Source organism: Martes martes, assembly GCF_963455335.1.
Source record: "Martes martes genome assembly, chromosome: 17".
NCBI classification, from domain to species: Eukaryota; Metazoa; Chordata; class Mammalia; order Carnivora; family Mustelidae; genus Martes; species Martes martes.
The window spans coordinates 45,846,880-46,086,915 of NC_137905.1; the positions used below are offsets into that span (position 1 = coordinate 45,846,880).

Sequence of the window (240,036 nt, forward strand, 5' to 3'; positions counted from 1 at the left end):
ATTACTGTTAAAAGAGGCGGAATCCTAAATATAGGAAACCCTAAAGACTCTACCAAAAACTGTGGAATAAACAGATTTATTAAAGTTGCAGGATACAAAATCAACGTACAAAACTCAACTGTGTTTCTGTACGCTAACAAACACAACCAAATTTAACCAATTTACAAATTAACAAATTTAACCAAGGGGGTGCATAAATTATCTTTGATGAAAGAAATGAAAGAAACACAAAAATAAGTGAGAGGACCTCTCGTGTTCACGGATTGGAAGAATATTGTTAAAATGTCCATACTACCAAAAGTGATGGACAAATTCGATGCAAGCCCTATCATCCTGCAGTGGCATTTTTCACAGAAATAGAAAAAAAATCCTAAAATTCAGATGGAAGCCCAAAAGCCTTCAAATAAGCAATCTTAAGCAAGAAGTGTAAAGTTGGAGGCATCACACTTCCTGACTTCAAAGTATATTATAAAGCCATAGTAATCAAACAGCATGGTCCTGGAATAAGAACAGATGCATAGATCAATGGAACAGAATAGAAAACCCAGAAATAAACCCGCACATATACAGTCAAACAATCTTCAACAAGGGAGCCGAGAATACATAATGGAGAAGGACAGTTTCTTGGGTAAATGGTGCTGGAAAAACAGGATATCATATGCAAAAGAATTAAATTGGACCCTTACCTTATACCATATACAAAAATCCACTCAAAATGTATTTAAAAATTAAACATGAAACATAAAATCACAAAACCCCTAGGAGAAAACAGAAAAAAGCTCATTGGTGTTGGTCTTGGCAATGATTTCTTGGATATGACCCCTAAAGCACAAGGAACAAAAGCAAAAATAAACAAGTGAGCTAATTCAAAGTCAAAACGTTCTTCATGGAAAAAAAAAAGTCAGCAAAATGAAAAGGCAACCTACAGATTAGGAAAAAAAATTTGTAAACCATATATACAATAAAGGGTTAATATTCAAAAATAAGGAACTCCTATAATTTTAAGAGCACAAATCTATAGATATTTAATTTAAAAATGGGCAAAGTTCCTGAATAGACATTTTTCTAGGCATGCAAACGACCAATAGGTACATGAAAAGGTCCTCAACAACACTGATCACCAGGGATATGCAAATCAAAACACAGTGAAATATTACCTCACATCTGTCAGAGTGACTATCATTAAAAGAAAAAAGGGAAAAGATAGTAAGTGTTGGTGAAGATGAGGAGAAGAGGAAATCATTGTGCACTGTTGGTGGAAATGTAAATTGGTGCAGGCACTTTGGAAAACACTATGGAGGGACGTACAGTGGGGCACAAACATACAATGGAATATTATTCATCCTTTAAAAAGAAGGAAATCCTGTCATTTGTGACAACATTGAAAAACGTGGAGGACATTATGGCAGGTGAAATAAGCCAGATAGAGAAAGACAAATATTCTCTTAGTTATATGTAGAATCCAAAACAGTCAAGATCATAGATGCAGTGAGTAAAATGGTGGTTGCCAGGGGCTTGGGGAGGGAGAAACATGGAGGTGATGGTCAAGAGCTACAAAATTACAGTTATGCAAGTTACATGATCAAGAATTAATATTGTTAAATTTTATTGATAAAGATAATTCTGGAAATCTATACAGCATACTGTCTCTAGCTAACAATCCTGTCGTGCATATTTAAAACTTGCTTAGAGAGTAGATAAGGAGAAAGAAGAAGAAAAGAAAGAAGAAGAAGGGGGTGCCTGGGTGGCTCAGTGGGTTAAGCCTCTGCCATCGGCACAGGTCATGATCTCAGGATCCTGGGATCGAGCCCCACATTGGGCTCTCTGCTCAGCGGGGAGCCTGCTTCCCCCTTCCCTCTCTGCCTGCTTGTGATCTCTGTCTGTCAAATAAATAAATAAAATCTAAAAAAAAAAAAAAGAAAAGGAAGAAGAAGATGAAGGCAGGAGGAAACTTGGTAGGTGATGGATCTGTCTATGGCCTTGATAGAGATGGTTTCACAGACGTATACTTATCCTCAAACTCATTGAATTGTATGCATTAAATATGCACAGCTTTTTACATGCCAATCATACCTCAATAAACTTTATTTTTAAGTAATTGTACTAATTTACAAATTTATGGGAAGTGTAGATTTCCAGTTGTTTTTCATCCACCTCAGTACTTGGCATCTTCTTTCCTTCTCCGTGTAGCCATTCTGATGTGTGGGTAGCAGTCTCTTTGATCAGCTTCTCCCATGTTTACTGACCTGTAGACAATTCTCTTTAGTGAAGTGGCTTATTACTTTTTTTGCCCATTTTTTTCTTAAAAGATTTTATTTATTTATTTGACAGACAGAGATCACAGGTAGGCAGAGAGGCAGGCAGAGATAGAGGGGGAAGCAGGCTCCCCGCTGAGCAGAGAGCCCGATGCGGGGCTCGATCCCAAGACCCTGGGACCATGACTCGAGCCGAAGGCAGAGGCTTTAACCCACTGGGCCACCCAGGTGCCCCCATTTTTTCTTTTAAGATGTATTTTTCTTACTGATTTTTAGAAGTTTTTTTGGTATATTGTGGATATAAATCCTGTATCAGTTATAGATATAGAGCTATTCAACAGATGAATAGCTCTATATCTATTCAACAGATGAATAGCTCTATATCTATTCAACAGATGAATAACTCTTTATCTATTGAAAGTATCTTCTCTCATTCTGTGGGTTGATTTTCAGTCCCTTAATGTTGCCATTGGAAAAATGTTCTTGATTTTAATGTATTACAGCTTGCAATATTTTTATTTTATGGTTAAGATTTTATTTATTTATTTATTTATTTATTTATTTTATGGTTAATATTTCTTGTGTTCTGTTACAAATATCTTTGTCTCAGGGTGCCAGGATGGCTCAGCTGGTTGAGCATTTGCTTCTTGAATCTGGGTCAGGCCATGATCTCAGGGGCGTGAGACTGAGCCCCATATCAGCGGGAAGTCTGCTTGAGACTCTCTCTCTCCCTTTCCTTCTAACCCTCCCCCACTTGCACACGCTCTCTCTCTCAAAAATAAATAAATATTAAAAAATAGATATATCTTTGTCTCCTCCAAAGTCAAGAAGGTATTCTCTTCTGTTCCCTCTAAAAACTTCATTTAATATTTACAGAGTCTCTAACTATCTGGAATTGATTTGGGGCAGCATCACTGCATTGCTGTAGCATAATTGTCATAAGTCAGGTCACCATATATGCAAAGATTTATTACCAGACTCTATTCTATTCCACTGGTCCATTTGCCTTCCCTTGCATCAGTATCTCACTGTCTTAAACACTGTACCAGTATAATGGATTTCTTTTTTTTTTTTTTAAAGATTTTATTTACTTATTTGATAGAGATCATAAGTAGGCAGAGAGACAAGGCAGAGAGAGAGGAGGAAGCAGGCTCCCCGTGGAGCAGAGAGCCCGATGTGGGGCTCGATCCCAGGACCCTGGGATCATGACCTGGGCCGAAGGCAGAGGCTTTAACCCACTGAGCCACCCAGGCGCCCCCAGTATAATGGATTTCTATACACAGTAGCAAAACTCCTTCAGTTTTATTATTCTTCTGTAAGATTGCCTTGGTTGTTTTGGGACCTTTGCATTTTCATCTGAGCTTTAGAATTGTCTTGTCAATTTCCATAAAATGTTCTGTGATTTTTAATCAGTATTGCATTACATACATTTGGGGGAAATTTTTATATATTTTTATATATTTTATATATATATATTATATATATATATATATTTTATATATACTATATTATATAATTTTTATATATTTACAATATTGAGCCTTCTAGTCCATGAATGTTATATTCTTCCTTATTTAGGGCTTCCTTAATTTCTTAGAGAAATTTTGTGTTTTTCAGTGTAATGGTATTGTTTATTTTGTTAAACTCATTCCGAGGTATGTGTTGTATTTTAATGTAAATGGTATGATTAATTTTTAATTTATTGCAGATATATAGAAATACAATTGTCTTTTATTTATTGACCTATACATAGCAACATTGATAAATTCACTAACTCTGAATTTATAAAGATTGTGTACCTAGAAAACCCAAAGCAAGTATGTGATTTGCAAGTAATAACAATTTGAGGACACCTGGGTGGCTCAGTCAGTTAAGCACCGATTTTTGGTTTTGCCTCAGGCCATGATCTCAGGGTCGTGAGATTGAGCCCCGCACAGGATCTGTTTGGCACGGAGTCTGCTTGAGATTCTCTCTCCCCCTCCCCGTGTGTCCCTCTTCCCACTCTAAAAATAGATAAATAAATATAAAAAATAATTTTAAAAAATAACAGTTTTAGTCCTTCCTTTCTAATTTGAATGTCTTTTAGTTCTTTTTCTCCCTTTATTCCAATAGCTAAGACCTCCAGTACAATGTTGAGTAGAGGTTGTTTAACATCAGACATCCTTGTTTTATCCCTAATGTTAGAGGAATGATTTTCAACAGTTTGATACTATGACGTTTGTTGTTGATTTGTTGGGGTGGGGGGTTAAGATATCACTCAACAGACTTGGAAAGTTGCCTTCTGGTTTCAGTTTTCTATGAGTTTCATCATGAATGGGTCTTGCATTTTGTCAAATGTTCTTTACTTACTAATTTTTTTATGTACCAAGATGATTGTATAATTTGTGTTTTTTTTCTTTCTTAGTGTGATAAAATGCCTTCAATGTTAAAGATATATTTCATTCCTTCTAGACATTGGGGAGGGTATGTGCTATGGTGAGTCCTGTGAAGTGTGTAAACCTGGCGATTCACAGACCTGTACCCCTGGGGCTAATCATACATTATATGTTAATAAAAAATTAAAATTAAAAAAATATATTTCATTCCTCAAATAAACCTCATTTGCTCATGATGTAATATCCTTTTATGTATCACTGGATTTGATTTGCTAATATTTTGTTAAAGATTTTTGCATCTTTGCCCCTCCTCCTGCTTACATTCTCTCTCTCTCTCTCTCTCATAAATAAATAAAGTTAAAAAAAAAAAAAGAATATGGGGGCACTTGGGCGGGTCAGTCAGATAAGTGTCTGCCTTCAGCTCAGGTCATGATCCCAGGGTCCTGGGATAGAGCCCTGCTTTGGGCTTCCTGCTCAGTGGGGAGTCTGCTTCTCCCTCCTCCTGCTCTTGTGCTCTTGTTCTCTCTCTCTCTGTCCCTCTCAAATAAATAAATTAAATCTTTTTAAAAAAGAATATGAAGGTAGAGAGGAGGAGGAGAACTAAGAACAACCCCTGGTGTACTACAAAGTTAAGAGATCTAGCTCGAAAGAAGTGGGCAGCAAAGAATGTGGGACAGCAAAGAATGGGGTAGTTCAGAAACTAAGAGAATGGACGCCTGGGTGGCTCAGTGGGTTAAGCCTCTGCCTTCAGCTCAGGTCATGATCTCAGGGTCCTGGAATCAAGCCCCACATCGGACTCTCTGCTCAGCAGGGAGCCTGGTTTCTCCTCTCTCTCTGCCTGCCTCTCTGCCTATTTGTGATCTCTCTCTGTCAAATAAATAAATAAAATCTTAAAAAAAAAAAACTAAGAGAATGAAGTACATCAATAGTAAAAGAGGGATGGAATGGGTGAAGGGAGTCAAAAGGTACAAACTTCAAAAGTTATAAAATAAATAAGCCCTGGGGTTGTAATATACAGCACTGTGACTATAGTTAACAAGATCATATCTTATATTTGATAAGATCAAACATATATTTGGAAGTGACTAAGATAGATCTTAAAAGTTCTTTTTTTAAGATTTTATTTATTTAGCTGTCAGAGAGAGAAAGAGAGAGCACACTCGGGGGAGCAGCAGGCAGAGGGAGAAGCAGGCTCCCCACTGAGCAAGGATCCCAATGTGGGGGACTCAATCCCAGGTCCCTGGGATCATGATCTGAGCTGAAGGCAGACGCATAACTGATTGAGCTACTCAGGCATCCCAGATCTTAAAAGTTCTTATTGCAAGAAAAAAATGTGTAGCTATGTTTGGTTATGAATGTTAACTAAATTTATTGTGCTTAATCATTTCACAATCTATGCAAATATCAAATCATTATGTCATCATCATTATACACCTAAAGCTAATACAATGCTATATGTCAATTATATCTCATAAAAAAAAAAAAAAAGACTTGCCAGGAGCACCTGGCTGGCTCTGTCGGTGAAGCATGTGACTTTTGATCTCAGAATTGTGAGTCTGAGCCCCACATTCAGCATAGAGATTACTTAAAGATAAAATCTTTTAAAAAATTTTTTAAAAGACTTGCCAAATCTTCTCTAGCTTTGGAACCCAATCAATACTGCCTATTTCATAAAAAATGGGTCAGAGCAACACATTCAAATGGTGTGTATGTTTAAAATGTACAGAAACCAAAACCAAATAAACATTGTTTTTGTGTGTGTGAGAGAGAGAAAGAGTGAGGGAGAGAGAGTGAACTGGGTGGGGGGAAAGTGGGCAGAGGGAGAGAGGGAAACCCAAGCAGACTCCCCATCCAGTGCAGAGCCTGAGGTGGGACGGGATCCCATGACCCTGAGATCCTGGCCCAAAACGAAGTCAAGAGTCAGACACTCAACTGAGCCACTCAGGGGCCACTAACACTGTGCTTCTAAGTAGAGGGAGTTGCTAAATGCAGCAATGACTGTCATTTGGGTGACGTAGCTGAGACATCTGTACTACTGGCATCTATTATGAATTTAACCCGCCATCATCTAATGCACAGCAATTAGGAATCCTGATTGATTTAATAATTAACTATAGTCAGTATCCAAACTCCACCCACTTCAACACAAGCTAAACAAGTGAAGTCAGCAGAGAGGGAGGTGATAGGAGTCACCGCATTTGCCTCTTTTATTCTTTGACAAAGTCACTCTCCTTGAAATGCCATATATACATGTCACTTGCAAATTGCTATTGCAACAGTCAGATTAATTTCCAAGGGCTTTCCAAGGACCCTTCTTATAATAACAGTACTCACTTGTCATATTAAGGAGGAAAGGTAGGAATTCTGCTGTTGTCAAGTATGCATCAACAAATGGAATAAATGACCACAGTTTCTTTTTTTTAAAGACTTTATTTATTTATTTGAGAAAGAGAATGCAAGAGTGAGAGAGAGGGGGCATGAGCGGGGAGGAGAGGCAGAGACTCCACCCTGAGCAAGGAGCCCAACATGGGACTTGATCCCAGGACCCTGGGATTGTGACCTGAGCCAAAGCCAGATGCTTAACCAACTGTCCCACCCAGGTGTCCCTCTCCAGACATTTTTAAAGATAATGAGAATCCAATAAACAACTTCTCAATATTTGAAAACTTAGTTCAATGACCAATTTTCTTGAAAAATAAAACCTATGAAAATTGATACAAGAAGAACTAGAGGGCGCCTGGGTGGCTCAGCTGGTTGGGCGGCTGCCTGCAGCTCAGGTCGTGATCCCAGAGTCCTGGGATCGAGTCCCGCATCGGGCTCCCTGCTCCATGGGGAGTCTGCTTCTCCCTCTGACCTTCTCCTCTCTCATGCTCTCTCTCACTGTCTCTCTGTCAAATAAATAAATAAAATCTTTAAAAAAAAAAAAAAAAGAAGAAGAACTAGAAAGTCTGAATTCTCCCAGCACTATTAAAGAAATTGGACCACTATTTTAAATTTTTTCCACAAGGAAACTCCATGCCTGATTGCTTCACCAGGGAATTCTAAACATTTAAGAAAGAAATAATATTAGCCTTACATAAATTCTTCCAGAGAACAGAAAGAAGGAAACACTGCAACTCATTGTAAAAGTCCAGTAATTTTGATACCAAACCCGATAAGGACATTTCAAAATGCATCTCATAAACATAAATGCAAAACTCCTTATCAAAATACCAATAAATCAGGAAAAAATAAAAAATATATCACAACCGGGGTGCCTGGGTGGCTCTGTGGATTAAAGCCTCTGCCTTCCGCTCAGGTCATGATCCCGGGGTCCTGGGATGGAGCCCCGCATCAGGCTCCCTGCTCAGCAGGGAGACTGCTTCCCTTCCTCTCTTTCTGCCTGCCTCTCTGCCTACTTGTGATCTCTGTCTGTCAAATAAATAAATAAAATCTTTTTTAAAAAATATATCGCAACCAAATAGGGCTTATTCAAGAAATGCAAAATTCTTAGCAAACTGAGAACCGAAGAAAACCTCTTTATTCTTACAATAACATTGAAAATTTCTACAGCCAATCACAATGATGAGTTATTATAATTAATGATGAAAATGGAAAGCTTTCCCCCCTAACACCAGAATTAAGTAAATATGCCCATTCTCGTCATGTTGTTAGAGGTTCTATCCAATGAATTTAAGGCAAGACAAATGAATAAAAGGCATATAGATTGGATGAAAATGAATAAACCTGTTATTACCTGCAGATGACAGCATGGTGCACATAGAAAATAAAATGGAATATAAAGCAATATACTGGGCACCTGGTTGGCTCAGTGGGTTAAGCCTCTGCCTTTGGCTCAGGTCATGATCTCAGTGCCCTGGGATCGAGTCCCTCATCGGGCTCTCTGCTTGGCAGGGAGCCTGCTTCCCCCTCTCTCTCTGCCTGCCTCTCTGCCTACTTGTGATCTCTCTCTGTCAAATAAATAAATAAAATCTTTTAAAAAAATAAAGCAATATACTATAATTTGGCAATGTTGCTGGATTCAAATTCAAAATACAATGCTGATTTTATTTCTATGTACTTTCTAAATACTACCAACTAAGAAACTTTACTTTTTTTTAACAAAGAAACTTTAAAAGTGATGCCATTTAAGGGCACCTGACTGGCTCAGTCAGTTAACAGGCTGCCTTCGGCTCAGGTCATGATCTCAGGGTCCTGGGATCGAGCCCCACATTGGGCTCCCTGCTCAGTGGTGAGTCTGCTTCTCCCCCTCCCTCTGTGATCTCTCTCGCTCTCACTCTTTCTCAAATAAATGAATAAAATCTTAAAAAAAAAAAAAAGACTCCTATTTGCCTGGGGGTTGTAACTGCCTCAGAAAAGGAAAAAGGCAAAATGCATAAAAATATACACAAATTTGTTATTGCACTTTGCCTTCTAGTGTCCTTTTTAAAAAATTAATTTATTTATTTATTTTAATAAACATAAAATGTATTTTTATCCCCGCCTTCTAGTGTCCTTTGATCTCCCAAGCAAGAACCCAGGAGGAACATCGTTGTATCAGGTCGGAGTCAATCAGAGAAGTAGAACCACTGGGAAGGGAATGGAATAGGAGGTTTTCTTAAAATAAGGATTAGACCTTTCACCGTTGTGGGAGTCTACGGGATGCCACGCAGGTCCAGGGGTGGGCCTGAGGTCGCTGCAGGTTGACAGGCCACATAGGCCATACAAGCTGGGGGTGAAATAGGAGAGGGCAAAGACAAATTGGGACCCAAGTCGGTGCCTCACGACCTCCCTCTCCTACAATGCAGAAGCGGGCACGGAGTCCTGGGCTGCACGCACACCTGGCACAGTGCTGGGAGGAGCTGAACCAGGTCCTGGCAGGAGCTGGGGCCCGGTGCCCGCCGCTGAGTCAGCAGATGAGCAGCCCCGTGGGGAGCTGCGGCAGCACCTGGGCCCACACTGCCCTTCAGAGCATATGGCTACTGCTTCTCTTCCAGCTTCCAAATATGGCACAAACATCGCCTCTGCCAAGCCCATCCTGAAACCATTAGGGAAGGGAGTTCTTGGAACTGGTAGAGTAGAAAACCACCATCATCATTCTTTCAGAAGATAAATAGGACCATGTCATTCCTCTGTTCAAAAATATCTCGTGGCTCCCTAAAAAAGTCAAAATAGTTACACTACCTACAATACTTCATATAAGCTGGCACTTTAAACGCCTCCTGTGGCTCATTCCCCAGTCTCCCCGCAGCCCCTCTGGTCACCTTCCTATTCCCTCAACGCACCAATAACTGCCCTTGCTCTGTCTTTCCTCTACCCATCCCCTCTACTCTCTATGTTCTTGCCAAAGGCTGTATGCCTCACGTCCTCCCTCCAGTCCTTCAAGACTCTGCTCAAACATCACACTCTCAGGTAGGATCTCCTAACCAGATTATTGAAAACTGATTCACCTACAGGGGGTGCCAGGGCGGCTCAGTCAGTTGGGCGTCCAACTCTTGGTTTCTGCTCAGGTTATGATCTCAAGGTCATGAGATCAAGCCCCATGTCGGGCTCCACGCTCAGGGGAAGTCTGCTTAAGATTCTCTCTGTTTAGGGGCACCTGGGTGGCTCAGTGGGTTAAGCCTCTGCTTTCAGCTCAGGTCGTGGTCTCAGGGTCCTGGGATCGAGCCTCTCATCGGGCTCTCTGCTCAGCGGGGAGCCTGCTTCCCCCTCTCTCTCTGCCTGCCTCTGCCTACTTGTGATCTCTCTCTCTCTCTGTCAAATAAATAAATAAAATCTTTTAAAAAAAGAAAAGATTCTGTTTACCTCTCCCTCCCCCTCTACCCAACTCCCACTCATGAGCACGCACACACACTCTCTCTCTCTCAAATAAATAAATAAATAAAATCTTAAAAAACAAAAAACAAAAAACCCACCAAACCTGAATCACCCAGGGCATTCCTTGTCCCCTTCCTACTCATTAGTTTTCAATAGAGCTCTTAGCAACAGCTGAAATACTATGGTATCTATTTAATATTTTCTGCCACTCGCAGTAGAATATAAACTCCATAAGGACCACTATTTCTTCCTATCAGATGTATAACTATATATTCATATCTGAAACATTGCCTATAACAGTGCCAGGCATATAGTAAGGGAGCATTGAATATTCTCGTTAAAATGAATGAATAAAGGAATGAACGGAGTAGAAGTGTAAATCTAGCTCCTCTATCTGATCTTTAAATGAAACTAACTTGTTACTAAGTTCTCAGGCATATTCTCTCCACTCTCAAACTGCTCCTTCTCTTATTTCAACCCTACCTAAGTCCCTAGTACCGATATATGTTGTCGGCACCCAAATGTGTATCCCCAAAGCAAGCCTTCCCTCTGTCCCCCACTCATGTATACGTGTGTGATACTTCGCCAGACACATCCGTGAAGCGGATGCCTTAGAGACACAACACACGCCACCTGCTGAAAAGAATGTGCGGTATTTCTACACCCCAAGGACAGCTTCCCAATTTCTCAGGATCGAGATACACCACCGCAATCCCTCCAGGTGCCCATGTCTCCGGAGAATGGTGAGCCACTGTCCATAGCGGCCTTAAATAACCATTGGTAAGATGATTGCTAAGCTCAGTGCTTTCTTCTTTCTTTCTTTCTTTTTTTTTTTTTAAGATTTTATTTATTTATTTATTTGACAGACAAAGATCACAAGTAGGCAGAGAGGCGGGTGGGTGGGGGGACGCAGGCTCCCCGCTGAGCAGAGAGCCCGATGCGGGGTTCAATCCTCAGATCATGATCTGAGCCAAAGGCAGAGGCTTTAACCCACTGAGCCACCCAGGCACCCCTGCTTCCTTCTTTTTAAGGAAGTTTTTCTCAAGTATATGTGCTGCTCCCCCTCATGTTCATTTTCATCATCTTTATCAGAAGCATTGTCCTCTCTCACCTGGTGGACCTCAACAGTCTCCCGTATCTGCTTCCCAAGGCCACTGTTGCTCAATTCAATAATCCATGCTCATAATGGGTATGCAAACTGGACTTTTTTTTTTAATGCCTCCTTCCTCCTAGACAAAAATCCTTAAATTGTCTGAAACGATTGTTGAGAGTCATGATACAAATTCTTCACCTAATCTGTAAGACCTAGCTAATTGTCATCCATCCTTCGATCATGCCAAAGTCCCTTGGTCTTGGCATACGAGGTACATAGGGTTTCCTTCAGTTCTTTGTATGTTCTCTGTTCCTTCCTGCAAATGGTGTTCAGACATGCTTTTCCGTTTACCTAAAACACCCACTAAGGCTGGCAAACTTCCTCCAAAATGCTCAGGGAGTAGCCTAAGCTGCAGATAAAAGGGAAGCTTTCCACAGTCCTTAAACATGCTGTCCTGAGTTCCTCAGTGCACCAATCTGTGCGATTGTAATTCTTTTTTTTTTTTAATTTTTTTAAATTTATTTATTTGTTAGGTAGAGAGAGCAAGCAAGCACAGGCAGACAGAGTGGTAGGCAGAGGCAGAGGGAGAAGCAGGCTCCCTGCCGAGCAAGGAGCCCGATGTGGGACTCGATCCCAGGACGCTGGGATCATGACCGAGCCGAAGGCAGCTGCTTAAGCAACTGAGCCACCCAGGCGTCCCCGATTGTAATTCTATCATTATTTATCTGACGTCTGGATCCTGCACCCACTTCATTGGAGCAAATACCCTTGCTTTTCACCACTATGTCTAACACACGTCAGTGGTGCCGAGAATACACTTCACATACTTGACAGTAGGAGATCCATGGGTGAATGAATGTTCTAGAAGGCTGTCAGTAGTTGGGTGAATTCTACAACTTCCTCAAGCAGGAACAGGAGAAGCTGGAGATACGAGGGTCCCTTTTTAAGAGCAAAAAGGGACTGAGGGTTGGAAAACAAGATGCTAGAAGCACACTGGTGTTCACAAGCCACAAGGGTGGTCATCAAAAAGATAAGCATGCATTTCAAAACCGGAAGAGAGAGAATGAAATATAGCAAAACTGCTCACAAGTCTTAGGATAGCCTTCGTGGCTCTGGTCTCTGGGGATATTTGGGAGGATTGCCTAGTGCTGGGAATGTGTTGGACTTGCTGTTGGTGCCTGTGAAGGAAAAATATCATGTACTCACTGGCCCATATCATGAATCCCAAGCAAATAACATCAATAGAGGTGAAAATAATTAAGTGTGTTGATTCTGTAATTGCATTAATCAACCAATTAGGGCAATACCCCAGATTTGATTTCATACTGATATTTCTGCTAGTTTTTGGTCCAGTCGCTTTCATGGGAGCAATGATATTTATCGGCCAAGGAAACATCCAACTCGGGACACATGGTGAATTAATGTGCTTTGGGGATTTGAATTTGAGTTCTGCCCATCTACAGTTTGTAGGGTCAATACTCGAGGCCTGGAAACCACCCAAAAGACAGGTGATGCTAAGAGAATTTCCCTAGGCCACTCTGTGAAAATAAAAGACAAGTTTATGTATGACATTATATAGGAAATATTTCAACCCAAAGGCTACCATTGTCAAAGGGATTCCTCCACAAAGAAGGATCAAAGTATTGGCTAAAGCAAGAAGGTTGATTATTTGCCTTAATGGTCTCAGTCTAGGTCTCCTAAAAAGAGAGCAGACATGACAACGGAGTAAAGCATTACCCACAGTCCTTATTCCAGTCTGAGCAAGGATGACCATACCTATTGCCAAGTTAGCAGAAATCATTGCTTCGGTGACTGAAGGTCATGACTGAGGTATGATTTTGCTCAGGTCCATAGCACCTGGAGAGAAACAGGAAGAACACATCAATATCTTCAAGTCAAGTGAACTACAGGTCTCACCATAATTTCTTTAAAAACTCCTTTCTGGGAAACCTATCCTCTTGTCATGCATAAAAATCCTAACCCTGAAGTTTTCTTTTTTCCTCATCACCTACTATATCTCTTGTGGTACTTATAACAACTGAAATGATCTCATTGGATAACCTTATTCTTATCAAAGGAAGACCATTTCCTCCAACAGAACTATGAGAGCCACGAAAGCAGGGGTCTTGTCTACATGTTTTCAGTCCATATCCAGGGTCTAGAACAATCTGTTACTAGTAGGCAGTCAATTAATATCTATTACATGAATAAACAAATATGAATGGAGGCATTATTTTCATGCCACAATTTTTCATTTCATTTCATATGTTTCAATATGTTCTTTCAATATGTTTCATATTTTCATTTCAGTATGTTCTTTACATTGACAGATTTCTGAACACAGAATGCATATCCTCCACTTAATCGTTAAAAATAGTGCATTAAGGCACGCCTGGGTGGCTCAGTCAGTTAAGTATCTGTCTTCAGCTCAGGTCATGGTCCCAGGGTCCCAGGACGGAGCCCCCATCAGGCTCCCTGCTCTGTGAGGAGTCTGTTTCCCCCTTCCCTCTGCCTGCTGCTACCCCTGCTTGTGCTCTCTCTCTCTCTCTCCCTCTCTGTGTCAAATAAATAAATAAAATCTGTTAAAAAAATAATACTTTAAGCTCACTAATTGTATTATTTGAAGCTGCATGTTCTTGCTTGATTTGAGCATTTGCTTGGTTTTGTTTATGTAAAAGCCTAATCTATCTGAGAGATAGGTATCCAAGTAGCTTATGTTGCACTGGATCCTATCAAATACTCTTTGTCAAATGTTATCTTTCTATAAACCAATGTAATTTTTTCTCAGGGAGAGAGAGCACGCACAGGCAGGGGGAGCAGCAGGCGAAGCAGAAGCAGGCTTCCCCCTGAGCAAGGAGCCTGATGTGGGACTAGATCCCAGAACCCTGGGATCATGACCTGAGCTGAAGGCAGACGCTTAACTGACTGAGCCACCCAGGCACCCCCCAATGTAATTTTTATTACAACTCCTGAATCAAGGACCTAAAATGAATGAGCAGTATATCTTAATAATAATACAACATTAACGAAGATATGTTTCAAGACTACCCATGATTAATATGACAATGAATATTAGAAACAATCTCATTTCACGGGGAAAAAAAGACTAACATGAACTCATGCACACAACTCATTATTTTTCTGACTTGGTCAATAAAATGGCAGGAAAAAATTATTCCTCTTTGAATATTAGATCATTTTTATGTGTAACATTTGATGAACATGCTGAAATATTTTAGAAGTAATAAGATAGTAATTTGCTCAAATGTTACACAAGTATGCAAAAATTTAAGATATAGGGGCACCTGAGTGGCTCAGTCATTAAGTGTCTGCCTTCAGCTCAGGTCATGATCCCAAGGTCCTGGGATCGAGCCCCGCATCAGGCTCCCTGCTCAGCTGGAAGCCTGCTTCTCCTTCTCCCACTCCCCCTGCTTGTGTTTCCCCTCTCACTGTTGTCTCTTTCTGTCAAGTAAATAAATAAAATCTTTTTTAAAATTTAAGATATATTATGAATATACACTTTTCAAATCTTGGAACCAAAATAGATCAGTAACGTGCTGGAAATATAAAAGTAATAAAAATAAATAGCACAAAAAAATCTTGAACGAGTGGAACTCATCGCATGTTCCTGGATGGAAAGATATAACATGTCAAAATTTGAAACTTCCTCAAAGATATAGATTCAATTCTTGAAACTTCTTCAAATGTGTAGATTCAGTTCAATGTCAGTCAAAATAGCAAGACAGCTTTGGGGAGAATTGGGAAATTTATCTCGAAATTTAGTTATAATTGTACAAGAAAATCCAAGTTGTTTTCCCCAATACTTTATTACCAAAATTTTCAAACACAAACTGATTCATTTAAAAAAAATAATAACAATGGATTGCTTACCTGATTTCCTAGAACTTATTACAGCAATTAAAGTGTGGGTACAATTGAAAACCAGTCAAATATATCAATGGGTCCGGATGAAGTGTCCAGAAATAATTATAAATAGAAAATTCAACAAAAGAAAAGAGCCATTTGGTATGAGGGACCGGAATAATTGGTGGATGGTTTGGAAAGTATAAAGTTGTATTGTCAAATCAAATACTAACAGACAAATGAATGCCAGGGCAAAGGAAAGAGAAGGAACCAGACACACACATGCAGATAGAAATAGCGGCAGAGGTGCTGCTGACCAAGAGAATATGGCGGCTGATGATGAATTCTGTATGGGCTCTGTGCTTGAGCAAAAAAGTGTGAAGATGGCTTCCTAAAGTCCATGTCCCCCAAGGTTCAGTGAGATTGCACCAAATCTTTAAGCCCCTGTGGGCACTGACCCTGTGCTAGCCATGGTCCTGATCAGTCATATTTGCTTTCAGGATTTTTATGTCCTTGGAACACAGAGCAGAAGGAAGGATCCACATCAGATGTCTGATTTTTTTTTTTTAAAGATTTTATTTATTTATTTGTCAGAGAGAGAGAGAGAGAGAGAGAGTGCGAGCACAGGCAGACAGAGTGGCAGAGGGAGAAGCAGGCTCCCTGCAGAGCAAGGAGCCCGATGTGGGACTCGATCCCAGGACGCTGGGATCATGACCTGAGCCGAAGGCAGCCGCTTAACCAACTGAGCCACCCAGGCGTCCCAGATGTCTGATTTTAAGAACAATACCTCGTCTCAGAATTTTGGTTTTGGTTCCAAGTATGCTATTGGAAATGAGAACCCAGTGGTGAGATAGTCACGCGTAAGCATGCCTTCTTCTGTAATTGGGTCTGGCATGTGTTCCAAGGTGTATTATTTTGATTAAAAGATCAGAACCTACAATAAGAAATAATTTCTTAGTGTACCAATCTAATTAAGATGCAGACAATGTTTTAAAATTTTTCATACTGTGCACACGTAGCACTCTCCCATATAAATAAATTGCCCAAATTCAGTCTCATCCAGACAAGGTCCAGTGGAAACAGAAGATGTTAATATTTATTTAAGACATTCTATGCATCAGGCCTCTAATTTTCCCTATTATACATTTAATTCATTTTGATCCCACACTTAAGGAATCTCAGACTAAGGTTTAATCAAAGAACAGAGGTAAAAATTGGGACAGAACTAATGCAGAGAAAGACTCAAGGAGACACTGTAGGCAAGTGGGCAAGGGGAAGAGAGTCTCCAAATGATTCTCTTTGGAAAGGATGAGAACATCCTTTCCCAGTAAGGCAGGATCTGCACGGATTCTTGTGTGTACTCATGAAAAGGCATTATCGTCCAGATGCTGTGCAGATTCCCATCTCTGAATATCCACCCCTCTTCTCTCCCAGTTTCCAAATCTGAACTAAAACTCCAGTCACCTGAGCAACCTTTGTTAGAAGCTGGTAAACCCAAAGTTTACCAGATTTGCCCTGGGAGGGAAAAGCTGAACCCTCAGTTACAGGCTTGGTTTTACTGACCTCATCTCTTTAGAGCTGTGATTATTATGTTATTTCTAGCATCAATGACAGTGTCTCCAAGAAAAATCTCTAAACATTTTTTTCTCAGCATACTAATTATCCAAATTAATCATCGGTGTTTCAAGAGAATATCGCAAGATGCTATCAGAGGGATAGCATCTTGTATTTTTTTTGTATTTTTTCTGTATTTTTCTGTATTCCCTACTGGGATGAGGTCAAATAATTGTGAGGTCGTTAAACAGTGAGGGCTTAGAGAATAACTTAGGACTCTGCCTTATCTTTGGAAAATCTCTGAGGGGTACATTTCTTAGAAGATAATTTGTAGATCTCACAGGCCTGAATGACTTCCACCTATCAGAGGTTTGGTAGGGAAAACAAGAGGCCTTCCAAGGAAGGAGCGTGGGGGATATCTGAACAAGACAGAAGAGGGGCACCTGGCTGGCTCAGTTGGAAGAGTGTGTGACTCTTGATCTTAGGGTTGTGAGTTTGAGCCCCACCTTGGGTGTAGAGATTACTTAAAATAAATACATGAAAATTTTAAAAAATAAATAACCAAGGCAGTAGGTATTGACAGAGACCCATTTTATTTTATTTTATTTTTAAAGATTTTATTTATTTATTTGACAGAGAGAGATCACAAGTAGGCAGAGAGGCAGGCAGAGAGGGCGGGGGGAAGCAGGCTCCCTGCTGAGCAGACAGCCTGATTCGGGGCTCGATCCCAGGACCCTGAGACCATGACCTGAGCAGAAAGCAGTGGCTTAGTCCACTGAGCCACCCAGGCGCCCCAGACAGAGACCCATTTTAAAAGATAAAATAAATGCGATGGGGCTGTGTGATGGAAGGCCAATTTACTATGCACTCGGTGTATGGGAGTGAAGCAATGGAGAGGAGTACAGATCACTCTACCAATAAATGTAACTGGTTACTCTGGTTACTCTGTGAAAGAGTAACCAGAACTTCATGGGGAAGAGAGAGAGTTTAAATACTGATGGATAAGAGCCGGTAGATTGGATTTGTTGGATTACAGTAAAAAGACATATTTAATATTAATTAAATCAAAGTCCATTACTAAGTAAAAAGAAGGAGGAGGAGAAGAAACACTGGACCAGTGCATTAGCAAAAAAATTAAGCTTATGGGGTTTTTTTTTGTTTTAAGATTTTATTTATTTATTTAACAGAGAGATACACAGTGAGAGAGGGAACACAAGCAGGGGGGTGGGAGAGGGAGAAGTAGGCTTCCCACTGAGCAGGGAGCCTGATGCGGGGCTCAATTCCAGGACCCTGGGATCATGACCTGAACCGAAGGCAGACACTTAACACTGAACCACCCAGGAGCCCCTAATCTTAGTTTTAAAAAGAAATTCATCACTTAACATAAGTGTAGGAAAAAAGAATGGGCATAGGGGAACCTGGCTAGCTCAGTCGGGGGGGGGGGCATTTGAGTCTTGATCTCGGGGTCATGAGTTCAAGCCCCAGAGGAGTGTAGAAATTAGTTAAATAAATAAAACTAAAAAAAAAAAAAAAGAATGGGTGTTAAGTGAGGATCATTCTGAATTGTGGAAGGAAATACAGGGATTTCTCAACATATAACTTCAACCTCTCTATGATGTAGGAGACAAGCATATTTTAAAAGAGAGGAAGAAGCATAAAGATCAGAGGATGGCTCAGAATATTTGAAAGCCCAGTGGCAGATAATGGTAGAAAGAGTTGAAAGATGAAATAGAAGGGATCTGCTGGGCAGAATCACAGGAGGAATTCAGGCTATTTCCAATGAAATATTTATGCTGACACCGATCCACCAAGTTGTGTATTCAGCTGCACAAAATTGCCATAGTTGTAGACACAGGGGGAAAACAGACACTAGATTCAATTAATGCTGAGGTTTTCCTAGGTCAGGGTGATGAAATAAGAAAAGAATTAAGGATACTGGGATTAACAAAAGACTGACCAGTAAATCACAGAGAAATATTGGGATGAATTGACATGACAGAAAACTAAGAATATGTGGGGCACCTGGGTGGTTCAGTCAGTTAAGCATCTGCCTTCAGCTTAGGTTATGATCCCAGGACCCAGGGACTGAGCCCCACCTTGGGCTCCCTGCTTGGCAGGGATTCTGCTTGTCCCTCTTCCTCTCCTCCCTCCCCCACTCATGCTCTCTCTCACTCTCTCTCAAATAAATAAAATCTTTTTTTAAAAAAGAAAGAAAACTAAGAATATGTATGTAATATGCTCCAGAGGCAATAAGAGAGAATAGGGAGCTATGCAGAAAAAGGGTCTCAGAAATCTGCATGGGACCCCCCCTCCCAAGTCTTTGCTGAATACTAAGTTGTACATGCACAGGGTGAAACTCCATAAGGCCACACATATAAAAGACAGGTAGCTATGAACTAAACAGTTCCCAGAGCTCATTCAAAGCTGGAAGGTGTTCAAGTTATGACCAGCCCGAAAGGAGAGTCCTCACTCATCACTTTGGGCATTCAGTGGAGGCAATGAGGGGCCATGCCTTACTGGTTGGACTCAATATCTCTCCAAAGAAGGTCATTCTAAACCTAGTTAACAAAGCTTGAATATAAGCTTTGAGAGAATCAAACTGAACCACAAGAAAATTAATTGTTTATCAGAAGAAGTAAAATTGACAATGTCCATCATTCAATTAAAAATTATTAGATATGCCAATAAACCAGAAAAATATGCCTCTGAACAGGAGAAAAAAGCCAATAAAACAGACTCATTTGTATATTCTGTTTGTTTGCTTAATCACTAGATGGGATTAACAATGGATTACACGCAGAAGAGGTCAGTAAACTAGAAGAATTTTCAGTAAAAATTACCCAGAATGAAGCAAAAGAGGGAAATAAAGGAGTGAACTTTTAAAAAGGTAATAGAGCTTCATTTGTGTGTGAGATAACATTAAGCAGGCTAATACACATATAATTAAAAATATGGGGCATCTAGGTGGCTTAGTCAGTTAAGTGTCTGCCTTCGGCTCAGGTCTTGGGGCCCTGAGATCGAGCCCTGCATTGGGCTCCCTATTCAGCGGGAGTCTGCTTGCCCCTCTCACTTTGCCCCTCCCCAGTTCATGCTCTCTCTCTCAAATAAATAAATAAAATCGTTAAAAAGGGGGGGAGGGCGGAGGGGTGCCTGGGTGGCTCAGTGGGTTAAAGCCTTTGCCTTCGGCTCAGGTCATGATCTCAGGGTCCTGGGATCGAGCCCCGCATCAGGGTCTCTGCTCAGCGGGGAGCCTGCTTCCTCCTCTCTCTCTCTCTGCCTGCATCTCTGCCTACTTGTGATCTCTGCCTGTCAAATAAATAAATAAATAAAACCTTTAAAAAAATGTAACAAGTCAGGAAACAACAGGTATTGGCAAGGATGCAGAGAAAGGGGAACCCTCCTCCACTGTTGGTGGGAATGCAAGCTGGCGTAGTCATTCTGCAAAACAGTATGGAGGATCCTCAAAAAGTTGAAAATAGAGCTACCCTATGACCCAGAAATTGTACTACTGGGTATTTTCCCTAAAGATATAAATGTAGTGATCCAAAGGGGCATATGCCCCCCAATATTTATAGCAGCAGTGTCCACAATAGCCAAACTATGGAAAGAGCCTAGGTGTCTAACAACAGATGAATGGATAAAGAAGATGTGGTATATATATATATATATATATATATATATATAATGGAATACTATGCAGCCATCAAAAGAAATGAAATCTTGCATTTGCAATGATGTCGATGGAACTACAGGGTATTATGCTGAGGGAAATAAGTCAATCAGAGAAAGACAATTATCATATGATCTCACTGATATGAGGAATTTGAGAAACAAGACAGAGGATCACAGGGGAAGGGAGGGGAAAAAATGAAACAAGACAAAACCAGAGAGAGACAAACCATAAGAGACTCTTAATCTCAGGAAACAAACTGAGGGTTGTTGGAGGGGGTTGGTGGGAGGGATGGGGTAGCTGGGTGATGGACATTAGGGAGGGTATGCGCTATGGTAAGTGCTGTGAATTGTGTAAGACTGATGAATCACAGACCTGTATCCCTGATGAATCACAGACCTGTATCCCTGAAACAATATATTATATGTTAATAAAAAAATAAATAAATAAGATAAAAAAGGAGAGGAACAAAAACAAGAAACTTTAATGATTTCTAATCAGAATTTACACAGACCCTAAGAGAATTGGATTATATTTTTACAGAGCTAAAAGGGGGGGGGGGACTGTTAACCTAGACTTTTATACCCAAATAAAATACCTCTTTCAAGGGAATTTAGACTTTCCAAAAAAAATAAATAAATAAATAAAGACTTTCTCTGATAAACAAAAACAGTATTTATCACCAACAGACGTTTACTGGAAGAAAAGTTAAAGGAAGTTCTTCAAATGGAAGAAAAATGATAGCAGATGGAAACCTAAGTTTACACAAATAAATAATGTGTGCTGCATGGGAAATGCATAGAAAATATCAAAGGGATGTTTTTCATCATTGATTTCTTTTTAATTTTTTTTTAGATTTTATTTATTTATTTGACAGACAGAGATCACAAGTAGGCAGAGAGGCAGGCAGAGAGAGAGGAGGAAGCAGACTCCCCGCTGAGCAGAGAGCCCGATGTGGGGCTCGATCCCAGGACCCTGAGATCATGACCTGAGCCGAAGGCAGAGGCTAAACCCACTGAGCCACCCAGGTGCCCCTCATCAATGATTTCTTAAAATATTATTTTTATTTTATTTTTTAAAAAGATTTTATTTATTTATTTATTTATTTATTTGAGAGAGAGAGAAAGAGAGAGAGCACAGAGGGACAAAGAGAGTGAGAGGGAGAAGCAGACTCCCTGGTGAGGAGGGAGCCCGACTCAGGGTTCAATCCTAGGACTCTGCGATCATGGTCTGAGCTGAAGGCAGAGGCTTAACCCACTGAGCCACCCAGGTGCCCCAAGAAAGGTAGATTTAAATCCAATGATATGAATAATCACATTATAAATGATAAAAATACTTCAACTAAAAGGCAGATAATAGTAGGCTGGATAAAAAGGCAAGACCCAGGGCACTGGCTGGCTCAGTGAGAGAGGCATGCAACTCTTGATCTTGGGGTCATGAGTTTGAGACCCACACGAGGTATAGAGATTTCTTAAATAAATAAAATTGAAAAAATAAATATGCAAGAACCAACCATTAGCTGTGCATAAGAAATTCATTCTAAAAATTCATATAAAGACTTACAGAACAATTCATCATCCATATGCAAAAAAGTGAGAGAGAGAGAAACTGGGCCCATACCTTACATCATACACAAATATTAACTCAAATTTGATCATAGGACTAAATATGAAAGTTAAAACTATAACACATCAGAAGAAAATACATATTTCTCTGAAGTAGGTGCAGAATTCTTAAATAGAACACAAAAATACAAATCGTAAAAGAAAAAAAACTGGACTTCACCAAAATGAAAGGCTTTTGATCTTCAAAATTTGCAGTTAAGAACATAAAAAGGCAAACCATGTCATGGAAGGAAGCATTTACAGCCCTATATCTAACTTGTATCCAGAATACATAAACAACTCTTGAAATCTGTAAGAGGAATACAAACAACTCCATTTTATTTTTTTAATATTTTATTTATTTATTTATTTGACAAACAGAGATCACAAGTAGGCAGAGAGGCAGGCAGAGATAGAGGAGGAAGCAGGCTCCCCGATGAGCAGAGAGCCGGATGCAGGGCTCGATCCCAGGACCCTGAGATCATGACCTGAGCCGAAGGCAGAGGCTCTAAACCATTGAGCCACCCAGGGGCCCAACAACTCCATTTTAAAATGAGCAAGATATCAGTCACTTCCCAAAGAAGATATATAAAAGGTCAATGTGCGCTTGGAAAAATGTTCGACATGGGGTGCTTGGGTGCCTCAGTCATTAAGCATCTGCTTTTGGCTCAGGTCATGATCCCAGGATCCTGGAATCAGGCCCCGTGTTGGGCTCTCTGCTCAGTGGGGAGTCTGCTTCTCCCTCTCCCTCTGTTGCTCCCCCCACCCCATTTGTGTTCTCTCTCTCTCTCTTTCCAACAAACGAATAAAGATCTTTTTAAAAAATAATTATTTAGGGACGCCTAGGTGGCTCAGTTGGTAAAGCGGCTGGCTTCGGCTCAGGTCATGAACCCAGCGTCTTGGGATCGAGTCCCACATCGGGCTCCTTGCTTAGTGGGGAAGCCTGCTTCTCCCTCTGCCTCAGCCTGCCATTCTGCCTGCCTGTGCTCGCTCTCTTGCTCTCTCTCTCACACACACAAATAAATAAATAAATAAAATCTTCTTAAAAAATAATTATTTTTTAAAAAAAGAGCCTACCCCCCCGGGTAGGCTGAATAACAGCCCCCAAAGAGGCCTTCGTCCTGATCCTCAGAACTTGGGACTATGTCCCCGTATGCAGCCATAGGCATTGTTCCGGTGGTCCAATGTCCTCACAAGGATCCTCATAAAAGGAGGCAGGAGGATCAGAGCTCAAGAGAGAGGATGGAAGGATGGAAAGCAGAAGTCAGTGAGGAAGAAGCTACGCGGCTGGCTGTGAAAACGGAGGAAGGGGCCGGGAGCCGCGACACGTAGGCAGCCTCTGGAAGCCAGAGGGCAAGGAACTGGGATCTCCGCCGGAGCTTCCAGAAGGAATCAGTCCTGCCACCAGCTTGATGTTAGCCCGGTAAGACTTCTGACCTCCGAAACTCTAAAGTAATAAACTCATGTTCTTTTTAAGCCCCCGAGCCTGTGACAATTTGTTACAGCAGCAAGAGGAAACTAATACAGTCTCTTCAATGGGAGGTGTTCATTTGCCTCCCGTCCCAGACCCACAGAGCTCAGGAGGCTCACAAGAGAGAAGAAATGCTTGGTGCCTGGGTAGACACAAAAGAAAAGTAGAATGCCCACCACCCACGTTAAGGGGGACTCTTGTGCATCCTCTAACATCTGAATATCTCCTTAAATATATTAAATATTGGTTATGCATTCACATAACCAATAGTATCATTAAAATTAAAAAAGGAACAAACTCACCTAAGGTAGTGGTAAGTGTTGTATAAATTCACTCTTGCATGCATTTAAAAATATTTATTGAGCCCCTACGGGCACTGTTCTAACACTGGGGTTTCAGCAAGAACACGGCGGGGGTGGGGGGGAATTCACTGCCCCTGCGTATCTTCTGCAGTCTGCTAGCGAGACAGATAACGAACAGAATGATGAGTAAATTACATCGTGTGGGGATTAATGGCATGGAGGATCATACGCCAAGAAGGCAAGGGGTACCAGAGCAGGAGCCGCAAGCTTAAAGGGGTGGCCAGGGACACCCAAACTCAGAAGGCAACGTTTGAGCAGAGGCCTGAGGGACGGGAGAGAGGAAGCCATGGGGATCCTAGGGGAAGGCAATTCCAGATAGAGGGGAGTGAGCAGGGAGGGGAAGAGAAGATGAAGTCAGGGTTGATGGGGCCCAGGATGGGGGTGGGGGGCAACCTTGCCAGGCTTTACAGGCCTTTGAGGGGAATCTGGATTTTACTCTTAGTGAAGCCACTGACAGTAATAAGCAGAGAAAGGACATGATCAAGTTTGCATTTCAACACGAGAATAATTTAGCCAAGCAGGGTGGTTAGGGAGCAAATGTAAAACCCCAGGGGAGAAATGGTGTGTGTCTTGGTCCAGCGTGTTCGCATTTGGGATGTTTCACAAATTAAGTCAATGGGATTTGCTGACAGATCAGACGGCCACGTAACGGAATAAAGAGGGGAGTCCGTTGAAGACGATGCCGAAGATTTTGGCCTGAGCACCGGGACCAGTGGAGTTGCTGGGAACTGAGATACGGAAGCCTGCAGACTGAGCAGGTTTGGGAGAAAAGATCAGGAACTTGATTTTGGATGAGTCATTGCACATCCAAGGGCAGAATTTAGGGGACAGGTTTGCACTGGAGACAGAAATCTGGGACTAATGCTGGAGGCAGAGACAGCCTGCCCAGATCCCCCTTCGAGGTAGGACTTGCCACTCCAGCCACTGGGAATGCTGTCAGCTCCGTCAGGCTGGGCCCTGAGTGCCCAGGGGTGCACAGAACCACCTTGTCCAAAGACTCACAGATGGCTGTCCCCATGGGGTAACTGAGGGAGCCGGGGATAGAAGACCCAGGAACTTGAGCCACACAGGGGACAACTCTAGCAGGCTCTGAGTCAAACAACGGAAGACTAATAGATTATCCATGCTCCAGAGCTCCTTGTGGAATCAGTCAAGCCCAACCTTGGGCCTGGATCACAGTTCAAATTCTCCATCCACCCTACGCTGTGCCTCCCGATCCCTCCCACAGGTGTCAATCCCTAACAGAGAGATTTCACTTCACACGGCATCTCAGTGTCCACTCCCAGAGGGCTCCATGGCCAACAGGACTCATCAGCATACAGGTGGCACATAAAGCCCAGAAGTTGCACTTAAGAAACATAGGGACCACATACACAGACCCTAAAGTATTTCAGGTATTCTTCCCAAGACATCGACTCCTTTGTATCTGTACTGGGAGCCTGACATCCTAACCTAGAGAAACAAGAGGAAAATAAAAATAGCAACTATAAGCATTTCCTAAAGGCCACAACGGGAAAGATCGATGATGTCTGACCTCATTAGAATTCAGTATTCAGAAAGAGTCTGACTAAGGGGTGCCTGGGGGGCTCAGGCGGTTGAGTGTCTGCCTTCAGCTTGGGTCATGATCTTGGGGTCCTGGGATCAAGCCCCATGCTGGGCTCCCTGCTCAGCGGGGAATCTGCTTCTCCCTCTCCCTCCGCCCCTCCACCCACTCGTGCTCTCTCTCTCTGTCTCTCTCTTAAATGAATAAATTTTTAAAAAATCCTTTTAAAAAAGGAAGAGAAAAGAAAGATTCTGACTAAAACCCCAATAGCATGACATTTCATATCCAGATGACTATCAAAAATTACAAAGTCAATACCAGGTTTTAATCCATAGAATAGAACAAATATCCGTGAGTCCATACTGATCTAAGGAAAGGATCTGGTAAACAGATAAATGGGGAGAAGGGACAGCTCTTTCTCTCAACAGAATTTAAATTCATAAATGTAGAAGGAAAAAATGACACAAAAAGTCTCTATTAGGCACATAACTGGGTAATAACTGTTGCAGACAAGACCCACTGATGAGTGTTAAAATTAGAAGGCAAAACTTTGAGGGAACCAGATTTGTACAGTCTCAAAGTATCTCCCTTAACATACTTATTAATTACAAAGGGAAAAACCATACCTTTATAGTGGAAAGCACAGAAGTCAGCACTAAAACCAAGGGGTCAAGGTCAACATCGCCCATAACAGGACACACGGACATTAGGAAGCCTCGGATATAACCCAGATATAATGCACTGAGAAGGACACAACAGCATTCCCGTGGTATTCTTGGCAAAAACGCCTAATTCAGTCCAACCGTGAAAAATAGCAAACCCAACTTGAGAGACATTCTATAAAACAGCTGGACTCTTCAAAAGCGTCAAGGTCATGAAAGGCAAGGAAATACAGAGGAACCGCCAGGGAGATGTGACAAATGCAGTGTGGAATGCTGGGTTCGATCCTAGAACAGAAAACGGACATCAGTAGAAAGATTATTAAAACTCAGACCAGGGGCGCCTGGGTGGCTCAGTGGGTTAAAGCCTCTGCCTTCGGCTCAGGTCATGATTCCAGGGTCCTGGGATCAAGCCCTGCATCGGGCTTTTTGCTCCACAGGGAGCCTGCTTCCCTTCCTCTCTCTCTGCCTGCCTCTCTGGCTCCTTGTGATCTCTCTCTCTGTCAAATAAATAAATAAAATCTTTAAAAAAAAAAAAAAACCTCAAACCAGGTGGGTAGTTTAGTTAACAATATGGCTAATCTCCTGGTTTTGATCCTTGTACTATAATGTTAACGTCGGGTGAGGAGACACAGCAGAACTCCCTGTATTATCTGCAACTTTCCTCCAGACCTAAAATTATCTAGCATTGTAGCTTTGCCTCCCTCTCTCTGGGTCCACCCGCTTTGGGGGGCCAGATGCACAGTATGGAGAAAGCCACGTGCTGAAGAACGGAGACCTACCAACAACCAGCACTGTCTTCTGCAAGTGTGAAGGCTCCATCTTAGAAGGGGATCCCCTAGTCCCAGTCAAGCCTTCTTATGACTTGCAGCCCTAGAAAATGTCTTCACTGTCAGAGCTTCAAGCCAGAACCATTCATCGAAGCCTTCCCTGTACCTGATCCACAGAAAGTGTGTGTGATAATAAATGTTTATTGCTTTCAGTGGCTTTTAAGAGAAAATATTGCTGTTGCTCACAGTGGCCACCAGATGGCGCTTGGACTCCAAGCATGGAAACCGAGCCGCGGCCAACATTCCAAACAGGTCAGTTGCCCCTGAGTTAGTTTACAAATGTATCACAATCCTAATAAAAATGTCATCAGGGTTTCTTCCTAGACACGAACAACCTGATTATGAGGTTCACTTGGGAGTACAACATGCAAAGAGAGGAGGAAAAACTGAAAAAGAGGAAGGAGGAGAAGGAAAAACCCAGGGAGTAGCTCTACCAGATATTAAAACCAATATAAAATGTATTATTGGCATGTGAATAAGCATAGAGATCAAGGGAAAATTATAAAATCCAGAAATAGAACCAATTGCGTATGCTTATAATACTATAATAGTGTTTAGTTCAGGAAGGGACTTCAGGGAAGTTTTTTAACTTACTAGTGTGGGAGCAACTACACAACCAAGAGGAAAAGCTGGGATCCACTCCTTGCCCTGGATATCACGTTAAATTCAAAGTGCATCAAAGAGCTAAGTGAAAAAATACAACCCTCAAATAATACAAGAAAACACTGCGGAGTCTCCCAACCATGCAGGAGCTGGGTAAATTTTCCAAACTATTCATCGGAATTTCCAAAAATTTGACAACAGAAGCAAGAAAGGAGAATCTTGTTAAATGGCCAAAGAAAACGAAACCTTTCCCAGCTTCAAAACGTAAACCAACCCTACATGAGCTAAAGAGTACAGAGGACAAAATGAGAAAAAATACTTACAACTTGTATCACAAAGGATTCATATCCTTAAAATACAAAAAGGGCATCTAAAAATTGAGGGGAGGGGGGCGCCTGGGTGGCTCAGTCATTAAGTGTCTGCCTTCAGCTCAGGTCATGATCCCAGGGTCCTGGGATCAAGCCCCGCATCAGGCTCCCTGCTCAGCGGGAAGCCTGCTTCTCCCTCTCCCACTCCTCTGCTGTGTTCCCTCTCTCGCTGTGTCTCTCTCTGTCAGATAAATTTAAAAAAAAAAAAAAATTGAAGGGAAGGGTCACCTGGGTGGCTCAGTCCATTAAGTGTCGGCCTTCAGATCAGGTCATGACTCCCGGGTCCTGAGAAAGAGCCCCACTTCGGGCTCCCTGCTCAGCAAGGAGCCTGCTTCTCCTTCTCTCCACCCAGCTCCTGCTCTCTCTCGCTACGACTCTCAAATAAATAAATAAATAAATAGGGGCGCCTGGGTGGCTCAATGGGTTGAGGCCTCTGCCTTCGGCTCAGGTCGTGATCCCGGGGTCCTGGGATCGAGCCCCGCACGGGCTCTCTGCTCAGCAGGGAGCCTGCTTCCCCCTCTGTCTCTGCCTGCCTCTCTGCCTGCTTGTGATCTCTCTCTGTGTCAAATAAATAAATAAAATCTTTTTAAATAAATAAATTAATTAATTAATTAAAAAAAAAGAGAGGGGGGGGAAAAACCCAGAAACCTTTTGTAAATGGGTAGGCTATATGAATAGAAAGCTCACCATGTAAGGAAATGCCAATGTCCCCTACAGATATAAAAATATAGTCTACCTCACTCATAAATTTTTATTTATTTTTTTAAAAGATTTTGTTTATTTATTTGACAGACAGAGATCACAAGCAGGCAGAGAGGCAGGCAGAGAGAGAGGGGTGGGAAGCAGGCTCCCCGCTGAGCAGAGAGCCTGATGCGGGACTCGATTCCAGAATCCTGGGATCATGACCTGAGCCAAAGGCAGAGGCTTTAATCCACTGAGCCACCCAGGTGCCCCAACACTCATAAATTTTTAAAACCACAAATTAAAAACTGCACTGAGGGGCACCTCGCTGGCTCAGTCAGTGGAGCATGGGACTCTTGATTTCAGGGTCTTGAGTTCAAGCCCCATGATGGGTGTCGAGATTACTTAAAAAAAAAAAAAAAAGATTTTACTTATTTGAGAGAGAGAAAGACCACAAACAGGGCTGGGACAGAGGGAGAAGCAGACACCCAACTGGGCAGGAGACCAAGGTGGGACTTGATCCCAGGACCCCAAGACCGTGACCTGAGCCAAAGGCAGCCGTTTAACCAACTGAGCCACCCGGGTGTCCTTACAGAAACACTTTAACACGTAGGATATAACATAAGGAATTGCCAGCTTGGTGTAATGTTGTTATGTAGGCAATTGAGAGGGTACAAAGAGAACTCTAAGAGGTTCTTAAACATCAGCGGAATAGCCTGGAGGACCCCCTTGTTAAAACACAGACTGCTGGGCCTTTGTCTGAGTCTCTGATGGGGCTGGGGGGTGAGGGCCTGAAACTGTGTGTCTCACAAGGCTCGGGGGTGGGGGCTGCTCACCCGGCTTGCTGGTCGGGGTGGGGACCATGCTCTGACAGCCCCAACCCCAGGAGACCATAGAAGTAGCCCAGCAGAAAGCAGCTAGCGCCCCCTAGGGATGGGAGCAGGGACAGAGATGCTAAAGAGCGGGCCCCCTCGGGCTGGTGCTGATGTTTGTGATAAACTTGATCTTGCAAACTACAGATTGGCTTGGGGTGCTGGCACGGGAGGAAGCGTGGCTGGGGAAACACGCTCAGGAACAGCAGGCAAGTTCCTTCTGCGTATAGGGTGTCCCACCATCCCGGGGAAGGGGTTCCCAGGGGGCGGGGGTGCAGAACTTTGAGTGCTGAAGCTGGGAGAAATCCTGAGCCAAGCGGAACGAGTTAATCACCCGACTTCTGCAGTCTAGCAAACCCTATTGCCAGGATCTCACAGAGAGCCATCTGGCAAAGCAGGAATGTGGGTTCCCAGCTCGGCATCACAACGCAGAGCAGAGGAGGATGGGTTTGGAGCTGAGGGAGAAGAGCTGCATCACTGATACTCACTCCTCACGGTCTTCCGGGCCTCAGCAGTCCATCCCCGAGGCCCCCTCAAGGGCACATTATACATAGGTAAAACCGATCATTTCAGACTCTTGCTAAAAACCTTTCAAGAGCGTGACTTTGAGATTTCGAGCCACCTGGGTGGCTCAGTGGGTTAAAGCCTCTGCTTTCGACTCAGGTCATGATCCCAGGATCCTGGGATCGAGCCCTGCATCAGGCTCTCTGCTCAGCAGGGAGCCTGCTTCCTCCTCTCTCTCTGCCTGCCTCTCTGCCTACTTGTGATCTCTGTCTGTCAAATAAATAAATAAATAAAAACCTTTGAGAAGTATATGTTTGGTCTTTGTCTCCCTTCCTGGCACAGAGTCCCTAAAACCCTTGGATTTCCTTAAGTGGTAAGAGTGATAAAATGGAAGGAATGTCTTTGGTTATTCAAAACAAGCCCCCTTCAACCACACCTGCCTTCAGGTTAATGCGGTGACTTTTAGAAACCCCCTGGGATGGGGGCTTTTTGCCAGAGAACCAACTTCCCAGAACTCCCAGCCTCACTCCCACTGACCTCCAAGAAGAGAAGAGAGGCTAGACGTTGTGTTAATCCCCGAAGGTCAATGATTTAAAGATTCATTTATTTATTTTAGAGAGACAGACAGAGAGACAGAGAGAGCAGGGGGACAGGGCAGAAGGAGAGAGAGTCTTAAACAGACTCCAAGCTGAGCAAGGAGCCCAACGAGGGGCTCCATCTCATGACCCTGAGATCATGACCTGAGCCAAAACCAAGAGTTGGTTGGGGGTGCCTGGGTGGCTTAGTGGGTTAAAGCCTCTGCCTTCGGCTCAGGTCATGATCCCAGGATCCTGGGATGGAGCCCCGCATCAGGCTCTCTGCTCAGCAGGGAGCCTGCTTCCTCCTCTCTCTCTGCCTGCCTCTCTGCCTACTTGTGATCTCTGTCTGTCAAATAAATAAATAAAATCTTAAAAAAACAAACAAACAAACAAGAGTTGGATGCCTAACTGACTGAGCCACCCAAGCGCCCCTGAATTCCAGCTTTTTAATGCAGCATAAAAGGCTCTTTGAAATTATTTTTTTTTAAATCAAAAGAAACCAAAACAAAAAACAAAGTTATTTGCACTTATAGCCTAGTCCCCTTTCCTGAACTTTCTGTCCCAGAAATATATAAATCTTCATTTCCTAAAGCAAATCATATTCCCAAGGTGTTATGCTTCGAATAGACTATTCCCACATCTGGGTTAAAAACACATAAACCCCCTTTTTAGAAAAAACATCGGATCAGAAGATGTGCTTCCCCTTTAAGAATGGAAGTTAGTTTTCAATCGATGAAGCGTTAGCTGGATTTGAAGGCCATAGAAAAATCTCAAAGCAAATGTATTTTTGAATTCCACAGTATTTACTGTTCCCGAGCTTCTAACACCCAAGGAGAAAAAAGAGAAGGCTCCCAGTGCTAATGAAACGTGCTAGTTTTTCTTTCCTGTTAAAGATATTTATACCTGAAGTCTTTTCAAGGCTCCAAACACTTTCAAATGAATTCCATAGATGAAAAGCAGTAGTTGGTTTGGAAAATCAAAAATGGTTTATAAAATCCTATCTGATGACATAAAAGATCCAACAGCAGTTTACTAAGCTCGTTGTTCCTTTTTTAGTAGTCTCTCCACCTGACATGGGGCTCGAACTTACAACCCCAAGATCAAGAGTTGCACGCTCTTCCCACTGAACCAGCCAGGTGCCTCTACTAAGCTTGTTCTTAAACTCAAAGGCTACGAATTAGATTCTTTGTATGTTTATGTGGTTAAGAGTGGTTTTGCTTTTCTTCTCTCTTTCTACACCAATATATATATATTTTTTTTAAACAAGTGATTTCTGACCAGTCCGGTTTGGTTTTTCTCCAACAATAAATCCACTGTGAGGACTTTCAGGGCAAACTCGAGGTTCCTTATGGGATCCCACAGGATTTGGCACCTTCGTCCACTGAGCAAGATTATAACGGTGTGACTGTCTTCCCACTATGCCGACCCTCCTTTGAGGCCGTAACTGTGGGTTTTGGTCTCCACCTCGAGCAAGGTTGTGGTTACCTGAGTCTCAGCGGACTGGAAGGCGGAGTGCAGGGGGTATGAGTGGGTCTCCTGCCCAGCAGCTGCCCAACCTGTGGCCTGGTGCAAGGATCCAACTGCCCTGGGCCTGTCTTCCTTTTCATTTTTTTTTTAAGATTTTATTTATTTGACAGAGATTACAAGTAGACAGAGAGGCAGGCAGAGAGAGAGGAGGAAGCAGGCTTCCTGCTGAGCAGAGAGCCTAATGTGGGGCTCGATCCCAGGACCCTGGGATCATGACCCGAGCCGAAGGCAGAGGCTTTAACCACTGAGCCACCCAGGCGCCCCCTGTCTTCCTTTCCTGCAGAACAGGGAGGGTAACGATGACTCCCATCTCATCCCTTCCGGGGACGATTTCATGAGATGATGCGAATTAGGTCCAGAGCCTATGGTTCGAGACTTTTTTAAAGATTTTATTTATTTGAGAGAGAGAGAGAGCACAAGCAGGGCGGAGAAGCAGAGGGAGGGGGAGAAGCAGACTCCCTGCAGAGCAGGGAGCCCAGTGCGGGACTCGATCCCGGGACCCTGGGATGATGACCTGAGTCGAAGGCAGCACTTAACCGACCGAGGTGCCCCAGAGCTTGAGACTTTAGATAGAATTTAAATATTCACTGTTGGAGCTATTTTCTTTGAAATATGGTCAGCAGCACTCACGTCATACTTTTAAGAGCTGAAACCAGTAATATGTTCAGTGATTAACAGAGATCCGGCCTACAGCGAGCTCTTGCTCGGTAAATCCCTCACTTCGGACTCCTTCTGTCTCTTAGCTGCTCTGGGGCATCTCTGTCTCCCCCTCCAGAATGCACCCTGCTGACCAGCTAGCTTGGCTGCTTCTCGTGTCTCCCCCAGGGAGGGAGGAATGTTCTCCGAAAGAAAGACCCAGATAAGAGCCGCTCAGCCACACCACCCTCCATCTCTCTGACTCTTGCTGTGACGAGTCTGGGTCTTGGGGTCACACCACATGGGAAAGATCTAATTAGCTGGGGTCAAGTGCTGGCCTCAGGTTTTATAACAGCAAATGTTGCTCAAAGGAGCAGCAGGGCAGAGTCGCCCCTCTGGGTTTCCAGCCAACTCCCCAGGGCAGTGAGCAGGTGGCCGCAAGGCTGCGTGACGGCAGGGCTCTGCCCCCGCGGTGCAGCAGGTACCACACTGTGGCCATGGTTCGGCTGGTGCCTTTGGAGGTGGCCTAGAACCACAGTTGGCGGATGTCACCTTGCTGCAGATGCACATAACCCCGTGTATTAGTTTGCTGGGGCCGTTGTAACAAGGGACCACAGCCTGGGAGGCTTACACGACAGAAACGTGTTGCTTCACAGTTCTGGAAGCTACAGGCCCAAAATCGAGGTGCCCGGAGGGCTGGTTCCTTCTGAGGGCTGAGAGGGAAGCATCTGTTCCAGAATCTTCTACCTGCCTCTTCACACCCTCTTCCTTCCAGCATGCCTGCATCCAAATCTCCTCTTTATATAAGGACACCAGCCCTATGGGGTTCAGGCCGCCCTAATGACCTCATTCTAACGTGATAGCTCTGTAAAGAACCTCTCTTTCACATGCTGAGGTACTGGGGGGCTGGACTGGGCGGAGGGAGGGCCCCATTCATCCCTCACAGCCAGCTTCGCCATTCACGGTCATGAGAGACATCGGTCACCCCGTCATTGAGAGCGCTAGGGAGTGTGTCTCGTCAAGACAAGGGTGGTCCAAGCCATCACTGTGTAAACACTGAGGAGCAGACACAATACAACAGCCAGACAACCTCCTCTGAACTATGGGTGAGGTCCAGGTTCCACCCCGTGAGGCGCATTCGTTGTATGAAAGGCTCCCTGGAAAACGATGAAACCCTAAGGTAGCCATAGGTCCGCTGATCTCCTCACCCTCGGGAGGAAGCAACCCCCATACCAGGGGGCACAGGGTCAGAAAACTCCAAGGCTACAGAGCCAACTGGATTCACAGAACCCGAGCCTCCTTAGTGTTCTGTCCAATGTGCGTGTTGACTTTGGCTCATCTTACTGAAGTGAAAGCCATTCTAACACCTGTTACGCTAATTCGAATTCCCTCTCTGTTGCCTGGAGAGAGAGCTCATTAAAACCTGGTAGTAGCCACCTCTGGAGTGTGGCCCTGAAAGGATAATAATCCCACGTGTAGTGTAGATCCAAACACAACACCCACATAGCCATCACTCAGTCCCGGGTGGCTTTTTTTTTTTTTTTTCAGATTTTTTTTTTAAAGATTTTATTTATTTATTTGACAGACAGAGATCACAAGTAGGCAGAGAGGCAGGCCGAGAGAGAGAGGAGGAAGCAGGCTCCCCACTGAGCAGAGAGACTGATGCGGGACTCGATCCCAGGACCCTGGTATCATGATCTGAGCTGAAAGCAGAGGCTTTAGCCCACTGAGCCACCCAGGTTCCCTTTCTTCAGATTTTTAATAGTCATCTTGGCAATACAAAATTTAAAAAAATACAAAATTTTAAAAAATGCCTCAGTCGGAAGAGCATGAGACTCCTGATCTCGGGGTTGTGGGTTCGAGCCCCACGTTGGGTATGGAGATTACTTTCAAATAAAATCTTTAAAAAATATATAATAAAAATGAATAAAATAGAATAGAAAATGTATCTGCATAGGGTTTATAATGAAAACAATTCCCCACCCCACCCCACCCTTGCCCTGCCCATCCTCAACCCCAGTTCTGCACCTCAAAATGTGTGGAAGTATCTTAACGTCAATACAGACAATAACGACAACTTTCAACAACAAAGCTCTCTCTTCCTGGACACAACAGAGCCTGAATTTTACCAGTAGAGGGGAAAAGGAGGTGGCAATGAAGCCTTTTTTTCTTTTTTAAGATTCATGTATTCATTTATTTGACAGACAGAGATCGTAAGTAGGCAGAGAGGCAGGCAGAGAGAGAGGGGGAAGCAGGCTCCCCGCTGAGCAGAGAGCCCGATGTGGGGCTCGATCCCAGGACCCTCAGATCATGACTTGAGCCGAAGGCAGAGGCTTAACCCACTGAACCACCCAGGCGCCCTGCCCTTTTTTCTGAGTAAAATGAACTGCATGTACAGTTTCAGGGGGGACATGATACAGCAGAATCAAGGAGTGGACGGAAATCCAATATGGCAGCCTGTGGTTCTTATAACGGAGATGCCACTAGCATGCCATTAAATTCAGCATTTTCAAGGCATAAGTCAGTGGTTTTCAGCACATTCTCAACGTGTTGCGTCCACGACCAGAATATTTTCATCACCCCAAAAAGAAACCCCATCCCCATGAGCCATGACTCCACATTCCCCTCTTCCCTCAACCCTGGCAGCCACAAATCCACTTTCTGTCTCTACCGATCTGCATCATGTAAATAGGGTGATAACAGTATTTGTCCTTTTATGTCTAATTTCGTTTAGCAAGCGTAGTGTTGTCTAGCTTCAGCCACGTGATGACATGTCTTCATTCTTTTTTGCGGCTGAATAGTATTTCATTTCATACTACATTTTATTTATCCATTCGTCAGCTGATGAACATTTGGGTTGTTTTCACTTTCTTTTTTAAGAGAGAGCAGAGGCGGGAGGGGCAGAGGGAGAGAGAGAATCTCGTGCTGGACGTGGAGCCTGACACGGGGCTCGATCTCACGACCCTGAGATCATGAGCTGGGCCGAGATCAAGCATTGGACGTTTTACTGACTGAGCCACCCAGGCGCCCCTGTTTCCACCTTCTGACCACTACAAGGAGCTGCTGTGAACGTCTGTGTACAGGTTCTTGTGTGAATGTCTGTTCAGTTCTCTTGGGCGTTTCCTTCACAATGGAATTGCTGAGTGAAGTGGCGACCATGTGTTTAACTTGCTGAGAGACCAGTGTGTGGCTCGAGAGCAGCGCTGAGGACAGGAGAACAGCCGCTTGTATTATTAGTTGGCTGTTGCCGGTTGCCACAACAGAACACCACAGATTGGGGGTGCTTAGAAAACAGACATTTACTGTTCCAAAGTTCTAGAGGCTGGAAGTCCAAGATCAAGGCGTCAGTGGGGCTGGTTTCTCCTGCAGCTTCTCCCCTTGGCTCGCAGATGGCTTCCCTGTGTCCTCACATGAACTTTTCTGGGTGTATGCATGTCCTTGGTGTCTCTTCCTCTTCTTACAAGGACACCACCAGTCCCGTGGGATTAGAACACCCTCATGGCCTCATTTAACCTTAATGACCACCCCCCAAAGGCCCCATCTCCAAATTTGGTCACATTGGGGGGTTAGGACATCCACACACAGATTTGGGGAGAGGGGGTGGACGTGGTTCAGTCACTAACAAGGTGATAGGCAGGAGGCGAGTAGGGACCGGAACCAGGTCACAAGGGCCTTGGGTAAGACATGCTTGGGGACATTCTTCTTGACCCACTATCCCCTGAGGTCCCCAAGGAATTGGTTCCATGGAACCCATGGTTCCCTTTCTGTCCTTTACCTTCCAGGTAGGACTAAGCACTGCACATGGCTCAACAGTGTATTTTTCAAGGTTGTCCAGGTAAGAGTAGACCCAGTGGGAACCAGCAGAGACAAATGGCCTGAAGAGTAAATGCCTGGGAGGGGTTATGCAAATTAGATACAAGGGACCCACCTCTTCAGGCCTCCTTCCTTCCGTGGGTCAGCTGTCAAGGGCTACAGAATAGAACCTAAGCCTTTAACTCCTGCCTTCAACAGATCTGCAGGCCTATTGTGCCAGGGACTGTTCTAGGCCCTGGGGCCCTCTCAAGCTTTTGTTCTAGGCCCATACCCTCCAACATGGTAGCCACTGGCACAGTTGGCCAGTCTGAACTGAGAGGTGCTAAGTGCAAAATACACACCAGATTTCAAAGGCCTAATATAAACTATTTCATTAATAATTTTTATATTAGATGCATCTGAAATAGTATTTCATTATATTTGGTTAAATAATAAGTATCTTATTAAAATCAGTACCATTTATTTCTTTTTACCTTTCTTTTTTTGAGACTCCTAGAAATTTTGAAATTATATATGTGACCCACATTGGTGGTTCACACTCAGTTTCTCTTGGACTGTGCTCTCCCAGACTAGGGTCCACCCAGAGACCATATCTGATCTAGCTCATCCCAGTGGACAGAATCAAAGGGGGTCCTTGATCTGGACCACCATTCTTAAGGACTGGGGGATGATATCTAGCTGATATCATCTAGCTGATGATATCCGTCTTAAAATGAGCTGTAGGGGCACCTAGGTGGCTCAGTGGGGTAAGCGTTTGGCTCTCGGTTTCAGCTCAGGTCATGATCTCGTGGGTTGTGGGATCAAGCCCTGCATTGGGCCCCATGCTCAGTGCGGAGTCTGCTTGAGATTCTCCGTCTCTGCCTCTCCCCCTGTTTGTGCTCTCTCTTTCTCTCTTTTTCTCTCTCTCTCAAATAAATAAGACAAATATTTTTTTTAATGATCTGTAGGGCCAGAAATAAATGGGAAAGGGATAGAAAGAAATATGAGATCCACACACAGCTGGGGCTACTGGGAGGGATGCAAAGAGTCTCTAAAGCCTGAAAGCCAATTTCCAAACTTGTCCTCTGTGGTAGGCAAAATTACAGCCCCCCAGAAATGCCCTTGTCCTAATCCCTGGAGCCTGCCAATGTATTACCTTTCCTGGCAAAAGGAACCTTGCAGATGTGATGAAGCATTAAGGATTTTGAGTTGAGAAGATTATCCTGGATTATCCAAGTAGATCCAATGTAAGCACAGGGGTCCTTACAAGTGAAAGAGGGAGGCAGGAGGGTCAGAAGGGGATGTGGATGTAGTGCCTAGCTCTGAGGATGGAGGAAGGGACTATGAGCCGAGGAATACAGGTGGCCTCCAGAAGCTAGAAAAGGCAAGGAAATGGATTCTCCCCTCAAGTTTCCAGAAGGGGTGCAGCCCTGTGACCCTTGGTTTTAGCCCAGGGAAATGCAGTTCAGATTTCTGACTTCTCGAACCAGAAGATGATAAATGTATGTTGTTATAAGACTCTTAGACTGTGGTGACTTGTTCAAGGATAGTAGGGAAACCCCTGGGTTGGGTCTTCAATCTGCCTAGAGGGTCTTTGGACAAGTGACTTTCTTCTCTGCTAAGGCTGGGGGCAGAAAGATTGTTGCGGGGAGGGAATGGGTGGCATTCTCATGGAGGGGAGTGACATATTTGTCTTTACTGGGCACCAGCAGAGATGGCATTACAAAAATTAGGACAAAACAATTACTAAAATCTGGATGGCTGTCCAGCATCTCATTTAGTTCTGAGAACAGCCCCATGAGTTAGATAACTATTATTATCCCATGTTAGAGCTAGGGAAACCAAGGTCAGAGAGGTTGGGTAACTTGCCCTTGGTCAACCTTGGTTTGCAGACTGCTGAGAGGCACCCTTTGCTAATGGGAGAGATTTGACCAATAGCATGGATCTGTATGTTTCATTAATTCATTCGCCCCACAGATAGCTGACATTCAGGGTAGAGTGATGAACAGCTCAGGCCAGTTGAGTCTCACCATGGGACTGGGGGTGTGGTGGGGATTGAGGTGCTGCTTTCGCAGCACTATGTGCTTCTGAGCCTCAGAGCCCATCGCCTTCCCATTTGTCATAACCAAATTCATCATGGTTCTCATCTTTGTTTTCCTTGGGAATTCCCCCAATACGGTTCCCTTTCATTGTCCTGGGTTCCCTCTCTCATCTCCATTGTTCTCTGCATTGTCTTTGGCCCTGCCCATTTCCTGCCTCTCTCCATCCTTCCCAAACTCTTCCACAGTGAGCCCTACAAACCACTCCCTGAATATTCTCCCCAACTTTTGCCCTAACGAAAACCAGCTCCATCCCTGGATATAGCCCTACAATCCTAACTGAAGGTTCTTCATGCTCCCAACTCACCAAACAACTCACAGTCTAGAGGATGAGAAGGGTGGTCAGCATATATGCCCCGGAAACAAATGAGCCCAAACCCCAGTGGTTCTCACACACACGAAAGCAGAGACTCACTCGTGTTCCCTCATCCAACGTGGTGTGGCTGGGGTCTGCTCCATGCCTTCGTCCATGGACCCAGTCTCTTCATTCATGGGCAGCCTCCGAAACATTGCCAATCCCCTGGCAGAGAAAAAAGACATGTGGACTGCCATGAGCCGGCTTTTGAAGCTTCCACCCAGAAAAGATGCATGTCCCTTGTGTTCAAATTTCATGGGCTAAAGGGAGTCATATGGCCAAGCCAGCTATCGGTTGAGCATCCTTCAGGAGAGGCAGCAAATACCATGAACAATGTGCTATCGTATTGGCACCCCAATGGTGTTTCCAGATATTATTAATCCTTCTCCATACTCCAATTTTTTAAAGATTTTATTTATTTACTTGAGAGAGAGAGAGAGAGTTCCAGGCAAAGAGAACTGTGTTATGAAATTCCTGAAGCAATTCAAGTGTCAGCATATGATACTGAAGAAGCCCAGGTCCTGGACTGTGGAGTGACCAGGACAGTGACAGGGCCTGAGGCAGCAGGTGGGAGCCTGCTGGGAAGAGCTTTCTAGGAAAAGGTAAGGATTTTGGACATTCCCGGAAGGCCAGTGGGAAATTATGGAAGGATTTAAGCAGCGTAACTGGCTCTGCCAGAGACAGAAACACACGCACGTACGCACGAGCCGGGAGGAGGGGCAGAGGGAGAAGCATACTTGCCCCGGAGCAGGCGGCTGACCTGGGGCTTGATTCCAAGACTTTGAGATCATGACCTAAGCCAAAGTCAGATGCTTAAACAACTGAGCCACCCTGGGCCCCCATACTCCTATGTTTTGTTTTTTTTTTTAATCCTGCTTCCTCTTGACAGACCTCATGGAGTGATGTCTAGACCCTCTTGTCTTCCAGCTCTTCACGGTTTTCTAAGAAATCTGAGAGTCACACTTGGCTCTTCCTTCTCCTTCACCCCCATCAGATCCTTTAGAATGTTCCTGAGGTTCTCTGTCACTTTTCTCAGTCCCCACCACAACTACCCTCCTCCAAGCCACCATCATTTCTTGCGTGAACAGCTATCACAGCAGCTTGCTCTACGATTCATACATCATCTACCCAACAAACGGCAAGCCAGTCACGCTGCTTAAATCCTTCCATAGTTTCCCACTGGCCGTCCGGGAATGTCCAAAATCCTTACCTTTTCCTAGAAAGCTCTTCCCAGCAGGCTCCCACCTGCTGCCTCAGGCCCTGCCACTGTCCTGGTCACTCCACAGTCCAGGACCTGGGCTTCTTCAGTGTCATATGCTGACACTTGAGTTGCTTCAGGAATTTCATAACACAGTTCTCTTTGCCTGGAACTCTCTCTACACAGCCCCCTTCACCTCTCAGGTCTTAACTTCCTCACTGAGGTCTTCAGATCCAGTATTCCTTCTCTGTAAGTGCTCCTGCAGCACCCCTACTGCCCCTGTGAGATACTCAACACTCCCTGTGGTGCTTGCTCAGTGCCCCGCCTGCTCATCCAGACTTGAGCAGCATGAAGGCAGAGGCTGTCTGCGCCATTGCTACATGGCAGTACTGTGCTCATGCTCAGTAAATATTTTTTCAGTGACACAGTGAATTTGTCATACATAGAGACTGAGGGAAGGAAATAATCAAGGTTAATCGATGCAATTAGCTATGAGGAAATTAGCCTCCTGACGTAATCAAGGGAGGCAGAAGAGGCTGGGACACCTGAGCCACCTCTGGATCCCTTAGTCCCGAACCCACCATACACCGCTCCCTTCCTGCATCGCCCTATGTTTCTAACCTCATAAAGTGTCTTCCTCCCACCCACTGAAAGAAATCTGGTTCCATGACGGAGAGAGTGCTTCTTTCTCTCTTCCCTCATCCTCACCCCTGCTGTTCTCACCTCTCCCCCAGTCCTTCCCAGTGCATCCCACAGGTCCTCCCAGCCAAGGCAGCTGGAAGAGTCCGGAGCCTTGCCAAGACGTTGCCTGTCCTCAGATTCTTTCCTGAGCAGAAGGACGTGAATGACACTCCGAAGAAAGGAACATCCTGATGCCTCCATGAGACACATCCCAGGCCTGGGCCTATTAAATCTGGCTGCCTAACCAGGCGGGGCTATGGGTGTGATGCAAACAGCTTTGGAAAGGCTTCCGTGTCAAGGCCTAGTTCCTCCTTCCGGGGCAAAGGCTGTGTCTGAGATTACAGCACCGGAGACGATGTTAGTTTACCGTAACCAAGTACCACAGACCGAGCGGCTCAGACAACAACAGAAGCGAACTTTCTCACAGCTCTGGAGCATCCAAGAGGGAGGCGTCGGCAGAGTCGGTTTCTGCTGAGGCCTCTCTCCTTGGCTTGTAGATCGTTCACATTACTGGCTCAATTTCTGTTTTTCTGACCAAACCTCACTTGATGCACTTTGCCTTCTGGAGCCATAGGACTACATTCTGGCCAACTGGATAGGAGCGGAAGGAAGGTGGGCGTCTTCCGGGTCATGCTCTTAAAAGGCAGCTAATGGCTCCATACTTTCAAGTTCTGCCTTGTCACATGATAGGATGTGAATGTGGTGGCAGGGGGGATGGCTTCAGCCATGTGAGTCAGGTTAATGCTCAGAGCAGAGCAATATGACAGGCGGGACCTATGACCTCTGGGGGTGGGGCCACCTACCCGATCTGGGACTTTTTTGTGAAATAAATGTCTCAGAGACATTCTGTTCTGGGCTTTCTTTGCTATACCTCAGTCCAAACTCTAGTGGGGACAGCTCTAAAAAGCAAAACTATAAATGCCTCCAAAACTTAAATAATATAATATAAATAACTCTCGAGTTTAAAAAATAAAACATTAAAGAAAGAAATCCTTATAACTGGATGGCAACAAAAGCATGATCAATAGCAGTGTCTGAAGGGTAATCAAGCTTTCAACATTTTTATCAAAGAAGACTGAAAACAAGTGAAGAAAGGCTTAGCTTAAGAAATTATATATGAGGGGCGCCTGGGTAGCTCAGTGGGTTAAAGCCTCTGATCTCAGGGCCCTGGGATTGAGCCCGGCATGGGGCTCTCTGCTCAACGGGGAGCCTGCTTCCCACCCCACCCCCGGCCTGCCTCTCTGCCTACTTGCGATATCTGTCTGTCAAATAAATAAATAAAATCTTTAAAAAAAATTATATATGAGGGTGGCTCAGTTGGTTAAGGGTCTGCCTTGGGCTCGGGTCACTGGGATAGAGCCTGGGATAGAGGCCCACATTGGGCTCCCTGCTCATCGGGGAGTCTCCTTCTCCCTCTGCCTCTCACCCCTTTCTTGTGCATGCTCTCTCTCAAATAAATAAAAAAGAAAATTAAAAAAAAAAGAAATTATAGGGATGCTTGGGTGGCTCAGTCAATTAAGCCTCTGCCTTCGGCTCAGGTCATGATCCCAGGGTCCTGGGATTGAGTCCCACATCGGGCTCCCTGCTCAGCAGGGAGCCTGCTTCTCCTTCTGCCTGCTGCTCCCCTGTTTGTGTTCTCTCTCTCTCTCTGACAAATAAAATGAATAAAATCTTTTTATTTTTTTTAAAGATTTTTATTTATTTATTTGACAGAGAGATCACAAGTAGGCAGAGAAGCAGGCAGAGAGAGAGGAGGAAGCAGGCTCCCCGCTGAGCAGAGAGCCCGATGCGGGGCTCGATCCCAGGACCCTGGGATCATGACCTGAGCCGAAGGCAGAGGCTTTAACCCACTGAGCCACCCAGGCGCCCCGAATAAAATCTTTTTGAAAAAAGAAATTATAGGGGCACCTGGGTGGCTCAGTGGGTTAAGCCTCTGCCTTCGGCTCGGGTCGTGATCCCAGGGTCCTGGGATGGAGCCCCGCATCTGGCTCTCTGCTCAGCAGGGAGCCTGCTTCCCCTCCTCTCTCTGCCTGTCTCTCTGCCTACTTGTGATCTCTCTGTCAAATAAACAAATAAAATCTTTTTAAAAAACCACAAATGTTGGCTATTTGAAATGCTTCAGGCAAAGCTGATAGAGAGATGCCAAATAAAAATGTAATTCTTAGTGAAAAGGAAGAAAGAACTACAGATATAAATATTTTTAGAACAATAAAATAAAAATTCTAACTCTCTTAACCAGTGCATTTTTTTAAGAGAGAATGCACTAGTACCGGCAGGGAGGGGCAGAGGGAGAGAGAGAATCTTAAGCAGGCTTCACACTCAGCGTGGAGCCCAATGCAGAGCTTGATTTCACAATCCTGAGATCACGACCTAAGCCAAAATCAAGAGTCGGACACTTAACTGACTGAGCCGGTCAGGCACCCCAAACCAATACATTTTAAAATGTTGGCAAGATGGACGGATTCCTATAAGAAGAGAAAATGCCAATACTGAAACAAGAAGAAACTAACTTTTGAATAAACCAACAACCATGAAAGAACTGGAAATTTTAATCGAAAGAAGCCCCAGAATGTTTACCAGGAGGGTTCTACCAAACTTTCAAAGAACAAATAACACCTACCATATACAAATTATCACTGGGGCCTGGGGCGAGGAGGGGAAGAAATTCATTTTGTGAAGCTGGTATATCCTTGATTCCTCAACCGAAGAAGGACAATCTGGGAAAAGAATATTAGAGGCCCGTTTTACTTTCTAAATGCATATACAGAGGCGCCTGGGTGGCTCAGTGGATTAAAGCCTCTGCCTTCGGCTCAGGTCATGATCCCGGGGTCCTGGGATCAAGTCCCACGTCCGGCTCTCCGCTCAGTGGGGAGCCTTCTTCCACCTCTCTCTCTCTGCCTGCATCTCTGCCTACTTGTGATCCGTCTGTCAAATAAATAAATAAAATCTTTAAAAAAAATAAATAAATGCAGGGGCGCCTGGATGGCTCAGTGGGTTAAAATCTTTGCCTTCGGCTCAGGTCACTGTCTTAGGGTTCTGGGATAGAGCCCCGCGTCGGGCTCTCTGCTCAGCGGGGAGGCTGCTTCCTCCTCTCTCTCTCTCTGCCTGCCTCTCTGCCTACTTGTGATCTCTCTCTCTCTGTGTCAAGTAAATAAATAAAATCTTTTTAAAAATAAAAAAAAATAAATGCATATACAATTCCTAGATAAGATATTAGATAAGCAAATACAAATAATGTACTGAAAATAAAATGGCATTGAGTAGGTTTTAGTAAACATTGGAAAGTTAATGTAATGCACTATATTATGGAATAAAGTAGGAAAGTCACATGGTCACCTTCACAGATTAAAAAAAAAAATTGATAGGGGCACCTGGGTGGCTCAGTCGTTAAACGTCTGCCTTCGGCACAGGTCATGATCCCAGAGTCCTGGGATCGAGCCCCGAATTGGTCTATCTGCTCAGCGGGAAGCCTGCTTCTTCCTCTCCCACTCCCCCTGCTTGTGTTCCCTCTCTTGCTGTCTCTCTCTCTCTGTGTCAAATTAAAAAAATCTTTAAAAAAAAAAGAAAGAAAAGGAAGCAATACAAGCAAAAATCATAAGGAAAGACAACAAAGGATATTTCATAATGATGAAAGGAATAATTCACTGATATCATGTTAGTCTCATAAATCCTCATTCACCAACAACATAACTTCAAAATATATAAAGCAAAAACTGATACAGCTAAATGGAGAAATGGACATATCCTCACTAAAAGTGGGAGAGTTTATTATACCTTCCAGAAGGCAACAAATCAAACAGGAAAAAAAGGTAAGGGTGTAGCAGATAAGATGTAGAAAATTAATAAACCCGAATGGTCAGATCTCTGATCCCAACAATCAGAAAGCACATCCTTTAAAAACAGACAGGGGGCCCCTGGGCGGCTCAATCAATAAGCATCTGCTTTCGGCTCAGGTCATGATCCCAGGGTCCTGGAATCGAGTTCCGCATCTGGATCCCTGCTCAGCGGGAGGCCTGCTTCTCCTACTCCCACTTTCCCTGCTTGCGTTCCCTCTCTCGCTGTGTCTCCCTCTGTCAAATAAATAAATAAAATCTTTAAAAATTTTTTTTAAAAAACCACCATAGAGAACACTTCCAAAACAAAACAAAACAAAAAACCCACACACTAGGTCCAAAGGGAAATCTCAACACACTCCTAAGAATTTGTATCATTCAGATCATGTTCATTGAATAAAACCAGCAATCAACTACAAAAAGATGATCAAGGAAAAATCCAGGTACAGAGATAGTCAAAAATACATTTCTAAGTAATTTGGGGGTTCATCGACATTACATTTTTGGGGAACTGAATGACAAAGAATGGTACTGATGAGGGAGCAGAAGCCTGGCTGAGGACAAAGCAAAAGCTGGCACCTTGCACCCCCTCTCCACCCGCTCCCCTCAGTAATATGTGTAACATTCCTCAGACACCCCTGGCTGCCTTAAAAGAAAAACAAATAGTTAACTTGCAGAGATCACAATCCTGCAAGACAGGAGTCTCCCTTGGTCTACAAATGTCCTAGTGATTTACAACAAAGAAGCTATCTTATCAATAGCCCAACTTCCAGAGACAAGTAACTCAGTTCCTCAAGCCCTAATGTCGCCCTCCCCTCCATAAAACCAAAGGAGGCTGAGGCAGAAGGAAATGTAAATAAAGTTAAATTTCTTCTAAACCTAAAACTCACTGACAAGGATGCTTGATAGGAGGAATGTGACATTCCACCAGGAAACTCCCAATTGTCTTCATGTTAGTGCCTCGTTAGAGGGAAAAACAGCCTTGGCTTGACAATAACCAGGCCTCCAGTATCCTGACAGTGTTCTTTACCGTGACAGGCCTTCTTAACCTCCCTTTGTCCTCACCTACCCAACTCCTGTGTATATAATCAGTGACTCCTCAGGATAGCAGGGCGGCAGCTCTTTCCGCCCATGGGTCCTGTCCCCGTGCTTTAATAAACCACCATTTTGCACCAAAGATGTCTCAAGAATTCTTTCTTGGTCATCGGCTCCAGACCTCACCCCACCGAACCTCACCTATGTTCTAGAACTTCATCAGTACCACATATCAAAACCTGGAGAAGGCCTGGGTGGCTCAGTGGTTTAAGCCTCTGCCTTCGAATCAGGTCATGAGGGTCATGATCTCAGGGTCCTGGGATGGAGCCCAGCATCGGGCTCTCTGCTCAGCGGGGAGCCTGCTTCCCCCTCTCTCTCTGCTGCTTCTCTGCTTACTTGTGATTTCTCTCTCCGTCAAATAAATAAATAAAATCTTAAAAAAAAAAAAAGACCTGAAGTACACAGAATAACTAAATGCAGGGGAGAAATGTGGAGAATGAAGCAACAAAGCAGAAATAAATAAAATAAAATCCCTCCCCAAAAATAAGTAGGAGAGATTATCAGTAAACAAAATCCGGTTTGTTTTTATAACACTGATAAAACTATAAAATTTTGGACAACTTTGCAGAAAAAGAAGAGAAGGAACAAATAAGTATCAGGAAACCCAAAGGAAATATAACTCCAGATGCAAATAAATCATAAAAAATAACATGTATAAAGTATAAAAAATAACATGTATAAATGAATCTGAAATCCTAGATAAAACAGAGATTGTTGTAGGCAAATATAAATTACAAAAATTCATTCCAGGAGAAAGTGATGAATCTGAATAAACCAACACCCACAGAAGAAGTTGAAATGACAAAGAACTGCCAGAAAGGTACCGTGCGTGGATGACCTTTCAGTCAAATTCCACCAAATGCTCAAAGAGCAGATAACTTCACTGAACCACAACCATTCCAGATTGCAGAATAAGGTAGACGGTTCCCCCAAATTATAGAACAAGGCTAGCATTTCCCTACTGTCAAAACTGGGCAAGGACAGCGCAAGGAAGAAAACCACGGGCCAATTCCATTCTGAAAACAAACGCAAAACAACCCTAAATGAAATAGTATTAAAAGTCTGGCACAGCGGGGCGCCTGGGTGGCTCAGTGCGTTAATTAAGCCTCTGCCTTGGGCTCGGGTCATGATCCCAGGATCCTGGGATGGAGCCCCTCATTGGGCTCTCTGCTCTGCTGGGAGCCTGCTTCCCTCCCTCTCTCTGCCTGTCTCTCTGCCTACTTGTGATCTCTCTCTCTCTCTCTCTCTCTCTCTCTGTCAAATAAATAAATAAAAATCTTAAAAAAAAAAAAAAAGCCTGGCACAAGATAAGGATTGTTCATTATCACCACTATCGGTAACATTGCATTGGAATTTCAAGCCAAAGGGGAAGGGGAGAGCAAAGAGTTATAAAGAGTGGAAAGACTAACCTGTCATTTTGTTACCGCAAGGGGATCATTTAGTCAGGAGAGTATGGAGAATTAAAACAAGTAAGAGTGAGTTCAATAACGTAGCCAGAACAAGATTAGCCATAAAAGCACAACAGCCGTAACTGATAAGAAGAAAAAATCCAAGTCATAAATAAACAAGTAAAAACAGTAAAGTCCCAGGGAGTGAACCAGAGAACGCATGGGTAAGATATCCCAGGAGAAAATTATACCTGTGTCCAAGACGGAAAACTCAATATCACAAATCATAAATTCTCCCCAAATTAGTAACTTATTCATTACAAGCTCAATGAAAATCCAAGGCATTTGTTATGGAATTGACAAAGTCCATCTCACTCCCCATTCCCCTGCAGGACTCCCCAGGCTTAGAATCAAGGAGGCTCCCCTTCCTCACCCAAGTCTAGACACCTACTTGGAAACCACCTGTTCTGCCGTCCACCTGCCTCTCTCTGATTTGAATCAACCCACAAGGTAAACAGAGTAACAATGTTAGCATAACACAAGCATGTTGGTTAATAGGCAATTTTGTCCTGGAAGTTAATATTTTGAAGCAATCAGGGGCAAGTTTCTCACAGTTAAAGGGGGAAGCCTAGTGATCAAAGAGGATCTTTACACACACAAAGCTGCAAATCTGCAGAAGGCTCTTCCTTTAGATACACAGTGGCTCCTTTTGGTGGTTTAAAGACCATAATGCTTGCTGCAATGTTATGGTATGTGGCCAAGCTGTGAATGCTGATGAAGAAACTACAATGATATTCTCTCATATCAAAATGACAGATTAATGGGAGACAACACCTTCAATCAGATTTTTAATTTTGATGGAAATGGTCTCCATTAGAAATTACTATCTTCAGACCAGCATCTCTGAGAAGGAAGCACAAGCCCCAGCTTTTAAAGACTGCAAAGGGACTCAAGACGCTTCTTTTTTTTTTTTTTTTTAAGATTTTATTTGTTTGACAGAGATCACAAGTAGGCAGAGAGGCAGGCAGAGAGAGAGAGGAAGGGAAGCAGGCTCCCCGCTGAGCAGAGAGCCCCATGCGGGGCTCGATCCCAGGACCCTGAGATCATGACCTGAGCCGAAGGCAGAGGCTTTAACCCACTGCGCCACCCAGGCGCCCCTCAAGACACTTCTAAGCGCGAATGTCCGTGGAAATTTAACTGTGCTAGTATTTCCATTGGTTTCTCATTGGTATTTCTTATTGGTTTCGTAGCTCTCTGATTATAAAGTTGTGTACGTTTTGAACAATCTGTTCTTAGTTCTATTTTTCCTATAAAGCCTTGTTATTTATAGCGCACTGTTTTGTAGAACTCCCAAGTTTTTTCAGGAACGCGTATACCAGTTACGGCAAAATCACCTGTACTCAGAATAAGGGGGGACTCTGCCTTCTAACAAGCATTATTGATAGGTCCTAAGTTGGGGAGGGAGGGTGAAGGTTGGGAGTTAGTTCTCTGGACCTTGGGAACCACAGTCCATCATAGTTCCTCTCTTCTCTCCTACCTCCAGACCTCCGGGCCACCCAGGAAAAGTCACGGGGAAAGGCCCAGAATTTTGCCGCTTACGAGTTTACAGATCTTGAGCCAGTCGCTGAACCTCTGCAGGACTCAGTTTCCTCGCTCTTTAAATGGGAAGGCAGTGTGTTTGAAGAATCATGTTTAATTTAAAAATCTGCCTCTGATTCCCGCTTTGCCATTTACGCCGCTGTGACCTCGGACAAGTGACTCTGCTTCTTAACACGTCATCTGTAAAATGGGGTCTCTGCGAGAATTTAATGATGCTCCTCGCGTGCAAAGCACTTAGCACAAGAGGCGCGTTAAGCCCCAATAAATTGAAGTTCCTATTCTGGGAGGCGGGGAATTCTCGAGGGTATGAGGTTTGACTGCTGAGGCGGAAGAACCCAGAACTGGTGGGAAAAGACATGGCTGTGACTTCCCCACGGACAGTAAACACGTCCTGCCTGCCGGGTCTTCCCAGCTGAGGCCTCTCCATCAGCCGGACCCCCTAGCTTGCAAGAGCCACCAACCCGCTTCCAGTGTTTGGGGCCGCCTCCTGTCGCGCGGGTCCGAGAACGGACTACATTTCCCGACGTGCACCTCGGTTCGGGACCCCGAGGGGCCGGACCCCGAAGAGGACCTTGTCCCAGCCGCGTTAGAGGCTGGAGGTAGTAACCACCACTAAGGCAGCTTCTATATTTCGCTTTGCGAAGCCAGTCAGCCGCCGTCAATCCCACCTTGAGCCGCGGACCCGCAGGGTCTGTGAGGAGCGCTTGGCCCCCTCCTCCTTCCCTCCTCCAGGCGTCCAGCACCAAAGGGTTCCCAGGGTCCGAGGCCAGGCTTATCTCCCCGGGAGGATTCCTTCGGCCCCGCGGGGTCCCCACTGCGGCCCGAGGTTGGCAGCGGGGCTCTGGGGGCTAGGGGACAGCCTCGAGGCCGCCCGGGCGGAGACTACAACTCCCAGGCGGCACCGCGGCGGCGGCGGCGAGCACGTCACTCAAGCACCGCCGGCCGTCCCGGGAAGCGGCGCGGGCGGGGGCAGGGCTGGGGCCGACCGGGAGGCCGGTGCTGAGGATGGGGGCCGCCCGGCCGCCCCGCGCGTGAGAAGGCCGAGGGGCGCGCCACCCCATCGCGGGGCAGGCGCCCCCCGGGCCCAGCCACCCCCACCCCGCCCGCAGTCGTGGCCCGGGATGCGGAGCCGGGGGCCGCCGGTGGAGCTGCGCGGGGTGAGAGGCGCGGGGAAGGGGGCTGCCTGCTTCCCTCACCCTCGTCCACCACCGGCGGGCCCCGGCAGGAATTCGGGAGCCGCGCGGCCAGGCCCTCTTAGCGCCCTGACATTTGGGGGGAACAGGTGAACCCGCCGCCCTTCCCGCACCCCGCCCCGCTTGGGCAGCTAAATCAGAGGGGACGACCCTGCCCTTTTAAGGAGGCTTTTTGTTGCTCCTGCGGAGGCCCTCCCCCCAGGCCATGGCCACCAGGAGCCCCCTAAAACCCGCAGGGACTGCCCCCCATCCTGGCCATAGGGGCCCCCCCTCTGCATCCCGCGGGCAGCCAGTTTGAAGCGGCCTCCCGCAGCCCCCGGCCCCTCCCCCATGGAGGAGGAGGAGGGGGGGACCGCCAAGGAGTGGGGCACGACCCCCACGGGGCCCGTCTGGACCGCGGTGTTCGACTACGAGGCGGCGGGCGATGAGGAGCTGACCCTGCGGAGGGGCGACCGCGTCCAGGTGCTTTCCCAGGACTGTGCGGTGTCGGGCGACGAGGGCTGGTGGACCGGGCAGCTACCCAGCGGCCGTGTGGGCGTTTTCCCCAGCAACTACGTAGCCCCCGGCGCCCCCGCCGCGCCCGCGGGCCTCCAGCTGCCCCAGGAGATCCCTTTCCACGAGCTGCAGCTAGAGGAGATCATCGGTGTAGGGGGCTTTGGCAAGGTCTACCGGGCCCTGTGGCGCGGCGAGGAGGTGGCTGTCAAGGCCGCCCGGCTGGACCCTGAGCGGGACCCGGCAGTGACAGCAGAGCAGGTGCGCCAGGAGGCCCGGCTCTTCGGAGCCCTGAAGCACCCCAACATCATTGCCCTCCGAGGTGCCTGCCTCAGCCCCCCACACCTCTGCCTGGTGATGGAGTATGCCAGGGGGGGCGCACTGAGCAGGGTGCTGGCAGGCCGCCGGGTGCCCCCTCACGTGCTGGTCAACTGGGCTGTGCAGGTGGCCCGGGGCATGAACTACCTACACAATGATGCCCCTGTGCCCATCATCCACCGGGACCTCAAGTCCATCAACAGTAAGTGGTGTCCTCCCCTCAAAACTTGCTTCCACAGAATCTTGTGAGATCAAGCGTAGGTGGCGGGAAATGGGGACACCAGAAGACACTGCCTAGGGTGAGAAGGGGCAGCAGTATACCTTCCTGGCCAAGTGAGGCAGGCCTCTCCCATTAAGGGAGGAAAAGGAGGCTCAGAAAGGTCAAGGGGCCACCTGTACCCCAGACTATAGAGTCACAGTAGCTCAGTAAATGTGACCAGCCCTGCCCTCCTGGCATCAAACAGCACCGATGCAGTGGCCGCCCTCATGGCATTCGCTGTCCAGCCTTGATGCCAGAGTCTGCCGGGCGGGGATAGAAAGAGCCTAGCCTGGAGTCAGGGTTTCTCAGCCTCGGCACTATTTACTTTGGGGGCCGGAGGATTGGAGCAGGCTGCCCTGTGTGTCGGGGACCCTTTAGCAGGCTCATTGGCCTCTGCCCACCAGATGCCCCGAGCATCCCCCATCCCCATCCCCAATTATGATAACCGAAACTTGTCTCCAGACATTGCCAGATGTCCCCTGGGGGTGGGGGGAGGATAAAGCCACCCCCACTTGAGAACCACTTCCTAGAGTCCTCCCAGGCCTCTGTCCCAGCTAGCGGAGGCCAAGTGGAGGTGAGGGAGGAGGAAGTGGGATGTGCCTTATGTAAAAGCTTCCAGGCTTCCTGGCTTATCCCAGGCTCTCAGAAGTTGCTTGGTTGGTTGAATGGGAACTGGGGCCAGGCAGAAGGGAAGGCTCCCCAGGACCCCCACTTAGGTCCAGGAGCCTCTCGTGATGTTAGCACGTGTTAATTGAGCACCTCTTCCCAGTGGTTTCCACCCTTGTGGTCCTCACAAACTAAAGATTTCATTCATTCCCCAGTACTCCCGGAGCCACACCCTGCCCGGGGTCCTAAGTATACAGCAGGGGAAAGCCTGCCTTCCTGGCTCCTCCCATCCTTCCTCTGCCCTACCTCTCTCCCTTCCCTTCCACACTGATGGATCCATTCTTTCTTTTCTCATCTGGTGTTTGCTGGGCCAAGTCATGTGCTAAGGAAAGGGCCCAGCAGTGAATGAGGCCAGGGTGTGCCCTGCCCTCACCTGAAATGTGACGGGTTCCCCTTTGCCCTCACCTTTGGACCCCCGCATCTCATCTACTTCTGGTTTCTGCCAATTCCGCACCTTGACATTTGTTTGAATCCATCTTGCGGGGTTTTTTGTGTTGGGTTTTTTTGTTTGTTTGTTTTTTATAAATTTTGTCGCTCTGCCCTCCCCCACCCACCCCGCAATGGCAAAGCCCCTGCAGCAGAAGGATGTGTGTTCCTTACCTTCTAGGCCTCGCATTTGGGCACTAACAGAGCTGCCAGGAGCTCGAGGGGTGCCAAGCGCTGTGCCAGGGCTGGGGAATGGAGCAAGAGACACACAGATGGCTCCTGCCTTCCCTGATGCTCTGATATGCTGGGCAAGTGGAGGCAGGATGGGCAGCGTGTCCTCTTGAAGGCTGATGGTGCTCTTCTTGGCCCTTCCTCACCCCTGCTGATTCAACAGCCTGAAGGCGGAGTGTAAGGACCCACACCCGTGCCCCCAGGTTTCCTGCAGCCATTGCCACCGGACATAGGGTTGTTGGGGCTCTGTAGGTTCAGTCAGTGGGACAGGTCTGTGGCTGGGACAGGTCATGGGGCCTCACAGCCCGGCTTCCTCCATTCCTCTTTCCCGAAGGAGCCCCTCTCCTGGTGTCGCACATACACTGGTTCATTCAACCAGTAATTCATAAGCAGAATTAAGTATATGAGGCCCTATCCTAAGCTCTGGGATTACAGAAGTGAACCAGGCAAGATCTCCCCATATGGAAGTTAGAGGCCAGTAAATAGAAGTGGATGATGGTTATTTAGATGCGTACGTAAAGAGAGAGACGACAGAGTTTCCAGAGGATCAGGGGCTCTGAAGGAAATAAAGTAGATCACAGATGAGACAGAAGGAGCTCTTGGAGTCAGATGGGCAGGGGAGGCCTGAGCAAAGACGACCCAGCCTTTTGAAAGTCTGGGCGGGACCAAGGTCCCGAGGTGGGAATGAACATGCCTTGTTGGAGAAAACAGCGAGGAGACCAGAGGGGCTGGAAGAAGAGGAATGAGGCAGAGTTAGGAGATGAGGTCAGAAGTGTAAGCAGGGCCCAGATCAGGATGACCCTGGGGGCAATGATGAGGATTTGGGGTATTTTAGTCAATGCCCTTAGAGGGTTTCTAAGCAGGGGTGGTGCAGATGGGAGCATGTTCCCTCTGTCACAGGGTCACCCCACAAATAGGAGAGGTGGGGACCAAGAAGGGAGGGATGGAGTCACATGCCAGAGAGTCGAGGGAGGCCTCTGGGCTTTGGTGACGGGAGATGTAGCCAGAAAGGATCAAAGACCCAGGTGGGGGACTAAGGACCAATTACGGTGACATCACACACTAATAACAATAGCCAGGATTTTGTAAGGATGAACTGTTGCTTCGGGCCCTAAATCCATCCTACAACCCTCTAGGGTAAATATTACCGTTGTCTCCATTTAACAGAGGAGAAATTTTAGCGTTAAGAAGAATACATTAACAAGGATATGCAGCTAGTGAGTGGCAGAGTGGGATTCAAACCTAGGCAGGACCCTGTATACTTTGGGGCCTCTGTTTGGTAGAAGCTGGTAGAACATCATAGCAGTTAAGAGATTGGGCTCTCGGGACAGATCTCAATCAGGTCTTTGCTGCACAGTTTTCTAGCTGTATGATCTTGGCCAGGAGACTTCATTTCTCTGAGCCTAGTTGATAAAATGGGCTGCTTTCTAGTTAATTCACGTGAAGGGCTTAGCACAGTGCGTGCCATATAATGGACTGCTGATAAACACCAGCCGTGATTATAATCATTGTTAGGAACCATCCCAGGCAGCAAGTTGGAACCACTCAATATGCTTGGGGGATATATCTGTCCGATTTTGTCACCCTAATGCTATGAAACAAGCCACCCCCAAGACTCAGTGTCTTAAAACTTGATGTCATTTATTGCTGCTCACACATGTGCACGCCAGCCGGAGGGTAAGCTGTAGGCTGGGCTCAGCTGGAGAGCCTTGACTCCAAGTAGCTCCCATGCACTCTGGACCAGCAGGCTAGCCGAGCAGAGCGTGGTCTCGTGGTGATGGCAGAAGCTGAGAGGGCAGGCAGACGGATGAGACCCCTCAAGGCCTAGGCTAGGACCTGGCATTCTGTCACTTCAGCCTCATCCTGTTGACCAAAACAAGTCACGTGGCCAACAACTGGAAGTCAAGGAGGGGGAAACGTGCTCTGCCTCTTTCCCGGGGGAGAGGAATGCACAATCACGTGGCCAGGACTGTGATGCTGCAGAAGGGAGTAGAATGCTCCCCTACCACGCAGTTTGCCACAGGGGGTGAGAAAGACAAAGGAGAACCACATTCATCCCTTCTGCTCATGGCCTGTAGTCCCTACCTCTGGGCTGGCTGGAAATTCAAGGCCTAGACCAAGGAGAACCAAGGCTTTGGCTACTGACCTTGGAATGAGCTCCCCAGAGCCCAGGTTGAAGTCAGGAGGGTAGTGGGCCCAGGAGAAGCCCCCTCCGCATTCATGGGCGCCTGGGGCAGGGATTGGACTGCATGGAAGGGTCCACGATATTCCAGACCAGGAAAGGAGCCACTGCTGGGAAGGGGATGGACAGCTCAAGGTGAGGGGGAGAACAAGTCGGGGACTCCAGTTGAGGCAGGGGCCAGGACACCAGGGTCTGCAGCCCAGAAGCTGTGGGGTGACCCACTTTTCTTCCTCCCTACCCCCCAGTCCTTATCCTGGAGGCCATCGAGAACCACAACCTCGCAGACACGGTGCTCAAGATCACAGACTTCGGCCTCGCCCGCGAGTGGCACAAGACCACCAAAATGAGCGCTGCGGGGACTTATGCCTGGATGGCTCCAGAGGTTATCCGTCTCTCCCTCTTCTCCAAAAGCAGTGATGTCTGGAGGTGCTGATGGGGGCGGCGGGGGAGTCCTGGCAATGGGGGAGCGGGGGCAGGGGGAGGGGTGACAGAGTGGGAGGGGCGGTCTCCCAGTGAAGCGAGGATCCGGGCCTGGCCAAGGGGCCCACTGACAAGGTCAGGCCGGCAAACACCAAAGCGGGTGTCTGCTCCGTGTGGTCAGGTGGCAGCTGAGGACTCGGATTTGAGTGGAAAATTCCAAAGATCTAGAGATAAGGTGTCAGCACCAGGGCCCTCAGACACCATCTAGCATGCCACCCCACTTGTCAGCAGGAAACTGAGGCCTTTGGAGGTGTCCATCCATCCACCCAGCCAGTCCATCTGTCCACTCTGGGTGCTAGGGATACGGCAGGAAATAAAAGTAGACACATTTCCTGCCCATGGGGATAGTAAATAAATAAACACACAAAAAACTGGGAAAACAGCTGGTTTTTAGTTTAAAAAGTCCTAAAATAATTTCAAAAGATAGCGAGCTAATCCCTCAGGACAAAGCAGCGGACAGTATTAAGAGCCAGGGGGGCAGATCGAAAAGCCGGAGGATGACTTTGGGGAAGGCTTTGCTGGGAAGCGAGACTTGAGCTGAGTTCGTGCTGACACGAGGGAGCCAGCCCTGCACAGTTTGGGGGAAGAAGCTTCCCAGGCAGTGCGGACAAGGCCCACAAAGGAGACACCAGCGTGAGAACAAGCTTGGTCCATTCCAGATGCAACTACGAGGCCCACGTGGCTAGAGCAGAGCAGGCAAGGAGAGAGGTGGTAGGAAATGACAGAGGAGAGAGCTGGACGAGGGACCAGGCACTGGGCTTTATTCTAAGTGCGGGTGAAAGCTGAGAGTGGCCTTGGTGAATGGCATGGTCTGGCTGAGTGTTGCAAGGCTCCCTGGGCTGGAGGATGAGGACAGAATTGTGGGGGACAGGAGTAGTGGGGGCGGGCGCCAGTGAGGAGGCTGTTGCCCTCACCAGCGAGGCTGGTTGGTGGCAGCTGGACCTCTTCAACCCCTGGCCTCCTCCTGGGAGGGAGCCCAACCCGGGTCAGTCCCCAACTGAGGCTCCAGATGGACCAAGCAGCAAAGTCATGGCTTTGGGGCAGACAAATCAGACAGGAGGTCTCCGTGAGAGCAGTGCAGCCCTTCGGAGAAGGCTCTGAGTGGCTTTACGTTGAAGCATTCATCTGTGGTACCGAACATTTAACAGAGTCAGATCTCGGTGGCAAGGAGCAGAAAACCCCAAACGCAACAAACAGAAGCTCCTGCTTGCATGTAAAGCCCAGGGCCCCTATGGGGCCCTCGGTGACAGGAATTCGGGATCCTAGATCAGGGGGTTCCTCAACAGGGGTGTCATTGACATCAGGCAAGGTCATTCTTCCTTGTGTGGTCCCACCTGTACTTTTCAGGACACCAGACATACTTGGTTCCCGTCCCCCAGGCGTCATCACGCTCCCTGGTCATCGTGACCGTCCAAACATCCCCACGGGTTTCCAGCGACGCGGGGGAGGCACGGGGTTCACACCACTGCTATTTCCTCCACCTCGCGTGGCCTCCGTTCCCAAGCTTACTTCATCATCCAAAGTGGCTGCTTGGGCTCCGGCTTTTAGGACCACATTACAGCCAGTAGGAAGGCCAAAAGCGGAAAAGACACCCCTTCTTTCTAAGGACACTTCCCGGAAGTTAGTTGCAGCGGATGTAGCCTCCTCCATCCCACTGTCCGGAGCCGTCGCCACAGGGGCTCCCTTAGCCACAAAGGAGGATGGAAAACGATTTCAGACAGGATACGCCCCACTCAGAGTCACCAGTGTTGGCTGTGAGAAGGGAGGCTGCCAGCCGGAGGAGAGGAGACGTGGTGTCCCTCTTGCTCTGGGGCCTAGAACGGTGTCTGGCGCAGAGCGGATGTGTTTCTATGTGGAGTGAACGCACGTGTGGATGTGGGGGAGCCCGGGGACCTTCCACATGCCGGGCGCTGCATGAGATGGTCGTTAGGCTCCCGAGGGAGCTCAGTTTCCCAGAGCAGATGGACCCGCAGGGGACCAGCAGAGGGGTGCATATCCATTAAGGACACTGTCATGGGCCTCAAGCAGGCCTGAGACCTGTCCACTCACTGGCTATGTGACCTTTAGGCAGACAACTTAGCCTCTCTGAGCCTGCGCCTGCTCGCCGGATAAAATGGGGGTCATACCCATACCTTCTGCCTTACAGGGCTGTTGTGAGGATTACTGAGAGCGCCTAGCACGGTGCTGGCCTGGAGTAAGTGCTTTATACATGTTAAATAGTGTTAACTTGTTTTTAGAGGTAAGTGCTGAGGGGTCTTGTGGGAACATAGAGGAGGGGCCTCTAACCTAGCTTTGGAGGCTGTGGAATCAAGGAAGGCTTCCTGGTAGAGAGGGTACCTGAATTCTGACTTAAAGGACAGTTATGCAAAGGGAAGGATGCCCTCGACAAAGGGAACAGCATGTGCGAAGCCAGAGTGTAGGAAGAACGGGGCTTGTTCAACTTGTTCAACGTGGCCGCAGCTGATGCTAGGGTTGGTGCAGGGGCGAGAGCGCTTAGAGGCAGGGGCTACAGGGGTCATCAGAGGTCAGGGTTAAGAAAAGCGCCTTTGCCCCATGGGCACAGGGGACACACTGAAGGTTTTCAGGTAGGGGTGAGGGGAGAGAGAGCCAACCCCACAACATCTATTTGAGATCAGGCCGGCAGAGGTCAATCATGTTCTTGTGGCCTCACTGGGGGTTGCTGGGGTGAGGGAGGCCCCCCAGGGGACCAGAGGCAGGGCTGGGGTGTAGGTAAGGATTGGGGTGGGCTGCAGCATCACCCCTCCCTCTTCCCCACCTGCAGCTTCGGGGTGCTGCTCTGGGAGCTGCTGACGGGTGAGGTCCCCTACCGTGAAATCGACGCCTTGGCCGTGGCGTATGGCGTGGCTATGAACAAGCTGACGCTGCCCATCCCCTCCACGTGCCCCGAGCCCTTTGCCCGCCTCCTGGAGGGTGAGCCAGGGCCCTGTGGAGATAGGCTCAGCTCGGGTGGCAGGGGCCCTCGGGCCAGCCCTCACCCCTTCACACCCATCCATCCCAGTGGGCCCAGGAATGAGGGAGAAGGGGCCGCAACCATCAGACCACACACTGCCTCCATGGCCCCCAGACTCTTGTTCTGGCCAGGCCCAGGCTCCTCGGGGCAGCTGTTAGTATTCACTGGCCCCGGGATTCCTCCCTGATCCTTGATTCTGCCACACATGAGGGAGCGGGTCCCCAGGTTTCTCTCCCAGAGTTTCACTGAGTGAAATGTTGCCGGGAATTTGGCTCTGCCTTCCTTCCCCTCGGCTCCATGGACGTTGTCGGTCCACAGTCCCCTGAAGTCTTGCCTTCCACGGAGCAAGGTGATGCCCCAGAGCACGACCACTGACATCTCCCCTCCCAACGCTGTCCTCCCCACCCCCACCCCAGAATGCTGGGACCCAGACCCCCACGGGCGGCCAGATTTCGGGAGCATCTTGAAGCGGCTTGAAGTCATCGAACAGTCAGCCCTGTTCCAGATGCCACTGGAGTCCTTCCACTCACTGCAGGAAGACTGGAAGCTGGAAATTCAGCACATGTTCGATGACCTCCGGACCAAAGAGAAGGTGAAGGCAGGGGACAGAGTGGGAGGGATGGAGGAGCGAGAGCCTGCATTCCGGGGCCTTCGGTGGGGCAGAGGCCCCTCCCCTGAGCCGCAGTTTTGGGGTCCATGCAGAGCCAAGGGGGGCTTCTTTGCATAATAAGAAAAGGCACCGTGCACTGACATTCTTACAAGTGATGCTGCCTGATCTATGGGGTTCTGAAACCCAACAGCCAGAACGGGAGGGAGGGGGGAGGCAAGGGAGACGTGACATGAAGGCAGCTTTGCAAAGTATGAACAGCGGCTGATCTCCAGTGGTGAACAGTACATTGGTGCACTACTCTGCCTTTTTTGGATGTTTGAAGTTTTCCAAATTGAGGAGCCAAAAAATTAAAAATCAAAGGGGGAAAAAAATAAAGCCACCCCTTTCTTTGTGCTAAAACAGTCTCGCCTCCTGACAGGGCTGGTAAAGAGTGAGTTGCCCCATCACTGATCGTGCTCGTGCTGTGCCCTGACCACAGCAGCCGCGGGTGCATCCCGGGGAGGGGGGGGCCGGAGAGAGGTGGGTACGGGGCTGGGGGCCAGATATGTATGCCCCCTCATCCCCAGCCGCCCGTCTCCTCCCCAGGAGCTCCGGAGCCGGGAGGAGGAGCTGCTGCGCGCCGCCCAGGAGCAGCGCTTCCAGGAGGAGCAGCTGCGGCGGCGGGAGCAGGAGCTGGCGGAGCGCGAGATGGACATCGTGGAGCGGGAGCTGCACCTGCTCATGTGCCAGCTGAGCCAGGAGAAGCCGCGGGTCCGCAAACGCAAGGGCAACTTCAAGCGCAGCCGCCTGCTCAAGCTGCGGGAAGGCGGCAGCCACATCAGCCTGCCCTCCGGTACCGCCCCCTCGCCCCGCGCCCCGGAGGCTGCCGGGAGCAGGCCTAACAAGGGCTTTCCCTCTTCCTTTTAGTTTGTAAACTTTTTTTTTCTTGCTAACTATATCACGCATGTGGAGAAAGACCAGAAAACAGTACAGCTTCGGGAGCACATATAGGCCCCCGCCCCATGAAGGCAGAGAGAACCTCCAGCCACCCCGAGTGCCCTCACGCCCCCTCCGAACACCAACCCCCAGCCACCCCCACGTCCACCGAGAGTAACCTCTATTATGACCTTCGAGGCATTCATTCCTCTACTTCTCTTCGTTGTTTCCTCTCCCACCTGTTTTTGGTTTTGTTTTTGTTTTCTTTTTAAATGATCTTTCAGTCTCCTGCTTTTTCTGGCTTGCCAGAAATTTGTTGAGGAACATCATTTATCCTGCATGGCATCTCCCACAATGGGAGCGGATGTTGCCGCTTGCATCCCCCTGGATCCCCCTGGCATCGCAGAACACACCCCTCCTTCCCCTGCATTTCCGATAAAGTGGTATTAAACCATGTGAAATTGCTGACCTTCAGCCCTTTTTGTTTCACGTGGCTTAATCAGTTTCAAGTTCAGGTTTGAGCTCCTGTTTTCCCAAAGGCTGCTTCCTAGGGACCCTTACAGTGCTCACCTCCATAAGCCCTGTAAAGTCTGCTCGTCTCTGTCTCTGGGATATTAGAAGCCACAGTGCAGTGCTCAGAACAGCACTGGCCAACAAAACCCAATGCAAGCCACATGGCTGAGTTTTAAATCTCCTCCTGGCCGCCTTAAAAGCTGGAAAAAGAAATAGGTGGCATTGAATTTAACAATATATTTTATTTAGCCCAATATATAGATCCAAAATGTCATCGTGTCCCATGTAACCAACACAAGAAATGTTGTTAGGTTATTACCTTCTTTTTTCATACTCAATCTTTGAAACCCAGCATACGAGTTACAGTTACAGCGCATCTCACTCGGGCCAGGCACTAAATTTGCATCAAAAAATACTTGATCTGCGTTTGGATTTCATGAAATTTGCAGTTGGGAAAGTAGACTCATACACACACACACACACACACACACACACACACACGTGATTCACATACCCAAGTAGTTCCAAACGTGCTTCAACGTTTTCAATAACCAAACTGAGTATCCATTTCTAAGTTTAAGTTTAAATCCACTGCAACCACACAGATGAAGTGTAAACTCTCCAGTTCCTCAGAGGCCGTCCCACACGGCAAGTGCTCAGTGGCCACATGTGGCTAATGGCCACCACGTTGGATACTTAGGCCTAGATCCATAGTCAATCCTTAGTTAATTAGGGACCCAGTTAGGATCCTTCCTCTCAACCTCCAGCATGTGCCAGAGGTCTCTCGTGGGCTTGTCACAGTTACAAGGCTGCCCTTTACCCCAGAGGTGCAGGAGGCCCAAAAGTGGGCACCCTCCCCCCATCCCTGGCCTCCAGGTAACTTGGGCAATTTGGGAATGCAAAACAGTGGGGTTCCCATTCTAGCACTCCTTCTATCCTACGAAGGGACCTTCTCTTTGGCTACCCATGGAGCTGCTTGCTCAGGAAAGTCTCTTTCTTTTTGCAGGCTTCGAGCATAAGATCACAGTCCAGGCCTCTCCAACCCTGGACAAGCGGAAAGGATCCGATGGGGCCAGCCCCCCCGCGAGCCCCAGCATCATTCCCCGGCTGAGGGCCATTCGCCGTGAGTATCTCCCCAGGCCCTGACCCATCGGTCGTCAACAAACTTTCTCTGCGCGCATGCCCTGCCCTGAGCCAGAGGAACAGGAACAACAGGGACAAGACAGGCAGGGTCCCCTCCCCGATTCTCACTGGAGAGACAGAATAAACAAGCCAACAAGTAAGTAAGGGGGACAGTTTGCTGTAGCGATAAGTGCTGTAAAGGAGAGCAGGGAAGGGAATAAAAGAGCAAAATGGCTGTTTCACATCAGGAAGGCCCGTGTAAGGAGCTGGGGTTTGAGCAGGGACCTGCGGGATGAGAAGGAGAGAGGAGGGCCAGGATCCAAAGGAAGTATGTCCCTGCCAGAGGGACCAGCAAGGGCCAAGGCCGGCGGGGTGGGGGGTGGGGGGGAGCTGGATCCAAGAGTGAGGCGGGGAGCACAGGGGGCAGAGACTGTCCAAGACCCCATAACCCAGGGGCTTCTCTTGACCCAGTGACTCCTGTGGACGGTGGTGGCAGCAGCAGTGGCAGCAGTGGTGGTGGCAGTGGGACATGGAGCCGCAGCGGGCCCCCAAAGAAGGAAGAACTGGTTGGAGGCAAGAAGAAGGGCCGGACCTGGGGACCCAGCTCCACCCTGCAGAAGGAGCGGGCTGGAGGGGAGGAGAGGTACATGCCGCTGACAGCCCACCGCTGGCCCTGCCCCTGGCCCCCAGCCCCCCTCCCCCACAGCCAGCAGGCCTGCACTGTAACCCCCTCCCCCCATCTCTGGTGCCCCCTGCAGGCTGAAGGCCCTGGGGGAAGGAAGCAAACAGTGGTCATCAAGCGCCCCCAACCTGGGCAAATCCCCCAAACATACACCGATCGCCCCAGGCTTCGCCAGCCTCAATGAGATGGGTAAGAGGGTGAGGGTGCCTTTAAAATGGAGAGGGAGGGGCATCGGGAGGGAAACATAACCCAAGAGGAAGAGGTGACCGCTCCTCCGGCTTGGGGACTTGGGGGCTTACCGGGAGGGAGCCGCGGCACTGGACCGGCACTGGGTCGGCAACATTCCTGGAAAGGTCCGGGGGCAGCCGCTGGTTGCAGGCTCATTCCCTGGGGCAAGGGGCTCTGGGGCGGGAAAGAGTCCGGAACCATGTTTGGTGGAACTTGGTAGCCACGCTGCCCAGACGGTCTTTCGGAGCAGCCCCCTTGCCACCGAGTCCCCCGGGCACCGTGGGATCAGCGGGGTGGGGTGGGGGGGCGGCCAGCCCCGGGAGGCGAGTGACGGGCCCTCTCCCGGTTGCAGAGGAGTTCGCCGAGGCGGACGGTGGCAGCAGCGTGCCCCCCTCCCCCTACACCACCCCGTCCTACCTCACCGTGCCGCTGCCGGCCGAGCCCTCCCCGGGGGCGCCCGCGCCCCTCTCCCGGCCGGGCCACGGCGGCCGGCGGCGCTGCGAGCTGGCCCTGCTGGGCTGCGCCACGCTGCTGGGCGCCGTGGGTCTGGGCGCCGACGTGGCCGAGGCGCGCGCGGCGGACTGCGAGGAGCAGCGGCGCTGGCTGGACGGCCTCTTCCCCCGCGCCGGCCGCTTCCCGCGGGGCCTCAGCCCGCCCGGGCGCTCGCCCGGCCGCCGCGACGACGCGGCTCCCGGCCCGGGCCTGGCGCCCTCGGCCACCCTGGTGTCGCTGTCGTCCGTGTCCGACTGCAACTCCACGCGTTCGCTGCTGCGCTCCGACAGCGACGAGGCCGCGCCGGCCGCGCCCTCCCCGCCGCCCTCCCCGCCCAGCACCAACCCCCTAGTGGACCTGGAGCTGGAGAGCTTCAAGAAAGACCCCCGCCAGTCGCTCACGCCCACCCACGTCACGGCCGCGCGCGCAGTGAGCCGCGGGCACCGGCGGACGCCGTCGGACGGGGCGCTGGGGCAGCGGGGGGCGCCTGAGCCCGCGGCTCCCCGCCCTGGTGAGTGAGGCGCCCGGCAGCCAGGGTGCAGAAAGCCACCCCCCTCCCCTGCCCCCCGCCAAGGTCCCAGCCCAGCGGCGACCCCCTCAATGCCAGGGTCTGTGTCCCCACGGCCCTCACTGCTGGGTGGTCCAGCCCCGGGATGCAGGAGAGGTGGCAAACCGAAGTGCTTCCAGGGGCCAGGCGGGTGACATTCGTGGGGACAGCAACAGCTATGGGGAGCCTGCTGTGCCAGACGCTGTTCCCTGGGCATTTATTAACAAGGCCAAAGACGATCAGCGTAGGAATCGCATAGGAATGGGCTATACCTACTACCAGGCACTGGGCAGGGAGGGAGCTGCTGTCCTGCCCCTCAGAGACAGTACTGTGCTTCAGGTCTCTCCGCTGGGCTGTGTGCCCGCACCCCCCCCCCCCGCACTTCAGAGAGGGATTGGTGGGGGAGCGCTTTATCTAGAGGGGTGACAGGGGAACAGGCTGTGACAGCTTAAGGAAGATGCTCAGAGTCGCTCCCAGATGAGTGAGCACTTAGGGGTGCTGGGGGCCAAGGCCAAGGTCTTGCCCCAGCTGGAGAGCAGGCCAAACATCAGCAGGTATTTCCAAAAAAAGTCAAAAATTCCACTTCTCCTGTAAAGGTCCTGGCTTTTCAGTGCCATCCTCTGGCCCACCCCATTGACCTCATCTGATCCTCTCTTACCAGGCCCTCGAGACCCCCTGGACTTCCCCCGCCTGCCCGACCCCCAGACCTTGTTCCCGACCCACCGCCGGCCCCCTGAGTTCCCTGGCCGCCCTACCACCCTGACCTTCGCCCCAAGACCCCGGCCGGCTGCCAGCCGCCCCCGCCTGGACCCCTGGAAACTGGTCTCCTTTGGCCGGACACTCAGCATCTCGCCTCCCAGCAGGCCGGACACCCCAGAGAGCCCCGGACCCCCTGGCATGCAGCCCACGCTGCTTGACATGGACATGGAGGGGCAGAGCCAGGACAGCACCGTGCCCCTGTGCGGGGCCCATGGCTCCCGCTGACGCCCGCCCTCCACCGCCCGCCTGGGCAGCCATGAATGTAGCACCCCAGGCCCCGCCCCGGCCTGCTGTGCCACAAGGCGGGGGAGGCCCTGGGCAGGATACTCGCTCTATTTATTGGGGAAGGGGGGAGGGGGTCACTTAATTTATTCCTTTGTACCCCAGAGGGTGGGGCCCTGTGCCCACCCTGCAGTTGGGGGGAGGGCGGGCAGGGATACTCAGGGACAGGGCATCATAGGGATTCGGCACAAAACGCAGCATTAAAGGTAACCCCTGCCCCCTACCGCTCTTGGCTGTGTCTTTCCCCAGCCCAGGCCCTGATCCTGGGTCATCCCCAGGAGGGAACCCCCACCCCCCATCCCACACTTCCTCCCTGAGCCTCTGGGTTTCTGAGATCCAGAGGGGGAAGCCCAGGCATGGTCTCTCCCTGGTCCCCACAAGAACACCACACAAAGAGGTTACGGTCACCAGTGACAAGTGCTTTACCAGCAAACACACGAGTCAGGGGAAGTTACATGGTGAGGTGGGCGTGGGGGGAGGGAAAGCAATCCCCCCTCAGTTGGCTTTAGCCAACGACATCCCGAGTCCCGGCCCCGGCCCCCGCCCCGGCCCCAGCCCCACTGTCTTCCCGCTGGAGGCTGCAACGGTTCATCTTCAGCTGAGTCAGCTGGATGTAGCGGAGGACATTGGTGTCTGTGGGGGAGGTGGGCACGGCGTTACCTGGGTGTCCAGGGACAGCCGGTGGCATCCGCACCGCGGCCGCTCACACCTCACCGTGCTCAGCCCACAGCGGCTCCCCCGCACAGCCGCTCTTGCCAGACTCCTCCAGAAGCCCCAGCCACAACAAGCGGAACGGGGGCCCGTCACACCTCCACACTTTAGCTTTTGCTGTGCCCTCCGCCAGAATGCCTCTGCTCAGACGCTGCTGTCATACTTCTGCCCACCCTCCCAAGAACATCTGCGAGATGTCTGTTCCCTCTAAACCTCTCACCGGGAAAACTCATCCTGCCTCTGCTCCCACAGCCCTGGCTGGGACCTGTACCTGTTCTGCTCCCCTGTCGCTGGCTCTCAACACAAGACAGATGCTGTATCTGTCCTCTGTCCCCAACACCCCCCCCCCCGACTATGATGTCTTAGAGGGCAAGCAACAAGCCTCCAGCTCTGCCAACCTCCCCCACCCGACCCCACCCCTGTGAATTTCTTAGCCTTGACCGCCCTGGGGTCTGCCTCCCAGCAAGTGCTCCACCAGCAGCGGGTGGGTGAAGAGGGGAATGGTTAGGTGGGTGTGTGAATGGATTAGTGAGTGGATGAATGAGAATGGGGGGTGGGTGGGGATGGGGGGGTGAGTGGGTAGGGAGTGGCTGAGTAGGTGAGTGGGAGGCATAGATGAGTCAATGAATAGATGGGAGGTGGTTGGGTGAATGTCAGGGGAACATGGGGGGAGGGGAGGGGTGAATGAATGGCGGGTGAGCGTAAGGAGTGGGTGGATGGAGAGGTAGATCCTGGGGGGGAGGCAGAGCCCTTCCTTGAAGCAGCTCTGCCCTGTCCTCCCTCGTGTTTCCTTGTTTTCTCTGCTCTAGCCCCTTTCCCTGCTTGGTCCGGCCCTCACCTGTGGGCTCCCGGCTGCGGGCCTCCTGCAGGTAGCGCAGCGCGCGTGCATAGTCGCCCAGGTGGTAGAAGGCAATGCCGGCGCGGTAGGTGGCCTTGAAGTTGCCCTGCTGCTTCTCCAGGACCTTGAGACAGTACTCGCGCACCCGCTCATAGTTCACCAGCTCCGACTGCAGCAGGCAGGCTGCGGGGACACCGGGGCCGGTGCTCGCAGAGCCTGGCGGCACTCCCAGACCTCACCTGACTGCTAGGAGCCCCCCCAGCCCTTTCCGGTGGCTGAGCCCTGGGTTAGGGATTGCTCAGGCCACCGGGGCCGCCGATCTTCTGACCAATCAGGATAGAGTCAATCTGCGCCGCCGCTAGAGGGCGCGAAAACACAGACAAGCGCTCGCGGGCGATTAGCTGGGAAGTTTCTGCAGGGGAGAGGACTAAAGGCGACTCAGGTGAGGGATGGGGCGTTGAATCGCTAATCCCGAGTAAGATTTTCTCACCTGAGGTTCGCAGGTAACAGCCCAAAGCCCATTTCTTGCATCTCAACCCTTCTATCCCTGTGTTCCCCTACACCCCCAACCCCTCTCCTTGATAAGCTCTGGGGTCTCCCTTCATAGACCCCAGGTCTGGGCCCTTCCAGCCTCCAGCCCCCCGCCCAAGGCTTCACGATTGCCCCTCACTCCCCACCCCTCTCCGTATGCACCCTCTGCGCCCCCCGACGGCCCCATACCCGTGAGAGAGTCATAACATTCCACCTCCGTATTCTCCACCAGGCGCCGCTGCTCCTCGCTGAGGCGGGCTGGCCCCGGGCTGCTGGCGGGCCCGGGGGCGGGGGCGGGCAGGCCTCCAGGGCGGGCCCCCTGAGCCGCCTTCAGCTGCAGCAGTGCCCGGTGATACTTGCCGATGGCTTCCCGGAACTTCTTCTCTCGGTAGCAGCGCTGGCCCTCCGCCTTGAACGCCACGGCGGCCCGCAGGCTGCTGTCGAGCGCCGCGCCCAGGCCCCCCGACGGCTCGGGGGCAGGGCTGGGACGAGCCGAGCCATGGCGGGGGCCCGGGCCCGGCGGGGAGAGGGCGGGAGGCGGGCGCGGCGGAGGCTCCGGGGCAGCGCTGAGCATCAGCACCGGGGACAGCGCGCCGCGCTGCATTGTGGGAAACTCCTGCGGCCGCCGCTGCAGCTACCGCATCGCCCCCCGCGGGGCCGGTCCCCACCCTTTCTCCGCCCCCGCACCTCCGGCAGCCGACTCCGCCTGCCCCCTATGGGTCTAGAGAAACCCCTCAGGACTTTCCCTTTCTATCCTCCAAATGAGCCCCAGCCCTAGTTCTCTAACCGGCCTCTCCCTTCTTCCCACTCCCCTTACTCCCACCCTCCTGCCTGTTCTCCTCCCCCCTGCCCAAAGCTCCCACAGCTTGCTGGAAGGAAAACAAGTCTACGGGAAAAAGACGGAAGATATCAACCTCGTGGAAAGCCGGTTTTCAGACCTTAGGCATTTCACGGATTTAGCTAAGAACACAGGTTATGGGGTTGTGCTGCCCAGATTCAATACCCTGCTTATAATTTCTCACTAGTGATAGTACTTGGGCAAATCAGCCAAATTACCTGGAACTCTATATCCTCATCAGTACCATAGGACAATGATAGCAACCTGGAAACTCATTTGTTTATCTATACAGCAAACAAATATTCACTGATATTTCTTCTGTGCCCGGCTCTGGTCTGGGTGATGGTGGGAAAGAGCAGGGACCGAGAGAGCCTCAGCCCCTACCCTCACTGAGCCCCTAGTCCAGCCGGGAGACAGACCACTGACCAGAGAGTGACAGCCCCAATGGTCTAGCCTGGGAAGCTCTGGCAAGGTGGCCAGGGAGGGATGCATGGGGGAGGCACGACAGGATGTGAAGGCCCAGAGGAGGTGACTGCCTTAGACTGAGGTGGTGAGTGAAGGCTTCCTGGAGAAGGCAATAACTCAATGAACAAAAGAGACCTGCTCCTTGCCCTCCCCAAGCTCACTGCCTGGGTAGGAAAAACAGACAAGAGATGGCCCACAGTGAGTAGCACAAGAATACAAGAGTGTACAGAAAAGGAATCACATGAGAGGCTTTTAGGAGAAAAACAGGGTGAATGAGATAGTTGATCTTCAACCCTCCTTAGCTGCTTACTTGGTGGTGGGAGCTCGGCTTCCCCCCTGCCTTCCTTCTGTGTGACCTGGGGATATCAAGTGAATTTACTTCAGAGTAGTTGTAGGGACCGAATTACATTATGCAGATAAAGCAGCACAGGGCCTGGCACAGGAATGGACAAATTAACAACCCCTGTTTCTTATCACCCATGAGACTGGGAGGTGCGTGATCACAAGTTCTGGCTGGGTCAGCATCCAAGTACAGTTGTTGAAGGAATGAGTGAATGAATAACTTTATGTGCTCTACATATTACCCACCTCCCCTGCACCCTGCAGGACCCTGGCTTGGGCCTCAGCCCCTAGCACCAAACTTAAATTTCCACTCTCCCCTCCCCCTGCCACTGCATGTCCTCTTCCTGGAGGCCACATGGCAGGTCCCACCTGACAGGTCCAAACCGGAACACAGCACCTTCCATCCCAGTGGCAATATTTGTTTCTATCTCTTATCGAGTTTTGCCGAGTGAGTCTCTCCCCCTCTCTAGTCCTCCAAGTGTGAACATCTCCAGGGCAAAAACTTCCTCCTCTCTTGTACCTCCAAACCTAGGCTTGGTTAAGAATCTAGTATTCCTTAAGTTTGAGTTCCTGAGATCACCTCAGCTCTGTTTTTAATTTAGAGAGTGTGGAGATCCATTGATTTGTAACAATTATTTTCTGAGCACTTACTAAATAGCTAGGTGCTGGGGGTTTGACAGAAACCGGGGACAAGTGTACCTAGCTCACACTCCTGCTCGGAGGCCGTGCTAGCAATTCCATAACACTTACTAGGTGTCAGGCCCTGTCCTAAAGCTCTACGTCTATATTAACTCACACCCTCCTCACACCTCTATGAGATCGGTGCTACAATTTATACCCATTCAGTCCATGGCACTCTAGGGGTTAAGTAAATCAGATCCCATTTATAGAACACTTGCTATCAAAGACCCATACTATCACAAACTCAGGACTCCCACAGATCAGCATATGTGATGTGCTGGGCTTGTGCAACCATTAAAAAATATCGAATTAGTTGTTAATATATGGAAGCAGAGATACTTATGGAATTGTAGATTTTCAGCTTCACTTGAGCAAAATCTGAAAATCTGGCAACATCACGGCAGCATTTCTTATGACTGGGATAGCTTCCCACAGTCCCCATCCCTCCTAGTTTCTTCTCAACCCTACACCTGAGAGTCACTCAGGTTGCAGCATCTCTCCATTTATCTCCCCAGGCGTTTGCACTTGGAATCCTAGTTTTGGCTTGTCAAGCCGCGCTTGCGGACGTCCGCCAGTGCCCCCTGGCGGAGCGGTCCAGAATTTGCATCATATCTCCCAGCCGCCATTAAGGGACTCGGTAAAAAGCACCCAATCAGAAAGAGGAGAGGCCTGAGGAGTGACCAATCAAAAGCGAGAGAGGGGTCGGAATTCGCCCAATGAGAACAGAGAGCGCTCAGGATTAAAACAAAACAAAACAAAAACCCACACACCTCCTTTATTGACGTGGGAAACGGACACACACGGACAGTCTTTTTTGCTGGGGTCCCCGAGCTCAGGGAGGTTCGGGCTGGGGGCGGCGGAGCAGGCGGGCGGCGGCGAGGCTGGTGCCCTGGCGCTGGGGCCGCGCGTACTTGAGAAAGATGGCGGCGCGGCCGGGAGCGGGGCCTCGGAGCGCGGCGCGGGCCATGCACGGCTCGAGCGGGCGCAGCTCTGCGGGGCTGCGGCGGGAAGACGGAGAAACTGAGGCGGGGGCAGGGGCAGCGGTGAAGACGACCTGTCCTCGGAGCTGGGGGCGCGAGGCTGAGGAGACGCGTTGACGGGGGTTCCCGAGGACCGTTCAGGGGCTCTCTCGAGCCAGTGGAGAGCCGGAACCTCGGAGAGGGACGGAGCGGGTCGGAGGATTGACAGACATCCAGCTCTACCCCCGGGGGTGGGGGGGGTGGGGGGCTGGGAGAAAAGAGGACTCACCCTGGCCTCCAGTGACATGGTTACCGGGGGCGGGGGGCGGGAAGGACGCCCCTCTAGCAGCTGAAGGGACACCGCATTCGTGGCCAGCAGGGAAGCCGGGGGGACTCGAGGGTGGCAGACCTCTCATCCTCAACCCTGGAACTCAGCTAGGATCTTCCGAGGCCGGGAAGATAGCGTATCTTCTACCCAGGGGCAAGGGTCCCCAAATGTGGACAAACACCTCATTCTGACACCCCCCCAAGACGGGGGGGGGTAGACACACCATTTTCTCTCACACCCAGAAAAGTCAAGTCTGCCCCCCCCCCGCCATGGTCTCTCATTCTCTGAGACGGGAAACACAGTGATCAGGAAAGTAGGTTCCTGTAGCCACAGAGGCGCTCCCCTGGGGCCGTACCTGTAAAGCGAGGGCTCGAGGCCGGAGCCCGCCCCGTCGAGCAAGCGGTGGGCCAGGCTCAGCGCCGCAGCTGCGCGCCGACCGGGCTGCCATCCTGCGGCGTCGGCCTCCAGCAGAGACAGCTCCAGAAAGTAGGTGGCAAGTAGCATCACCTGCCAAGCACCACCGCCCCTGCGGAGATCAGGCCACGCCCCTATCCCCTTACAGGCCCTCGCGGGTAGACGTGCCCCCTGCCCCCCTTCCCCTCCCCCTTGCTCCCCCCGCCCCGCCCGGCCCCGCACCTGGCGGCTGCTCCCGGCCAGCGCAGCCAGTAGCCCGAGGCAAAGTAGCGGGCCCGGGTGGTGCAGCCGGAAATCCAAGCGGCTCAGGATGCGCCGCTCGGCACGCAGAAGCTCGGCCCGCGAGAAGGAGCCAGCACCCAGGAGGCAGAGGGAGGCCGACTGTGGATGGCGGGGAAGAGGTGGGAGAGTCTTGGAGCCCGGCTGGTTGCTCCCTGCCCTGTAGAGCCTCGGATCGGCTCAGGGTCCGTTCTGAACCTCGACTGCCTAGTCTGTAAAATGGGGCTATTGATCTGTTCTCTAGAAGTCATGAAGAGCGCAGGCTTCAGAATCAGCAAGACCTGGGTTCGACTTCAAGCCCTATCATTTTCGCACCGTGTTTACATGAATCTCACTGAACCTCTGAGATGGAGTTTCCTCGTTTGTAAAACGTAAATACTTCTCTATACGTCACCAGGCAGCTTTGAGCAGGCACGGAGTTCTGATCAGGCACAGACTATAACTAGCGAAGCACTACAGAGACTAACTGTTCAAGCCCGAGTCCGAGTCCCACCTGCTTTGGACAAATGTCTTCCTCTCCCTGGGCCTCAGTCCCCTCCTCTGCTAAAGGGACACACTGGTAGTCCTGGCCTTATACAGATATGCTGGGATTCCAAGAACAGGCAAAGCCGCAGCCCGGCACACAGTAGGTGTTCTGTGACACGACGAACAAGGGTTCCGCCTTCCCAACCCCACTCCGGAAAGTACCTCGGGAAGCACGCACTCTTCCATTTTGCAGGCCACGAACAGGCAGGCCACGCCCAGCAGCTGCAGGCGGTGTAGGCGCACTCGGCCGGCGCGCAGGTAGGAATCGAGCAGGTGCACCGCCAGGTAGAGCGTGTCCCCCGCCAGGCCCAGGTACTCCTGGGGAAGGGTGTGAGTGATCACCAGCTTTCTAGGCTGCGGCACGGGCTCCGCCCTGCCCCCTGGCGGTTACGTACGTGCACCTGGATCAGCCAGTCCACCACTAGCGCGCGCATCTCTGGGGTCACGGTCCGGGGCAGGGCCCTCCGCGGCAGCGCACGGCACACCTGCGGTTGGGCAGGGCGGCCTCACTCTCCACACCTGTGCCTCGGCTTCTCGCCGGAGCTCCAGGCCCAAGTGTAGCGGCCTTCCCGCACCAAGTAGCCGAAGCCGGGAGCACCACACTAAACTGTCTAGCCTCCAACTGTGTAGCCTCCAACGTCTACTCCAAATGTGCTTCTATTCCTTATCCCGCATTAGAGCCTTGGCCTTTGTTCTGGATGCCTCCCCCAATCCACCTCTCCAATCTGTAGCCCCCATGGCCAGGGCGCCTCCGGAGCATCCGCCCCCGCCCCCTGGCTTTCCAGACCACCAGCCGTCACCAACCCTTAACCCACCCTCCTCAGAGCACCCAGAAGGGTCTAGATTATAAAACTGGCCGAGAAACTCCCCAGCTTAAAACCCTTCCACGGCTTCCACTATCCTCAGAGAACCCTAACCACTCTCTCTCAGGCGCTGCCCCCTAGCACCAACACCATCTCTTCGCCCTCTCCCTTCACAACCCATACTGCAGCTACACCAGCCTTCTCTAGTCCTAGACTAGGGGCAGGCTCTTTCCTACCCAAGGCCTTTGCACTTATGCACCATTCCCTCCACCTGGAATGGTCCTTCCCCAGTTTCTTGCACTGTTGGAACCTCAGCTCAAACTCCCTGGACTTTTCCTACACAGAATTCTCCCGGCGTCCATCCCGCTTTATGGTCCCCATAGCGTTTTCAGTCTGGAGATAGCTGGTGTTTCCTTGTGTGTTCTGTCGGTTTGCCTCCCTAGGCTGCTGGCACCACAAGGGCAGGGATTTCTCTCTGGATCATGCCCCTACCTCAGTTCCTAACAGAGTCCCTGGCTGGGGAGAGAGGCTCCCCACTTCGGTCTCTTTAACAACTTTATCCCTGCAGTATGTCCTCGGACAGTGCCTGTCCAGCACAGGTGCCTGCACTTTGGCCTCCTTTCCGTTATTACCGCCTACGTTTGCTTGGTTGTTACAATGAGAGCAGACTATGTTGTTCATCACAGCATCCCCGGGGCCTAGAATATGCTCAAGCACATTTGTTAATAAATTGCGAAGTGTTTGCGAAGGAATACATGCCAGGGACGAGTAGAAGGGGCTGCAAGCAGGTGAGAGTTCGGGAAGGCTCGTGGAGTGGGGGTTGGGCGAGCGGCCAGATCTCCCCTCCCCTAACCCGAACCCCTCTGGTGCCCTCCGGGCCGCGCTCACCATGACTTCTGCGAAGATGTCCCCGGCGTACTCGCGCTCTCCCTCCAGCCCCAGAGCGCTCAGCGCCTCCGCCAGCCCCGGTGGCGCGCATGGCCCAGGGGGCCTCTCCTGGCGTCCTGGAGACACGCTCGTGTCCTCGGGGATCCTGTCGGGGCCTGGGGCGCTCGAAGGGTCGGGGGACGCGGCGTCGGGACTCTGCAAGGGAGAGCGGTGGGGGTCAGCGGCTGAAGAGAAGCCTGAGCCGGGAGGCGGGACGCTGGCTGCTGCGTCTCACCAGCATCCTCCACGCCGGCGTCGGGGGACCAAGCCGAGGGCTCCTCTTCCTCCTGGAGCGAAGGACCCTCGGCGGGCGCTTTAAATTGTGCCTGCACGCATGCGCGCTGAGCCCGCCTCGACCGGGCAGGTGCAGAGGTGATGGCGAATGCTATGCAGGTTGGCTCTGGCCCCTCCGAACCTAAAGTCAGGCAGCTGGAGTCAAATCCTCTTCCTGCTACTTACTGCACGATCAGAAACAGCCCCTCCGAGGCTCCCTGTTCTCAGCTGTAAAGTAAGGATTGTTTCAAAACTAAGACAAATGACCAGGGATGGCCCTGGACTAGCGCAGAGACCTCCTCACTGCTCCCTGGTTCCCACCCCCTCGGTCTGTGCCCCGCCCCCGCCCCCGCCGCGCCAAGCAGCCAGAAGGGATCCTGTGCACACCCAAGTCAGATCGCACTCTGCCTCCCTTCAGAACTCCATTGTGGTTCCCATCTCCCTCAATGTGAAAGTCCACAAGGTCCTTTATTACCCTCCCACCCGTCCCCACACAACTTTGAGATCATCTCCCAACCTTCCCCCCAACTCGGCTGTCTCCTGCCACACCAGCACCCTGGCTCATTCTCACCCACACCAGGCACACTTCTACCTCAGGGCCTTTGCACTGGCTGTTTCCCTTGCCTGAAATTCTCCTTTCCCAGAGATCCCTCACTTAAGGTATTTACTCAGATGCTACCTTCCTTGTGAAAAAGGCTATCCTGAGAATTTCGATCACCGTTCTGTGTACCTTACTCTCTCCTTAGCACTTACTGCCTAATCTTATTTACTGTCTCCCTCCTGATGAGACTGTGAACCCCAGGAGGGCAAGGCTTGTCTGGTGTTTTGTTATGATTGCTGTATTCCCAGCGCCTGGAACAGAGTTTGGCACACAGCAGGTACTTGAGAAATATTTGTTGGATGAGTAAATGAACAGGCAGCACATAACTTAGAAATGGTGGCCTGGAAGGGCCTGAGGTGGTGATGTTGGAGTGAAACCTGAAAGGCAAGGGGTCAGGAATGCAAAGGGACAGGAGAATATTCCAAGGGATGGGAGTGGTGAGAGCAAAGACACCGAGGTAGGAAAGGGATTGCTGTTTTCAGGCACTGGGAGGTCAGCAAGGCTGAAAAAGTGAGCAGAGGAATGTGAGATGCCAAACCAATGACTTTCTGTCACACTTAGAATGACACCCAAACTCCTTACCTTGGCCACAAGGTCCCTTCAGCCCACTGTTACCTCTCTAACCCCATTTCCTTCTGTTCTCCCCCTCCCTCGTTCCCTTTGACACACCCTGGCCTCTTTCCATTCCCCCAAACACGTCCAGCACCTGCTGGCCTCAGGGCCTTTGTGTTTGCTGATCCTTTTGCCTCAACACTTGATCAAACATAGATACCGACATTTTCAGAGTATCTCTGTACAAGATACTAACCTCAAAGGGAAAGCAGTAACTTTACAGTGGTGACACCTGACAGACACCGTAAGCAAGGGATCGAAGTCCTCACCAGTCACGGGACAGAATCTCATGTGCCTCTTTGACAGGAGGCAGGGAGAAGGGCACAGCATTTCTCAGACTTCCTATCCAAGGTAGCTTGACTAGAACCAGGAGGAAACGTCAGGCCACAAACTTTAACTAAGGGACATTCTGTGAAATAAGTGCCTTGTAGGCTTCAGACCTGACAACCGAATGCACCAGGAGTCATCAGCCAAGTGACTGTTCCCTCGTGTACAAGGACAGGAGTGGGACCATTAGTCAAATCTGATCAAGATCTGCGAGGAGAGGGTTGTTTCAGTATTCGCCTCCTAACCCGGATAACTGAACTGTGGTCATGCAAGACAATGTTCTCGCTTCAGGTAGGATATGTGAACACGGAGGGGGAGAAGGAGAGAGTGCGCAGGAAGTGTCACAGGAACCCACGTGAAGGGTCGATGAGAAAGCTTTGTATTTTAAGGTCAAATTTTATAGTAGGTTTACGGGAAGCTGCAAAGAGAGAAGAGAGTTCCCCTACAACCCAAACCTACTTTCCCCTATAACATCGCAGTGTAGTACATTTGTCACCACCATGGACCAACTGGGACAGCACCCTCATCACCAGATAAGGGCACTTCCTGCCGACAGGAGTCACAGGGTTGACACTGACCTTGATCACCTCACATAACGTGTCAGGTTTCTTCACAGAAAAGTTGTTTCCCCCCTTCTTATACTGTCCCCTTTGGAAGGAAGTCACTTTGCAGCCCACATGTAAGGAGGGGGGGTGCGCTCCCTCCCTGGAGGCGCAGCATCTACAGAAACCACCTGGAAGTCCGTTCAGATCTTTCCGTTCCCACCATTTACCGGTGACCTCCGTGTGAACTCACTGATCATGATCTCTGCGTATACACCAGTGCTATCCTATTTCTTTTGCTGCTCCAAGGACTCTCAGCCCAGCAGGAGCACTTTCTACGGGCCCTCAAGTCCCTTCTCATGCTCCCCACCGAGGAGGCTCTGCCTTGCCAGCTTCTGAGCGGGTCCTCACTTCAGGGTACTACACGGCGCTCCGCGCCTAGAATCATGTTTACTACTGTTCTTTTTGGAAGTTTTCTGTTCCAAGCCTGCACGTACAATTATTTTTAAAATAAAGGTAAGAGTATGTGAATCAGCACACTCTGGGAAGCTAACAGACACGTATTAAATTCCAGCCACCCTGGAACGCAGGTGACAAAAGCACGGGAAAGCTGCATCATTACAGTTTATGCCGGCACCGTCAGGAGAACCAAAAAACCTGCAGACCGAGTCAATTCTTGTCCACTGGGGGTGGCTGGATCAGTTGAGGGACCTCTGCATCGTGTTGGCGAGGAGGTCCCCGAAATACAGGAAGAGATCTCGGAGGCTCTCATTTTTATCAGTGACCAACACACTCCATTAATAATGTCCGTCTCCGGGCAGGACGCCAGAAAGATGCGGCAGGTGCAGTCCACACACTCAGCATTAACTGGGAGGCAAGCCGCACCGAACCCAAACCAAACCAAACCGAAGGGAAAGAGCCTTTTTTCTGACGCTCAGTGCACCTGCACAGGGAGGAAATGAGCGAGCACCGGGAGGAGCGCTGGGGACCTGGGACCACGTCGCCGGCTTCCCCAGCTCCGGCGTTGCTCACGTTATTACCCAACACACAAAGTTTCCCACGAGCACAAGACAAAAGACAGACTCACCTCCTCAAAACTAAAGGTTTCCAATTGATAAAATTTTATTATTAAAATGCTCCCACCTGAAAGTCCCTTCGGGAGAAGTTCTACAGAAGGAAGCACCACTAGGGCCAGGGAGCTACGTTTGCCCGAGGGAAGCGGAGCGTCAGCCTGTGGGCCCCGCACCGGGGACCCAGGGGCCGCCAGGGGACCCAGTGGGCTGAGGTAGACTCAGGATGTCCCCCGCCAGAGAGCAAGGGGGGTGACATCCACCCCAGGGGCTTCGACTGGAGAGAAAACGAAAAGGCTTTTCTCTAGAAGCTTCTCTGCTACTGGTCTTACGACCGCCAGGACATCCTTTTATCATCAAATAAATAATAAAGTCGATGTGAAGTGAGAAAAAGCCACTCGTTCCCTGGGCCTTGGCTACAGCGAACGCAGATTCCTAGAACACTGAATCTGACTCTTCTGCTACCCTCACTCAGGGTCTCTGAGACCACATCTGTGAAGCCCCAACCCTTCCGGAAAGTCTGACGTTCAATTCACCAGGGCCGTGCCCGTCCTGGCCCCCAGACGTGGGCAGAGTGAGCTAAGCATGGGAACCCCAGGGTAAAGGGGGCAGCCGTCAGGACCCAGCCTGTGAGGGCTGTAACCAGAAATACCCCAGCTGACAGCCATCGCGACTCCCATTCACACACCAGAGACCGTGTTGGAATTTGGGGGCCTTAAGGCTCCCTGGTATAGCCTAAGTGAGAAGAGGATATGCAGGCAGTGGCCAGCGCCAGGGCCCAAGGGCCCCCGCAGTGAACCCGCTCCCTCACACTCGCTTCCCGGATTCAGTGGTGCCTCGTGCACCCTCCTCATCAGAGCCACCAACCCGACCGCCCCACCCTCGCGCTCCCTCTTTCCACCCAGGCAGCTTCTGAAGACCTGGTCTGGCCTGCCACACCCGCATGCCCCAGGAGGCGTCTCAAGTCCCTCAGCAGCGCGCCCACCCCAACGGCCAGAGGACAAGCACGGCTCCAGGTGCCCAGGTCCCGGGAGCGGGTCAGCCGGGGCCAGGCTCCGCAGGCAAGGAAGGGCCCAGGGCGGTGGGCCCCGGTCTGAAACGAGTGTCTTTATTGCTTGTACCGTACAAATGGGAGGAATGGGGAAGGCCAGTGGGGAGGACAGAGAATTGTCAGATAAATGACATACACACACAGAGAGGAAAAAGACCCCCCACCCACCCAAACCAACCCTCACCCCACCCTAGGATGTCTCTCTCTGAACTACCTAGTACAGGAGGTGGGGCAGGGAGATCAAAGCCACAACTAAATTCCACACACCCGGAGATGTTGGGGGGAGGGAGGCTGGGCAGCAAATGGACCCCAGGTGTGGCTCCCCCACCAGGCCAGCACCCCTCCCCTATGGGATGAAATGCTGGGGCCGAGGACAGGGCCCAAGCATGCACACACGCACACGCGCACACACACACACACGCACGCACTCAAGGCCGGGACACGCTTGCCCTCACACACATACCGAACACGCATGCACACACACCCCAACGTGCACCCAAGTCCCAGATGCACTGGGCCATCCAGACACAGGCTGACACACGCACACGCGAGCCCACAGCAGTGACACACGTTCACCTTAAGGCTGCAGAACGTGGGGCCCAGGGAGGGGGAGGGAGGGAGGGGCCCTGGAGCCTCCCTGCTCAGAGGCCGCCCCCCCAGTACGTACCAGAGAACCCCACTCCCACCCCCTCTTTGACCCCAGTGCACGGGGCCCAATACTGTCTCGGTGCGAGATGTGTAACAGCTGGAGCTGGCACCCTCTGCCCCCGGCGGCCAGAAGGGGGTGATCCCAGCCCCCATCCTTGGCAAGGGCTGGGGCTGGGGCTGGGCCCGGGGCCCAGCAGGAGTTAAGGCCAGCCGGAAGGAAGCCCTGGTAAGGCACAGGACTGGGTGGTGGGGAGGCTTGTCCCTAAATGTCCCTCCCGCCTCATCCACAGGGTCAGGAGAGCAGCTTGGGAGGCTGGGGAAGGCAGGGCAAGGAGGCAGTGCCCATCCCCGGGGCCCTCCTCGTGCCTCCTGGGGTAGACTGGGCCCCATCTACACGAGGCATTCCCAAACCCCCAACCCCACAGCTTCCAAAGGCCCCCCCCCCCGCCTGTCCCTGTACATTATTGCTTTGCTGCCCCTGTGGGGGGAGGGGCCGGACCACCCGCGCCAGGCTGCGCTGAGCCTAACAGCACCAGGGCACTGTCCGCAGGGCGTCGTGTCCCACGAGGTGTCCCACAGGAAGGCAGCCTCTGACCGGGGCAGCGGCGCAGGGACAGGCTGGCTGCAGGCATCCAGCCAGAAATCCGGGCAGGACCCGCAGCTCCACGTGGCGCCCTATGCTGGGGCTTGTGTTGATTAAAAACCGGAATCTCTCCAACTGCCTGAAGCCCTGGTCCTGGGGCGGCCAGTGGAGTCTCCCAAATCCTGGTCTGGGCACAAAGGTGAGGACAGGACAGGATCCTGGAGGCGGGGCCACCAGGACCGCCGAGGTCAGTTTGGCAGAGGGCTGAAAAAACTGGAAATGGGGGTGAGCAGGTGAGGGATGGGGATGCAAACAAAAAAAGGCAAAATAAAAAGTTTAAAAACAAAAAGACAAGCCCCCGGGGCGGTGATGGCAGCCGTTGGAGCGTCCTGCAGCGGCGTCAGCGGCGGTGGGCGGCTCTGCTCACTCGCGGATGCTGGCCGAGTAGGAGAACTGGGGAAAGTGGGTCCGCTGGTCCAGTTCGAGGGAGCCCAGGCTGTCATCTGTGGGGGGCAGGTGGAGGTGGATTGGGGAGAACCGGCCTACAGAGGACCCAGCACCCCAAGTGCACTCCCGGGGGTGGGCAAGGGGGTCCGGCCTCAGGAAGGAATAGTGGTAGCATGAACCCCCAACTGGCAGGCCATCCACAAGAACAGGACAGGGAAGACCTAGTGACTCCCCCTAACAGAGGTTCCCCCCCCACCAGAGCCTGGGCCCACAGGCCCCAGAGGCTGCTCCCTCTGCCAACTTCACTCTCCCCTCTGGCGCCCCACTCTGGTCTAGCCCAGACCTCCCCCCGCCACACCGGCTGCCACTGCTGCCCCGCCAGTCCAGCCTCCATACACAGCCAGAGGAACTCCGTAAAGCCCAGAGGCAGCCCTGCCCCTTCTTGCACCAAACCTTTCCTGCCTCCCCACACAGCAAGTCCCTGCTCCTCCCAGAGGCCCCCCAGATCCTCTTGCTCTGGCCCCCGCCCCCCTCCATCCCCCAGATGCGCTGGCCTCTGCAACACTCCCGCTCCTGGACCCCATTCCCTCATGCCATTCCTTCTGCTCAGCTGCCACGTCTCCTCCTCCAGGAAGCCACCCGCCCTGACTCGCAGGCCAAGTCAGGCATTTCCTCTGGGTCCCCCAGTCCCTGGGCTCCTATACCTTAGACCTGAACACTCTGGGCTGTCGCCCCACCTGGCCCGAAGCTCCCTCAAGGCAGGGCCAGGGTTGTCTCAGTCACCGGAGGGTCCCCAGCACAGCCCAGCAATGGCTGAGTGACAGCAAGAACTCAAACAGGACCAGAGGCAATGCACCAATCAGGCCCCAAAGACCTGGGCAATTTGAAAAGACAGCTGTGACTGTGCCATCCTGGCCCTGAAGGCTTCCCGTGTGCCACCCGAGCTCCGGAATGTGCCGTGGCTGATGGCTCCCGGTGACCCTCACTGGATCTAAAGGTGCCAAGCCCAACGGCAGAAAGCCCTGTGAGCAAACTGCAGCCAAACTGCCCGGACATGGCGCGGGGCCCATGAGCTTCCTCCCTGGAACAGGTCAAGGGCAGGCCCCACCCCTGCACACCCAGCCAGGCCCTGCAAGGGAGGGCCAGACACTCACAGCGGTCCGGGGGCGTGATTGTGATGGACTGGGCGGTAAACTCATCATCAAAGTACCTCGTGTCGACCTCAGAGGTGACCTGAGGTTTGAAGGGTGGCAGAAGCTGTGGAGGAAAGGAGCCCAGACTCAGGACCCTGGGGTCAGGAGACCTGGCCAAGGCCACCCTTGAGCGGGAGCCGGCGGGTGGCAGGGCTCACCTTCTTCTGCACCACGTCCTGCCAGCTGACGCTGACGAAGAACCTGTGCTCCATGACCTCCCTGGCGTCGCTGGGCCCCCCGCCGAGCCTGGGCAGAGACGGCCATGAGCACCCGCCTCCCGGGCCCTCGGCTTCTGCGAGAGAGGCTTTCGGTGCAGGCCCTGAACAACTTTTAATGGTTCTGTCCCGGCCACAGACCACATGGCAGAGGAGGAAACCGCGGCTTGGGGGTGGGGGTGGGGGCTCACGGGCCCAGGGTCAGAGCCAGGGAGCCTGCAACCTGGACTCCGAGTCCAGAACAGGAGCCAGGAGGGCGGGCTCAGCCACCCTTGGCCAGGCTCGGGGCTGCCCTGTCTCTGAGCGTCCCCCAAGAACAAGGTGGCGCGGGCAGAGCACTAAGGACAAGCCTGGCCCCAAGAGCGTCCTCCCTAGGGGCCTGCACCAGGGACAATACGCAGGCATGCGCCCGTGCACTCAGCCCCCTTCAGGCCGAGGGGACAGTGGCAGTAGGTGGCCCTGGGCTGGGCAGGACAGACTCCAGCCCTCACCTCTGCTTGGGGTCCTTCTTAAGCAGCCCAGCGAGCAAGGACTTGGCCTCAGGGCTGAGCGTGCGCGGGAAGCGGATCTCTTCCATGAGGATGAGCTCGAAGAGGCGCTCGTGGTCCTGGTTGTAGAAGGGCAGGCGGCCGCACATCATCTCGTACATGACCACGCCCAGCCCCCACCAGTCCACCGCGCGGCCGTAGTCGTTGTCCTCCAGCACCTGGGCAGGGAGGGGCAATGAGGGGCCAGGTCCACGGCCCTGGGGCCACTGGGCTCACAGGGACCCGAAGGGGGCCATCCAAGGAATGGGAGCCTGTCCTCACAGGGCCTGAGCTAGGGAAACCACACAGGTCTGAGGGCCCCTCCTCCCTCGGCCTCACCCGCCCGGGGACCTCCAGCCCCAGGCACCTCAGGTGCCAGGTACTCGGGCGTCCCACAGAAGGTTTTCATGGTGGCCCCGTCACTGATGCCTTCTTTGCATAGGCCGAAGTCCGTGATCTTGATGTGGCCATCTTTGTCCAGCATGAGGTTTTCCAGCTGTAGGAAAAGGAAAAGTCAACGTATTAGGGTCACGTCTTCCTAAGGCTTTCCACCCCCCCGGGACCCCACAGGCCCCAGGAAGGCTCTGGCCTGGGGTGATAGTTGTCATGGTGGGGGCTCCAGACTGACCACGGGGCATACCCCCAGCAAAACATTAAGCCCTTGCGGCTCAGAGGGAGGCCACCCCCAGGGTAGCTGGAAAAAAGCCAAGGTAGAGAAAGATGGGAGACAGGCCCTACCCACCTGCTGCCCCCACCATGGGCTACAGCTTCCCAGGCTGGCATGTGAGCAACACTAGCTTTCTTCCTGCATTTTTTTTTTTTTAAAGTAAGCTCTAGGCCCAATATGGGGCTTGAACTCCTGACCCCAAAATCAGGAGACGCATGCTCTGCCCACTGAGCCAGCCAGATGTCCTTCTTCCTCCACTTTTAACTAAACTTAACACAAATGGGCAATTTAACAGGCCTGTGTGGAAGCTCCACCAGGTCAAGAGACCATCCCAGACCCCAGAACCGCCCCCCCTCATGTACCCCTTCCTTGTTATGAATCATCCTCGCAACTGAAGACAAACTCTACTCCTCCGCTCTTCTTTATAGTTTCCCCACCTAAGGACGCCCCTATAACATGTGGTCTCCTGGCTTCCGCTCCACACAAGCCTGGGAGGTGCATGTGCATGGCCGCGGGGCCGCAGTTTGCTCGGTACCGGCCGTGCAGAGCCTTCCAGCCGGTCCTGGACAGCGGACCGTGAGGCTGCTTCCAGCCTGAGGTTCGTGTGAACTGTGTGCCAGCAGCGTGTGTGCACCCAGGCTCTGAGGGGGACACAGGGACATGCTCTGGCCATGCATAACCCCAGGGCGGAACGGCTGGCTCACAGGGCGTGCAGACAGTCGGCGCTGGTAGATTCTGCCGAACCATCTCCTAAGGTGCTTGGATGAATATGCCTGCCCCTCCCCAGCCCCCCACTCCCTGCATGGAGGTGCATGTTCACCAGGGGCCCCAAAGGGCCCCCAGGGCCGCTGAGGCAGGCGGGTCGGCATCCCACGGCAAGGTGGACTCAGGAAAACGCAGGTAGATAGACCCTCTGGGGAGGAGGAGGTCCAGGGCCGAGGGCCTGGGTCCAGCCTCCCTGGTGTGAGCTCCGCAGGTGCCATGGGCCAGGAGACAGGTGCACGCTCACCTTGATGTCACGGTACACCACGTCCCGAGAGTGCAGATACTCAAGGGCAGAGACGATCTCTGCGCCGTAGAAGCGAGCCCGCTCCTCCGTGAAGACGCGCTCCCGGGACAGGTGGAAAAACAGCTGCAGGAGGGGGGAGGGGCAGGAAGTCATACGTCGGCCCAGAGGAGCAAAACCCAGGACGCTGCCCACTGGCCCCCAACCTCCAGCCCAGTGCCATGGCGACACCTACTCCCCGAAACTGCAAGTGACAGCGGGAGGAACCAAGTGAGAGATGGTGAGCAGGGACGAACTCCCATGAGGAAAACACGGAGTGGGGCATGAAGAGCGAGGACAGTCAGGAAGCATCAAGGGGAGAGTCAGGAGGGACGGAGTGAGGGGATGGGGGACGGGGCAGTGAGCAAGAATGCAAAGGAACACAAGGTCACGAGCAAGGGACAATAAGCCATGAGAACAACGGGACAGATGAAGCCCACAGTCAGGAGCCAGCGGGTGACACCTGTGTGCAGGGAGAAGGCTGCGAGGGATGAGGAGCAGGTGACAGCTCAGTGACGATGAGTGGCGGCCTCCTCCCGGCAGGAGAGCCCGGACCGGCCTGCCTGACCCCCTCCCCATACATTTTCCTTGCCCCCTTACAGGACGCACTCCAGAGCATGCTGGCTGCCCACCCCGAAGCCCTCCATACCTCTCAGCACCTGTGTGTGCACCCTACCCCCGACTCACTAGCTGGGTGAAATTGGGCAAGCCACTTAACCTCTCTGGGCCCAAGTTTCCTCATCTGTGAAATGGAGGTGATGATGCCTGCCTCAAGGGTTGGGCGGTGACATCCAGCAAGGTCCCTGCCACCCCCACTGTCTCACTCGGGGCTCCCCTCCACTGCCCTGACGCTTGGGAAGGCGACATGGGAGGCTAACTGGCGGCCTGCTGCTCACCTCGCCACCATTGGCGTACTCCATCACGAAACACAGGCGGTCATGGGTCTGGAAGGCGTACTTCAGGGCCTGTGGGGCAGGAAGGCAGCCGGGGTGGGAGATGGGTAGAAGGTAGGCTTTCTGCTGATTCCACAGGCACACACACCCCCCACCCTTGTAGCCGGGACTCAAACTTCAGCTTCGCCTTTTGGGGTACATGAGTGAGCTTGTGACCCTGAGAGCAGGGAAAGGGTTACTGGGCTGAAGGATGCTGTCTTCAGCCTTCAACAAAACTTCAGAGAGGCGCAGCCAGGGAGACATTCAGTTCTGAGCAACCCAGAGCTGTTTCACCTCTCTCCACAGTCAGGTGTGTTGCATGCACATGCGCACACACACATTTGCTGGCTGGGAGTCGGCAGTGGCTTGAAAGCCAACCCCAAAGATAAGGATGCACAAGTGATCTGCCCAATAAACAGCAGTTCTCACTATGCTCTAAGGAGCCCTACAGAAAGTTCCTCAAAGAACCCCTGAGTGACCCCTCTGCTCGTGACAAGTCTTCCAATCTCTGTCTGCTACATCAAAGTACCTCATAGAATTTCATTTGAACAAGTGCCATGGCTTAATACGACACCTGGACAGCAGCTAAGCTAAGGAAATGACCCATCCCATAAGCCATCTTCCACCTGGTCCATTTAACTGATGGCTGCTGGCCTTGATGGAGACTGCAGCCCACAGAGGTGTCTCCTCAGACTAAGCTGACAGCAGCACAAGAATACATCTCCTTCTAGGACTATATTTAAACAAAGAAACAAAAAAACAAAACAATGTTCCCACTCTGACCAGCTGGGCTAAATGCCTCTAACTCATGAAGAGCAGCTCTCCTGGAACCATCTTGTAATGTGGTATCATCAGTCAGCCGAAACACTGCTATGAAGCCACCATCTGTGAAGAAGCTGCCAAACCTGGGGTTTGGTTCAGGCCATTTGGGGAGCCCAACACCATCTGGCCCTGGCCACCTGGCTGACACGAAATCCGTGCTTCAAGGTGGCAGGGTTGGGCTCTTTTCCTGAGCCCCGTTGGAAGCAGGCCTCTCATGGCACACAGGGAGGGCAGGCCCTGCCTGAGAGGGAAGCAGCACTCACGGTGAGGAACGGGTGCCTGGTGTTCTGGAGGACCCGGCTCTCGGTGACCGTGTGGGCAACTTCATCCTGCAGACAGAGGCTGGGTGAGGGGCTGGCGGGCAACACCAGACCTGCCCCCGCCCCCAGCTCAGGGATAGGGGTGCAGTGCTTCGGGGAAATGCACTTCCATTCCTAGCTGCTCCACAGAGAAAGGCAGAGTACCATCTGCAAACCGGAACGAAATTACGGCCCCACGGGCACCTGGGTGGCTCAGTGGGTTAAGCGTCTGACTCTTGGTTTCGGCTCAGATCATGACCTCACGGGCTGTGAGACTGAGACTGAGCCCCTGTGGGGCTTTGTACTCAGAGGCAAGTCTGCTTGAAGAGTCTCTTCCTCTGCCCCTCCCCCCACTCCCGCTTTCTCTCTCAAATAAATAACACCTTTTTAAAAAAAGAAGAAGAAGAAATGCCCCAGACAAGGCCCATCAGTGGCTCACTTTCAAAGCTACGAGGGGAGAAGTCGATGGGGACTTTATGACAGAGGGCTCGAGCTGTCACCTGCGGAACCCACCGGGCAAGTTTAGCATCTCTAAGGAGGGGGAAGCAGTCCTTGTAAGACCCTGAAGGAGACCCTGCAGACAGTGGGAATCACCCCTGCAAGTGCTGCTGCTGAACAAAGGAAGAAGAGCTGATCTGGGCTCTACCCTGGGGAGCAGCGGTTCCCGGTGTGTCCTGTCCCCACGCTGGCCGTGTCATGTGGCCCAGGAACTTGGAGAAATGCAAATTCTCAGGCCTCTCCCAGACCCACCGAATCAGACACATGGGGGTGGGCCCGGCACAGGCTTCACAGGCCCTGCAGGCCACTTGAACACGGGCTCAAGTGTGGTATCTGCTAAAAATCCTATACCGCCTGCAGCATGGGAACATCGGCTCTTCCCGGGGCTGAGTCCATCCCCAGGGGACACGCGATGATGATGTCTGACGACATTCTTGACGGTCACAACTTGGTGCTAGTGGCTCTAGGGGCGAAGGCCAGGTTGCAGCTACTCCTCCTGCGTGCACTGGACAGCCCCGCTGTAGAGAATGATCTGGCCCCGAAGGCCGACAGTGCTGAGGCTGAGGAAGCCTGACTCGGGGGGACGGGCAGCTTCGCTGGAGGAAACCACAACTCCATTAAAGGCTTCAAACTCGTCAGCTGTTAAAGATCTGAATCTAAGTATATATGAGTTTGGGGCACCTGGGGAGCTCAGTTGGTGAAGCAGCTGCCTTCGGCTCAGGTCCTGGGATCGAGCCCCGCATCAGGCTTCCTGCTCAGTGGGGAGCCTGCTTCTCCCTCTCCCTCCGCCCCGGCTTGTATGCTCACTCGCTCTCTTGCTCGCTCTCTCTCAAAAATAAATAAAATCTTGAAAAAAAAAGTATCTATGGGTGAAATTATACGTCATCTAGAACGTGCCTTCAGATACTCCAGAGCAAACAAAGGGGAGGGCAGACTAATGAAACAAGACGGGCCAGACACTGACAACCACTGAAGGTGGATGTCAGCTACATGGGAGTCCACTGTGTTTACTTTTCTCTTAAACACTTGGTGTATGTCAAGAATTTTCCCTTTTAAAAACTTTAAAGGGAGAGAAAGAGGAACAGAATTCCATTCTGGTCCAGCGTCCTATCGAGAGGCCCTGAGCCGCGCCCCCGCCCCCTCCCGCAGGGCCTCCCCGACGGCCCATTCCGTGGCCAAGAGACCTGCCTTCAGGCCCTGACAGCGCCCACTGGGTGAGGCCTAGTCAGACACTCCACCCTAGTCCCCGGGGCGCCCGGAGGGCAGGGTGACGTAGGCCTCAGGCTCCCTGAGGGCACAGGTGGCCAGCCAGCAGCAGCCCCCGGGGCACCCACCTTGGCGATGATAACTTCCTTCCGCAGGATCTTCATGGCATAGTACCGGCCGCTGGCCTTCTCTCGCACCAGAATCACTTTGCCAAAGGTGCCCTTGCCCAGAAGTTTGAGATAGTCGAAGTCATTCATGGTCTGCCCAGGAGAGGGAGAGAGTGGGGCAGTCAGTGCTTGGCACATGGCCCACGGGAGGACATTTTAACAAAGAGAAAAGAAAAATCAAAGGACACTGTTGCCAAAAGGCTTGGGCATAAGCAGGAAGGGAGGCTCTGGGTAGCAACTCTTTGCTCTGAAGTGGCCTTCAGACTGGGGCTCTCCCAGGCAGGGGGCCCCCGGGAGGGTCCGCCATGGGGGCAGACAGGTCTTCCCGGTCACTGAGGATGCGGCTGCGCCTCCCTCCAGGGTCAAAGAGCAGCCCTGGGGAACCCACACCCGTGCATGAGCCATCCCACAGGGCAGTCCCAGAGGGTCCCGGCCGTGCCCCGGTGGGCTCTGTCGGAAACCAAGGGCGGCAGGGCCAGTGTCGGTGGGGAGAAGGGTGCTCCCAGACAGGCTGCCTGCCCCTCCAGCACTTACCACCTTGGCCCGAGCCTTGCTAACTGCCACTTCCATCTCCTCGGCCGCAGAAGGGTCGCTGGGGGAGCCACACTTATAGTCCATGGAGTCCTCACCTGGGCCCCGCTGCTTGAGGCTGTTGGCGACCATCTGAATAGCTTGCATCCACTCTTCCCTGCGAGGGACAGGTCACAAGAGCCATGAGTCCCAGGGAGCCTGGGCAGGAAGGACTGAGCCCCACCCCCTCCAATGGGAGCAAATGACCCAACACCTTTGAGCATTCTGGCAAGATCTGTATGAGCTGGGGGGGAGCCAACCGGACAGGACTGACATTTTGCAGATCCTTGGCTACAGTGGGTAAGAGAGGGCAAGAGCGGAACGAAGACAGAGACTGTATCTATGTGCCAGGAGAGGCCTGGCCTGAGGGCCACCTGAAGTGAGCAGCGATTCAGTGACCAAAGAGGGGAGACCACCTTTCTTCACAGCCCCTTGAAAATAAACCACCACCCTGAGCCACAGCACTCCTCGGGATTCCTCCAGAACAAATGACAAGCGCAATGATTTGTAAAAGCAAACCAAGAGTAAAAGGAAGAATTCATCAGCCAAAGAAAGCCGAAGATCTTATACAGCAAGATTCCCCGGAGGGAGCTGTCTGCCAGGAGGACTCAGGGACAGAGGTTCCTAGTGGGGCAGAGACGTGAAGCAGAAGGTGGCAGACAGGGAAGCAGGTCCCAGCCAAAAGGAGCTTGTTTAAGAATAAACTATTTCTGTCACTCACGATTCAGAACTTGCTCGGAAATAGCTTTCTTTTGATACTTGCAAACTGTTTTGTCTCTAGAAAGGGAAAAGCGATCTAGGAGGAAGAAGTAAAAGCAACCAGAGGCCACAAAAAAAGAAAGTAGGAGACTGAACGATACTCCATTTTCCATGCCCCTCCCAGGTTTGACTCACCACACAGTTTTAGGCGGCTCGACCTGCTATGGACTCAGCTTAGGTCTATGAAACAGCCCCGTGAACGGTGAGAAAAATAAAATGCACACTAAGAACAAGAAAATTCAAAGAGCCCAAGCGGGCAACTTTCCAAATCACAGCAGTTTAGATAAACCTCAGTGAGACTGGCCGGTCAGCCTCGCTTCATCCAGAATCAGCCCAGCCCCAAGCAGGAGGTGAAACTGCTGGCACTCCCGAGGCACAGAGGCCCCCGGCCAAGGTCACGCAGGGAGCAAGAGGCCTGAGGAGCCGGGGCTACCCTGGGGGAGCTGCACTCAGCCTCCAGCTCCTCACACCCGGAGGGGCACTACGGCCACTCCGTGCGGCGCGGCAGTCCCATGCACACCTCGCCCCGCATTCTGACACTGCTGGAATCCGGGGGCACCTCACAGTCGGTGGCCTATCTTGACTGAACTGGGTATCGAGTTTGCTCGGTATTAGAGAAAACAATGGTATGCCTCCAGGTGATGGCATCCTGGATCTCCCCAGGCGCCGGGAGGTACGGGGAATGCGTGTGAAGCTTCTATGTAAGGAACACTCGACAGCTCAGAGGATCTAGACGCAGACCTGGACGGCCTGAGACACCTTAAGGGAAAAAAGAATGTGCGGAACAGGGCAGCGTGTCATGCTGCTGGAGTTAGAACAAGAGCAATGCACGCGCAGGCGCATGTGCTCACCCCAGCGTGGACCCCTCTGGAAGGGCACGCTTGACACGGAGCCCTGGCTGCCTCGAGGGAGGGGAACTGGGAGCCAGGGGCAAGGGGGAATCTAATTCCACTGTCCCCCCATCACAAACACTCCCAGAGCACACTCGTCCCTCCTTCTGTGTTAATGGGGAAACTGAGGCACAGACTGGTGGGGGAAAACGCAAAACAAAAACCCCACCATTCAAGAGAAGCACAGTGGATGTCCCGAGCCTGGTGGCTGGAATCACAGAGGGCCCGTGACCTTCCAGAGCCAAGGGCAGGGCTGCTCTCGCTCCGTTCCACGGCTCGCTGAGCCGGGCGGTGACTGCCGCCAGAGGCCTCAGCTCACATCTGGAAGCTCCAGGTCTCAAAGTGGCCTGCTCACAGGAGATGCTGCTTCCTAAGACAGATGTACAAATGCTGCCAGTACCAACGTCAGGTGCTGGCACACCGGCTCTCCCCGGGCTGAGTCCGGGGGCCCCATAACCGATGTAAGTCAGGCCCACGAGGGCAGGGATTTCGTCTGTCTGTGGTACAACGCGACACCCGAGTGGACACTCAGTAGGTACCTGGGGAACGAGCAAGCAAGGAGGCCAAAGTTCAAGTGGCCCCAGACCTGGTGCACACACAGGCCCAGTACACACTCACACAGCTGACACCGAGGCCCGGCGTACACACAGGCAGGGCAGGACGGGCATCTTCCCTCTCTGAGCCAAAGCCTCAGGCTGCCATTCCTCCACTTGTCTTCACCCATGACCTCCTTGGGACACAGTGCTGCATAAATCCCCACCCCCACATTCCTGTAACGGGCCGGGTGAGCACATCCCATGACAGGCTTTACCACTGTCCTCCTAGAGATTTTTAAACGCTGACTTCAGGTGTAAGACCATGGACTGAAGACAGAACAAATCACTTGGGCTCCAGGGTGGCCCAGTTAGTTAGGCATCTGACTCTTCAGCCCAGGTCTTGATCTCAGGGTTGTGAGTTCAAGCCCCGCACTGGGCTCCATGTTGGACACGGAGTCCACTTAAAAAAGAACGAACGAACGAACGAGAAAAGAAAAGGAAAAAAACTCACCAATCTCCTAAGAGACATCAAAAAGAACAGAATACGTATGTATCTGACGTATCCGCACCCAGAGGGACTGTCACATGAAAAAGCAAGTTAAAGCTTAGGACGCAGAGCGTGCCGTCAGCTCTGTTTATAAGGGAGAGGAACACAGTCGTCCACAGAAGCCTGGATGAATAAATGACGGCTTGTCCACACCACGGGAGCACCGGCAGCAGCTCTGGGCCTCTCTGGGCCACAAAGCTGGCACTGAGGAGTCATGCGGGCTGGGGCTCAAACAACAGCTCTGCCCGAGGGCAAGCTCTCCCCTCCCCGGCAGACCAGGGACATGGAGGCACAGGTGAGCTGCTGTGTAGGGAGCACGGTACTCAGGAAGGGTTTGACTCGAGAAAGGTATTCAAGATACTGGAAAAGGACTGGACCTAAGCCCTCCACCTTGGCTCACGCTGCCCAGGTTCCCCAGGAGCCAAGGAACCCACAAACATGTAGGAGATTGTTCAGGGGTGACAGGGGCTCTCCCACTGCCAGACAAGCACCCCCTCTCCTGTTCCAACTGGACCAAGACTACAAGGTTGCAGCACAGAATTCCAGAGAAAAAGCAAGGGCCTCTGTCCAGGCTACTCCTTAAGGGTTTGCAACACGGTGTCTGGGGCAGAGGGGAGCTCCCACCCAGAGCTGGGGCTGCTGTGCCTTCCCGCCCTCAAAGGAGAGCCCCCAGGGGGGCCACCCTCCTTCCCCAAAGACAAGATGCGAAAACTAAGGGCTCCACAGACACCAGCCCCTTCCACACTCAACGACACTGGGGGGGGGGGGAGGGTATCTGATAGGAAACTGAGACACACAGAGGTAGAATCACTTGTGGGGGTCACACACACAGATGGTGCCAAAGCTGAGACTCACAGTGGGCCCTTGCGCTCCTTCTGGCACCAAGCTGCTGTTCCCTGATGAGAGTAACAGCTCCCTTCCCAGATGAGGCCCGGGGGCTGAAGCAGGGCCCTCCCGCTGGAAGGCTCGGGGAGAAGGCACACAGTGCCGTGGAGCCCAGGCATGGGGTGGCGGAAAGCCACTCACTGGGAGTTCTGGCCCCGGCCACCATTTCGAGAGGGCCTCCCCCACCAGACAGCAAGAGGAACACCACCGGCTTGCAGAGCGCGCTGCGGCCAGAAGTTGCGCGGGTGCTCTACGCGCCTCAACTTGGGAGTCTGCCCACAGCCCTCCCAAGCAGGCACTGCCACTCAGCTTGCTCTACAGACGAGGAGACCAGGGCCCAGGGATGCAAGCAGGCGCCCATGACAGAGCCAGCCAGCGAGAGCTGCGGGCCCCAAGCCCACCAGCCCCCACTGCATTCAAAGCACTTCCCCCGTTGACGGGATACTTTCAGGGACCATCTTATCCCTCCTGTGGGCTCTGGAGCCACTGGAGGCCCATCGGGAGGAGCCACGCTCCCCCGGGGCAGCACTAGGCCAAGTGTAGACCAGCCTGGGAGCAGGGAGCTGGGCCCAGAGCTCAAGTGCACTGCAGACCGGTCCTGGGGCCCTGAGGGACCTCGCTTCTCAGGCCTCGATCTGCCTTCCATGCACCAGAACACAACACAGGGGCTGAAAAGCACACTCTGGAGCCAATGGCCTGGCGTGAATCCGAGGTCTGCCCCTTCCTGGTGGTGATGCCAGGCCATCTGACTTTCCTGTGCCTCAGTTGGCTGACACGGAGAGCCGGGACGAGGGTCGTGCGAAATGAGCAGGAGACACAGAGTGCTTCGGGCAATGCCTGGCACGGAGCAAGTACCTCAAAAAGGGCTAAGGGAAGTCACCCAGCCAGCCGGCAAACACTTCCCGAGCACCCTTGGGGTGCCAGGCCTGTGTTCTGGCGCTGAGGGTGCAGCCGGGAAGCCTGGAGTGTCTGCAGAAGGCCCGCAGGCGCCTGCGTGGCTGGGGTGACAGACAGAGATGAACAGAGGAGACGAGGGGAGGAGGGAGGACGGGCCCAGAACATGCCGGGCTCTGTGTGGCACTGGGTTAGGGATGGACATGTTCATCCGAATGGCCCGGGAAGCTGTAAAGGGCCTATGCAAAGGGTGACAGGATCTGATTTCTGTGTTCCATCTGCAGCTGCGGTGGGGTCCAGGTCAGGGGCAGGGAGAGGAAGCATCAGGAGACTATGGCCGTCCTCCAGGCAAAGGGTGCCAGGTGGCCAAGGGAACGGAGGAGAGACAAGGCACCAGCAAGCACGAGTCCGTGCAGGCAGCCTGGGCCAGCCACTTCCCCGGGAGAAAACTAAGGGCTCCACAGACACCAGCCCCTTCCACGGTCAACAACACTAGACAGAGGGCGGACATTTCTGATTGGAAACTGAGGCACACAGAGGTGTGTGCTCACACCGCAGCCAAGGGCCCGAGCTCCACTGCGTGAGTGACACAGCGCGGGGCCGCTCCTGCAGCCCAAGGCAGTGTCTGGCATGTTTAAGGAATAGCAAAGAGACCAGCGCAGCTACAGTGAGGAAACTAGCCATAGAAAATGACTCTGCAGAGACCAGATCAGATCACGGAGCACTGGGCAGAACATGGTATGAACTGGGTGGCTCAGTCTGTTAAGCGGCCAACTCTTGATCTTAGCTCAGGTTGTGATCTCAGGGTCCTGAGTTTGAGCCTCGCACTGGGCTCCATACTGGGTGTGGAGCCTACTTAAAAAAAAAAAGTGGGGGGGCGCACCTGGGTGGCTCAGTCGGTTGAGCATCCGACTCTTGATTTCAGCTCAGGTCATGATCTCAGCTCACGGTCGTGGGATGGAGCCCTACACAGGGGTCCATGCTCAGCGTGGAGTCTGTCCCTGTCCTTCTGCACCTCCCCCCACGTGCATGCTCTCTCCCCTGCTCCCTCAAGTAAGTAAAATCTTAAAAAAAAAATAAAAAGAATACGCATAAACACTAGAGTTTACTCCCAGTGGAAGTAAAGCCACTCAGAGTTCTCAGCATAGAAATGACATGTAAGATTTACATTAAAAGGTCATAATAATCCGAGGCACTATTAAGTACACCTACTCAGACCAAACATCTCCAAACTTCTCTTGGAAAGGGCCAAAGAACAAACATTTTAGGCTCGGTAGGCCACAAGATCTCTGTTACAACTATTCAACTCTGCCATCATAGGACAAAGCAGCCATGGACAATATGTAAATGAACGGGCATGGCGTGTTTCAATAAAACTTTCTTTGCAAAAGCAGGAGGCCGGGTCCTTGTGTGCCAACCCTGCTCAGGCCCTAATTTCCGGTTTACAGGAAATACAGGCACAGAGGAACAAAGTAAACGGTGCCAAAGGCAGTAAGATAACACATCCCAAGTGTGAGACATTCTACAAGACAACTAGCCCGGCTTGTAGGGGGCGGGGGTGGGTGGGGGGTGGAGGGCGGGAATCAATGTCATGTGGGGGTGAGAGACAGGGCTGAACGAGGTTTAACAGGCCAAAGACACAACAAATACCCTGAAGGAATCCTGGCTTGAAAAACATTTTGAGGGCAACCAGGGAAATTCTAGTAGACACGGACATGGAGAGATCGGCAAGTCCTGCGAAGGGTCCCCTCAGCAGTGGTAACGGCATCACGACTCTGTAGGAGAAAGTCCTCATTCTTAGCAGACGCCTGCTGATGTGTGAAGGAGCACTGTCAGAAGTGTGATCAGAAGTGCACAATTCATTACAAAACAAAGCCAGATGAGGCCACCACAGCAGAAGCGGGGCTGCTGAGTCTAGGGCACCTGCACGTTCGTCTCTTCGACTCTTCTCTCCACTTTCCTGTACATCTCAAACAAGGGGGGGGGGGGACACCGGGGGAGGCTCCCGGGAAAGGCTCCCAGGAGCCCAGGGAACAGGCTGCCGCGGCCTCTAGACAACATCCCCGCGCCTGCCTCCCCCCAGGCTCGGGCCTACTAGGGCAGGCCAGGGAGGACAGCCACGAGTGAGCATCCTTTCTCTTGCTAGCTCACACCTGCCCCAGGGTTAAGGCCAGGAATCTGGGATCTGGCCTCAGAGCAGTCCCAGCACATTTCTTTCCAGCAGCAGCACGTGCCAAGGAAAGGAGCAAGGCAGGGGCTGTCCAGCCCCCACAGTCCCGGTAAAGGGATTCCTCCCCATGCTGAAGAGCACAGAATCTCACCCAAATGGAAGGCGGAGTGGGGCTCCTGCCTACTCAAATGCTTTGCCAGCTCCCCACTGCTCCTTTTCCAGGCTTGCAAACTGTGCACCAGGTATGGCTGAATCAAGGGTTTCCTGTTTACCATCCCCCTCAATCCCTCAGTGACCTTGTAACAAACCCCAAATGACTCCCAGCCTGCCAAGCCCTGGAGGGATCTCCATCTGGAGTCCACGACCCAGCTGAGCCCGCCGGCAGCAGGGCCTCCTCTGGCCCTCTCCCAAGGCCCCTGGCCCTTGATGCTTTGGTGACAAAGAACCCTCTGTGGTCCTGGAGATGACAACCCATCTGCCTTACCTCCAGGCCTTCGCATACGCTGGTCCCTTTTCCTGGCGTCACCGTCCCCTTCCTACCCAACACCTTCCAACACCCAGGCCCTACTGGTACCTACTGGTCTCCATTTGCTTTTACTGGCAGTCCACGGTTTCTGTCCCCAGCTTTCAGCGGACTCGCACCTCGGCTGGCCTGAGATGGTAGGGAGCCCTGCTGCCTGCGGCAGGGTAGGCACATCTCGAACTCTGGGAAGCCATGCAATGACAATGACACTACAGGCTATGGAAACACATCTTACGATATTGTTTTGTGTATCCTCTCGATACACGGTGTCCGAGAGGGAAGCCACCAGCCATATGCGGCTACTTAAGTTTAAACTGATGAAATAAAAATAAAAATTCTCAGTTACACGAGACCCATTTCACATTTCACAAGCTCAGCAGGCACCTCTGACTCCCAGCACCCCCTACCCCCCGCCCCTGGACACCACAGGTACTGAATATTTCTGTCATGGTCGAAGATTCTCGGGGACGGCACCGTTTTCCTGGGTTCGCCACAGGGTCAGCTGAATCCTCGCCCCCCAGACAAGCCAAAGGAGTGTTTCTCAAAGTGAGGTCCAAAGGGACAAAGTGGGAGAAAAGATATGAGCTACTCATTACACACGTCTAAGCTTCCTAACACATAAAGAGCTTTCAGAAATGAGACGAAGACTGATTACCCAACAGAAAAATAAGCCAAGGTTATGAACAGACAGTTCAGAAAGGGAAACTCATGTGGCCCTTGAAGGTAGGAGAGGATGCTCGAACTCACGCATATAGATAAAAGGGCCAGTAAAAACCACCTTAAGGTGCCACTTCCACTGATCAGACGGGAAAAAATCCAAACGTTAGAAAACACAAGCCTGCGAGGACACTCTTAGACATCACGCTTAGAAATCTCAAATGCCTACTCCCTGGGACCCAGAAACCCCACACCTAAGAACTCCTCTTCCAGGCTCACCTGCACATCTGTTAAATGACATAAGCACAGGGTACTTCACTGTGGCGCCACCTGTAACGAGCCAAAGCCTCGAAACAACCCCGATCACATTCATCAAGAACCGCTCAGGAAACCTGGGGATATGTGTGTGGCCACCTAAAACCAAACCCAGCCAGTGTGGTGGCGGCGGCGGCAGCAGCAGCGGCAGCTCTCTGGGGACTGACGCAGAAAGATGCCCCAAGACACACGAAGGGAAAAACAGCGTTCAGAAGTCTGTATATGATGCCACCTTTTGTGTAAAAAGAACCAACCAGGGGAGCAGGGTGCAAAAGTCTATCTGAATGAGCCCGCCCACCCGTGAAGCTCTCCAAGGACACAAAAGAAGAGCGGTTTGCGCGGGGACGGGCTGTATGGGGCAGAAGTGACAGACACCTCCCGACACGGACTTTTGAACGAGGTAAATCCGTATCATCTCTTCTGATGATGAAACCTTTTAACACTGAATCTCTGGACCGTCTGCTTCAAAATCAATGGTGATGCTCATTTAAAAGGCGGCTCCCTGGCCCTCCGTGGGTCGGCAGGCAGTGAGAGGCCCCGATGTGGGCCCAAAGCTCCGTACTTTTGGGCTCCACCCATCATTCCAATGCCCACTCCAGTCTGAGAACACAGAAGAAGGTCTGCAGACTAAGAGCCCCTGCTTTCGGGACATCTGGGTGCCTCAGTCAGTTGGGTATCTGCCTTCGGCTCAGGTCGTGATCCCAGGGTTCTGGGATCGAGCCCTGCACTGGGCTCTCTGCTCGGCGGGGAGCCTGCTTTCCCCTCTCTTTCTGCCCCTCCCCCTGCTTGTGCTCTCACTCTATCAGATAAACTAAAAAAAAAAAAAGAACCCCTGCTTTCCAGCTCTCAGAAGGGCTGAGACAGGAAGGAAACTCCTAGGCAGGAGCCTAAGGGACTCTGCCACTCTGTGGCTCTCCTCACACTAGGCCAGGTCACTCTCAAAGGGCGGCCACACATAAGCCCAAGCTCACCGCTCATCTGGAGAGTCTACGTGGAAGGTCCTCTCGATGACCGTGGTCCACTGCAGGCAGCGTATGACAAAGGTGTTGGGCCGTGGTCTCTCAGTCTTCATCAGCTGGCATTCTGAGGACAGAGAGAGGGGACAGAGCCAGGAGGGTGAGGGGATAGCCCTGCTGGCCTGCAGTCCACATTCCCCGAGCCACCTCCTGTGTGCCAGATGGTATAGAGATACGTCAGTGATGGAGTCGGCCCTGGCCCTGCCTCTCTGGGGCTCAAAGTCCAGTGTGCGCCAGGAAAGGGGACAGACCACCAGACGATGACAGCTCAGCGAGCAGAGCTGTGACGGGGGACGCCCAGGAGGCAGCCAGCCTGGCTCAGAGCTCAAGGGGTATCCCAGAGGAAGGAGCATCCCTGCACTGAGCCCTCAAAGAGAGCTGAAAGCCAGTTTGGGGCATGGTAGGTAAACGGGACAAGAGGCTATCCAGGGAAAAGTGCATGGGAAGGTGCTCGGGACAGGCTGACAGTTCAAGTGAGAAGCTGGCATGGGGCACAGCCACATCAGAGTCACAGAACACGAGGAAAGTGACCAGACAGAGAGGAGACTGGAGTTGGATTCGGAGAGCATGGGTGGGAGTAGCCTTGGGTGCTGCTGTGGGAGAAGCTGGCACAGGGAGCTGGGTGGGAGAGGCTGGTGGTCTGGGCTGAGGAGAAGCAGGGGAGAAGGGGGTGCCTCTGAGATATTCTCAGGAGGTGGGACAATGAGGACGTGGAGACAATCCAGGTGGCAGGGGGTGGGGGGCAGGACTGTGGTTCTATGAGGACCAGGCAAGGGATGTGGGCCTGACAAGCTTTTACTGGCCAGGGTCCAGCGGGAAGACACCACTTGGGGTACCACGGAGGGGACGGAGGATGTGAAGTTGGCCCTGCGATCAGCTGAGCAGGGAGGCCACACTATCCATCTCGAGGTCAGAGGGACAGAGAAGTGGGCTGTTACCAGAGCACAGGAAGGATGGCAAGCGCCTGACACCAACCAGCACCACGGGACCCGGCTGGCAGATTCAGAATCAGAGGCGGTGCTGCCTGGGGTGAGGGGCTGGGGGAATGCCTGGCTTCGCCCTTCTTCCTGCTCCCCACTGGCCACCAGTTCAGCCTTCCCACCCCAGGCCCAGCTGATACACAGTCGGGGCAGGTGGGAAGGGTGGGAAACGGAGCCGAGGGCAAGCAGGCCGTGGACAGGCCCACACCAAAGAAAGGCCAAGCCCCGTGGGCCCCCTGGGCCTGCCAGCGGTTGGTTCCCCGGGCACCTGACCTCTGGCCTGGCGTGCCCCGAGACGCACCTGCGACAGAGAAGTTGTTCAGAGGGGGCAGGGTCTGGTCAGGGGCATCAGGCCGCTCCTTGTAGCCGATGAAGGAGCCATCACTCTTCAACAGGAAGTACCGGGGCCTCCAGGTCTTGATGTATTCACCTGAGCCAGGGCAGGGGGCAGGGAGAGTGGTCAGGGCGGGAAGCCCTGTGTCACAGCAACCCACAAGGGACCCAGGTAGGAGGAGGGCTGATGACAGGGCAGGGAGGAGAGTGCCCCTCCAGGCAGCCCCTGCTGACGCAGGCTGGGCCAGGCCAGGCGCTGGGCTCGGCCCCAGTGACCCAGAGGTCAGGCCTGGCAGGAAGGCGCCTGCTGCACTGCCCTGGGGCACCGGCTGCCTCCGCGTGTGGCCAGCAGCAAGCCAGCCCGGCCATCCCTGCCAGCGCGTGGCCCACTCCCAGGGGAGGCCCAGGCTTCCAAGCACACATGCCCTGTGGCCCTGTAAGGCCAAATCCCACGGGCTGGCATGCACCAGGACAGCCGTGCAGGCGGATCAAATGTCACAACACCGTGCCAGGCAGGGTCTAACTGCTGCTGCGCCCTCTGAGTGCCCCTTGATTGCTTCCATTTGTTCGAACCATGAAAATCCAAGCACCCCGTGTACACACGCGTGCACGGTGAGGACCCAGTCCCCAGAAGGCTGTGGAGAACTAAATTAAGACGGTGAAACATACCTGCAGAAAAACTTGTGCGTAAATGTCCACAGCAATATTACTCATAAGTGTAAGAAGTGGAAACTGAAAGTCCGTCAGCTAATGAACAGAGAGACAATGTGGCGTATCCAGACGAGAGAACAGTACTCGGTCCTACGAAGAAGCTATCACTACACGCTACATACAACCCGGACAGACCATAATCTATGCTAAATGAAAAAAGCTTGGGACCACAAATGATGTTCCATTTGTATAAAATGTCCTGAGGAGGCAAATCTATAGGTGAAAAGCAGATCAGTGGCTGCCTAGGCCTGGGAGGGGGAAGTCTGGGGGGAGGTCAGAGGGGAAGGGCCAAGGGGGAGTGAAAATGCTTTAAACTGACTGGGTTGAGGCCTCCACAGCTCTGATGGCACCGAGGGCCACTGCAGTATTTTTCAGATTCCTGAACTGTATGGTGTGCAAATTCTAGCTCAAGCTGTTAGAAAACATAAGATGGCAACCATAAGACATCCAGCTTGCAGCCCAACACACCACAGGCACTCAGTAAACACTTGTTATCATCGGTCCGCTGTGCAAGCAAGCAAAACAAGATTGTGCCAGGTCCCCGCCCACATGGCACACGGGAGGCAGGGTGGGCTTGAGCAGGGTGTGCTGTGTGGCCTCCAGTAAGTCGCTTCACTTCTCTGAGTCTTCGTCGAGGAATCCATTAACGATGACAATGATTAGGTAACACTCTAGTGGTATTCTGTGTCAGGTGCTGCCCTGAGTATCTTTTAGGACTTAACTTAGTCAATTTGTTTTTTTTAAGATTTTATTTATTTATTTGACAGGCAGAGATCACAAGTAGGCAGAGAGGCAGGCAGAGAGAGAGGAAGGGAAGCAGGCTCCCTGCCGCGCAGAGAGCCCGATGCGGGGCTCGATCCCAGGACCCTGGGATCATGACCCGAGCCGAAGGCAGAGGCTTTAACCCACTGAGCCACCCAGGCGCCCCTACTCAATTCTTTTCAATGTCAATACTAAACGACTCAATGTATACAAAGTTCAAAAACCAGCAAAATCCCAAATCCAACAGCACAAAGGAAGGATTATGCGACATGACCAAGTGGGTTTTATCTCAGGAATGCAAAGGTGGTTCAATTATGAAAATCAACTAATGTAATACACATTAATAGAACAGGGGGAAAAAACCTACATGATCATTCTGACTGTGACAAAAAATATTTGACAAAACCCGACATCCTTTCATGATAAAAATACTTAGCAAACTAGGAATAGAAGACAATTTCTTCCACATAATAAAGGGTATCTATGAAAAATCCACAGCTAACATCATTCAATGATGAAAGACTATAAACTTTCTCTTTAACATCGGGGGGAAAAAACAAGATGTCTACTGCTTTCACCACTGCTGTTAAACACTACACTGGAAGTTCTAGCCAGAGACAAAAAGAAAGAAAGAAAAGGCATTGAACTTGAAAAGGAGTAAGTTAAACTATGTTTATTTGCAGAAATCACAAGGAATCCACAAAGTAATGACAAGAGCTAATAAATGGCGTCAAGATCAACACATAAAAACCAGCTGTTGTTTCTATACGTTAGCAATGAACAATCCAAAAAGGGAATTAAAAAAAAACTCCATTTACAATAGCACAAGGAGGCAAAAGATATACACACTAAAAACTACAAAACACCGCTAAAAGAAATAAAAGCCCTAAACAAATGCAAAGATACCCTAAGTTCATGGATCAGAAGGCTTCATATGTTAAGACGGCAACCCTCCCCAAAGCGATCTACAGATTCAACATGGCAAGGCACCTGTCAAAATTCCAACAATTCTTTTTGCAGAAATAAAAACGTCAATCTTCACACTTCCCAATTTCAAAAACTTACTACAAAGCCACGGTAATCAAATTAGTGTGGTCTAAGGACAGACAGACCAATGGAACAGAACTGGGAGTCAAAAAATAAACCCACACATATGATCAATTTTCAACAAGAGTGCTAAGACCATTCTGTGGGGAAACAACAGTCTCTTCAACAAATGATGGGACAAGAGGACATCCACCTGCAAAAGAACACAGCTGGCCTCCAGCCTCACACCATATACCATATACAAAAATAAGCTCAACATGGATCTACTTAAATATAAGAGCTAAAATGGTAAACTCTTAGAAGAATACATGGGGTAAGTTTTTATGACCCTGGATTTGGCAATGGATTCTTAGATATGACACCAACATTACAAGCACCAAAAGAAGAAAATAAAGTTGATCATTAAAAATAAAACTGACATGCAAAGGACATTATCAAGAAAATACATAGACAAGCAGAATGGGCAAAAATATCTGCAAATCATAGCTCTGATAAGGGTCTAGTATCCAGAATATATAGAGTTCCTACAACTCAACAACAAAAAGATAAATAGCCCAATTAAAAAATGGGAAAGGGCTTGAATAGGCATTTCTCTAAAGATATAAAAATGGCCATCAAGCACATGAAAAGATGCTCAACATCATTAGTCATTAGCGAAATGCAAGCCAAAACCATGATGAGCTACCACCTCATAACAACTAGGAGGGCTGTAATTTTAAAAAGAAAACAGGCACCTGGGTGGCTCAATCAGTTAAGTGTCTTTTTTTTTTTTTTTTAAAGATTTTATTTATTTATTTGACAGAGAGAGACCACACAAGCAGGGGCAGCAGCAGACAGAGAAAGAAGCAGGCTCCCTGGCTGAGCAGGGAGCCCAGTTCGGGGCTTGATCCCAGGACCCTAGGATCATGACCTGAGCCACCTAGGCGCTGCATATCTGACTCTCCATCTCAGCTCAAGTCATGATCTCAGGTTGTGTGATGGAGCCCTGCGGAACCTATTTTAAGATTTTTTTTCTCTTCCTCTCTGTCTCTCTCCCTTCTAAAAAATTTAAAAATAACAAAAATAATAAGAGAAAGAACAGAACAGAAACAGAACAAGTGCTGGTGAGGATGTGTGAGAAAGTGAAAGCCTTGTGCCCTGCTGGTGGGAACGTGAAGTGCTACAGCCCTACAGAAAAGTCTGGTGCTTCCTCGAAAATTTTAAGTACAGAATACACTGCAGATTGTAAATACAGAATATGCAACCCTGATGCATATATGCATAAACACATATAATTAATCACACAGACTACATTAGATTGTAATTATAGAATATATGACCCAATTCATATAACCTGTACAAATACAGATTATAAATACAGAACATACGATCCAGTGATTACACTCCTAAGTCTGTACCCAAAAGAACTGAAAACAAGTAACTCAAATGCTTGTACACAAATGTTCATAGCAGCCAAAAGGTAGAAATAACCCCAATGTTCATCAGCTGATGTACGGAGAACCACCACATGGTATTTTCATACAGTGGAATGTTGTTTGGCCATAAGAAGGAAAGAAGTGCTGATCCAAGGTATGATATGGATGAACCTCGAAGACATTAAGGTAAATGAAAGGGAGTCAGACACAGAGGTCACCAACTGCATGATTAATTTTTAGGAAATGCCCATAATAACTAAATCCTTAGACACAGAAAACTAATCACAATAAATCAGAGGCTGCCAAGAGCTGGGAGGAGCAGGGAATCAGGGTGACTGCTTAATAAGTACGGGGTTTTCTTTCAGGGAGATGAAAATGTTTTGGAACGAGACAGAGGTGATGGTTACGCCATACTGTGAATGTACTAAAGGCTACTGAATTGTATACTTTATTATTTTTTTAATATTATTTATTTATTTGACAGAGAGATCACAAGTAGGCAGAGAGGCAGGCAGAGAGAGGGGGTGGGGGGAAGCAGGCTCCCTGCCAAGCAGAGAGCCTGATATGGAGCTCGATCCCAGGACCCTGAGATCATGACGAGCTGAAGGCAGAGCATTTAACCCACTGAACCACCCAGGTGCCCCTGAATTGTATACTTTAAAATGGTAAATTTTGTGTTATGCAAATTCTACCTCCATTTAATTTTTTTAAAAGATTTTATTTATTTATTTGCAACAGAGTGAGCATGAGCTTGGGGGGGGGTGGCAGAGGGGAGAGGGAGAAGCAGACTCCTCACTGAGGGGAGGGGAGATTGATGCGGGGCTCAATCCCAGGACACTGGGATCATGACCCGAGCCGAAGGCAGAGGCTTAACCCACTGAGCCACCCAGGTGCCCCTGTCTTGTTCTACATCTTGATCTGGACATTGGTTTTAGAGTGAGCTTATGATGCAGGCACTCACCTGTGATGTTTTATATATTCGTAGTAAGGAGAGAGAAAGAGAGAAAGGGAGAAAGAAAGAGAGAAACAAACAAACAGAGGAGGAAAAGAAAAACATCCTCACAATAATCCCATTTTACAGATAAGAAAACTGAGGCCCAGAGGCTCCATTACTTGCCTGAGGCTCACAGGGATTCACTGGGAGAGCTGGGATTGGAATTCAGGTTTGCTCCACCCAGTCTCCCCTCTTGACCACTCCACTGCCTGCCTCAAAACTGGCAGGCAGGAGCTGGCCTGGTGGGGGCCGGCAGAGAGTGTGCTGAGGCCGTGTCAGAAAGAGGACCAGCACAGGGCATGAGGGACTCCATGAGTCATGCTCTCACTTTGCCGGTTCCTTGAGCAGACCCGGCTCAGGGACAGGTAGCTTGCGGACCAGGCCTTGAGAGTACCGGTTCAGGAGGCAGAGGGTAAGTCTTTGCTGAATCTTGGGGTATATCCGTCTTCCTGCTGAGCCTCCGCTTCCTTGCCTATAAGACGGCACCGCCTCCCAGGGCAGCTATGGAAACACAGTAAAACTGGGCTTGCCTAGAGCAGAGCCCCGTGCCTGGCACCGAACAGGGACACGGCAAACTGGGGCTCCATTATTTTTTAGCCACCAGAAGTGGGGTGAGATGGCACGGCTGCCCACCTGCCCTTGCCCACCTCTGCTCAGAATGGTGGACTCTGGCGGGGAGGGGGGTGTGGTACCTGCCTGGCTGTCTTTAGAACATTCGACTCTGGATCTTGGGGTCAGGAGTTCAAGCCCCAAGTTGGGCCTAGAGCTTACTTAAAAAAAAAAAAAAAAAAAAAGGAATGGCAGACCGTGGGAGGCCCCAGAGCACCCTGCATCTGCGTGGGCAAACCCAAGGTGGGTGCATCCCAGCCAGGCCATCCGAGTAGCTCATCTGGGCCCTGGCAGCGTGAGTGGAGGTGCTGAAGGCATAAGAGGGGCTGAGATCCACATTTAATACCGTCGGCAGCCCTAAACCAGACACAAGTTCCCAGCCTGGCAATAGCTCTCTGGCCATTCCAGAGCTCCTCGCAAGCCCAGCCCCGTGAGCCGCCAGCCTGGGGACACTCAGGAGCTGAGACCCTGGCAACACCCTAAAACCCTCATACCACCGGCACAGGATCCCAATCATTCCGTCAGCAGTTACTGAGCACCTGTTGCATGCCAAGAACTCTCCTAGGCCCTGGGGTTACCACAGTAAATAGCCAGATAACAATCCCTGCCCTCGGAGAACTGAGTAGATCAGAGGCCTGGGCTGTTAACCCATTTTACAGATGTGAAACCAAGGCTCAGAGAGGTAACAGAGCTTGGTCAGAGTCACCAAGAGGAAGTGGCAGAGCCAGGATTAGAACTCTGACATCTGCCAAGGTTCAGAAAGTTCCATCGACAGCCCCAAACTCATGGCCACCCTGGGCAAGTATGATCAAGGTGCCTCAAATACCACCCATGCCTGGAAAGGTCAGTGGGAAACAGGTCTCCCCTGCCCAGTCTGATGGTGGAGGCCTGGCCCTGGGGATCACTTCCATCCCTCCTCACCGCTGTCTGTCTGTAGACTGGGACAGGGCAGGAGGAGAGGGCACTTCTGGTTCTCACGGGACTGGCCCCATTGGCCTCCTTACCTCTTCAAACACGTCCGGCCCACTCCCCCTCTGGCCTCACGGCTGCCCTCTCCTACCCCAGGTAGCCGTGGGGCTCACTCCCTGCACTTCCACAGGTCATTATCAAATACCCCTTCTCAGCGAGGCTATCCCTGACCACCATGTTTACGACAGCTCCCCCTGCTTCCTCCCACATCGCTTTTCCTGTTGCTCCACTGTTCTCCACGCCCCTTACCACCACTGCAAGCACTGGTCCCCTCGGGTGCCACCCACCCTCCCTACTGAATGTAAGCCGTCAACGTGAGAAGGGCAACTTTTGCCTGTCTGGTCCACTACCGAGTCGCCAGTGCCTGGAGCACAGCAGCCGCTCAGTACAAGTCTGCTGACTAAATGGGGGTGCACAGAAAGCAGCGACCACCGGGTTTGGCCCCCTCCCTCCCTAGGAGAAGGTCCACGAAAGCCGGACAGTCTGCCTCCTTCACTCCACAGCGCCTGGACGGCTGCCCCCTCAAGCCAGGAGCTCCACACTTCTGCGGACAGGAGGCCTGGGCTCTAACACTGTAGGCCATTGGGCTCCTCACTGTCGATGACTTCATTTCTCCGGGCTTCAGCTGCCCAGCCGTACAAGCAGACGAAGCCAGGCCCAGCTCCCGGTGTCCTGGGCTCAGATCGCCTGCAGGGTTAATTAAAGCCAAGGTCCTTCCCATGGCCTCCAGGGCCCAACATGGTTGGATGCCACATGCGGCTAGGCCTTGCTCTCCCCACTCCAGCCAGCCCGGCCCACTCACCCAGGTACACTCTTGCCTTCGTCCCTACTGTCCTGTTCCCTAGGACAGCCTCGCCCAGCTACGTGTGTGGCTCACTCCTTCGCCTCCCTCCACCCTCCCCCCTCCCACCCCGGGCCTCCACCACTGCCCCCTCCTCAGAAAGGCTCGCCCTCAGAGTCCCTTTCGCTCATAAGAGCACTCCTTACCACCTGACATCGTATGCCTGCTTCTCTGTTTGGTGTCCTCAGCCCCCACTAGAATGTAAACTCCATGAGGGCACATGTTCCAGGAGCATGGGAGCCCAGGACGGCCTGGCAGACCACACATACTCAGTACGTGCACAAGGAATGAATGTTGAGTACTGCCTCACTGTGTTACTTAGGTCAAGAGACCTCCCCTCCCTGAGCCTCAGTTTCTTCATCTATAAAATGGGGCTATGACTCAGACCACGGATGCAGAGGCAGATTTGAGACTTGGCCCCAGGGGCTTATACAGGGTGCCCAGCAAGGCCTGGGGACTGAGCCCCAGGCAGCTCTGCAGCTCCCCAGGCTGCTGCTGAAGGATTCCATGAAACGGGCTTGTGAGGAGCAATTGGCCTGGGCAGGCAGGTCGGTCTCAGCAGCCTGGCTCCTTGGGCCATAAGGACCCTGTCCCTCTGCCTCCCTGGGCACCAGCTGCCAGGAGGAAAACCCAGGCAAGAGGGGAGAGATGCAATCCAGTGGACAAAAGCAGCCCCTTACCACGCTTGTGGAGCCAGCCTTCTTTGATGACAGACACCTCGTTCATGGTGGCAGCGTGACACGCTGTCACCTAGCTTGGGACAGCTCAGGGCAGCAGGACATGCAGGAGGCGCGGTGGACAGAACACAGTCTGCAAGACAAGAGAGGAGCTTGTGAACGCCAGGGGGACTCAGCCGCGGCCCCTGCCCTCAGGCCGGCTAGGCTCTGGCCTCTCTGGCTGCTCGGCCGGGCCGCACAGAGTGGAGTCAAGGAGGGTAGGGAGCCCTGCCCACTTGGCCCAGACCGAGGGGAAAGATGTGGCCTCGTCCTCAGGGACTCCAACTGGGGATTGGGGGCAGGGGGAGCATGACCCTGCCCTCAGAGCCTTACTCTGGAGGGAACAGAGCTCCCTGGCCTCCTCCAGCCTCCCTGAGCCGAGGCAGTCCTGCCACCCCCCTGCCTTCACTGCGCACTGGGCAGGAGGGAGGGAGCAGTAGCTCCACCCCGTGTCACTCCCGGGCCCCCACACTGAGGTAACCTGGGATGAATCAGACAGCCCTGGGCACCTGAGGGAGTGCTCAAAGCCACCAGCATCTGCCTACCACCCCCGACCCAGACACAAACACACACACACACTCGCACACGCACACATGCACACACTGCACACTCTTTCTCTGCCCCCTCCCCTCCTTTCAGCCTAGCACCCTTAGCAAACCAAGTATCCCCCACCCCCTGGGTCAAGCCACCCTACGTCACTCCCTCAGCCTCAGTCCCCTCTTTGCCCCACCAGATGACTGAGGAAAGACAAGTCTCCGACGGTCAGGATCTCGAACAAGACAGCAACCTACTGTGTATGCACTTGTCTGGGGCTTAGGAGCCAGTCCCGGGGGCTCAACCAAGGCCCTGGTCCTTCCCCAGGACCTCCACTTCCGTCCTCAGGGACCAGCAGCCGACAGACTGACAGACGCCGAGGCCGCTGCTTCGTCTCAGGTTCCCAGGGTGGAAGGGAGAAGGGCGGGAGGCAGCCGCCCGCTGGGCCCCTACCTGGAGCCACAGGCCTGGAAAGGGGCCATGGAGCCCAAGGCGCCTTTTGCCTTTCCCGGGCTGGGGTTATTTGCGGACAGCAGGTCAGGAGCTACAGCGGCCCCCAGAGAAGTGGCAGCTGGCTCTAGGGACACCGTGGGCATCAGCTTTCGCTCATGCCCCAGGGGAGCGGGCGGCCGGACGCACTCCTGCCTGGCATGTGACAGTGGCAGGCTGCCCAGGCCTGGGCAGGGAAAGGAGGTAAGTGGGAGGAAGCGAAAGGAAAGACAAGACGGACAGTGACAGGGAAGTAAACAGCGGGGGTGAGAAATCACGTTCTGGACTCCGAGCCGCCAAGGCAGGGCCAGGAGCAGCAGAGGGGCCCCCGTGCACAGTAGGCAGGACCGGCCCCGAGGGGCTCACGCTCCGCGGACAGAACACCCAGGACGCAGAGCCTGAAGATCCCAGCAGCCTGCACTTCCACCTCCAATGTGACCAGTCCCGGCACCTGCCCCGCCTCTCGCCCCGCCTCCTGCCCCACCTCCCGCCCTCCCAGTGGCCTGGCTCACTGGCTCCCATCCAGGTCCAGTGCTGTCCTCTCCCTCCAGGGCCTCCCTCACCCCCTCCCTAAACTTCCCGCTCCCTTATCCTCCCTTCGATCTGTCCCCATTCACCAGCCAGACCCCTCAAATCTGACCTTGTTCTTCCCCCACTCAAAACCCTTCCGTGGCTTCCCGCTGGCCTCGGGAAAGAGCCGAGCTCCCTCGCTTGGGATTCAAGGCCTTTCAGGACCTGGCCTCTGCTGACCTTCACTCCAGCTGCCTCCTGCCCCTGCTCAGGCCAGCAGTCCCCACTGTCCATCCACCCGCTTCCTGACATCTCTCCCAACTGCCCTGGCCTTCTCCCTGGGCTCTGAGTCTCTGCTTTCAACCCTTAGACACCATCTAAATCTGGCCCTGGCCTTCCAGGTTAAAGACTCTTCTGGGGTTCCGCAGTGTGCTCACAGAACAAAGTCATTTCCAGCACGAGCCCAGTGTCACCTAGAAAGCTCTCTATGAGCATGACAATGACTATAGCTGGTACTCCGTCAGTCTCCAGCTCCTCCTCCCTACACCCCCCTCTCTACCAGGCTTCTGTCTCTCTGGCCCATCCCTCTGGCCTCCATCCCCTATACCTTCTGTGGGTTCTCCCTCCTCCTCTTGAGGTCTCAGCTGAAACAAAGCCTCTTCCAGGAAGCCTTCCTGACCTCAGAGCCTAGATGCTCTCTGTGCACCTCCTCAGCCAATTCCACCGACACCTACTCAGTGCTCATCTAGTGGATGAGCGCAGCATCTGGGCATCTGCCGAGTGCATAATGAATGAACTGCGTCTCCCCAGCCCAGGGCCAGACAAAGCCAGGGAAACATTTCCAGAGTCTATTCATGCCACCAATCTCCTCTGAGCATATCCTAAGCTCCAGACAAGCAGAGGGGTCCCAGAGATGAATCATCAGGAAGACACAGCCCCTGCCTTCGTGAAGCTCAGGCCTGGCTAGAGGTGGTGGGAAGTTCAGAGGTCTTCCCCTGACCCAGGGGCTGGCACCGTGCTCTCCCCAGTACCAGCGCGATTCGGAAGTTCCAAAGAAGCCAGATGGAGAACCCGAGTCCCAAGGAAGGGTGGATGTGGAAAGACAGGACCGGGGGCCTGGCGTCCAATCTCGGGCTCCCCTCCCATCCCCAGCCCGATGACTTCACCTCCGTGATTCTGCGTGTCTTGGGATAGTTGGTAGCTCAGCCTACTGCCTGGCCTGGCCCCCAGGGAACAGCCAAACACGTGGGTGAGCGCTCAAACACACAGCTGCCATGGTCAGAGAGAAGCAAAGGCAGCCAGGTGTGGCCAAGAGTGGTCAGGGTCACAGAGTCGGAGAGCTGTTGCCAGCCGGGTGGCCCTGAGCAAGTGGGGGGCCCCCGTGGAGTCCCTCCTGAACAATCACAACCGCCCCACCGGAAGGGCAGTGACCATGCCCAGGGGAGGGCAGAAGCTCAGAGAGTGGAAGCCATTTACCTTGGGTCTCCCTGCTGAGGAAGGCGGGAGCCCTGGCCACTGCTCGGCACCCGGGGCCACTTTCTACATTCTCATTTCGGCATCTAGAGAGCCAGCAGCAGCCTGAGCGAGGGCAGCGGAGGAACTGGAAGACCCCCTGTGCCCCTCCCAGACCCCACCCAGTCCTCCCACTGAGGAGTCTCTGACGTGGCCCTGGAGTGATGAAACACCAGGCACTGAAGCCAAGAGGATGGCCTGCTCCCCAGGGAGCTGCCGGCAGAGGCCGCCCAGGCAGGAGGGCAGAGAATGGCCTCTGGAAGCCAGTGTCAGCACGCAGGGGCCTGCCCCGGCCACCGGCCCACAGGCAGCAAACCCCATAGCAGGGAGGGCCTACATGGCCCCATCCCCACTCGCCGCTTCCTTGAGTGTCGGGGCCCAAGTCAGACAAGGGCCTAGGCCAGAGCTGCAGCCTGTAGGCTCAAGGTGAGCTCCCTGGGAGGCAAGGCGAAAAGGACAAGGCCACTTCACAAGACAGGACAGCCACACTACTAAAGAATGTAGAAATGCAAAGTAAAATCATGTACCAGGATGACTGAAATTTTAAAAACTGACAATGCCATGTGTTGACAAAGACACAAATGATTACTGGTGGAAGTGTAAAATGGTTCACCCACTAAGGAAAACTGCTTGGCAGTAAAAATTAAAACTCAGTACACGCCCACACTCCAGGACCAGCAATTCCACAACCCAACCCAACAGAAAGGAGTGTTTGTGTAGCAAGGGACCTACACTAGAATGTTCACAGCAGCAATACTCACAGTAACCCCTGAATTGGAAGTAGACCAAGTGTCTACCCACAGGAGAGTGGATAAACAAATGGAGGTAAGTTCATACAGCAGAATGTTCCTCCACTCACTACCAACACATACAACAGGGACAAAGCCTAAGAAGGTTACCATGAAATCAATGAAATAAGCCAGACACACATCAGTCATGGGTCCATTCACAGTAAGTCTGGAACAGGCACCACCAACACACTACGTGTTTGGGGCGCCTTTCTCACTTATAAAACTATGCTGAATGTCAAGGAAACAAATCCGTGAACGTCAGGAGAGTGGCTATCAGGACCACCGGAGGGGGAACTTCCGGGAGCTGACCGTGTTCTGTTGTGGCTACGCCGGGCTCTGCTCATTAGCTCTTTGTTATACTGCACCACACAAAACGGGCTTAACATATCTTTCTGTATCCTACGACCAAAAAAGTACCTATAAAGAAAGAACCTAGGTTTGAGAGTCCAAAAAATGCGGGGAGCCAAAGTCAGGCGTCCTGGCTTCCAGGGTTCGTCCTCCCCAAAGCTGGTGTGCCTGTATTTCCCCCTCAAGAAGGCTAGGTTAGGGAGCCTGGGTGGCTCAGTCGTTAAGCGTCTGCCTTTGGCTCAGGTCATGGTCTCAGGATCCTGGGATTGAGCCCCGCATCAGGCTCTCTGCTCAACAGGGAGACTGCTTCTCCCTTTTCCTCTGCCTCTACCTGTCACTTCCCTGCTCACTTGCCTTCTCTCTAATAAATAAAAAAATCTTAAAAAAGAAGAAGAAAAAGAAGAAGGCTGGGTCACCAATGAGGAAGGAGGAGGTCTGGAGGATCTGACTTTCACCCCCACGTTTTCTGGCTTCCAGGCTGTGCAGCCACAGGCAGGTGACACCCCGCCCTGTGTGACTGCAGAGCTTCCCTCCATATAACAACCCTGCTGGAGAAGAGCCATGAGAAGGGTCACGGCCCCACGGTGTGGGGAGTGGGCTAGAGGGAGGGGAGGGGACATCTAGCTCTGCACAGAAGACAGTTGAACAGAGATGAAGATCACTGCTCTCGGTGGTCACTGAGCAGGGACGGGGGAAGGCAACAGGACAGGGGTCCCCAAGGAGACTCTGAGCACTCTGGCAAGCTTTTACTGGCCCCAAGAGCTGCCGAGTACACGGGTGTCACTGACCTACTGCACCATAAGGTCTCAAACGCCCTACAATAGTTTATTTTAGGGGCGCCTGGGTGGCTCAGTGGGTTAAAGCCTCTGCCTTCGGCTCAGGTCTTGATCCCAGAGTTCTGGGATCGAGCCCCACATCAGGCTCTCTGCTCAGCGGGGAGCCTGCTTCCTCCTCTATCTCTGCCTGCCTCCCGGCCTACTTGTGATCTCTATCAAATAAATATATAAAATCTTTTTAAAAAAGTAGTTTATTTTAAAACTTTTTAAGACATTTGTATTCCCATCTATCTGACTCACGGGTGTTACTTATTGCTCAATGGTTTCCAAACTGTAACTCCTTGAGAAGCTTCAACTCAAAGAGGCAGAGTCAGATCTGTGAGAAGCAACTCACAGGGCGAGGCAGGGCCGCCAGTTGGGGAAGGCCCTTGTGGCAGCCCTGGGCAGGGTCCTTCCAAACCTGTTTCCTCATCTGTAAAATTAGGGTTGTGTGGTTCCTGCTGCTTGGGGAGGGGGAGGGAGGGCTGTGAAGCCTCACTGAGCTCTAGCACTTCTGTCCTCACCCCTCCTATAGTGTGGGACCCTGGGACCATCCCAGTTGGAGCCCATCCCTCCTGTGCTCAAACCCTCCAGTGACCCCATCTTACCCCAAGTAAAAGCCAGAGTCCTTACAGGAACCTTAGGATCCTATGAGGCCTGCATGGTTCCCCCTTTACTTCTCCAAATACACTCCATTTCAGCAGGGCCTAGGCCTGTGGCTCCTCCAACACACCAGGACATCCCTACCTCAGGGTCCTTGCACCTGCTGCCCCCTTGGTCAGAATCTGAGGGGCCCTACCCCCTTTCCTCAGCCTCTACTCACGTGCCTTTCTTCGAAAAGCCTTCCTAAGCAGAAAAAAGGGAGCACCCATCCTACCTCCCCTCACCCTTTATTTTTCTCCATACCTCTCCTTATCCTTTATTTTTCTTCGTAAGCATTTCTCATGGCTGATGTGACTACTTACTCATTAACCAGTTTATTGTCGACCTCTCCCCACTATGATGTCAGCATGGTAAGAGCAGGGCTTCTGGCCTGTCTTGGACCCTCCTGGGTCCTCTGAGCCTTGCAAGGCGCTGGGTAAACAGTGGACACTTAAAAAGTTGTTTGTGGAATGAATGTGCACAGAGTGAAGCCCTGTGCCCAGAACAGACTAAAGTAAGTTAGATTCCTTTCCTTGCCACTTGTCAAGTCCTTTTTTCCTCTGCCCCCCACCCCCACCTGGTTTTCTACGCCAGACCGCACAGATAGCGTAAGGGAGGCAGGAGGGGAGGCCGAGGCTCCTGGAACTGGAGACAGCAGGGTGCGGCTCTTCCCGGGGCTACAACCCCTCAGGGGCTTCCACCACCTGCCCTCTAATCTGCACTTTCGCTACAGCTCCCTGAGGAAGACTTGCTCAGGAGATGAATGCAAAGACAACAGGAACCTGTCCTTCAACAGGCAGCACCTGCTTGCGGGAATCCAGGAGGAAAGACGCGTACAGCGCGGGCGGCGCGAGCAGAGGGAAGCCGCTGTCTTGCCGGCCATCCTCCGCTCTGTGAACTGGTCCCTCGCTCTGTGAGCGCACTTTAGCAATACTGGGAAAGTGGCAAACCCCGTTGGAATTTCTCCTGCAAGAAAATGATCGAGGTGGTGCAACAAGTTCTAGGGTGGGGTTTCTCCACCTCAGCAGGAGTGTTACCTGGAAACGGGTAACTCGCGGTGCAGAAGGTGCTGTGCGCACAGGGGGCCGTTTATCAGCATCTCTGGTCTCTACCCGCACACCCTTCCCTGAGCTGTGACGATCAAAAAAGTCCTAACAGGGGCGCCTGGGGGGGCTCGGTGGATTCAGCGTCTGACTCTTAATCTCGGCTCAGGTCATGATCTCAGGGTCATGGGATCAAGCCGGCTTGGGGCTCCTGGGGCTTTGCACTCAGGGCAGAGGTGGCTTCTCCCTCTGCCTCCCTCCCGCCCCTCCCCCTGCTCTAAGAGAAAAAAAAAAAAAAAAGAGTCCTCACAGGCTACCAAATGTCCCCTGCGGGCAGAGCCACCCCCTGGCCGCGAACCACTGTGCCAAGGGTGCACTTGCTGAAATCGTGAAAGACTGGAAGCAGCCAAAACGCCTGCCCCAGGGCTCTGGCATGAATGTGACAGCACTAAAAAGAGGGAGCAGATACCCATGTGCCGGTGTCTCATTCACTGAAGGCCAGGCACCCCCTACCCGGCACTTTTACAATCTCTTTTTAGTGAAGAAACTAAGTCATGAAGTGTGACGACCGGTGCCAGTCCTCAGACCGGGAAGCGCGGAGCTGGCGGGGCTGGCGGCCACGTGGCCCGAGTCTGGCACACCGGAAGCCGGGTCTCTGCTCCCCAGCTTTGTGAGCTCCAAGTGTCCCCCTCTGAGCGCGGGCTCGGGTCCCACGTGGCAGGGCAACGTGGCTGGGACAGAGGCAGCGTCTGCAGGCAGGTCGGTCCACGCGCTCACGGCTGCATAGGACGTGGCCCCCGGCCGCCTTCCCACCACACAAACGGGCCCGCAGCACAGGGCCTCCATTCTGGTGCTTTCTCACCCGCCACGATCCGGAGCCGGCAGCGCTGGTCACAGCCCCAGGGTAAACGTGAGCCGCAGCAACCTCTTCAGGAAAGCAGCCATGGGACGATGGCTCTGGCGGGGAAGGGTGTCAGGCCGGGGGCCACGCGGAGGTGCGTGTGTAAACGTCACCTGCGTGGAGGGAACTGTGCCCTAAAAGGCAGAATCACAGGTGCAGGGGTCAAGGCTGCCTCGGGAACCAGATGCGCTTTCCTCTCGGGGCTCTGCCACCTCCTGGGCACATTGCGTTCCCTTCTTCCCCTTCCTTCGCTGCCCACACACCGGAGACAGGAGCGGTGGGCACTCGGGGCGGTGAGGACTGAAGGAGCCACTCCACACCCAGCCCCTTGAACTCTGCCCGCGGCACAGCTGCTCGGCACCGTCAGGTGTTACTGCCACTGCTGGGGGGCGGCGGGGGGACCCTCGCCTCCCATGTCGCACGTTTCTATAACATGTGAATTTTTACCTATTCCACCTCCTCGGTGGGAAGGCAGCGTTAAAGATACTTTTTTTCTCTTCAACGGCGCACAGTCCCCTCAGCTGCCCCATCTGTCTACTTGGAGCAGGTAGGACTGGGAGCAGGCTGAAGACGTAGGCGGCCTGCAAAAGATACTGGGACGAGAATAAGCACAGAGCAGATTTCCTTCTCTTCCTTGCCACCCCCGCCCCACACCTGCCCCCTCAGCCCGTCACCCAGGGCCTTAGAGCACCCCACAGAAATCACGTCAGATATCTGAACCAGCCTGGCCACGGGCTCCAAACACATCGGGTCACCAGGCTGCATCCGGGCAGAGACCCTCCAAACACAGCTCTGACCCTGTCCCTCCCCTGCTCGGGGATCACATCCCAGGCCTTCATGGAGACAAGGGCCACCTGAAATGACCCCTGCCTACCCTCCTGCCTCATTGATCAGTAGCACCATCCCCACACGCACTTCTCTGGTCCCTCGAACAGTCTGCGTGTGTGCTGTCTCTGTCTCTCTCACACACACACACACACCCAGGACCTTTGCACATACTAGTCCCCCAAGCCGGCACACTGCTCACCCACCTTCACCTGCTAAATCCTCACTTCCTCAGAGAAGCCTGCCCTGACTGCTCTTTGCCCCACAAAGAGTCACAGATCCTCGGAGCTCAGCTTCCTGCCCCTTCACAGCACTGACCTCTAATGTGCTCAGTCACTTGGACAATTATCTGGGTAATGGTACCTCCCCCACTGGATGGGGAGCTCCACAAGGCAGGGATGGGAGTGTCCTGGTCCCCGCTGTGTTCCCACCACAGGGCCATGCCCAGAGCTTTCATGAACCTAGGCAGGGGTAGCACCCCCAATCATAGCTTTTGAGATCAGAGTTGGGTCAAGTAAAGGCAAAACAAAAAATCCTACATTCATTCCTTCCACCGCTATGGCACCCATGCTGTGTCAGCATTGCTCTAGTCACCAGGGAGGCAGCGGTGACCAAAACAGAACTCCCTGCCCTAGGGGAGTTTATGGGGGGAAGGGAGAGGGTGGACAGGCCTCAAGGTAAAGCTAAACGAAGAGGCAAATTACATGCTGTAACAGAAGCTGACAAACGTTATGGAGAAAAGCAGCGCACGGAGGACTAGGTATGTGGGAAGGGGCGAGGGTTTCTGGTTTCATCCAGGGTGATCAGAGGAAGACTCACTGAGATGGTGAATGGTGAGCAGAAATTCTCACTGAGAGATGAAGCAGCCACTGGGGCCAGGGGAGAGGGGAGAGCGCCCCAGGCCCAAGAGTGGCACCAAGGCCAGGTGTGGCCTGCGTGAGGCCCAGTCAGGAGGGTGGAGGGGAACGAAGCACGTGAGACTACCGGGGAAGCCTGGGAGGCCGCCATAAGGGCTGTGGCTACTTCTCAGGGACAGACGGGGAGCGCTCTGGCTTGGGGCACAGTGGGATGTGGGGTTCCTGGCCCCAGTGAGGCAGAGGCTGTATCATAGCCGCTTTCTGTAGTTGTCCCCTGAAGAAGCTCTACGCACTGGCCTGACTCTCTCACCTCCTGACTCACTGGGGGACCACGAGGACCCACCTTTTATCGATGGGGAAACTGAGGACAGGAAGCAGGCAGTGAGCACCCAATGCTGGGCAGCCGGGACGCGGCAGAGGAAAGCGGATCCTGAGCCCCTTTCACCTCCTTCTGCCCTCACTCCCAAGAGACCGAGTCCCCTCTTGCACCCGGGGCCAGCCCTCTCTTACCACCCCTGAAGCCCTGCCGACCCAGACTGCCCCTGCGGGCATAAACGCACGCGTGCGCACAAGCGCAAAGAGGGCCACCCCCTCCCCCGGTCTGGCTGAGGCCTTCCTCCCTCACAGGCGTTTCTCCACATCACCATCTGGCTGCCTCCTTGGCCAGAAGTTTGGAGGCAGGATCTGGCGGCGTGAGTCCCCATCTTACCCCTGGGGCACCTAGGAGCAAGCAGGGAGACTCCTGCCCACGGCTAAGGTTTGCTGAGGGCTCCCGATGAGCCAGGTCTGGACTCATGGGGACCCTCACGGCAGTCCTGGGAGGTGGATGCTATCACCATCGCCATCCTGACCCAAGGCGGAGAAATCACAGGCCCAAGATCACACTGCCGTGAGTGCAGGAGATGGCTGCGCTGGCCAACAGAACTTTCTGTAATAACAGAAACGTAGCTCCAGGGGCTAGTGCAAGTAAAAGGCTAAATTTTTACTTGTATTTCAGTGTAATTCACTAAAACTCAAACAGCCCTGCAGGGCTAGTGGCTAGCAAACTGCAAGTGCAGCTCCACAGAAGCTCTCGGACGAAGCCCCAGGAGGCCGAAGGCAGAAGGGCTGGGGGGAGGCAAGCGCGGGGGGGGGGGGGGGGGCTGCTCCCAGGCGCAAGGGGCTGGATCCTCCCAGCCGGCCACGGAGGAGCTCCCGTGTGAGACCATCAGTCCCAACCCCTGACCCATTCGGCCCAGGGAGCCGAAACAGGGGCTCAGAGCCCAAACCCACATCCAGAGTGCTGGTCAGTCCAGTCCTGGCCGCTACCTTCCAGGATTCACGGGTTGCTTCCCTGAACCTCAGTGTCCTCCTCCTCTATAAAACGCAACCTTCAGGACAACCTGAGCATGTTTTTAGAGTATTTCAAAAGATGTTTTGTTTTTTGGGGGGGTTTTGGGTTTTTGTTTTTTGTCTTTGGCAATCCAGGGTCATCATGGGGATCCAGTGAGACATGCTTCAAGCACAGCTGGGGATGAGGCCAGCACTTTGGAAAACAGGCAGCAATTACACAAAGGCAAACTCCAAAGTCAAGGGCCAGCCTGAGCCCGAGTTAGTCAGAGCTATGGAAGTGGCAGCTATGTTCATCCTGTCACTCGCTGGTTAAAAGGAATCATCCAGATGATTCATGACATGCCCATATTCACTTGTTGAAAATATCATCTAAATGAAAACACACAGCTAAAAACAGTAGACAAGTCGCAGACACTACCCAAAAACACATGCTCACACTCCCCACCCCCTCACCCCCCTCCAGGTCTTGGGACACCAGTTTGAGAGGCACAGACTTGCCAGCCAGACCTGGGCCCTGCCGCCCTCCCGTGAGCTGACCCCGCTCCCCCAGCTGCAGTGGCATGTACTCAGGGTCACCACACTGAGATGGACCCCATCTTAGGGCCTTTACCTATGCTGCACCCCTGCCTGGTCTGCTCCTTTGGGCTTTCATGTTAAGGCCTAAATGCCTCACCTCAGGAGCCTTCCCCAAGTTCCCCTCCTGCCAAGGCCAGCCAGATCTCTCAGCCTTCCTCTGTGCTTGGACAAATGCTACTTTTCTGCCTCCTCCAGTAAACTGGGTGCTGCTCCCTGACTGCCAAAACCATCCACAGCACAAAGTAGGTCCTCAATAAATCACCTGGTAAAAGAATGGAATACACAAATGACCAAAAATAGCCAAGGGCAGGCTCCAGTGGCCGTTCAGGAATCAGACCCCAAGGCAGGGGATAGGAGAGTTACCTCCCAACTCTCACCCCTGCCCCCTGGCCTCTAGGGAAGGAAGGGGCTGGCCAAGGCCAGGGCTCCACAGGCATTGGGGAGGCCGCTGCACCCCATATCCCAAGCAAGGATCGAATGTAGCTTAATCCAGTCATTTCCAGAACAACTGAGGCCTACTTCATGCCCACTCTGCTTAGAAGAAGAGAAAGCAAAAAAGATCATTAGGACAACAGTAGTGAAGGGCACCTGGCCAGCTCAGTAGTTCATTAGGTGGTGTGTGAGACTCTTGATCTCGGGTTGTAGGTTCATGCCCCATGTTGGGTGTAGAGATTACTTAAAATAAAATCTTTAAAACAGCAATGGCAGTAATGACCTCAGAAACAGCAGCCATGGCACTGATCAGAGGCAGAAGAGCCAGTCTCAAAAAGGCAGACTGAACCCCAGACAGAGTGGGCTTCAAATTTCCTGTCTGTCACCAACACCGTGATTTTGGGCAAATCCAGTAACCTGCCCGGGCCTTTGCTCGCTCACCCAAGAAATGGAAGGAAGAGTTGCGCTGAGCTCCCAGGTCATGGTGAGGACTGGTGAGAGCGGGCACGTCAGGCCCCGGGGCAGGCCTGGCACGGAAACACTGCCCCACTAGCTCTCAGTAACCACAGCGTCCTACATAGCCTTCTGTGCCTCGGTTTCCTAACCATCAATGGCGGTGCTCCTTACCCTACCTCACAGGCTGCTCAGACCCGTGCCTGGCTGAGCGGGGGGCTTGGTGACAGGTATGATTAATTCCTGCCGGGAGCCCTCCCCTGCAGGAGCCTCGGCTGGTCGGCCTGCCACCTCCTCCCCAAGGCTCCAAACACAGAGCAGCTCCAACAACCAAGAAGCCCAGGCTGGCTGCGTCCAGAGCCCCTTGTCTGCTCACAGATGCCCAACCTGACCCAGGCTCACCATGCCCAGCAACAGCAGCAGCCCAGATCCACCGAGCACCTTCCCAGGAGGCCCCATGTCAGGCATTTTCTAACACACGCGATCCCTGAATCCTCCCGACAGCCCCACTTGGCAGCGTTGTTCCCATGTCAGCCCCGCAAAACGCACCTCAAGGACATGAAATAAGGCCCCCAGCGTTCCACAGCAACCAAGGGAGAAGCTGGGAGCAGCCCCGACCACTATGCAATGACCCACCCGATGATGAAGGCCTTGAAATCAGGCCGGGAGGGGTGAGGGAGGGGGGCAAGGGAGTGGCAGCTGCCCCCCTCTTCCATTCGCAAAGGGCCCACAAGGTGGCAAACCAAGGCAGGCTTGGATTTCTGGCCTCACCCTTAGAAACAACATCTGCGGACGAGCTTCCTGGGCAGAACGGCAGGGCTCAAGGAACTTCCTGCACGGACCTCCACATGTAGTCTCCCTTTAGCCAACCCCTGCTTACCATCCCCTGCTTTACGCACCCAGTACAGCCAGGCCCCACTGCGGGTGTTGAGCTGGCAGTGGGTCCTGCCCCCAAGGGGACCAGGCCCGAGCTCCCATCCCCCCACCCCCACCCCTCCCACCCCTGCTCCCTCGTTCCCTCCCCTCCTGGTCCTGCTCCCAGGGCTGTCTCCCCTAGCTGGGCCTCTTGCTGCTTGGCTGGCTGTCCAGAAGAGCCTGCCATGGAACCACCCCACCGTGCAGCCTGGAGGCCTGGTGGTGGAGAGCCTTCTACTGAGATCTCTTGGGCAGTCGAAGAGAGGCCCAGGGAGGGGTGTCCCTGGGTCCTCCAGAGGCCGGGAGAACAACTTCAAAAAACACTCCTTTCCATCCCCCCATCCCAAAGGATTTCCGGAGACCCCAGAGGTTTGCTCCTGAGGGTCTCTCGACTCCTTCCAGGAAGACAGCCCAGAGCAAGCCTGGGAAAATCAACAGCCCGGCCTCTGCTTAGTGCACTAAGCCTTCAGTACGAGGCTCCCTCACCCACGATGACCTGGTCTCAGAAGACTCTGGAGACATGCTGCCCAAATTCAGAGCCCAACCCCAGCACTGTGGGGTTGGGGACCCAGCACTGGTTACTGAGGCTCTCCAGGCCTCTGCGAGCTGGGAATCAGAGCCGCGTCTGCCTCAATCTAAGGGATCTTCACTCAAGTCCTCCCATGGCTCCTTTGCGGCACTCCCATCCCTATCTATGTGTCACCTCCTCCAGGAGACCCTCCTTGATCACCCCACAGTAATAATATTCCCACACTCTCTTTCCTCTTTTGCTTTTCTAACATTGATCACAAACTGATATCCTCTTCTAAATTTGCTTGCTAAAAAGTAAATAAATAAATAAATAAATAAATAAATTTGCTTGCTGGGCACCTGTCTCCCCGAGAAGGTAGGCCCGTAAGGCCTGGTCTTAAAGTTCTAGAGCAGCAACCAGGAATGTGGCAGGTCCTCAGGCACACAGCTGCGTGGAAGGTCAAGTCAGCCAAGTACAGCTTTTATCAGGTCTTACCGCTGTTCTGCACTGTTATTTGATATTAGCCCTGCTGTCTGGGTTGGGGAGGGGTGGGCACAAATCACCTCACTGAGCCTCCCCCCATCTGTCCCTAAACGGAACAGGCCTGGGCCCTGGGGAATGCGGTGTGAAAACCACAGAGGAGGGAGGCGACCATCACGCCTTTGCCACCGTTTCTAAGGCAGTGATTCTACTCAAGGGGGAAGTGGGAGGCATGTGAAACTCCCTGACCCACTCGAAAATCTACCCGCCCCCCCCACCCCACCCCAAGCAGAGGCCTGAGAACCTCTTCTGGTGAAAGGCACCTTCTGAAGCTTGAAATCTGACGGAGCTATCCCTCAGAGAAGTCTGCAAGGCTCTGACCTCGTCTGCCCTCTGCTCCAGCCTCCCCTCACTCACCCTGCCCCGCCACACAGGCCTCCGTGCTACAGGCCCCTGGACCTCACCAAGTTTTCAACTCTGGCCCTGTGGTTCCCCCACCACGCCCCCCCCCCAAGGCTGGTGCTTTTCCTCACTCACCTGGTCCACCAATTGGGGATCAGTAGAGAGGCCTTCCTGACAGCCCGACGACAGAAGCTCCCAGTCACACCTGATTGTAACTGACTGCTTGGCACCTCCCTTGAACCTGTCCCTCATTTATTCGCCAGATTGACTGTCTCCCTCAGTGCCAGGGAAGGAGCACCTCCGTCCATGGCAGTGCCACATCCCCAGTACCCGAAGCGACGAAAGGCACACAGCAGGTGCTCAGTGAAGGCTGGTGGATCAGGGAAACCCTCTGGCTCTGCGATGCCTTCGAGACCAAAGGCACACTTCTCCCCCTGCCCCCCCGCTCCAACCCTGGCCCAGGTGGCTCTGCACAGCTGGGCCCCCGATTCCCACCAGCACTTCTGCTCCTCACCCGGCTTGCGCCCACCCTTCTGCCTCGCAGCCTTCAAAGGGCTGTTCTCACCTGGGTCAAGGCCCTTCCTGCCACTCCCGGGGGCTGTGGTGGAGATTCGGTAAAAGCACATAGAGCACGGGGGGTTAGCATAGCCTGACATCTGAAAAAGAGCTAGAATTGTGACCTCAGAAGAGCTCTGGGCAGCAACTGTGTGGGAGGATGAGGAGGCCTGGGTGCTGCACTTGCTACCCTTTATTTGATTATATGTCCCACCCCTGCCCCAAGCCTCCAAAACCTCAGTTTCCTCATCTGGAAAATGGGGATGCTAATTTCAGCCGGGCCCTCCTCCTGGTGGTAGCTGCCAAGGCTCTGCAGCCTGGGCAGAGCCTCCAAAATAAGACGAATTACTATCGCTAAGCTGTCCTGAGGGTTCACCGTGTGTCAGGCACTGTCCTGAAAAAGTGAGAGCGGGAAATGTTTACTGGACGCTGTGCCAGGGAGACTTTCCACAGATTAACCCATTTCACCTTCAGGACAACGTATCACGGGGGAATGACCATCCCTCGACACAATGGAAGCTCAGAGAAGTGAGGAATCTGCTCAAGGGCGTCCAGCCAGGAGTGCTAGGGCTGGATTTGAACCCACTGCTCTGAATCACGTTGGTGGAGCTCTTTACAGAGCTCAGAAACCAGGACACAGGATTCCCGGATTCTGGCTGGGCCAGCTGGGGAGCTGGACACCAAGACAGTGAGGAGTGAGGAGTGAGGAGAGAGGAGTGAAGAGAGAGGAGCGAGGGGAGAGGGCGTGGGCAAGGATGGACGGGCTCAGGATTGCTGACTGGGCCTGTGCACGGCACCAGCCACCAGCCCAGGAGCTTCTGGGGGATGAACTTGTTTCATTCTCACAACAGTCTGACGTGGGTGTCATTCAGAGCCCACTGCACAAGAGGGGAACACTGAGGTCCAAGGTCACACAGCCAGCACACGAAAGCTCCAGAAACTGCACGCAGGCCCAGCACACTGTGCTTGGGCCGGGGCCTCTAGCATGGCTCCCCTGAATATGTCACCCCCTGTGCGGCCCCCCTGCTGTTTTCTCCTGGCTCCCAACACTCTGCACTGGGTTAAAAGACATCCCCTAGCTCAAACACTGAGGGACCAAGTTTCACCAGCAAGCCCAGAACTACTAGACTGGCTGCGGGCAGAGGTGCTCACAGCAGCCCTGGGCGCGGATGGTGAGAGGAAGGAAATGCCCAAGGGTGCAGCTGGCAGCGTCCAGGGCAGGGCCTCTGAGGTACCCAAGACCCACTCTAGCTGGGGACCTGGAGAACAAAGAGCGCACAACACTAGAGGCAAGCCGACCTGGGTTCAAAACCCAGCCTGCCCCCGAGGGTTGGAGGCACCTAGGGCAAACCAATTCCTCCCCTGAGCCCTGAGGTCTCATTCTGCAAAAAGGAGAGAACTACCACATCCACTGCTGGAGGCAACTAACCCACAGTTTTAGTTGTTGACGAGAGGCTCACTGAGACCAAACCTGGCCGGGTGGGGGTTCACATCTTGGTTCTATTACGTCTGGCTGTGACACATCAAGCCAAGCCTTTCACTTCACAGCAGGTGTCTCAGTCTCCTCATCTGTAATATGGGCACCACACTCCTACCTAGCTCACAGGAGTCTATAAAATGGGCATAACCATACCTATCCTGTAGGTTCGTTTTGAGACTTAAAAGAGCTTATGTGTGTAAAAGGGTTGCCCCACGCCTGACATACTGTGGATGGCCAAAACCACCAGCTGTTCACTAACTCTGGAAATGACTTGCCTCTCTGTGCTTCAGTTTCCCCTTCTAACACGGAGACCGTGCAACAGTACCTATGGCTCTAGGATGTATTCAGCAAGTTAATCCATTCTGAATAGTGTGTCGTACCCAGAAAGCACTCAATAAATGTCAGCCATCGATCTCACAATCATGGTTTTCATTGCTGCTGTTAACCCATCAGGCAAACCCTCTAAAAGCTGGCAGAAGGAGACCAGAGAAACAAATCCGTAGTGGAGAAAAATTCTAGAGCCCCACAGTCTAGAAAAGACTCAAGGACCTCAAGGACTGTTCTCGAGGAACCACAACCTGAGAAGACAGTCAGCTTGAGAGCCAAGGATGTGGACCAGCCTTTGACCACATCACCAGCCCACATCGGCTGGGGCAATCAGGGACTGCAGCCAGCCTTCTGGGAACTCCAGACCTGGGGCAAAGGCTACCCGGCAAGCCAAGGTCACGAGCTGGCCTAGGCAGCAAGGGCAGTCGCTCCAAGCACCCACCCAGTGATCACACTGAGAAACTAGATCTGTGGGAGATCTGGCTACCCTAAGTCCTTCAGAGAAACCTTCCTCCCTGGTTCCGGCTGGGCCAGGGCACCCCCACCCAAGTCCCCTGCGCCTCCGCAGAGAGAACAGCTGGGAAAACAGCACTCAGCCTCATTGTCGCCTAACGGTGAGACCAACTGTTATCGCCTGGTGGGGAGCGTAAACACGATAGGAGGCTGGACAGCTAACCAGGGAGACACAAACAGCCTCATGACTAGAATGGAGACTGCCATGATCGTACTGGTGCCTGGCTCCTCGAAATCCACCGCCCAGCAAGGTCTGGCCAGGGCTAAACTCCCCAATGCTTCTCTGAGAGGCGAAGAGAGGACACGGCTGAAAGGCAGACCATGGAAGACCAACATGATTACTCTAGCCCAGGCCTCTTGCTGAGCCCAGGCAGCCCCCAAATGAGAGGAAGGGGGTCTTCAGAATTCCAAGGATCAAGACGTCCCCAGCCACCCTGCCTTGACAGAGAGGTGTCCCCGTAAACACTCCTTCCTCCCAAGTCTTAACAAGCAGATCCAGGGGCCGCAGCTCCTCAGATCCGAGCTCAATACCTCCTCCCCTCCCAAATATGGAGCTGAAAGCTCAGAAAACTTAAGACAGAGGCTTCTAAAATATCTCCTGCCCACAGAAACAAAGAATTTGCCGCAGAAGAGTCTCACACATCTTAAAGAAAGGTTTAATAATATGAAAATGTTGTAGCACAGACAGCAATCCCAGCGACCATCCAGTTCCCCCAAAGTCATTGAGAAGTTCAATAGTGATCCTCCCTCCTACGGCTTCGAGTAAACCCCCAAGCCCCACCCACCAAACTCGGGAGGCAAAGCCCTTCCTCAACACTCCGCATTACAGCCCTCCCAAAATACTCCCCTGAACACCGACTGTGGCCTGCCCCCCTCACCCCCGCGCATCCCTCAAAGATTATAAACATCACAACCCTCCCCCCTCGATACTGCGCTCCTCCACGCTCTCAGGATGCCCCCCCCGCACCTCAGTGGTATGACCCACACGGCGCTACTCGGGCCGCACTTGGTACAGCTCCCTCCCCAGCAGCCCCCCACCTCCCTAAACACGCTGATAGAACAGCTCCCACAGCCCCGACTAGGTACTGCCCCCTACATTTGGTGAGGCGCGTCCCCCCCCCCCAACCCCGATGGCTTAGCTCTCGCACACCGGGCGGGCGCACCCTTCCCATCCCGCTGGCTCAGCCCCCAGTTCCTCAGTGGTTCGGTCCCCGCACTTCGGTGTGCCCCCCCCCGGCGCCGCCTCAGTGGTACGGCCAGCCGCCCCCGCCCCCGGCCCCTCAGGGGTAGTCCGACCGCCCCCGCGCAGCCGCCCCCACTCTATCCCGGAAGGGGGGGCTCGAGGACGGCGGTCCCCGCCCGGCGGGCACTGGTGGTACGGCCCAGCGCCGCACGGCGGGGGGTCCGGACGCAACCATCGCGGGGGGAGGCGCTCGGGGACACGCGCTGGCGCACTCACCTGTCACCGGCGGCCGCCCAGCCTCTCCGGCGGGGCCCTACTCCCGCCCATCGCCACGCTGCGCTTGGTCCCGCTCCTTGTGTTTCCTGGCGGCAGCAACTGCAGCGGCAGCGGCAACGCCTTCTCCGAGCCAGGCCCAACGGCTCGCGCGGCGCGGCCCCCCCGCCCCCTCCCCCCAGCCCCCGCTTACCGCCCCCTCCCACCCTCTGGCCGGAAATACCGCCTTCTCCCGCCACAAACAGGAACTGACGTAAAAGAGCAAGAGATGAACTCGGAGAGCGTTAGGGCGCAGGCGCAAGGCCGGGCAAGAGGCTGACTTAGAGCGGGACGCCTGCGTACTTTAGGCAAGTTTGGGTCGAGGGGAGCTAGAGAGGTACCACGCGCAAGCGCCGGATGTAAAGAAGAGACAGGATTGCGCAGGCGCAGCAGGACTCTGACGCCCGCTTTCCTTAAAGGCTCGCCGCAGCGATACTTCCCGGCAGCCCCCGGTCCTTATTTACATACGCTTTGATCTCGCTGTGGTGATCTCGCCTTTCCTCTCGGTTCCAAGGCTCTTAAAGAGCCCTGGAGCGGGGGTTAGGTGAGTTTTCACTGTGTCTCGCCATGCTGAGCACAGCCTCTGGAGTCTCACAAAGCCAGCTTTGCATTTTCTCGCTGGTGATAGTAAACAGAAGACTTGACCGTTTTCTGTGCCTGTGTATCCAAATCTGCAAAATGGAAACAGAGCTGCGTCACTGGGCTATTGGACTTTTTTAATGTAAATAGAGCAGTTTATATCAATTAGACACTCTGTGACTCCAAAATATTAATCGTACTGCTCATCATATATGTGCAATAGGGGTATAACTTTATTTAATGGGGTAACTTGGGCCTTAAAAGGCCTTAAGATCGCCTTGTAAGAAAAGAGCTCTGAAGAGATTCTGGTCCACTGGTCAGCTAGTGTCCTAGGCAGTGTGAGACCTCTGTCTCCCAGGTCCTTCGCTCTCAGAAGTTGGGTAGGGCTTGCTGCCTTCTGAATTTGGGTTCCAGTGAGCTTGGCAGGTATATATTGGTCAGTGCAGACTTCTGGAAGCCCTAGCTGGGAGTTGAAGAATCCTAGGTCCACCTAAGTCTGTGAGAGTGACGCAGGCAATCCAGCTCAGAAGCGGGCCTTAGTTTCCTCCATTAGTTTCCTAATGCTGGAACAAGACCTTAGCTAATGGGTTTCCAGCTTGGAACTTGCTTCCTGTATTCCTTACTCATGGGGCTTCCCCCAACACAGGGTTGATAACCAACCAACGCCTCCCCCACCACAGGCCTGATCATTTTAATGTCTTACTGTCTGGTGACAGGTCTGTCTCCACTGTGCAGAGAGTCCCACGAGGAAAAAGACCAGAACTGCCTCAGTCAGCACGGTGTAGCTAACACTGCCCAGCAAAATTCTTGGCACAGAGTATGCTCTTGGGGAATATTTGTTTCAGCAATTAGTCCTTTCTGCTGTAACCTAGACTCAAGCTCACTGTGGTCTATCTTCTTTCCTCCCTTCTGTACTGAACAGTTCATAGCCCATTCCCCTATTTCTGAGTCTTCCCAAGCGAACTGGAATCCCTGTCCCTCCCGGGATGGATTATAACACATAAAGACATCTCACTGAAATCTCCCTTGTGCTTGTGTATAAATTCTGTGGGGCATAGTAGTCAAGAATAATGGCTTTGAACCTAAGACCTAGTACACACGTAGGTATACTTACCTATATACATATATACCTGTGTGAAAGTGTCATCAAATACTATTTAACTGGTATGTATCATGCACTGAGATTTTTTTTTTTTCCCAGTGCTCCTCGAGGCCCTGCTAAACCGATTTTCTGAACCACTAAAGGGTCACGCCTTGCAGTTTAAAACGCATTAGTCTGGTGGTGAACAACACTCATAGGCCCGGCTTCTAATCGTGCCTTTCCTGTGTCCTTGTCAAAATAACTTCACTTCTCTCATTGCAAAACAGTATCAGTAGCATTGACTTAGCAATTTTTACAGGCCAGATTCTGTTCTTGACACAGTCCCACCAAGGCTATCCTGTTGCCATCAATACCATCTTGGAGGTCAGGTGTTCGAGGTCCCAGGACACATTAGGGGTAAGGCAGGATTTGAACCCAAGCCGTCTGTTACAAGAGTCTGTGCTTTGAATTCATATCACGCTGGAAAATGGAAAGTCATAGCCCTGTTTCGGCCCCAGCAGACCACTTAATTATCATTTTGGGGGCCTCAGTGTCTCAATTTCCAAAACAAAAGTAATTTAGGAGAAAACTCCCTAAAACCTCAAATTGTTGTATACCCTCTAATCTATTCTGTGAACGCCCTGCTTATAACTGTAAAGATGGGCTGCACATGCACTTCTGCAGAGATGGGCCAGTAGCTTCTCATTGGAAGGTTGCCCAAAGGCCTCTTGATTCAGAAAGAATGATCAAGAATCCTTTCCTGACAGGCGGAGAGGGCATCTCCTCAAAAATCCCCTTCTGTTGCCTCCAAGCAGAAATCTGGCCCTAGAGTATATTTCTACCCTTTTCGGAGATTGGGCTCCCAGTGGTGATTGGACAAGCTGCATGGACCAACCATAAAGAACCTCTTAGGGGCGCCTGGGTGGCTCAGTCAGTGAAGCTGCTGCCTTTAGTTCAGGTCATGAACCCCAGGGTCCTGAGATGGAGCCTGCTCAGGAGGGAGCCTACCTCTCCCTCTGCCACTCCCCCTGCTTGTGCTCTCTCTCTGTCCAGTGAACGAATAAAATCTTAAAAAAAAAAAAGAAAGAAAGAAAGAAAGAAAAAGAACCTCTTAGTAGCTGCAAACAGGGAGCTTCCGCTCCATCCCCACAAGGTGGGGGTGGGGGTGGTGTCTGTGGCAGTGGTGGAGCTGGCCATGGGAAGGAAATCTCTCTGCCACGCAGGCCCAGTCAGGAGGTACAAGTGGAAGAACTCCGACTTACCCTCTTCTTCATCCTAAGCAGAGCATTTTCCGGGGGACCAAGTCCATAGCATTAATCAGATTCTCACAGAAGTCTGGAACTTAAAATAATGATAATAATAAGTTTTTATTTAAGAGAGTTTCCCATGTTCTACAGAAATGTTGAAATATCTTTGACTCCCCAGCCAGAAGTTACTAAGCCCCACCCTGGATGCTGTTTGGGAAGATCCTTTTAGAGTCATTTTAAGTTTTTGGCATAAGTACAGATAAGCCTCAGGGATTCTGTAAATGTTCCTTCCAGTTTCTTTTTATACAATATGTTTCTGTTCCAAAAATTGTAAATGGAAGACACCATGCATCGTGCACATTCAACGTTTTAACACATCTGAGATTCCCAAATGTGTAAGTGGTCACGGGAGGCTAACGCACTTGTAGGCAGACCTTGGAATGAAACCTTTTCTGCTCTTGATAAGATCAAACACTTTTTCCATCTGCTCTGAATACATAGATGGCTTCCTATCACATGCGGAATAAAAGCTAAAGGCCTCATCATAGCCTTCAGGGCCCCACGGGGAGCTGCCCCTGCTTATCTTTCTAACTTCATCTCAAGCTCCTCTTGCCCTTGACCTCCACATTCTGGACACATTAACCTCTGCCCCTCCCCAAAATACAAGCTTCTTTCCACCTTGGGGCTGTTTCCCTTGCTGTTTGTTCCTTTTCCCTGGACTATTTACCTCCCTGATCCTGATCTTTGCATGACTGGCTCTTTCTTGTCTTTCAGAACTGAGTCCAAATCTCACCTCATTAGGGGCACCTGGGTGGCTCAGTCATTAAGGATCTGCCTTTGGCTCAGGTCATGATCCCAGAGTCCTGGGATAGAGGCCCACATCAGGCTCCCTGCTCAGCGGCCAGCCTGCTTCTCCCTCTCCCCTACTTAGCACTTAACACTAAGAGTAGCTTTGTGTTGATGTGTTGATGCCCCTTTGCAGCTGTCTTCCCCCAAACCAGAATATAAACTGCTGGTGAGGGTGAAGACCTTGTCTTGGGTAGGCACCACTGTATTCCCACCCCTAGAACAATGCCTAGCACATAGTTAGGACTTGGTTGGGGGGGGTGTCAATAAATAGTTGTTGACTGAATGTGGTTTTGTTTGTTTGCGTTCTCTAAGATTATTTATTTGAGAGAGCGAGCACAAGCGGTGGGGAGAGGCAGAGGGAGAAGTTGACTCCTCGCTGAGCAGGGAGCTTGACAAAGGATGGGGCTCGATCCCAGGACCCAGAGATCATGACCGGAGCCGAAGGCAGATGCTTAACTAACAGAGCCACCCAGGCACCCCCCACCCTAGTAGTCTTAACCTTCTTAGTCAAAAGCACATTCAGGGGTGCCTGGGTGGCTCAGTCTGTTAAGTGTCTGCCCTCAGCTCAGATCATGATCTCTGGGCTCCCGGGAGCCTCACATTGGGTTCCCTGCTCAGCAGGGAGTCTGCTTCTCCCTTTCCCCGCACTGCTCACGCTCTCACTCTCTCTCTCAAATAATAAATAAATAAAATATATTTTTTTAAAAGCTACTGGGGTGAATTTTACTCCAGGTCTGTACTTGTCCACTCACAAAAAGTTGAACAAATAATAATAATCTCTTAACATTTATTAGTGAGTTCCCACATATCAGGCACATCGCTAGGAACTATATCCATGACCTTGTTAAACGATCCTGCAGGTAGAAGGCTCTGTAAGACTTATTTTGCAGAAGTAAACACAGGAGGAGAAGCCTCTCACCAAATCCCACACTGCCAGAATGTTGTAGCAGCCAGATCCATTCCCACACGTTTCTCAGGCCAAGCCCCCACTTTTATACAAAGCACTGGACCTTACATGTGTGGGCCCAGATTTGAGAAACAGAAAATCTCATTTTCTGCTGAAGCATATGGATTTAAAACAGTGAAATACTTAAAACAGAGTTTCCTACATTATTAAGAAAAATCGAGGGGCGCCTGCGTGGCTCAGTTGTTAAGCGTCTGCCTTCCGCTCAGTGGGAAGCCTGCTTCTCCCTCTCCCTCCCTCTGCTTGTATTCCCTCTCTCGCTGTCAAATAAATAAATAAATAAAAATCTTTTTAAAAAAGAAATAAAGAAAAAGAAAAATTGAGATAATATGAATACCACCTAGTTTTTTTTTAGGTCCTCACAAAGGGAATCCTTTCACAGCCGCTCCGCAGAGTGGTTTATAAACTATTCCTGCTCTTGCCACAAGATGGCGCCACATGAGCTGGCCATCCCCGCTGGTACTCAGGCTGGAGCCCACCCCGGGCAAGGCCCGGGGAGCTTTGTGCGGTTACTTAAACGTTCACTGTGAATAAGGAAACTGATGTGACACCTAAATGCAAAGCACGATCCAGAATTGGACTGTGAGCCGGGAGTAGGTGGGGAGCAGAGAGTGGCCATAAGGAACACTATTGCGAGAACGGAAGAAATTGAAGTACGGACTGAATAATATACAGAAATCAGGGGTGCCTCAGCCAATTGAGCGTCAGACTCTTATTTTGGCTCAGGTCATGATCTCAGATGTGAGAAACCCCTTGTACCATTCTTGCAACTTTTCTAGAAGTTTACAATTATACTCTTTTTTGAGAGAGAGCGCGCGTGTGCGCACAGGGGGGTTGGGGGGGCAGATGGAGAGAGAGAATCCCAAGCAGGCTCCACCCGCAGGGGAGAGCCTGATGCAAGGCTGGATCTCACAACCCTGGGATCACCACCTGAATCAGAACCAGGAGTAGGAACCTAACTGAGCGAGCCACCTAGGCGCCTGAAGTTTACATTTATATTAAAATAAACAGTTACCCAGAAAGTTCTTTTTTGTAGCCCATAAGAATGTCATGAAAGAGTTAAGCATTGGAGCTAAAGATCCTCCCTGCAAATAACCAATTTCAGGGATAAAATGAGATGACAACGCTGTACCAGGCATTGTGAAGCCATTCCCAATCATCCTATGAAGTAGATACTGCTATTACGCCCATTTTATTGTAGAAGAAACAAGCACAGAGAGGCTGAGTAACCCGCCCAAGACCACACAGCCAGAGTCATGCCATTTTAACCACAAAAAGACCATCAAGAAGGCCAAACGGTGGCCACGATACCCTATACTGGTCATTTTGGAGAAAGCACAGCACTAAATGTGAGGGAGCAAAAAAGGAAGCTTTAGGGAAAATCTCTGGAACAACGAATGTAGGTTTATGGGCTCTGAACCCCTGCCTCAACTTGATAGTCAAGTCTATGCCAAAGCCAATCTTGAATTATGCAAGGTTGAACCAAAATAAAATCCAGAAATCAAGAGGCTGCTGATTCTGAGGTGACTGCACCTGCTAGCCGTTAACTGGGTGGAACAATTAGAATATTCTTCAAATAAATCTGATTATTCTCAATATTTACTTGTAATATAAATTCAAACTTATAAAACATTTCCTTTTCCCCCTGTAATTTAACTTCTAGGTATCTGCCCTACGGATATGTCCACGCATAAGCAAAATGTTGTGGACGCAAGAGGCACTGTCTGTGATAGAAAGATCTGGAAACCACTAGGTTCCCCAGTGAGAGACTGGTTCAGTACCTAAGGTACATCCACACAAGGGGACACCAGGCAGCTACTTGAAAAGGAAGCTCTTTCAAAGAAGCACTTTTATTAAAAGGCATTTAACGTCACTGGCCACCGGGGAAATGAGAATCAAAGCCACAAGAAAATGATGTCATTTCACACCCACTAGGATGGCCATGATCAAAAAGACAACATGGGGCTGAGTGTGTGGAGAAATTAGAACCCTCGTACACCGCCGATGGAAATGGACAGTGGCAAAGCCGCTTTGGAACACAGTCCAACAGTTCCTTGAAGGGTTAAAATAAAATCAACATACAGCCCAACAATTCAACTCCCAGGTATAGACCCAGGAAAACAAAACATGTGCACACAAACACCTGTACACGGGTGTTCAGAGCAATGTTAATTCATAATGGCCAAAAAATGGGAACCACCTACGTGTCCATCATCTTGATAAACAAAATATGAAAAATCCGTACATTGCAACATTATTTAACAATTTTGGAAAAACGAAGTACTATGGAAGATCTATGGTATAACACAGACGAAACTCAAAAACTGCTAAGTGAAAGGACCCAGACACAGAAGGCCACGTACTGTGTGATTCCATCCATATGACATGTCTAGAAGAGGCAAAATCCATAGAGACAGGTTCGTGGTTGCCCAGGGCTTGGAATGGGGGCCAGACTGTGGGAGGACTTGGGGAATGACGGTTCAGGGGGAGGGGGTTTCTCTCTGGGGTAATGAAAAAAATCCTAAAAGTCTAGTGATAGACGCACAACTCTGTGAATAACTAAAAGCCATTGAATTATATCTCAATAAAGTTTGTGTGTCTATGTGCTTTTTTTTTTTTTAAGATTTTATTTATTGATTTGACAGAGAGAGACACAGTGAGAGAGGGAACAGCAGAGGGAGTGGCAGAGGGAGAAGAAGGCTTCCCGCCGAGCAAGGAGCTTGTTGCGGGGCTCGATCCCGGGACCCTGGGACCATGACCTGAGCCAAAGGCAGCCGCTTAACAACTGAGCCACCCAGGTGCCCCAATATGCTTTTTTAAAAGAAGATCATTAAGTACTGATAAAAAATGATCTCTGGGATATATTAAGCCAAAAAAACAAAGCACAAAACTGCCATATATGCTACCATCTGAGTGGGAAAATATAGTTATACTTGTAAATAAATATTGCTGGAAAGACACATACACCCCAAGTGACACCAACTGCCTCTGGAAAGGACTGGATGACCCAGAGTAGGAGAGAATTGTTTTTAATTGTTAAGAGATACCAAAAAAGCATAAGGAATAATACAATGAACACCTTCGTGTCCACTGCCCAGCTTTAAAAACCATGCCTATACTGTTGTTGTTTTTTAAGATTTTGTTTTTAAGTAACCTCTGCACCCAGCGTGGGGTTCAAACTCACGACCTGGCGATTAAGAGTTGCTCACCCCCCCCATTCCTAGACTGTGGAATCTCTTTGTGCCCTCTCCAATCACAACCCCCACCTCCCAGCCCAGAGGAACCCTTATCCCACAATTGGAGTGTACCATCCCTGTGCATTTCAGACATATACTACATTTTTTTAAAATTTTTATTTATTTATTTGACAGAGAGAGATCACAAGTAGGCAGAGAGGCAGGCGGAGGGAGAGGGAAGCAGGCTCCCCGCTGAGCAGAGAGCCCAACGCGGGGCTCGATCCCAGGATCCTGGGATCATGACCCGAGCCGAAGGCAGAGGCTTCAACCCACTGAGCCACCAAGGCGCCCCCATGTACTACATTTTAAATAGTAAAGTGATGAAATTCTTAATGAATATTTAAGTGGTAAACAGCTTGTGTATTTTAAAACTACACACTTTTTCCTGCAATTTGCTTTCTGCACTGAATGTTTTTGCTTTACTCATATTGATACATGCGGCGCTAGTTCATTTTCGTTGATGTCTAACATACCATGTGGTACATGGTACAGCATGTCTGATATTGACAGGTAATTTGCCCAGATGGCCACAAATCCATCTCTCGTCCCCCATGCTCTTCCTCCCTGGAGACAATGACACTCATGTCTTTGAGAGGCAGGGTCTACGGTCCCTTCCCCTTGCATCTGGGCAGAAGCAAAGCAACGTGACTTCCAACGCTAGCCTAGAACAGGCAATAGCGTCTTCCCTGGCTCTCTTGAGCAGTGCGCTGTTGGAACCCAGCCACCGTGTTGCGAGGAAGCCCTGCTGGCGCAGAGAAGCTGTACGTAGGCATTCTGGCTGACAGCCCAAGCTGAGGTCTGAGCTAAGTGCCAGGGTTGGTTAACCACCAAACGACTGGGGAAGCTTTCAAGAGGACACTGGCCCCAACCAATATCTTACTGCAACCACACGAGAGCCCCCAAATGATGCAGTCTGAGCCCAGTCAACCCCCAGAACTGTAAGAGGTAATAACTATTGATTCGAGCCGGTCAGTTTTGAGGTGATCCGTTTTAAGTTAGGTAATTGCAACAACTAGGCCCTGTCGCATCCACTCTCCAGTTGAGGGACATCTGGGTGGCTTCCAAGTTAATGCTATTACGAGCAGTGATCCTACAAACACTCCTACAGACATGTCTCCGTATGCACATGTTAAGTTTCCCCAGATCGGTAATGGCTGGCCTGGGGAGTGTCACATCTTCAATTATACTCCAACCTACCAAATTATTTTCCAAAATGGTTGATACCAACTGCCCCTCCCAGAGCAGGGTACCACACTCCCATTACCCCAAGTCTTCCCCAACACTGGAGAAAACATTAAATATTTTGCCAATCTCCTGGGCACAAAACAGTCTTGTTGTATATGTCTTTTTGGACCTTCGCATTTTTTTACGGGTTGCGTGAATTGACCCCAAATAAACACAGAGATGTGCGCTAATACATTCTGGCTTTCCTATTTTGAACATGCTTTATGTAATGGGGTTCCATAGTAAGATTGCATTTTTTAAAAAAGAGGTGCTGGGGCGCCTGGGTGGCTCAGTGTGTTAAAGCCTCTGCCTTCGGCTCAGGTCATGATCCCAGGGTCCTGGGATCGAGCCCCGCATCAGGCTCTCTGCTCAGTGGGGAGCCTGCTTCCCCCTCTCTCTCTGTCTGCCTCTCCGCCTACTTGTGATCTCTTTCTGTCAAATAAATAAATAAAATCTTTAAAAAAATTAAAAAATAAAAACTAAAAAGGAGGTGTTGCCCCAGTGGCAGTGAACACATCTCGTGCCTAGATCTGGGTTTCGATTCTCAGTTACCATTCTATATAAGAAGAAGCTGGGGCTCCTTGGAGAAACTGGGGACTCTAGAACTCTAGGAAGTGTACAGATGAGCCTGGAGTATCCACAGTGCCAGGAGACACAGAATACTAGAAATAAAAACACAAACAAAAACCCCCACCACCCAATGATGGAAGTCAAAAAGGACCCAGGAGCCAACTTCAAGAGTCCCCAAATGCCAAAGCTAGAATAACGTGAACAACAAAATAAATCAAGTAGGACTGGATTCTATAACCCAAAATGTAAAACAGATGCCCACGAGTCCATACCGATGAAAAGAAAATGATTAAGTTAATAGAGAAAAGAGAAACATCTCCCTTGCAGAAGAATTTATTTCTAATTTACTTCGGTACTTTGCCCTTAAGGAGGTGGAACATAGGCCCCGGGCTCCTCAGGTATGGACTGCACGGAGTGACTGACTTCCGTTCCGAGAGGTCAGAACGGAAAGGGAGAGGAACTTGACAGTGGAGACATCCAGCAAGCAGCAGGCAATCAAGCCACGTGATGAAGGTTAGATCAACAGCGATCCATCCAGTGGACAGTATGGACCCTAGATACCATGTGGTCAAATCCACTTTACCTCTGAGCTCTTCCTCTGAATTACACATAACCCTGGTCTAAGAATGAGACAGACAAATCCCAATGGAAGAACAATCGCTAATAGACCTGCCTAGTATTCTTCAAACTCTCAAGGTCATCAAAGACGGCCACAAGCAAGAGGGGCCTAAGGAGGCATGACAGCTCCATTTGGGTCTACGCAAATGTTGGGACAACACAAATGTTATGTGGGATCCTAGAACAGAAAAAAGATATTAAAACTGGGGAAGAAGTTAAGGAAATCTGAGTAACTATGGGCTTTAACATTCATGGTATCAATATTGGTTCATTCATTGTTAACGAATGAATCCCACTACAAGACGCTCATAAGAGGGACGTGGGGAAACTGGACGTGGGGTGTATGGAAGCCCCATCCTAAGTGTACTTCTCCATTCTTCTGTAGGTCTAAAATGGTCCTGCAAAATGAAGTCTGTTCTAAAAAAATATTAAGTCTTAAAACACAAATGTAAAAAAGGCGAGGCTCCCGGTCCTGACATCAAACCCGGTCCCGCCACTTGCTAGCTGGGTCAGGCTTGGCCTGTTTGGTGAAGGCTGCAGAGGGCCCGGTGTTCACAAGGCCGGGAAAGCTCAGTGCAGGGGAACATTGGGCCTTCACAGGCAGGTACAGGAGCAGTACTCCCCAAACTAGTCAGCTCTGATCCCCGAAGGAGGGAAAGGAGGCAAAGGAGGGATTGAGTCTGCCGCCACCCAATGCCTGGCCCATCCGGGAGGTGCAGGCTGTGACACGGGAGGAAGGGGACAGTGGGGCTGCCTGCCAGTTACCCAAAGTTCCCATCTTTTGCGTCTCCTGGGGTGAGCTACCAGAGGAGGTGACCTCATCCCAAGACCACCACCTAAACAGAACCGTCCCCCCGGGCTGGCTCAGCTCTGGCTCAGTGACTTACCATGAGCCCCAGGCCCACTGTACCTCCAGTGCACATCTGTTCATGGGATGACAGTAGGAAGTCCCTGACCTTCATGCTGCCGCCCTTTCCCTGAGGACTCGGGGGGTCTGTCAACTTCGCGGAGCACTTTATTTAGTACTTCCTGGCACAAAGGTGTGCTCAGTGTTAGCTTTCAGCATTCCCCCACCTGCTTCCTCCAGGGGTCTCCAGCTGGAAGAGTCCCATGGCTCCGAAGGCCTTGCTGGAATGGGGTGACAAGTGTCTGAATCACTCCTCTGAAGAATGCCAGTGATTTCGGGAGAGCCTGCTTCAGATCTGCTATCGGCCTAGCATCAGTATCTGCACTGAAGCGCTACGGTTAGAATTCTTCATATTCACCCCTGAACGGACCCCACGTACGACAAGGTTGTCTGTCCACTGCAGCACTGCTCGTAACAGCAAGAGACTGCAAGCCACCCGAATTCCCTTCTGGAAAGGGGTGGCTAAATAAATAGACCTGCATTACTCTATCTTTCTCTGCCCGTATGCCTGTAGGGGTGTGTGTGTGTGTGTGTGTGTGTGTACACGCGCGCGCATGCACACACACACGGCACACACCCCATAAACACATCTCTAGAAGGATTCCTCCAAGACCCTGGAGATACTGGTGGCCTCTGAAAAGAGGTCTAGGAGACTCGGGAAGGAACTTTTCACCATAAAGCCTTTTGTATCTTTTGCATTTTGAACCACGTGAATGTAGTATGCTCAAAAATATTTGATACAACCAGAGGAAAAGTGATGCACTGCTGTGGGTCACAGACATGGCAGTTGGTGTGGAGGCGTTGCCGAATCAAATGGCAGGGACTCTGTGGCCCTGGAGCAGCTGGGAGGCTCGGGAGGTGTCTGGTCTGGTCCAGCCAGCAGATGGTGGCAGGACACGGTGTGACTCTCAAGGCCGGGGCACCCCAAAGCTGCAAATGCTTCCTGCGGCAAGCTGATGCAGTGGGGAAACACATGCATGTAAGTAATTCTAGAAAACCCCAAACCACTCTCCTAGGACCCCACCCTCATCTTTCTGAAAGGTCTCGAGACAGCGCAGGGCAGGGTGGAGGGACGAGGCTCCCCGCGCGGTGACACCTTGGGCAGGGCGCTCCCCTCTGGGCATCCGTAAAGAGCAACAGTGACACATGACTTGGCTCACGCCAGTGAGCGTCTCAGGGTTAGGTGAGCTATTCCTGTTTCTACATCACCCCACAGCAAGGAGTTACCCAGCGCTCTCAAGTTCCATAACCGGAAGCCGTCCTATCAACCCCGGCAGTTGCTAAAACGATCCACGAAGTGGAACCAGAAGAAACGACAGGGGAAAGAAACAAAAGCCAGAGTTGAAGAGCAGCAAGCCCAGCGTGGAGGTGCGCGAGCCCTGACTTGCGGCCCCGCCACCCCAAAGGGGCCGCCTCCGGAATCATCCCTGTCTGTGTCCGCTGCCCTCCCCACAGCCAACCTTAAGCAGCGCCCCGTGGGCCTCGCCCGGGCCCTAGCACCAGCCCTCACCCCGACACCCAGCCCTTCTCACCCTGGGCCCCGTGCTCGGCACCCCCCCGGCACACAGCAGCCCCCCGACATGACAGGACTCAAAAGCCACAAATAAGCAGACAATCGGCCCTGAAAGTTGGGGGACGGATGGTGGTGACAGTTATACAGGAACGGGAATGTGCTTCATGCCACTGGACAGGGCGCTTACAGATGGTTACAACGGTCAATCTTCTGTATATTTTACCACAATTAAAAAAAAAAACAAAAACAGGTGACGTCTCATCTCATGGTCACCAGCTCTTAGGTCTCCTAAGCCACAGCCCACTCCTTGCTGATCCCATCAGTTCTGTTCTCTCAATGAGAAAAGGGCCCTCCGTCCCCTCCTGGGCCCTCTCCTGTTTCTATGCTGCTCTCCGCTGGTATCACCATGCCCTCGGCTTTGAACGGAGTCCCCTGAGTGCTCCCCAAAGCTACTGGTCTCCAGCTCAGGTGCCCCCCCTGCCCTGAATCCCAGCAGCCCAGCGCCCTCCTGTCTCCCCAGCTCCTCCCTCCCCAACCCCTTAGTCTCCACAAACAGCACCTCTAGCTAGATGCTCCGGACCCCCCTCTAGGCGATCCCTGCTCCCCACCCCTGCGCCCCAACTTCTCATCCATCCACACTGCCCACAGCTCCTCTGAAGCCCACCCTCCTTCCCCCTCCCCACGCCTCACCCCATGCCACCTTCCTTTCTTGCCCTGGCTCCTGCACGGCTGCCTTCCTGCTCCCACCCCTGCCCTCCCCACAATTTAGCCCCTCATGGGGGCCAAAACCATCTTCATAAAAGGCAAGTCAGACATCACTTGCTAGCTTGAAACCTTCCCAAACTTCTCAGGGCTTCCGGAAGATGTCCAAATTCCTCACCGCGGGTCATGAAGCCCCAGGTCATCTGGTCCCTGCCCACTTGCCCCAACAAAAGGTGCTCTGCGGCAGGCCCTTCGCGCCCTGGCCAGCACCCCCGGCCTTCGTGTTCCTTGCTCCTCTGACCTCAGGGCCTTTGCCCCTAACCCTAACCCTAACCCTGCTCAACCCTTACCTCGCCTCCTCTGAAAGGCCTACTTCCCCCAACATCAGAAGTCCCCCTGGCCGCTTCTGCTCCTCCCTCCCATTCTCTGGACAGGATGACCCCTCTCCCGCCACCTCCCTGACTAGAGAGCCCAGCCACGCAGGCAGGGGCTTGTCTGCTTTCCTCCGGACGGGTCTGGCACAGGGCAGGGGCTGTGCAGCAGTGCACGCATGTATGACCCAAATGACATGAACCCACTGCCTCACACGGGAGCCTGCAGTTTGGAAGGCCACCAACAGGCAGAGTGGCAGAAACAGGTGAACTACCCGGAGCGGGAGGACAGAGTGATGGAACTAGAGCTGGGTGAAGGAAAGAGGAAGTTCAACTGAACGATGACCACGACCACTCCTCCCCTCGGCTGGGGGCCTGCCCCACAGACAGGGCCAGGAAGCCTGGGCTCCAGAGAGAGAACCCAACCCTTCGTTGCCACCCCCACCTACGTTGTGCTTTGTGTGAAAAACAACCCTGTGACTCACCCTGAAGGAGGGGAGGGAAACAGTTTGAAAGTCACAAAAATATATTAAAACAGCCGTTTTCTTCTTTTTCTCCCGGCGCTGGCCTCCCTTCCCAGTGACCCTTGCCCACCACCCGCCATGGGCTGTCAGAGAAAAAGATGCCCAGGACAGGAAAAGCGAGGCAGCCCGCTGCAGCCCAGGGTCGGGGCGGTCCCTCCAGCCTGGGCGTGAGGGCGGCTAACAGTCTCTACAGGCTCGACGCCACCGCCGACGAGGGGGCCGCTGGGAGGCCGGAGGCGCAGGAGGGTCAGGCAGGACGCAGCGCACAGTCGGGCCTTGCCACAGGGACAGAAAACAGAAGAGAAATGAACAGTGTGAAGAGAGGGAGAGACGGAGAAGTTAAAGGAGTGGGTGGAGGGGGCAGAGGGGGAGGGGAAGTCGGGACGTGGGCTAGGTGGGGGGACTCTGGGGGATGGGAAGGCTGGGGAGCTGGGGTGGACGCAGCAGATGCTGCGGGGGGGGGGCAGGAGGGGGAATGGAGCGGAAAAGAGCGCTTGGCTCTGGGAGCGGTAGAAAAGTGGGTCCTGCCAAAGGCCACAGTCAGAGAGGAGAGAACAAAGGACATGAGAAAGGAAAGTCCTAGAGCAGCAAGGCCTGGCCACAGCGACCATCTCGGTCTCAGAACACTGGGGTGAATTCCCAGAAAGCTTGGGCCAGCTCGAATGCCTGAGGGAGACAAGCAGTGTCATCCGGGAGCCGGCAGGGGGAGCCAGCAGAGGGCCGGGCGCAGCCTCACGGGAGCCTCCGCCGGAGCCAGGAGCCTGGAGAGGGGCCTGCGCCCCGCCCAGAGGCTAGAAGGTCCTGCGACCCAGTCTTTTGAACACGCTCACTGTGCCTGCATGGTCCATCTGGGCGCCCAGGCCCTCACTGGAGCTGCTCCCCCGGGGCCCCACCAGAGTCCTCTTAATGGTGACCTTGACCTCGGCCAAGGACTTACTCTTGGTGCTTGTGACCTGGCTGTCCTGGGCCTCGGGCACAAGGGCAGCCTTGCCCAGTCTCTGGATGATGCTGACTTTGGACAGGGACTCCGGCTTCCTCTCAAGCCCAGGGCGTGAGGAAAGGGCCAAGCGCCGCAGTGTTGGCGTGGCAGCTGTCGTGGCCGAGCTTGTGGCCTTGGCTTTGATAGTCAGTGCTGCCTGGGGACTGGGCTTCACCGGGCCCCGGCCCAGCTTCTTCAGGACCCCAGCATACTGCAGGACAGAGCTGCTGCTGTCATTGTCGCTGTCCCAAGCCAGATCCTCGTCCGTCTCTGGGGTGGCCCCGAGGCGGCTGAAGACTCCTGTGGGCTGCAGGGGTCAGAGATGGGACAAGTGAGTTGTTTAGTCATTCAACACGCATGCGCACAGAGCTGCCTCACTGTTCCTGGCCTCGCTGGGAGAAACACCCATGGGTGACATGGTGACACCCTAGCCAGTGGTGAGAGCCATGATGGGACGGACATCCAGGGAGCTGGCAGAGCCCAAAGGAGTCTCCTGACCTTGGCTGAAGTTCAGGAGAGAATCCCCGGACGAGGGACACCTGAGATGAGATCTGAAAGTTGCGGCACGTAGGTCTAACAAAGGTGGGAAGACAAAGGGTGGGCCATGCACAGAGAGAAGACCATTTGCCAAGGTCGACAGGGGAACACGACAAAAGACAAATTTGGTCATTCACTCAACAAGTATCTCCCGAGTCCTGACTGTCCCTGGCCCTGCGCTCAGGGGGCTCACAGTCCAGTGGGGGAGACGGACCTGGCAGCGGAAATGACACAAACAACTCCCTAATTACGACAGCGATGCGCTCTCCGGAAGAGACGGGAGTGCTGGCGAGGAGACCGGGAAGCTTTGCCGCCTCCAGGAGTTCAGGGACACCTTGTCCGAGGTGCTGATGTGTAAGCCGGGCCCTCACGGATGAGTGGGGATGAGTGGGCCAAGAAAAGAGCAAGGGCCAAGAACCCAAGGCAGGAATAAGAATCCTAAGTATGGAGCGCTCACTCTGCGCTAAGTAAGCTCTTCACGTGGCTGCATCTTCTAGCCACGAGAGCCCGACTGTTACTATCATGCTCGTGATTAACATTCTAGGAGGTGAGAAAGGTCAGGTGAGCCCTGGTGAGCAAGGGATGGAGAGGCAGGAAACGCAGCCGGGAGCCCCGGCGCAGTTCACGGAAGGGGACACCTACAGCATGCCTAACCACGCATCAGACGCCCCAGCCCCGTGCAGGTGCAGCTCAGCTCATCCTCACAACGAGGTGCGTATGAGACAGATAGGGAAACCAAGGTACAAGAAGCTTAAGTGACATGGCCAAGGCCACGCAGCCAGGGAGTGGCAGAGCTGGATTCACACCAGGCAGGGCTCAGGCTGTGGGCTCCTAACCAAACACCGTCCCAGGGACCTGCAGGCCAAGGCAAGGAGGGTGGCGTTCATCCTGATCGCACTGAGAAGCATCTGATGGGGGGGGCAGGAGGCTTGTCGTGGACGTGGGCACACACTGCTGCTGTGGGGGAAGGGCAGGAGATGGGGGGAGGTGGCAGATCAGGGACGACAGACAGAGCCTTCACTGAAGCCGGCCTGGAACGGGGGCACCGGGGCATCCCTGAGACAGGGCCTGGGACGGGAGTCCCTCCAGGGGAAAGATGCCAAGGCCAGTCTGGGACACGGAGGTGGGAGCGGCCCGAGGGCAGCAGGCAGGAGTTGGCCAGACCCCAGGCACTGGAAATGAGGAGAGAAGTCGAAGTGCAAAGAAGGGAACGGAGGCTGTCCGGGTGGGTGAGACGGTGCAGGGAGTATGAGGGGTTAGATGTGGGATCGACACCCGCAAGGAAGACAATTAGAGAACCTCAGGTGGTTTCCCCATTCCCAACTCACTTTATTCCCCGTCGTCGTGTCTGCCTTAGTCTCGGCACCGAGGCGGTCAAACACGGATGTCCTCTGGAGACCTGGGAGGGAAGTGAGCCCTCAGCCAGCACCTGCTGAGCCGCGCAGAGAGCCTAGGCCTGGCCGAGCGTCACACATGGTACAGACAAGGGAGGGCAGACATGGCCAGTCCAGGCCCGGGCAGCTCTGGTCCAGGCGGGCACAGGCTTTGTGTCTACGCCCTGGCTAACAGTGACCCACACGTCTCTGGCTAGTGCGAAATCCACTGAAATTGACCCTTGGGCTCCTTAAGGCTGTACAAGTTCGAAATGTGTGTATGTGTGGGAAGGGTTCTTAATCCTTACTTGTTCCCTTCACTCTTTGGGGGGTCATGGGCCTCTGAGAGCCTACTGACTGGTGATAAGCCCTCTCGCTACATCCCAACCCAAATGACCATTGAAAGAATGTTTATTAAATCATGATATATAAATATGATGCAACCATTAAATGATCATTAAAAAGAATTAAAGCATGGGGGGGCCTGAGTGGGTCAGTCAGTTAAGCGTCTGCCTTCAGCTCAGGTCATGATCCCAGGGTCGTGGGATTAACCCCGCCATCAGGCTCCCTGCTTCTCCCTCTCTCCACACCCTCATCCTCCACTCATGCTCTCTCTGTCTCTCCCCCCAATAACAACAAAAAAATCTTTAAAAAGAAAAAAAGTTCTACAACAATACCTACAGGATGATGCTATTTGTGGTTTAAAACAAACTACCTATATGCGCCTATGTACAAACACACGCGGGCGAGCTCACACTGGTCTGGGTAGGGTAACGATGGCCTGGGCTATGGGACTGAAGGGACAGAGTCCGGCGGTACTGTATGTTCTTCCGCACCATATGAGTGTTTTTCAATGAAGACACAAACACTATTCTAAAAGCAACCCTGTGGGGAAGGCCCCCTCTGTACCCCAGCTATGGACTGAACCTCAACCGAGCTCCTCTGGCTCATGACGGTTCCTACGCTTCGGGCACCTGCCCTCAGCCAGGCTGGGTCCCCACGTCACAGGCAGGCACTCACTGGGTGCAGGCCCCCATCCCCCGGGGAAGAGGTGCCAGCCAAGGCGCTAGGGATCCCTGCTATGCTAACTGCAGGACAACAGGTCTCCTCCTCTATGACCACCATCGTTGTCCCCTTGCTCCCAGGACCCCTGGATCTCACTAGAGCCTGCCTCTTGGCTGGTGCCCGCAGGGCCTGATCAACCCTGCACCACGCAAAGTAGGGGAAATGCAGTCTCGATGCCAAAGGGCGCCCCTGCCAGGTCGATACCTTTTGCTGCCTGCTGCTGCTCCAGGATCTTACGGGTCCGGGGGGTGGTGCCTTTGGGCATGTTGATGATGTACTTCCCCTCCATCTCAGCAGTGACCCGGCGCCGCTTGGTGGGAACAGCCAGACTCTCTTCCTCCCGGCGGGCCAGGGCTGATAGGGAGGAGGGGGATGGTGAGCATCTTCCGGAATGGAATGTGCTCCTGGGTTGGGGGCTGGACGCCCTGCGAAGGGCACAAATGTGCCCTTTATCTCCATGTGTTCGAATGACTGCAATCTCTTATCTTCCCAACCACTGCAGACTTTGAACCACCAAGAGATTCAGAGGTCTAGGCACAACAGGGTTGCCAGTGGTGCTCAGAATCCCCACGCGGCAGTCAGCCTCTCAGAGCTCCCTGTGGCTCTGTCCCTTCCCCCAGCAGGCTGACCTCCCAGCCTAGCTGGGAAGGGGGAAACTGCTGGCTGATGGAATGGTTCAAGAGCTCCATCTAGGTAGTGCCTTCATGGGTGTAATCCTTTCTTTTTTAATTAATCAAACTGGGGGCACCTGGGTGGCTCAGTCATTAAGTGTCTGCCTTCGGCTCAGGTCATGATCCCAGGGTCCTGGGATAGAGCCCCACATCTGGCTCTCTGCTTGGCAGGAAGCCTGCTTCTCCATCTCCCACCCCCCCTGCTTGTGTTCCCTCTCTCGCTGTATCTCTCTCTGTCAAATAAATAAAATCTTTAAAATTAATTAATCAATTAACCAAACTGTACACTTACAATTTGTGCACTGTACATAAGTAAATTATAACTCACAAATGAATCCCCTCAACACATTTGAGCTGGTCACTCCCAGGCTCACCATCTTTTCAATACTTCAGAAATTAATCTTGGGGGCACCTGGGTGGCTCAGTGGGTTAAAGCCTCTGCCTTCAGCTCAGGTCATGATCCTGGGGTCCTGGAATCGAGCCCCACATCGGGCTCTCTGCTCAGCAGGGAGCCTGCTTCCCTTCCTCTCTCTCTGTCTGCCTCTCTGCCTACTTGTGATCTCTGTCTGTATAAATCTTTAAAAAAAAATAGAAAGAAATTAATCTTAACTTTCTTGCTCATGATACACAAATCAAAAAGGCCAGAGACGGGGAGGAGGTGCGAGGGCACAGGGTGTGATGGGGCCAGGCGTCAGAATAACCAAGCTCCCTCCCTGGGCCTTGGTTTCCACTTGTGCCAAGATCTTTGCTGTGGGGTGGGTCCGACAAAGGCAGAGCAGTGGGACACACAGGAGGAGGGTTTGGAAGCCCAAAGACCAGTGTCCTATTCCCAGCTTTCAAGCTGAGACCTGGAAGAGGAACAGAGGCCAAGCACAGAAAAGTCTTTGGTGGAAGAGTGTGCTGGGAGAAGGGAACGTCAGGGCAAGGGCCCACGACGGGAAGGAGCCTGGAAGGGACCCGAGGGAGGGAGCCAGGGGAGGACATGCTGGAGAAGGAGTTAACATTATACAGAGCCTATAAGGCCATATGGGAAGATGACTTTATTACTGGGACAATGGGAAGCTCTGGAGAGTTCTAGCCCAGGGTGAGAGGATCAGGTCAAAGGTCTGGAAAGATCCTCCTGGTTGCTGAGAGGAAACGGTGCCTTCTGGACCTCTGACCCCTGCACCGAGCACAGGGCCTGGCACCAGTGCGGGCCTCGGTGATCATCTGTGAAAACAGACTGAGCCCCCTGTAGTCCGCAGCGCTGTACTGAACACTCGAGCCCTTATGAAGATGGTAATGTCAACGTTAAGTGTTCTTTCCACAATAAAAAATAAACAAAAAATCAAAAACGACAGAACTGACCACTGAGAACCACAGCGCACCGCACTAGTAGGTACACGGTCTCAAGAGCTTCCCACTGTCCCCATTCTACAGACTGGGAAAGCAAGGCCCACAGAGGCGCAGGGGCTTGACCATGCCTGAATGCTCTGGACACCCTGTGGTCTTCAAAGCAACTTGCGACCTTGGGCACGTGACCTCCAAAGACCATCCCCAACCCACCCTCACCCCCAGCTCCTCCCACCATCCGCCCACATCCCCTCACCGGCAGCCTTGGCACTCTTTGCTGCCATCTTGTTGGACACAGTGACCGAGATCTTAGAGGTGCTGGGGTCTGGCCGCCTGGGGGGAGTGCCGGGTGGGGAGTCGCGGTTCAAGCTGTTGGTGATCATTCGAGAGGCAGCTGCAGGGAGGAAAGGGGAGAGTCCAGTCATGCCGGGGGCCCAGGGATGGAGGCCAGAATGGTGAAGGCAAACCTTGGGACTGAATGGGGAAGGGCAGCTGGAGTCATGTTGGGGCTACACGGCCACAATGGGGGTTGGCCAGTCTAACCAGGAGCTGGCCCACCCCTCACTGCGTGAGGGCCTTTCCTAAGGCCCTAGACCAGACTGGTTCCTGTCACACTTCTCCCAAGCTCCTCTCCTGGCTCCGCTTCAGCTAAGCTGGTCTGGGGATCTTCCTCACCCAGCAAGCGTGCACCTCTTCCTAGCACGTGCTGTTCCCTTGACTGGGTATGCGGTTCCCCGAGGACCAACCAGCTCGCTCTGGTTCTTCACTCAGGTCTCCTCTCTGAGGGCACCTCCCCAGAGAAAGCTTCCCGACCACTCCACCAACCTCCACCGGCCCGACCCTGCACTAGGCTTGCTTTTGCCTCATAACCCTAAGTACTGCTTGACACTAAATGACACGGATGTCTCCTGGGGGGGGCTCTCCCTTGAGTATGCAGGCCCCACCAGGAGACAAGGCCTGTTTATTTCTGTATCCCCAGGGGCTGCGACAGTTCCTGGTGCTTCACAGGTCCTCAATAAACATCTACTGGAAAAAATGAACCCTCTCATGGAAAATCCCAACATCCCTACCGGAACAGGATCTACTACAAGCCCATTTTATAGGTGAGGAAGCGGGGACTCCGGACTCCGGGAGGGGTTCCTCCGCCAGGCCCCTGAGCCATGGTGAGTCCAGCTACAGCGGGGCAGCAAGAAGATATGCAGTGACCTCTCTCTGGGGATGAGGTCTCTGGAGGCCCCGGTCTTCTGCGGAGCAGGGGGGAGCTACAGCACGCAGACAGGAGGGCTGGCCCTAGCGAGGGAAGTACAAGGGTCTTGTCTCCAGCGCAGTATTCCTGGTTTTAGGGCCTGGGTCTCAAAAGCTCTTGGGGAAGAGCTTCATGCTGCCTGGCTCACTCCACAGGCCCGGTGCTCCCCACTCCTACTCCCACCAGCTTTCAGATTTTGGTATTCTAGACTACCCACCCCCCCAAAGCCTTCCCTTTTTCTGCTATGTGCTGCCTCTCAAAACCTAATGAAGTCCCCCACCATGACTCTTGATGCATTACACAATTATATGTTGCTTGCTTGGTTTTGAAATTATAACTATAGCATACAGGAAAAAATATATCAAACCCACACAGACCACTTAACAGAAAGTCAACTCCCACATACCCACCACCCAGGTCAAGAACGGGAGCCTGCCCCAAGTGCTGTGACAAGCCCTGGGTATTATGTGAAACTGGTAAGTTATTGAACACTACATCTGAAACTAATGATGTACCGTAAGTTGGCTAATTAAATTTAAATTCAAAAAAAGAAGAAGAAGAAAAAGAATTGGAGCTTTCTGAAGTCTGGGGATTGGCCCTTCCTGATCAGACCTCCTCCTTCCCCCTATCGGGGAAAAATGGTCTATTTCCAGCCCTGCTCACTCCCCTGATAATGACGAGTATATACGCTTCCACAATTTTTCCAGGACTTTTCTTCGGACAGCTCTGAAGCCAGATAGGGTGGCTTTCTGGTGAGCTGGGCAGAACTTCCCAGGATGACTGGGATGGTCTGCGATAGAAAGTGAACAGAAGAAAGGCCCTGCCTTGTGCAATGTACCCAGAGGGAAACGTCTTGCTTGAAAGGAATAAGGGATACGTTTCCTCATGACAGGTAAGCGCCATTTGGGTGGAAGAAAAAAAACTCTGTCTTTGCCCTAATGACTCTAAGCCGTAGTTCAATGTCAGACACGCATAGATACAGATACATATATTCGAAAGCATATATTCTAAAGTGTATACAAGTGAGCGTACCAAGAATGCTGTTCTGGGACATTCTTCCGCACTCCCTTTCCCTCTTTGCTTATCCTATTCCTCCCGACTGTCTATGTTCTCCACTAGTATTTTTGTTGGTTTTAATTTTTTTTTAAAGATTTTATTTATTTATTTGACAGACAGAGATCACAAGTAGGCAGAGAGGCAGGCAGAGAGAGAGAGGGAAGCAGGCTCCCCGCTGAGCAGAGAGCTTCATGCGGGGCTCGAGCTCAGGACCCTGAGATCATGACCTGAGCCGAAGGCAGAGGCTTAACCCACTGAGCCACCCAGGTGTCCCTGTTAGTTTTAATTTTTTTAATTTGTTTTAAACGAAGGCATTCAGAAGGCTATAAAAAAATACATACTGTCTGACTTCAGTTATGTACACTTGACAGACTAGCAAAAAAGACTAACAAAAACAGACCATCTCTGCTGTGAGACATCAGGGTAATGGGTGCCCTGGAGAGGGGGGAGTGATGCTGGTCAGGTTTTTGTTTCTGGATTTGGATGCTGCTGGTTACACGGCTGCTGCGCCTGTGGAAAGTGATTCAGCTGTACCTTCATGATCATATGTAAGTTCAGGCAGACTGTCGCAGCAAAGAACCCCAATTTGTTCAGCCTCCCTCTGTCCATGCCCTTGGTTGGCACTGCCCACACCGACGCCGGGCTTAGCTACGTGACTGGGCTTTGGACAATGGGACAAGAGCAAGTGTTACACAAACAGAACCTTAAGAGGTGCTCTGCACACTGGGGCCCGCCCTCTCCTGCTGCTCTAGGGCACCCTGCGATTGGCCCCATGTGGACGAGCCCGGGCATGACCTGCAGGAATACAAGCGACGTGTGGCCCGGTCACCTCTGTGGGCCCAGATGACGTCAAGCCAACCACCAGACGTGTGAGTGAGGCCATGCTAGATCACCCAGCCTCCACCAAGCTGCTGGGTGACCACTGAGATCCACTGAGCTGGCCCAGAGCAGAACAGACCAGCCAGGACATAAAATCATAAGAAATAAAAGTCTGTGCCTGAAACCAGTTTGGGGCTCGTTAAGCAGCAAAGGTTAATATGCATATTAAATTTTTAAAGTTTATTCTTTAAAAAGGTATCACTGCTGAAAAAAAAACCAAATGTGTAAATACCATCCGTTCTCACCATTCACGGATTCCCTATTTGCAAATTCACTTCTTCGCTAAGATTGATTTGTAACCCCAAAACTAAAACCTGTGTTAGTGTTTTTGCTGTTTAAAATGCCCCCCCCCAAATAAAATAAAATAAAATGGCCCCCAAGGGCGCCTGGGTGGCTCAGTGGGTTAAAGCCTCTGCCTTCAGCTCAGGTCATGATTCCAGGGTTCTGGGATCGAGCCCCACATCGGGCTCTCTGCTCAGCGGGGAGCCTGCTTCCCTCTCTCTCTCTGCCTGCCTCTCTGCCTACCGGTGATCTCTGTCTGCCAAATAAATAAAATCTTAAAAAAAAATAAAATAAAATGGCCCCCAAGTAGAGTGGCAAAGTGCTTTCTAGTATTCCCAAGTGATGTTCCTTACGGAGAAAATACCCGTGTTAGATTAGCTTTGTCCAGGCACACATTACAGAGCTGCTGGCCACGAGCTCAATGTGAACGTGTCAGCAACATATGACAAATGAAATGTCTTTACAGAAACATACATAAAGTAAGGTCTGTGTTGATCGGTTGACAAAAGTGTTGTAAGAAGAGGCTTGCAGGAACCTAACCTTGTATTTCCTCTGGGAGCAACAACCCGGCACTCGCTCATTCAGTGTTCGCAGTGACTTTACGGAACAGAACTGCCACCAGTGAAAATCGGTGGCCGAGAGAACCTCAGCTGGCCTTGTTTCACCCCTGCAGACTCCGGGTGTGTCCCCTTTAGAGCTAAAGTGTAGGGATAAAGGGAAGGAACTCTAAGTAGGTGGGACTTACCGCTAGAGGCACCTCGGCGGATCTCACCAGGAAGGGGGCTGGGGCTGCAGGGCACGGACTCAGTGGCAGCTTTGCACATGTCCTGTGGAGGTGGGGAGAAAGAAGAACCAAACAGGTGTCTGGGTTACCACAGGGACGAGGGCACAAGGTAGGGGAAAAGAAACCTGAGCAACACTGGGAGGATCAGAGCCCGAGCTGCTAGAGAAGAGGTTTCAGAACATTTCACTCCTCACCACGAGAAGGCAGAGGACAGACCCAAACTGAGAGACGTTCTGCGAAACACCTGACCGGGACTCTTCACAACTGTCAAGGTCATCAGTCACCTGGGAAGACTACGGAACTGTCACAGATTCACGGAGACTAAAGGAGAGGTTAGGAGACACAAATAAAAGCAAGGTGATATTACGGAGCAGAAAGAGGATACGGGGGGCGCCTGGGTGGCTCAGTGGGTTAAAGCCTCTGCCTTCGGCTCGGGTCATGATCTCGGGGTCCTGGGATCGAGCCCCGCATCGGGCTCTCTGCTCGGCCGGGAGCCTGCTTCCCCCTTTCTCTCCGCCTGCCTCTCTACTTGTGATCTCTCTCTGTATCAAATAAACAAATAAAATCTTTAAAAAAAGAAAGAAAGAAAGAAAGAGGGTATGGGCAGAAGAACTAAGAAAATCCACGCAGTCTGGAGTGTGGTTAGTGGGAGTGCACTAATGTTCGTTTCTTAGCTCTGACGAGTGTCCATGGCTCGGTGTGGGGCTCACACGAGGGGAAGCCAGGTGAGGGAGATATAGACACTTTCTCTACCGCTGTCGGAACTTTTCTGTAAACCTAAAATTGTTCCCGAATTTAAAAGTTTAAACTGAGAGGCGCCTGGGTGGCTCAGTTGATTAAGTGTCTGACTTCAGCTCAGGTCATGATCCTGAGATCCTGGGATCGAGTCCCGCATCAGGCTCCCTGCTTAATCTGCTTCTACCTCTCCTTCTGCCGCTCCCTCTGCTTGTACTCTCCCTCTCTCTCTGACAAATAAATAAATAAATAAAATCTAAAATATATATATATAAAACGAAATAAAAATATGAGGTGAAAAAAAGCTTTGCTCAGTGACCTTCTCTGTGATAACTGAGGGAACATCCCTGGCCTCAGAGAGAGCCCTCACTGTGGGGTCCTGGCTGGATGATGGCCGGGTGAAGGCCTGTCCCTGGGTGGGGGAAGCAGCCAATGGTTGGTACAGTGAGAGTCTGAGAGCACAGCTCTGGGGCAAGCTTCCTTCTCAGTCGAGTGGAGTGAGCAATAAATGAGTTAAAATGTATAAAGGACAGGGGCTCCTGGGTGCTTCAGTGGGTTAAGCCTCTGCCTTCGGCTCAGGTCATGATCCCAGGGTCCTGGGATGGAGCCCCGCATTGGGCTCTCTGCTCATCGGGGAGCCTGCTTCCTCCTCTCTCTCTACCTGCCTTTCTGCCTACTTGTGATCTTTCTCTGTCAAATAAATAAAATATTTTTTTAAATGATAGTAAAATAAAATGTATAAAGAATGGAGACAGGGAATGGCAGGCTATGGTAAGGCCTGGTAAGTGTCAGCTAAAGATTCAATGAGCTCTTCATTCCAGGTCTGGTGCTCGGTGCCACACACACTATCTGGTAGGTGGCCACAGCTCCCATATGCAGCAGTGCAGTGTGAAAAGCCTGTTTCAGAGAGACTGTGGGGGGAGGAGTGATCTTCACTTGTCTAAGGTCACTGTAAGTGGAGGGGCCAAGAATGGAATAACCATGTTGTTGGCCCGATCACCGCCTGAGTCCCCCAGGGGGAGCTCCTGTCCTGGGGACAGAGGAGAGCCCTGCTAAAGCTGATTATCATGAGGAAGATGAGAACTAGTAATGGTAAGAGAGCCTCTACCAAGGCCCCACTATTTACACTGAGGGCTTTTTATACTGGGGCTTTCTTTAACTTAATGCTTACAACCATTCTACCTATAGGTCTACCTATCTGCATTCTATCAATGGAAAAAGAAAGGCTCAGAGAGATTAGGCAACATGCCCAATGTCACAGCAAATGGTACAACCAGCCTTGGAACTCGGGTCTGCCTGCTTTTGCTTCCAAGCCTCCTTCTGGCTCTGCTACGGGCCCCCCCACCACACCCTAAACCCAGAGACCAAGGGGCTGGGCAGCACACCCACCTGGCGGTGCACCACCTTGGCATGCTTGAGGATGGCAATGATGTCGCCCACCACAGTCACGCCCAGCTCATTCATGATCTCTTTGTTGAGATCCAGCAGCATGCTCTTCTGGATCCTGCGGGGGAGGGTCAGCAGTGAGGCCACAAAGCAGGCCAGGACAGATGGGCTGGCCAGTTCCCGTCTCCACCCCCACCCCCGCCTCCTCTCTTCCTCTCCCCTCCTCTCGCCAAGTTGCGCTCTGTCCCCTAGGCCCCCTTACCTATTATCCACAAACATCACCGCGTAATTGACAGCAGGCCCCGGAGGAATGCCGGCTTCCTTAAAGAACTGGATCCACTCGGAAGTGGCTGCAGGATGGACAGGGCTCATTACTCCCATTATTCCCTCCAGAGAAGAGCAGCCGCAAAACCACAAGAGTAGCGGCTCCCACAAATTAAATGCTCACCGCACACCAGGCCCCACCTAAACGCTTCCCTCGGACAGTGGAACTCAGCCTGCCCACAACCCTGCGAACAGCTCGCAGCATTAGGCCTCCCTCCCTCTGCCGAGGAGGAGACTGAGGCCATGAAGCCCACGTGTTTCTGTCTGACCCTTCTGGTCACAGCTCTGCCCTGGGCCGTGAGGCCCCACGATCATCTTCACGCACGGCCAATGCCCGAGTTCAGGGAGCTGGGACTCTAGGTTCTCCGGCCTGGTCCCCATCAGCAGGCCCAGCTGCTGAGGGTGACAGGATCCGCAGGTGAAGGGAAAGAAGGGACACAAAGCCGGCCTATGAGTGTCAGCAAGCCCTCTCCTCACCACAGAAGCAGCAAGCATAGGCTTTGGCGCCTGGGTTCAAATTCCGGCTCTGCCAGCTCCTGGCTAAGAGCCTACAGGAAGTTAAGGCTTGGGGTCTCCGTTTCCTGGTCCGGAAATTTAGGATGATACACTCAGGAAGGATTTACCGAGGACTTGGCAGGTCCCGTTCTAGGCAGGTGGATTCCACCGCACAAGACACGACCCCGCCCTCACCGAGCTCACATTCTAGTGATAAGGCATACATCCTTGGATCACTGCGCAGAGTCCCCATAAAGGACATGAAGCGGCACCCGGCCCAGGGGACAACCTCAACTCGTCGCACCTGCTGCTATTATTTTTACTCTACCACCACTACCAAGCCCAAGGCCCAGACCAGGGACACACCCACCCACGAAGCTTATTGTTTCTAAACTTCTCTGTTTTAGCCTCTTGGGCGTGACCTTCAAATTCACCCTGGTCTGGCCAATGGCTATTAGATAAGATCACTGATTTTGAGAACTTCCTTTTCACAATTTTAACATCTCTGAAACTAAGAGCCACCTCACAATCAAGGGTTTCGCTGGCGAAACTTTTCTTTCTCATTGTATATAGCATGAGACCCCAACAATCAAAATATGAAATTTGCTACTGCTGTGCCCATTTTGCTTATTAAGACCACTGAGGCACAGAGTGGGGAAAGAGACTCTGGTCTCTTCTGAAGGTGACTTCAGGGCTGGGGCGCAGGCCTGGGACCACCCTTCTGCCTACCTGGCCACAAGCCCGTCTCCCCAGCACTGCAGCAGGTGAAGCTCATGCCCGGAGGACTTCTGCCACAGCCCAGGGGACAGGGGGCCTTTTTCTGCCTCACACAGGCACTATCCACCTGCCCAGGCATGGGGCCCTGGGTTCCATCAGCCAAAAGCAGGCAACTTCATCCGTTAAAAAAAACCACATAATGATTCCACTTATATGAAATGTCCAGAATAGGTAAACATCCATAGAGATCTAGAGAGACAGAAAGCAGATCAGTGGTTGCCCGGGGGATGGCGGGGGCAGGAAAAAGAGAGTGACTATTAGTTAATGGGTATGGGTGCTTTGCCGGAAGTGATGAAAAGGTTTTGAAACTGATTGTGCTAATGGCTATAGAACTCCGAACGCAGTATAAAACCACTGAACTGTACACTTTATTGTATAAAATGTGAACTGCATCTCAATCACGCTGTTACTAAGGAGGGAAAAGGGGCCACATCATCTGGGGGGGGTGCTAGCTGCCTGAAGCAAAGTCAAGGAACTGAGAACATCCCCACAACCGGCCCTTGTCATCATTTCATGTCCTACTAAAGAGGAAAATATGCTGCCAAGTGGGGTGCCTGGGTGGCTCAGTGGGTTAAGCCTCTGCCTTTGGGTCGGGTCATGGTCTCAGGGTCCTGGGATCCGGCCTTGCATCGGGCTCCCTGCTCAGCAGGAAGCCTGCTTCTCCCTCTCCCATTCCCCTTGCTTGTGTTCCCTCTCTCGCTGTGTCTTCTATCAAATAAATAAATAAAATCTTAAAAAAAAAAAAAAGGGCAAGGAGAAATGATCCCCAAATCATGGTTCATTCCCTCTGGAGGAGGGAGAGGGTCGTGACCGCGGTGGGCCCTCAGGGAGGCTGGCAATACTTTATTTCTTGACCTGAATGGTTGCGGGGTGGAGGGGGTTGCACTTTTTTTTTTTTTTAAACCTTTGTATTGAACTATAACGTACATACACACAAAAGCACATGTAAGTCGGTCACATTCAAAAACCAACACATGCACAGAACCAGCCCCCAGATCAAGAAATAAAACATTTCCAACATCCCAGAGGCAATCTCGGCCACCATCACTCTGTTTTTCGGGGGCCACTGCCACCTTCCCACAGCATGGACTGGTCTTGCCTGTTCCTGAGCTTCATAGAAATGGAATCATAAAGGATGTAGCCTGACGTTTACCTTCTCATCGCTCCCATGACCACATAAAGATGTCTTATGTACTTCTCTATATGTACAAATCTCAAAAAAGGTACAAGCTACCCACTAACCTCTGAGCTTTGGCAACCCCAGAGTGCAGAGCTGAAAGAGAAGATAGCGATGAGGCTTACGAGAATCCTAATGGCTGACATTTGTCAGAAGCGTGCCCAAGGTCTGACATGCACTAACCTCCTTAATCCTTACAACATTCCAGGACATAAGGCCTGTGAGTATCTCTGTTTTACACGTGAGAAAACCGAAGCTCTGCTGGATTTCACATCACAAATTCTTTAAGGCTAGACTGTGCAGTTGGGAGGCCAAGATACAGAGTGGCTAGGCCCTGGGCAGGCCGTGGCCCCGCCCCACGGTGCTCCGAGAACAGCTGTTCCTGCCAGTGACCTGGCTCTCCCTCCCCCACCTCGGCTCCCCTCCCCAAGGTCATACCTCAGAAAGGGCAGTGGGGAGGGGGAGCCCCAGAGAGAAGGCCACAGACTCACCCATAGTCACTGAGACCATTGTCTCCCCGGGCCCTGGTGCTGCTCCTGAGAGCCTGGAAGAGAGAACAGGGGGAGAGGGCCCATGAGTCGCCGCAGGCTGTGAGTGTGTGTCCCACGTTGCCTGCCTGCCTGCGGGCCAGAGGAGAGTGCCTGGGGGCTCACAGCCCAGGAATAGCCTTAACAGCTGGCAGGAAGTCAGCCTGGGACAGTGCTGCCACCACAGCTCTCCCTGCTGCCTGGGACGAGGCCCAGCAACGGCAAATGTCCACAGCTCCATCCCCGCACACCTCAGAAGTTTCCAGCTGGGATAAGTGAGAGGAAAAAAAAGACATCTCCCCCCCCAATACACCGCGCCGACCCTCACTCAACACTTTAACCATAAATACCCATTAGTCATCCATTCATAAATTATTTACTGACAACCTACAAGGTGCAAGGCACTATTCTAGGAGCTAAAGATACTGCAGGGAACAAAAATACAGGGGCACCTGGGTGGCTCAGCGGGTTAAAGCCTCTGCCTTCCCCTCAGGTCATGATCTCAGGGTCCTGGGATCGAGCTTCCCCCTCTTTTTGCCTGCCTCTGCCTACTTGTGATCTCTGTTTGTCAAATAAATAAATAAAATCTTTAAAAAAAAATACAGAGGGTGGCATCTACGTGGGGACAGAGGAGGAAGGATGAGAGAGTAAACAAGCAAAATGGATCACGATTCGGTGAGTCAGAAAGCCCTCGGTGTCACCCAGAACACAGGGAGAACCTGGCGAGGGAGGGAGGGGGTTGTGATTCCAAACAGGCTGAAGAGGGGAGACCGCTCTAAAGGGACATTCAGAGACCCCGAAGGAGGCAGAAGAGTGAGCCCTGTGGTTTCACAGAGGAAGAGTGTTCCAAGAGAAGGTACAGCAAGTCCAGTGTCCTGAGCCAGGAGCCCGTCGGGCATAGATGAGGGACAGCACGGAGCCAGGGTGACTACAGTACAGTGAGTGAGGGAACAGCGGGAGGTGGGGAGACGGGGGAGGAGAGCAAGAGGAGCTGAGGGCAGAGAGGTGGGCCACTACACCCCGAGGGGCCTGGTAGGAGACATGGAAGACCAACGCCTGCTTAGGTAAGACGAGCAGCTGCCAGAAAGCTGTTAAGGACATATTAGCACCAACGGGGACTTTCCCCTGAACGTTACTGGGCGTCTGGGTGGTTCAGTCAGTTAAACATCTGTCTCCGGCTCAGGTCACGGTCCCAGGGTCCTGGGATCAAGTCCCAAGTTGGGCTCCCTGCTCAGTGGGGAGCCTGCTTCTCCCTCTCCCTCTGCGCTCCTTCTGCTTGTGCTCTCTCACTCTCTCTGTCAAATAAATAAAATCAGGAAGGAAGGAAGGAAGGAAGGAAGGAAGGAAAAGAAAAAAGAAGGAAGGGAGGAAGAAAAGAGGAAAGAAAAGAAAGGAAACTAAAGGGAAAAACTTCCTTGCCTGATGATTCACCTCCATCTGCCTCCAGGGCCACTTGGCCCACTCAGCCCTCCCATCCTTCTCTAGTCCTGCCCTCTCCTCTAAGCCCTCTGCTCTCTTCCTTCACTCTGCTCCATTCTACCCACTCTGGCCCCTGATTCTTTTTTTTTTTTTTTTTTTTAGATTTTATTTATTTGAGAGAGAGAGAAACAGAGAGCATGATTGTGGGGGAGAAGGGCCAGAGGGACAAGGAGACTCCCCACCGAGCAAGGAGCCCCAGGACCCTGAGATCATGACCTGAACCGAAGGCAGATGCTTAACCAACAGAGCCACCCAGGCACCCCCCAGGCCCCCAATTCTGATCCTTCTCCGTCATCCCTCCTCAGCTTGCTCCACAGGGTGCAGAAGTCCCTTTCTGCTCACCTTCATACACAATCTGCCCCTCCCTGCCTCCATTCTAATGGTACAGCAGAGATGGTATGACAGTAAGGACTCTGGAACCAGACCTCGGGGCTCATATCTGGCTCGACCACTTCCTAGCCACGTGGTCTCTGCAAGCTACTTCACCAGTCGGGTCTGGTGTCCCCATCTGGAAGTCAGGACCATACAGATGTTACTTCCCTCAGAGGATGGCTGGAACGCCCAATGAGCTTCTATGCTCGGAGCACCTGAGGCAGTGCCCGTGCCCCCTAAGAGTCTGGAAGTGTTGGCTAGTCTCACCTCCCAGGCCTCCCGTCTTAGCCTTTCCTCCAACACCCAGGAGCTTTGCCTGCCTCCCGGTTTTCCACAGAAGCTCACCTGTGCCTGGAATCCTTTCTTATCTGTCCTCCTGGCAAGCTCTCCTTCACTCTGTTTGGCCGTCACCAGCTTTCCCAAAGTCCCCAGATGTGAGACTCTCCCCTCTGCCTCCAAGTGGGGCTCATGCTGACCTTCTCTGGCTGCTGTTGCGTCTCTTGTTGATGAACAAGACCGCAGACATCACTCTGCCCCTGTACTGGACTCCTAAGATCTACTCTGCCTTCTGGATTTTGCCACTGGACAAAGACAATGCCACCAGCAGCTCTCAAAGACAGCATGGCGAGGCATGGCCAAAGGGCATGGCGAGGCTTCAATGTGTCACACAGAAAAACAACATGTCACATACCAAGCACTGATCATAAACCAGGACCGGAGCCAGGCCTCCTGCTGACACCTCACTACCTCCTCAGGAGGGAGGACTATTATTAGCCCCATTTTAATCGATGAAAAAAAAATACGACTCATCGAGGTGCAGTCATTTGTCAAATGCCACATCCACCAAGTGACTTCACTGGGATTCGAAAACAAGTTCTCCCTGATTCCACTGGCCATTCGGTAACTCCTGCTGAAGGCCTATGGTGCCAGGCACTGAGTATACATAGCTCAGTGTCTCCTCACAACCACCTGGGGTAAAAAAAAAAAAAAAGTTAGGGGCACCTGGGTGGCTCAGTGGGTTAAGCCTCTGCCTTCGACTCAGGTCATGATCTCGGGGTCCTGGGATCAAGCCCCGCATCAGGCTCTCTGCTCAGCGGGAAGCCTACTTCCCTCCCTCTCTCTCTCTGCCTGCCTCTCTGCCTACTTGTGATCTCTCTCTCTCTCTCCGTGTCTAATAAATAAATAAAATCTAAAAAAAAAAAAAAGTTAAAAATGATCCCCATGTTAAAAATGAGAGTGGCAGGTCCAAGGTCATACAGCAAGGAACTGTAGGGCCACGACTTGAACCCAAGTCAGTCCAATGCCTATGACTAACACTGACTGACAGACTACTACAAGCCAGGTGCTGTGGTCAGTCTTTTGGAGGTGTCCATTAATGCTTACCAGAAGCCTTTGAGAACTGGTATCCTCTCCCTACAGCGGCAGAAGTCCCCCGGCTGGACTCAATTGCCTCTTTCCTCCATTAAAAGCCCATCTCCAGTGACCACTTTCTGAACAGTGAAAATTGGAACATTAATAATAATAGCAAGTAACAGTTTCTAAAACTCAAGTAATTACCATATATCAGACTCCCTTGCTAAGCCCTTGAAAGGCTTGGATCTATGTCCTGACTTTGCCACTTCCGAAACCCCACCCTTGGGGGTCAGGGGTTAACCTTAACCTTTCTGGATCTCACTTCCCTCAACTATAAAACAAGAATATAGGAGTATATGTTCTTAAAATGGTTAGAGGGATGAAGTGAGTTCACAAACACCAAGTCCTTAAAACAATGATGGGCAGATGATAAGTGCTGTGTACATATGCATTAAATAAATCAAACTTCGGTGAGCTAGAGAAAGGGGAGGACAGTCACTGACCTAATGTCAGCCACATGCAAAGGGTAAGCAAAGAACAGAGTACCACCTGACAGGGTCTGTAGGACCATGATAGTCCCTTTTCAATTGTCTTTCAGCGTCTGTCTACAATTTAAATAGACTATTCTGCTTCTGCTGTATTTCAGGTTACATTTTCCTTCCTTTTGTACCCAGCAGTGCTAGTTTTCCCTTAGTATGCCAATATGAAATTTTCTTCTCAAATTAATTGACTGGAGAAAATGCATCAGTGCTTTTAAAGAAAAAGAAAAATCTACATCTGTGAGATGGGGCAAAATTAGTCAAACAGGAAGTGGCAGGATGTCCATTTGGCCAATTCCAGAATCCAAGTTTTTCCTATTGCTGTCTCTGAGCTTCCCCCTACTCCGTTCTTCCCTGCAAGTTCCAACTACGCCAATAACTCTCATTATCATTATTAACATAGTCCCAATACATTGAGCATACGGTGCAAAACCCCATGGTAAGGGATTTACACGCACATTTCATCAGCATCCTCACAATGACCCTATGATATAGGACTATTAACCCTCATTGTATAGATTAGGAAAATGAGCTCCAGAGAGGTTCAGGCACAGGCCCACTGCCACAAAGCCGGGCTGGGACTTTCGCCGAAATCGGCGGGCCTCCAATTGCACACTCCCACACCCAGATCTTCCACGCCAAGCGCAAACATTATCATCGCTACAGTATTAACAGTAATAGTACAGTAACGAAGTGTGCAGTGTGCTAGGCGCTGAACTAGGGTCTCCGACATGCACAAACAGACCTCCCACTCTAAGCCATAAGGAGGATGCTACGGTCAGATTCTGGCCCCCATTCTACAGAGGAGGAAACTGAGGTTCAGAGAAAGAAGTCGCTTGTCCGGGCCGCACAGCGACGCCAAGACTGATTCCAGAACTAAGACGCCATCCATCCCCTCCGCATCTTGCCCAGTCCCACCACCCCGTGGCCCGCGCCTCACCTGACCCTCCGAGCCCGCGCCCACACGCGCCGCCCGCCCTCCTAGCCCGCCGCGCCAACTGTCAGACCCTCCTCCCTCGGCCCGGCAGCCCTCCCCGGAAGTACCGCCCTCGCCACCGGAAGCCGGGCCGACCAGCCCGCGGCTGCTCTAGCCCGCCGGACCGCCACCAGCGAGAGTGCGGGCCCCGCCCCCCGCCTCCAACCGTCACGTGACCTCCCTCGGTCCGCTTCCCTCCGCCCCGCGCTAGCGAGGAGCGCGGCCAATGAGAAACGCACATGCTTAGCCCCCGCCGTCCCGCAGTCCTGCCGAAGTGCGCCTGCGCGCGGCGGGGGCGGCCAGGCGGGGCTCCAGCCTGGAAGGTGCCTGCGGGGCTGGGTCCCGGAGTGGGAGACGTGGAGTGCAGGTACTGTGCGATCTGGGGGCGCGACGCCTCTGCTACCCTTTTCGTGTTGTCCTTCCCTCTGTAATGCATTTCTACCCTTATGTCATCCAGTGTCTCTTTATGTAGCCATCCCTCCCCTTCTGTCGCATCCCGGTTGAAATGTCATCACCCCACTTCTGTCGCCATCACCCTACTTATGTCGCTGTCAACCCCCTTAATTCGCTTCGTTCTAAGCCCCCGTTGCCGCCTTACGTTGAAGCCTTTCCCCCTTTATGCCGCCATCGCCTTATGTCGCCTGCGCCCTTCTTTTGTTGCTATTTTTCCTTTATGGAGTCCTCACTTCTCATAAGTCGTCGTCATACCCCCGTTCACCCGCACACACCTCCTGTCACCAAATCCTTAAATCGCAGTCACTCTTCCCTTACGTCATTTTCACCGTTTATGTCTCCGTTCTCCCGTATCACCTTTGCTCCCGGCAGTCACCGTCCATGCCTTACGCTCCTAGTTTTCCCCATAAGGAGCTACTCTGCCCTCCAGTTGGTTTTTTCCCCTCCATGTCTCGTCATTTTCCCGTGTCACGTCTCTTATTCTCACCACTATATGGGCTACTAGAGCCGGTTTCCTGGGCTGTGCCAGACTCCCAGCTCTACCATGAAACCTCTGGGTAACCTTGACCACCTGATCACCCCTTTGCAATCTCAGCTTCCTCAGCTGTAAATGCACACAAGGACACCTGTGTCCAGGATGGTTGTGAGGATTCTGCCAGTTTATTCTTGTGATGTGTGCAGCTTGACGTGGCGACTTGGGCTAATCATGTTATTAACCATGTCACCCTCATCCTGAGGCAGTCACCTTCATCACGTCTTCGTTGTCACTCCCCCCCACAAGCTGCCCTCTTCATTTCCATGGCGTCTGTATGCTCCCTGTACCATGATACCCTCTGCCATGGCAACCACCCCATGCCACCCCACATCACAGTCTCCATGTCCTCATCTCTGCCACGTCACCCCACCTGAGGGGGTGGGCCATTGGCCATCCCAAACCTTGCTCGGGTAAATACTTCATCCCTATCTCTCTTCCTTGATGGATTGAGTGGTTCCCCCACCTACAAAATGAGAGTCCAGGAGTAGTGGGCGGTGGGGGGGACTAGCTAGTTTAGACCCAGATCCCCTTGACTTCTAGAAGTGGGGGTACAGAGAGATGAGGCAGGTCCCAGCACACCTCAGTCAAACCTCAGCAACCCTGAATGCTTGGGTAGAGAGTTAAGTATCTTACTCACTTTGCCTTAGAGAGGCAGTGTGGACAGTGGTTAGCAATGCGTGTCTGGGAGCTGGAACCCTGGCTCCAACCTTGGTTCTAGGACTTCGTACTTAAAAGAGTTGCATGGCCTCGAGAGGTGGCTTCACCTCCCTGTGCCTCAGTTGCTGTATCTGCAATATGGGAATAAAAACACAAGTTGTTCATTCAATAAATATTTACTAGGCATGTTCTACATGCCCAACACTGTGCTAGGCCTGGGGGACACAGCAATGAACCAAACAGACAGAGATCCCTGGCTTCATGGAATTTACATTCTAGCAGGGGTAAGAGACAACAAGTGAACAGGTAAGTAGATTGTATGGTATGTCAGAAGAGGGTTTGGAATACATGGCAAAGGTTACAGGTTTTTTGTTTTTTTTAAAGATTTTATTTATTTATTTGACAGAGATCACAAGTAGGCAGAGAGAGAGAGAGAGGAAGGGAAGCGGGCTCCCTGCTGAGCATAGGCGCTCATGTGGGGCTCATGTGGGGCTCCATCCCAGGACCCTGGGATCATGACCTGAGCTGAAGCCAGAGGCTTTAACCCACTGAGCCACCCAGGCGCCCCAAGGTTACAGTTTTAAATAAGGTGGTCAGGGAAGGTTTTCTGAGATGATGGTACATTTGAACAAAAGACTTGAAGGAAGGGAGAGAGTGACGTGGCTCTATGGGGAAGAGCATTCTAGGCAGAGAGAACGGCAAATGCAAGGGCCCTGAGGTCGGGGCATGCATTGAATATTTCAGGAATAGCAAGGAAGCCAATGAGGGAGGAGAGGGGTGGAGCGAGGTCAGAGGAGGAAGGGGGCAGATCGGCTGAACTCATGGGCCTTGGAGAAGACTTTGGCTTTACCCTGAATGAGGCAGGAGCCACGGGAGGATTTGGAGGAGAAAAGAGACTTAATCTGATGTGATATGAAACAGCAGCCCAGCTCCAGAACTTCTACCAAGGATGGATTGGCCAGAGCAACCTGGTCAGAAGGAGAGCCAGAGTTGTCTTCTTAAAGCTGCACTCACATATCCTTTATATTTGGAGAAAGCTTCCAACATCCCTCTCAAAGACTGGGAGGAAGAGAAGGAGGAGATGTTGGGAGAGTCTTTGAGAAGCCAATGCCAATGAACCTCTGGGTTTAGGTGCTATGGGGGGCAGGGTGGGGGTGGCTGGCAGCACCAGATCTGCAGATGATAAACAACAGGAGAGGCAGCTGTCTACACCCGGGACCCTGAGGCAGCTCGGGATCAAATCCTGGCTCCACCATTTCCTGACTGTGTCCTTTTGTGCCCATGACTTGACCTCTCTGGGTCTTTAGTTTCCTTATCTGTTACACGGGGCTAAGAAAAGGACCGGTGTGAGTGATTAAATACATAAAGTGCTTCCAGCAGCGCTTGGCTCAGTAAACAAGGAGCTCTGCCCTCTTCTGGGGAGGGAGCAGGGCAAGCAAAAGACATTCTGCCTTATTTTATGTTCATGAGCTGGTTCGACATCACAGTGTCCCGGAACAGAACTGAGTTCTGGGTTCGAATGCTATACCGACAGACTGAAACCGTACAGCCTGAGCAGAGAGCAGAGACTGCCTCATCTGGAAAACAGGGCTAACAATGCTTTGCCCCCCAAGATGTGCGGTGGCGTGGTGTTATTTTTCTGAGCTGAGACATCAACCATTTTCCATTGTGAGGCCGCTCTGCCCCTCGCCTGCTTTATTTTTCCCCAAGGCGCATATTATATGTTTCCCTCATCTATCTATTTTCTTCCCCCCAAAGAATGTCATTTTATTTTTATTTTTATTTTTTTTAAAGATTTTATTTATTTGACAGACAGATCACAAGTAGGCAGAGAGGCAGGCGGAGAGAGAAGGGAGGAAGCAGGCTCCCTGCTGAGCAGAGAGCCCGATGCGGGGCTCAATCCCAGGACGCTGGGATCATGACCCGAGCCAAAGGCAGCGGCTTTAACCCACTGAGCCACCCAGGCGCCCCAAGAATGTCATTTTTAATAGAATTTTGTTTCTGTTTTGTGCTATAGTCCCGGTGTCTACACAGGCTTTACCAGCAAGTAGTCACTGGGCAAATAGTAGTTGAATGAACAGATGAATGACTTGAGCACCCGCCATGTGCTGTCCCTGTGCTGGGTGGTACTGGGCACACAGTGGTGACGGAGACAGCCCCGCGCTGGTGCCCTCATGGGTTTCACAGTCCAGTGGGACAAACAGACTCATCACCAGGCAGTGCCAGCCCGGAGGGCTGGGATTGGGGAAGCGTAAGCAGAAGGGTCAGGGCTGGGCTGGAAAAGCTCAGGGACTGTTGGAACCCAAAGGGGGGATTCTGGACCAGCCCAGCAGTCAGGAAGGGCTTCCTGGGGGAGGGGGCACAGGAGCTGATAGGAACAAGCGACACAAAGAGAAGAGAAAGGTGTGGTGGGCAGGAGCAGCAGCTGTGAGAGTGTGTGGTGGTAAAAGTGTGGTTTCAGTTCAAGGAACCGAAAGCTATTAAATATGGATGGGATCTAAAGGTCGGTGAGATGGTAAACTGAAGAGGTGTTTTTAAGGGGAGATCATTCAGACCTCTGGGAACCACAGTGAGGAGCTGAGACTTTGTCCTGAGGACACCAGAGACTGGTGGGGGACATAGGTTTTTGAACAGGAGAGGAACAAGTTTGTCTCAGATGGAGGGGGGACTAGAAGGGTTGGGTGGAGGTTGGGAGCCTAAGGAGGTGGCAGAAGTGGGGACCCAGGTGGAAGAGGACAGGTCAAGGCCATGGAAGGGAGAAAGAAAAGGGTGTGTGGGAGGGACCCTTAGGAGGTCAAGTGGACAAGTTGTGGAGGGTCCAAGATGAGGCCCAGGGCTCTGGGACAATCATGGAGGGCTTTCTGGAGGAGGTGGCACACAGACCGAGACCTGTGGGATGGATAAGACAGCTATCCTTGAAGTGGGGACCAAGGAGAGGAACAGATTTGGGAGAGATTTTAAGGGGACATGGTAGGTGTGAGGGGCTTGGGAATCCCTGGGGAGAAGCATTGTGAAGGTCATGGGACTTCCAAAGCTGAAGTTCAGGGAACAGATGAGAGCTGGAGACAGCTTTGGGCCCTAGAGGACATGGTAAGAAGTTTACCCTTTGCCCTGAGGGCAGTGGGGAGCCACAGAGGGGTTCTGAGCAGGGATGAAATAGCTTAGATTTTTGAGTTCCAACTCAGAAATATTCACCAATCATGATGTGGTTTCTTTTGTTGTTGTTTCGTTAGGTTTTTTTACCCAATTTAATTGTTCTTCAGACCAAGCATCTTCTCTTCCTATGAAGGGCACCTTCTAGGGGTCCTTTGAAATAAAAGTTCTACTGCTAAAAACCAACCAACCAAAGTCGATAAAACCAGTGCTCTGTTCTGTTTTCTGTGGACTTGAGCTCAGACAACTGATTGTTCAGTTCAAAATGGTTTGCACAATCAATTGAAAATCGGCTCCTTTTAAACACATTTCTGTTTTGAACCATATGGAAGATCCCTATGTAAATGTTTCCTGTGGTGTCCTCTGTGTGGTGCTTCAGCAGCTCTCTCTGATGGTTTGAATCAACCTTAAATTGACCTTGAACTTTACTCTCAGGCCAAAAGGCCATAATCTACCTCCCCATCTGCTCTGGGCTTAGAGCACATGCCGGTTATTACTGTGTATAAAACAAATGTCACTAGGTCTACAGAGACCTCTATGAAAGTCTTTGCTCCAAGGTTTTCACTCTCCTGCTCCCCTTTTTCTGTTTTCAGCAAACATTCATGGAGTGCTTATGATGTGCTGGGCACCAGGGAGTAGAGAAATACACCAAATACAGACTTAGCTTTTTAAGGGACATATAAGTCTGTCTGCGATAAAAGTATGTACACAGTGTTAAGGGACACACAGATCTCACCAGCAAACTTGTTTCGGGGGTTTGCTAGTCTGCCTGTCTGCGTGGATGGCTTCATTGACTCTTCCCAGCAAACGTGAGGTTAATGTACTCGTCTCCCCATTGGTCTGAGGATGAAAGTAAGACTCAGAGAAGGGAGCCTCTACTCACGGCTGAGATCAGAACCCAGGGTGGTAGGAACGCCGAGACCCACCCCCTTAAACCATTCAGAGATCCCTCAGCCTGTGCCCCGCAGATGAGTAGGAGATGATCCCCATTCTATAGCTAGGCCCACAGGGCTCAGAGAAATAAAGCCCCACGCCTGAGGTCACTCAGTAAGAGTGACAGGTGGGATTTGAACTGTGGGTTCCGCGATCTAAAGCACTGCTATAGAGGGAGGGATCACATCTCTGACCCCCAGCCAAGGGGGGGTGTTCAGGGACATGTGACCAGAACATGTCTCAGAAACCCAGTGGGTTTTGCTTCCTCCTTTTCTGTGGGCTGTGGTGTCACACCCCAAGGCAGGCAGGACGTAAGCCAAGGGGCCGGGCATATCCCCGGGGCTGGGAGGGCTGCGCTTGCTGGCAGAGATGCCTCCCACCATCAAAGAAATAGAGAATAGGGACCAGCCTGGGCATTGCCCTGGAACCCGATGGGGGTTCCAGGTTCCTGGGAACGCAGGAGCTAAGCTGAGGGAAATGCCTGCACCTGTCAGCCTGGCTCAATCAGTCCAGCTTTCCGTGTCCACCTTCAATTTCACCTTGCCCTGTGCCCCCAAGGGACCTGGGGACCAGGATGCTGGATACAGAGGCCATAGTCTTTCTGGAAACTGATGTGGAGAAGGGGGCACTCCAGCTAAGAGCCTGGGCCTCATAATTTCATTTCCAAAGAAGTCCTATGTGCATTAAAAAAAAAAAAAAAGTACCTAGAAGCCTACAATGGAAAGCAAGCATCTTGCCTTGGGGAGGGGGGCGGGGGGGAAGGGTGCCTTTCTTTTTTCTTTTTCTTTTCTTTCTTCTTTTTTTTTTTTTTTTTTTTGGCTATCAGGATCCTTAACACAATCACATTTATTGAGAAACTCTTGCGTGTCCATTCTGTATGCTTGATAGATACTAATTCCTTTAGTTCAAAGGAGTCACTTCTCAAATTTTGTATATTCAAAACCCATACACACACACACACACACACACACACACACACACACACATCCCCCATGCAGCCAGAGGGAGCCGGCAGACACCTGTATTAGTTTCCTGTTGCTGCTATAACAAATCACAAACAGGGTGGCTTAAGACAACCTAAATTTATTCTCATGGTACGGGAGGTGGGATGTCCAAAATCAAGGTGTTGGTGGGGTCATATCCCCTCCTGAGGCTCTGGGGGGGATTCCTGCCTCTCCCAAATTCTGGTGGCTCTGCCTCCCTGGTCATGTGGTCTTCTCTGTTTCTTCTCTTCTGTCTCTAAGAGAAACTTGTCATTGGATTTCAAGCCCACCTAGATAACCCAGGATGATATCTTCTCAAAATTCTTTTTTTTTCAAAGATTTTATTTATTTATTTGACAGATTACAAGTAGACAGAGAGACAGGCAGAGAGAGGAAGGGAAGCAGGCTCCCTGCTGAACAGGCTCCCTGCTAACCCTAACCCTAACCCACTGAGCCACCCAGGCGCCCCTCATCTCAAAATTCTTAATATAATTACATCTGCAAAGACCCTTTCTCCAGTGAAGTTCATGTTCACGAGTTCCAGAGATTATGGCCATGTTGGACACCTTTTTTTTGAGGCCACCACTCAACCAACTGCAAAACCCAAGGCAGATCAAGTCTCCGCTCTGCTCGGAACATGTCCTCCTCACTGCAGTCCAGGCAGCCCTGCACACCAGCTCTCTGATGCATCTCTCTTTTTTCCCCCCGCCCACCCCACGACAGACACACGGGCCTCCTTGCTCTTCCCTACCTACATCAGGCACATTCTAGCCTCAGGGCCTTTGCACTGACTGTTCCCTCTGCTTGAAACACTCCTTAAGAAGTCCCTGTAGCTCCTTCCTTCCCCTCCATGAAGTTTTTTTTCTCAGGTATCCCCTTCTCAGCGAGGCTCTCCCAGACTTCCTTAATTTTTTTTAATTGAAGATTTTTTTTTTAATTTATTCACTAGAGAGAGCAAGCGAGAGCACAAGTTGGGGTGTGGGGGGAGGCAGAATGAGAGAGAGAAGCAGACTCCCCACTGAGCAGGGCACCTGACATGGGGCTTGATCCCTGGACCCCAGGATCATGACCTAAGCCAAAGGCAGGCGCTTAACCAACTGAGCCCCCTAGGCACGCCTCGACCTCCTTATTTAAAATTGCAAACAATCCCAACCCCACCCCTACCCCTGCCCTGCTTCTCTATGGCATTTATTACCTTCTAACATATAATTTACTTACCGTCTCATTTTTTGTCTGTCTTTCCTGGTGTCTATTTTGTTCACAACGGTACTTCCAGTGCCTAAAACAACCCCTTGTACACAGATACTAAGCATGTGTAAAATTAACGAACAGCCTTATGAAAAGTAAGTACTATCGTTACCATGCCCATCTTACAGACAGGAAAACTAAGGCACGTTGTCATTTCTCAAGGTCAAACAGTCACATAAGGGCTGCAGCTCTTACTCAAATCAGGCATCTGGTGCAGGACCGCAGGTATTAACAGCCTTGCAATCTATCCAGTCTAAACCGCTTCTCCAGCACAAGTTTTCTTTTTAAACACCTTAGAGGTATTTTGATAAAAATATAACAAGTTAAAGTTCAAAGCATTGTTACTAGACCCATAATCCCTATACAAGTTGGAAGCCAAAAGGTCGCTAACAATTTGAACAAACACCGCCTATCTTCTTCCTATTTTTGGTGTTTTAGTGGGCATCCCATCCCTCCCATCTCCATGCCCTACCTCTCCCTTCGTTTTGCTCATTTTCTCTTCCCTAATTTTACATCACCTGCTGTTCCAACCGCAGATTTTTCTTTGTTTTTAAGTACTCTCTACCCTCAATGTGGGGCTCGGACCCACGACCCCGGAGACCAAGAGTCGCATGCTCTACCGACTGAACCAGCCAGGCGCCCCCCCAACCCTGTATGCTTAAATAAAACATTTCTCACCAAGGCCTTCGCAGGTAAATAAAAGGCAAATGTTTCCTGCCCCGTGCCTCCCCTCCCCCACCTAGCAACCCTGCGGGTCAGCCACCTCTGAGACTTAGCCTCTGCTTCCCCTGCTGACCTCTCAATTCCAAATAACCTTATCTGTTGCCACTTCTTGCTGGATCCACTTGGCCGGTCCGCATTTGTTCCTCTACAGTAAGAGGAGGGGGTCCGGCTCTGCTCTGCCCTTGCCAATCTGGGATCGGACTTTGTGGGGGAAGGGGTTTCCAAATTATCCTTTCAGATCTAGGCTGGATCTTCCGGTGAGGAGAGAACCTAGCTCCCTTTTGGAATTTTCTTTTTTTCGCCCTTCTTTTTTAAAATCACGGTAATGCCTGCGCATGCCGGTGGGACGCGGCGACACCTGTGTTGGCTTTATAATTAATTATTCCTTAACCTGCAGAGATTTTTTTTTGTCTCTGCTTTTCTGTAAGTCGCTTATATCGCACAATTTTAAAAAAGAAAATAGGCGTGCAAAAAAAAGCAGTCCTCATCCACCCCAGATCCCAGTCTCGAGGCAACCACTTCTGACGCTGTTGCTTCTCTCAGTGATCCAAGTCTTTTCTGCATTTATGTGTTGACTTCCTGCGTGGACGGAGGGGAGAGCGTGCCCCCCTTTTTTACTGGGGAAGGTGGGCGTGGAAGAGTTCTTCGGTTCGTTTCTCCAGCGGTGGTCTTAAATCCTTCTGGAGAGATATGAGATGGGAAATGGCAAATCTTGTTTATCCTTCCAGCCAGAGCCTGGACTTCAGAAACCAAATTTTTAAAAAAATCCCTATCAAAATATCAGTTGGCTTTTTTGAAGAAATCAAATACTGTTATCCAAACAGACTCCAACAGAAAACCCACCGTCTCCTTCCGCCACTTTGCTCTTCCCCCCACCCAGTAGCTTGGGTTGTGTCTTCTGCTGATTTTATTCTCTCCATCTAGAAAGCATATCATTCAACCCTGAGCTCTCCATTTTATTTTATAAGGCTTTAAAAAAATTTTTTTGAGTATAGTTGACGTTTCCTTTATACGTTTTTTAACGATTAATTTTATTTATTTATTTTTGACTAGGTAATACATGCCCATGGTACAAAAATTCACAAGGTTTGTAGACAAGAAAGACGTGGGGTTCCTTTTTCTCTTTACCCGAGGTCTCCCTACCCGACACTGGGGCTCTGTGGGGGGGGGGGGGTGGAGGGGTGGCAAAGCCCATACACCAGCCACGTACTCTACCCACCCCGGCCAGGTTGACGCGACCGTATCTGGGGGACCCCGGCCCCCCTTTTCCCTGCGGTGAGCCGAGGCGGCCTGCGCACTGCGCAGACTCCCCGCTGCAGCGGGCGGAGCTCCGTCTGGCCCCGCCCCCTCCTTCCTCCCGCCCCTGCTCAGCCTGTTGGGGCAGTAGCTGGGGCCCCGCGGAGGTAGCAGCTGCCGCCAGCGGGGTAAGGCCGAGTCCCCTCCGGGGTAAGGTGGAGGAAGACGGCTAGGGGGATGGGCTGGGGACTGGTGGTGAGGCCCCGATAGTCGCGGGCTCCCAGCTTGACCTGTCTGGTGGGTACCTGTGGGTGATGGCAGGGCAGCCACCTGGAAAATGCTCCCTGGGTGGTCTCCGGGTGGTGAAAAGCCAGGCAAAGATTTGGGGCTCCGCTGACCCCGTCTACAGTTGTCTTTTGGGGAATGTCTAGATGAGCGCTCGGAGAAGCGAAGATGCTAATGAGCAGCATGAGCGTTAATGAGGAGCAGCGTGGGCGCTCAGGGGGGCAGGGTGGGCAGCATAGACTGATGGGAAGAAAGCTAGACATTAGACCTTGAGGGATTTCGAAATCCCTGCTGACCAGCGGTCAGCTTCCTCCTTTTGGGGTGGCGGGCCCCATGCCAGTGGCCCCCGTGATCGCAGACAAGGAGACCCAGTGGATCCCATGAGCCTAAGACTAATCTAGTTTCCGTGATGTTCCCCTAAGGCCCAGAGCACCCCCACAGTGCCAGCTTTTGTTCCCCACAGTTTGGAGACCCTGACACACCCACTTTCCTGCCTGGTCTCGGCGTGTCCCCCAGCTGCCTGGCAAGATGAAGCCTAAACTGATGTACCAGGAGGTAGGTGGACCTGGGTAGGAGCCCAGTGGGAAGGGCCTGGGTGCATTGGGGGGCAGACACCCCGTCAAGCTGCCCTTTCACCCCCTCTACCATCCCCATCCCCATCCCCCAGCTGAAGGTGCCGGCGGAGGAACCTGCCAGCGAGCTGCCCATGAACGAGATCGAGGCTTGGAAGGCTGCAGAGAAGGTAGGAGCCCACCACCACCCTCTGCCTGTCTCCGGCATGGGCTGGGCTGCCCGCCATGGGCTGGCTCATCGCCGCCTCCTCCTCCTCCCCCCAGAAAGCCCGCTGGGTCCTGCTAGTCCTCATCCTGGCAGTTGTGGGCTTCGGTGCCCTGATGACTCAGCTGTTTCTATGGGAATACGGCGACTTGCACCTCTTTGGACCCAACCAGCGCCCAGCCCCCTGCTATGACCCCTGCGAGTAAGTTGGGGAGGGGGACCGTGGAGGGTGGGGGAGGAGCCTTCTCAAACCTCCCACGAGGACACTTACACACTGGGCAGGGCCTGTACGGAGCCACACCCACTCCCTGTGCCAGTCAGAGGTGATCACAGCTGCCCAAGTGCCCTGTCACAGGGGCTTCCCACCATCCGCAGCCTCTTCCCCCAACACTGTTCCCATGACAGTCGCAGCATCATCTTCTGTCCAGATCTGTGAACAGACAGGCACACACAGACACAGCATTTTCCATCACATTTGTGGACAGACACATACACACACACATACATAGGTGTCTACATACACGTTCTTCCTTCTGTATGTCTGGACAGACAGACGCACAGAGAGTCTTGAATATGGGCACACACAGACAATATCGTCTTCCATCCTCTGTGGGCAGACACAGCTTCCAGCCGGTTGTCTCTGGCCCCCTGTGGCTGATACCACCCTCCCTCACCCCCCAGAGCAGTGCTGGTAGAGAGCATTCCCGAAGGCCTGGACTTCCCCAATGCCTCCACGGGCAACCCCTCCACCAGCCAGGCCTGGCTGGGCCTGCTCGCCAGTGCTCACAGCACTCTGGACATCGCCTCCTTCTACTGGACCCTCACCAACAACGACACCCACACTCAGGAGCCCTCTGCCCAGCAGGTACCTGGTAACCTGGGCCCTGGCTGGTGGGGGGGGGTGTGAGGGAGTGAAGAGGGCACCCCGGCAGCCTGGAACATGGGTGGGCACATCTCACACAGCGAGTGGGACTCAAGTGATTGAAAGCAACTGTCTTCACATGGTCCCCTGGACCGGAGGCGTTTGTCACGGTCATCTGGAAGCCTCTAAATGTCAGGTTGTGGGTTTGCCTACAAGGGATTAGGCTGACTGATGTCACTCCCCCACAAGCTGCCCCAAACCCTGTCGTCCAAAGAAATGGAAGGAGCAGAGTGAATAACAGCCCAGCATCAAGCCAGCCTGCCACCGCCCAGCTGTGTGACCTTGGGCAGGTCGCCTCACCCCCTCAGCCCTCAGTTTCCTGATCTGTAGAATGGGGCCAATACATAGCAGTTGTCCTTCTGAGAAGAAAACAGGCCCATCTGTGCAGATCCCCACGCAGCATCTGACATGTCAGAGCATTCGCTTTATATCCTCATTACAGTGTATAGGCACACTTTTAAAAAAACAGAAAACTAATCTCTTCCTTGCAAAACACACTGAATTTGTCCCTCGTTTTATCTTCCCCCCCCCATCTCTTTTTGTTAGAAGTGGGGTTAACATTTAGTAAAACTGTGGGTCTCCCTGAGCACTGCCTAAAAAAAAATAATAATTATAGAAGTAAAAATGACAGGAGCGCCCACTCCCTGCTGGGTCCCACTGGAGTGACTCAAAGCACCAAGCATGGCCATAGGGAACCAGTGAGTGAGTTCAAATCCCACGTTGCCCCTGAGTTCTCCAGGGCCCCATTTTCTCCTCCGCACCTTGGGGATTATACTCAGCCCTGCCCCATCCATGAGAGTGGTGAGAAATCGGTGAGTTCAGAGGAGTAGGGGCTTAGCATGGGGCCGGGTCACAGGAGGAGGCAGGGAACCCTTGGCTGTTACTGGCCTCATCAAGCCTCAGCTGTACCTTCCCGGCCCCTCTGGCCTGTGCCATGCCTCCCAATATCCTGCAAGTTGCTTGAAGGCCCCTGCAGTGCCGGGCATTGATGCTTCCAAGGCAGGATCTTGGGAAGGTCCCTGGCAGAACAGGAGTGTCCGGGAGACCCTGGCAGGGCCCAGAGCCCCAGTAATTAAAAGAGATGAAAGGTTTTAAGAGCCTGTAAAGCCATCCCTCAGCGTGCTGGTGAGTGGAAAACCTGTTCCCTCCTGATTGCAAATTGGGACCTAATAGGGAAACAGCCTCTTTGGGGTAGGGGGGCTAGCTGGGATTAGAGAGCTGGCTGGCCCAGCCCCTCAGAAGCTATCCTCTCTCTGCAGGGTGAGGAGGTCCTCCGGCAGCTACAGACCCTGGCCCCTCAAGGTGTGAAGGTCCGCATTACCGTGAGCAAGCCCAATGGGCCCCAGCCACAGGCCGACCTGCAGGCACTGCTGCAAAGTGGTGAGCTGGGCGGGGCACTTGGTGGGGGAGGCTGGGAGGCGGGGCTCGACCCCTGGGCCGGTCCTGATGCGCTGTTTGTCCCAGGTGCCCAGGTGCGCATGGTGGATATGCAGAAGCTGACCCATGGCGTCCTGCACACCAAGTTCTGGGTGGTGGACCAGACCCACTTCTATATCGGCAGTGCCAACATGGACTGGCGCTCCCTGACCCAGGTCTGCCTGCACCCTGCCCAGCTGCCTTCCATGACGGCTCCCTGCCCCACGGGGCCCCCAGCCTCCACCCGCACCCCTCTTCAATCCCAGAGTCTTCTCTGGCCAGTCTCTGAGGTGGCTTCCTTCCTCCCTCCCGCATGGGCTGGCTCATTGCCACCCCCCCAACCCAGAAAGCCCGTTGGGTCCTGCTAGTCCTCATCCTGGCAGTTGGGGGCTTCGGTGCCCTAATGACTCAGCTGTTTCTATGGGAATACGGCGAATACAGCGACTTGCTTCTCTTTGGGGTGCTTCCCCCCAAATCCAGCCCTCCCCTGCTCTTAGAAGCCTGGGGTTTGCTCTGATCCCTGCTGACAGCTGCCGGCCCCACTGCAAGGCATTCAAGGCCCTGTCCACTGATTGGTCCTTCATTATTCAGTTCCTTGAGTGCCTGCTCTAAGCCCAAGCCTGTCCCGGGGGATGCTGAGGACATGGTGGTAAGCGATGGGAATTGCCAGTCCAGTGTGGTGACGGGCTGGTCACCAGGCGGTGGCCACCCAGAGGGTCAGGGCCAGGATGGGGGACCCAGGCCAGAGTATTAGGGAAGGTCTTCCAAAGGCAGTAACAACTCATAGGACACTTGAAGCAGAATTGGCACAAGACAGGAAAGAAGGTATAGCTTAGGCAGTGATCGTTTATAGACTCAGCAAATATTTCCCAAGCCTCTAATCTAACCAGCTCTTGTGAGGAGATGCTGAAGACAGAGCCATGGCTAAGACATCCCCAGTGCCTGCCTTCCTGGTCCAGTGTCACCAGAGACAGACATGAGGGAAACTTTCCCAAGGGAACGTGAAAGCCCAGAGGAATGCCTGACACAGGTGGGGCAGTCCAGAGAGGCTTCCTGGAGGAGGAGGCTGTCAGCCGAGACCTAAGAATGAGTAGGAGCTTGTTCTGTGGAGGGTAGAAGAAACAGCATATGCAAAGGTTCAGGAAACCTGGCTCTTTAGAATAACCAAATGACTTTCATCAAAAGTTGGCAAGACTTTAGCCTCGAGTCAAGTTCATGCCCGTCCCAGGACTCAGTTCCGGTGGTGGTGGCAGGGGATGGGGGGACGGGGGACTGAGGGACAGATAAGATAGGGGAGGGTTGAGGGGCCAGGGACAGGAAGGGGGGCGGGAGGCTGTAGGTGTTTGTGTCACCCATGGGCGCCAGGCCACCACCCCAAGGCTCAGCACCGCCCTCCCGCAGGTCAAGGAGCTAGGAGTGGTCATGTACAACTGCAGCTGCCTAGCTCGGGACCTGACCAAGATCTTTGAGGCCTACTGGTACCTGGGCCAGGCGGGCAGCTCCATCCCAGCCACCTGGCCCCGGCCCTATGACACCCGCTACAATCAGGAGACCCCAATGGAGATCTGTCTCAATGGAACCCCTGCTCTGGCCTACCTGGCGGTGAGTCTTTAGGGGGAGGGGCTGGGCCCCTCACGGTCTCTGTCCAGCCCCACCCAGTGATGGGGGAAGGGGGGGCGGGAAGAGGGTCCCGACCCCTCACTTCTGTTCAGTCTGCTTGGTCTGGGACCAAGGCTATGTCCCAACCTCCGCAAGCCTCAGTGTCCTCTCCATGGTGGCTGTCATAATTATCTGCAACCTTTAGGGCTAATGGGGAAGTCCAGCTGGGGTTTATGCACACTGAGCCCCTAGGGGAGCCCTGCGCTATCGAGCAGTCCAGTATAGCTACATTCGGTTCTTTGCCCTTACAAGTCAGTTGAAATTAAACATTGCTCAAAGTTCGGTTGCGGAATTGCACAGACCCACGTTTCAGGTGCTGGGTAGGCCCAGGGAGCAAACGGCTGCCATGTTGAATGGTGCAGCCATAGAATGTTTCTGCCACCGTGGAACGTTCTCTTGCCAGTGGCAGATACTGAGCTCTGGGAGCAAGGCACTGCTGTTTGCAGCTCTTGATATCGCCCCCGCTTGGGGTGGCCCGTCTGGGTCCCCTTCCGTCCCCTTCCATGCCAGTCACCTGGCCAACCCCAGAGTCATTGGGGAGGGCCCCAGAAAGGCCTAGACACAGGGACACGTGGTTCATTGGGGTCCTTTGCTCCATTGGTCTCGCACAGAAGGCTAAGGGTTCCCCCACGGCCACTTCCCCTTCAGAGCTTGAGTTTGCTCCATCTGTCACGAGGAGGGAGGGAAGCGGGTAAAGGGCCTGGTGTCGAATGGCACATGAGGAGTGTCATCTGTGTGGGCTGTGAGCAAGTCAGGGACACGGATGATTACAGGAGAAGTCCTTAAACCTGAACATGCCTCAGAACCATGAGGAGGGCTGGTTAAAACCCAGATTCCTGAGCCCCACCCCTGCACCCTGGTTCAGTAGGCGGTATGCAGCGAAGCCCAAGAATTTGCAAATCTAACAAGTTCCAGATGATGCTGTTGCTGCTGGACCAGAGCCCTTATGTCTAGAACCCCTGTGTTAGAGCAAACATTCTGGAACCAGGCAGCCTGGGTGCAAATCCTGGCCCCATTTGTCAGCTGTGTGACCTTAGGCAAGCCACTAACCCTCTCTGAGCCTCAGCAACCTGCCTGTAAATGGCAATTACTCCTCCCCTTCACGGAGGTTGTAGGATTCAGCGAGACCCACAGGACCAGCTTGAGACAAACTGTGCGTTCGTAGGGTCCGCGATGACGGCACCCTTAGCAGGCACGTGTCTTGACTGTCCCCTCACCCCCCAGAGTGCGCCCCCACCACTGTGTCCCAGTGGTCGCACCCCGGATCTGAAGGCCCTGCTCAACGTAGTGGACAATGCCCGGAGTTTTATCTACGTCGCAGTCATGAACTACCTGCCGACCATGGAGTTCTCCCACCCACACAGGTACAGCGGCCTCACGGATGGGGCTCGGGGCAGGGACCCACCATGAGCAGGAGAGGGAGTGACCAGGCCAAAAAGCAGGCAGGACCAAGGCAAAGGGACAGATGGTGGGAAGCCACAGGGAGAGGCAGAGGAGACAGGGAGAGGGGGTCTAAACCCTTGAGACAGAAAGTGGGGACAGAGAAAAGGCTGAGAATCCTGGGGTTGGGGGCGGGGCCGGGGGGTATGGGCTGGAGACAGGATGAGTGGCTTGGGGGCAGGACTGGGAGCCAGGAGTAGGGCGGTGCCTAGAAGCTAGAGCAGACTCCCTGAATCTCAGGGGAAGGCCTTAAGTAAAGCTGCCCTCTAAATCCTCCACCCCTGTCCCCAAGGTTCTGGCCTGCCATCGACGACGGGCTGCGGCGGGCTGCCTATGAGCGGGGCGTCAAGGTTCGCCTGCTGATCAGCTGCTGGGGACACTCTGAGCCGTCCATGCGGGCCTTCCTGCTCTCCCTGGCTGCCCTGCGTGACAACCACACCCACTCCGATGTCCAGGTGGTAAGCACCCACCGCACACGCAGCCCCCAGCCCTAGTGCCGGACAATACTGAAGGCGCAGTTCTCGTGGGGCTCACCTGTCACCTGACAGGGCTGACCCTGAGGGATGGGGCCGTGCCATGACAGGGAGATCCCGAGTCGGGCCAGGATGGTGGGGCCCAAGGAGAGGGGGCAGGGCCCTGACGGAGGTGGCATCGTGCTCAGAATAGGGGGACCCAGAGGAAGCCTCTACCCCAGCCTGGGGGAGGGGGTCGAAGAGGACTTTCTGGGAAAGGGGACATCTGAGGCGAGACCTAAGGGACAGATAGGAGCCACGCGAGAAGGAATGACAAGGGAGGCAGCTGGGTCTTCCCTTTCAGCGGGTGTTACTGATACCCCAGCCCAGACCCCGGGGCTTCTGCACCCCCACCCTGCAGCTCATGCTCCTTCCTTTTCTGCCTGCCCCTTCAGAAACTCTTCGTGGTCCCCGCGGATGAGAGCCAGGCCCGAATCCCGTACGCCCGCGTCAACCACAATAAGTACATGGTGACCGAACGGGCCACCTATATCGGTGAGTGTCCCAAGCGCCCCCAGGGGGACAGGAGGGGAAGCGGAGCACAGCTTTGGGCTTTGACTCTCTGACCGCCCCCCCATCCCCACCATCACCCCCACCCCAGGAACCTCCAACTGGTCTGGCAGCTACTTCACTGAGACGGCGGGCACCTCGCTGCTGGTGACGCAGAATGGGCGGGGCGGCCTGAGGAGCCAGCTGGAGGCGGTTTTCCTGAGGGACTGGGACTCCCCATACAGCCATGACCTTGACACCTCAGCCGACAGTGTGGGCAATGCCTGTCGCCTGCTGTGAGGCCCTGGTCTGGCAGACAGGCCAAGGCCTGCACGGCCCCTGCGGACCCAGATGTCCTGGGTCCTGGCCCCTGTCCCCATGCCCCTGCTTCTGTGTGCCCCATCGTGGCTCCACTGGCTCTCTCCCCTGCTCTCCCACCTCTATCTCCGTCCCTGCTGGCCTGATGCTGCGGCCCTGGGACCCAGCCCAGCTGGGGGAGGGATCAGCCCCCAAAGAAATGGGGGTGCATGCTGGGCCTGGCCCCCTGGCCCACCCCCCTTTCCAGGGCAAAGAGGGCTCCAGGTTATAATAAGAAGTAAATAACTTGTCTGTACAGCCCGTGCCGGACCTGAGTGATGTGAAGTGGGGCGTCGGGGTAGGGCACAGCCGGCATGCCCCTCTCTTGGAGACCTGGTGTTGGCAGAAACCTCGGTGTATTACCAGCGTGGTTTGGCAGGTCCTGAGCCCACAGCACGTGCTGGGCCCTTAGCATGGATTTGGCATGCGCAGAGCACACAGCATGGGGCTGGCGTGTGCTGAGCCCCGAGTGTGCGATGCCCACGAGCCAGTATGTGCTGAGCATGTAGCGCGTGACCACACGGCCTGGCGTGAGCTGAGCCTCACACAGCCAGCACAGGGTAGCGAGCACTACACACTTGGCACGTTCCCAGATGGGGACGCACCGGACCATCACCAGCTCCCAAGAGTGGCCTCGCAGATCCAAACACCTCAGGGTGCACCAAGCATAAACTGATGGCCACCAAGGGAATTTACACTTAGCCATGACCCAAGTAGCAGTGTGGACGTGCCAAGCCTATACATGTGGCAAGGGCAGGTCAACAGATGAGACCTTGGCATTTGGCAAGCTCGGATTGGCACCTGCTGAACACCGGGAACGTTCTGAGGACGGATCCTCACGTGCCAAATGCTTAGCATATTCAGGGGATGGGTCAGCCTGTCCCTCACAGTGCGATGGGAGCCTAGCCTCCATCCTGAGCCAGGGGCCGACAGGGCGCAGCATCAGAGAGCAGGGCCCTGGGCGGCCAACCTGAACCCCACCCCAGTTCCAGTCCAGGCCTCAGGCGGGGCTGCTGAACAGTTCTTTATTGAAATGGGCAAGGGCAGCAGGGCCGAGGGCATGCTCAGGGCCAGCGGGGGCAGCCCCCTTCCTGTGTCCCTTTGGCCCTGGGTGGGAGGGGGAGGCGACGGGCCAGACCCCAAGGCCCTCCTGTGTTCGGGGGGTATGTGCTGGCATGCACCATGGGCGAGGGTATTGGGGATTTCTGGATAACTATCTTTCTGTAAGAATAATTTGTGGGTTCAGGAAATGGCTTCTCAGGAGGGGATGCCAGCCCCACTAGCGCAGCCCCCAGTGATGGGCAGGGGTGGGGTCACCATCAGTGGTGCCCACTGACGTGCTGCAGAAAGCTGGTGGTCCGGGAGGGACCATGCGGGTGAGTGTGGCGGGCTGGGAGCCCCTGAGCCCGTGGCCCCCTGACACCCTCCAGGGTCCAGTCTGGCTCGCTCAGCCATTCCCCAGGGCAGCTGCTGGGGTCGAAGAGCTCAGGGCCTGTCCTCTGTTAGGAAGAAGAAAGGACCATTAGCCAAGGAGCCCCCAGCCTTGGGAACCACCAGCCTGCCCCTCCTGGACTCTCCTCCAGTCCCCGCTGAACCCTTGTCACTTCCCGAGGGCAATTTTGTAGATCCTAAATGCAACTTAGGGGCTCAAACAGTGTGTGCAAAAACCTTAATGTGTTCTGAGGGACTATTAGGGTCTCTGAGGCTTTCTCGCTTCTTCCTGGGGTGGGTGAGCACCTGCTAAGGCCTTGTTCTGAGTGCTGGGCCTTTATCACTTCCTACTGGGGGACTTTCTATACATCAGGAAGGTGGATTAATGTGTGCTGAGCCTCATTACATCCTAAGAGTAGATTAGTGTCTGCTGAGCCTTCTATCCTGAATATGGGTTAGTGTCTGCTGAGCCTTCTATCCTGAATATGGGTTAGTGTGTGCTGAGCCTTCTATCCCGAATGTAGGTTAGCGTGTGCTGAGCCTTCTATCCTGAATGTGGGTTAGTGTGTGCTGAGCCTTCTATCCTGAAGTGATCAGTGTGTGCTGAGCCTCACCACCTTGTAAGGGTGGGTAAGTATGTGCTGAATGTTACATCCTGAGTACGGGTTAGTGTATGCTGAGCCATATCAAATCCTAATCATATTCTGAGTGTGGGTTAGTGTTTGCTGAATCTTGTCACATCCTGAGAGCGGACTCATATATGTTGAACCCTGCAGCCTGTCCCCGCCATCCTGGAGCTCGGGGAGGCCCTGATCCCAGAACCACCCACACCCTACTGGCCCACTGGGCTTACATCAGCATCCATGGTCATATCCTTGACGTCTGGTCCATCCCCATCCCGCTGTGGGAGGCTGGGCGGCTCGGCCGAGGCCCCGCGGTGCTCTCCTTCGGCCCAGCCGCTGCCCCGGCACGAACCCTCATCCTCCGGGGAGGCCTGGCTCAGCCGGATGAGATTGCTGAAGTTGGAGTCAGACTTGGAGCCCGCGGGTGGCTTGCGGGCCTTGTGGCGGCCCGCCAGGCGGCTGCCATAGAAGGCCAGGATGGGCTCGGGGCCCGAGTCGGGCACCCGGCGGCCAGCGGCGGCCGCCTTGAGTGGGGCCAGCATGTCAGGAACCGCATCGGCTCGGGTCTCGCCCCACAGCCCGCGTCCCACCTCCTGCAGACTCAGGTCGTCCAGCTGATCGATGGCCCTCTGCATGCCCGGCGCCTTCTCCTCGCAGAAGAAGGGCCCGCTGCCCACCACGCTGCCTATGCCCACGGCCTCTTCCTCCTCGGCCAGCCGGTAGTAGGGGGGCCCGTCCTCCACGGCCGCCACGCCAGGCGTGGGCGGCTTGCCCTCCACCTGCAGTGAGAGGCGGCAGCCGCGCAGCGAGAGCTGGTAGTAGCGGGTGGTCTCGTGGGCGCTGCGCAGCTGCTGCATGGACACGAAGGGGTGGCGCAGGGCGGCGCTGGGGCTGATGCGCTCGTGCGACTCCCACGTCAGCATGCGTTTGATCAGCTCCACCATGCTCTTGAGGTCGGCGAGCTCTGCCAGCGCCTCGCGGTCCGGGAAGGTCAGCCGGCTGGCTGCTCCGCCGCCATTCACCGTCTCGATCTGGTCCAGTGACTTGAGCATGTACTTGCGGCGCTCCAGAGGGCGCACCTGGTGGGACACAGGGGTGGGCACGGGGCTGACACTGAGTCCGGGCCCTCGGGGCTCCTGCTGTGGGGCCCACATATGACCACGCCATCCCCGCCCCCAGCTTCCAGTCTGCCCTGCAGTCTGGTCCGGGGCTCTCTTGTGGCCGTGAAGCCCACACACCCAAACCTAGACTTCCAGTTCTGCCCAGGATCTGACCTGGAGCTCTCTTGCTGCGGGGAGGGCCACACCCACTCCCTATGGCCAGAACCCCTCTCGTCTGACCCAGCACCCTCCTGCTGCTGCAGGAAACCTACCAGAGTGGGCCCTTTGGTCTTCCTGCCATCTCACCCAGAATCTCACTGAGCCAAGTTTCACTTCTCCCTCAGACCTCCAGTCCTTTCCAGAGCCATGGGTGCAGTCCCAACCAGCCACTAGCAGAGGGATGGCCCTCAACCTCTGGTACCTCCTTGGAGTCAAATCCAGATCCTTCCTGCTGCTGCGGGCCACAGCCCAGCCCGCCAGGCCTCCCGGTGGTCCAACCAGCTTGCTACACTAGCTTGTCGACCCCCCTTTGCCAGGAAACTCAGAGCAGCTGCCATATACTTCCAGTGCCACCTTGGGTCTCACCCACATCTCTCTTGCTGTCACTTGCTGTGATTTGAGCTGACCCTCTAATCTCCAGTCCTCTCTGAGGTCTAGCCTAGATTTTTTTTTCTCAATGAAGCAGCCCCCACATGACCAGCCCTCACCCCGCCTGCCCCACACCCTCCCCTCTCCCCCACCCACCTCCGCCTACCTTGGTCTCAGCCAGGTAGTCGGCAGAGGACTTGAGCTGCCAGGGGTTGTTGGCATCAGGGTGGGGGTTGCGCTTAAAGAAGTGGTGCGCCTTGCGGGCGGCGTGCAGCAGGTGGGGCTTGGGCAAGCCCTGGGTCTCACAGATGTAGCGCACCTGGTCGTACTCGTTGTTGCCTGGGTAGAGGGGCCAGCCCAGGTGCAGCTCGGCCATGACGCAGCCCAGGGACCACACATCCACCTTCTCGCAGAAGGGCAGCCCCAACAGGATCTCGGGGGCCCGGTAGAAGCGCGACTGGATATATGGCTCCTTGACATAGCGCACCTCGCTGAAAATGCTGGCTGAGCCGAAGTCAATCACCTGTGGCGGTGGGGGTGGGGGGAGGGGCCAGGGGCCAATCAAGGTCTCCCCTGTGGCTCTGACCAGTGTCTTTCTGCCCCTGCCATCTGACTGTCGCTGTGTCCGTGAGTCCTTATCTCTTGTTTATGTCACTGTCTTTGCTCGTCTCTGTCTCTGGTTTTGTGTGTTTGTCTCTCTGTTTCGAACCGATAGAACGTATGCCTTTAGGACCCCTCTCTTCGTCTTTCACTCCACACCTTGTACATCAGCAAACTTGTCGGCTCCACCTTCTGAACGGATCCAGATTGGGCAGCCTCCGCATCCCCAGCCTTGGCTGCCCCCCACCCAACGCCACCCTGTCCTGAGGCATCTCCCACTGAGGCTGATGTGGGGGCCTCCTCGTTGGGCTCCCAGCTCCTCCCCTCTGCGCCCCAGTTCACTGGTCATATGCACGCCACTGATGGATCCTGTGAGCGCCTGAGTCTGATCACATCCTTCCCCTGCTCAGAATCCCCCCATGGCTTTATCATCCTATGATAAAAGTCAACTTTCCCATGGCGGCCCCCAAGGCTCGAGCAATCTGACCATCACCCATCACCTCTCTGGCTTCAGCTCCTCCTGCTTCCCCTCTCACACAGGTGCCTCACTGTCCCTTGAACAAGCCAGACGCATTCCTAGCGCAGGGCCTTTGCACTAGCTGTTCCCTCTGCCTGGCATCTCTTCCCCCAGGTGTCCACATGGGTCCCTCATCTCAGGTCTCAAAAGTCAACTCAGTGAGACCTCCCCGGCCATCCTAGAAAAAAACAGCAGCATCCCCCACAGTTCCTATCCCCCTTCCTGGATCCCTGCTTTTCTCCAGAACTCTTTTTTTTTTTTTTTTAGATTTTATTTATTTAAGATTTTATTTTTTTTATTTAAAAAAAATTTTTTTTTAGATTTTATTTATTTATTTGACAGACAGAGATCACAAGTAGGCAGAGAGGCAGGCAGAGAGAGAGAGAGGGGAAAGCAGGCTTCCTGTCAAGCAGAGAGCCTGATGCGGGGCTCGATCCCAGGACCCTGGGATCATGACCTGAGCTGAAGGCAGAGGCTTTAACCCACTGAGCCACCCAGGCACCCCTATTTAAGATTTTATTTATTTGACACATAGATCACAAATAGGCAGAGAGGCAGGAAGAGGGAGAGGGGGAAGCAGGCTCCCCGCCGCCAAGCAGAGAGCCCGGCAGAGAGCCTGACATGGGGCTCTATCCCAGGACCTTGAGATCATGACCTGAGCCGAAGGCAGAGGCTTAACCCACCGAGCCACCCAGGTACCCCTGTTTTTCTCCAAAACTCTGAACACCATTTCACATCCTATATGTTTTACCATTCAGCCAAGTTCATTGTCTCTCTACCCAGCTAGGATGCCAGTCTGGGGATTTTGTCAGTTCGCTGTTGCATCCCTAGGTGCCTAGAACAGTGCCCGGCACACAGTTAGGGGCGCAATCAGGAGACAATGAATGAATGAATGAGGGGGCTTATGTCCCTGGCATGCTCTTTCCTTCTACCTCTTTTTTGTATTGCTCTCTTTCTTTCTTTGCCCCTTCACTGCTTGCCTTTTCCTGGTGTCTCTCATCTCTCTGTGTCTCTACCTCTAAGTCACCTGCTGGGAAGACACCTCCCGGAAGCCCCACCCTCTTCCGTCTTCATCATCAGGCGCACGGAGGGGAAGGCTGAAAATCTTTCTCTCCTGATGCCGCTGGGAGGCGCCCTGTGCCACTTTCACTCTGAATCCCCAAGACTCTCTGGACCCCTGCCTCAGTTTCCCCCTCTGAGTTTCTCTGCTTTTCATTCAGCCATCCCTTGTGTTCTCTCTGCAGAAGGTGGGATGACGGGAGGGTTATTAACCTGCACTCTGAGTGTGGGCGACCGAGGCCTGGAGCTCAGAGCGTGAGGGCCCTGGGGCACTTGGTGGCCACGGGATACGTTCATTCATCCGTTCCACAGACACAGGAAGGAGGGCCAATGCCGGCCAGGTGTTGTGGATGTGTCCTGTCTGCCTCCTGCTGTGTTTGTGGGAGTCTCTCCTTCCTTAGAGCTCTGTCCTTCCATTTCCTAGGGCAAAAGGATCTGCCTTTTCCTGCCTGCCCCTCTCCCTGTGGCTCTGACCTTCATTTCACATTGACTCCGCCCCCCGCACTGTGCCGGGAGATGCCAAGGACACTGTAGTGGCCACAACTGACCTGGTCCTGCCTTCACAGCCCTGCCCATTCCTGGTCCAGACCCTTCACCAGACAGTGACAAGCTCAGAAGTGGACAGAGGGGCCAGGGCTGGGATGGGGGACACAGGTTGGGGTCCGGGGCAGAGGAGCTGGGGCTGGCTGGGGGAGCCCAGGGAGCTTGTGACATGCATAAGAGGTGCTTCTGTGTGCCCAACACAGGGTCAGGTCCTGGATCAGGTCCAGAGGAGGTCTTCAGTAAGTGTTTGGTTTTTGTTTAAAGATTTTATGTATTCAGGGGCGCCTGGGTGCCTCAGTGGGTTAAAGCCTCTGCCTTCAGTTCAGGTCATGATCCCAGGGTCCTGGGATCGAGCCCCATGTTGGGCTCTCTGCTCAGCGGGGAGCCTGCTTCCCCTCCCCTCTCTCTCTGCCTGCCTCTTGCCTACTTGTGATCTCTGTCTGTCAAATAAATAAATAAAATCTTTCAAAAAAAAAGATTTTACGTATTCATTTGAGAGAGGGAGACAGAGACAGAGAGAGCTCAAGCAGGGGGAGCAGTAGAGGCAGAGGGAGAAGCAGGCTTCCCGCTGAGCCAGGACCGCCCCCCCGCCCTGGACATGGGGCTCGATCCCAGGACCTGGAGATCATGATCTGAACCCAAGGCAGATGCTTAACCATCTGAGCCACCTGGAGTCCCCAGGAAATATTTGTTAATGAACAAACTGCCTGTGACGAAGAATGGTGCTTCCATCCTTCCAGTCGCTCGGGGCATCGGGCTCTCCTCTCCAGTCAAGTCATCTCTTATACCTCACATAAGATCAGTCAGCAAATCCTGTACCTACCTAGAGCCCACTGTGTCCCTTCCTCCCACTACCCCGACTCCATCCCCGCATCCGGGCTTCCCACTTGGCGGGGAGCAGCCACCCCTCACTGCCATCCTGCCCCTGACCCTCACAGGCTGTTGCTCTCACAGAGCCAGAGGGACCCTGAGAACACCTGAGCCGAATCATGATCTCTCTCTGTTCAGAAGCCTCCTGTGGCCCCATCTTACATGGAATAAAACCAGTCCTCATTGTAGCCCTCGAGGCCCTGTATGTCCCAGCCTGTCACCTCCCTGGTCCCATTCCTCTCTCTTCTCATCCTGGCCTCCTGGGTGCTTCTCAAACACATATACTCAGATCACTCCTACCTCAGGGCCTTTGCATGAACTCTTCCTTCTCCCCAGATGCTTTTCCCCAGATGTCTACATGACTACCTCCTTCCTTTGGGAACTTCCTCAAATGTCATCTTAGCGAGGTCTCCCTGACTGCCATGTCTACAATCTCGGTCAGCACTGCCACCCCCAATCAACACCCCACCCACATCCTCCTCCTCCTCCCTGCTTTATCTTTTCTCCTTCTCACTCACATACCACATTTGATTCATTTATCTTAGCAATTGTGTTCCCCCGCCCCTCAGAATGTCAGCCCCACATAGACAGGACCAGGCCAGAGGAGCTGGACTACGAATTGGAGAAGGAAGGAGAGGTCTCAGGTCTGGGACAGAGAGGATGTCAGAAACGGGACAGGGAGGTGGGGAGAGGCATCATGGGCGGGGAAGGGGAGACACTCAAGGCTGGGAGGTGGGGACATGGGAGACCTTAGCGACAGGAGAGTGTCCAGGGCTGGGGGAAGCTCGGAGAAGACAAGGAGGAGGGATGTGGCCATACTGGGGCTGCCCCACTCACCTTGACCCTGAAGGGGCAGCGGGTCTGGTCCACCAGCATGATGTTCTCAGGCTTGAGATCGGCATGGATGATCGCCAGCTCCTTGAGCCGGGCCAGGGCTCTGAGCACCTGCAGGGTAACCGTGCGGATGTGGCGGGCAGGCAGGGGTGCGAAGTTGTTCTCCTTCTGGAATTCGAACAGGTTTTGCTCCAGCAGCTCGAAGACCAGGTAGAACTTGAGGGCGTCGTGGAAGAACTCGAGGAAGCGGATGACGTGGGCCTCCTCGGGGTCCAGGCCCCGCATACACCGCAGCAGCTTCAGCTCGTTCTTGATGATGCGGTTGCGGTAGGCGTCATTCTTGAGGATCTTGATGGCCACCATCTCCCCCGTGCTTCGCCGCCAGCCCTTGGCCACCTCCCCGAAGGTGCCCTTGCCCAGCACCTCGATGATGTCATAGCAGTCGGTCTCAGACTGGATGGTGGCCATGGTGCCCCGGCCCCCGGGCGCAGCCCTGCCGCCGCCCCCGCCCCACAGGCTCTGCCTTCGAAGGCTTCCGGCCTGCCACTGGCTCCGAGGCCCCCCCAGCGGGGGAAAGAGAACCGCACTCGTGCCTCCCGCTTTGAGGTTCACGCCCACCTCCCTGGCACCCCCCAGCCCCCTGGGCCACACTGCCAGTCCGCCAGGGGCCACACCCCTCCCCCGAAGCCCTCCTGGCTTGGGACGAGGGGCCCCGGGCCCCCCCAAATGGATTCCAGCGTTGCTGAGTGGCTCTGGTTCTGTTGTTGGAGACCTGAGCCCCAGGCTGGAATGGGGGGTGGGGTGGCCAGTGGAGCCCCCTCCCCCACCCCAGCGTCGGAATCCTGGAGGGGCTGGCCAGGTGAAGGGTCGACAGAGAAGGAAGTCCAAACCCGGACCTCTGGCATGGGGGACTGGGACATTCCTAAACAGAGGTGAAGAGCTTGGGGGATGTGTGTGTGTGTGTGTGTGTGTGTGTGTGTGTGTCCCCATGTGAGCAAACACCTGCCCCTACCGGTGGCTGCCATTGGGGGAGGGGTGCGGCTCAAGCCAGGCCAGCTGGTAAAAGGTCTTGAATGCCAGGCTAAGGAGTTTGGACTCATCTGTCTGAGGGCCCTGGGAGCCACAGGAGGGCTCTGAGCAAGAGAGTACAGGGTCAGATTTAAATGTCAGAAAGCTATCGAGCAAATAAGAGTGGATCGGAGGGGACAAGAGTGGAGGCCTGGACCCTGGAGCAGGGGGTTCTGGGGAGGAGGCTGATGTATGAGACTGGAGGCCAGGAGGGCAGGTTGTGGGACTGATAGTTTGGTGGGGGGGGAGGGAACCATCCAGAACAAGGCCCAGGGCTCAGGGATGGTCCCTGGGACAGGGACATGGATAAGGAACACCTAAGGGGAACAGATGCTGATGTCAGGTTAGACAAGTCTGGAGTGCTTTAGAAGCCTTATCCCGTCCTTACACATACATTTTAATAGCTCCATTTTGTGGAAGAGAAAATCAAGACGCAAAGAAGTTGAAAAAATGCCGAAGGCCACCCAGTTGGGTGCCAGCGACAGGCTTTGACCCCAAGCAGTCCGACTCTAGACCCAAGCTCTGAACCACTGCCACATCCAGTGGGGGCATGCAAGGGACACTAGGTTCCCATGTGGACCACAGGGAGGGTGACATGGCCTGGGGACGGGGTGGAGGTGGCTGAGGGCCTGGCAAGAGTCCCGAGGGCCCAAGGGGCACGAGGAGAGAGAGGAGTGGGGAAGAGAGAAGAGAGTGTTCAGAAAGGAGGAAGGGACCCTGAGAAGTCAGGACAAGGGAGACAGAGGAAGCCCTCAGCATGGCCACAGAGAAGTCACCATAGACACCGACAGGTCAGCCATGGTGGGAGGGAAACCCCAAATGGGGGGAGGGGAGGGCTGGGCAAAGAGTGTGCGCCAGAGGTATAAGTCACTCCTGCCATGTCTGGCGGGGATGAAGAGAAAGCACGTGACCAGGTGGTGACCCAGGGGAGGTCAGCTTTAATGAAGATACTGGAGTATGCCAGGGGTGTGTGACAACTCAAGGGCACGGCCAGATGTGGGGAGAGCAGACAGACGGATATGGGGACATCAGGGGGACACTTGGGACTGGACAGAGTATCTTCTTGTCCCAGCCTGAGCCACCGCAGAGAGATGTAGGGGAGTCTGGAGCTCCTTGGCGGGGGCTTAGGACCTGCGTGGGGATGGGCCCCTCCGAGCCAAGGCCCAGCCAGCCCGGATGGGAGCTGAGGACGCTGGGACCTAGTCCTAAGAGGACTGGAGCCTGGAGATGGATCAGGAGGGGCCTTCCTGGGTGGGGCCGGGCCAGATGGGGCAGTCAAACCAGCCAGACAGGAAAGCAATCCCCGGGATGTGGAGGTGGCCTTGTCGATGAGAAGGTGGCCAGCAGAGGGCACATGCGTAGCAATTGTGCTGCTCTCTCAGGGCCCCCCAGGGAGGTCCTGGTGGGAGAGGCCTCAGCCTAGGGGTCTGGCTCAGAGGCCCTGTGGAGTTCGGAATGGCTAGGGCAGGACCCACTGCGAATCTTTCCTGACTCTCTTCAGACCTGGGGTGGCCCGGTGTCTGCCAACAGAGGCTCTCCTCAGGCCAGGCTCCAGCAGGCCCCCTCCTTGGGGACCTCTTTCCCTGCACCCTCTCCACCCTTCCCTGTTCCTCCGCCACACACACACACACACACACACACACACACAGGAAACCCAACACAAGGCTACCTCTGGATTATTTTATTCACATAGTTCGGCAAGATACAGGCTCTCCTGCCAGTGAGCTGGGCATGAGGCCTCCCTGGCCCGGTCCCGGTCAGTCAGCCACCTCCCGGCCCTCTGAGGGGTTAGTGCTAGTTATCTCACACACAAAACAAGAAGGAGGCAGGAATGGGGAAATGGGAGGGGGCGTTCCCTCTGCTCTGGGGCTTTAAACGACAGCAGCCTGAGCCCCCTCCATCCTGGCAGGGCCTGGAGCCCCTGTCTCTGAAAACCCCACACTGGGCAGCCGGACCCGGAATCCACCCTCTTCCTGGTCCCCACTCCCACTCCGGGCCTTGGGGCTTAGGGACACCCGGGGGAAGCGGAACTTGGGCGACTTCTCCCCACCAGGGGACTTGGGGGCTGCCTCGCCCTCCTGGCCCCGAGAGGCCTTAGACGGGGTGGCCAGGCCCACGCGGGGCAAGCGGACCCGGACTCTGCCTCGGCGCCCAGAGGCCCCTTCCCCACCACCCTCCTCCTCCTCCTCCTCAGGGCTAGGGGAGCTCTCCCCAGGGACTGCCTCGCTCTGGCTGAAGCCCACTCGTGGCAGCCTGAGCTTGGGGCTCTTGGCCTTCTCACCCTCCTCAACGCCCTCCTTGGCCCGAACCAGGCCAAATCGGGGCAGCCGCACCTTGAGCTTGTGTCCGGCCTCCCCGTCGCCCTCTGCCACCTGGTACTCAGCATGGCCGCCCACGGTGGGTGGGGAGATCTCCACGTCGGGTAGTGAGAGGTGGAAGGTGCGCTCGGCCCCTGGGGACTGGTCTCCAGGCCCCTCTTCCCCAGCCTCAGCTCTGGCCCCCAGTGTGGGCATCTTCAGCCTCAAGCCCCCCTCGCCTGTGGCTGCCTCACCCACCTGTGCCTCTCGGCCCAGCCCCACGTCCAGCTCAACCTGGGGCACAGCAGGCATCTTGAAGACGCCCTCACCTACCAACAGCTCGCCACCTGCCACCTGGGCTCCAGGCAGAGACAAAGTCACCTGAGGCACCTGGACCCTGTAGCCTGCTGCGCCCTCCGCTGACGGGGCTGCGCCCTTGACCTGTGGCCCAGCAGTGGTGCCCAGGCCGGCCTCCCCGAAGCCAGACAGCTCGACCTGGGGCAGGGAGATACCCAGGGGCATCCTCAGCACCCCCTCCTGGCCCTCAGTGCCTGCCGGCCTGGTCACGGACACTTGCGCGCCTGAGAGCCGTACCCCACTGACAGCTACCGCCCCCTCAGCCCTCCCTTCCTCCTGGGCCCCCAGGGTGACCAGCTCCACCTCAGGGATCTTAAGCTGCCCAGCCACAGACTCGGGCTTTTCTCCTGGACTGACACGCCCACCCTGGATTTCAGCTTCCTTCCCCCGAGCCAGCCCAAAGGAGGGCATCTTCAACTTGGGCATCTTCACCTTCCCATCCCAACCCCAGCCCTTGCCCTCCAACTCGGCCACCCCTGGCGCTAGTTCTCCCGCCTCGGCATCCCGGCCCCTGACCCCAAACTTGGGCAGGGCAAACCTCGGCCCCTTGACCTTGACGTCAGCCCCTGCCACCTCCACCTTGCCTGTGGGCAGACGGGCATCCAGGCTGAGCTGTGGGATGGACAGATCGAGGGCAGGCAGCAGGCCTGCCTCCCCTGCCCCCTTCACCTCAGCCTCAGTGCCCGCTCGGGCCTTGGGGAGTGAGATGGCGAACTTGGACACCTTCAGCTTGGTGGCTCGCCCAACCCCCTCAGCCTCTGCCTTGGCCACCTTGGGCCCCGAGAGTCCAAACTTGGGCAGGGAGAACTTGGAGGAGGGTTTGACTTTCATCTCCGTCACCTCGAGCCGCCCTTCCTCTACTTCCACAGTGGGCAGCTGTGGCGTGACGATTTCAACAGAGGGCATTCGGAAGGCCACTTCCCCGACCCCTGCGGCCACCCCAGGGCCCTCTGCCCGCTCCACCTTGCCCACTTCGGCTGCTGGGACCTGCCCATCCAGGCTGAGGGCCCTCGGCAGGTCTAGCTCCACGGAGGGCAGTGTGAGAGTGGGGACGCCCACACGAGCCTCGGGACCTACCTCTGGCTGCAGACAGGGCAGTGTCACCCGCTTCCCAGAGATCTCAGCCCCTGCCTCGCCTGCCTTGCCTCGCGATGGAGACTCTGCCCTCCCTAGCTTGGGCATGGTCATCTTGGGCATCTTGAAGCCAAATTCCATCCCCTCTGCCTGTTCGGCTTTTAGCTGCACCTCCGGAGCTTTGGGCAGCTTCACCTCGGGCGCCTTCGGAAGATGCACCTCTGGGACCTTGGGCACCTGCATTTCTGGCAGTCGCATCTCTGACACCTTTGGCAGCTGCACCTCCGGGAGGTGGACGTCGGGCACAGCCATCTCAGGCACCTTGGGGAGTTTTATCTCTGGCAGTTTCATCTCAGGGATCTTCATCTCGGGGAGCTTCATCTCAGGGACTTTCGGCAGCTGCACGTCGGGGAGCCGCACCTCGGGGACGGCCATCTCTGGCACCTTCGGGAGCTTCATCTCTGACACTTTGGGGAGTCCCACCTCTGGGAGCCGCACCTCTGGCACAGCCATCTCTGGCACCTTTGGGAGCTTCATCTCAGGGAGCTTCATCTCGGGGACTTTGGGGAGCTGCACGTCGGGGAGCCGCATCTCGGGCACGGCCATCTCTGGCACCTTCGGGAGCTTCATCTCGGGGAGCTTCATCTCGGGGACTTTGGGGAGCTGAACATCGGGGAGCCGCACCTCGGGGACAGCCATCTCTGGCACCTTCGGGAGCTTCATCTCAGGGAGCTTCATCTCGGGGACTTTGGGGAGCTGAACATCGGGGAGCCGCACCTCGGGGACGGCCATCTCTGGCACCTTCGGGAGCTTCATCTCGGGGAGCTTCATCTCGGGGACTTTGGGGAGCTGAACGTCTGGTAGCCGCACCTCTGGCACGGCCATCTCCGGCACCTTCGGGAGCTTCACCTCAGGCCCTTTGGGCACCTTGACCTCAGGGGCCGAGACCCCAAGGCCAAACGAGGGCATCTTGATGGTGGGCAGCTTCAGCTTGCTCTCGACAGCAGCTTCGGCAGCAGCTGGCCGGGGCTCCAGGAGCGAAAGCCCAAAGGTGGGCATCCGAAGTCTGGGTCCCTTCACCCTGGCCTCGGGGCTGCCCTTGGCTACCTTGGCCTCGGTGACTTCCTTGGCTCGAGTCCCAAATCGGGGGAAACTGAGGCGGGGCATCTTCAGGGCCACCTCAGGCGCCTCTCCTCGGGCCTCCACCTCCACACCTGGCAAGGCCAGGTCCACCCCTACGGCAGGCGCCGCCACATCCAGGGTGGGCACCGTCACGGCCACAGCCCCTTCCCGGGTCTCCAGGCAGGGAAGTGTGGGCAGAGTGGGGAGCGATGGCAAGGTGGGCAGCTCCACTTGGGGGACCTGGATCCCTAGGGCCACGGGCTCCACAGCAGGGGCAGCGGGGGCTCCTAGTCCAAGGCTTGGCAGGTGGAGGGCTACCTCTCCCAGCCCCTTGGGGGCTGAGACCTGGGGGACACCCACCTCGGCGCCTGGCAGCCGGGGCCCAACCAGCTCCACCTGGGGGGCTGTGAAACGGGCTCCTGCTGCCACCTCAGCCTCCACTTTGGCTTTCCTTGGGGGAGGAGCAGCAGCGGCCAGCCGGGCTGCCTGGGCCTCTTCTGCCACTTCTCGGACGCGCAGCCGAGGCAGCTGGAGGCGCCGGCGGGCTGGGGCAGCTGGGATGGGACCCTTGGGAGCCTCGGCTTTGAGGCCCCGACGCAGACGGGAGAACTTGGGAAAGGAGAATTCGACGTCAACAGGGGCCAGGTCTGCAGGGGCCCCCAGGGCCCCGGGCATCACCATCTTCTTCTTCTTCACAGGGGACAGACTCTGGATGTTCTGGGGAGAGAGGAGAGATGCGGGAGGCGGTGGGACAGTGGGAGGCTCGGGGAAGACGGGGGAACCCCATCTGGCATTGCACCAGGCTGGGGATGTGTTGGATGAAACATCTTGTCCCCAAAACACCAGCCCCACTTCCTTCCTGTCATTTCACAATTACTGCCCCCGTAAGGCACAGACATTCATTTAGCAGCTGACAATGAGTCAACAGGAGTGTAGGAACTGGGACCCAAGACTGCCAGGTCCTCATCCAGGATTTTCCCCAATACCTTCATTCTAGAGATGGAGAAACTGAGGCCCAGAAAGGGAAAGAAGCTGGTCCAGGGTCACTCAGCAGTAAGTGAGCAGCACTCAGGCTCGAACCTGGCCTTGCTGGTTTGGAGTCCCCTGGTTCAGGACTACTGGCAAGCCTAGAGCTAATAGCTCTCCAAAGTGGGTAAAGGCCCTGGTCTGAGATAGGTGGGTCCCCCTCCCCAGGGAGGAGTTTAAGGGTAGAGAACAGAAGGCGGAGGGTGGAATTAGCGTTGGGTTAGTGATAAGACAGCCCATGGTGCGGAAGGGCTCAGGGCGCAGAGACTGGATCGCTGGGGCAGTCCAGAGCCGGCGCTGGGCTAAGCACGCGTACCAGCTTGGCCACCTTGGCCCGTGGGCCCTTGATCTCGTAGCCGGCCACGGTGCCAGGCCGCAGCGCCAGGTCCCCGGTGGGCACAGTGCGCTTCAGGCAGAAGGAGACCTTGTAAGGCTCGGCACATTGCAGCAGACGTAGTGCGTCCTCGTACTTGAAGTTCTCAAAGAATACACGGGCGCTCAGCAGCTGGTCTCCTGCAGACAAGGTGGAGGTGGGCAGGGCGTGGGCATCTGCTGGCTCCATCTAGGCCTGGTTCCACCCACTTCCCTGGAGCGACCTCAGCGAGGATGGCGGGCCCCAAACCTTGGCCCCGCCTATCCTTCCCGCCCCCACCCCCAGTACAGACTTGAGAAGGGAAGTCTTCCCAGTTTGAGATCCAGACAGGCTACGGTGAAGCCCCGCCCCATGGCCTTAGCCCCGCCCCTGCCGAACAAATCCCTGCCCATCCAAGCCACGCCCATTGCCTTTCCACTTCCCTCCCCCATTCTCACACTTTATTTTAAATTATAAAGATTTTATTTATTTATTTGAGAGAGAGACAGAGATAGCGACAGAGAGAACAAGCAGGGAGGAGAAGGAAAAACAGGCTCTCCGTTGGGCAGGGAGCCCCACGTGGGCCTCGATCCGAGGACGCTGGGATCATGACCTGAGTGGAAGACAGACACCCCCCCCCCCACAAGACGACTGAGCCACCCAAGTACCCTCTCCATTCTCACATTTTATTTTATTTTTTAAAGATTGTGTTCATTCCCACATTTTAAGACACTGACTTTGTTTCCTTTACTGAGAGGACAGAATCAGAACTTCCAGAAACTTCCACGCCATTACTCACCCCCCAGTTCCTGTGGCTCTTCACTCCACTCTCCACCTATTTCTAAGGATGAACAGTCCCCACTTCCAAATCAGGTTAGCCTTTCCACCACCTTCTCAGGGACATCCTCCAGCAGTTCTCCCCTCTCTCCCCACATCACCAATTTGTCCCTTTCTTCTATGTTATCCCCATCTGCATACAACATACCATTATTTGCCCCATAGGAAAAGTTGTCTTGACCTCACTCCTGGAGCTCCTGCTCCATTTATCTGTACATCTTAATGGCAAATGCACTGAGTCTTCTAGCTGCATCACTTCCACGTCTCCAATCACACTTCTGACACCCATTTCCAGAACCTTGAATGGCCCCTCTCAAGGTCCCATACGTCTGTATAGCTAAGTCCGGTGATCAAGTCCCAGACTTCATTTGAGGGGACCTCACAGCCTTCGGCCTAACATGACTCACTCTCCTCCATCCATCTGTCTGGCTTGGGTTCCAGGGTAAGACACACCCTCTAGAACCTCCTGGAGGTTTCTTCTCAGCCTCCCCATATCCTGGATCTCTTAATGGCACACTGTTTCAGAGCTCAGGCCTTGGGCCCTTTCTCATCTCTATCTCCATGCTCACCCAGATTAGGAGTTTAAAGACCATAAATGGGCTGACAACTCCCAAGTCTATTTCTCCAGTCCAGCACTCTCCCCTCCATTCTAGACTCATATATCCATATATCCACTTACCCCTCCACAGCTTCACCTTGACATCCAACAGATATCCTTCACTTGACAGATCCAAACTATTCTCCTGGTCTTACTCCAAACAAGCTCCAGCCCCAGTGTTGCCCATTTGTGCAACTAGCAACTCCACCCTCAGGTCAAGAATCCCTGGAAACATCTTTGATGATTCTCTTTTCATTGCACCCCATATCCAGTCCTGAAGGCTATTCCTTTAAAATATATCCAGAATCCAAACCTTTCTCTTCATGTCCATTAATACTGTTTTGTCTCTGAGCATCACCATGTCTTACCTGGATAATCAGAGTAGCCTGTGTGTGTGTGTGTGTGTGTGTGTGTGTACTTATTTATTTATTTAAAGTTATCTTGGGGCACCTGGGTGGCTCACTTGGTTAAGCATCTGCTTTTGGCTCAGGTCATGATCCCAGGATCCTGGGATTGAGTCCCGAATCAGGCACCCTAATCAGTGGGGAATCTGCTTCTCCCTCTTCCTCTGCTCCTCCCCCCACCCCTGCTAGTTCTCACTCTCTCAAATAAATTTTAAAAAACAAAACAAAACAAAACACAGTCTTAGTGTGCCTGGGTGGCTCAGATGGTTAAGCAGCTGCCTTTGGCTCGGGTCATAATCCCAGGGTCCTGGGATTGAGCCCTATATCCAGCTCCCTGCTCAGCGGGGACTCTGCTTCTCCCTCTCCCTCTGCCTGCTGCTGCTCCTGCCTGTGCTTTCTCTTCTGTGTCAAATAAATAAAAATCTTAAAAAAATAAAAATAAAAACTTTTTAAAGAGTTTATTTATTTGAGAGAGAGAGAGAGAGTACATGCACAAGCAGGGAGTTCTGTGCTGTCCAACACAGCCAATTCATGTTCCCACCCACAACCCTCCCAGATAAAAAGGCAAAATCCTCACCATGGCCTATGAAGCCCTCTGAAAACCAGATGGCCACACAGCTCACTCCCTTCCCTCCACCAGGCCTTTCCTCCCTTCCTGGCTCACCCTATTTAAAAATACAACTGTCCTACAGGCACCCACAGCACACAATGCCTTCTAGTTTACTATGTATTTTACATATTTTGGTCAAATATATCTCTCCTTTCTAGAAAGTAAGCATAAGTGCAGAGAGTGTTGTCTGTTTTGTTCACTGTAGCAGCCCAAGCACCTAGAGTCATATCTGGAAATAGAAGGCACTTAGTAAATAGTTGTTGCATGAATAAATCATATCGGCCTCATCCATGTCACTTAAAATATCCCTTACTTACTAAGACTCCCTCCAAGTTAACTCCACCTCTTTTCTCCAGGCCCAACAACAAAAATAATAACTAGTGCTTACACGGTGCTTACTGTGTGCCACTTAGCTATGTGCTAAGCATTTTCAACTAATGACTCATTTGATCCACGTAATAACCGTGCGAGGTGAGTACTAGAATTATTCCCATTTTCGAGATGGAAAACCCAAGGCACAGAAGATCACAAGCTAGTAAACTGCAGATCTCGAAGTCAAACCGACACTATGAGCCTCCAGAGCCCGCTCTGAGCCACTGCAAGGCGGACACACGAAGCCCCGCCCCAAGCCACTCTCCCCGCCTCCTGGGAGCAGGCCACGCCCGGGACCCGGGGCGCACTCCTAACCCGGCCGCCTCGGAAAGGGCCCGCCCCACGCTCCCGGCCCGCCCACCTTCCTGCAGGCTAAGGCTCCTGGCCGCCGGCGAGTCCTCCCGAAGCTCGCGGACGAAGATTCCCTCTTTGCCGCCGCCTGCCACGTTGATGCCGCTGACCCCGGTCTGCGCCTCGGTCTCCACGATGATCTCCACCAACTCCGCCCGCCTCAGCTCCTGCGGAGGGCAGCGAGGGGTCGCCATGGGGCGCTGGGGCCGGACCTCGCCCAGAGTCCGGCATCGCGCTTAAAAGCGGCTCTTAAAAGCGTCCTCCAGTTACACGACCCTGAGCGCGGCTCAGGCCGGCCGTGCGGGCCCACCCACTCCGACATCTTCCCTTTAAGGAAGCGCGAGGGCCGCCTGCTCTCTCGCACCTGCGGCAAGGCTCAACGGCTCGGTCCACTGCTGCCGGCCGGAGCCCTGGGGCCGGGGTCGAAGGAGCGGGGTTATAGAGGAGAAGCGGAGTAGGGAGGCCGGGGGCGGGGGGGGGGGGGCGGGAGGTGTGAGAGAGCGGAGGGCCCGATAGGGCGGGCCTGTGTCCTCGGGGGCGGGACCAGTTCGGGGGCGGGGCTAGGGGTTGGGCTTGTGAACAGACCGCTCGCGCAGGTAGAGCTCAGGCCACAGAGGAGGGGCCAAAAATCTGAGAGGGGTGTGGCAAGAGAGTAATACACGAAGGTAAGGCGGGGATCCATAGTCGAAGGGTGGGATTGAGGTATGGAAAAAGGCTTTAAAAACAGCCCAGCAAGGGGTGGGGTGAGGATGGGCTCCCGAGGAAAGGGCTGGATCTTTAAGTGGTGCAGGATGAAGGGGGAGGGTGAGACTGGGCTCTTCTGAGCCTTGAACGCGTGTAAGACTATGCCCTGTTGTGGACTCTGTGACCCCAAGACCTGCATAACGCCTTTGGGAGAGGGAATCCAGTGAAGAAGGGCGCGTGGGTGATGAGTGGTGGACCAGCAGACGTGGCATTCCTGGCATTCACTGTAAATGGTGCTGTCCTGGCCCAGGCCCAGCAGCGCCCGTCGGGATTCACATCCGGGATTTAGAAAAGGCGCTGAGCGACCCCAGTTCCACAACGGTCTAGGAACTCTATCTGCTGTGTGTTTCTGGGGGAGAACTTTGCCCTCTCTGGGCCCATGGGTGACATGGGTTTACGGAAGGAGTCCCTGTGAGCTGAGACCTGAAGCAACAGGGATCCGAGGATGCTTTAATGGGCGGGGCATCGGGACTGGGTAGATTGGAGTTGAGCCCAGGGCTTGGAGAGGGTTAGGACAGCAGGTCGAGGCTGGCAGTGGCCCTGGGACTAGAGGGCTGGGAGAAGCATGTTGAGAGGAGGTGAGAAGAGTTGTAGAGGCAGCTGGGAACAGCAGGAACATGGCCACCTCCCCAAGGCCCTGGGCTAAGCATTTTATGTACAGCATCTCATTTCATCCTCCCCACAGCACGGACAGACACAAAGGTAAAGAGAAGCAGAGTGATTTGCCTAATGCCACACAGCAAAGTTAAGCAGCTGGGCTTAAACCCCTGTCTGTGACCTCAGAGCCCATAGGCCATCCTGGAGGCAGTGACCTCCTTGGCTTCCCCCCCCCCGCCCCCCCGCCTGCCACCCCTCAGCCTCAGCTTGGCTCCGGGAAAAGTAGACCCGCTCTGTGCGTAGCATCCTGTAGGAAGCGGTCAATGCGGATCCTCTAGCGCCATAACAGTGACTGTTGTCCCATTTCACCAATGGGAAAACAGGGCTTGAGAGGTCAGGTCCCCTGTTTGGAGCTGCACAACCAAAGTGGGGGGTTGGCATTTAAGCCCAGGGGCTCAAAGCTCATATATTTAACCCCCATACCAGCCTGCCTCTTCCAACAAAAAGTTTCTGCCCAATTTTCTTCAGCTCGTTATTAATATAACTCCGTTATGCCCCCAATGAATTCGCTGCTTGGACTCTCAGTTTGTACCAGGCACTGTGCTAAGCGCTTTCCATATGTTCAAATTCTTTTCCTCCTGGTGACCTATAAAATAGGCACTGTCACTAGTTCTATTTCACGGATGGGGAGACTGAGGCACAGAGAAACCAGGGAGTGTCTTCTTGCTGCCTCAGTCTGTGCCCCCTACCTGCCACCCGCCCCCAGGTTCCCCTTGCAGGGCATGTGGGTGCTCACCTCAGCGCTCCGGCTCCTGGCCTCCATGGCACAGCTGGGAGTCACCCGAGCCCCAGGCTCCTGCTTCCTCTCTCCCTTCTGCTGCAGAACCAGCTTTAGCTCTGCATGGAGCAGCTGCCTCTGAGCCTGTGGGGGACAGGGAGGGAGGCTTGAGGTCAGGAGAGTGGCGAGGAGGAGGCCAGGTGTGGAGGGAGAGGCCAAGACGGGTATCAGAACAGGAGAAGGGCCCCCCACCCCTTCCTCTCACCGCTGCCTGGGCACAGGCACCCCCGCCTAACAGGAGCCCAGCCTGGGGTGTAGCGCAGGCACAGTCGTCTGCGGGGCTCACGCCCTTCCTCTGGGGTCTTGCTACCTGTCAGGAAGAGACCAGGGCATGAGGCTCCAAGCAGGCCGGGGATGGATTGGGGTGGGGGGGGGGGACATGTGGCACCGGCCAATGCTCACCTCAGGGTCACGGCCAGCTCCTTGGGCCTCCTGGGTCCGGGGCTCTGAGAGGAAGAACATGAGCATTACCATCAGCTAACCCCCCCATTGCTTCCTGAGTGCCGGATGCTTCCTGCACTCTGTCAGGATCCCATCCCCACAGTGCAGGGGCAGGGGGTGGTGGGAACTGAGGCCTAGAAGACCTTTATTGGCCAACAAACAGTAAAGTAAAGCCAGAGCTGACTTCTAGGACTGCCTGAGAGTAGAGCCCCTGCGCCAACCACCTGGGTCGACCGAGAGAGCCAAATTCACTATAAAACAATCCTAATCACTCCCCTGTCCTCCCTGTGGGCCAATCGCCTCACCTCTCTGGGCCTCAGCTTCCTCATCTGTTAAATGGGGAGAAGAAGAGCACCTACTACATCAAAGAAGCGGGTAAATACAAAATGCTGGGTACATGGAGGGGCTTCAGAAGCCCTATTATTATTACTGAGCACTTCCTGTGGTCCTGATCTTGTGACAAATGTCCCACAGGGGTCATTCATTGCCCCTAAACCTCAGAACACTCTTGTGAGGTCAAGAGAGTTTTCGAGCCCATTACAGAGAAGACACCTGAGGCTGGGAGAAGGGCAACCACAAATGGTCATAAGTGGCTGAGCCAGGATTTGAACTTATCTGAGAGTTCCAGACTCTTCTACAGATGATGGTAACTAATGGGTACTGAGCAGTTATTTGTCGGTCCTGTGCTCCGCCCCCTCCCTGCAGAAAACCCACAGCTCCTCAGAGAGGCCAAGAATCTTGCATAAAGTCACACAGCCCAGTGAGAAGGAGGCAGAACTGGGATTCCCATGCCTCCTCCCCAACAGGCCTTTCTGGGGAAAAGGGCATGGATACTGTCTCTCCACACCCCCTCCCCAGGCCGACTCTGGCCTTGTCCTCCCAGCCCCCACCTGGCATGCCAACCCGCCAACCCCCACTCTACCGGGAAAGGTCAGGCCTCACGCGGCACATTCCCTCAAACAATGGCCCATCTGCTGTGCGCAGTCACATTCCGCCCCTGCCCACCCACCCCCAGCCGCACAATGGCCCTTCATAGCCCACCACTGGCCAGGATAGAGGACACAGGGACCCCTCAATGGTCCAGCTGTACCCACTCCACTGGCAGGGACCCCACAGTAGCAGAGGGCTTCTCTCTGGCCCTCCTAGGAGTCCTGGTCTCTGTGGCCTTCCTCAGCCTCCCCTCTGAGACCTCAGCCACTCTAGGTCCCACATCTGTGGCATTTCCTACAGACTAGCCCCAGTGCAGACCCCCCTAGGTCTCTGAATCACCCTGAATATGGTGGTTGTTTTAGGATTGGAAACTGAGGCTGAGAGAGGGGAAGTGACCTATCCAGGGTCACACAGCCAAGCCCCTGCCCTTGACCCCAACTCTGGACCTGAACTTTCATTGGTGGCTCTGAGCACTGGAGAAGCCCCAAGCAGCAGAAGAACTGGGACAGGGGCTGGGCTGGGAAGGAAGGTGGGGATTGAGGGTGCCCCAAACAGGCATTTTTAAAGGTAACTCCTCGGCCAACCGTGGGCTGGGCAGGCACTTTATAGCTGTGGCCTTGGTACCCCATTTTACTGATGAATAAATGAGGGTTAAGACACCACAGTGGCAGGGGCGCCTGGGTGGCTCAATGGGTTAAAGCCTCTGCCTTCGGCTCAGGTCATGATCTCAGGGTCCTGGGATCTAGTCCCACATCGGGCTGTCTGCTCAGCGGGGAGCCTGCTTCTTCCTCTCTCTCTTTCTGCCTGTCTCTCTGCCTACTTGTGATCTCTGTCAAATAAATAAATAAAATCTTTAAAAAAGAAAAAAAAAGACACCACAGTGGCAGAGTCGGGACTTGAACCCCAGGTCTGAAAAACTGAGTCCCTGACACCTCATAGCATCCTGAGCGGGAGGTGGGAGAGCCTGATACTTGTAGGAGGTAGTGGAGATGGAAAGGAGGCTCTCCTGGCCTGCCAGCTCCCCGTCTCAGGCCAGGGCAGCAAGGGTCACACCCAAAGGCTGGCACAGGAAACTTAGCTAGGGCGGGAGCAAGAGAGAGTGCCCTCCTCCCGCCTCCCTGCCCAGCCCAGGTTATATTTAGCCCATCTGTGCCCTTCCTGAGCCATATACCCAGCTCCTGGGGTGGGGTAGGGGTGGCTTCGGAAGGAAGCCCCCATACACACACCCCGGGCACTCTCTGTTCCCAGCTCTGCCCATCCCATTAGGTGGGGCAGATGGGAGAAGGACAAGTGGGGGAAGGTTCCTGGTGGTCCCTGACTGTATTAGGGGAAGATCTTCTAAAGGGGTTCCCCTGGTGACTGAAGGTCAGGCAGGACCCTCCAGATGCCCACAGCTATTCTTGAGTGGATCCTGTGGCCCTGCCCTGGTACATTCCTCAGCTTCCAGAATTCTCCGAGTCCCCATTTCTTGAGCATTTATGATGCACAAAGATCCTTGCCCACCTTGGCTCATTACATCCTCAAAATACCTCCCTGAAGAAGGTGTGACCTAGAGTCCCATTTAAGATGTCACTGGTTTCCCTCAGAGCAGGCTGGGGGGAGGGCCTGTCATTTGGGCCCTGGGCCCTTCAGCTGAGCGGGGCCTGCTGAGGGATCCCCCAATTGGCACCCTCTTCTCCCCATGGCTGGTGCCAACCCCATATGAGAACGCTTCCCATCCAGAGCCTCAGCTTCCCCAATCACCAATGATGGGGTGCCCTCAGCAGTTAACGGGAGTTAACCTGACTTGTCTGGGCCCCTGGACATTCTGTTCTGACAGTGGCCTAGCAGCAGCCTCAATCCGTCCCTGCTCCAGCACATCTCAGGTCTGAACACCTGGGCGAGGTATTTCACCTTTCAGGGACTCGATTTCATCTGTGAAACGAAGCCTGTATACAGTAAGCACTCAAGTAATGTACACTGGAGGGTGGGCTGTGCATCCCACAATGTCTCATATCCAGCTCTTGCTCATCAGACTTTCTCTCTCACCCAAGGGGAACTCTGGGTGAGCGACAACATCCAGCTCAGGCACTGGCCTCCTACCACCAAGATCCCCAACACCCTATTCCAAGCACCAAAAAGCCGGCCCCAGCCTAGGCATCCAGCCCTAGCTCTCCGGAAGCAGCAACTCATCTACTCTCCCACCAGCCCTGTGAAGAGGCCTCCATCAGCCCATTTCACAGGTGGGAAAGCAGAGGGACAAAGGGTACAGCATCATTCCCAAGACCGCATAGCCAGAAAGAGAGGAATCTTGGGATTTGAACCCAGGGTCTGGCTCCAAAGTCTGTGCCTTTATCTCCTATACCATACTACCTCTGAAGCCCCCCAGGTGTCCTCCCAGCACCTCCCAGCGCCTCCCAGCACCCTAGGTCTCATTCCCACAGCTTCTCCGCCATTGCAAAGGATGGGGTAAGACCGGCTGATCTCTTACCACTGGGCCTCCAGACACCTCGAGAGCTCCCGGTCTGTCTGCTCAGCCTCAGCCCCAGGCTGGGGGGGAAAAGGAATGGGGAGGGGGAAAGGGGGGGGGAGACCCCCAGCCATTGGCTGCTGAGGCATGACATCACCAGGGAGTGGGTGGTGGGGAAACAAACATCCCCCCTCTCCCAGCTACATGCACCAGGAAGGGGGTGGGGAGCCTAGGCTGGCCGAGGACAGAGACGGCAGCTGCCCTGGCCTGGGCTGAGACCTCTGCCGGAGCCTCTGTTCCAGAGACCTGCACGTCGCTGCCGCCACTTGGAGGCTGACCACCCGACTAGCATTATGTTCTGGTTCCAGACCCAGGCACGGTCCTGCTGGTTGCTGGGGCCCCTAAAATAAAGTCCTACCGCTCCCTCTTTCAGTCCATTTGGATTCAAGTCCTAGCCTAGTCACTTGCCGGCTGCCTGATGGCATCTTCCTGGGCCTCTTCTTCTTCATCTCTAAAACAAGGATAATAAAAATGCCCACCTCATGGGGTTGCTGCAAAGATGACAGGAGTTAAAAGAGGCTAAGAGCCTGGCATCGAGCGAGCGCCACTTCTAAGAATTTTGCATTATTATTCACAAATTAGGGGTCTGGCTAGACTTGTCGCTGGGGGGGGGGCGAATCTTTATGCCTGAGTGAGACTGGGCACAGAGGAGCCCCACTTCTCTGTTTCATGGAGTTTACATGTTGGGGGTACATCTGTCGTGGGCTAAGTACTATACTACTGGACACCCTGAGCTCTGCTCCCAGGATCCAGGGTTCAAGGTGAGCACATTATGCCCAGTATTTAACTACCCAGCCAGGAAGTGGTAGAGCTGAGGTTCAACCCTACTTCTGCAGGGCCCCAGAGACCCTGCAACTCTCTTCTGTCCTCTTCATATAACAGACAAGGAGGCTCAGAGACAGTGACACCCAGAGTCGCCTGCAGCAAGTCACTGGTAGCAACAGGCTTTGAACCCAGACCTGCCCAAGTCCCAAACCAAGGCCACCAGGCCTCACGCTGATCCCCTGACCCCCAACCCCAGCCTGCCCTGACTCACCAGACCCCGGGGGGCGGCAAAAGGAGCACAAGTACCCCCACATGCCCTTCGCGCCCACCCAGCCGCTGGCTCCGATGCTCCCGGCTCTCTGAGCCCCGGCCTGGGGCCAGGGCTGGGATGAAACCGGGGATTACCCCCAAAGCACGAGTCAGCAGCTTCTGTCCCATTGTCCAGCCAGACACGGCCACCAGGCCTTCACCTCAGTTGTCAACCTTGCCCCTCACACCAGCCCCCCAGCCCCTCTGGGGACCTGTACCCCACCCCGCACCGAGAGCTTGAGGCCTACTCCCGAGGGCACAGGGACCAGGCGCAGGCTGGCAGGATCCCAGAATGCTAGGGGCCTCCCCCCTTCTCTCCAAAATGCCCCCTGCCCACTCTCAGCCGCCAGGGAAGGCAGGAATGTGCTGAGCTCTGGGAAATGCCTTCCAGGCCTGGCAGCCACCAAGAGTTGGGGTGTGGTCAGGACCCTGCCAGAACCCTTCTCTTGGGAAGGGTGCAAGGAACAGTGTGATCAGAGCGGCCGACGCGCCTGAGGAGACCCTCACCCCAGCGCACTCTCTCTCTCTCATTGATCCATTCAACCATTCATGTGTTCGTTTATTCACTCAACGAACACAAGCCCTTGGCAGCAGCCTCTTCGCCAGGCACTTTGCCGGGCACTGGGGACACTGACAGACCTAAATTTACCCTGGGGGTCAGGCTCAGGGAAGGATTTCTGGAAGACATGACATGTGAAGTCAAACTGATTGGTTGAGAAGGAGGGATCCAGGTTGAAAAAACAATGTGTAGGAAGGGGCTCCCAGGGAGAGGGGCAAATGCAGGCAAAGTACCAGAGGGGAGAAAAGCAATGGTCTTTATCCAAGGTCAGCAGTCTGTGAGCACCTGGCCTGGCGTCCAACCCTATGCTGGATGGTGCCGAGGACACAGTGTGACTTGGACAGCCTGGGCCTGTTTTTGCGGAGCTCATAGTCTAACAGGGAGACAGACCCAGAATGGTGACGATTGTGATGAGAGAGTCGTGGGCAGAAACGCCCGGGCCTTGATGGGGGAGCCCAGGAAAGGTGCCTTCTCCAGCCTTGCAAGGGAGGTCAGGGAAGGCTTCCTGGAGGAGGAGACATGTGAACTGAGACTTGGATGACCCACAGGAACCAGGCAAGAGAAGGTGGAGAACAGTTTTACGGGTAGAGGGAATAGCCTGTGCGCAGGACCTGAATCCAGAGAGAGCTCAGCACATGTGAAATTTCTAGAAGTTGAGAGCTGAGTCCTCATTCGTGGCTGTGTCCCCAGGGCCAAACATGTGCCTTCCTTATATCTCCTCCTATTTTATACATTTATTCAGCAGCTATTTGCAGACACCTCTTCTGTATCCATCCCTGGGCTATATCACGGTAGTGACCATGACTGTGGCCTCACAAGGCTCACAGCTTGGGCGGAGGGGGTATGGGGGCAGGCATTCAAGAAGTGCTCAGTGAAATGAGTATATAATTCACACTGACCTAAGGAGTATGAGGGACAGATCTAGGTCTGCAAGAGGAGCCTGGCACTCTGGGACTATCAGAAAGGGCAGGGAGGGCTTCCTGGAGGAAGTGGCATTTGAGCCAGCACCTGAAAGATACATAGGTATTCATGCAAGACTGCTGAGCAGGTGGTGGATCAATGAGTGGGTTTCAGGGAGAGGGAACAGCCTGTGACAGGGGCCCCTTTGAGAAATTGGTGAATGTGAAGGAGGGAGGGGAAGCTGAGGGGAGGCCCATGTTCGGCAGCGCCTGTGAGGAGGAGCTGACACTTAGAACTTCGTTCTAAGGGCCTTGCTTGCCTTGTGCCTTCAGGAGGGGCAGAGTCTGTGGAGTTTTAAGTAGTCGAGGTTAGAAAGTCTGACTACAGGCCAAGCTAGAGTTGGGAAGAAAATCTACCTCTCTGCTCGGGGTCAGCCAGACAAGGGTGGCTGGTACAGCGCTCTTCTGTCTCTCTCTGTGTCTCAGAGCACAGGAACCCTTCAACGTGGGCCCTGAGACTGGGAGCAATCATTCAGCCTTTTGCCCTGTTGGCTGTGTTTTGTGGTCACCCTTCAGTGGGTAAAGGAAGCTTCTTTGTCATGAAGGGCGTGTCTGTCTGTGTGCCTCTCTACCACTCTGTTCCTCTCTCTGTCCTCATTCCTTGTCTCTGTCTCTCTCTTTCTCTGTTGCTCTGCGTTCTCTCTCTTTCCCTCCCCCAAGGGAGTGTGGCCATGGGAAGTTGAGTTTAGGGGGTGGCACCAGTATCCCGGTTCCGGCCAAGGTCACCTCAGTAAACACAGGACATCCTGTGGGACCGGGAAAAGAGGTCGAAGCTTATCTTCAGGGACAACCATCTCCCACCCACTAGGAGCCAAGTGGCAGCCGGGTCCCCAGCAGAGGAGCTGATCTCTCCATTCCTCCCTCCCATCCTCTCTACCTCCTCCAGCCTCCTACCCTCCCTACCAAGCTCCAATCCCACTGGCCCAGCAATCCGGATGCTTTCTCCTTGTTCTCCCTCCCCCAGCCTCTTGCACCCCCTGTGCCCCTCTCTGGCTTTAGCATCAACCCCAGACCTGCTTGTCCCCCCAGTCACCATCCCAGGGCAGCCCCACAGTCTCCCCCCACCCCAGTTCCCTGGTTAGAACCCTGGGCCTCATCCTAGGCCCCTGCCCCATTGAGTCTCATCAATTCCAGAACCTGTCCTCCTGGCTTGCTAAGTGCCTCTCCCGGTCCTCCCAACCACCCTGCCAGGGGTGTGATGTCCCTTCCCAGCCTCCCCTCGAGGCTCCCAGCCTTCAGTCTCATCTCTGAGCCACCACATCCAGGTGGCAGCCAGAGGGATCCCTGCACTTCCTGACTCCCTCATGCCTTAGCAGTGAAGCCCCTCACCCAGGGCCCCTTGTGCACTGGCCCCCTGCAGACCCCTCCAGCCCCATGATTTGCCTCACAGCTCATCCCTCTTTCCAGCCAAACCCAGAGCTTCCAGATCCCTGAAAATGTTGTAGGGTCCCTCCCATCCTAGCCCTTCCTTGTGCTCTTCCCTCTGCCTGGGACAGCCCCCTCCCCGGAAACACAGCCCTTGGAGGTGGGCACTGTTGCTGTTCCACTTTACAGATGAGCTCCCAAGGCCCAGAGAGGTGAAGTGCCTCTCTGGGGTCACACAGCTGCAGAAAGGCAAAGCAAAGTTTCAAAGGCATGTGGTCTGGCTTTCAAGCATCACGTCTGCTCAAAGTCTCATTGGGTCAATAATCATTGCCTAAGCGTCATCGGATTTCCGCGGCCGGCATCGTCAGTGCTCCATAAGGGTTCACTCAGTGTGTGAATGGGCCAGGGGTGGAAGGCGAGGCTTGGAAGGGGCAGAGTTCAGATCTCAGAGGACTGAGATAAATTTGGAGGGTCTGGAGCAGAGGACAGACATGGTTTGTCTTGTTGTTCCTCATAAATCTTTGCTGAATGAGAGAAGGAATGAAGGGAAGGAGGGAAGGAGGAGGACAGCTCTCCCAGGTGTCCAAGGGGAGAGGATGTGTGTGTCATGGGAGGGGGTCCCCGTGAATGTCCCTGGAGGGGAGCCAGCCTGGGGAGTGTCCTGGTAGGAGCACACAGAGGCTCTGTGAAAAACCAGTGCCAGGGCTGGTGGCTCAGCTAGGAATGGTGTGGGCCCTGGAATCTGCTGGCTGAGGACCTGTGGCCTCTTGGGGTTGAGCCTGAGGGCGGAGGGGCACACTTGAGCCAGGGAGCCTGCACAATCATCTGGGCTCAGACAAGGGGAGAGTGGGGTAGGCCCTCAGGCTTGAGCTGCTCCTAAACCTGAGGGTACCAGAGGGAAGGGACTAGTACTGATCTAGCCCATATGGTGCTTTTATGCAAAAGGCCTGCCCCTTCCCCAAGGCACTTGACCTCCATCTGCTGGGAAACTGTTGTAGTAAATATGTAAATGAATGGTGCCTGAAACATGCATGGTAGCCCCTTAAATATGGAGTTTATGTTTAGTGCACAACCTGTGCAACTGTCTGCAGAGGCTCTGGGGAGAAGGGGGCATCGCTGGCCAAGCAGGCACGGGGGCAGATGGGAGCATCGTTGACAGATGGGTAGGCTGTCTGCACCAGCATGTATCACAGATTATCCCCCAACTTGGCACACAGAGACATTAGAAACAGGCTCCCAGAGTGTTGTAAACAGAGCGCACTGCTGACCCCACACTGGGGTACTCCTTGACCACTGGACAGACCTCAAGGGAACCTAAGGCAGTGGCATCTCAGACCCTCAGACTGAGCACCAGAGGGCATTGCTGAGCCCAACACCCGAACTCCCAAGGTCTGGGTCCGGGTCAAAACCGAGTCTGAGTCCCACTGCCCGGGAGTTGAAGTCACCAGGTGTTGGAGTCAGGCACCCGGAAGACCCTCAGCCACCGCCCCAGCTCGCTTCGGGCCATTTCCACTCCGCCTCCGTGGGCCGCCTCAGCCACTTCCAGAAATGGGCACGACTTCCTCTCCTCCTCCAGGAAGCTCCACTCTGCCCGCCCCTTCCCGGCCCAAGGGGCCGCCGAAGCTGCCCGCCTCCCCCAGTTCCACCCCAGCTTCAGCCTCCCTGGAGCTTCCGGCCGGAGGGTAGGGCCTGGGGCCCAACGATTTTGATGTCCCCTCGCCGGCGTCTTCCCCACTCGAGGCCCAGTGGGCCTGGCAGGTCACCGTTCGGCCCTCTGCTCCTCCCGGCCCCCCCACACCCCCCTGCCTCCGCCCCCCCCCCGCAGCTTTCACTGTGCTCCTCCCCCCGCCGCACCCCGGGCGCTGCCCTGCCCCCACGGCCGCCAGGAAGGACGCCGCCTGGGTCCCGTGCCAGGCCTCTGGGTGTGCGGCCCCTCCCAGCCGGGCCAGGAATGCGGCTGGACCGCGGGGGCGGCGCAGACACCCGGCGGTCAGGCCAGCCCGATCACACAAGCAGTCGGGCAGGTGTCCCCGGCTCGCTCGCGGGGGCCTGGGTTTCTTCTAGAAGGAAAGCAGGACCGCCTGCCTTGCGGTCAAGCCACTAAACCGGGTGGCTTTATTTCGCAGCCCCCCTCCAAGTTGCCCTATCCTCTGCCCAAATGCAGATTTGAGGCCCCGAGGGGAATTTTTTTTTTTTTTTTTTTTTTAACTTGCTGGAGTCTCCTTGTCTTTCCCCATTTTCCTGGAGAGCTGGATCTCCATGCTCTTTCTGGAGGCTCTGTCCAGCCTCCAGCTTTGGCCTTTTCTTTCTGGCTCATTCTGAAAGCTCCCTTTTGCCCCCAGCCCCAAGACACAGAGGTAGATTCAAGTGGCCTGGCTCCCCCCTCCTCCCCGCCATTATGTACCCACTGGGCACACCAGGGAAACCTGGCTGAGTACGTTCTGGAAAGTTTTCTCCAGTTACCAGAGCTAATCCATCTGCTTCTCAGACCAATATAAAGCAGTGAAATTCATGGTCTGAAACCCACGTCCTCAAGGGATGACCTCTTGGGGCTTCAGGTTTCTGGGCTGTCAAGTGGGGATAGTAATCACACCCATCTTGTTTGGGGGATGGCAAGAGTTAGCACTGTGCCAGGTGCCCCGTTCCCGGCTCACTAAATGCTGGAAGTTACTATGTCGCCCTTAGCCCAGATACAAAGCACACAGACTTGAAATTTCCCAGGACTGGTTTTAATTTCCACAAAATGGTGTGGTCTCTTCCCACAACAGGGAAAAGACTCCCAGGCTCCAGCCCCTGGGGTTTCAGTTCAGCATAGGGCCTGGGCCAAATCACCTCTCAGCCACCAGGCCCTGTCCTCCCATCCCCACGGCCAATCCCAGCCTCCCCCAGCCTCCCCTCACGAGTTCTAGACAAGAGGACAGAGGTGGAGTTGCTCAGGACTGGATTCTGTCTCTCCAAAGCCTCTCTCTCTGTTCTAGGGAAGCCGGCTGTGTCTTTCAAAGGAGAGCTGGTCTGCCCACCAGGCTCAGTTGGGACACCAGACTACCATCCCTGCTGTGGGCGTCAGCGCCCCGGACCCGGCGGCCGCTCCAGGGCCTGTGTGCCCACCAACACATCCAGGAGGTAGTCCAGCTCGGCCTCATCCAGCTCCAGAGCCTCCTCCTTGCCAGGTCCGTCCTCAGGGCCAGGTTTGAGGGCCTCGGAGGCTGGTGCCCAAAGTTCACTGTCATACATAGAGGTGTCAATGTCCTCAAACAGGCCCTCGAGCTCATCGTCCAGCAGACAGCCAGTGGCCGGGCCCAGCAGGTCCAAGGCACCCAGGCTGGGTGGGGATCCCCCGGCGGGGCGGCCTGGGGGCCCCTCATCCACCAAGGGCTGGGGGGCCTGGCTCAGGCCCTCGATATGGCTGAGGTCCTCCAGCAGGCTGGCCATGGAGGCTGAGAGGGCGGCGTCGGAGCTGGCCAGCAGGCTGTCAGCCACACAAGGGGCCGCAGGGGGGCTGGGCACGGGTGGCAGGGTCGGCTCGGGGGCCATGGATGCCTGGACGCGCCGCAGTGTGTTCACTACCAGAACCAGGTGCCGCAGGTCCGGCTCGCTCTGCCGCAGGCTGTGGTGGAGCTTGAGCACCGAAAGGTCAAAGAGGGAACTGGAGGTGGCCGGTGGGGGGGCCTGGGCCGCTGCAGGGAGGCTGGGATCCAGCCACCAGGTGTCCACTGCCAGGGTTTCCTTCTCCTGCTCCTCCTCCCGCTTGCGCTTCAGACCTTTGCTCAGCATCATCTGCAGGGAGGGAGGAGTCAGTCATTCCTTATAGAAAGTCAACGTGAAGTTCAAACCCAGGCTCTGATAACTGATGTGCAGGTGTGATCTTGGACAGGCCATTTAATTTCCTGAGCCTCTGCTTTCTTAGGGAAACTTTAAGATACGAATGATAATAGTTATCTACTTCAAAGAGTTGTTTTATGGAATCAACCCGATAATGTACAAAAAAGCACTTACAACAGTGCCTAATACATTGTAACTCTTCTGATTAACAAATACTCTGAATAGCTAGTATATTTCTTTAGCAAACCAGGTGAAGCGCCCAATATTCAGGAAATTTTTTTTAACCGGGGAAAGCAGCTGTTTCACATAGTTTGACATTTATTGAGTGTCTACCACCCATCAGACAAATAAATACAGGAAATGTACAGATGGTGCTAGGAAGATACTAACAGGTTCTCTGGAGAGTGGTCTGGGAAGGCTCCTGGGAGGAGGTGATATTTGAGCTGAGCCCTCAAGCAGGAGTCAACCACGGAAGAACCAAGGGGAAAGCATTCAGGTAAGAAAGAACAACAACAAAGGCAAAGAAAGACTTGGAGGCTGGATGAACTTGAACTTAAAATAAAAATAAAGTAAAATAAAATAAAATAAAAAGCACCAGTGTTGTCAGCGCACAGAGTGACCCAGGATGGGACGGGGTTTGGAGAACAAGCAGAGGCAGAGTTTGGACTGCACTGTGTCATTGAAGGATTTTGATCAGGGAATACAGTGGCGTTGTGAACTGGTTAGGTTTCCAGAAGATCCCCCTAAGCTGGTTCGAGGAAGATGATGCGGGAAGGAAGGGAAACTGGAGAAGAACGTGGTCCCGAGCTCCACTCAGAAGCTACTGCAGTCTGGGGCGGGTGATGATGGTGGCTTGGAGAAGAAGGTGGTTGGCAGTGGACTTGGAAGAAAGTTGGTTGATTCAGGATTTATTTGGGAGGCAGAGCAGACAGAGCTTGCTGGGAAATCCTTACGGGCACCGGGGGTCACTGAGAGAACTTTTAAAAACCCACACTTTCCCCGGGGTAAGGGCCCCTGGAGTTCCGGACCCCAGGCCCACCTTGCTTTTTTGAGTTTGGTAGCTTGCAGGGTCCAGCCCCCGAGTCCTTGCCCAACAGGACATTAAGACTGACCCCCTCACACTACTCAAAACGGTCCTTCCCTCCTTCCCCGAAGACCCGGGAGTCCAGAACCGCAGGAATTCAGCCCCCACCCGGACTCCTCCCCCTGGTCCCGGCGCCCCCTAGCGGCGCCAGGACGGCTTCCCCGGGGATTCCGGCCCCTCGGACCCCGGGATCCTAGACACTGCCCCCATGTCTCCTGCCTGTCATTCCTGCCTGCCTCCCAGGGCCGTGCGGGCCGGGATCCCTCTCGGCCCGTGCTCGCTTCCGGCAGGCAGTGGAGGCGGCTCCTCCCGAAGCGGCGGCGGCGGGGGCGGGTGAGTCACGCAGCCGGAGCCAGAGAGCCGGCGCCTCCGCCCCCTTCCCGGGCTGCGGCGTGATTCACTCAGCCCGGCCGGGCGGCACTTAGGAGCCCGCGCATCTCGATGCCGGGCCGCCCCGGTGCTCACCGGCCGGACCCGGGGATCGAACCTGCCAAACGACCCCGCCGCGGGTTTCCCTTCTCTCCTCAGGCCCCTTTACTTCATTTACATACCTAGCTGACCCGCTGCCAATCAGAACGAAGAGGGATCGACGCGCAACCAATCAGGAAGCGGCGACGGCAGCATCGCTCGCTCGCTCTCCTTCAGCAACCGACGCCTGGGTCGGGAGACGCAGTTCTGACTCCGGCGCACGACTCCGGGCTCCTGACTCCCCTTAACTACCGCCCACTCCTGTAGGCCCCGCCTTCCACCCGGGGATTGGCCTGGGACGGTGATGGGCGGAGCCTGTAGAAGGAAGGCTTGAAGAGAGAGGAGGGTGGCTTCAGGGCGCATGCCCAGCGACTGCGTGAGGGTACCCGGCCAGGTGGGTTGGCTGTTTTTGCTGCGGGACGGTTGGGCGTGGGGCGAGGGGCCCGGTGTTTCTTGCTTCTCGAGGTGCGGGCCCGCACACCTGCCCACACACTTGCCAAAACCCAGAAACTGAGCTCCTTGCAGACCTAACCCTAACAGGGGTCTGCACTCTAGGCCAGATAGGCGTGGGTTCACATTCTGGCCGCTCACTGGGTGTGCGATCTTGGAAAAATGCTTGGACCTCTCTGAGCCACACAGACTGTGTTAAATGGGCATCTTCTTGCCTATGTTTTGAAAGTTAGAAATTTTAAAATAAGGTTGTGTCTGTAAGAGCCCTGTAGCACACTGAGCAAATAGATGCCGGGCAGCTGGACTCAATGGCGGTTACGGGAGGGGGAGGAGGAGCGGGCGGAGTTAGGAGTGGAGCCTCGGGAGTCACATCCCGGGCTCCATTCCCTAAGTAGTTCTGCGACTTTGGGCAAGTGTTTTAATCCCCTAGGGTCTCCGGTTCCTCACCTTTTTAAAATGAGATTATTTTGAGGATTAAAAAGAATAATCACACAGGGGCGCCGGACTGGCCCAGTCGGAGGAGCATGCGACCCTTGATCTCCGAATTCTGAGTTCAAGCCTGCGTTGGGTGTAGAGATTACTTAAAAATAAGATCTAAAAGAAAAAAGAAATAATAATTGGGGGCGCCCGGGTGGCTCAGTCGGTTCAGCGTCTGCCTTCGGCTCAGGTCATGATCCCAGGGTTCTGGGATGGAGCCCTCCATTGGGCTCCCTGCTCAGCGGGAAGCCTGCTTGTCTTTCCCTCTGCCGGCCGCTACCCCGCTTGTGCGCAGGCTCTCTCTCTCTCTCTCTCAGATAAATAAATAAAACCTTAAAAACAAAAAAGAATAATTGCACAAAATGCTCAGAGTGGTGCACAACATGTTCTTTTGTTTGGTAGTAATAGCTGTTGTGGTTATGGCACAGGCAACGGGGGGGGGCACACAGAGTGGGATATAGGTAGACAGGAATTTAACACTTATCTGATAAACTGACAGTGGGACTTAGCTTCTCCAAGTAGCTCCTTTGCTAACTTTTCTGGGGTTGTGGGAAGAACTGTTGGGAGTAAAGCTCCTGGCCAAAGTAAGCTCCAGAAAATTCTAAATATGTTAGTTGATTCAGGCAGCAGTTATCAATGGATGTTCATTCAAACCTTAGGGTGAAAGGTTAACAGGATCTTGGCAGGCTCCAAGGCATTTCCCCCACAGGTTGCTTGCTAACTGCCAAGAGGCAAATAGCCTTTTATGATGGGGAGATGTGCTGCTCACTATCTTAACCATGTGAGGAAACTCTGCACCCACAATCATGGGACACCCCAACACTGGGTGCCACCCCATGTGATGCATTAGGAAGTATACAACATTCCCTTTGGGGTCTCCCTGTTAAATTTCATAGACTGAATCTCGTGAAGCCTCCAGACCTGAGCTTCAGTTTCCAGAAAACAGAGAGGAACAAATTAAACGTGAACACAATCAGACAAATACAGAATGTGGGACATCTATAAGCACAACTGGGCTCTTCCACCAAAAATTCAATTTTGAGAAAACAGAAAAAGGGATTGGTGGGTTTGGTAGTGGGGAAATCTCTGGAATGAAAGTTACTATATAATTTCTTTATTACGACTAAATAAGCACATGAACTCTCAATGAATCCTGATTTGGGGAAGAGGAGACAGCTACAAAAGATATTTATGGCAGGGGGCGGGAAGAGGGGGTGAGGCCTGGGTGGCTCAGTGAAGAGGGAGCTCCATCTCAGGACCCCAGGATCACAACCTGAGCAGAAGGCAGACACTCAACCGACTGAGCCACCCAGGCACCCCTGCCCCTATCTTTTCTACATGCTTAATTAAAAAAAATTTTTTTCCTAATAAAAAGAGCGTAAAATGCTAATTAGAACCAAGCCCCTCCCAGGCAAATTCACATAATTTCCCCCATAACCTACCTTATGGCCTAGGGAAAAAAGTGGCTTTCTCCAGATCACATGCTGGAGAGTCATGGGAATCTCAAGAACTTGATCAAAATGTGTTTATTGAGCACCTACTGTATTATGGACGCCGTTGTAGACACTAGAGCTACAGCGCTGGATAAGTCTCACACGGTCTCTTTTCGTGGATCAGGGGAGGGGGTAAACAGAAAAGTATGACAACAAAAACATTCATGGATCGAACACCTGTGCGCCAGATAGGGCAGTAATTATAGATAAAAATCCCTGATGTGGGGGGGTAGGGGGCACAATACACTTAATATAATAAATAATTTAGTATCTTAGAAGGTGACAAGTGAAAAGGAAAAGAATAAAGCAGAACGAAAGGAGAGGAATGAAAGGGTGTGCGGTAGATTGGGCGGGTGCTGATGTTGGTAGAAAGTTCCCGGAGTAGACCTGACGAAATGAGAGAAGTAGTAAAGCTCTGGGAGAAGAATGCTCCAGCCAGAGGGAAGGGCCAATGCAAAGGCCCCGAGGAAGGAGTCTGCGGGGCAGCGAGGCCAGTGTAGCTGGACTGCATATTGCGGAGGGAGCGGTCAGAGAAGGCTTCCGGCCGTTTAGAGACGTCTAGAGAACGTTGTGTTTTATCCGAGTGGTTTGAGACCCTGGAAGATGAATAAACGAGGAAGATAATTTCGGCCTCTCTTCGGTGCCTTGAAGAAAACAAAATAGGACGGGATAATAGGGAGGCCTGTGCCAGGGTGGTCCAGGCACAGGTGGTCCAGGAGAGCGTCCCTGAGGGGGTGACCCTGGAGCTGAGACCAGAAAAGTGCAGAAGGAGCCAGGAATTCAAAGGGCTGGGGGTAAGGGAGAGGGAGAGGGGTCAAGCCTTGGGAAATGAAACCAGAAGCAAGCCATCGGGCCCAGCAGGCCTGGGGAGGAGCCTCCGCCCGCAGGGGAAGGGGGTGGGGGAGGGAAGCGCCCCGCCCCCAGCCGGCCGCCCCAGCCTGCCGCCCCACCCGGCCTCTGGGGAGGGAGCAGGCGCCGGGCAGGCTCCCGCCACCGCCGCCGCCTCCGGGGTATTCCACCGCCAGGCCAGCTCGGGGTTGGGGGGGGCGGGTAGTGCAGTCGGGCAGGTGGGAGGGGCCTGCCCCGCCGGCCACGCCCCACGACGGCCGCGCCCCATCCACACCACCGCCCCCCAGCCCCCCCACCCTACCCCCGCAGGCCGGAGGAGGGCAGTTTGGGGAAGGTGGACTCTGCCCTCAGGCCCGGTTAGTCTGCGGGCCAGCCTTTACACTTCTCTCATCAGTTCTTTAACCGGGCCGGAGCTGGGTCTCTGTTAGCCTGTTTGTTTATCTGGAAAGTGGGGCTATTCCTTATACTGCCCTCACTGTGGTACTAGCAAGTTACAGGATTCCTTTTCATTCGGTTATCTGTAAGGCAAAGAGGGCCTAGTAAAAGGTGAGTCAGGCCTCATTTCTCTTCTGCTAAGCAGCCTTCCATGGCTTCCATCAAATTCCGTAAAGCTCACTCCTTCCTGTGGGACACCCATCTTGTTCACCTCATCTCCTAGGATGCTCTGCTCCAGCGACACTGACCTCTTCAGGGTCCTGCAAACATTCCACTCATGTTCTGACCTCAGGGCCTTTGCACTAGCTGTTACTTCTACCAGGGTGGATCCTCCTCCCCATACCTCCCCCCCAACTGATAATGACTCACTTCTCACCTCCTTCAGGTCTTAACTCAAATGTCACCTTGTCAGTGAGGACTTCTCTGGCCATCCCATTGAAATAACAATGCCCCCACCACGTTCCTGCTTTCTTTTTCTCTACAGCATTTATCACCTCCTGACAGACTGCACATTTTACTAATTTTTGTGTGTATTTCAGCCTTCCCCAAATGCATTGCTGTGTGAGAGCAGGAGCTATTTTATTCCCATGACTGGAGGAGCACCAGGCCCACAGTAGGCACCCAATAAATGTAAGCAATTATTGGAATCCTTAGGGTACATTGGGTCCTCCTTTTCACGGGTTACACAATCACTGGGTGAGGTGGGTACTCCTGGAGGCCTGAGGTTGGGACATGCTGGTGTGTTTGAAGAACTGGAGAGCACAGGAGTGGCAGGGGGTGGGTAGGGTGAGGAAGATGAATTCAGAGAGGTAAGAGGGAGGGTTGACCATTGCAAGGTGGGAGTTCATTTTTTCAATAGGAAAACAAAAATTTTGTTTTTGAGTGCACACCTGTACTGAGCATAGTTCTATGTACTGGGGCATACAGCTGGGGTAAGACCAACAAAACCCCTCCCTCTCCCAGTTGCTACTAGACCAGAAGCCTAACCTTAAATAGGTAATAAATAACTTGAGATAGAATAGGTGCTACTAAGAAAATCAAATAGAGTGTGGTGGGGGGATGGTGCACCTGGAAATCTGAGAAGGGGACATTTGGATCAGTGAAGCTGCGGGAGAAATGTCCTCTGGGCCATTAACAAGTGCAAAGGCCCTGGGGTATATGAGCTTGAGGTCAAATGAGACCTGTGTGACTCGAGGTGAGGAATAGTGGAAGATTAAACTGCAAAGTTAGGAGCAAGATTGCTGGGTCTTACAGAAGTTTGGGTTTTATTCTGGGTGTGAGAGGTCACTGAGAGTTTTAAGTAGGGGTAAGACCTGATCCAGTGGGCATCCATATTGAGATGTGAAACACATGTGCCTTGAAGTTCTCATGACCATCTTCTCTCTTGATTGGCACCCATTGGTCAGTTACCTCACTTTCAGGTGTGTGTGTGTGTGTGTGTATTTTTATTTTATTTTTTATTTTTATTTTTTGCTTTTAGATGCAAAGCCCCTCTTAGGGAGAGAATCTTGGCTTTAGGCCAGAAAGCACAGGCAAAATCCCCCTCCTTTCCTGGCCTGTGGACTCCATCCTGATGTGGTTCCTCTTTGCAAACCTTCCAGAAAAGTCCCTAATGCTGTGTAAACTCACCTGGTGAGCCTTCAAAGGTCTTTGCGGGCCTAGCCAGGGCAGCACTGTTTCACATTCCATCTTCCTGGACCTCCCCTCTTCTCTCTACTCACCAGCCTGGGCTTGTACCTCCCAAATAAATCCTTAGTACTGTAACTTCAGCCTGGTCAACAGTTTTCTAGATCTTTTTTTTTTTTTAATATTTTATTTATTTATTTGACAGAGAGAGAGATCACAAGTAGGCAGAAAGGCAGGCAGAGAGAGAGGGGGAAGCAGGCTCCCCGCTGAGCAGAGAGCCTGATGCGGGGCTCGATCCCAGGACCCCGGGATCATGACCCGAGCCGAAGGCAGAGGCTTTAAACCACTGAACCACCCAGGCGCCCCTCTAGATCTTTTTAAAAAATGTTTTTTCAAAAAGATTTTTTTTTTTGAGAGAGAGATAGTGTGAGAGCACACAGCAGGAGGAAGGGCAGAAGGAGAGGGGGAAATAGGCTCCCTGCTGAGCAGGGAGCCCTATTCAGCTTGATCCCAAGACCCCAAGATCATGACCTGAGCTGCAGGCAGACGCCTAACCAATTGAGCCACCCAGGCGCCCCTAAAAAGATCTACACTTAATGCTATTTTTGGGCATCTTCCTTACCCTTTGGGCCTCAGCAATACATTGCATACAATGAAAGGGATGACTTTTTAAGCGCTAAGAGTGACCTATCCTTTTGGTAATTCATGGTACTGTTTCTCCTCCTGTATGCACCCATGTGGCTAGCGATCTAAGTTTACCAAGCAGCAAACACACAAATAGTTAAGAACCAGTGGCTGGAGGCCAAACTTAGTTTTGGGTCCTTGCTCCCTGGTTCTTGCTTTTTTTTTTTTTAAGTATTTTATTTATTTATGTATTTGAGAGAGAGATTGAGAAACAGCATGAGAGGGGAGAGGGTCAGAGGGAGAAGCAGGCTCCCAGCTCAGTAGAACTCGATCCCAGGACCCCAGGTTCATGACCTGAACTGAAAGCAGTTGCTTAACCAACTGAGGCACCCAGGTGCCCCATGGTCGTTGCTTTTCTTGCAGTGTGACTGGGAGCAAGTGATTTAGCCCCTCTGTACTTGAGGTTCCTCCTATGTAAAGCCTGTTAACAAAATTCTATATAACCATTAAGATTAAATGACTTAATTCAAACAAAGTGGATAGAATAGTACTCTTAAGTACTCGGTAGTTATTATGTTTAATAATATGCCTGCCCCCACTTTGGCAGGTAAGGGGTGCAGGTGTCCAGGGAACTTACCGTGTCCCTCCCACTGACCCGCTGAGGTTTAGAAACTTCAGGCAACACCAGCCCTTCCAAAATACTTTTATTAAAAAAACAAAAACAAAAACAAAGGAGTCATTACAAACAAGCAAAAAACAAACAAAACCCACCACAAAACCCGCCTTTCTTTTAAATAACGCGGCATGGAGCGGTTTGGTTTCCACCCTATTGCACGTGGTCCGGCCTGGTTATGAATCAGGAGACTGCTGGGATGGGGTCTTGCCAAAGAGATGGGGTTCAACCTTGGGGAAGGAGGCCAGCGCCTCCTGTTCCCTTGAGGTGCAAGAAGCAAAGTCTGAGTTCCCATAGTAACCAGGCAGCACATCCCTGTCATCCTCTGACAGGCCCAGCTTTATCTTCCCTGAGGCCCCAGTGGTCACAAGGGGAGTAGGAACTGGAGGGAAAGGCAGAAGCAATGTGGGAAGTGGGAAATCAGACTCCCAGAAACAGAGTCATGTTAAGGCATTTGGAACAGATAAATTAATTCAGGAAGACCCACCTTCACAGAAGGCTGCGGTAACCAGACACACACACACATGCAAGATGGTTTGTGGAACCCTGAAATGGGAGGAAAGGAGGCCACAGTCACTGCTTAGAGACCCCACCAAAACACACATACACACACACAGTTGCATCCAGGGATCCAGCCCACCGAGGCTGAGATGAGGAAAGAGCCCCCAAAGTTTTAGGATCCCAGAATGATTTCCATAATGTGATCTAGTTCATTCCATTCCCAGGACCCTGGGGCACAGAAGAGGTTGTGAGGAGGCTCCGGTGGGGCCAGGGCAGGCTCCTTCTCCACAGCTGATGTGTCAATGTCCAGAAAGAAGTCATCCAGACCAGAGTCCCCCAGGTACCGGGAGCTCAGAGCTTCTAAGAAGACTGGATCGGGCTGGGGCAGCACTTCGTTCTGGGGACCTGGGGGAGCCACTGGATTCTGAGGGGGCTCCGTCTCGTCCATGGACGTCTCCAGTTCCCTGAGAATAGAACCGATCGTGGCTGACAGGGAGAAGTCCTCCTCGCCCAGGAAGAGGGGCTCTGGGGGCAGGGTGGGTGCTGGAGCCAGGCAAAGGGCGGCCTGGAGCTGCTGGAGGGTATTGTGGATGAGGACATGCCTGCGTAGGCTCGGGGCTCGGGGGCCCAGGCTTCGCTGGACTTTATCTAAGGAGATTCGAAGCAGGGCTTGCTGGTAGCTCCGCAGGCCTGCTGGACCCCAGTCCCACTTCTCAACCTCCTCTTCCTCCTCCAAATCCGAGTGTTTCCTCTTCAAGCCTCCTACCATGGTGCCCTGAAGAGAGAAGAGGAGCAAGTCAGACACAGCAGGGCTAGTTCAAATCCCAAATCTATAAAATGGACATAGGAGGAATCCCACAGGGCTGCGGAGGAGAAAACTAGATCTGGACAGACACATAGCTGGGTTTGCATCCCACTTACTTGCCTGTGTGGCCTTGAATAGTGGATTTGCCTCCTTGAGACACAATACTCATTTCTTCAAAAGTGTCACATATAACAGGTGTGGAGTATGGGGACCTGGCCTGGAGCCAGGGAAACTTGGGTTTAAATTCTACTTTTGACACTGCTCAGCTGTTTGATCCTTTTAAGTTATGTGATATTGCCTCTCAGTTTTTTATCAGGTCTCAGTTTCCCCATCTGTAAACTGAGGAGTGTAAAATTTCTCACCATATTCTCAAGGAGATCTCACCTGTAAAATATGCATGGGGTCCACCTACAGTTAACCTTAACAAACAAGAACTTAATTGCCATTTATTCATTCAATATTTTTATCTACTGACAGCCTATTATATTCAAGCCACTTGGAGCCCCGTTGAGACACCTATTTGTTGAGACTCTTCTTTCACAGGAAGTGTATCTTCTTTTTAAGGATTTTATTTATTTATTTTAGAGAGAGAGCGCGCAAGTGGAAGGGAAGGGCAGAGGGAGTGGGAGAAGCAGACCCCCCACCGAGTGCGGAGCTGTAAGCGAGGTCCATCCCAGGACCCAGGGATAGTGACCCTAGCAGAAGGTAACCGCGTAAGCGACTAAGGCTCCCAGGCATCCCAGGGAGTATATTTCTTTCCATGTCCTCTTCCTAACCCACTGGAACAAAAGCTGGAAAGGAGCTTCCCTCCTTCCCTCTTCTACTCCTTCGGCCTCCCCCAAAGCGAACCCCACGAGAAAATTTGCTAAAACTCGACTCCTGCCAGGCTCCGCCCCCTCCATGGAACTCCAGTCAGCATCCAGGCAGGCAACAATTTAGCCCAGAGGCTTCTGGGACATGTGGGCCAAGAGCTGCCTGGCACGGTCGCTAACGTTGAGCTTGCACTACAATCCCCAGAGGGCTCCGCACGCCGGAGGGAGCACCCTCCCCCGCCCTCCCCTAAGGCATGCGCACAGGGCCCGGGGCAGGTGGGGGAAGGGAACCCGGACGTCCAGCTGCCCGGCGCCTGCCGAGCCCCGCCCTCCGCTGCCTCTAGGGCGGTGGGTCTGAGCTCCACGCCTGGAACTCCCCTCCCCCACCCCAGACTCCGGCCCTACAACTGCTTTCTCCTGGTCCTTCGGACCCCAAGAAGGCCCCAGATTCTTCTCCCAAACTGCTCTCGGGTCCACAGACCCAGGCCCCAACACATCGCTCAAAAACTACAAATGCGCTCCGATCTACTCCATTTGGGAGCCTAATTTTGATACCCTCAGCCGTCAACTTTCTCCTATTCTCCCATCTTTCAAACGCCTTTCGACTTCACCCCGCAACTCTCCCTCTGACTCCAAGACCTGAACATCGGATTCTCCCCAGCACCTCCTCTCCGCCACTGCGTCTCCCTCACCAATATTCCTTGCACGTAGTTCTCTCGCTTTTCCAAATGCCCAGAATCCCAGCCCCAACCCCTCACACCTTTTCCAGAACACTGGAGCCCCGAATTCAACCCGCACGGGAGACGCGAATTGTCCCAATCTTCAGATTTCCTGCCCCAAAAGTTCCTTCCTTGGTTCTCTCGCTTCTCCAAACACCCCATGTCCCAGCTTCAAACTCCGTCCACTTGAAGATTCTGCCCTACCAACTTCGCCTTCAGTCCGGGATCTCGAATTCAGTCTCCACTCCCCAAACCCCACCAACCCCATCAGTCACCCTTATCTGCACCCCCTACCCACGCCAGACCCCGCCTCCACAACTCTCGGGGGGCGCGCCTCCACCTCCCCTAACCCAGGGCAAATCTCAAGCTGGGTGGCTTCACTCTCTTTCTCTCACCTTAGCTGCCAGGTTCGCAGTGACCAAGTCCTGGAACGTCCGCAGCTTTACGACCCACCAGCGCCGAGTAGGAGACTCACTCACCTCCCCAGGGCCTCTCGGTTTGGCCTCCGGCCCACCCAGCTCCGCCCCGGGGCCGAACCGCGAGCCGCGATTGGCTGGAGTCCTGCCCGCCGCGGGGCAAGGATTGGCTGGGTGGAGCCACCGGCCGGTCGCCAGGAGACGCCCGACCGGCCCTCCCTTTCCTTACTCCCCGGACCTTTTAAAGGATTCCGACTCGCCCGGGGGCGGGGCCACGTCTCGAGGGTGGAGCGTGGTGAGGACGTCAGAACCGTTTCCTTCAACTCAGCCACTGTCCTCGCTCCAAAATCGTCAGCAGTGCGCTCTGCGATACTTTTATACCAGGTGAGGACGCCCGTCGGCCGGGAGGCGGGGCGAGGCTGCTTGGCACGCCCCTCCCCGCCCTGCTTTCCGGGCGGGTGGGGCTGAGCCCCTCACGGAGGCCGCGCCCCCGGCGTTCCGAGGGCGGATGCTGCGCGGCGGAGGATGACACAGCTGAAGACCAGCCAATGGTTCGGCGCGGCCTACGTTGCCTGGGCGATCGCAGCCGGCTTCCTGTCTTCCTGCCCGGCCCCCCAGCTCCCGCCGGCTCTGTACCCCGCGGCCCCTTTCTTAATCCTCAGGATTTCTCTGCAAGTCCTGGGGTGGTCTCTCCAGCACCCCTCCTCCCGGAGCCCTGTCCTTCCTCTCAGGCAGGATGCCACCTCCACTGCTGGGAACTCATTGCTTGCTCGCTACTGCCCCGGGGACAAAGTCCCAGCTCCTCCCCTTTTGCCACAAAGCCCTTCACCGTCTGGCCTGATACACACTCCTCCTGGCTCCCCAGGATCCGGCCACAGTGATTGAATTTCAGTTTTTACAAAATGACTTTACGTGCCCGCCGCCGCCATAAACGCCGAGATTTTTGTCTGTTTTCTTCCTGCCTAATCCCCAGTCTTTTATGTACCATAGCAAGTACTCAAAAATGACAGTAGACGGCCTCTGGATCTTTAAACTTGTTTCCCCATCCTGAAAATACACCTTCAGTTCTCCCTTGACGCTCCAGAATGGGTGAAGTACCATTATGGGCTGCCTTAGTGTCCTGGGCTTCCCCTGTCCTGGCCCTGACCCCTCTGCCCATGCCTCCCATTCCTGGCCCTGTGTGCACTCGCGGTTGGGACTGCGGCCCCCCCCCACCCAAGGGCAGGTACCAACCGGGACTTGGTCCATAGCGTCACCTAGCACATGGCTGGACAGAAGAAAGGCACCGAGTGAAGTTTTGTAAATGCCCAATATGACAGAGCAAGAGGGCATAAAACAAAACGAAACAAAAAAACCCCAAAAAAACAGTAAAACAGGGCTGGTGCCCCGAAAGCCAGAACCAGTGCTCCACCCCCACAAGTTTCACCAAGAGGAGGGGGTAGGTTTAAGGCACTTCAGACCAGTTCTCATTGGTTGGAATTTGTCAACCAGTCATCCTGCTGCTTGCAGAAACAATATAGGAATAGAATGGATTTTTTTTTTTTTTTTTTTTTTTGGAGGAGAAAGGAAAAGGTGTTGGGTGGGTAGGTAGGGGTGGGGGAGGCTGGAAGTAGGGAGGGAGGAGTAGCTCACTCAGAGGTGGGAAAGGTGCCTCTGGGGAACAAGGGCAGGGATTAGTAGATATCAAAGAGGGACATGATTAGGAAGGGGTCATTCTTCCCCCTCCCAAACCTGCCCCTTTTCCAGCCCCCCCTGCACCCCCCTTCATGTTAGAGTGGCCCCACTGTAACCCTGTCTCCAGGTTCTAGCTCTTTGCTTCTTCCTCCATCTCTACCCCCCACCCCCATCGTGGACTGTCCACTCCGCTCACGACCACTCTCTTGTCCGGCTCAAGGCCTCTGTCTTGGTATCCTTTGACCCAGCAGCCAAGGGCAGCTTTATAAAACACAAATCTGACTGTGCCCCCTCCCCGCCTCTCTTCTGTTCCACACCCTACACAGAACCTCAGAATAAAGCTCAAACTTTTTATAATGATTCTGCCTCGTTTAGCTTCCATGTAACAGCCTCTTGGGGCCGACCACTTCTCCCCTCTGAGCGGAGAAGTTTATTAACTTCTTTGCTCCCCAAGCTTGGTCAGATAGTTCTCTCAGCCATCTGGGCTTCCTCCTTCAGAGCTGTGGCCTCTCTGGGTTGTCACTTCGCAGGCCAGGGTGTCTTCCTCCCTGGACTGTGAGATCTGTGGAGCTCAGGTCACCCCTGGGTCTTCACACTCCTCACCTGGTCTCTAGCACGGGGCCAGACAAATACATGAATGAAAACGTTCCCCAGAGGCAGATAGAGACGCCGAATCACCCACACAAAGCCAGACAGAGGAAGAGTCACAAGAGTTGGGTCTTGTAGAATAATTTGAAGCTCTTGGCTCAAGGTTTATTTACTCCTTTCCTCTGTTCTCCATTTCCCAGAATGCTGTCCTCCCGGACAGGGTCACAGCCCTAGTCATACTGGTGGGAGGGGTAGGTGTTGTGCCCGTCGTACTTATCGGTGGTGAGGCAGCTCAGCATGAAGTGGCCCAGGTCGTGTTTGGAGATGACCCTGGAGGGCCCTCGTCCATCCAGGGTCACCGTGTAGGCCCCTGTCAGCGGCTGGTCTCCTGCAAGGTAAGGACACGGGATGGGTGAAGCCCATGTCTTTTCCCCTCCCCACAGCACATGATCACTCCTGGGTGCTTACAGCATCCCCAGCCCAGAAGGTGTAAGAGTCAATGATGTATGAAACCCTTACAAACGTGGAGGACGCCAGTCTATACCCCTTACTTCATTCATTCGACAAATCCTTATTGATGGCCTATTAGGAGTCAGGTGCTGAGCAACCAGCAAGGGACGAAACATACAAGAACCCCTGCCCTTTGCATGCAGAGGTTCCCTGGGAAAAGGCAACAAATAAGAGAGTAAAATAGACAATATGTTACAAGGAGAGAAAGAAAGCAGGGACTAGGCTAGGAACGGTTAATAACTCAATGCTACCCATGAGCAAACTGAATCCACAGGAGAGAAAGTCAACCCCAGGCTTGCAAAGGGTTACTTCCCAGTGGCAAAGGCTAGATTTGCTCTGGGTCCTTACATCTGGAGGCATAACCTGGCCATTAGGAGGGCATCTGTTGGCTCCACTATGATAGTTAAAAAACTCTGACAGTGACCAACTTAACTGAGGGACTGAACTCAGCCTACCGGTGCAGGGGCAACCTGGAACCATGTGCATGAAAAAACGCACACCCTCTCTCAAGTGGCATTCCTGCCAACAGTATTTAATCTGAGCCTGAGAGAAAACAAGCAGAGAAATCCAGAACATGGGATATTTAGAAAGATACCCGGCTTGGTTAATTTTATGAGACATATTTCAAAAAAGAGATGGAGGATTGTTCCAGATTCAAGGTGACATAGCACACAACCCACGATCCTTGGTTGGATCCTGATTTTGTAGGGAGGGAAGATTGAAGTATATATATATTTTTACATTTTTTAAGGATTTTACTTTTAAGTAATCTCTGCACCCAATGTGGGTGCAGATAAGTAATCTCTGCCCCAATGTGGGGATTGAACCCACAACCCCAAGATCAAGAGTTGCAGCTCTTCCAACTGAGCCACGCAGGCATTCCAATATTTCTTGACGGTTGGAGAAATCTGAAAAAAAATTTTTTTTAAGATTTTATTTATTTATTTGACAGACAGAGATCACAAGTAGGCAACGAGGCAGGCAGAGAGAGAGGAGGAAGCAGGCTCCTTGCTGAGCAGAGAGCCCGATGTGGGGCTCGATCCCAGGACCCTGAGGTCATGACCTGAGCTGAAGGCAGAGGCTTAACCCACTGAGCCAGCCAGGCGCCCCGAAAAATCTGAATATTGACTATGGCATGGACACTAAATAACGTGATAAGAGTTAAGATCTATTCCCTTGGTGCACTAATGGTACACAGGGTCATTCCTGAAGACTTTTCTTCTTGGGAGATGCCTACTGATGTCCTAGGAGTGGAGTGTGACAAGGTCTGGACCTTACTCTCAAATGGTTCAGGCAGAAAAAAAATTTTTTTAATTTTTTAAAATTTTTTGTTTTTTTCCCAGAAAAAAGTTTAAAATATGTATATATTTATACATATATACCCCCCTTTTTAACATACATATATTTAAATAGATATATTTGCCCCCCCTTTTTTTTAGAATGGTACTATGTGTTCAATACTTTTGAGGCATGATGCCTTTCACTTCAAACCTGGGAGGTCAAGATATGCACAGACGCTCTGTAATACATACTCTGTTCAGAGATGACAAAACCAAGGCCAGAGGCCATGGGCCCAAGGTCCACCTGGTGCCGGGGCTGGGATTTTGACCCAGCTTCACCCTGCAGCCTCACCACCGACGCTGAGTCAAAGCTTAGGATTCTGGTCCCGGCAGGGCCCTGAACTGAACCTAAACAGTGAACTTTATTTGACCCTCTAGAAGGTGTGCAGGCCTCCTCCTGTCAGGGGTCCTAGGAGGCAGAGGGCAAAGTAGAACTGCTCAAAGCAGGGGCGCCTGGGTGGCTAAGCGGGTTAAGTACCTGCCTTCAGCTCAGGTCATGATCTAGAGGTCCTAGGATCGAGCCCTGTGTCAGGTGCCCTGCTCAGCAGGGAGTCTGCTTCTCCCTCTCTCTGTTGCCCCTTGCTCATGTTGTGACTGTGTCACAAGGGCACACACTCTGTATGCAAGAGACATCTGTGAAATGAATGAGTAAATGAATGAATGTCTCCCTGAGTCTGACTCTGTGTGTCTCTCAAGGAGGATTCCAGACCTGGGAGAGGAAAAGAGGATGTAGGTATAGTAGGTATAGTTTTTGATCCTTTCCACAACGCCACTGGGAAGTGTGGTTCCTCTGGATTAGTTCATCAGACAGATATTTACTGAGTGTCTACTATATGCTGAGCCCTGTTCTGGGCAGTGGGAACACAGCTGTGATTGAAATTAGACAAAATGCCGCCTTCAAAGAGTTAACATCCTAGTGATAGAGGCACACACTAAATAAGATAAGTAAAGGAATGATATGGGGCACCTGGGTGGCTCAGTGGGTTAAAGCCTCTGCCTTCAGCTCAGGTCATGATCCCAGGATCTTGGGATCGAGCCCCGCATCCGGCTCCCTGCTCAGCGGGGAGTCTGCTCCTCTCTCTCGGCCTGCCGCTCTGCCTATGTGTGTGTGTGCGCGCGCTCTCTCTCTCTGTGTCATATAAATAAATAAATAAATAAAATCTTTAAAAAAAAAAGAGAGAGAAAGGAATGATATGCCCTGTGTGGTGAAAGGGAAGTCCCCTTCCCTTGAAGATGGGCTAGCCCCAGTAACTCACTTCAAATAATAATAATAAATAAGCATTGTTTTACATTTTTGAACTTGGGGTGGTTGGTTCAACAGAGCGAGGCAAAAAGGTGTCAGAAAGGAGATAAAAGCAAGCAAGACAGAGAAGAGAAAGTTAAAGGGGAAGACCTGCAATTTTAGACCGGCTGGGAAAGCCCTGGCGGACCTCCCCCGCAGACAGGAGGGGGCGAGCTGGTGGTGACCCTGCCACCAGGTCCCAGCCCCACTCACCTATGTGTGGTGGCATCACGGCCACGTACTTCAGGCCCGATTCCTGCAGCACCTTGTGCATCCGGATATGGTCATTGGTCACGTCCTGCAGTCGTGGGGGCACCTTGGTTGGGTCCCACATAAGGAAGGCTGTGGTGGAGGGAACACAGAGCATGGTGAGCCAAAGCTGGAATACAGACTGCCCAGGTCACACAGCCTGCCAGCCTTAGGCAGGGGCTCTCCACGGCCTTGCATTTGGCCCAGCCTCCTGGCTTCCTGACCGCCAAGCAAGGGCTGACCACTTCTCTCCCCACCTGCTCCTGTCCAGTTACCTACCTGCCCCCTCCGTGGTCTGCCCACCCAACACTCCCTTTCACATACTCTGCCCCCGCCATGCTCCCACCTCAGAGCCTTTGCACTTGCTGATCCCTCTGCCCCAACCCCCCAGGTCGCTTCCCTTCCTGGGGAGGATGAAAAACGCAGGGGCAAGGCGTGGGGACCGTGGAGACACATCCAGCCATGAGTTGTGTGAACTCAGCTGGTGGGCCTCCCTGGGCTTCCTCTGCCTTCCATGTAACAGGGCATAAGAAGTGCTTCTGTTAACTGAGCACCTAGCATGTGCCTCTGTGAGCGTAGATACTCAGAATTTGGTGAGGATTAAGTGGCATTCGTCCCTAAGGCCTCAGATGGTGCCTAGCACACGGTCTGTGCTCAGTAAATGCTGTTCGCTTTAGCCGTTCCTGTTATGAACCCTGTCCTTTGCACGATTTGAGGCAAGCATTTGTTTAATGTCCCTCTCCTCATAAATGGGGGAACTCTGTGAGAGGAGAGACCTGGTCTGTGTAAGCCAGGCTCTGTCCTTTCCTGCAGGAGGCTCTCCCTGCCCCTCTCCTGGGCTGGGTCAGGGGCCACCTCAGGGTTTCTCCTGTTCTGGCCCTTTTCCCTTTGCCTGTGTTGCTCCATCTTGGCCCCGACTTCTGTGGCCTGTCACTGTGCGGCAATGGGGCTGTTCACCACTTCCTTCCCACCTACGAGACCCAGGAGTACAGAGCCCAGGGATGTATTGGTCACCACTGTGTCCCCAGTATCACCCAGCAAGGTTCATGCACACAGTTAGAGCTCAATAAATGCAGAGTAACTTGGGATGGGTCCAATGCCACCTTGCAGAAGCCCCTTGGCTGCCTGTCCAGGACCTACCCCCACCCAACCCTTCAGTCCCATCCCTATGACCCCGCCACCCACCCGAGGTGCATGCCACGACCTTGTCCACGCCATGGGCCTTCATGGCCGCCACAATGTTCCGGGTGCCCTCGGACATAACTGTGGTAGGACCTTAGAGGGGACAGAGAGTGGCTGTCACTAGCAGGCGGCGGTGGTGGCAGGGGTGGCAGGGGTGGGGCCGGGGGCGGGGGTGGTGCTGGGGGCCGAGGCCCAGGGGTGGGCCGTGGGCAGAGGGGGGGCCCAGTACTGAGGTCATTGCGGGTGCCCAGCAGCACGATGACGGCATCCTGCCCAGCCACAGTCTTGTCTACATCGGCCGCATGCAGAACGTCACCCACTACCACGTGGGCCGGCTGGGGTCCCTCTGGGGGCAGCCTGGAGGCGTCCCGCACCAGCACTGTCACCTCATAACCTGTGGGCAAAGAAGGACAGAAAGGCACGTCAGTAGGCTTGTGGGCTGGCACCCCCAGGCTCCAGGAGCTGGGTCCTAGAGGGTGCCACGAACCCCCAAATCACCCCCCAGGCCCCCTGTGAGGCTGCAATACCTTCATGCCAGTTTGTAAATAACCTGCCTCCAAGGGCCTCCCCCAGCACTCCCAGACTGCTCCACTCTCCAGCAACTACAGGGTTAAAGCCTGGCATCCCACTGGTCTATGCTCCCTATCCTTGGTCCTGGAGGAAACTGAGGTATAGAGGAAAACATGAGTTGCCCAAAGGTTGCCCAGTGATGCGACTGGTCCTCCAGGCTTACTTCTGAAGGTCTGGGCTCAGTCTAAGTGGTCATTAAGATGGACATACCATCTTGGTATGTCCCCTCCCAAAGAATTTTGAGTAACTCTGTGTCCCCACACATACACATCGATTTTATATATTTTTTTAAAGATTTTATTTATTTGACAAGAGTCAGAGAGTGCACAAGCAGGAGGAACAGCTCCCCACTGAGCCAAGAGCCCAATGCAGGACTCGATCCCAGGACCTGGGATCAGGTCCCCCAAAATAAAATCTTAAATAAAAAAAATAAAAATTAAAAATTAAAAATAAAAAATCTTAAAGAAAAAAAAAAAAGAAAGAAAAGAAAATAAATAAATAAAAAGAAAGTGGAAGAGAGACCAGCACTCTCTCTTCACCAGGTAAGGCACAGCAAGAAGACAGCTGTCTGGAATCCTGGAAGATGGTCCTCACCAGAAGCCAGATCTATTGATACCTTATCTTGGACTTCTCAGTCTCCAGAACTATGAGAAATGAATGTCTATCGTTGAAGTCACCAGTCTATGGTATTTTGTTACAGGTGCCTGAGCTGACTGAGACAGCTCACTGGAAAAATCAGGGACAATATGATTTATCCAAACAAATATGGACCACAAAGAACTGAAACACGTGAAGTACTTAATTCATTATTTGGAAAACGAGAAAAGGAAAAACAACATTGTTCCACTTCTGTCGTCATGTATTTCTCAAAAACAAATGACGGGAAAGGATCGCATGTGGGATAGCAGAGCCCCCCCACGCTGCTGCCACCATGCCGGACAGCTGGGACAAGGACAGGAACCCCAAGCCCCAGTGCCGACGCTCGCACCTCACCGCAGACCTCGCTGCCCAACCCTGTAACCTATTTGACGAAGGCCTTTGACCTCCTTGCAGACCTGCCTGTAACCCTAGTGAGAGTTTATAGAGAAGCGGCATACAAGAAAACAGGTATTACTACTACCACTGAGAGGTCCACCATGTGCTAAACATCACTGGATGCTGGGAAGAGGATGTCTTGTGCATGTTTGAAACAGAAATGCAACAGAGGGGCCCCTGGGTGGCTCAGCTGGTTAAGCGTCTGCCTTCGGCTCTGGTCATGATCCCAAAGTCGGGGGATCGAGCCCTGCATGGGGCTCTCTGCTCAGTGAGGAGCCTGCTTCTCCTTCACCCTCTACTGCCACTCTGCCTACTTGTGCTTTCTCTCTCTCTGTCAAATAAATAAATAAAATCTTGAAAAATAATAAAAAAAGAAGAAAAAACCCAACATGTTTAAAATAAATAAATAAATAACAAATGATGGTATATTTGAACACTGGGGCAATGTTGATGATAATAAGGATAATATTTATACAACATTTTTACATATATTAATTCATTTAACGCTCAAAGTAACCCTGGGTTTGAACAGCGGCCCCACCACTAGCTAGCTGTATGACAAGGGGCAAGTCACTTAGCCTCTCTTGGCCTTAGGGCCTTCATTTATAAAGCCACACTAATAATAGTCTCTACCTTACAGGGTTAATGTAGATTTAAATAATGTATCGAAAGGCTTAACAAGGTCAGGTGATTTTTGGCAAGTGTGCCAGAACAATTCAATGGGAAAGAATAGCCTTGTCTTTTCTTTCTTTCTTTTTTTTTTTTAAGATTTTATTTATTTACTTGACACAGAGAGAGAGAGGTCACAAGTAGACAGAGGCAGGGAGAGAGAGAGGGGGAAGCAGGCTCCCTGCTGAGCAGAGAGCCCAATGCAGGGCTTGATCCCAGGACCCTGGGATCATGACCTGAGCCGAAGGCAGAGGCTTTAACCCACTGAACCACCCAGGCACCCCAATCTTTTCAACGAGTGATGCTGGGGCAACTGGATATCCATCTGTGAAAAGAATGAAGTTAGATCCCTACCTCACACCATATATGAAAATTAACTCAAAATGACCACAGACCTAAATGTAAGAGCTAACACCATAAAAAAATCTTAGAAAAAAAAAAAAAAACAAAAAAAACACAGCTGTAAATCTTTGTGACTTTGGATCAGGCAATAGTTTCCTAGCTATGATATGAAAAACACAAGCCACAAAAGAAAACACAGACACACTGACATCATCAAAATTAAAAACTTGTGTGCTTCAAGGACACCATCAAGAAAGCAAAAAGATGGGGCACCTGGGTGGCTCAGTGGGTTAAAGCCGCTGTCTTGGGCTCAGGTCATGATCCCAGCGTCCTGGGATCGAGCCCCGCATCGGGCTCTCTGCTCAGCAGGGAGCCTGCTTCCTCCCTTCTCTCTCTGCCTGCCTCTCTGCCTACTTGTGATCTGTCTGTCAAATAAATAAATAAAATCTTTAAAAAAAAAAAAAAAGAAAGAAAGCAAAAAGATGGGATGCCTGGGTGGCTCAGTTGGTTGGACGACTGCCTTTGGCTCAGGTCATGATCCCGGAGTCCCGGGATCGAGTCCTGCATCGGGCTCCCAGCTCCACAGGGAGTCTGCTTCTCCCTCTGACCTTCTCCTCACTCATGCTCTCTCTCATTGCCTCTCTCTCAAATAAATAAATAAAATCTTTAAAAAAAAAAAAAAAAAAGAAAGCAAAAAGATAATCCATAGAATGGGCGGAAACTTTTGCAAGTCATACATCTGATAAAGAACTTGTATTTAAGATATATAAAGAACTTCTACAACTCAGAAATAAACAGATAAACAACCCAATTAAAAATTGGGCAAAATAGGGGCGCCTGGGTGGCTCAGTGGTTTAAAGCCTCTGCCTTCGGCTCAGGTCATGATCCCAGGGTCCTGGGATCAAGCCCCGCATCGGGCTCTCTGCTCAGCGGGGAGCCTGCTTCCTCCTCTCTCTGCCTGCTTCTCTGCCTACTTGTGATCTCTGTCTGTCAAATAAATAAATAAAATATTTTTTAAAAATTGGGCAAAATATCCGAATAGAGACTTCTCCAAGGAAGATACACAAATGGCCAATAAATATGCGGAAAGACACTCGACATCACTGGTCATCAAGGAAATGCAAATCAAAACCACTGAGATACAACTCCACACCCACTAGAATGGGTAATAAAAAAGACAGACATTAAATATTGGTGCACACATGAGAAACTGAAACCCTCATACACTACTTATGGGTGTGCTGATGATGCAGCTGCTTTGGAAAAGTCTGGTAGTTCCTCTAAAGAATAAAAATGGAGTTATCTGGGGCGACTGGGTGGCTCAGTGGGTTAAAGCCTCTGCCTTCTGCTCAGGTCATGATCTCAGGGTCCTGGGATGGAGCCTGGCATTGGGCTCTCTGCTCAGCAGGGAGCCTGTTTCCCGCCGCCCTCCGCCAACCCCCACCTGACTCTCTGCTTACTTGTGATATTTCTCTCTCTCTCTGTGTCAAATAAATAAATAAAATCTTCAAAAACAAAAACAACAACAAAAATACATGGAGTTAACAGATGACTCAGCCTTTCCACTCCTAGGTATATGCCCAAGGGAACTGAAGACATACGTTCACATAAAAATTAGTAGGTCAAAGTCCACAGAGGCATTATTTACAATAGCCCCAAGAGGAAATGTCCCTCAACCACATGGATAAATAAAATGTGGTCTATCCATACAATGTACATAACAGTATCCAATGATGGAAAGAAAGGACTTACTGACACATGCTACAACATAGAATCACCTTGAAAAAATGTTTTTTGCTAAGTGAAAGAAGCCAGGCACAAAGAACCAGATAGTGTAGGATTCCATTTAAAGATCTTATTTTATTTATTTGTCAGAGAGAGAGAGAGAGAGAGAGAGAGCACGCGCATGCACAGGCAGGGAGAGTGGCAGGCAGAGGGAGAAGCAGGCTCCCTGCTGAGCAAGGAGCCTGATATGGGACTCGATCCCAGGATGCTGGGATCATGACCCAAGCCAAAGGCAGCCGCTCAACCAACTGAGCCACCTGGGCATCCCTGTGTAGGATTCCATTTATTCGGAATGTCCAGAACAGGCAAATCCATACAAACAGAAAGTAGATGAGTAGTTGCCCACAGCTGGGAGAAGAAAAATGGGGGGTGGTGGTGACTCCTAGGTATTTCTTTTGGGGGTGATGAAAATGTTCTAAATTAATGGGGATGATGTCTGCACAACTCTGTGATTAGGCCAGAAAGCACAGAGTTGTATACTTTAAGTGGGTGAATTATATGGGATGTGAAGGAAGTCTTAACAAAACAAAGCTGTTATAAAAGCATGAAACTTGGGCACCTGGGTGGTTCAGTTGGTTAAGCAGCTGCCGTCTTCAGCACAGGTCATGGTCCTGGAGTCCCTGGATCGAGTCCCGCATTGGGCTCCCTGCTGGGTAGGGAATCTGCTTCTCCCTCTGACCCTCCCCCATCTCATTCTCTCTCTCTCTCTCTCTCTCTCTCATTCTCTTTCTCTCTCAAATAAATAAAATCTTTTTTAAAAAATATTTTATTTATTTATTTATTTGACAGACAGAGATCACAAGTAGGCAGAGAGGCAGAGAGAGAGGAGGAAGCAGGCTCCCCGCTGAGCAGAGAGCCTGATGCGGGGCTTGATCCCAGGACCCTGGGATCATGACCTGAGCCGAAGGCAGAGGCTTTAACCCAATGAGCCATCCAGGCGCCCCCAAATAAATAAAATGTTCAAAAAAAAAAAAAGTATGAAACTAAGACAAATGAAAAGTTTAGGGGAGTGCCTGGCACAGGAATGAGTGATCTGTGGGTGCTGGCTGTTCCCACAATTTTTAATCATCTCAGAATGTTATTTCCTGGGGGCCTGGGTGGCTCAGTCAGTTAAGAGTCTGCCTTCAGCTCAGGTCATGATCTCAGCGTCCTGGGATCAAGTCCTGTGTCAAGGTCCCTGCTCAGCAGGGAGCGGGATTCTCCCTCTCCCTCTGCTGCTCCCCCGGCTTGTGTGCTCTCTCTGTCAAAAAAAATAAATAAACCCTTTAAAAAAAAAAAAAGAATGTTATTTCCTGTCCTGGTCTAGGCCTCCCTTGGTTCCTGGCCCCTATCTCACCCCCTCCCATCCGTATTCCACATGGCAGCCAGGCAGAGCTTTCCACGGTTACACTGAAGTCCCCTCCTGCTTGTATCCCTCCCATGATGCCCTTCCCCACAGCAACCTGAGATAAGGTCTATGCTCCTCATGACATCCTTCCAGTCCCTCGGGGTTTGGCCTCTCCTCTCCAGCCTGCGCTGGAACCCACTGCCCTCTTCACCCACTGCACCTCTTTCAGTTCCCCAAATCCATCACGTTGTTTCCTGCCTCCTGGCCTTTGCATGTGCTGCCCCCTCTGCCTCGGGCACGCTTCTCCTTTCCCCGGGACCACCAGCTACTTGGGTGTCCTCTGTCATGGTCCTCTGTCACTTACACTGCCCTGGAGTAAATCAATGGCCCTGCAGTTCTGGGGACATCGTCATATTTGCCACCATTTCCCTGGGGTTTGATAAACACAAAAGTGCAGGCTTTACTGCCCTATGAACCTGGGTTCCAACTCTGCCACTTACTAGCTGAGGAATCACAGGAAACACCTTCCCTGATTGGACCCCAGTCTCCCCTCTAGCGTGAAAACAATAAATCCCAGTGTCCCCCATCCCGTGTGACCACTCTTCTTAAGGGAATGACATAAAACCTGTGTTGTACTCACACATATCGGGGAGCCAATGTACGCATTGGTTAACTACCAATGGTTAAAACGGACCCTAGTAAATTCCGGGTATTCTGGGGGAGAAAAATGTCCTCCTGGAGAGTGAACTTGGACACAAGCTCAGTACAAGGGTGCCCATTAGTGTTCTATTTTTGCTGATTAGCGACTTTTATGGAGAACCTCTTACCGGCCAAGTGCTGTGCTAAGCTCTTTCTATGGACGAATGGTTTTTTTTTTTTTTTCCAAAAACATTTTTTAACACAACCCACATTTAAATGAATATTTCAATAGCCACATGTGACTAGTGGCCACCATACCAAACAGCAATGTTTTAGAATTTACAGATTTTTACCCTTTAGAAAACAGAGCGTTTGGATGGTACTTCCAAACTTCTTCCTTCTTCCTTCGTCGTCTTCTTCTTCTTCTTCTTCTTTTTTTTTTTTGTTTTACAAATCCCTTACTTCGTATTTTTCTCTTAACTTTTTATTTTGAAATAAATTTAGACACCTAGGAAAGTTGCAAGACCTCAGTTCTCATGCTTGTTTTTGCTTTATCTTTCTGTGTGTGTGTGTAATATATAACACACATAATTGTATATGTATATATATAAATACATTTATACATAAACACACATTTTTTCCCTAACGATCTGAGAGTACGTTGCAGAGATCATGCCCCTTTTAGGCTTTTTTGATCTCAACCCTCAGTATAAAATGAATTTCAAAGCCTAACCCAGCATATACAAATCCACGCATAGGTAACTGAAAGAAGGTTCATAACACCAATATTCAACACGCGATACACTCTGACACCTTTGTGACCAACTAAGTATATTTCAGAACTCGCTATCACCCACAGTTTGAAAAGCACCAGATTGCAACAACCCTAAAAGGTATTATCTGCCCATTTTGAAGATGGAGAAATTGAAGCAATTTTAGGCAAATAAGCCAGGTTCACACGACTATGAGTTCACTTAGCCTATAGAAGTCTTACTGAGCACCAACTATATACTGAACACGGTTCTGCGCATTTTCCATATATTATCTCATTTAATCACTGCAAGCACCCGGGAGCAAGCCCTACTAGTTTTATTCCCACTTTCCAGTTATCCAGGCACACAGATGATAAGGCATTTGACTATGTAGGTGGTTAAGTGTTAGAGCTGGGATTGGCATGCGGGCAGGCTAGAACGAGCCTCATAGAATCACTGAGGTAAATAAAATCCCGACTCAGTCAAGTTCTTCTTTTTCTGATGGGGACAGTGAGGCTCAGGGGTTCACTGTGGCTCTGAAGAGACTTGTTAGAGCCACAGTGAGAAGGCAGGGCCTCCCCTAGGCCTCAGCTCTCAATTGCCTGGGGGTGCAGTCCCAATTGTGCCCAGCAGGGTGGACAAACGCAGTTCATGGAATTCAAGATTAAGGGTAAGGGAGTCACATGGGAATCCAGATCCTCATGGTGACTCAGCACCTCTAAACTTCTCCCTCTTACTTCCTCCCCCAGAAATGCTTAGGCACAAATTTCTTTCCACCCTCCCCACAAATCAAGATCCTCACTAGTTCTTTTTGGACAAGGGGTGAGCAGTGGGCCGGACAAGGAACTCTCAGGCAGAGTGTGCAGAGGGTGGGCTGGGCTATGAGACATCAGAGTGGGATCCTAGCAGCCTCCACCCCTTTGGGGCACCCAGATAGCTAATATCTTCAGAGTCACTGAGACCAGCAAGGGTGGGGCCCTATATCTGGAAGTCCCAGGCCCCACTGGGGGTTGGTGAAGTCTGGATGGTGGAGGCAGGGAGGCTGCGGGGTGCTTATCCCCTTTCTTGAGACAATTGTGAATTTCCAGCTCTCACCCACTTTCCCACGACCAGCGCCTAAGTCTTCACCTATATCTCTGCTATGCTTTTTCCATTAGGTGCTCCCAGCAACCGGCCCCCCCAGAAGTCTCCACTTCCAGCCTTGGTGCCCCCGCCAGAAGCCCGTGGACTTTGGTTGGCAGTTAAGAGCACAGGCTGGGTTCAAATCCCAGTACCACCACTTTCCAGCGGTCTGATATTGGGCAAGCCACTCTCTGGGCCTCAGTTTTCTCCTCTGTCAAGTGAAGTGATACTGGTTCTCACCGCAGGTAAGGGCGGTGAGGACTTAACACTGGTGAAGATCGGTAGGTGCTGAGAGGCAAGCCGCTGCCTGGCTGAGGAAGCCTTCGCTGGGTGTGCTAACAACCACCAAAACTACAATAACAAAGTTTCATAAGAGCACTGTATTTAAACCTGTCACTGGAGTCCCCCTTGCCTCCCAGGGCCAATTCCTAGCCCTTGGACTCACATAAAATTGGATCTCACAGCGTCCCCCACTTCTGTCCCCGTCGCCACCTGCTTTGCCCCTATGTCACAAACCAAAGCACTGATGGCCCAACCAGCCTCAGGAGGCCCCTTCCTAATGAGCTGCACGTGCACCCCGTTGACATCCCCCGCCCACCCCAGCTCATGCCTGCTTGCACCGCCTGCGCCAGCGTGGTGAGCCCGGTCCTGCCCGTGGCGCCGAAGATGGCAATCTTCTTGACGGCCATTCTGCGGAGTCGTGGGGGTGCGAGGCCACGGAGTTGCACGACGCGCGGGAACCGGGAATCTACTGGTTGCCGGGCCGCCCTCTCAGTCCTTCTCAGGCGGGAGAGAGGGGACGGGTTAGGGACGGAAGGCCACGCCTCAGCTTGCCTCTGGGCCAAACAGGCCACGCCTCTAGCCGGGAAGAACGCGGCGGGCGGGACGTAGTAGGCTGCACGCCTTTGCCTGCCGCCCGGCACCGTGCTCTCCGCCTGTCACTTAGGCTGGGAGGCGTGGCCGTATCTGGCCAACTGGGAGGAGCGTGGGTGGACCTGGTGCCCCGCCTCTGCGCTCCAGCCGGAGGCGGGGCGAAACTCGGGCCCCGCCCACCGGCCTCGCCTAGCTCACGCCCCCTCTCCTAGGGCCTGACGCTGACCTGGGATTCGCACTGTGCCCAAAGGCTTTCTGGAAGCTGCAAGGGAAGAAAGTGAGGGAGGGAGGGTGTGACCCTGTAACTGTGTGTATATGTGCCCGTTTGACTCTGTGGGACTGTGAGTAACCCCAAGGGAGAGCAAGTTTGTGGGTGACACCATGTGCCAACCTCTGTGTGTAGCACTATGTTACATTATGAGACCGCATGTGACACCACGTGTGGCAAGCCTTCATGATGTTCTTTTGTGACCTTGTGGTGCCACTGCGGATGACACTGTGTCTTTCTGTGATGCTGTATGCATCCTTGAAGCCGGGGGATTTGGTGTGGGACATGTGTGAGATGTGTTTTATGGGTGTGTGTGACTGTTAGACAGTGACAGTGTATGACACCCCACGTGTCATGTTGGGATGTGTGACCGTGACCCTATTTGAGTGTGTGACTGTGGGTGTTAACCGTTCTTGTGATGCTATTTGAGACTTCTTGTGACTGCATGACGTATGAATGTGTGACAGTTACAGGATGTGTGACACGTGTGTGACTGGTGTGACAAGTTTGAGTGTGTAAAAATGTGTGTGACACTGTGTGATTGCGAAGCTGTGTGTGACCTGCTTGTGACTGCTTGTGACCCCATGGCAGTGTGCGACAGTGTATGACATTTGCGTGCTTGTGTGTGACACAGCGTGGGTGGTGGCGGCACTATTCGAGTGTGTCACTATGTGTGAGGCTGTCGGGCACTGTGCCAGTGTGGGACCCCATGTGAGCGTGTGACTGCGTCTGAGTTTGAATGTTTGACTCTGTGTGACCCCGTAGGGGGTGATACTGTGTGAGTGTGGGGCTGTCGGTCGTGTTTGCGACGCTGTATGTGACCCTGTGTGTGTGTGTGCGAGTGTGGGAGTGTGTGACCCCGTGAGGGTGCGTGGCTGTGGGTGACGCTACCTCTGGCCCCGCGAGTGCTGTGACTCGGTGTGTGACCGCGCGTGGGCCAGCGCTGCAGGCGGCCGAGGCGGCGGGGGACGGCGGGCGGGAGGGGGTCCCGGGGGCGCGCCGAGCGCGGCGGCCGCGCGAGCGGGGGAGGCGCGGCGGCGGCGGCGGCGGCGCATGCGGATCTGGCCGAGCGGCGGGGCCGGCGGGGCCGAGCGGAGCCGGGCCGGGCCGGGCCCCGAACGCCGACAGGGAGGGCGGTCGGGCTCTGCGAGCAGCGGAGACAGCGGCACCGGCGGCTGCGGGCCCAGGTGAGCGGCGTGGGGTGATAGCCCCTCCCTGCAGCATCTCCCCACCTGCCCAGCATCCCTCCCCCGCGCGCTGTGGGCATGGCCTGAGCCCCTAGGGTCCCCCGGCTGGAGGAGGGGACGGGTCCAGGGCAGAATGCACCTCCACCCCTCAGCCCAGCCAGTCTCCGCGCCATGCGTGGGTCTTCCACCCGGGCCTTGTCCTTCCCAGGCCCCCTCCTTGCGAGCAGTGACTAGACTGCAGGGAGAGAGAGGCACGGCCTTGGAAGGGTTAAAGCATCGATTTTTTTTTTTTTTTTTCCCCACCCCCAGCCTCGAGCCTTTGCTGGGGCCGCAGGACACCTCTCTCCACCTCCCCCATCTCCTTCTCCTCCCTTCCTTCTCCATTCAATCGGGTAATGGCCAGGGCTCTTCCTGGAGCTGACAGCTCACCAAGTGTTAAGTACCTCCCCATCCCCAAGTATCCTCCACCGAGGAAACAGCTGTTTTAACGGGGGGAGAAACTGAGGCAGAGAGACCAAGTTAAAGCAGAAATAAAGCAGGGCTTGAACTCATGTCTGTCTGACTCCAACACAGGTACTTTGGTTTGCTGAGATATGTGACCAGAGGAATAATAATAGCAAGGACCATGTACCAAGGGCTTGCATGAACCAGATACCATGTTCCCTGCATTATTAACTCATTTCATCTACAAACATCCCTAGGAAATGGGCACTGTTACCATTACCGTTTTACAGATGAACAAACTGAGGCCTAGAGAAAGGAAGTGACTGGCCAAGGTCACACAGGTGGTAAGTAGCCATGCGCCGACCTACAGCTTTCCATGGAAGGAGAGAAGAATAACAGGGGATTTTGGAGTGTCCACCAAAAGGGACAACCTCCACTACCCTGACCAAGACCTGGGCCCTGCTTTCCTACAATCTGAGTTGTCAAATGTCTGAGTTTTTGAGAAGGACAGTGATCTCCCCGCCGTTCCCTCCTTTCTTAGTCTTGGAATCAGGGAGCCTGGAGGGAGGAGGAGACGTATCTGATGTCTCCCACCCCCTTAAGTTTCATATTTGCAATCTGGCAGTGTTCTAGAGCCTAGCTCTGGATCCGACAATATGTCAGCTTGCTGTTGCCACAATAATGCTGCCTAAGGAACCACCCCCAAACTCAGTGTCTTAAAACACTGAGCGTTTATTTAACCATCAAGTCTGAGGTCAGTGACTTAGGCTGGGCTCAGCTGGCCAGTTTTTCTGGGTTCAGCTGGCCTTATGCTCATGTGTGGGATATGGCGTTGGGAGCGGTGTTGGTGGCTGTAGCTGGCCTTGGCTTTAGTGACTGGGGCCTTAGACCGGGACTATGTCAACAACCTTTTCCTCACGCTCACAATCAAGCACAAGCAAAAACATGTGGTCTCCTGAGTTTCAGGCTCAGAATTCGCCGGCACTTCCCCCTAATTCTGTTGGTCAAAGCTAGTCATGGGGCCAAACCCAGAGTCAAGGTTGTCAAGGGGACACTCCTCCGATTTCCCCATCCCTACAGTAGAAGAACGGTCAGGAGTTATATGGCAAAGGACAAGGTTATAAAGATGAAAAATTGGGGCTGTTTAATGCAATCATTTGATCACAGTACCTGCATTTGAACTCTGGCTACCTACTAGCTTTGCGACCTCCTCTCTAAAATAGGCCAAAGACTAGCCTATCTTTAGGGAATTAAACTTGTGGGAATTAAATAAGATAATGCATATAAAGTCC

The 240,036-nt window shown here is 52.7% G+C and overlaps 11 protein-coding genes and 1 long non-coding RNA gene across 27 annotated transcripts; 2 read left to right on the forward strand and 10 right to left on the reverse strand.

The window, feature by feature from the left end:
* Nucleotides 1-13,294: 13,294 nt before the first annotated feature.
* LOC308358655 lies at nucleotides 13,295-49,765 on the reverse strand. Its single transcript, XR_013968328.1, has 3 exons — nucleotides 49,554-49,765; nucleotides 39,152-39,256; nucleotides 13,295-13,376 (listed from the first exon to the last, which is right to left on the reverse strand). It is a non-coding gene; the product is annotated as an uncharacterized lncRNA (long non-coding RNA).
* An 89-nt stretch (nucleotides 49,766-49,854) lies between these two features.
* Nucleotides 49,855-64,475, forward strand: MAP3K10 (mitogen-activated protein kinase kinase kinase 10). Its single transcript, XM_080828942.1, has 10 exons — nucleotides 49,855-51,090; nucleotides 54,898-55,078; nucleotides 57,915-58,063; nucleotides 58,520-58,695; nucleotides 59,299-59,545; nucleotides 61,148-61,264; nucleotides 61,735-61,906; nucleotides 62,022-62,134; nucleotides 62,526-63,176; nucleotides 63,874-64,475. Exons 1-10 carry the CDS (start codon nucleotides 50,409-50,411, stop codon nucleotides 64,194-64,196), a joined length of 2,811 nt encoding a protein of 936 aa, XP_080685068.1. The 5' UTR covers nucleotides 49,855-50,408; the 3' UTR covers nucleotides 64,197-64,475.
* Nucleotides 64,476-64,758: 283 nt separating this feature from the next.
* Nucleotides 64,759-66,937, reverse strand: TTC9B (tetratricopeptide repeat domain 9B; the record flags this gene model as incomplete). Its single annotated transcript, XM_080828973.1, has 3 exons — nucleotides 64,759-64,886; nucleotides 65,803-65,985; nucleotides 66,523-66,937. 3 exons carry the CDS (start codon nucleotides 66,935-66,937, stop codon nucleotides 64,759-64,761), a joined length of 726 nt encoding a protein of 241 aa, XP_080685099.1.
* Nucleotides 66,938-69,401: 2,464 nt separating this feature from the next.
* On the reverse strand, nucleotides 69,402-73,444 carry CCNP (cyclin P). 2 transcript variants are annotated; one of them, XM_080828970.1, is made up of 7 exons: nucleotides 73,130-73,444; nucleotides 72,856-73,050; nucleotides 71,560-71,649; nucleotides 71,327-71,482; nucleotides 70,583-70,741; nucleotides 70,302-70,453; nucleotides 69,402-69,657 (listed from the first exon to the last, which is right to left on the reverse strand). In XM_080828970.1, the coding sequence occupies exons 1-7, from the start codon at nucleotides 73,133-73,135 to the stop codon at nucleotides 69,492-69,494; spliced, it is 924 nt and encodes a 307-aa protein (XP_080685096.1). In that variant the 5' UTR covers nucleotides 73,136-73,444; the 3' UTR covers nucleotides 69,402-69,491. The 2 variants fall into 2 exon arrangements, with proteins under 2 accessions (XP_080685096.1, XP_080685095.1); XM_080828969.1 differs by having other exon boundaries at nucleotides 69,407-70,453.
* Nucleotides 73,445-74,807: 1,363 nt separating this feature from the next.
* On the reverse strand, nucleotides 74,808-124,637 carry AKT2 (AKT serine/threonine kinase 2). Its single transcript, XM_080828953.1, has 14 exons — nucleotides 124,461-124,637; nucleotides 105,723-105,852; nucleotides 97,663-97,791; nucleotides 96,337-96,448; nucleotides 87,154-87,307; nucleotides 86,581-86,712; nucleotides 84,713-84,778; nucleotides 83,592-83,660; nucleotides 82,660-82,782; nucleotides 81,351-81,479; nucleotides 80,948-81,162; nucleotides 80,400-80,487; nucleotides 80,203-80,305; nucleotides 74,808-79,104 (listed from the first exon to the last, which is right to left on the reverse strand). The coding sequence occupies exons 2-14, from the start codon at nucleotides 105,766-105,768 to the stop codon at nucleotides 79,025-79,027; spliced, it is 1,446 nt and encodes a 481-aa protein (XP_080685079.1). The 5' UTR covers nucleotides 105,769-105,852; nucleotides 124,461-124,637; the 3' UTR covers nucleotides 74,808-79,024.
* A 14,223-nt stretch (nucleotides 124,638-138,860) lies between these two features.
* Nucleotides 138,861-159,283, reverse strand: LOC308358646 (uncharacterized protein C19orf47). Of its 11 annotated transcripts, none has more exons than XM_080828957.1 (12): nucleotides 159,190-159,283; nucleotides 157,741-157,847; nucleotides 156,703-157,326; nucleotides 154,471-154,523; nucleotides 151,469-151,556; nucleotides 151,210-151,324; nucleotides 149,047-149,128; nucleotides 145,095-145,232; nucleotides 143,040-143,189; nucleotides 141,726-141,796; nucleotides 139,819-140,167; nucleotides 138,861-139,156 (listed from the first exon to the last, which is right to left on the reverse strand). In XM_080828957.1, exons 4-12 carry the CDS (start codon nucleotides 154,487-154,489, stop codon nucleotides 139,059-139,061), a joined length of 1,110 nt encoding a protein of 369 aa, XP_080685083.1. In that variant the 5' UTR covers nucleotides 154,490-154,523; nucleotides 156,703-157,326; nucleotides 157,741-157,847; nucleotides 159,190-159,283; the 3' UTR covers nucleotides 138,861-139,058. The 11 variants fall into 11 exon arrangements, with proteins under 11 accessions (XP_080685083.1, XP_080685090.1, XP_080685088.1 ...); XM_080828964.1 differs by lacking the exon at nucleotides 156,703-157,326 and adding an exon at nucleotides 152,755-152,915 and having other exon boundaries at nucleotides 159,190-159,272; XM_080828962.1 differs by lacking the exon at nucleotides 156,703-157,326 and adding an exon at nucleotides 152,755-152,991 and having other exon boundaries at nucleotides 159,190-159,272.
* A 199-nt stretch (nucleotides 159,284-159,482) lies between these two features.
* On the forward strand, nucleotides 159,483-177,259 carry PLD3 (phospholipase D family member 3). 5 transcript variants are annotated; one of them, XM_080828948.1, is made up of 14 exons: nucleotides 159,506-159,592; nucleotides 167,743-167,879; nucleotides 168,964-168,996; nucleotides 169,895-169,986; nucleotides 170,099-170,173; nucleotides 170,268-170,410; nucleotides 170,890-171,073; nucleotides 172,390-172,510; nucleotides 172,595-172,722; nucleotides 173,948-174,148; nucleotides 175,430-175,569; nucleotides 175,938-176,103; nucleotides 176,553-176,652; nucleotides 176,759-177,259. In XM_080828948.1, the coding sequence occupies exons 4-14, from the start codon at nucleotides 169,960-169,962 to the stop codon at nucleotides 176,944-176,946; spliced, it is 1,473 nt and encodes a 490-aa protein (XP_080685074.1). In that variant the 5' UTR covers nucleotides 159,506-159,592; nucleotides 167,743-167,879; nucleotides 168,964-168,996; nucleotides 169,895-169,959; the 3' UTR covers nucleotides 176,947-177,259. The 5 variants fall into 5 exon arrangements, with proteins under 5 accessions (XP_080685075.1, XP_080685074.1, XP_080685076.1 ...); XM_080828949.1 differs by lacking the exon at nucleotides 167,743-167,879 and having other exon boundaries at nucleotides 159,483-159,592; XM_080828950.1 differs by lacking the exon at nucleotides 168,964-168,996.
* Nucleotides 177,260-178,322: 1,063 nt separating this feature from the next.
* On the reverse strand, nucleotides 178,323-186,045 carry HIPK4 (homeodomain interacting protein kinase 4; the record flags this gene model as incomplete). Its single annotated transcript, XM_080828947.1, has 4 exons — nucleotides 185,172-186,045; nucleotides 180,912-181,268; nucleotides 179,288-180,136; nucleotides 178,323-178,502 (listed from the first exon to the last, which is right to left on the reverse strand). Exons 1-4 carry the CDS (start codon nucleotides 185,634-185,636, stop codon nucleotides 178,323-178,325), a joined length of 1,851 nt encoding a protein of 616 aa, XP_080685073.1. The 5' UTR covers nucleotides 185,637-186,045.
* Nucleotides 186,046-187,909: 1,864 nt separating this feature from the next.
* Nucleotides 187,910-202,774, reverse strand: PRX (periaxin; the record flags this gene model as incomplete). The annotated part of the gene is made up of 7 exons (XM_080828941.1): nucleotides 187,910-191,803; nucleotides 192,429-192,625; nucleotides 195,647-195,803; nucleotides 197,774-197,899; nucleotides 198,021-198,125; nucleotides 198,218-198,261; nucleotides 202,732-202,774. The coding sequence occupies 7 exons, from the start codon at nucleotides 202,772-202,774 to the stop codon at nucleotides 188,108-188,110; spliced, it is 4,368 nt and encodes a 1,455-aa protein (XP_080685067.1). The 3' UTR covers nucleotides 187,910-188,107.
* A 5,090-nt stretch (nucleotides 202,775-207,864) lies between these two features.
* SERTAD1 (SERTA domain containing 1) lies at nucleotides 207,865-211,244 on the reverse strand. Its single transcript, XM_080828972.1, has 2 exons — nucleotides 211,110-211,244; nucleotides 207,865-209,429 (listed from the first exon to the last, which is right to left on the reverse strand). Exon 2 carries the CDS (start codon nucleotides 209,427-209,429, stop codon nucleotides 208,716-208,718), a length of 714 nt encoding a protein of 237 aa, XP_080685098.1. The 5' UTR covers nucleotides 211,110-211,244; the 3' UTR covers nucleotides 207,865-208,715.
* Nucleotides 211,245-217,667: 6,423 nt separating this feature from the next.
* Nucleotides 217,668-221,257, reverse strand: SERTAD3 (SERTA domain containing 3). The gene is made up of 2 exons (XM_080828975.1): nucleotides 220,886-221,257; nucleotides 217,668-218,929 (listed from the first exon to the last, which is right to left on the reverse strand). The coding sequence occupies exon 2, from the start codon at nucleotides 218,921-218,923 to the stop codon at nucleotides 218,327-218,329; it is 597 nt and encodes a 198-aa protein (XP_080685101.1). The 5' UTR covers nucleotides 218,924-218,929; nucleotides 220,886-221,257; the 3' UTR covers nucleotides 217,668-218,326.
* Nucleotides 221,258-223,298: 2,041 nt separating this feature from the next.
* BLVRB (biliverdin reductase B) lies at nucleotides 223,299-236,910 on the reverse strand. Its single transcript, XM_080828974.1, has 5 exons — nucleotides 236,583-236,910; nucleotides 227,961-228,125; nucleotides 227,735-227,824; nucleotides 226,514-226,642; nucleotides 223,299-223,556 (listed from the first exon to the last, which is right to left on the reverse strand). The coding sequence occupies exons 1-5, from the start codon at nucleotides 236,659-236,661 to the stop codon at nucleotides 223,399-223,401; spliced, it is 621 nt and encodes a 206-aa protein (XP_080685100.1). The 5' UTR covers nucleotides 236,662-236,910; the 3' UTR covers nucleotides 223,299-223,398.
* Between the last annotated feature and the right edge of the window lie 3,126 nt (nucleotides 236,911-240,036).

Coding starts and splice junctions, on each gene's coding strand:
- MAP3K10 (XM_080828942.1), top strand. CDS start 50,409: ATGGAGGAGGAGGAGGGGGGGACCGCCAAGGAGTGGGGCACGACCCCC. Junction 61,265..61,734: donor CCGGCTGAGGGCCATTCGCC/GTGAGTATCTCC, acceptor CTCTTGACCCAG/TGACTCCTGTGGACGGTGGT. Junction 61,907..62,021: donor CGGGCTGGAGGGGAGGAGAG/GTACATGCCGCT, acceptor TGCCCCCTGCAG/GCTGAAGGCCCTGGGGGAAG.
- BLVRB (XM_080828974.1), bottom strand. CDS start 236,661: ATGGCCGTCAAGAAGATTGCCATCTTCGGCGCCACGGGCAGGACCGGG. Junction 226,643..227,734: donor GGTCGTGGCATGCACCTCGG/GTGGGTGGCGGG, acceptor CCTCCACCACAG/CCTTCCTTATGTGGGACCCA. Junction 223,557..226,513: donor CGTGATGCCACCACACATAG/GTGAGTGGGGCT, acceptor CTTACCTTGCAG/GAGACCAGCCGCTGACAGGG.
- CCNP (XM_080828969.1), bottom strand. Junction 70,742..71,326: donor AAGAGTGCGTGCTTCCCGAG/GTACTTTCCGGA, acceptor CGCCATCCACAG/TCGGCCTCCCTCTGCCTCCT. Junction 70,454..70,582: donor TGGCCGGGAGCAGCCGCCAG/GTGCGGGGCCGG, acceptor GGTGCTTGGCAG/GTGATGCTACTTGCCACCTA.
- LOC308358646 (XM_080828956.1), bottom strand. CDS start 152,881: ATGCCTGGGCAGGTGGATAGTGCCTGTGTGAGGCAGAAAAAGGCCCCC. Junction 151,557..152,754: donor GGAGACGGGCTTGTGGCCAG/GTAGGCAGAAGG, acceptor TCCATCCTGCAG/CCACTTCCGAGTGGATCCAG. Junction 140,168..141,725: donor ACACGACGACGGGGAATAAA/GTGAGTTGGGAA, acceptor TGACCCCTGCAG/CCCACAGGAGTCTTCAGCCG.
- SERTAD1 (XM_080828972.1), bottom strand. CDS start 209,429: ATGATGCTGAGCAAAGGTCTGAAGCGCAAGCGGGAGGAGGAGCAGGAG.
- PLD3 (XM_080828949.1), top strand. CDS start 169,960: ATGAAGCCTAAACTGATGTACCAGGAG. Junction 174,149..175,429: donor CTGCTCTGGCCTACCTGGCG/GTGAGTCTTTAG, acceptor CTCACCCCCCAG/AGTGCGCCCCCACCACTGTG. Junction 175,570..175,937: donor GAGTTCTCCCACCCACACAG/GTACAGCGGCCT, acceptor CCTGTCCCCAAG/GTTCTGGCCTGCCATCGACG.
- AKT2 (XM_080828953.1), bottom strand. CDS start 105,768: ATGAACGAGGTGTCTGTCATCAAAGAAGGCTGGCTCCACAAGCGTG. Junction 96,449..97,662: donor GAACAACTTCTCTGTCGCAG/GTGCGTCTCGGG, acceptor CTCTGTCCTCAG/AATGCCAGCTGATGAAGACT. Junction 80,306..80,399: donor AGGACGTGGTGCAGAAGAAG/GTGAGCCCTGCC, acceptor TTTCCTCCACAG/CTTCTGCCACCCTTCAAACC.
- SERTAD3 (XM_080828975.1), bottom strand. CDS start 218,923: ATGGTAGGAGGCTTGAAGAGGAAACACTCGGATTTGGAGGAGGAAGAG.